The following is a 288,358-nucleotide window of genomic DNA, read 5'->3' on the forward strand; positions in this document are numbered from 1 at the left end:
AGTGCCCAGTATTATTAGTCAGGTTCCAGTCTAAGAAACAAAAACTAGTTATTTTAACAGGGAAAATTTAATATAAGGAATTCATTTAAAAGACATTGGAGGACTGAAAAGGAAAAGGAGGACACTGAAATAACACAGAAATGGCAGGAAGCAGCTACCACCCTAGGCTGGAGAAACAAAGGGAAGAGTTTGGGGTTATTTGAACACAGAAGCTTAGAAAGGGGTGCTGGGACCCAGTTTTCTGTAGAAAGAACACTAGGTGTCTCAGAGGAATGTGGAGGCAGCGGGGGAGTGGCAAGTGAAACCAACTGTCACTGCCAGAATGGGATTGTGGCTGTGACAAGACTGTAATGATGTTTTTCTTTTCACTTCTACTACTAGGAAGCTCAGAGTCCAATGGGTTGCCCACTTTTGGCAAATGAGTAGAACTTTGTGTCATTATGACTGCAATGATTTTTATTGTATTACTTTATTTATGATTATTTTATTTTAACATACTTTACATTATACTGTGTACTTCTTTGTGAATCTCCTCAAAATTTTGTGGAAACCCTTGGAATATTTCTTCCTCCATCTATATTGCCATCATCTATATTTGGATTTATACATTCATCTATAACTTTTAACCTCCATTTACACTTCATTTTACTGCCATGTATGCCTCATCAATACCTCTATCTATAATTTTATCCATCTATAACTATGAGGGAGGCAGAGACAGTCCAACTCTGTCTTTATAGTTTCAACTGTATCTTTTTGACCCAAATTTGAATATGAAAGCATAATTAGGAAGCTTTTTTCATAAAGACAGCTCACATCTTTTCTTCAGCCTCCACTGTGTTTCCATAAGAAAGCCTTGCATTGAAAGATATACTAGTGGGCCTGTGATATAGAATCACAAACTTAAAAAATTCTAACCATCAAGAAATCTCATTCATCATTTCATTTTTTTGGAAAGGATATATAAAAAATGAAATGTCAGGGCTATAATGTCAGGACTGTTTAAAATGTCAAGTGCTTGTTGTTGCATAGCCTGGCTGTCTGCTGTTCTGATCAAACCTCCAACTGGCATAATAATTACAGATGATGCATTGCATTTTCAGGCACAACTGGACCCAGAGTTATAACAAGCCAGACAGAAACATTCTCATTGCCCAGCCTGAAATTTTCTCCTTTTACTACAGAGCTTAAGACTTTTGCCTTTGCAACAGAACATTATTAGTGATTCAAGACAGCATTTGGAGTCAGGAGTGGGAAAGAAGAACAGAAAAAGAGTTTCTCAATAGACCAGAGCTCAGTCATTTATGATGTATGGATGCAACAAGAGCCAAGAGGCAGTAAACACATTTGCGGAATACATGGTTAGTCTAAGAAGTATGCTAACCTGTGGAGACACCGCCCAGATCATCTAGTTCTATTTCAAGACGAGATTAATTTGGGTGTGCGAGGAAGCATACAGGTGAGCTCTATTTTGAACTGACAGATATGGAGACAATTCTTCAGTTTAATCGTCGTATTCTGATCTGCTCAGAGAATACTAATGTGTAAACAGAAAAACAACAATGCTCTGTCTATGATTTTTATGGAAGGCTCTGTGGGACTTAAGATAAGTGATATGTTCATAAACTGACACCAATTATAATAAAAACCTGAAGTCAATAACATGTACCTGGGGGAAATTTCATTTCTTCTTAACTGAAATCTGGAAAAGCCCTTCTCAAAGCCACTTCAGTGTCATCTTCTGTAGACGAGCCTTGTCAGATGGTTTGAAGGAAGCTTCCTCCTGTGTCTGGCTGCTTCCCATTACAGATAACTTTCAGGACATTGGAAAAGTCGAAGCTCTTGGAAACAATCTCCAGAAGATCCTGATCTTTTTCTGTGCCATTGATAAATTCTTCTAAAGTCAATTCTCCTAGAAAATAAACAATTAACAAGAGGCTTTGTCCATACCACTCACTGCCATATACAATATATTCACTGGTAACATTATTGATATTTTTCTTTGATATGTTTTTACGTCAGCCAGACTCTAAATTCTTAGACTGCCCTTATATAGAAAAGCATTCAAGGGTAGGATCTCTAGTGAAAATAAAGATGATGAATACAATCTATTTTTATTTTTGGGCTGAGATGTGAGATAAAGCACCTGTGAGCTCATATACATTCACATCTTTACACAGTTTTGGTTACTTGACCTTTAATCTTGAAGATACACTGAGTCATAGAAGCATGAAGATTGAAGATTTCTAAGATCAGGAGGAAACAATTGTTTGTAAGGCTGTTTTCAATATTCCTCTCTTTCAGAAAAAATTCCAGATGCTCCAAAATTGTGAGACAGGTTAAACACTTATTCATTCCACATATTGGTCATTAGTTCTCCTCTTCTGTTCTGATTGTTGATTCCTAATGTTATTCCCTTGACTTAAGCTTTAGCCTATGCTGGCCAGTCCAGTGCTATAAAACAATGTACTCCTTTGTATACTGGCTGCCATATTTTCCCACTACTCTCATCCCACAAGACAACTTTTCAACATTTTTGGTGGGTATGTGGTGGAGTTCTCTGTTGACTTATTTGTATTATAATTATGAGTGTATTCAAGTAGATGGGTACAAATGCAATTTCTGATTTCAAAGAGATTGTATCTAGTAGAGTTTGTGTCTGGGTGGAAGACAGGCCAAAGACAAGTCAAGGACGTTCAGTAACTAGAGCATGTGCACTTGGTGCAGGAAGTCAGCAGAGATTGAGATCAGGTGTTGCACTGTGCCTGTACTTCCTAATGAATAAAGACAAATATCTAAGATACAACCACAGTGATTCAAATATAAATAAGCATGAATCATTACATTCTCATAACATACTTTCCTTTTGTTTTCAATGGTAAAATACTAAAATACATTTTGTAGAGAGAAATCTAATCTTTGCTCCTTATGTTTTCTTTATGCCAAAGAAGTCTGCGCAAAATCCCAACTAAAACCTCAGAGGGTAGGAATAGAATTCTCTGTCTCATAAGGAATGTACAATGTCCAAAATGAAGTAGATAAAATTGAAAATAAAAAGGAGTGGGAAGTGTGTGGGTGGGAGAGTCACATGGGTGCAGAGATGGTGGGGCAGGGGGCCATACATAACAAAAGAACAACTGTCAATTGCAAAGGAAAATCACAGCTGCCCATTCCCAACCTAAGAAATTTTTCAAATCTTGAGGGACTCAGTGTGACAAAAGAGCAATGGGAGTGGAGATAGGAGAGCTGAAGTAGATTTTGACCACTGTTTCGACACTTCTCTGTTATCACTGCTGCCATGAAAGAAGCTGTCTGCAGGCCTGGGGTATAGTCGCATGTTGACTAAAAGACAATGCAGGTTACAGATGTAAAAAAGAGTGAAAGAAATACTTTTTAAAAAAATATTTTTATTATGATATATATTTTTCCTTTTTAAATTATTTTTCAGTGACAGTTTACATTCAACATTATTCTGTATTAATTTCAGGTGTGCACCATAGTGGTTAGACAGCCATATGCTTTACCAAGTGTCCCCGCTCCCCTTCCCCAATATTTCCAGTGCCCACGTGGTACTGTACATAATTGTTACAATATTATTGACTCTATTCCCTGTGCTGTACTTTATATCACCAGAATTGTTTTGTAATGACCAATTTGTGCTTCTCAATCCCTACAGAGTTCATTACACCACTGGTCAGTGTTACTGGTGCTCCTGCATCACTCAGTACAAATTTCTGCATTTTCACTAGAGAGAGGACAGCTACCTATGACTTTATCTTTGGTCCTGTTTCTGCAGTCTGATTATATCTTCTTGATCCTCGTGGTTGATATATTTCATCCTATTAACACCTTACATATTTTTATAACAAATCAAAAAATTACTGCCCCCCCAAAAAAGCCAAATTTTATTGTGTGTGCCCATATTAGCATATTGCTCTAAAGAAGTCAGCTTGGTTTTAAAAGAAACCAACTTTTGTAAAAAAGTTTTATTTTACCAATTAGTACTAATTCTTATATTTTAGAACTTCAGGGGAAAAAATGATGCTGGGACTTGGAATTAGCAAAGATGGGAATGAGGAATCTTAGGAGATGAGAATGATCAGATATTCAAAGAAGGATGCTGAGGAAGATTTGTAACAAAACAAGTTATATATTCATTAGCAAGGCCGCATAGAGGCATTTAGCAATATTTTATAGCAGGGGTGTTTTATTTTATTTTATTTTATTTTTAAATTATAGTTTACTTTCAATATAATTTTGCATTAATGTCAGGTGTACAGCACAGTGGAAAGAAGGTGATTGTTGAGCAGTCATTTAGGGTAAAAGAAAACAGACAGAGCATAAAGGAAGACATTGAGTGGCTGGCCAAAAAGACATGTTTTAGAATGTGGAACATTCTGGAAAGCCACAAAAGTCACAGTGAAGCAAACTGAAAACTGGGAACTACCAAGAGATCACAAAATCATAGCAGAGTTTTAAGTGTTACAGAACAGACCCAGGGTGGGGGCAAACAGTATACTATTACCAAATGGACCCACCCTTGTGCTCCGGGGTCCCCCACCCCCTGCTAGTTTCACCTTGTCTGCCTCCAGGGAAAGACGTCTCTCAATGGCAGAGATTAGTGAAAAGGAAAGGGATTATTTATTTAAAGAGTTATACAAACTTAAGAATAATGACTTAATGTCTTCATTGAGATCCCAAAGTCCTGCACAAATGCACAGTTCCTCCTTCCCCCTCTTCCCAGTCTAGGGTACCGTATCTCAGAAAAAGAAATAGAAGTCCATGGTTCTTCTCTGCCCAAGACACGTGGTGCCAAAAAGACCCCGAATGGCTACCATGCCTGGGTTTAAATCCCAGGGCCAATCTTCCTCTGCACAACATTTCTGACTCCTCCCACAATTGGCCACAGCAGCCAGCATTTCTGTATTTTTCCAGCTTATTGAGCTAGCATAGTAACTCCAGGCAGGTGTGGCCCTGAGGTGTGGAGTCAGTCATCTCCAAGTTCTTACACAGGCACTGTAACAAGGAGGAGTTGCCTCCCAGTTACATCATGGATTGAAGTTACTCCCATCCTCCTGGCTCAAGCATGGCCACAGCTGTTTAACATATCTATGAAGCCAGTTAAAGGTTATAGATATGTTAAATGACCATTCTAGAGGTTATCTGCAAAACCATTGCTATTCAAAACAACTCTCAATGGCCCTGCTCCATGTGTCCCATCCCCCAGCTCAAACTTTTGGGGACAAGGACATCCCATATGTATATATATATTTTTCTAATATTTTCTGGACACCAAGTTCTAGACCCCATTTCAAATCCCTACTTGCCCCCTGCCGACTACACCCTGTTACATAAGTACAGTGGTTTCTTCTTTTATATGAGGAAACTCAGTGCCCTCTGATCTGTTCCCAGTTTGCTTCACTGTGACCTGTGTGACTTTCCAAAATGTTCCAGTCTAAAACACATCTTTTGAACATCAGGGAGTCTAACTGGCCAAGAAGAAGGTAGGTAGATACACTTTGCCTCCTCACACAATGAAAAGGACAACAACAAATTTAAAAACAAAAAATAACCAGAACTACCATAAAATCAAACTGTATGGAAGTTCAACAACCATGAGTTGAAGAAGAAACATTCATCCCGATTGGTAGGAGGGGTAGAGATGGGCAGCTGGGCTGAAGAGGACTCATGGCAAGGCAGCAGGTGGCAGACAAGGCAATCCCACATTTGCATGCAGATAACCAGGAAGAACAACTAGGGGGCAAGACAGACTGCACAACCCGGGGCTACAGTGTGGGGAAACAAAGTCTCAAAATCTCTGGCAATAAAAACCTGCAGGGGTTGTGGTGGTGGGAGAAACTCCCAGCCTCACAGGAGAGTTTGTTGGAGAGGACCACAGAGTCCTAGAATGTACACAAACCCACCCATATTGGAATCAGCCCAGAAGGGCCCAATTTGCTTGTGGATAGAGGGGAAGTGACTGAAAGTTGGCCAAAAGTAGATCAAGTGGTGTTGTTCCCTCTCAACTGCCCCCCCCTGCACTGCCACAAACAGTGCGGCATCACAGTGACATGGATTGCCCCACCCTGGCTAATACCTAAGGCTTCACCCCTCACTACATAACAGGCATATCGAGACAAAAAAAAATATGACTCAAATAAGAGAACAGATCAAAGCTCCAAAATTAGAACTAAGCAATGAAGAGATAGCCATCCTATCAGGTGCAGAGTTCAAAAAACTGGTAATCAAGATGCTCACAGAAATGGTTGAGTATGGTCACAAAATAGAGGAAAAAGTGAGGCTATGCAAAGTGAAATGGAGAGAATTGTACAGGTAACCAACAGTGAAATGAAGGAAACTAGGACTCAAACTAATGATTTGGATCAGAAGGAACAAATAAACATCTAAATGGAACAGAACAAAGAAACAAGAGTTCAAAAACATGAGGAGAGGCTGAGGAACCTCTGGGATAACTTTAAAAGTTCCAAAAGCCAAATCACAGTGGTGCCAAAGGAAAAGAGGAAGAGCAAGAAATTGAAAATTTATTTGAAAAAATAATGAAGGAGAACTTCCCTGATCTGGCAAAGGAAATAGACTTCTAGGAAGTCCAGGAAGCCCAGAGAGTCCCAAAGAAGTTGGACCCAATAAAGCACACAACAAGGCACATCATAATTACTTTATCCAAGATTAAAGATAAGCAGAGAATCTTAAAAGCAGCAAGGGGAAAGGAGGCTGTTATCTACAAAGGAGTTCCCATAAGTCTATCAGCTGATTTCTCAAAAGGAAACTTGCAGGCAAGAAGGGGCTGGAAAGAAGTATTTGAAGTCATGAAAGGCAAGGACCTACATCCAAGATGACTCTATCCAGCAAAGATTTCATTTACAATAGAAGGGCAAATAAAGTGCTTCCTAGATAAGGTCAAGTTAAAGGAGTTCATCATCACCAAGCCCTTATTATATAAAATGTTAAAGGGACTTATGTAAGCAAAAGAAGATCAAAACTATGAACAGTAAAATGACAACAAACTCACAACTACCAACAACTGACCACAAAAAAAAAAAACTAAGCAAACAACTAGAACAGGAATAGAATCCCAGAACTGGAGATCACATGGAGGGTAATCAGTGAGGAGGGGGTAGGGAAAGAATGCAGGGAAAGGTACAGGGAATAAGAAGCATAAATGGAGGGTACAAAATAGACAGGGGGAGGTTAAGAATAGTATAGGAAATGGAGAAGCTAAAGAACGTATATGTATGACCCGTGAACATGAATTAAGGGTAGGGAGGAATGAGAGTGGGAGGGGGTGCATGGTGGAGGGGAATAAATGGGGGAAAATGAGACAACTGTAATAGCATAATCAATAAAATATATTTAAAAAATAAATAAAACACATCTTTCTGGTCAGTCACTCAATGTCTTCCTTCACATTCTGTCCATTTTCTTTTACCCTAAACGTCCTCTCAATAATCACCCTCCTTTATTTCCCCTTTGGCTTCTTTCTGTCTCTTTTTACTGTCATTGTTTATTTTATAAGGCACTTAAGTCTTTTTTGTCCCTGTGCTATGTGGCACTTCATTAAACTTTTGGCTCTTAATGTTGTGAACAGCATCTATAAATCTTCCTAAATCAAGTCAGGAACAACTTCTCAGCAGCTCATGGTGCAATGCAGACTGCTCTTCTTCGAGGAGTAAAGGTTGTGGAATTTCACGCTCAGTCATTTATCCCAACTTGTCTCGCTGCACTCTCTCTTTCCAATCTTCAATAATATTGAATATTGAACTTCAGTTTTCTGTCTTTGTGATTCTCATCAAGCTCTCCTCCCTGGATGCTATTGTGCATAATATAAAAGTAAAAGTAGCTTGAATTATAACAATAATACTTTTTCATGGTAAAAATTGAAACACTGCTGGAAGGTGTAATGAAAAGAAAAAAATCTCTCCTTAACCTCTCTCTGGTACCCCAATTCTACTTTCCATTGGCAATTAACTCCTATTAATCAATCTGTGTTTATATTTTATCAAATTTTGCAATGCATATAATATGTTAATTTCCAAAATAGTCTCCTCAGGTCTTTCTTCCTAGAGATAGAAATACATATTATGCTTGTTTCTTTTTTATTTCTTCCTTTGCTTTTCATAGGACATTTTATCAGACACTCGTTCATTTGTCAACTATTTCTGGAGTACCTATGTGCCAAGAAGTAGGACAGCAGAGGAAATACAAGGCATATAAAATGGAAATAGTTTTGTTAGCTCATCTTTTTATTTTTAGCATTATTCCTATATTTCTTTTTAGATTAGTCTTCTAACTTTGCTAACTACCATCATGATTATGCATAGAATACTTCATAGTTGTTATGTATTTTTGTATGAACAGACCTCATATTGATCATTCTTTTGCAAACAATTTGCAGTCTAATTGGGGTTTTCATATATGTCCCTGAAGTTTTTCTTGTTGTATCTTGGTGTGTTTCACTATTCACTGGATCATCAGGTACTAATGATGTGCTTGCTTTTTTTTTAAAGATTTTATTTATTTATTTTTAGAGAGGGAAGGGAGGGAGAGAGAGAGAGAGAGAGAGAGAGAGAGAGAGAGAAACATCAATGTGCGGTTGCTGGGGGTCATGGCCTGCAACCCAGGCATGTGCCCTGACTGGGAATCGAACCTGTGACATTTTGGTTCTCAGCCTGCTCTCAATCCACTGAGCTATGCTAGCCAGGGGCTTTTTATTTTGGTATACTTAATTGAACATCTCTATTTCTACCAACACTGATTTTTTAAAAGATTTTATTTATTTATTTATTTATTTATTTATGGAGAGAAGGGAAGGGAAGGAGAAAGAGGCAGGGGCTGGGGGAGAGAGAGAAAGAGAGAAAGAATCATCAATGTGCAAGAGAAATATCAGCTGGCTGCCTCTCACACCCCCCAACTGGGGACCTGACCTACAACCCGGACATATGCCCTGTACGGGAATCTTTTGGTTTTCGAAACTATGGCCAACCCACTAAGCCATCCCAGTCAGGGCCCAACACTGATGCTTCCATAACAATGATAATAAAAATAAAAATCATATTTGACTAGGCTTATATAAATGTAGAGATAGTCTCCTCTGTGTTATTGATACAAACTTCCCCTTTATGTGTGAATGAAGCACTTCTTTCTCCTCTGTCAAATACTGGTAAATCCTTTTATACTTCCGTAAATATCAGCCTTCTGCGTCTTCATTACTTTCTCTTCCTTGTCCTCTGGTGCACTGAGCTGTCTTTGTCCAACAGTACAATTTTATCACCCTTCTTTTTTTATACACATGGAATGACCCAGCTGTTTCTTGATGAGATGATATAACAACTTCCAATAATCTCCACGTGAAAGTGAATTCTATCAGTTTAAGCTCTGCATATGCATTTGCCAAGAAATGGTGTTTTATTGTTCTTCCAAAGTGCAACTAGTTTGATATTTTCATTTCTTTTTATACAAGTTTTTATCAGAGGAAATGATTCATGTGATTAGTTCTATAAGCTATTCCAGAAACCATAATTCATTCTCCCTCTTTTGACATATTCTCCCAGGTAAAAGAGTTCAATTTTCTAACTGCAGGTACCTCAGTTAATGCCTGAGCATCATGCCTTTACTCCCCCAAACCATATCCTTTTTCAATCCAGATCTTTCTATTTCTAGGCCTCTTCCAACCCATAGTCCCCATTTTACTAGTTCTTTATACAGTGTTCTTGAGAAACCTGCTTCATTTTCTTGTTTTCTAGAACATATTGTCTATTCTTTCAAACAAATAGATCTGAGTGTCTTCTTAAAGATATTACAATCCTCATATTTCTCCGAGGAAGGTCACCTTTTTTCTATTCCCCTTCTCCCACCACTAGAAACAGCAGGTATAGGTATTTTCAAACCTTGTTGATCTGGCTTTTGAAATTCAATGTATACTAAGTCATAAACATTTATGATTCCCTATCTACTTCCAGAATATGATTTCAGCTCCCAGGAAGAAAGAGTTTAACCTCTCTACTTCAATCTCTGCCATCCTACAGGAACTCTACATATAACAATTAAAATAAAGTAGAACACAACCTACAGCATTTCCCCTATTTGGTGATCACTGGCTTTGGTTGCATACTCTAGATAATGTTTCATTGGCCTCATAAGACCTTCCACTCTCCACTTCTCTGGTCTCTTTCTAGCTTCACTTAACTTTCTCATCAACTCATGGAACCTGCATTTGTTTCTTACAAACTTTCACACCAAATAGCTTTGATCTTGGTAAACTAGTAAGTGAACATTCTGACTTGAGATTGAGGTGAGTCTGATCTAGAACTAAGTCCTTAAGAAAAGTACTGATGCTATTTATTATCCCCAAACTGTTCTTCTGAAAATTATACTCTTGTCCACTTGTTGGCTCATTCATAATGGCAATTTCATTTGAACTCCCTTTCAGCCTCCTCACCATCCCATCCTGGTTTTGCATGTTTGCACATTTGACCAGTGCAAACTGCCACACTCAACATGGGTCTCTACTGCCCTCTAATGTCCACTATAAGAAGAGACCCACCATGGGCCAGGTTGATTCTGTGGAAAAGTACTGGATTGATAACAATCATGGCTGGAGTCCCAATGCCTCATATCCATACTTGTAAACGAGTCTCTTATTAACATTATATTTTACACATTCCAAACTTTCTTTTTTTCATGGACCATTCCTAGATATGCTGCCTTAATCTCAAATGAATATGCTCACCTAGCCAATTACGTGAGCATTTTCTCTTCTCTTGGAATATTTGTGTCTCCCCTTTTCAGTCTGCCTCTGAAGAAGTGAACCTTCTTTTATCCAAAGAAGAATCCATATCTTAGGGTAGTAAGAGCAGATGAAAAAATGATCAGAAGGAGTAGAAATGTAGAAAAGGTAGAAAGAGCAGAAATGGGGGCAAGTATGGACAACTCTTCCCAGAAATGTGCAGCCAAAGGGAAGAAACAAAAATTGATAACAGAAGAAGATAGAATCATTGAAGGAAGGATTTGTTCAGTAAGGAAAACTAAATTTTATTTATAAGTTTATGAGGAACCTCCAGTAGAAAGTAAATGATGACTAGAACATGAACCAGAGCAAACAGCAGTGGGTTCTTCATCTCATAGTCTTCCATTTTTCTTTCCTTGTATCTTCCCTTTACTCTTCTTCATCCTAAAGTCTCAGGCACCATGCACTGAATATAAATGTGGTCAGAAATACTTGCTCAACTGAATTGTACCAATTGGAAAATACTGGACTCATCAAATTATGTAGCTCAAATGATATCACAATTAGGGTTCTCTTGAAAGGTTCATGCTTTTGTCTAAAAAGGTTCATGCTTTTTGTCTAAATGGCACACCCACCACTACCATCTCCTACTTTGTAAGAAAAGTGAGCCTGAGGAGAGCAGCTGCCTTACCATCGTGGTTTATATCAATCTTATAAAACACCAAGCTGGTGAATTCTTTGGGACTCAGAGTTTGCTGGCCATTGAGGGCTTGTATGGTCTGCAAAGAGAAATTAAATCAGGGAGGTTAACTCTGCTGGAAGTAAAAACATTTTATGGCATTTCTACCCCTATGTGACAGAATTTGGGGATGTATACATGTGGGTTTTATTATCTAACTTATTCTAGTCCTTAAAAATAAAAAAGATTTTATGTCAGTTCTGAGTATTGAGGCTTGGGAGTTAAATGATCTGAATACAGACCGAAGTTTGATTTTATATAGCACAGAGGCGCCCATTCAACTTATTAGGTCACAAAAGATGCCAAGAACCCACTGGAGAAAAAAATTGCAGTGGTCACTGTCATAACAATTGCAGACCCAGAGAACAGATGATATTTTCCATTTCAGACCTATCATCTTTGATCTCATGGATGAACATAAAAAGATGATCTGTGAATATCCAAGGCTTCCTTTCTGGCTTCTGACATTGGTACCTCTAATCCTTTCTGCCCTTTAATAGAATGTTTGAATGGAGAGACAGATATTTATGTCTTGGAAGGACATTGAATTTCTCTCCCACTCTGCCAGCACCTTTTCATCATAAAAACTGTCAGGAGACTTGAGAAAAATGACATTTCCAGCTTTTCTGTGGAAAGATTTAAATCCCCACCCCTCATCCATGTTCCAGGTAATTAAATTAAACAGCCCATAATTAACATAAAAATTCATAATAAGCTTAAAAAAAGACACACACACAGAATAAATTAGTCATCTGGAATTTGAACATAACTATCTTGATTGAACATCAGGGAATCTTTTTAGAAAAACTTGTGGCGACACATTTCAGTTAGAGGGCATGCTCTAAAACATGACTATATCTTTTGCTGTTTTTCTTGTTTTTTTTTCATAATATTCCTTCATTTTTAACACAATAATCATAAGTATTTCCATATATTTTATTTAGTTACAGTAAAAGTAGAGGAGAGCCAATTAAATAGAATGGGAAAGATGAAGGTCTCCTATTTTTGCTTTTGATATTGGTGCCCGGGCAAAGAATGATAGACACATAGCAAACTAGACAATATCATAGAATAAGGAAGCTTTTTTCAGCATTATTGCTGTAGTTCAAAACTTGCTGAGGAAGCTGTGCTTAGAAGTAAGACTGGACTTCCTAAATTTAAACAATAAAACTGAGGCTGCAGTGCCACTGTGATCAGATTGATCATATCCATGGGGATTTTATGCAACATGTATGTTTTTGCACCCTTGACAGCACAGCAGCAAGGATTCAAGTCTCCTGGCACTTTGGCGATACTTGCCACATAGGCTGCGGAAACAACACTTTGAATTTCAGGGGTGGTATATGTTTTCTATTAGCAATCTTAAATTTTGCTGTTTCTCAAGCATGACTAGTCCTGAAACCAGGATTAATCACAATAAACAGTTGCAAAGCACCACTCCTGGCCCTAGCAATTCAAGGTCTCACTGTTAAATATAGGGCAATATAGAGTAATTGTTACGGTTATGTAGCATCTTATTAAATGAAGTTTTTAGGTTTTGTAATGTCTTGGCAGAGACACCAGAGCCTAGAAGATATGGTTAGGCCTCCAGTATCCCCACACCCTGAAGTGACTTTAGTCCTCATAGAAAGAAGTCATAATAAAAGATTATAAAATGTCTAGGACTTGTCCATCACCAATCCCCTGGCAATGCAAGTGAGAGTGAAGGATTGATTGGAAGGTGACAATGCTCAAGGGGATATTTTTGGAGGGAACTGTCAAGCCCTGTGTCTTCCCTCTTTTTTATAAGAAGAGCATGGTGGGGAGATGAGGAGGGAGAATGGTTTGTTTTATTGTTTCCTTCCTTATTTAGTATATGCTCTTTCTCCCGCATTTTGCTAAGCTTTTCTCTGACTACTCCCTGAGTGGGAGCAGGAGGAGGTAGGAGAGAAAGGGAAGCAGGACTTAGTTCTGTTATGGTTATCTAGTTTCAGAGTTCTCTGGATGGCAGATGTCTAAAGTCCACTCTTTTTCTGAGCAGCCCCCTCACCTCCTTTTTGTTACTCTCTCCTGCAATCACCTAAACATAAAGCATGCACTTTAATTCCAGCTGACCCTCTGAGGCTCCTCTGTAGCTTCCACATCTGAGTTTCTCAACACCTACACAACTGCCAGGTTGGACTAGGTATTTCTTTCTTGTTCAGGATCATGCCCTGCATTGTTTAACAACATAATGTTTAACAACAGCCCTGGTCTCTGAACAATAAATGGTGGTAGCAGAACACCCTCCACAGCTCCCCAGTTGACAACCAAAACATCTCATCACATTGCCAAATGTCTCCAGGGGAGAAGGAGTGTAAAACTGCTCCTGGTTGAGAATCATTCTCTAAATCTATCTCCAGCTTTCTTCTTCTGAGGGTCCCTCCCTTCTCCAAGTGGCTCCGTTGGTCAAGATTCAAGACAACTATGTGACAGCTTCCCCTCCCAGTGGACCATATCTGATCCATGGTGCAACCCAGGCATCCTTCAATCAAACAAGTTCTAGAAATGCAGACATTTCCTAAACCTCATCCCTTTGACTCTGCTGCCATGTGCTCCTCTTCAGGCTTTTTGGGCACGGCACAGACACAGCAGCCTTGTGTTCCCAAACCATAGGGTCTATCCTCATCACAACGGCCTCCTTAATCTCTATGCTGCTGACTTGAGCACTATCACCCAAGAAATCCTTTCTTATAATCCTTTTAAAAACCCTTATTTCATAGCCTTGAAGTGAGGTTAAGCTGTAACTACTTCCTTTGTATATTCTGCCCATATTCTAGTACTTCCTTCAGGTCTTGAGATGACTGGGCTGAATTCCATTTTAACAACCTGTTGAGAGAACATATATTATACAGTATATATTATTCTTCACCCTGCTGGGTTTCTGCAGTAATATAGAATGTATGATTATAACACTTTTTTTCATAAGTGCATATTCCATTGTAGTAATTTATTTTATTTTATTTAAAATTATTTTGTTATTGTTATTCTATTACAGTTGTCCCAATATTTTCCCCTTTGTTCTCCTCTGCCTAGCCCATGCCCCACAGTCAGTCCTCACACCATTTTCCATGTACATGGGTCATTCATACATGTTCTTTGCCTAATCCCTTTCCCCTCTTTCCACCATTATCCCCCTCCTGCCTGCCAGCTGCTGTCAGTCTGTTCCATGTTTCCATGCTTCCGGTCCTATTTTAAAATTTTCCTCTTTTAGGTTGTTTTGTATTTTTACTCTCTTAAATGATTCTGTGATGTAAATTAGATACTTCTATCTTTATGAGATTAATAATTATTTTTTTCTGAACTAAAGTTAGAAATGTTGAATAAATTAAAAATGAATTAAAGACTTAAATGTTAGGCTTGAAACCATAAAAATCCTAGAACAAAACACAGGCAGTGAAATCTCAGACATTGCTTGTAGCAATATTTTGTTCTGATATATGTCCTCAGGCAAGGGAAACAGAAGAAAAATAAATTGGATCATATCAAACAAAAATTTTTGTACAGAAAGAAATATTGCACAGCAAATGAAAAAAAAAAGACAACCCACTGAATTGGAAAACATATTCTCCAATATATCTGATAAGAGATTAATATCCAAAATTTATAAAGAACTTACAAGTCTCAACACACACAAAAAAATCCAATTAAAAAATGGGCAAAAGATCTGAGTAGACACTTCTCCAAAGACATATGGCCAAAAGACATATGAAAAGATGCTTAACATCACTAATCATCAGAGAAATGCAAGTTAAAACCACAATGAGATATCACCTAATGCCTTTCAGCATGGCTATCATTAATAAATCTACATACAAGTGCTGGCAAGAATGCGGAGAAAGGGGAACCCTTTGGCACTGTTGGTGGGAATGTAGATCGTTGCAGCCACTGTAGAAAGTAGTATGGAGTTATCTCAAAAAATTAAAAATGGAACTTCTTCATGAGTCAGCAATTTCACTTCTGGGAATTAATCCAAAGAAGTGAACAAAACACTAATTTGGAATAATATAAGCACTCCTGTGTTCTTTGCCACATTATTTACAATTGCCAAGATTTGGTAGCAGCCTAAATGTCCATCAGTAAAAGAGTGGATAAAAAGGCTATGGTGCATTTATGCAATGGAATATTACTCTGCCACAAAAAAGAAAAATTTGTTCTTTGCAACAGTATGCATGGACCTGGAGAACATTGTGCTAAGTGAAATAAGCCAGCCAAAGAAAGGCAAATACCATATGATTTCACTTATATGTGAAGTCTAATGAAAAAACTGAGTTAACAAGCAAAACAGAGACAGACTCAGATAGAGAGCAGACTGGCAGCTCTGGGGGAAGCGTAGTTAGGGGCTGGATTGAGCTAAAAAGAAAAAGAACTCATGGATATGGACAACAGTGTGGTGACGTCAAGGGGTGGGGTGGGTGCAGGTGGAAAAGGGTATAAGGTGGGATAAATGGTAAGGGAAACATACAATAAACAATTGTTTTAAATAACAAAAAATAAACATTTATTTTAGTGACCTAAAAATTAAATTAAATTAAATTCAACTTAAATATAGCATCTTAATGCAGATAATCAGATTTCAAAGAATGTTACCCATTTATATACTCCACAGTGGGTAAGGATGCTCTTCTTATAGTGTCACTGCCAGAAATACATCTTATTGCCTTTAATCTTTATTAATTTAATTGAAGACTAATAGTATGCAATTATTAAATGTCTGCTCTGTGCTTTCATTATTTTAGTTTTCTTATTTTGATTCTGTTTTCTTTAGAAGTAAAACTGAATTAGCTACTCAATATTTCCCTTTCCTTGACTCACTAGGTTATACAATTTAATTAATGAAAATATATGTACATTTTTCCACAGGATTTAGACAAAATCACTTTTATCTTTTTGTTCTTCCTAATTCTTTTGAGACTCTGATGACCCCTTCCTCCCACCCCAAAGTGGATGACACACAGGCAACATTTTGCCCTGGATTTCAAAGGTCTCAAGGGCCCTTATGCACAGACCCCAGGGAAACAAACCCCGCTCTGAGAGCTGCCCCAGAGGCTTCTCTTATTTGCACGCTGTATTGGGGATTCGATGTTGCTAAAATACGTTTGAGTATATTTATTTAAAAAGAGAATTTCACATTTACATGGGGTTAGGCACTCTCTATGAAATATTTTAGATTCTGAATTCTGTGTTGCAACCTGCAGTATGTATGCAAAATTTCTAAATTTAATGCTTACAAAGTTTGATTACAAAGTGCTTTTTAGTACTTTTTTTTGTGGTGAATTGTCTATGAGAGATTAAAATGGAAGTAATATTCGTATTATCATGCTTTTGAATTCTTACCATATATTGATTAACTATACATTCCCTAAAAGTTTTAAATTTTAACAAGTTTGTCCATTTGTTGAGGTATTTAATTGAAATTGTAGTTCTGCCCATTTTTTGCACTTTTACTAATATTTCTACTATAAATTATGTGTGTAACTCAGCTCTTTCATCTATAATTGAAAGAATTTCAACCAGATTATTTTAAAGACATCTGATTATAACCCCAATTCTTTTATAAATTCAGTGTATTGAATCCAAAATGTTTATTTTACTTTATATCTTCAGTTAGGTAAAATCTCTCACTTAATGATCTTTTACTCTGAAAATCCATTTTATCTCCTCCAGTGATGATAACTATCCCCACTCCATTGGGGAAGGGGAATGAGATTTATAAAAGGACTTATTGAACTTTAGAAGTGGAAAGGACTGGGAATTATGGAGCCATTTATTAGAAATACTTCAGTCCAGCTCCCAGAAAATTTAGTCCGCAGACACCTTCATTCTTAGTCTACACCTCCATTATATAAGCCATCTTCCTTTACAGTTGCTCCCTGCAAGACTTTGTGCACTGAGGCAGAAGAAAAAAGATAAGTTGTTTTAAGTTGTGTTTATTTCATTTTTCATGTCAATGCTGTGCTAAATTTGTGAACTTCAGAGTAGACTACACTGAGAAGAAAATGTGATTCACAGTTTTACACTCAGTGACCAATAAGATAGTGACACTTAACGTTGTTTCATGAATGCCACGTGTGCATCCCAAAACAGCCAAGCACATGGAAAGCTGTCACTACTCCACACGGATGAAAATTGATAAAACATCCTGCGGAGGAAAATTTTACCACTTCACTCACCGTGAACATGTTCAGTAGTTCCTTTTTGTCAATAGAACCATTTCCGTCAGCATCATATAGCTTAAAATACCATTTTAATTTTTGCTCCATTTTTCCTCGTACAACTAGATTAACTGCAGCAATAAACTCTAAAAAGTCAATAAATCCATCCTATGGAAAGCAAGGGGGAAAGAGAAATATTTAAGAAGAGAAATAGTTTTTATTTGAGAAGTCATCATTTATGAGCAGTATCTTTAGTACAATTTAATACAACTCAAACGATTTTAGCATAAAAATTTTTCCTGGTGTTTAATTTGTGTGGTGTACACACACACACACACACACACACACACACACACACACACACCAATGAAACAGAATGGACAGCCCAGAAATAAACCCACACTTAATAGTCAATTATTATTTGACAAAGGAGGCCAGTGCATACAATGGAGTAAAGACAGTCTCTTCAATAAATGGTGTGGGGAAAATTGGACTGGTACATGAGAAAAGAATGAAATTAGACCACCAACTTACACCTTGCACTGGAATAAACTCAAAATAGATAAAAGACTTAAATGTTGGAATCAAAACCATAAAAATCCTACAAGGAAACATAGGCAGTGAAAGTCAGACATTTCTTTTTTTGTGTGTGAATATATATTTTCATTTTTAACCTTTTAAATTATTGTTCAAGTATAGTTTTCTGCCTTTTCCGCCACTTCTCCCCACCACCCCAGCCTTCCCCACCTCCCTTCCCTGTTTCTACCCCCCATCCCCCGTGTTATTGTCCATGTGTTCTTTATACCTGTTCCTGCAAATCCTTCCCCCTTTTCCCCTATAATCCTCTCCCCTCTCCCCTCTGGTCACTGTCAGCCTGTTCTCAATTTCAATGTCTTTGGTTATATTTTGTTTGTTTGTTTGTTTTGTTGAGTAGGTTCCTATTAAAGGTGAGATCATATGGTATTTTTCTTTCACTGCCTGGCTTATTTCACTTAGCATAATGCCCCAGTTCCATCCATGCTGTCACAAAGGGTAGGAGCTCCTTCTTTCTTTCTGCTGTGTAGTATTCCATTGTGTAAATGTACCACAGTTTTTTGATCCACTCATTTACTGATGGGCACTTAGGTTGCTTCCAGCACTTGGCTATTGTAAATTGTGCTACTATGAACATTGGGGTGCATAGGCTCTTTTGGATTAGTATTTCAGGGTTCTTAGGATATAATACTAGCAGTGGAATTGCTGGGTCAACAGGCAGTTCCATTTTTAGTTTTCTAAGGAAATTCTATACTATTTTCCACAGTGGTTGCACCAGTCTGCATTCCCACCAACAGTGCACTAGGGTTCCCTTTTCTCCACATGCTCTCCAACACTTGTTTGTTGGTTTGTTTATGATGGCCATTCTGACTGGTGTGAAGTGGTATCTCACTGTGGTTTTAATTTGCATCTCTCTGATAGCTAGCGATACTGGGCATCTTTTCATGTGTCTCTGGGCTCTCTATATGTTCTCCTTGGAGAAGTGTCTGTTCAAGTCCTTTGCCCATTTTTTAATTGGGTTGCTTGTCTTCCTGAACTGGAGTCATGTGAGTTCTTTATATACTTTGAAGATTAAACTCTTGTCTGAAGTATCATTGGCAAATATGTTTTTCCATATGGTTGGTTGTTTTCTATTTTAATACTCTTTTCTTTAGCTGTGCAGAAGCTTTTTATTTTGATGAGATCCTATTTGTTTATTCTTTCCTTTATGTCCCTTGCTCTAAGGGACATATCAGTGAAAATATTGCTGTGTGGAATATCTGAGATTTTCCTGCCTATGTTCTCCTCTAGGACTTTAACAGTGTCATGAAATATTTAAGTCTTTTATCCACCTTGAGTTTATTTTTGTGTATGGTGTAAGTTGGTGCTTGCGTTTCATTTTTTTTGCATGTTGCTGTCCAGTTCTCCCAACACCATTTGTTGAAGAGGCTATTTTCACTCCATTTTATGCTGCTGCCCCCTTTGTTATATATTAATTGACTGTAGAGACTTGGGTTTACTTCTGGGCTCTCTGTTCTGTTCCATTGTTCTATGTGTCTGTTCTTATGCCAGTACCAGGCTGTTTTGATTATGGTGGCCTTGTAATACAGTTTGATATCAGGTATTGTGATCCCTTCTACTTTGTTCTTCTTTTCTCAAAATTGCTGCAGCTATTCGGGGTTTTTTATTGTTCCATGTAAATTTTTGAAGTGTTTGCTCTATATCTGTGAAATATGCCATTGGTACTTTAATAGCTATTGCACTGAATCTATAAATTGCTTTGGGTAGTATGGACATTTTGATGATGTTAATTCTTTTGATCCATGAACACGATATATGTTTCCATTTGTTTGTGTCTTCCTTAATTTCTTTCTTCAGTGTTGTGTAGTTTTCTGAGTACAGGTCTTTTACCTCCTTGGTTAGGTTTATTCCTAGGTATTTTATATTTTGTGTTGCTATATTAAATGGGATTTTTTTCCCTGATTTCTATTTCTGATGTTTCATTTCTTAAGGCAATATTTTTCTGATATGTCTTCTCAGGCAAAGGAAACAAAAGAAATAAATAAATAGATCAGACTACACCAATCTAAAAAGTTTTTACACAGCAAAGGAAACCATCAACAAAATAAAAAAACAACCTGCTGACTGGAAGAACATATTCACGAATGCTACATTTTATAAGGGGTTAATATCCAAAATTTATAAAGAACATATAAAACTCAACACCAAGAAAAAACAAACAATCCTATTAAAATTGGGCAAAGGACTTGAATAGACACTTCTCCAGGTAGGACATACAGATGGCCAGTAGAAGATGCTCAAGGACACTAATCATCAGAGAAATGCAAATTAAAAACACAAAGAGGTATCACCCTGTACCTGTCAGAATGGCTAAAATCAATAAATCAATGAACAACAAGTGTTGGTGAGGATATAGAGAAAGGTGAACCCTTGTACACTGTTGATGAGAAGACAGATTGATGCAGCCACTGTGAAAAGCATTATGGAGTTACCTCCAAAAATTAAAAATGGAACTGCCTTATGACCCAGCAATATCACTTCTGGGGGTATATTTGAAGAAACCCAGAACACTAATTAGAATTTGTTTGAATTCAAAAGAATATATGTACACTTATGTCTGCAGCATTATTTACAGTCACCAAGATTTGGAAACTGCCTAAGTGCCCATCAGTAGATGAGTGGATAAAAAAGTCTGTGGTACATTTACACAATAGAATGCTACTCAGCCATAAAAAAGAAGGAAATTTTACCCTTTGTGACAGCATGGATGGACCTGGAAAGCACTGTGCAAAGTGAAATAAGCCAGTCAGAGAAAGAAAAGTACCATATGATTTTACTCATATGTGGAATTGAATGAACAAAATAAACAAAATAGAAACAGACTCATAGATAGAGAACAGACTGACAGCTGTCAGGGGAGAGGGGGTTGGGGGCTTTGTGAAAAAGGTGCTCTCTGTGAAGGGAAATAGACAGCAGTATGGTGATTTCCAGGTGAAAGTGGGGTGGGAGAAGGGGTAAAGGAGGAATAAATGGAGATGGAAAGAGATTTGGCTTGGTGAACACACAATACAATATACAGATTATGTATTTCAGAATTGTATACCTAAAGCCTATAATTTTATTAATCAAGGTCACCCCAATAATTTCAATAAAAGGTAAAAAATCTTAAAGTTTAAAATAATAATAATGTACAGGTAATGTGTATAGAAACAAGGAAAGTGCCCTGACCGGGAATCAAACCAGCAAACTTTCAGTTTGTAGGATGACGCCCAACCAACTGAGCCACACCAGTCATCCTCTGCATTCCTTTTTAGAGAAACTTGTTGATCTCTTTGGACTGCTAAATTTCAGGATTCCTTTTAAGAGCCTCATTTTTGGTATGAATCTAAATTCATACCAAACTTTTTTCCTGTAAAGATTTTGTCCTATTAGTCAATCTTAGAAAATACTGTTTAAGGGTTACAAATTTAGGTAGTTCTTCTCATCCAATTTAAACCGGTAAAACATTCTTAGTTGAAAAGATACAGTTGTGTCATTCTTAAGAACCATACACTTCAAAGTTTGCTCTGCCAAATACTCAACTATTTAAGAAAGGTGGCCAGCTCCAGCTGTGTGATTCACTATGCTATTTTTCCACGAGTTCAGATGCTGATGGTAGCATATCCAGACCAAGGCACGCTGTCAGTTGCATTCTCTTTGGAATATTTTCGATGTCAAGTCTTATTTACAAAACAGGATGTGACATAAAGTACCCCTTCCCCTTGGACATGAAGAGCTTAGACTTATTGGTCTATAAAGTGATATGTGTTTGCCTTGAGTCTCAATGTTTTGTGTCTAGTTCCACCAAGTCCATAAGAAAAGCAACTGAGATATCACTAGTAGTTTTGAAAGTGAAGCTGAGCCTATTTGGTTGGTTAATGGTTATTTTTAAAAGGCACCTACAGCATCTCTGATATTAGAAACCAGTGTGCTAATCATTATAGCATTATCTTCAAAATATATTACATTTTTACATTTTCTACACACCATGAATGTTTTACCCTTGTTGAAAATTATATGTAAAAAAGAAGACAAAGAAAATATTTAAAACCATCAGTTTCACCTCTGTGGTAAATGATGTATAAAAAATAAGATATAGAAAATACTTAAATATCATCTCATTATATCTGGGTATTAGAGTTTTACATTTTACAATTTAGGCAACTTTACCCCATCAATAACTTTAGTACTTCTTCTGAGATAAGACTTCTGCTACCAGGTGGAGTCTTGTTGAATGAGTCTCCTAAAGGAAGTTTGCTCAAGTGTACAAAATGTAAAATGATTTTACCTTTTCTCCATTTGCCTTTCCTATTGTTTGTTACCACCACCTTATTAATCCCTAGCAGAGCTATGGCTGAGATGAGGGAAATATGTTTTTACGGAGTTGAAATTTATTTGAGATGACATCAAGACATCGCATCTCCAGATTTGGCAGGACATGACCATTATTTTCGGAAATAAGACTGGCAGGTGCAGAGGATGTAACCCAGGTGGACAGTATCCAACCAGGGGCACATCTGCTCCCAGGTCTCTCTCCCTGTGTCTCTAGAGCTGACCAATCAATACAACTGTTTCCAGGGTAGTTACTGTGCTTGTTTACCAAAGGGTCACAGAAGCATCCTCCCTGCAGAGACTGAGCTGGCTTGTTTTAAAGTTCATCCTCCAAGGTTGCCATAAAAACCTGATATTTTTTAGGTTTTCATGATGGTTTGTTTCATTTTACAAGTTCTGCATCAGTGATCACAGTTTCAGTGTCACCTGCGTGATGAATGGCAACAGGCTAGACAGAGCACTGCTGCCTTTGGAACATTTGGATTTAGGACTAGGCACAGTGGGTGGGTGGCCCTCCCACCTTCCAATCCAGGCTCTGAAAGCTCTGGGCAAACCCTCCCAGCAGATGAGCATAAATGTTTGTATTTTGTGGTTTCAAAAAAGACAACCTGCTTAATCTACAGCCAAAGTTGATTATGGGTGAGGAAACCTCTCATTTAGAAAAGTGTAACCTCTTCAAAGCACCAGAAAGCAAACCATTTCCTGTTTTCATGTCAGCATTTTGTTATGTAGTCAAGCAAATTACTCATGTGATACACATCCAACTCTTCTTTCCAATAATCTTTCTGCTAAGATTTTGTACAAATTTCCGTTAGTGAGAGGACTCCAGTGAATATAATTTAATAGCTTTGTAGGTGTTGGAAAGGGGTTTAGGTAAATTCTTATCTTATAAATCAAAGGAAATTAATGATTGTCTTTATTTAATCTACAGATTTCAAGAGTGCGCGTGAGAGCTGAGTCACAGAGAAGGTGAAGTGTCTCAGCAAATGTGACTAGGAAGAATGCAATAGAGATTGCTCCCAAACTCGTCTTTGGGGCAGTCCAAAGGAACACTGGTATGTTTATAGTTCTGTAGTTCAGCTGCAGGAGCCCCAGGGCACACAAACTGTCTGGGGATATCAGGATGGGGCTCATAAACTCCCTGCATTAGAATCATGCGCCAACAATGAAATATGCAGATTCCTAGACCCCAACACCAAACAACAGCGTCAAAACTCCTTGGGATGGGGTCTAAGAGTCTGTAGTTTTCAATGCTCCTCAGGTGAGTCTTATGTATGCCAAGACTTGGAAACCATGGACCTCAGCTGTTTTTCTTATCCATGTCATTCTTTGTAGGCAAGGTAATCATCTGGCTTTCTCTCCATATGGCTGTCATAACTGTGACTTATTTTACATGAATTTATGTAACATTATAAGACTAATTAAAAAAATATGACCCACATGGTTCAGTCATAGCTTACTGACATAGTCATACAAATACAGTCCAGCAATCAAAAAATCAATTTCCAAATAACAGCAAGTTTTTACTGTCATTTCAGGAACAAATATGAGTTGCACAACATTTATGGATTTCTTCCCAACACCCCTGTCCTGCCCATCTTCTCTTTCACATACACCCTGCTCTTCAGTCTTCACTGATTGCCATTGCCCAGTTCCTTCATTGCCAGCCTAGATGAGAACATTTCACTCTCTCACTCCACCAATTTTTCTTAAAATTCTGCATCACAGAATCCTAAAATGTCAGTTTGGCAATGGCTGAACCCTCTTTAGAGGTTGAGGGAAGGTTGCCCATTGGGCCCACACAAAGCCGTTCTAGTGAGCCATAGGAAAGAAGAGTTTGGGAGAACGCACACAAAATAACTTTAATTCCAACATGTTTGTAGATTTATAAATTATGTTCTGAGGATGGAGTGGTTTATAAGAAAAGTTAAAATGAGGGTCAAAATATGGAATTATTATAGTTTCTTAGGCTCCTTAGGGAGTTTGGCTCCATTAATATGTTATAAGTCATTATATAGAAAGTGTTTAGAACAAGGAAAGAGAAAAAATACATCTGGAGACTTTAGATTTAAGCTTCTCATGGTGCTCTCTAAAACCTGTGAAAATGATAAGGCATGCTTTTTACATCTATAAAGAAAGTATAAAAATAAAAATATAAGCTTTTTGCTTTCCAGTATTAAGGAGATAAAACCATAGAAGTCTAATATAACAGAACTAAGGAAAATAGCATTCTGTAGTGCTTCCGTCCAGCAGAAAATCCATAGGTGACATTTGTGGCCTCTGGGCAATGTTCACCATCTGCCACAAATCAGGTATTTTCAGAACATTTTAAATGTGACATGCAGGTAGAAAGTTGAATTATAAAGCTTACATGCACATGAAAATAACTGTTTTATTATTTATTACTAAATGTGGAAGTTACTGTTTATATTTTTAAAAGGGAATAAAGCCCATGTTCTAGGCACCATGCTCATCACTTTTCACACATTATCTTCAATTCTAACAGCAATCTTACAGGTGGCCTTATTATTCTTATTTTATAGAAGAGAAAACTGACTGCCAGAGAAGTTAAATAAACTAGTTAAAGTAACCGAACTAGGATGTGGGACAATCCAGGATTTAAACCCAGTCAGCCTTATCCTAAGGCTTTTGTTCTTTGTACCACCCAATATTGTCCCCAATCTCATTACAATTGAATTGTCTTTCTGGAATAGGTGCCATTGACTTTAGCAGATGGAGCATGTTCAATGCAGCCTGTTGTTCTGGATTCCTATGTGTGAACCATTTGGTAACACAGCTGCATAAAGTAAAGTAACATTGAGGGTCTGAGTGCTGGAGCTTGTGCTGCCTCCAAAGCTGGTGGGGCCCAAGCAGAGCTGGCCTGTCCGCTCGAGGCTGCTTAGCCTGAGGGAGACTTGTGAACCCAAAGGGGTTTCGCTGCCAGGCCCTGCCTCACCCTGCTGCCAGAAGCACCTGGCTCAGCAGGACCCAAGTTGTTCACTCTCCCCTTGCCCTCTGCTGCTCCCTGGTGTCTCTGGTGAACATTTCCTCCGTCCATTTTGAAATCCTTAGCAACTCTCTCCCACCCGACAGAGAACAGTCTCTCCCTGCCTTTTCCCAGGGAGGGAAACAGTTTTCCCAGGAAATTTACCCACCTGACCATCTGGGATCTGAAGAATATACAATAGTCCTGCCTTTGCTGATCCTGTTTTCTGTCTTCACCCATGCTCTTGGCTAGGAATCTGCAGCCTTTCTTTTCTGTGCAGCTGGTTCTTGCTTCAGGTCAGCATTTTCCCATCTTCGGGGCCTCACGCCTACATCACAGCCCTGAGAAATCCCTCCCTTTTCCTGACCCTGTAAAATCCCTGGGTAAAATCTCACTACAGATATCATCCAATATATCCAGTATGCTCTGCCCTTACTCTCTCTGAGCTTGCCTGAGTAATCCCAAGAAACAGAGATCTGCTTTGGGGTTTTGTCCAATGATGGAACCATGAACTTATAAACAGGGTGATGTCATTAGGGTAACTTATGTTTACCCTACTTTCATTGATTCAAGTCATAGAATTAAAGGTCTAGAAACAGCATTTCATTTTGCAGATGAGAAATAGACTGGACTATTAATAGTAACAATTGTAATATTAATGGTGACAATGACAACGGTTGGTGTTAAGGTAATACTTGCTGTACGTATAGTGCCAGGCGCTGGGCTTCACACATGTGAGCTCATTTAGACCTAACAAGACCCTACGCAGTACTGACCAAGAACCATACCATCCAGGACCTAGTAACACCAAGACAGTGGAAATAGAGAGGACTGTTATAACAACTAGGGACAAAACCTGATTTGTTCTAGTGTGCCCTCTTATTCAGGAAACAAACAATTCAAATCTAATGAAAATTCACTTAACTATAGTTCCAATTAACACCATTTTCCCCATAGCATTAACTTTCTACTACTTTTCACAGAAACACCATCTGTGAAAAATTCGTGAGTTGTCCAGCACCTAACCTGAAGACATTTAGACATTTCATTTTTTTCACATGTAACACTTTTTGTTGACATTTTATCAGTTGTGGTAGGTTGGTAGCAACATAAGAAATGAAATGTCTGTTTGAAATGGTTACTCAGAAGGTCAGAAGGGAGGAAACCGGGAGGGCTGGCATAAGCACATTATAGGATTGATCAAAATTTGTCAGTGATATTTAATTTGCATTTCAGGAACTGCAATGAAAGTAGGTAATATAAGGGCCACCTTTAACATGCCAAACATGTGAATACTTTTTAAGTATTTTTGTAAAATTTAAAAAATCTGTAAGGGAAATGTTATGTTCAGCATATATGACCTAGCCCATTTTCATCTACAGGCCCTTATATCAGCAACAAACACAGACTCTGTCTCAGCAAAGGAATTGCTGGATCCTGAGGAGAGACCCCCCATCCCCTCTGTAAGATGAGAAATTTATGCTGGCTTGGTAAATTGGTTCTCTAATATGATCTTTATGCAGATCAGACACAGCTGTTCTTGACTTAACCATGACTGTAAAAAATCAAGGCTTCTGGGACATAAGGCTTCTCATAATATTTACCAAACAAGCCCTTGATTATTAATATGTTTCCTGTATATATCAGGAAGCCCTGACCATCTGCCCCCAGAATGTAGCCAGCTCAGCAGCTATCCAACCCACTGTGAATTAGAAGACAGTCTCATGTGCTTTTGCGGGAGCAAGACCTTGTCTGAGCTTGATCATTTCTGATTGGGCTAATAATGGAAGACCCACCCAGGACTATAACCATGACAGCCTTTTGCAAGGAACTTCCTCAGATAGGCAATGCACGTTTCCTCTTATAAATACCAGTCCCCCTAAAACGACATTGCAACAGATAAAATAAAATCTAGCCTCACCCTAATATAAGCAACCTATCTCCTAAGGGTGTTGCATTTTCCATGAAAGAGCCTGGGTCCTTGTTCTTTAATGAATAGTAGAGGTGAACAGAAGATATAGAAAATGGCAGAAGAGATAGTGAAATACATATATAAGTAATATACCATGTATTACTTGCTTCAAAGCCATGTTCCTTTACTATGACTATAAATAAAAAAACAGTCAGGGGAACTGCATCTGGATTTGTACAATTTTGGACCCAGAATCCCCTTTTTATATGTATCCATAGTACATAGCTCTTTGGTGGCAGAAATGGGCCTAGAACCCAGTTTTTAGCTCCCTTGACTATAGTCTTTCTCGTGTGGCAGTGGTGTCCATATCTGGCTGCACATTCCAACCACCTGGCAGCTTAAAACAAAAAAAACAAAACATTGCTTTGATTTAATTGGACTGAGGTGGAGATCCAGCCATTGGTATTTTTAATAATACCTCCAGGTGCTTCTAATACGTAGCCAGAATTGAGAAGCACAGTTCCAACAGATTTTGTTAAAATACATGAGTTACAACAACTAAAGTTTAAATGAATGTCAGCAAGCACAGCTGAAGTCTTAACAAGTAAAATTCAGTGAAAGACTCAGCCAGATGTTAATAATTGATGACATAATATGAAAATGTTTGGTAAATTATAAAATGCTAAACAAATATGAGATGTTTTATTATCTCCAAGAAATGCTTCCTGAGAGCGTCTATGCTGGCAGTTGTGAAGTTAGTAGCCTTGGTCTTTACCCTTAAGAGATTGCTGCCTAATGGTTTACAATCCAAGAGATGGTCATTTTTTTCCAGTAAGTGCGTCTGAAGAATAGCAGCAGTAATTGTGGTCACCGTGTAGGTCAGACACTCCAATACCACGTTACAGACTGCAAGGCAGCCAGGGACAACGGCCATTATGATGCAAGTTAAAAGCCAGGTTGCCTGCTCCAACTTTTTTTCCCAAGAAACTTCTTTTAATTAAATCTTAAGAAATATCAAAGGGTAAAAAACAATGTTACAGCTCTCCAAGGATGACAAGTTTGTTCTTTTTTAAAAAGATTTTATTTATTTATTTTTAGACAGAGGGTAAGGGAATGAGAAAGACAGAGAAAGAAACAACAATGTGTGGTTGCCTCTCGCACACCCCCTACTAGGGACCTGACCCACAACCACAGGCACATGCCCTGTCTGGGAATTGAACTGGTGACCCTTTGGTGGCATTCAGTCCACTGAGCCACACCAGCCAGGGCAAGTTTGTTCATCTTAAGGCAACAGAACTCAAAAAAGAAAACATATAAAATTCAAGCTCATCAACTCCTTTGTAATGGAAAAAACAAAATAAAAATGAACTGGAAAAGGTATTTGTGACATATACTGCAAGAGTCAATACATATATAACAAAAACTTCACATGAGTTAAGAAAAATTTACAATCTATTAACCAGTAAAAGGCAAACAGAAATGAGTTTCACTTCTAATCACATAAATCTGTGCCTGTTCCAATTTTTAAGGGTTCTCACACAAAGAGAGGCTAAAGAACCAGATAACCAAAGATCACTTGTGAATTTCAAGTACAGCTGGAGCTCCCATGCAGGTATGTTAGTTACATTGAGAAGACGGTCAAAACTCTAAAATGATTTCCCTTTAATTAATTTCATTCTGAGATGAGCAACCATTGCAAGGGACCAATATTGTCCCAAACAGCACAAATGAATGTCTAAGGCACGCAGATCAATTAAAGATGGTAAATGGCTTGAAGGCAACTCGTGCCCCTGTAGGCACTCTTTTTCATTTGGAAATATAATTTGAATTTGATAAAAAGTAGAGTTACTCTTCACTGTTTTGAAATTTGTGGGGGCTGAGGTCAGAGTTACCTGCATTTTACAGATAAACATATTGTCTCTTTGTTGGCTGTACTGAACATATTTTCAAAGTTTACTCCTCCATTATTTTGTTACATGAGCTCAATGAAATGTAGGCAGGCTAGGTTTTGCCTGGGTTCTAGAAGTGAAGACTTTAACATGAATGTGTTATGAGCCTTGTCCAAGATTATACACAGCAATAGGTCAGAGCTGAGATAGAAGCCTGGCCACCCTACTCTTCCTGAGATGCCACCTCCACCATAACCATGAGGATGAGAGATTCATCAAAGGGCCCATCTAAAAATAGCAAGGGCTTGTGATTCATTAAAGCTCAGATTTGATTCGTGAACATATTTATAGGTAAAGTATCACATATGCTAATCATGTGTGAAATCCCACAGTTTACCACTTATCTTCACTTTTCTTTTTGTATCAGTAATTCACTCACCATTCCCTCACTCTTGATCCCCAGGAGTTGTTTGAAGCTGCTAATTTAAATAATCTGGGAATTTGCTTTAGCTGTTTTGTTTCATCCTATTGTTTAGATGTATTGAGTTGGTAAAAAAAGTCTGTATTTTTTCTTCCATAAAATAAAAGACACATTTTCACTGACACCAACATTATTGATTTGGATATTTTGAGTATGTCGGCTACCCCCGAGTAGTAGAACATTGATTGTTCTCAATTAATGTCTTGATTTGATAGCTATCAACTTCAACTGGTCTACCTGACCATGGAGCATCATCCAGTAAGAAATCTCCAGCATGAAACTTCACAAGCCACTTTTGACATGTTGGATCATTCACAGCACCTTCTCCATACACTGAAAAAAATCTTTTTTTTTTGCATTTCAGTTGTATTTTTACCTTTCTTGAAACAATAAAGCATAATATGCTGAAAATGTTGCATATTTTCTTTCATTTTCAATATTAAAGTGGCTACACAAAAATTCACCAATTTTGATGTTTTAAAAAAAATTTCTAACTTTAGTTATTTCTTTCAGTTTATTTTTAGTGTATTTTCCCCATTACTACTTAGTTCCTTTATACTTTCATTCCCACTGCAATCACCACACTGTTGTCCATGCCCAGGAGTCCTTTGCCCTTTTTGCTCAACCCCCTACCTCCTAAATTCCCCTCCCCATAAGTGTTAGCCTGCTCTCTTCCTATGAGTCTCTCTCAATTTTGCTTGTTAGTTCAATTTTTTCTTTAGATTCCACATACAAGTGAAATCATATAGTATTTTTCTTTCTCTGACTGTCTTATTTCGCTTAACAAAATATTCTTCGGGTCCATTCATATTGTTGTAAAGGGCAAAAGTTTCTTCTTTTTTACAGCCGAATAGCATTCTATTGTATAAATGTCCCATCATTATTTTATCCACTTCTCTACTGATGAACAGTTCGCCTGCTTCCATATCTTGGTGATTGTAACACTACCATGAACATAGGGGTGCTGATTTTCTTTCAAATTAGTGTTTTGGGTTCCTTTGGATATATGGGATCTGTCAGGAAAAAGTACAGCCATTGTTAATATAACAACAACAGTCTGCATGACATCGATGTAACCTGGTAGCCAAGGAGAGTAGACTGGAATGCTCATGAATGAACAATGACAACTTCACTGTACTAGTCAGTGGGGACGGTAGATGCCATTGAGTGAGCATGTGTACTGTGTGGCCATCCATTCAAAATGACTGAGCAAGTAAAGCAATTAATCTGCAAAAAATTTTGTATTAAGCTTGAACATTCTTTCATGGAAACTATTCAGATGATTCAGAAGTCTGCAGCTATGGGCAACTGGTGATGGGCAGCTTCATCACAACAACACATCTGCTCATGCATCACATCTTGTGCAGAGTTTTTTGACAAAACATAAAATCACCCAGGTGACTCGGCTTCTTCACAGCCCAGATTTGGTGCTGTGTGGCTTCTGGCTGTTGCCAAAATTAAAATCACTTTTGAGAGAGAAGAGATTTCAGACCATCAATGAGATTCAGGAAAATACAGCAGAGCAGCTGATGGTAATTGAGAGAACTATGTGAGGTCCCAAGGGGCCTACTTTGAAGGGGACTAAAGCATCATTGTCCTATGTACAATGTTTTTTGTATCTTCTTTAATAAATGTCTCTATTTTACACATTGTATGGCTGGATGCTTTCTGGACACACATCATATTCCCAGAAGTGGGATCATTGGGTAAAAAGGCAGATCCATTTCTCACTTTTTTGAGGAATCTTCATACTGCTTTCCACAATGGCTGGATTAATCTACATTCCCATCAACAGTATAAAAGGGTTCCCCTTTCTCCATATCCTTGCCAGCACTAGTTGTTTGTCCATTTATTGATGATAGTCATTCTGAAGTAGATGACAAGTGATGCTGTCTCAACAAATTCAGTGTGGACAGATGCTCCTCTGATATCTATTAATACCTTGGCCTTATGACCCAGCAACTCCACTTCTGGGATTATATATGAAGAAACCCAAAACACTAATCCCAGTGAATTTATGCACCCCTATGTTCATGGCAGAGTTATTTACAATTGCCAAGATTTGAAAGCAGCCCATGTGCCCATCAGTAGATGAGTGGATAAAAAAGCTGTGGTACACTTACACAGCAGAATACTACTAGAAAATTAAAAAAGAGGGAAATCTTACCTTTTGTGACAGCTTGGATGGACCTAAAAAGTATTATACTAAATAAAAAAGCCAGTCATAGGAAAACAATACTATGTGATTTCACTTATATGAGGAATCTGATGAACAAAATTAACAAATAAGCAAAATAGAAAGAGGAATACACTCATAGATACAGAGAACAGACTTACAGCTGTCAGAGGAGCTCAGGGTTGGGAGACTGGATGAAAAAGTTTAAGGCATTAAGCTAAAAAAAAACCCTCATAGATACAGACAACCATATGGTGATGGCCAGAGGGAAAAGGGGGTAGAAACAGGCAGAAGAAGTAAAGGGAGGACACATGGTGATAGAAAAAGACTTGACTTTGAGTGGTGAACACACAATATAGTGCACAGATGATGTGTTACAGAATTGCACACTTGAAACCTACATAACTATTAACCAATGACACCCTAACAAATTCAATAACATTTTTTTAAATGATAAATAAATTTAAAAATCTCCCTTGAGATAATCACTCCAATAGGGCACTAGTAAGAATTTGAAAGACATAGTGGCCATCATTGCTATAAATATGAGACAAAAATGGAGGGAAAGAGAGAGGAATGGAAAGGAAAAAGTCTGTGTGTGAGTACATATATATATGAATACTATATATAAATCATATATATATAGGAATACTAAAATTGTCACTTCTCCTATTATTTTATTTAATTACTCAGTAAATATCTGTTCAACTCCTACTATATGCCACCATGCTAGGTGTCTGGTCTGGGGAAGTATGAGGGATTTGAAGGGCAATGATGAATTTTTAATTTTTTATTCTTCATTATTCCTTCACTGCTGTACCATGAGGATAAATTTAGGTACCACTTGCTGTTAAAAAAAAAGAAAGAACAGATGACAAAGAGCATAACTGAAGATGTGTGAAGAGAGCAGTGTGGCTGGAGTGCAAAGAGTACAGGATGAAGAGCCATGCTGGGTCCTGGACTTCAGCAGAGCAGAAGGAAGTTCAATTCCATGCACTCTGTATGTATAGAGCTCAGAGTGCAGGTTCATGTCTAGCACAGAAAGTAGTTTCCAAGGAACTGGGTATCTTGCATCAATCTCCAGGTGAAGTATGTGGATGCTTAGGTGAGAATAGTGCAGCACCTGTCCACTTTCACTATATTTTAGGAACCAATAACCAGAAATAACATGGAGATCAGCAAATGTTACATGAGCTTCCCTGCCAATCCCATAGACTTTGTTGTTAAAAACTTCCCAGCACACCACTGTTCTTCCTCTATACTCTCACAATTGTCAGTTAATTTAAAAGTCAAGAATTTCATTTTAAGGACTCTGGTAAATTTTGTTCTCTGCTTTGCACATTGGTATACCCAAATCATTGACTTCCTTATTTTACACGCCTTGTTGTGATCAGCTGACATCTTCTGAACATAATGGACAACCCATAAAAATGAGACAACCAATAATTATGTGCTTATGAAGCATTCTTGCCAAACAAATGAATTTGAATGTATTTATGCTTCTTTAGCTGAATACCAGTTTATGGGTAATATGAAGAATAGAAAGCCAATTAATGACACAACAATGCAGGATATTGTACAGAACCAATGACTCACTTTCCTTAGCAAATCAATGGCATAAATGGAGGTGGGGAGCTTAGGGATCTATTATACAGTAGGAGAAAACAGACTTAAGAGCCATAATCATTAATTTCCATGTATCAGGGATATGAACTTTGTTGGGATCCATATACAAACCAAAACAATGAAAAAGTATGCTTGAGACAATCAGAAAAAATTCTCCACAGACTTGAGTATTACATGACATTGGAAATTATTGTCACCTTCTGAGGGGGAATATAGTCAGTACTATTGTAATAAGTTTGCATGGTGACAGATAATTGCTAGAGTTAGTATGGCAATCACACTGTAAGCTATGTAAGTACCAAATCACTATACTGTACACCTGAAGCTAATATAATGTATACCAATTATACTTAAAAAATACATTTCTAAAATAGAAAAAAGGAATTACTGTCACCTTTGTTATATATCATGATGGCATAGTAGTTACGTTTTAAAAAGAGTCCTTATCATTATAGATGAATAATAAAGTACTTGCAGGTGAAATCACATTTGTGTGGTTTTTTCCTTATAAAAAATGTCAGAAAAAAATGTAAGAAGACAGAGGAGCAAAAGTGACAAAATTTGGATAATTTTTGAAGATGGATGATGAATTGATGGGAGTTATTCTAATTTTGTATATGTATAAAATTTTCATAATAAATTTTTTAAGTTGCTTTATTTAAATTTTAATAGTTTTTCTTGCATTTGGCCTTAATTTTTCTCAAGTGCATCAGTACAGTGGTTAATATCAATTAATAAATTAGTATTGTTTTGAAATCCTCAAACAGAATAGGTAATCCATCAATGTCATTTTTTCTGGTCTCCTTCTCTGAGTCCCCTTCCTTTTCTTCCATCTGGATCAGCAGCATGTTGGACTTTCTGCACAGTATTTGGCCTGGACTGTCCTTCTCTGTGATCCTGCACTGCCCATATCTATTTTCCTACATTGGATTCACTGTCTCCCTCTTTGTCAATAGATTCCCTCATTTTACTAGAGAACATGCTCTAGTAGCTTCCTAAGAAAATATAAGTGTGAAGTAAATTTTTCAGTCCTTCAATGTCTTCTTTCTCTCTCACATTGGATTTGGCTTGATACTTTTCCTCTCAGAATTTTGGGAGCATTTCTCCATTACCTGTACAGGCGTTAAGGAGTTCAAGGTTATCTCGATTTTCATTTTCTCCCTTTTTGAAAGATATTAGAATCTTCTCTTTATTCCTGTTGTTTAGAAAATGTCTCGGCAGATGCAATAAGGTTCATCCTTTTCTATTTATTGTGCTGGGCCCTTGTGTCTCACAGGTCTGGGAAATTTTTCTGGTTATAATCTGGTTATAAATTTTCTGGTTATAAATTTGTTATAATCTTACATTTTTCTGGGACCTTTTTCTGTGACTCTTATCCATAGGATATTAGGTTTATTAATCACAATTTAAGAAATTTATTTGGAGAAATTCTATGTGGAAGGAAACAGGAAGAAAATTGGGGAATGTTAGGGGAGATGTCAGACAAGAGTGCTACCCTGACCCCAGTGTAGAAGAGAGCGAGGAACAGTTGGGCAGAAGTGTCCTGGACTCTCCTTAAACCTACTGTTGTGGAGAAAGCCTGCAGGGAATCCTTGAGTCAAAGTCAGCTGACAAAGGAGTCCCCTGTCTTTTAGGAATGAATTGGCCTTATTATTTTTGTTGCACTCATTCATTGGTGGTAATCTAAACCCAGGCACGGATGTAACACAAGCACAGTGATGGATCTCAAAGTGATGCACCTGGGGCCATGGTCAATCAACGGCCTTCCCTGCTGGTCAGAGGGGCCAACATCATTGCCACTACTGTAATTACATTTTATAATCATGTGATGTTGAATGCACTTGCCTGTGTGCTGTGCCTGGGACAGTGTCATGGACATTATAAGCACTCCAAAATCATTAACTGTATTTACTGAGTGTCAAGAAGAAGCCTGCAAGGGTGGGAGGTTAGCCAGAGGAATTGTCATAAACTTTATACTCTAAACTTCAGAACCTATTTACTTTTACTTCATGCACTATCCAAATAATTTTGGTCAAATGAGTACAAGCCAAACCCAGGTTAGAAATGGCAGAGTAAAAAGAGGTTAGAAGCTTATTAGTACTGTGACCATCAGAAACTTGGGAAGTGTGCATCTGACAGCAGGAAAAAAAGAGAGAGAAACAATAAACATAAAACACAACAAAAGCATATACTTTTAGAATTTTTAACATTAGGAAACTTAGCCCCAGCAACTTCAGTAGGCGTGGGTGCTTCATGGTACCATAAATGTAACAGCCAATGTTCATAATAATAAGCGCCATCAAGAAAATATTTCACCACAACTTTGAGTAGGCAGGAAAGCATAAAATGCATTTTAGAATGATTTCTGTTAGAAAGAGTAAATCCTCTAGGATTCTGGACAGCTGACAGTTTTACCGATCTAATTAAGTATATGGCTTTTTTGTTTTCCTGTGCATAATTGCATATTATTTTAACAATCACTTGCTAGTGAGCAATCATTAGCCTTCTCATTTTATGACCTGATTTTTATGTTGCAATACCCATACCTTTCACGGCATTTGTTTGTCATCACTGCCTAGGTGCACTTGCTTCCTGAGCAAACAAACATCAAATCTCTCTGATAAATCATGAACACCAGCAGAGCTGCCAAGTCACTTAAGTTAAGCTCCTGAGAAGGGTTTGGCCACTGCATAACTGTCACTGAGAGGATTCTCACTCCAATGGCACATGCCCCATTGTTTGGACGTCACTTGGCCCTGCTTCCCAGACAGCCGGCTTCTTTTTGACAGCACTTCCTCGTGTTTTCCCCGCACTGCTTTCCATGTGTTCCCGCTTACACACAGGAACCACCGAGTTGTTGGTGCTTTCACAAATGTTGGGGTAACAACAAAATCGCTATTTTGGAATATGACATCGACTCCTTTGGAGATAATTCAAGAACTTGATGGCAGCTCATCTAACCTCTCAAGATACTGTCAGAGCCTGAGAAACTGTTGTCTAGGACAACAGTCTTCCACTGTGAAACTGGGCTACTTACAGCAGGCACAGTGGGGCAGCAGCAGCCACACAGAGTGAAACAGAGAATGACAGAGAGAGAGACAGTGAGAGAAAGAGAACGCCATGAGAGATACTCACATAAGTAAAGACAAGGAGAGCAACATACAACATGCACATACATATCTTGTCCTGGTCAGTTCTGGCTGCTGTAACAAAAATACTGTAGACTGGGTAGTTTAAACACTTGTTTATTAGGCTGAGAAGGCATAGGTAGATTCCCGTCTGGGGAGGGCCCACTGCTTGGTTCACAGATAACTGGCAATCCACTGTGTCTTCACATGGGGAAGGGGTCAAAAAATTCTCTGGGAGTTCTCCCTGTAAAAGCACTAATTCCATTCATGAGGGCTTTGCCTTCATGACCTAATCACCTCCTAAAGACCCCACCTCCAAATACAATCACATTGGGGTTTAGATTTGAATATTAGAATTCTGTGTGACACTTTTAGTCTGTAGCATGTCCAGAGATAATTCAGAATTAAGAACAGAAGCAGAATCTTTCTCATTTTCTCACTGATATCTAAGTTCCATAGGGCTTGGGCTCTGTTTGCTTGCAACTACACTAAGTAAAACTTATGACAAAAACACAGAAATGCTACACAGGCAGTGCTTAATTCATGTTTGATGACAAAGAACAAAAAACAATAATGTCCTGAAATTTGTTCCTCACGTTGCTACAAGGATTAAAATAGCCAGTAATTTTCCACAGGTTTAATTTTCCCCAGTTCTTAGCTATTAACTCCTTTTAAATCATCTGCTTTCTGGCTTTGGAAAAGAACTCAAAGGACTGTGCTATATTCTGTACATCCTAACGGACAACAGTTGTTTTAATTATATTAAATGCATTGTCCCTTCTTTCTCCTCTATTATCATGCATGGCTTTCTCATGTCATCTGTTTTTCTGTGAGTCCTATTCCCCCCTTCCCTTTTATCCTGGATGGCATCAGCACATTTTGAAATATACAGATCTACTGGTAAAATAACTGAAATGCACAAGGAAATGCAGGCTGGAAGAACTTTAGTCTGGAATTTCAGATTACTTTCTTTGTCTTATCTTTTCTGTTTCATATTTTCTTTTGTCATCTTCATATTTTTTCAAGACATAGAATTAAATGTTCTGCAACTCCTCAGGAATGAGTAAATTTAGGACAATAGTTCAATGACATTATTAGAAACTAAAATTTATCTGAATTTAAAATTATAGGTTTCGTTTTTCCCTCAAACTAAATTCATCAGATATGAAACAAGAAGTATTATGAAGCATTCCAACTTTTGATTTGAGCACAAACAACATGTTGGCTAACTTCTACTGATTTTATCTGCCAATCTAGGTGTAATCACACTTTAAAAAGCACATTTATGTAATTTGCTTTTCCATAAAATGTCACCATTGCATTAAATACTTTGAAAACAGTCTTTGTAAATCAATCTGCACTTACTAGATTTGTTTAAACGATAGCATTAGAATTCCATGCCGAGATTTGATTTGGTTTTAAAATAACTCCCTACATGCAGATCGTTTCCAAGGGTGGAAAGGCTGGTTCCCAATTATTTTCATGCCATCAGTGCTAAATGTGTTTAATAACTCACTTCCCTATAAGCTGGGGGTCCTCTGAAGACCTCGCCATTCAGTAGGATGCACATATTTTACCTCAGCCTATTTTACATTTTGAAAAAGGCAAACTGGAGAACCATATCCAAAAGAAAAGGAAAAGTTCTTACCTTATTCATGTCAAAGGTATTATAGACTTGATCAACATGTTGGTTGGCCTTTTGAGTTAGACCTTGCAGACCCAAGAGTGTCTTAAATTCATGCAGTGTTTGCAGACCGGATGGATATTCCATCATAAATTTTCTGTACCACACATAGATCTCTGTAGCTGGAATTGCTGCCAGGCCATTAGCTATAGATTTACTATTGCCCATTGGGACCCAGTCAACAGCTTTTCCTCAGGTTGTTTTCAGGTAGGGTCTAACTGTGTTTAGTCCCTCACTCTTCACTAAAACTTGAGGCTAACATATGCCCTTAGGAAGCTACTCTAAACCTCTTACAGCTAGAGACTAAATAAGAATAGAAAGCCAGTGAGATTAACTCATCTGTAGTTTTAAGACTAGGTCATTCACTGCTTCCTGATGGGATTGTGGTAACTGGCTATTTAGAGATGCAGTTTCTTGTGAAGGACAGAGGCAATAATTTAGAGTGTAATCCTTGCTGTACTGTTAGCCATAAATTCTGACCACACTACAGAGTGGCACAATGGAGTCCTATGGAAGAACTTGGAGTTGCAGTCAGGAAGCCTGGGTTCTAAGCTTCACCTGCCACTTATTAACTACACGGAAACATTACTTATGTTCTCCAGTCTGTTTCCCCATCCATAAAACAGTAGCAAGAGTATTTGCCTTTTCACACCTAAATACTGGGAAGATAAATTGAGATGTAAAACATTTTTTAAAACCATGGGGAAAATATATACCCTGAGTATTGTTAAATTAAAAGGAAGTCTATGTATACAAGAGGGCTGTGTAAAAGAGAGCTGTTATTATTTTCAGTAAAAAGAGATGTACACGTAGTAGGCAGGAAAGTGCAGTTCACAGATAAAAGAACATATTGGACTGTTTTCTCCAGCATTGTTCTTGTTTTTTTTTTTTTTTTCTAGCTGTTCTGTCTTTCCTGTCTCTCTGGTCTGCATCTACCCATGACTGCTAGTTCTACTCCACTCCAGTTCCCAAGCTTATCTAAGGCAATTACAATGGACTTGAGAACTAAGTGGAGGGACCTAAGAAGTGTATCTATGCCCCAGTAATAGAAACGAATTGCCCATGTGCTCCTCAAGCCATCTCATAACCAGCCATACTTAGGAGCAAGAAAATTGTATTATTTCCACTTAGAGTTGTTGGGTTCTAAGTATGCTTCTCCTCTCCTAACTTTACTCCATTTCCCCCACAATTCCCATACTGACTCAGTTCATAAGTCTGGTCTCTGTCTTCATCCCTCTTCCTTAGTACTGATTACCTGCTTAAAACCCCGATTCCTCAAGAACTAGAGCCTGTGGACCCTTAATGTAACTGTTGTGACAGAAAGTAGGGATGTTTAGGGTGAATACAATTAATTTTGTTTCAAACACACCACTGTAGACTTTCAATAAAATATTTTAATTTCACAATTAGCATTATATAACAAGTGCTCAGTAAGGTCATAGAAATTTGGAACTCACCCGTTTCGTAGCATTACTTACAATAGTGAGAGTAGATGAGATAATGAGGACTCAGCCTGGGGACTATTCAGTCAGGAAACATGAGGAATATCCTTTTAGAATCTTCAAAAGCCATTCTGAGAACTCCCTCTTCAGACTCTTTCTAAATGTCTGCCAGAAGGATGCTCTGAGGCACTGACTGCTTACCACCATTAGCAGATATTAATCACCAATTTTTAGATTAAAGGAAGAAGGATAGTGCTGATGGCAAAGAAAGGTAATGAAAGTTTTCAAGGGACCAAGAAAATCCCTTGTGAAAGAAAAACTTTGGGTAGGGCAAGGATAGAAGGGCGTGAAGTCCAGAAATTCCGCTTTTAAAACAGTCTGCACAATGATGACTTGTTGATACAGGAAAAACCTTTTACACTATTACAAATAGCATGAGAATTCTTATATTGGATACAATATTGATATCTAAAAGTCAGGAGTTTTTTTATATACAGAAGAACAAGTTATAAGACAATGAGAGAAAAAAGTGGGAAAAGACTTCATTTACAATAAATCTAAGATATAATCAGCCAATAAGTATAACTATAATGTGCAAGATGTATTTGAAGAAATATTTTAAATGCTAATACAGGGCACCAATGAAAACTTTTCTTTAAATTGTTTTTCAAATACAGTTGTCTCCATTTTCTCTCCTCCTCTTGCCCCCATCCTACACATCCTCACCTCCCACCCTGGATCCTACCCTCTTGTTTGTTTTGTTGACCAGGTTCTGCTTTTAGGTGAGATCACTTCATACACATCAGAGTAGCCATCAAAACAAATCAACAAGTGCTGGTGAGGATGTGGAGAAAAGGGAACCCTAGTGCACTGTTCATGGGAACACAGACTGGTTTAGCCACTGTGGAAAACACTACGGAACTTCCTCAGGAAACTAAAAATGGAACTGCCTTTTGACCCAGCAATTCCACTGCTGGTAGTATATCCTAAGAACCCTGAAACATCAATCCAAAAGAACCTATGCACCCCAATGTTCATAGCAGCACAATTTATAATAATCGATGAAAACTTGAACATATAGAAAGGCATATTTTGTTTGGTCGTGGGTAGGAAGAAATGACAGTAAAAGGCAATTCTCTTTATCTTAATCTTACATCACCACAAACCCAACAAAGCACAAATAAAAACTGAGAATGAGTGGTGACTAAAAAAGCTAACTCTTAAGTCTGAGTGAGAAGACACACTAAGCCCAGAAGCCATAAACATGCAAAGACACACAGGAAAATGCTGAAAAATAAAATTAGTGACTAGCCTTGACAAAACAATAGGGGCCTAACATAAGAAAAGAGGGAACAATCAATGAAAATGATGAAATACATTTTTTTAGAAGTTGATCCAAATATGAACAGGAATTTACAATGCAATAAAGATGGTTTGCAGGTCGATAGGGGGAAAGACTGATTATTTAATTAACAATTCTGAGACAATCTGGACTATCTGGAAACACACAGAAAGTTGGTTTTTTTTTAAAGATTTTATTTATTTATTTTTAGAGAGGGAAGAGAGGGAGAGAGAGAGAGAAAGAGAGAAACATCATTGTGTGGTTGCTGGGGGTTATGGCCTGCAACCCAGGCATGTACCCTGACTGGGAATCGAACCTGTGACACTTTGGTTCGCAGCCTGCGCTCAATCCACTGAGCTATGCCAGCCAGGGCTAAAAGTGGGTTTTTAATGTACTCTTTACACCAAAATAAATTCTAGATGACTCAGAGATTCAATAATATAATTATTATAAAAATCATTATAAGAAAATAAAGCAAAATTTCTTTATACCTTTTGCATTGTGAAGTCCTCTCTAAATATTACTACTAAGCCCAGAAGCCATAAACAAAAGAAAACTAAACTAAAATTTTTCAAACTCTTATATGGCTAAAACCACCATAAAATCTTTTAAATAAAATATGATAAAATATCTGTCATACACATAATATAAAAAAGATAATTTCCCTCATATGAAAAGAATTCCTATAATCCTAGAAAATAATTCTATTATGTGGTAAGAGAATACTACCCAATAGAAAATGAACAAAAGCTAAATTTAAAAATTCAAACTGATTTTAAACATTAAAGATTCTCAATCTTATTCATAGGAAATATACATTAAAGCTACAAGGTTATACACTTTTTATCTACTTCCTCAGCAAGATTAGGGAGATTGATAATTTACTGGGTAGGTAAAGGCCTGAGGAAACATTGATGTGGGAATGTATATTAGTAAAATTTTTATGGAGTGCTATTAGGAGATATCTATTAATAATAAAATGTACATACCTTTTGACCCAGTAATTTATCTTCTGAGATTTATTTAACAGATATAACTGCATCTATATGAAATTGACATATTTAAAGGAATATTCACTATTGTGTGCATGTAAATCCAAAAGAATGGGGAAAATGTAAATATCCATCAATAAGAGAATAGTTAAATAAATTCTGGTATGTCCATGGAATGGCATACAGATAATGAGAGACCTCTACCTGTATGGATCCTGATATGGAATGGTCTTGAAGATCTATTAAGTGGAAGAGCAACAGCATATTTTGGTTGTATTACATCCATATTTATATCTATGTAATGATTTATGTGGTTTTATGTGCAAGCAATTGGCAAAAGCATGCCATCTGAGAGGAGTCATTAAGTGGCTAAGCATGGGGTGCAGACTTTGCACCCTATTCCACTTCACAAGTTCTGAACTTTATACTATGTGCACGTGCATGAAATTAAAAATACACAATCCCACAAATACACATTAAATGTTTATTGTTTTCATCCAAAGTTAGACATTTCTAAACAAACACACAAAAGAACCAGTTATCCAAGAATACCTAAAAACACAATTCTTAACATATGTGTAATGTGTGTTCACATCTTACTTAGACTTGCTCTTTTACTACAACTGAGTAAGGAAATTATCACACATACTATAGTTCAAAGTTTTTTAAGGATTTGTTATTTTCTGCTTTATGAGTATTGGCTGCAGTGGAGAAAGGACAGAACTGTCTTTTTCAACACACGCTTCAGGAGCAGGTAACTCTGCAGTCCCATGTATACTGATTTTGAAAAGCACTGTTTTCCAGTCTTTTAAGTAAAACTAAAATTTAACACTAAATGGCATTTCCATCTTTCTTAGTTGCTCACATGGAAATTACAGAACAAGAAAAAGTTTCTGAAAGAACAGGAAGAGTTAAGGAATAGGACTGGGAAATACACAAATTGTAAATCACTCTGCATTCCCAAAGTGTACAATTTTCTTAGTATTAAACAGGATGAACTTCACAATAACAAGTACAAGGGGAGATATTTTGTAAAGAATCTTCCTTTTTCTTATTAGCATTTCAGAAAAGGGAATGTCTTTTCTGACTGCTAGTTATGAGAAGAACTTTCATTTCTTCTCTAAAGGGAGACTACGTTCTGTATGTGCAGTTCCTCTATTTGAAGTGTTCCCCAAAAGGAGATTATCTTCTTTCAGCAAAGCTTCTAAATAACGGTCAATCTGTTCCAGGTCTCCTCCTGGTCCTCCCTGCCAAAGCAAAGCAACAGTCACAGCAGAGGAAGAAGCTGCAGCATTTATTCCTGTGAGCTCGTGGGCCTCTGAACAGTCTTCTCTATGATTCATGTAACAACACAACCCACCTTGCATTTCAATAATGATTTTAACCTTTTAAAATGTTTTCACATTTAATCTCATTTTATGCTCGCAAGTGGTTAAAGAGTTGGATCATTTTTTCTTCTTCAGAGAAGGTTAATTTATCTTTTATTTTCCTTCTACCTGATTCTTTGTCATATTCCTAATGCCCCTACTCCAGCCTCATCTCATCTTTCTGTGATAAGTGCTCATCTCCTATTTTCAAGATTCATGAAATCTGTAGCTTTATAGGCTAAACAGGTGAGCAGAAAAATTCTGATTTCTCTGTTTCTCCTCTTCCCTCTGCAGCATTTTTCCCCACGATGCTTGGCTTGCTGCCTGCCTCTCTCCCTTATCTCTCTTTTCCCTCAGATCTCGAAGTTAATTTCATGCTCTCCTTCCCTGGGCTTCTTGTATCATAAACAGCTGGACAAACAGTCCTTCTTTACTGACCCAAATCTCACACCCTCAGGCCCAACCATGGCATCAACCCCTCCCCAAATGAGCTGACAGAAAAGAGAATTTTTAGGAAGGACCTTTTAGAAATAATTCCAATTTTATTATTGTTTCCTATAAATGTCTGGCACCATCATCCTAGTTTCTCCATCCCTTATCTGTTAAATAGGATTAAATTGAATATGCTTCCACTTTGTTCCCTATATCCTAGATTTCTTCAGTCCTCTATCGAGGCTGGATTATTTTACATCCCAGCTTTGTGACTAGGAAGGACCCTGTTCCTAAAGACAGATTTCCACAATACTGATCTTCACCTGCATTCCAAATATTCACCGACCCTTAGGAATATGCTGCCTGATCTTTCCTGACACTGACCGCTCTCAGCTGACTGGGTCTAGTCTGATCCTTTGGCCAATGCTCTCTACCTAGCAGACTAAACTCCCACCTAGAACTTCAGGTGGGTCTCTGGCCTCTTCATATGCCCACTGCATCTGTTGTTGGGTCTACCTCTTCTCAAGTTTCTGCTCTATTCCACTGTATTTGCTCTAGCAATCAGAGACAGTAAAAATGGAAATTTTAAGTGGGGGATGAGAGTACATATATTTGGGCAGGAACCCTTTGAGTACCTCTCTAATGATACTAGACAAAGCATTTCATACTCTGTGGGCTAAAGTCCTTCATTTCCTTACCAAACTTTGTGAATAAAACAAATTAAATTAGTATAATGACCCTGACTATTTTGGAGTAGAGGCAGGAGTTTGTCATAAAAAGGAGAACAAATTATTATGGTTTCCTTTTTTTCCTAGCAAAACATAAGTTTGTTATGCTGAGAACCAACACTTTTTATGAATTTTTCTCATAAAGAGTGACATTCAAGTTTTATGACATAGAATTTGATATGATGTAGGTCTCTCTAGTTTTTCTTGTTAGTGAAACAACTATTACCAGTGAATGTTAACCAAATGCCAGGCTTCACACTAGACCTTTTCCACATAAAAATATTTCCCACCCTTTACAGCCACAAGAACCAAAAGGAGCTCCACTCACATCCTACTTTTACAGCAATACATAAACTTGAATGATAGGCTTATATACTATTGTTGATAGAAGCACAAGTATAATTAGCACCATTGGAAAACAGCATTAATTGTCCTTTTATATTTTAATAATGAAACATTTTAACTGTTGCCTAGACCACCCAAGGAGAGGAAAGGTCATTTCTTTTGGCCATATATCTCAATTAAACAAAAATACTTTCTGCTTTTTATTTTGTAGTCAATATAAGAGAACTCCCAGAGAAACCAAAATATGTATTTCTTTGAAGGAGAAATAGACTATCAACTTGAATGCTCACAAGCCAGGGCTAAAACCAGGGCAGTATGGCTTCAAAGTCCGTATTTCTCCCCAAACCCCTTCATGGCCAGGACACGCCTCCAGCCCTCCAGTCAGGGCTCTCGGGTGGTCGGGGAGAGACTCAGCTCCTGGCCTCTCACCCTGCATGGCCCAGGGAGGCTCTGTCTTTGTCCCAGATTTACTCTGAGGAAAATGCTGTGTGCTTCCTAGGCTCACTGGTGATTTCTCAATTTATTTCTAGCATTTACAGAAAGATTTTTCAGTCTTAACTATATGTGTTTTAATTTTTTATGTATTTTACCTAACATTTCTATGTGCTATGGTAGATGAGCTTTTCCTCACTAGCTCAATCTGAGAGAAGCCGAATTCTTTATGCATTAAAATATACAAATAAGATGGACAATAATCCATATTTACTTGATATTCCCTGACCTATCCAATCTATCCTCTAAGATTAGAAGAGTCCATTTTTATTTATATATTAGGGTAAAAATAAATTAACATAGTTTGCGATCTGAAAAAACTGGAAACATACTACTGAGGAGACTTGAGAGTAATCACTATACCAACAGTATACAAGCAAAGATTCCGATTTTGTGAAGAATAATAGACCTTTAAAAAAGGTCCTAGCATATACTTTCCAAGTTCATTTATTTATAGTTTCAATACCCTCACAGGGAGAGTAAAGGCTAGGCTAATGACTTGTCCGAGGTCAGTAAACAGATGACGATGTTAGAAGCTGGCCGAGTGCTCTTCCCACAACGTATACCCCTACTGCTCAACTAAAACCTCATCACTCACCAGCTGGAATTTCTGCAGCACTGCTGCCAGTTTCACACGAAGCTTGTTCAGTTTATCTTCAGTAACTTTTCTTTTTTGCTCACATTGCACCAGAGTTACTTCATTAATCACTCCTCTCCTATTAGCATCATAGATAATAGACTGCATTTTTCTCTTCAGTTTCTCTTCATACTGGGCCATATAAACATTCTGGATCTGGAAATGTTTTTTAAAACAGTCTTAATATATTTTTGAGTTTTACTTTTCCCCCTAATACGAGAAAGCAATTTCATATTTCAATTATGCATATATATACCTAGTGTCAATTCCATATGTATATGTCATCACATGTTCCATAAATATTGTTTGTCCTTAAGAACATACACTCTAATAGGAGAGGAAAAGAAAGAAAGAACAATGTACAATAGTCCAGATTCTGTAATACAAGGATGAGAAAGGCACACCAATGTATTCCCTTGTTTTAGAATGAAGACGGAACCCATTAATGGTTGAATTTGTTCTCCCACCAGTGATATCAGATTGTTCAAGACACCAAGGGGGAGGACCCTGTAGCCCTCTCTCCACAGAACCAGAAACTCACACACAATGACAGAATGGCCAGCCACCGGGACTTTTATGGCAGATAATGTTGTGTTATTTATAACTCAAGTCTGTGGCATTTGGAAAGTACAGAAGCTACAGTAAGGGGGATTCCTGTTCTGTCACTCCCTTTGGGTTCCTTTTCCTGATGTAAAGACTACAGTTATATATGAGCACATCCAACCCTTGCTAATTCAAGGGATCTTGGTAGTTTTCCAAAAGCCCATGCTGTGTTTGAGGCACTCACAGAAGAAATAGATAATGGAGAGGCCAAATGTTTCAACTTCAAAATGACATTAATTTCTTGCATCAACATTTTGAGAGGGCCAAGGGATAGTCAGAGAAAAGAGATTCACGTCAAATCTTGCTTTGATAATCATTTAAATGGCTCTATAATGAGATTTCTGTGCTCTAACATGATTGGGTTGCCAGGAAAATTGTAAGGTAGCTTTGTTTGTCTTCTAGGACTGCTCTCCCTGCCTTGCCCCTCCTCTACCACACTCCCTAATACGTGCGGGCCCTTCCTAGACACTGTCCACATGGTCCCCTTTGTACTCACTGACCTCATTGTGAATTTGCCATCTTTCTATAAAATCTTTTAAACAAACAAAAATCCCTAAATACATTAACTTCTTTTTAATAGACATTCACTGTCTCCTAAATTCAAGAAATTGAATTTAACTATAGGTGATACAAAGATATGTAAGGTTCAGTCTTTACCCTGAAAAAATTTAAAGACTACAGTGAGAGATAATCAAGTAACAGATATTATATCTTATGTGAGAAAGTGCAATTGTACCCCCAGGTAAGACACACGTCTGAATTCTCCATTAAATTAAGAGAATTAAAATCTTTACTTAAAATAGTTACCTTAGATCTATGCCAGTAAGTTATCCCCAATTATTCTTTTGTTTTGTGAGCTATTAACTGAAAGTATTTGGGAGTAGGGATACAAATACCACTCCAGAGTGGCAAACTCTGGTCCTAAAGGCGTGCCCCCCCACACATGCACACATAACACACACACACAAAGTAGTCTGTTCAAGGTGAGATTTACTTGTGAGGTTTATAGATTGCCATATAAATACATTTTAGAGTGTTTAACTTCCTGGAAACTTGTGTGACGCATCAGGAATTAGACCTGAAAGCCTTGATCTAACACTACCTATTTTTACCTTATTTCCTGAGTTCCAGGCCTCATTTTTCCAGGAATACCAAGCTCATTCTTGCCTCTGGCCCTCTACACCTGCTATGTCTCTTTGTTTCTTAAGTTTGACCCCAGATTTAGAGAAGGCTGACTCTTTGCCTCAGGTCTGTATTGAAACATGCTCAAATATTCTGTGCTCACCTAGAATAGCCTCCCCTTCCCTAACACACACCATCACTCTCTATCCCCAGCCCTGCAGTTATTTTATGGCACACCACACTATATATTTATTTATTTCTGCATTTAGCATCTATCATTATGTGACACTGCATTATGTTTTATTTATGTTTTTATCTCTTTCTTTTTTACATTCCTTCAATGTAAAAAAAAAAAAGGTTTGGTTCATGTCTGTATTTCCAAAGCCTGCCACACAGTGAGTCCTGAGTAGTGGGGAGTTAGGAGGGCCAGTGTGTAGCATTCACAACACAGTAAGTGGATTTCAGACACAGGGGCTAATCCTGCCTTGAAATCCTCATTCTAAGATCGTGGAGGGGAATCTACTTTTGATCATCCTCAATTCAACCTACAAGAAGCTGATGATTTACAACTAAGGCAACAACCACCTCCTCCAGGAAGCTTCACAGATGCTTCCTATGGAGGCTTCAGTCCAATGCAGAGAGTGACATTTCCTTGGGTTGCAGGTGGAGGAAAGTAAATAATTCAATTCAGATGGAATAATGGCACAGTCAGATAGTTCAGATGTCACCCATTTACACTTCTTAGTTTTCAGAACTCTAGAATTTTACAACTTCTGCCATCCTGAACAATAGCCACAAAATCTTTTTTTATATAAGCAAAACAATAACACAAACCAAAAGAAATAAAATTTAAGAGAAATAAAATATTAAAACAACATTATTTAGAAAACAAAAGTAATGCTCATCAGCAACAAAAAGGAACACACTATTGACACACGAATGGCTCTAAAGGGCATTATGCTGAGAGAATAAAGCCAATCACAAAGTGACACATACTGTATGATTCTATTGCTGTAACATCTCTAAAATGACAAAATTATAGACATGGGGAACAGATAAATGGTTACCAAGAGTCTGTACATGGGAGGTAGGACTATAAAGGAAGATCTCTGTGGTAATTGGAGCTCTGGATCCTGATTTTAGTAGTGGTTACACAAATCTGTACCTATGATAAAATGAGACACATATTTTACCAATGTCCTGTTTTGATATTATATTGTAGTTATATAATGTAGGACATAAGCTTTGGGGGAAGGGTACTTGAGATTTCTAATATTTTGTAAATTTCTGTGTATCTATAATTACTTCAAAATAAAAAGTTCAAAAGACAACATTGATAATATGGTGTGACATTAAGAATGTTTACAAAGCCCTGGCTGGTGTAGCTCAGTGGACTGAGTGCAGACCTGCAGACCAAAGGGTTGTTGGTTCGATTCCCAGTAAGGGCACATTCCTGGGATGCAGGGCAGGTCCCCAGTAGGGGGCATGTGAGAAGCAACCACACATTGATGCTTCTTTCCCTCTTTTTTCTTCCCTTCCTCTCTCTCTAAAAATAAATAAATAAATAATCTAAAAAAAGTTTATATAGCACATTACATTAAACGTCATATTTAGTCTCTCAAAGTTCACTGTCTTGTAACCAGCAAACTTTATTTCCTTCAAATACCACCAGCCTGTTTCTGATTTATTCTTTTGCCTTTCTCAGGCTAACATCTCCAGGAGGTTTCCGTAAAATATAGCAATTTTCACAACCTTTAAAGCTCAATATAAAGGGACTTCTAGTTGTATTAACATTTTAATGAAGGTAAGTAGAGATTTATAACAAAATGAGAAGCTTAGTTCTGCTGGATAAACTTACCCTTGTAAAGGTATTTTAGGCAGATCAAAAGTCTAAAACTACAGTAATTCAGAACAGAATTAGAATTTGAAAGAAAGGATATTCAACTGAGATTTCAATTTTCTGCCTTGAATTTAAAAAGTCAGAGCTCTGGAGTTCCAAAACCCTAACAAATATGCATATGCATAAAGCAAGATTTTGTACCTTGCTTACAAGGATATGCATGTGAATGTTTATGTGGGCAGGCTCTAGAGAGGACACAATGAATTTTGATTCAACACACAAAGAATAAGATCCAGATGCATTCAAAGTTCTTGATCGAATGCCACCAAGATACAGAGTTTGGTGAGAGAGGAGTGTTAACTTCAAAGATTTTATAATCTTGTTAGGAAAAAAATAAAATATCAGAAACTACTACAACACAAAACAGAAAATCGAATGCTAAAATCAAGTTTTAAGGCTCCCCCAGAGTACAGAAAGTCAGGATTAATTTCCCTTGGAGAGACTGAGTAAGACCTGGGGAGAAGGCAGCACTGAGCAGGTTCTACACAGGGTGTGGAGGGGAAGGACTTCAAGAGGCCACCTGTAGACCAGGAGAGTAGATAAGAATATTCTGGGACAGCATCATGAAAGGCTCAGCGGCAAGCTAGTCTAGTACATTGGAGCAATTCCAATTTGGATGGACCAGGCAGCTTGTGAGATGGAAAAATAAAAGATGGTGGTTCAGCTGAGGCTGTGCAGGACCACCAGTGCTGTCATGACCCAATGACAGCTGTGGCAGTAGTTATGGAAACCACTGATGTGGTCAAGATGAGGTGACCGAACAAGTCTGTGAGTTATCCAGGGTCTTTCTGTGCTTGGATGTGGTTCTCTTCATTAAAAGTACTCACCTTCAAGCAAGTTACATAAATTTGTCTACATGGAATTGAAGAAAAGATCTGAATAGATTTTATAACTACCACCTAAAGCTAACAGGTATTAATAAAGTCTTTAAGACCAAACAGTTTCATGTGAGGGAAGTCATGATTCCAACTCTTCTGTGTTTTGCTTGCAACATCTCAGTTTCAAGAGGAACTCCTGGTCTCCTGACTATTTCTTTTACTTTGATTCTTTGAATCTCACTTGCCCTGAACATTAAAGGGGTTCTATTCATCATCTATGCTAATACATTTCACCTTGAAGAAACATTTTTCTTATTCAATCTGGTCTCCAAGACCCAACAAGTTGGCTCTTTTACTGATAGTGTAAACACTAAAAAATTATCACTTAGAAACAGACATTAAGGATATATATATAAAAGCTTGGGTAAAATGAAATGTACCACAGCCTAAATATTAGCACATATCTAACTTTTACAGTGTAGCTACTTAAATCAGAGTTCCCTAACCAGTAGATGAAGATCTGTGCAAAGATCCAGAAGCCTTACTGGTAATTCTACAAGCTGGCTGCCACAGACTTACAATTAGAATATTTCTTGATGGGACACTAAACAACCCACCTACCACATGCACACACACCTTTCCAAAATTTCACTGGCAGCATCTCCCCCATATACATCTCATTATGAAGTGTCAGGGTGTCTAGTGAATGAACAATAATTATCTTACACCAACAGGCTGTGAAGATGTAGTTTACCTATTGCAAGTAATACATGCAAACTCTATCACAAAGCTGGAATATTACCATCAAGATAAGAATAAAATGAAAGAAAGTGGTACAGTAAAAAAAGGTTTGAAGTGGGACAAATCTGGGTTCCAACACTAAATCTACTACTTGCATTGTGACATTGGAATATTATCTTTCTGACTCTCCATTTCCTCATTACAAACATGTAGATGGTGGCACCCACCCCTCAAAGTTGTAAGAGTTAAATGAGGTAACAGATATAAGATATAAGAGGCTGTTTACAAGGCCTAGCTCAGTGTCTGGCTCTAGTAGCTCTTGACCAATCAGTTTTACGATCACTGATGATAATACTATTAGTGCTAAAATAGGGTCAAAAATATATCGAAAGAAAACTTAGTTTTTTATTCTACTCTACTTTGGAAATGTTGACAAGTCTTCAAGCTGAAAATGTTCAATCACTGCTTTCAACAGAACATTATTTAGAAAATATGCTGCTTTTCAGCTGAATAACAATAAACTAAGACCTACAAGATGCCTTCATCTGCGCATATCCCAGTCCAGTAGGCACTCAACCAGAAACATCAGAGGCAAATGCATCAACTGGGGTATTCAATTTAGGAACACCCTAAAATTCAAAAACAGTCTTTCTAAGAAGAAATCTGGTTTAGGTTCTAATTTTCCTTTCAAGTTTGCCTAGCTACATGTCTTTGGGAACTTACTTCAGAATTCCATTTCCTTTATAAAACCAGATTATTCAATATACTCTATTTCTCACTACAGATATGAGGCAATGCTTTTGCTTATAGTTGTGCTTTGCACAACTCCTGGAGGTACCATTCACTTCTTAGTCTTCATAAATTTGCATGTTGCTATGATAGTTTTCCAGAAGATGGCTATACGCATTGTTTTTAAAAAAATTTTAACAGTAAAATTGAAGTCTAATTGACTTAATTAAGCAATTCATTAATTGAAAAGCATCCCATTTAGCAACAAGAAGGGTTTGCCAAGGGGCAGTACAAAATGGAAGGCTTTTATAGAAAGAAGGGTGGCACAAGGGAGCTGTTAACATAAGGAAGGATTATTTTCAGACCAGGACATCTTCTGTGGGGGGGCAAACAAGGGTTTTTAATTATTCAGATTGCCTCTTCTTTCTATGGAGGATGGGGAACACCCATATGACAGATTGCCTCAGTAGTGTTAACCCGAAAATTCTGGAATGGTTGATTAAAAATGTATTTCTAGGAAGAGGTTAAAAACAGTAATTAGGTCAGGTATTAAATTTAGGTTTGGCATCATGGGCTTTAACAGAAGTGATGCTATTTTAACCAACTATAGAAATGATCCCTGAAAGTATAGTCTTATGAGTGATGCTATGTGGAGCCTGTGGTTTTCTCTTTAACAGTATAAGCACATGGAAGAAGATGCTAGTATATGTGCTAAGGATGGAGCTGGTGTACCTCTTTGAGCAAACACAAGTGTCAGTGAAGAGCTAACATCTCAGTATTAATCTGGTATTAAGAAAAGTTCTAGACTGCTGTGGCCTCTATAATGAATATCTGTGAACCTCTGTCTGTCCTGGCTCCAACACTAATTCCCTATGTCAGCTTGGAGATTAGTGCTGGAGTTCACATCTTAGATTCTCAGTTCCCCTGAGTGTGATTTAGGGACTTGAAGACGTGATTTTTTCTGACATTTCTCTAGTAGAACTGAAAGACTCTATGGACTCTATTCCCTGCCCCCAGAAAATCTTTAGGAACTAGGTACACACTATTACTTAAGACTATAAAAATCATCATCCCTGGCTGGATAGCTCAGCTGGTTACAGCATCATCCCAATATGCCAAGGTTGTGGGCTTGATCCCCAGTCAAGGCACATACAAGAATCAACCAATGAATATGTAAATAAGTGGAACAACAAATTGATATTTCTCCCCCCTTGTCCCCCTTCCTCTCTCTCTGAAATCAATAAATTTAAAAGAAGAAAGGAAAATTTTTAAAAAATTAAAACATCTACTGAGAGAAAGAGAGAGAGGTTGTAATGAAATACACCAAAATAGTAATAGCAGTGATCTTAGAATGGTTTGGGACTATGGACAATTTTTTTCTTTAACTTTTCTGTTAGCATTAATTATTTTTATAACTACTTTTATAATGGGAAAATCTTAAACTTTAAAAACTGTTGATAGGACGCTAAACAAACAAACATACAATCAAACAAAAAGCCCTGGGAAATATGAACTTGTACAGAATACAACAAGTAGTTTCACTGTTTCATTGTAACATTGATAAGATGCCACAGGAACCTAACTCTTGTTCATATCAACAGCCTGTGATAAAACTGGTTTGTTATACAGGGTTTCACTTAAAGTCACAGAATCTTCTGATGATGTTAAGAGAGGACTTAACTGTAATCAAAATTTTAATCTACAAACAATTTCTGGTTTCGTCCAGTGTCTCAGTAATTCAGTGAATCTATTTCTTAAAGATTCAGAATGTCATGTTTCCACTACAAATAGTAGTCCTACTCCTAGTGTTTCATAAGCTTTATGCTGTGAGAACATTTACATTTTCAAAGTCAAAAGGATGTTTCTTTGTGACATCTGATATGTTACAATAATGTAAGTCTTGATAAGTGAATGCAAATTTGATTTCCTTCCAAACACAACATTTAGAAATGTGTAGTATTTCTCCTTTGGAATACAGGATCATTTAGAACATAAATTATTAGGTTGAAAGGAAGCTTACCTGTTTGAAACACATTTTCAGCTTTCTGTTTGTCTGCTCTGGGCATTGCTCCAGCTGTTTTCGTAAATTATAATAAAACAGGATATTAACTTTTAGAGGATCAGCTATCTACAAGACTTATAACATGCAATATCTAGTATAAAAGAAACATCAAAGCTTAGAACTGGCTTTGGTTAATATTGATACAGGGGGTCTTTTAAGCCTCGGTCTAATTAAGTTAATTCACTAGGGTATATCTCACCTAATTCCAAAAGATGATTAAAGCAGTTCACATAATTAACACAGCATGGTTAAAAAATTGCAAATAACAAAGCTAAAGTGAAGGAAAAGTAAATGATAAATAATAAATACTCAAAGTGATGTCAAGAAGGTAGGTGGGGTCTGGATTTCTTGGTCGGGATCTCCACAGAAATAGACTGACGAGGCACGGGCAGAGGAATGGGGTCTGAAGCCAGAGACTAGCTGAGGTCACCTGGAAACACCATTTAATAGACAGACGAAGGTGTTCCAGAAAATGAGTCCTCACGCATGTCCACATTTAGACACTAAACAGAGAAGGAGCTGCCCTCAAAGACAGGAGGGAAACAAGAAAATGAGAAGAGTGCTGTTGTGGAAGCTACACAAGAAAGTGCTAAAAAAAAGTAGCAAGTGGTCAACTGGGCTGAAGGCTTCTGAGAGGTCAGTTAAGGTCACTGACCACTGCATTTGTCAGCACAGTGGTCACCGGTGGCCTCACAAGACAATCGCATGAAGCAGTGGAGTCAGAAGCCTGACGGGGGATGGTGAGGCCAGAGTACAGGGTGGAGAAGCAGAAACAATGGCTGTAGGTTAGAAAACTAAGGACTTCACCCAGGATCATATTAAGGCATATGGCACTTTGGATCAATTAATAATTTGGTGCTCTTTGCACTGATAGTCTTTCCATGTGCATCCATCCTTTCCACAAGCAGCACTGATCACAGGGGTGAGAAGGAGCCCTTCCACCGGCCACACCGCACAGCTCTTCTCCACTCCCATGAGTGGCTCTGGTGGCCACAGGCCTGCACACCCCACTCAGCTTCACTGCAGCCTGAGACAACCTGGCAGCTTGGGGACATCAACTGTGGGAGGGTGTGAGGCTCACCCTGCACACCTCAGGTTGCTGATCAAAGTTTTCCTTCCCTTCATATATGGTACTGTCCCTGGAAATAGATTTGATAAATTCAATTGTCTTCATCTTTCCGTATGATGTCTTAGTGATTCTAATAAGACTAGTGCTCTGAGCACCTAATGTGGCTGACCCACCCCATCCTCTCCTCAGCTCTTCATAAAAGGCGGCAGAGGAAGTGTGTCTAAGAGATAGAAACTGCATTTTTGGTGCAAGGAAGGAAAGTCAGGAACTACGCCCCCTTCTTTTGATCTCTGCAACCAACAGTTCTCAGTCTGTAAGATCTTCCCGAAGCTTATTTAACCCTTGGCCACATTGGTTTTAATTATGAGTCGTCTATTAGGTGTAAGGATCCTTATCTTCATTCACTTAGTTCCTCTAACTGGTAACACTTGACATTTTTGTTCACCAAAGATTAAATTCAGGCGCTTGTGTCATTCCCTCTGAGTTCCACAAAAGCTAGCTTACCTCCAAACTTGCTACAAATTCCTCCACAGATGAGCAGCCAAATTCTGATGGTGGCTGATACTCTGGAAAGAAATACAGAATAATCTCCCTGGGAATAAAAGCACAGCAGACATGGGAATATATTATTTGTGTTAATATTTACAGTTTTAAGGAGATTCGATCTGAACAGTTAAAATCCTCAGCATTGCATGATATCAAATATAACACACATATGCACTCATGCATACACTGTGCAGAATATTTGCCTCGGTAGTGAGAAGATGAGTGGTTGGGGGCAGAGTGATAAAGGGCCTGTGGGAATCTGAGATGAGCAGCAGGCAGATGGCATAGAAAGAAAAGCTGCATCTGGATTCCCTGGGAGAGGGGACCTGTGGTCAGTCTTATGGCTGGTTTGGTGGGACAGAGGGGTGAGAGGTCTTTTACACAAACCACTCCTCTCTCCCACTAAATCCAGCCTCCCTTCCTCCAATACAGGGCTGAATCCTCTTCTGAGCATTGGTCCTTTTCATGGTACGTATAAATTCTTTTGGGTTTAGAGCTTCAGAGCGATGTTCTAAGGAAGTACTTCTAGAAAAACATGGTAATTGAGGATGAGAATGCGGCACCATAAGTACTGAGAGAGGGGATCCTAGCTCACATTTGGGGAGCCCCGAAGAAGAGGATCTAGCCAGCAGTGAGGAGCAGGGGGTGGAGGCATGTGCAGGATGTATTCTAGACCAACTGCACCACATGTTGGGGAACTGAGTGTTTTGCAAAGGTCCTGCACTCCTGGTCAGGTTCAACCACTTTTTATAACATGCTAAAAGTGTGCTAAGCATCGCTACCTGCTTCATACTTCATACATACAATTTCATGTAATTTTTATGGAAACTGACTGAGAAGTTAACCCTATCATGAATCTCTCTGGTTTCCCTGTAATTAAGGACACCATCCCCATCAGGCTCAGGCAGGTTGGCTGTGCTCTCCTTCCCAGTATTCAGCCTTTCCCTCCCTCCTCCACAGAGCTGCTGAGAAACGGCTTTTCCCTGGGGGATTCTGTCCCATAGGACTGACTAGAAAAGCAGACAGGTTATCCAGCTCCCAGGGCGTCCTGGCACAATCACACAGACCTTTTTCTTTCTCTGTTCCCAAAAAATGAGATCAGGAAAACTGTTACATGCTGTTAAAAAAAAACAAACTCTAAGATACCAAAAACCACAAGTGAAGAAGAAATCTCTTCTCTGGTGAAATGTGAGAAAACATACTGCTACTGCTTAAGGCAAAAGAGAAAACTGGTATATGAGGAACTCGTTTTGTTCCGGTTAAAGCTTTGTATTTTGTACAATTCCTTTTCCACTGAATATTCCAATAACACAATCAGCACAAAATTTCAAGCTGGCATAGAAAAGAGCTGATTATGAATATATTCAGCTTTCAGAGTGTTCGGTTGATAATAGTACAATGATTTCAGGCAGTAAAGATTCTGCATGTCCATTAGGGAGTGGCTTCAGGGAAATTTTCTATTGATGCCTAATTATAGAAGTGGATCCACTTTAAAGTTTTAGTACACTGAACCAGGTTACCTCCTTTCTGATCACATGTAACTCGTTATAAACTTAATAGTAATGATACACTTAGGTACAGAACAAAAATTAGCCAAGTGAAAAAAAAAGAAAATGATGATACATAGTGGCACACCCACACTCTGCTGTAACACAGACAGGTCTCTGCAGGCCTCATGGTGTGGACACCCACACACACTTTCATATGTATACATATGTGTATGCATTGTAAGTGTATGTGTGAGAGTGGGTATGTATATCTACATATGTGCATATATACACAATGGTTAAGAGCATGAGATTCCAAATCAGGGACCCAGAGGTTAAATAAACCCAGCCCTGTCCTTAGTGGCTGTATAATCTTCTTTGAGACTTTCAGTATATTACTGCTTCTCTAAGATTCTGTTTCCTTATCCATTAAAAAAATGTTAAAAATAATACCAGTCACAAGTCCTGGAAATAAAGAGGAAATACATACAAAGCATTTACATGAAAGTCTAAAATATAGCAATGGTTTGAAAGTTATAGCTCTTAATTACCAGGAAGGGTTGTCACAATCACTGCACATGTAATCATGTCCATACATTTTTAATAATATGCACACACTTATTCAGATATACATAGGCACATACATTTTATTGAATACTACAATGTCTCAGTGACCCACTGCCATGCCTGAATCTTAGAACTCATAACTAAAAAAACAGGATTCAAATTTACGGCTACCCAATTCAAAGGTGAGAAACTTACATATTACTTCTGATCAAATACTGACAGAAAGTAAGAAACTGGTTGGAGAATCCCATTCTTTAGGGTCTATACCACAGGCCAATGATTATCAACTGGTATGCCTCAAGAATATTCACAACATGTGCCCTGGCAGGTGCCCTGGCTCAGATGGTTGGAGCGTCAACCTGCTGGGAGGAGCCAGCCCAGCCCTGCTGTCTGACAGTCACAGAGGGAGCTGCGTGTCCACACAGCAGACACGGCGGGGGAAAGTACCTGGCACTCCTCTGCTTAATCATTGTATTACTACCTGTGCTTAGGGTCCATGTGATTTACCATGGGACCGGGACAGACGGAAATTCCACAGAAAAAGTACAGTTCTTCGGAAGTAAGCAAGAAAATGACAGCTCATTGGAAAGTGACTCCCCACCAGAGTGTCCTCCTAAGTGGGTTAGGAAGTTCCAAGAATGGGAATGGAAGAGACTCCTAGGATTACTCCCTACTAAAGCCCCTATACCCACCCTTATTACACAGTTTCTTAGAACCAGGGCTCCAGGAACAAGAAATAGATTCAAAAAACACATTTGGTCAGAATTATACCAGTATCCATGGTCTGTTTTCCCTCTAACTCCTAGGCCCACTGATCCCCTTTTACCCTATACCAGAATCTATCATAAAGGGACACAATGGGTAAACATAAATGGATATTGGAAAGATTATTATACACTCCCCTTCTATGAGGCATTTAAGTGATCAGGGTCCCCATGGTGTTCATTGCCAAAAAAAGTCAGACATCAAAGATGGAAACAAATAATAGAAATGTATCAACACCAAGGTAGATGGCAGGCAGCTGAATGGACTGAGCAACACAAAGATTATTACTTAAATAGAAAGACAGACAGGGCTCTGGCGCTGAAGTGAGAAGTGAGAGATAGGTACTAACCACATTGACCACAAAAGCCTTCCCCATGGCCTTTACCAATAAGCCAAAACAACCCTGTGCCCATCTACGTGCCCAGCTTGCGGCTTTAGAATATATAGATTAAGATTAAGTTAAGCTTTAAGAAATTAAGGTGATATAAGTGGTAAAATGTGTTACTGATTAATTGCAAAGATTAGGAGCTAAAAGCTTGCACAATAATATGCAGTTATAATGGACAGCTGTTTCTTATTATGTCTGTCATATTTTCTGTGGAACACTGACAAAACAGATATGCCCTGAGAACCTCATTTTGATTGCTTTTACATATGCCACATGTACACACACAACTGTATAAAAATAAAGAACTGAAGAGCCCAGCAGAGATGCCAGGCTGTTGAGCTTGAAACTGCACCTCTCGTGTCATTTCTGCGCCAACACCGTCCCTCCACTGGGAATCCCTGGACCTGCTGGAGCAGGACTCTGGCATCAACCAAAGGTTGCTAGCTCGATTCCCAGTCAGGGCACATACCTAGGTTGCAGGTTCCATTCCTGAAGTCCTCAGACAGGGTGCATGTGAGAGGCAACCAATCAATGTTCCTTTCTCTCCCTTCCTTTCTCTATAAAAGCAATGAAAAAAATGTCCTCTCATAAGGAATATACATCTATGTATATGTATATTTTTTCTGAAAAATCATGCAATACCTGACTAGTCTGGGGCATTGACCTTTTTTTCCTTAGATTGTCAGAAAACAAAATGACAATGGCCAACACAACAATACAGTTGTCCCTCGCTATGTTGCAGTTCACTGATTGCAGCTTCACTGTATTGCAGGTTTTAAAAAACTGGTGAGTATCCATATAGAATTTTATATGTTGTTAAAATTACGTAGGTTTCAGAGTATAGAAAGTGTTTAAGAGCACATGAGTGTTTGTAAGAGTGTGGAAAAAGTTAATAAGAGAGTGGGAAAGGTTTATAGGAGTGTGGGAAGGGTTTATAAAGCCTTAAAATATATATAAATAATAAAATAATTATAATACCGCTACTTCGTGGATTTTCACCTATTGCGGGAGTCTCTGGAACGTAACTCCCTCGATAGGTGAGGGATCACTGTAGCTGTCCAGTGTGAGTGAATCAAAGTTGTACCTAGTTTTTGTCAATGAGCAAAAAATATATTTTTTGGTGTGCTGCAGAATTTTAGTAATTAATTTACGTGTGCCATGAGATAAAAAGGTTGAAAATCGCTGCTATAGGCCACAGCAATATGAGACTGACATCCACCCAGATCACTGGAGAGGTGGTCTTCTTCAAGCTCATAACATCGTACAACACAGGTCTGGCCTGCTTCTGTGTCTTTCCCAGGCTGGTGTAAGCTTACTGACCCAGTAACTGTAGTAGATTTGGTGGTCAGAACTTAAGTGTTCAGAAATGTAGCACTCTAGTTTTGTTTCCTGGTTAATAACTTGTCTCTGGATTCCCTGGTATCATTAGTAAAATGTGTCCTGATGCAAAGTCCAAGGTAGATCCACCTACATGAAAGCAAGAGCACTTCCTCCTTTCTTCTGAAGCAGGACAGGTGTTGGGAGTGGGTTCCTAAACCACAGTAGCTGGGCCCTGCATGCCCTTACAAGCACAGCTCCACAGCCCTGGATGCTGCCACAGAAATTTCCATAAAGTCCAGGGCACCTGCAGAATTGAGTTCATGTCATATGTATACAGCCAATTTCTACCTTTCTTTTTCTTTCTACCTGCTTCTAAGTCTCTTCTCTAGGGACATTTTAACAGTCATTAATCAGAAAGTCAAAAGAATCATCCTAAGGAAACACACCTTCCAGCTATTGCGTGTTGCGAGGTCTCCTCGGCCAAAAGCCTCTTATCACACACAGGCTCCTCATAGTCTGTAAAGCCCAACCAAACCAACTAGCTGCCCTAATGTGGTGGTATTACTACCCCTGCCCCCTCACCCTCCCGAGTGACATCTACTATAGAGCCCTCCTCTGTATACTAACTTCTTTGGCCTGATTGTAAAACCCCCTCCTATCACTGGTCCCTATTTGGAAAAATCTCTGAATCCTGGATTTTACTCCCTCTGTGTCTACATCTTTTGAGAACGCAGATCCTCACTAACCAGGCCCACAAGTGTAACATTCTACACTGAGCCAAAAAGTAAAACTCAGTTTCCCCCAGAAAGTTTAGTATCTAAAGCTCCAAAAATACTTTTCAGAAGGCCATACAAAGTCATGAGAAATAATAACAGAGGAAGGAAGAAAGGAAGGAAGGGAGGGAAGAAGGGAGGAAGGAAGGGAGGAAGGAAGGAAGGAAGGAAGGAAGGAAGGAAGGAAGGAAGGAAGGAAGGAAGGAAGGAAGGAAGGAAGTTAATTCAGTAGGGTAAACCCAGTAAGAATTCCTTATAGCATTCAAGAGAGGACTAATATCCACCATATTGCCAGACCATGAAACAACAGGCAGTTAGTTAGCCACTGTAGTTCTATTTCAAGGGACAGTTAACCCATGGCATATCTAAATCTGTATAGTTAGGGGACAAGTCATAAAGTCATTCAATTGAATTTTCTCATTAACATTACCACTTAATAAGGAAAAAAGTCAAGAGTTATCACTGCTTAGAAAATTCAGTGAAGCATATGGAAATATGTTGGTAAATATCCTTACCATAAGTTAGATGTCAGTTTTCTTACTGTTTCCTTGACAGATGTGTTTTGATAAGATTTTGCCAGCAAAGAAGCATCTTCACAGCCACTTAGAGAAACTCTGGCTTTGCGTCCAGAACTTGGATTTAAATCTTCCAATGGTACACTTCATTTCAAAGTAAGGATCACATTAGATACTAATAAACTCAGAAATGTCAACATAGGCCAAATGAAATAATACACACCAAATGAAAGCAGGGACATAAGTGTTAAGCTGAAAATGGTCATTTATGTAGTTACATAAAATCAATTCTCAAGTAGAAAAAAATACTATTTTTTTCTGACAAATCTTGTTCCAAGGTTTTTGGGTGATCACAATTAAATGAAATCGGTGGCGATTTTATTCTTGACAACAGTAGTCATATATACCATTTGTCTCTTATTTGCTAAAAGAGGCTTTAAATAAAGTTCTATTTTAGCTGGGGTGGGGGAGAGGGTTCGTACAGAAATAAAACCAAAAAGGAACAAAGTCAATCAAAAGAAAAGTGTAGTCAAATCTGAAGGAAGAACAGAATTCTGGGTGAACTGGAATGTACAAAAATAAACTGATGAACAAAATAAAACCAAAGGCAATGGATACCTGGAACAGATGGACAGATCTTGGAGGGGAGAGGAATGGGGGCACTGGAAGAGTGTTGCCAAATAACATACAAGCATAGCCCGTTGTGGGCTGGGTGGATGGGAGCCGGGGGGATGGGGGCATCTGTAGTAGTGTCAACAACAAAAAATAAATAGATAACAATGAGATACTTTAAAATAATAATAAGTGACCTAAAAGAAGATGATATGATATGTGTGCCTTGTCAGAAGTAGTGGGTTATTTATTTTTTTAGCACAGTGGGTGGAAACTATTTAATGTAGATGCTAAGAAAATTATTATGCCTCATTAATAGGACCTTGGAGGTTCATAATTCAGATTTAATCTTTTTAAAACCTATTTTTATTGTATTTTTCCAATACCATTCATTTCTCTTATATGCTATACAACATTGACCAAGACCCCTCCTCCCCACTGCAATCACCACACTGTTGTCCATGTCCATGAGCTCTTTTTCTTTTTAGCGCAATCCAGCCCTACCCACCCTTCCTCCAGAGCAGCCAGTGTGCTCTCTGAGTCTCTGTATTTTGCTTGTTAACTCAATTTGTTCATTAGACTCCACATATCAGTGAAATCATATGGTATTTGCCTTTTGAAAGATTGCCTAATATCACTTAAAAAATGTTCTCCAGGTCCATCCATGCTGTTGCAATAGGTAAAAGTTTGCTTTTTTTGTGGCCCAGTATAATTCCATTGTGTAAAGGTACAATTATTGGTTTATCTACTCATCTACTGATGGACAATTGGGCTGATTCCAAATCTTGGTTATTGTAAACAAGGTGGCAATGAACACAGGGGTGCTTATATTCTTTTGAATTAGTGTTTTGGGTTCTTTTGGATATATTCCCAGAAGTGGGATTGCTGGGTCAAAAGGCAGATCCATTTTTCATTTTTTTAGGTATCTCCATACTGCTTTCCATAGTGGCTGCACCAATCTGCATTCCTACCAACAGTGCAAAAGGGTTCCCCTTTCTCCACATCCTCGCCAGCATTTGTTGTTTGTTGATCTATTGATGATTGCCATTCTGACCAGTGTGATGTGATGTCTCATTATGGTTTTAGTTTACCTTTTTCTGAAGATTAGTGATGTAGAGCATATTTTCATATGTCTACTGGGTTCTTTGCAGAAGAGTCTATTCAGGTCCTTTGCCCATTTTTTTAATAGGAATGTTTTGGTGTGTTCTTTTTGGTGCTGAGTTGTATAATAAGTTCTTTATAAATTTTGGTTATTAACCCTTTATCATGTGTATTGGTGAACATGTAATCCATTCAAAGGGTTGCTTTTTATCTTTGTTCATGGTTTTTGCTGTGCAAAAACTTTTTAGTTTGAGGTAGTCTCAATTATTTTTTCTTTTGTTTCCATTGCCTGAAGAGCTATATCAGAAAAATAGTGCTATGAGCATTGTCCAAGATTTTACCACCTAGGTTTTCTTCTAGGATTTTTATAGTTTCAGGTTTAACATTTAAGTCTTTAATCCATTTTGAATTTATTCTTATTTGTGGTGTAAGAATGTGGCCTAGTTTCATTTTTCTGCACATGTATAACCAATTTTCCCAACACCACTTATTGAATAAACTATTTTTAGCCTACTGTATGTGCTTGCTTCCTCTGTCAAGTATTAATTAACGATAAAGGTGTGGGTTTATTTCTGGGCTGGTCTTAGTGTTTTTATGGTACTACCGGGTGCTTTGATTACTATGGCCTTATAGTATAGTTTGATATTGGGTAATGTGATCCCTCCAACTTCATTCTTCTATCTTGGGATTACTGTTGCTATGCAGGGCCTTTTGTGGTTCCATATAAACTTCTGAAATATTTGTACTAGTACTGTGAAACACATCATTGGTTATCTTGATAGGAATTGTGTTGAATCTATAAATTGCTGTGCATAGTACAGACACTTTAATGATGTTAATTCTTCCTATCCATGAACATAGTATGTGCTTCAACTTATCTGTATCTTCTTTAATTTCTTTCTTCAGTGTTTATAATTTTCTGAGTACAGGTGTGGTTAGATTTATTCCTAGATATTTTAATTTTTTAAAGCAACTATGAATTGGATTTTTTTTTCATTTCCCTTCCTGGTAGTTCATTATTTGTATATAAAAATGCAACTGATTTCTGGATATTTACTTTGAATACTGCTACTTCACTGTTCTAGTAGTTTCTTATTGTATCTGTAGGGTTCTGTAAGTACAATATCATGTCATCTGCAAATAAACACAGTTTTACTTCTTCATTTCCAATTTGGATTCCTTTTATTTCTTCTTGTCTGATTGCTGTGGCTAGGACCTCCAGTATTATACTAAATAAGAGAGGTGAAAGTGGACATTCCTGTCTTGCTCCCAATCTTAAGGGAAATGCTTATTATTCTTGCCCATTGAGAATGATGCTGGCAGTTGGTTTGTCATATATAGCTTTTATTATGTTTAGGTATGGTCCCTCTATTCCCACTTTGCTGAGAGTTTTTATCATAAATAGGTGCTGAACTTTATCAAATGCTTTTTCTACATCTATTGATATGATTGTGTGGATTTGTCCTTCATTTTGTTTATGTGGTGAATCACATTTATTGATTTGCAAATGTTGTACCAACCTTGTGTCCCTGGAATAAATCCCATTTGATCACAGGGTTTGGTCTTTTTGATGCATTGTTGTTCAGTTTGCTAATATTTTGTTCAGGATTTTAGCATCTATGTTCATCAGACATTGGCCTATAGTTTTCTTTCTTTATAGTGTCTTTATCTGATTTTAGAATTAGGATAATGTTGGCCTTGGTAAATGAGCTTGGGCATCTTCTACCCTCTTGAATTTTCTGCAATAGTTTGAGAAGGAGAGGTGTTAGTTCTTCTTAAATATTTGCAAAATTCACTCGTGAGTCACCCAGTCCAGGGCTTTTGTTTGTTGGGAGTTTTTTTACTGCATTGTCACTAAGTGTAATCTGTCTGCTCAGATTCTCTGATTTTTTCTGATTTAGTTTTGCAAGATTTTGTGTTTCTAGAAATTTATCCATTTCTTCCTGGTAGTCTAATTTGTTGGAATTAAGTTAGTTATAATATTTTTTAATAATCATTTGTATTTCTTTGGTGCCTGCTGTTATTTCACTTCTTTCATTTCTGATTTTAATTAGCAGGGTCTTCTATTTATCTTGTTCAGTTTGGTTAAAGGTTTGTCAATCTTATTTACATTTTCAAAGAACTAGCTCTTGGATTCACTTATCTTTTGTAACATTTTTAGACTCTATTTCTTTTTTTCTGGTCTTATCTTTATTATTTTTTCCTTCTACTCACATTTGGCTTTGTTGTTCTTTTTCAAGTTCCTTTAAGTGTAAAATTAGATTGTGCTTTTTTGTTTCTTGATATAGTCCCGTAAAACTATCAATTTCCCTCTTTGGATTGCATACTCAGTGTTCCACAAATTGGATTCTTATGTCTTCATTTGTTTTGAGGTACCTTTTGATTTCTTCCTTGATCTCTCATTGCTAACCCATTTATTGTTTAATAACATGTTACTTACCTTCCATATCTTTATTTTCCAGTGTTCTTCTTGTGATAGACTTCTAGTTAATAGTGTTGCAGTCAGAGAAGATGCTTCATATGATTTCAATCTTCTTAAATGTACTGAGACTTGTTTTGTGTCCTCACATGAGGTCTATCCTAGAAAATGTTCCATATACACTAGAAAAGAATGTATATTCTGCTGCTTTGGGGTAAAATGCTCTAAATACAATTAAATCCATTTGATCTGGTGTATCATTTAAAGCTGCTGTCTGCTTCATGATTTTCTGGCAGGAAGATCTATCCATTGAAGTCAATGGGGTGTTAAAATCCTCAACTAGGACTGCATTTCTGTCGATCTCTCCCTTTATGTCCATCAAGATTTGCTTAACATGTTTAGGTGCTTCTACGTTAGGTGCCTTTTGTATACATGTTTACAAGGGTTATATCCTCTTGTTGAATTGTTACATTTATCATTATGTAGTGTCCTTCTTTCTCTCTTATGATAGCCTTGGTTTTAAAGTCTATTTTGTGGGACACAATTGCTGCTACCCCAGCTTTTTTTCCTTTCTCAGTCTTTTGATCTGAGATGGGTTTCTTGGAGGTAGCTTATATATGCATCTTGTATTATTATCCATTCAGGTACCCTACATCTTTTGGTCAGAGCATTTAAGCCATTTATATTTAAGGTGATTATTGATAAGATATGTATGTAATGGGATTCTATTGTCAGACCATTTTCCTATTTTCTTCTTTCTGTTTTTCTTCTTAAAACAAGCCCTTTAACATTTGTTGCAGTACTGATTTGGTGGTAACAGAATTGTTTAGCTTTGTCTTGTCTGGAAATCTCCTTATTTCTCCTTCAATTTTAAATGATAGCCTTGCTTGGTAAAGCAGCCTTGGTTGTAGGTTATTGCTTTTTGTCACCTTGAATATTTCATGCCACCCCATTCTGGCCTAAAACATTTCTGTTGAACAATGAAATGCCAGTCTAATTGGTGTTCCCTTATAGGTAACTACCTGCTTTTCTCTTGCAGCTTTTAGGATTCTGTCCTTGCCATTTTAATTATGAGGTGTCTCAGTGTAGGTTTCTTTGGGTTGAACTTATTTAGGACTCTCTGAGCTTCCTGGAGTTGTGTGATTTTTTTTTCCTTCACCAGATCAGGGAAGTTTTTGGTCAATATTTCTTTAAAGTGGTTCTCAATCTCTTGCTTGCTCTCTTCTCCTTCTGGTATTCTCATGACAGAGATTGTTACACTTAATGTTATCCAGATATTTCTTAAACCCTCCTCATTTTGAAAAAATTCTTCTTTCCGTTTTTTGCTCTGCCTAGGTGTTTTCTCCTACCTTGTCTTCCAAAACACTGATTCAATCCTCTGTTTTATCTAACCTACAGTTTATTCCTTCTGGTGCATTTTTTATTTCAGATATAGTATTCTTTATTTCTGACTCATCCTTTTTTATGGTTTCCATGTCTTTTTCATGCTGTTGAGTATCCTTATAATCATTACTCTAAACTCTCTGATAAGTTGCTTGCCTCTATTTCATCTAAATGCTTTTTCTGGAGAATTCTCTTGTTTTTTCATTTGGGGGTCTGTTTTTTGTCTTTCCATTTTGGTGGCTTCTTTGTATTTTCCCACTGAGTTGTTACACTAATCAGCCATCAAACTGATCAGCTGTTAATATAATTAAGTTGTAATCAACAGCCAGGCTTAAGCACCTTGGGGTGGGGCAGAGTAATTCTTGAGGGTTGAGTTATTGTTTCCTCTAACGCTGAGACCATTTAGAGAGGGCTCTGCTTGAGAGATGGCTCCTGCAGTATGAGGGTTGACTCAGCAGAGGGATCATGGTGACTGTTCCTTCAGTTCTTTCCCCAGAGTCACAACCCCAACTCTCCTCCAGCATCTCTAGTTTCTGCCTTCCCTCTGTTGGAGCCCAGGGTAAGTCACTGCAAATGAAATTTTGTGTGTTGGCCCTTTAAGAGGCTCTCTGCATTTCCATCCATTTCTCCCTGGCAGACAGAAACCGCTACTTTCCACAGCTGGATGTTATCTGGTTTTCTTTCTGGCTCTGGTGCTATAGGCTGGGGAGCCTAGGTTGGGGTTTTGATCCCACACTTTTCAGGGGGAACCACCCAGTTCCTGATTTCCACCCTTTGGCTGCTGCCTGTGGGAGCCCAGCCTGCTCTCTCATGCCTCCTCTGTATTCCCTACCAGTCATATTGTGGTGAAGTGGTTTCTTCTGTCTGTCTCTGGTTTTAAGGCTTCTATCCATCTAGTATTCAGTTGCTTATTCTGGATAATTTCTCTACAATTTAGCTGTAAATCCAGATTGGTCCTGGGAGGAGGTTAGTATAGCTTCCACTTACTCCTCCACCATCTTGGATCTCAAGGCTGTCATTTCTTCAAATAGGTTCTCATTCCCTTGCTCACTCTCTTCTTCTGGTGTAGATGATGTTATGCTTTATGTTTTCCAAAGGTTTCTTAAACCCTCCTTATTTTTTAATTCATTTTAAAAATATTTTTTATTGATGTTCAAGTAGTTTTCTGCCTTTTCCCTCCACCTCTCCTCACCCCAGCCCTCCCCACCTCCTTCTTCAGTTTCTACCTCCCCTTGTGATTGTCCATGTGTCCTTTATAATTGTTCCTGTAAACCCTTCACCCTTTTCTCCCATTATCCCCTCCCCTCTCTCCTCTCATCACTGTCAACCTGTTCCCATTTCAATGTCTTTGGTTATATTTTGCTTGCTTGTTCGTTTTGTTGATTAGATTCCAGTTAAAGGTGAGATCATATGGTATTTGTCTTTCACTGCCTGGCTTTTTTCTTTTTGCTGCTCTGCATTGGTGTTTTTTTCTACTTTGTCTTCCAAATCAATGATTCATTCCTCTGCTTCATCTTATCTGATGTTTATTCCTTCCAGTGCACTGTTTATTTCAGATATTTCATTCTTTAATTCTGACTGGATTCTTCAATCCTTTTTAATGCTTTCTTTTCTCATATGGTTGAGTACCCTTATAATCATTACTTTAAACTCCATATCTGATCTATTTGCTTCCATTTCATTTAGTTGTTCTTCTGGAGAATTTTGTTGTGCTTTCATGTGGGGTCTGCCTCTCTTCTTCCCATTATGGCTGCTCTTTGTGTTTATTTGTATGTATTAGGTAGATGTGCAAAGACTCTGGGGCAAACCTTTGTCGGATACTGCTGCGACTGGCCCTGGGCAACCTGTTTGGAGCTGTCAGCAAACCACAGCTGTGGCTCCTCTGCTGAGCCTGTTTATGTACAGAAAGAACCAAGCTGGACACTAAGGCCAGCTTTTACCAGCAATGGGTCTGGTGGAAGGTCAGCTAAAGTCTCAAAGGTCTCAGAGATCTGCCTTTGTAGACTCTGTTAGGCTTAATCACTGCAAGCGCCTTCACCTGTACTCTTCAGCATCTTGGCTTAAGCTCCACAGGGTGGGCAAGATGGATACCTGTGGGTGGGGCTATTACTTCCTCTCAGGTTGATGCCACTTGGAGAGGAGTGCTCTGCTTTAGAAATATGGATTCTGTAGTATGGGAAGTGACTCAGCACAGTGATCCTGGCAGCCAATCCCCCAGCTCTCTCCCCAGAACCACCAACCCCAGACTCTCCTCATGTGGCTCTGGTCTTCTCTGCCCTCCCTCTGCCAGAGCCCAGGGAGGTAAGTGGAAGCATATGAAATTTTGTGCATTGGCCCTTTAAGGGACTCTCTGTGTCTCTAGCTGTCTCTCTCTGGTGGTCAGAAACTCCACTGCTTTTCACAGCCAGATGATATTTGGGTTCCACTCCTGGTTCTGGTGCTCTAGGTGGGGAGTCTTGCTTGAGAATTAATCCCCACACTTCTCAGGTGGAACCCCTCTGCCACTGAAATATCCCTCTGGAACTTCAGACACTGCCTGTGTGAGCCCAGCCAGCACTTTCACTCCTCCTCACTTCCTACCAGTCTCAATGTGGTGAAGTGGTTTCTTCTGTAAGTCCTTGGTTTAAGGCCTCTCTCCAACTAGTGTTCAGTTGGTCATTCAAGATGATTTTTTTATAATTTAGTTGTAAATCCAGTTTGGTCCTTGGAGAAGATGAGTGTTTCTTTCACCTCCTCCACCAACATCTTGGATCCCCCCAGAGTTGGCAGGATAAAATTCTCAGAGGCTTGGACTTATGAAGAAAGTATGTGGCCTCTTTCCTTAATAAAGGTTATATGCAATGAAAGACATGTTCAGACTGACAATTCCCCTTGACTGTGAAGCATTGACCACCACTGTATCAGACCATAACAAATAACTGTTGAACTTCAATAATGTAATATAATCATTGTGACAGAAGCTCTGTGAATAAGTCAATTACCGGGGAGAGTCAGGGACCCCAAAAGAGAGAACACTCAAACTGACAGTTCAACGAAAGTTTACAAACTGGTCTACAAGTTTCAGAGGGTGTTCAAATAAAGGAAGTAGTGTGGAATGAAAACAGAGGTGTTCAGAAACTCTGAGAAATAAACTTGGCACCAGAGAGAATGAGCCAGGAGTGAAGGGGACTTGTGCAATGCTAAGGAGTTTACAACTCATCTTAACAATAACGGGGCTATAGGCTTTTTTGGTTTTGTTTTGCCTCTGGCTTTTTTTCATTCAGAAATTACCTTGGGATTTATTACTGTTGTTGTGTATAACAATACATTCATTTCTTTTTTAAAAAACCTTGATTGAGATATTATTTACATGACATAAAATTCACCTGACTTAAGCGTACAATTCAATGGTTTATTTTTTAAATAATCTTTGTTGTATTTTTTCCATTACCATTTAGTTCCCTTTTACTCCTTCCCACAGAAATCTCTACACTGTTGTTCATGTCCATGAGTCCTTTTTCCGTTTGCTCAATCCCTCCATCCCTTAATCTCCCCCTGCACCCCTAGCTATCATCCTGCTTCCCATTCATGAGTCTGTCTCCATTTCCCTTGTTCGTTTTGTCCATTAGATTCCACATATGATTGAAATCATATGGTATTTGTCTTTCTCTGACTGGCTTATTGCACTTAGCATAATGTTCTCCAGGTCCATCCATGCTGCAGCAAAGGGTAAAATTTTCTATTCTATTACACGGCAGAGTAGAATTCCATTGTGCAAATGTCCCATAGTTGTTTTATCCACCCATCTACTGATGGACACTTGAAGATGATAAATAATGCTGCAATGAACCTAGGGGTGCTTAACTTCTTTCAAATTAATGTTTTGAGTTCCTTCGGATACATTCGCAGAAGTAGGATAACTAGGTTGAAAGGTAGATCCATTTTTTTTAAGTATCTCCGTACTGCTTTCCACAGTGGTTGCACCAGTCTGCATTCCCACCAACAATGTAAAAGGGTCTCCTTTCTCCACATCCTCATCAGTGCTTGTTGTTTGTTGATTTATTGGTGATAGTCATTCTGACAAGCATGAGAAAATACCTTATTGTGGTATTAATTTGTGTTTCTGTGATGATTAATGATGTTGAGTATCTTTTCATATGTCTTTTGGCCATCTGTATGTCCTCTTTGGAGAAGTGTCTATTCAGGTCCTTTGTCCATTTTTTAATTGGGTTTATTTTTTTGATGTTGAGTTTTGTAAATACTTTAAAAATTTTGGATATTAACCCCTTAGCAGATGTATTGGTGAATATGGTCTCCCATTCTGGGTTGTCTTTTTATTTTGTTGATGATATCCTTTACTGTGCAAAATCTTTTTAGTTTGATGTAGTCCCATTTGTTTATTTTTCCTTTTGTTTCCCTTGCCTGAGGAGATATATTAGAAAAAAAAAAGTGCTATGAGCAATGTCTGAGATTTAACTGCCTATGTTTTCTCTAGGATTTTTATGGTCTCCAGTCCAATATTTAAAGTCTTTAATCCATTTTGAATTTATTCTTGTGTGTGGTTTAAGGTGGTCTAGTTTCATTTTTCTGCATGTATATGTCCAATTTTCCCAACACCATTTATTTAATAAACTATTTTTAGTCCATTGTATATGCTTGCTTCCTCTGTCAAATGTTAATTGACTCTGAAGATATGAGTTTATTTCTAGGTTCTCTATTCTGTTCCACTGATCTATGTGTCTGTTTTTATGCCAGTACCATGCTGTTTTGATTACCATGGACTTATAGTATAGTTTGATATTACGTAGTGTGATCCCTCCAACTTTGTTCTTCTTTCTCAGGATCTCTATTGCTATACAGGATCTTTTGTGGCTCCATATAAACTTTTGAAATATTTGTTCTAGTTCTGTGAAATGCATCATTAGTATCTTGATAGGAATTGTGTTGAATCTATAGATTGCTTTGTGTAATATGACACTTTAATGATGTTAATTCTTCCTTTCCATGAAGGGGACTTGTGCCATGCTAAAAAGTTTATAATTTATCTTGACAGTGACAGGGCTGTGAAAGGTTTTCGAACAGAAGAGTGAAGTGATGGAATGTGAGTGTTAGAGTGATTACTCTGTCAGCATGTTCAGAAACATAAATGCTCCTGTTGGGAGCATTTATTGCACTTACTTCAATTACTCCTGTGCAACAACGAGCCGGGAATGTGGATTCACCGACACTGGGTCTGATTGTCTGAAAAGCATCTTAGATAGGTTTGTAGTAGAGCAAGGGTTAAGAGTTTGCTTCCTTGAAAAAATTCTTTTCATTCCATCAGGCAATGAAAATATTCAGCTGATTTTACTTGAAAGTCATAAAAGTCTCATGTCAAGAAAATTCTAGCATGCAACTATTATTATAATTGCATACATGTGTGACAATTAGATAATGAAGGACACAAAAAAATCAGTTCATGATTTCATAGTCATACCTTATGTATGTGACATTTTCCATTCTTGGACTACATTACAGCAATGTGAATTAGTTGCTTGCTGTGAGTAGGAAGTGAAGCCTGTTCTATTTTATTATTCCCAAATCCTCACAAAAGAAAATGAAAAGGTTTGGCAGAAAAGCAAAAAAATTAGTGTGTTCTATTCTTTCTTGTCTCCTTTGTAAAATTTGGTTCTATTCTTAATTGCCTTTGCTTGTTGCTATTATTTTCTTTCTTCTTGTATTTAAACACTGATAATTACTTTCCAACACTATAATTTCACCCACTTGGATTTTGTATAATTGCAGTACACTTACCTTTTCCAGTTAGGTAATGAAGAATTTTTCTTTATTTCTGTAGTATCGCTGCACAGCTCCTGTTTTTCTTCAAAAGACCGTACACAAAATGAAGACAGTCACTTTTGATGATCACATAATAAACTGAAAGAAGTGTTACTGGTTCATTAACTAGTTACACAATTTGGCTTTGTATTCAAACATCCTTTTGTGAAACTGCATCAATACACTCTCAAGGCAATTTATAATAACATTTTATCATCTTTTTAAGGATGCTTATTTTCTGCTATTGTTGTACATGGGGTTACTTGATTGGGACTGTTCAGATTCCCTTCTCTCACCAGCCTTTCTCCCTATAGTATGCTTATTTATTCCATTCTGAATTCAGGTTCAAAAACATCTTAATAGATCTCAATCTAAAATCTGTTTTCAGTAGAGAGTCTAACCTTAAGACAGGAAGAGACCTAGAGTCATCTAGTCAGTCATGTCACTCAGAGAATTTCACAATTGTAGGTTCAGAGAGTGCCATTATAATTTGCAAATGGATTCTACAACTATAGACCTGATATGAATCCTCAGCACATTATGAAGTAAAATTCAATGTAAAGGGTAATATATGTCTACTATTGGGTCTTTCAGTCATGGTGGCAGTATTGGGGGCACTGTTCTCAGGCAGGAGGTATCTCTCTGTCCCTTCAAAACATGCAGTTGGTAGATCTCTACTCACCCCTCCTCCCACTGCCATAATGACAAATTTAATATTTTAAAATCCAAACTGGTGCTGCCGAACTTCTGATCTATGTTCCACGTAAGATATGTCACATAGTCATATTGAGAACAACTCAAACATAGCTAATATATATAAACTGAACTTTTTTTACCTTTTTTCATAAGAGAATCTTCTTTTTTTTCTTGTTTCAATAAAACATTCTTGTCACCCTGATCTAAAATCTGAAAAAACAAAGCACTTTATTTAGAGCTGTACAAAAACATTGAACATATTATAGGTTGCGAAAATGACCCTGAACATCAATGCCTACATCAGAGGATGGACCACAGCATTGCCAGGACTACAGTGTTACATGCATGCTATGAAGGGAGGCAGTCAAACATAGTGTAGAAAATTATACTGGTGGGCATCACAGGGATGATTGCATTACAACTGTCATATTTACCTTTATCACTTCTTTAAAGGGATGTTCACATTCTACCAATATTTGTACATATATTTTCAAAAATGCATATCTCACATAGGTGTAACCATGACTGTAACAAATGAGCCAACTATCTGATTCACCAGGACCAACAAAGGAGTCTCTGCTGTTTTGAAGAGACGTATCACACCTCTGAATGCTACAGAGCAGACACAGGGTATGAACTCAACAGCAGTACAATGAAAACATTAAGGAGGTTGGAGCCTAGGGTGTGAGGCCCCAAAGCATAGTGGGGAAAAATGTGGGGTTGGGGACAGGAAGCATTCCTGGAATGTTGAGGGGAGGGACACCTGTCTTTTGACAGAATCACAGTAAATCTGTCTAAAAGGAGTTACTGAGCCTTAATGTGTTGAGTCCAGCAGCCAGAAGTGTTTGTTGGTGGCACTTGAGAGTGAGAGGGGTGTGTGTGTGTGTGTGTGTGTGTGTGTGTGATATTGGAAGTGGGAGGGCACAAGGGGTTGGGAGAGTTGGGGGTTGCCATTTGGCAGCCAGGTCATCACTTTGGGAATCCTGTAAGATCCATTCCATAAGGCTCATACAAAACCAACTTACATGTTGGGAATGTATTTCTTTAGGTGAGAGTGTTATGTTAGTTTTATGTCCTTCAGGAAAACAGACCCAAAAAGCTCCCCATATTACGTATTTTGTAAATCTGTGAGAAGGTTGGGGAACGGGCTATAGAAAAGGAAAGTGGCAATGGTAGAGGTAAGGCAAAAGCTCCTGTTTGCTCCTTGATCTGAAGACCTGTGAACACACACCATGACAGCCATGTTCCCCATTCCCGTTACCTAGGGGAAGGTGTGGAGCTGTCAGTTTCTGGAGCTTGCCCACTGTGCATATATTTACCTTTCACTCCTTCCCCACCATGCTAAACAAAATGTGGGGGAGAGAGGCTACCAAGCTTCCTCTTCTCCTCTCTTGGGAAACACAGCCATATATCTTACATGGCATTCTGGAAACTGTGCTCTGTGAGAGAGCAAGTGAAGTGGGCACACTTGTGGCTTAACAACAAAAGAACCACAAAGCTGGCTGACAGCACCATTTTCTATTTTATCCAAATCAAGGGAAAGAAAAGCCTTATGGGCTAAGGCAAATGAATAAAACTGTTTCTAAGCTACTTTTGTCTATAACAAAATATTTTTGTACTTATACTGTAAATGAATTCATGCTCTAGAAAGAAAAAGTGCACATATTTTTAAAAGTTTATTTTGCAAAATGATGTTAAAATATTATGTCTTATTTATTTCTGGTATATCATGAAATTTAGTTCTCTTATGATGTGTTAATATATAAGAGAAATCTGCATACTTTGTTAGGAGTTTCGAGCTTTGAAATAAATATTTTTTTGACCAGTTTATAAGCAGCATGGGCTATTTCCCACAACAGTTGGCAGCAAACACAAGATAAGCTTACAAGAGGAACTATATAAATGCCTTAAGTTAAAACCACTTTGTTATCATCCATGATGATCCTGCTCAGGACGTTCATTTCCTTTGGTGAAATCTTTCTTATGATGAAAAACAGACAAGATGCAAGTAGCCAAGATCAATAAAAATGACAGTACTCCCAGCAGGGAACTTCTCTTGGTGGTGCTATTAACACAGTCTCATAAAATTACTTTTGCATTTTATTGTTTAGTTCTCTGATCTGAGCTCTGCCTCTTGAAGGCTGTTTTTATGAGGATCAGATATATCCCTTCACCCCCAAAATGTTGCTTATACAAAGCTTTACCATCTCTATTGCAAGAGCAATTTCCTTCTTTTCTTTTCCTTTTCAGTATTTTCTTTATTCTTTGGCATAGAAATGTTTATAGACTTTCAATAAATAATTCACAGCCTACAGTTTTCCTTTTAAATAACACCATGTAAATATCAGTTCCTAGGATGCTCCCTTCTATTACAATGTACTTGTAGCTTTGAAGGTCTGAATTTTTCATGCTGAGACAAGAATATAAGCAGTTAGTTATCTTTTCAATGACACTGTGTATATTGCTACTATTACAAAGCTCTTTCACATTACTCCATTTCATTACAAAAATGCTCTCCAGTCACCTAGGCTTAACTCCATTTCATACTCTGCAGTTTAGGGATATGCTTTTTCTAAGATTTTTACCTCCCACACTGTAAATGAGGTTATAGTTAAGTCTTAACATGGGGTTTTCAATACCTTAATTAAAAGTGTGTTAATAAGGAGCAGAGAGGGATTTGTCAGTTCCCCAAGGGACGCAATGGATCGGCATTATACCACAAACTCGATTTTGTGAAGTATCTACTTAAGAGGGTAAATACATCGTAAATAAGTTAAAGGAAAAAGAACATACACAGTCAGCTTAATAACCCTTAGTTGATTCAACTGTTGTTAAGAAAACTTAAAAAACTGATTGATATCATTTCATCTGGTTTCTTTTCTTTGATTTCTTTGTCCCTCAACTTCTACCCCAAGCATATATTACCATCGAAGACCCATAGAATCTACCAGACAAGTAAATGCCTTCCTGGCGATCTCTACGGCCCTTTCTGTTTTCACTCTTCCACAGTTAACATTACGTTCTAGGCTCCTCCCTTTCATTCATTAATTTATTCAATAAAATTGATTGCCAGTATAGGTCAGACACTATTACAGTGAAGAGACAAAGTCCTGCCTTTTTGGAGCTTATTTTCAATCAAAGGGAAAATAAAAGATATGAAATCAATAAAAAAAGATAGTTATGTAATATAATATCAACTAATGTAAATTCTGTGAAAATATAACACAGGTAAAAGAAAGCTACACCATTACTGAGCCCAGTTGCCTCTCCAGCCTTCATTGTTCTCATTCCACGCCCTCCATTTCTTTTCTCCACCCACTCTTCCACAAGCATCCAGGGACCCCTGGATTATTATTTTATAATAATTTTAATCTTTCAGTTACTAGACCCCACCACCAAGGTCTTTGAGATATTTGCTGTTGATTTGTTTGTACCCTATTTTTTTCCTAGTCTTTCCTCAAACATCCCATCAGGCCTTTCTTGCCCTCTCTACACAAAATTGAATCTCACCCTCACCACACCCAATACTGGCACTTCCTATCTACTTCCTCTGTTTTATTTTGCTCCTTGGTACTTACCATTACCTACCATGCAACATATTTTATTTATTTGTCTTGTCTATTGTCTCATTTTTCCCACTACAATAGAAGCATTATGAGGAAGGGAGTATTGTCTATTTTTTCATGCCACATCCCTACTGTCTAGGATGGTAACTGACACTTAATATGCTCATAAAATAATAATAATAGTTTCTACTCTTTACAGTACTGCTCAATTATCACTTTTCATAACACAAAGAATCAATTCTTTAAACAAAATGTCCATGATTAAATATTCTTTGTCAAAATCTTCCTAAAGCTTCTGACTGCTTACTACCTCAAATACAAACTCTTTGTTTGGCTTTCATCTGGCTTTCAAAGTTCTTCTCAACATGATTCTAAGTTGTCTAGACATAACCCCCCACCTCCTACTCCCCAACACACAGGGACACTCTCTAGTTCTCCCTTTTCTTCCATAAGCAATTTCACTCTCTCAGTTTTCATTCTTTACTCCCATCTACTGGCCCACCCAGTAGAGGCTAAATTTGCTCTTAGAATTATAGAAGGGGTTTTACAAATATTTCTCATAACACAAAAATAATTATTTCTATCCTGCCACCAATCCTCCCACTCATTCTTGTAACAACCTTAAGAGTAGGTAATATTCTCATTTTATAGATAAGAAAATGGAAGATTGTACAGCATAGAGAATATAGTTAATAATACTATAATAACTATGTATGGTGCCAGGTGGGCACTAGACATATCAGGGGGACCACTTTGTAAAGTATATGATTGACAACCCCTATGCTGTACACTTGAAACTAATACAAAATACTATTGAATGTAAACTGTAATTAGAGAATAAAATTTTTTTAACTCAACCTCACTAAAGACTTACATATAAAAGGCAAAATGATAAAACCAAATATAAAGAAAGAAAACAGAAGATCAAAAGTTGGTACCACTGACAAGTGGCACGCAGACCTGAATTTGAACCTAGACCGGTCTATCAGGGTGTGGAACTTGTCTGCTTTCCATAACATAACATACTGCTATCTTGTGTTTTTGTAAATTTGTCTTCCAATTTGCCTATTCTTTAAAGGAGAAGGTCTTATATTTTATTTTTTTGGTGTCCCTTAAAATCTCTAACATAGTATTGTTGAATAAATTTGTCTTAATTGGTGCATGATTGCTGGTAGTTCACACACTGGCACTTGAATATTTAAATTCATTACAAGTCCCCACGAGATTTTCCTTTAGGTCAGGGATTGTATTACATATGGCTTTTGTCTATGTGTGAGTCTGTTGGCAAGTTAATGACTGATGCTATGGAGTGTGAGGACAAACCACTTTTCCTCCAGAGTTCCTTGGGCAACTTGGTTTGTACCTTGTAAAGAGGCTGGCTCTCCTCATGAAATTTCTGATACTGTGATCAACAACCACAGCACCATACAGGTTCACATGGAGAAAATGGTAACATCACCAACCAAGAAAACTGCCTGAGAATTGGCCTATTTTGAAATTAAGACAACTTCAACCATCTGAAATCATGTTATTGCAATGCCAATGCAGTTTCCCACTAAAAATCTGTTAGAGGAATCAGAAGAATTGTGTTTATTTAGGGTGAATATAGCTGGCCTAGGCATTAGGTAGACAGGTTATTTGCTTTTCTTCTTTTTTACCTTCTTTTAGGTTACTGAGCCATTTTGTCACTTTCATGGTCATATAGTATTGATGCCGAAACAGAATTACTTGGAATTATTGTTTTTGGTTTTTGTTGTGGTTGTTATGTTTGTTTGGCCACCACGGAGCATACACCTAGATGCTGAAAACTCATCATCTCTTCCATACGTTCTTCAGCTTTTATCAAATACTGTGGAGGCCCTATCAGTGGACCCAAGGGTTTGAAGTGGGTTGATGCTTTTCTTGAGCCAGAATCAGCCCCTTTTGAAAGATGCCCAAAGGGCTAACCAGGTGTAGTTGGTAAAGGACTTGCCTCAGTTCTGTGACAGGGAGATGGCTCCATCCACTCATTCTTTTATTCATGTATCTTTCTTGAACCCCAGAGAGTGCCCACTTTGAATTAGACACTAGAGGTTACATCTTTCATAGGAAATAGTAGAGATCCATCACCAAACTCTCAAATACATCTGTCAATTGTAATCTGGCTGTGAAGTTGTTAAAAATGTCTTCAGATTGAGAAAATAAAATAAATACATCTGCCAGTCTGTTCTCAAGGACAAGTGCAAGCCAAAAAAAGACCTGAATGACCACAAATGGCATAAGGTCTACAGTAAGTCTGACCAAAAGTTCACTGTGCTTCTGATTAGTAAACAGGCAAGTCTAACCTCACCTTAAAGAATGACACCATAGGTATCTTTCACTGTCTCGGCAATCTTAGTGTGTCACTGACATTCAGAGCAGTAACTGAAAGATTAAAATTATTATAAAATGTGAAAAAACAACTAATACCATCATTTAGCAAAAAAAGTAAATGTTGCTTCACAGTAGAGTTAGGTGATTGGAATAAATTTAATTTGGTGTATGTGGTCCACCAAGATGAATAAAAGCATACACATGTATACCAACCAGTGATACTTTTACCACTCTAATTTGAGTCTCAGGGAATTATTCCTGCCCAACTTCTCTAACTTACCATTGGCACTGTTAATTTTCCTGCTGTTCCTGAATTTTCAGGCTTCCTTCAAATTAATCATTTGCTTTCTTGACCATCTGTTGGGGTCTGGCAACCTAATTTTGCCAGTCACCTCTCAGAGCACACCACCTACAATGTCTTGTCTGTAGAGTCGGTTCTCACATCTTATCTGTATACCTTCCTTAAGACTGCTTGCCTTTTGTTAGGATGCTTAGTGGTCTAGTCTCATCACTTCATTTTTATTTTTCCTGCTTCTGTTAAGCATGGTACAGTGACAGCTGATCAGAATGCATCACCTTGAGGGGCACTGGGGTGACATGGACTTCATGTGCCAAAGTTTGCCCGGAGTAAAGCTGAGCTGCCAATTTATCACATGGCAGTGTGCCAGCGTTTTTCATTGAACTCAGACAAATCCTTAATTACAACAGTACCACAGGGCACTGCTCCAGTAAAACAGAACTGTAGCGACCTCTCCTCAGAGACTAATTCCCCTGATGAAGGCTGGTGAATCTGTAAGAGGTGCTAGAAGGAAATTCTATTTCCTTCCCATCGGGGGCTAACTGAGACAAGTTTGAACTTTACATGTGGGTTTAGCAATGCTTGAGACAGAAATAGTTCAGACTATGCAGCATTTGTTAAAAGAGAGAGCAGGATGTGTGTTTTGAGTGCGGAAAAGAAATAATAGGATTTTCTGGAGACCAGAGGGGTGTATGGTAAGGTTATACCACAAAGATATTACTAGAATGATTACCCTGGGCAAGGAGAAGACTCTCCTTGTCGGGAATCATCCCAAGGTGATGGTCTTAATGACCATTCTGTGATCTAGGTTAACTGGAAAGAGAAAAGAAGCCAGGTCCTGAGCAGAAAAGAACTTCACTGTATAGGTCATATTTAGGTAAGTGGAGAAATGGGCTAAAAGGAAGTTAACTTAATCTGAGCAAGAAGTGCAATGGATTGATTTTCTTAAATTCAAGAATCTTGGCTGGAGAATGCTCAGATAAGGCTTTGAAAAACTGTCTAAGTCAAAATGTCGAATGTTAATCAATGCAGTTTATGGCTGTACCTTAAAATCCTTACACCTGGGTAAAGTGTATTCCAACCTACATGTGTGGAATGGGCTGGCTGAATTGATGGAGGAGACGGGATATGGAAATGGACAATAAAGAGAAAAGTCATGACAAAAAGTGACTAAGAAAGTGGGAACAGCTGAGGTTCAAGGTGACCACTGCTGGCAGGGTGACCCTTTTCCTCATCTGTAAACTAAAATGAAAAGAGAACTTACTCTTAAGATTATTAAAAATATTAGATGAGATAATGCATGTGAAATACAGTACCTGAGTTTCATCATGGCTGCATAAAAAAGGAAAGGCTAACTCCACTAAAACTCCTGTGCATGTGCACACATGGCAGAATTTCAGAAAATGCAGTTTTACGGGGTCAGAGGTAATAAATCCAGATCGGTCTAGTTACCCTGCAATGGTGGAGGGACTGCAGCTGTGCTAACAAGGTTGTGAAAAGTAACAAAAGACGTTTTCTGCCATGCAGATTGATAGCCCCACATACATCATCTCAAAGGTTGACTGGGAGACTGTCTAGGGCATTTTGATGAGGATTAAGATGCCCTTTAAAATCCTCATTATTTTCATGACAGATTTTAAAAATTTTTATTGAATTCACTGATGTGACATTGGTTAATAAAAGTGTATAGGTTTCAGGGGTACAATTCTATAATACATCCTCAGTGTATTATATTGTGTGTTCGCCACTCCATGCCAAGTCTCCTTCTGTCACCATTTATCCTATTTACCCTCCTCAACCTCCTCCCAACTCCTTTTCCCTCTGGTAAACACCGTGCTATTGCCTATATGTATGAGGTTTTTTTTCTTTGCTTAATCCTTTCACCTTTTTCTCCCAGCTCCCCAACCCTCTTCTACTCTGACAGCTGTCAATTTGTTCTCTGTATCTATGAGTCTGTTTCTATTTTGTCTGTTTGTTTATGTTGTTCATTAGATTCCACATGTAAGTGAAATCATTTGGTATTTGTTTTTCTCTGACTGGTTCATTTCACTTAGCATAATATACTCCAGGTCCATCCATGCTGTTGCAAAAGGTAAGATTTCCTTTTTTTACGGTTGAGTATTACTCCACTGTGTAAATGTACCACAGCTTTTTTATTCACTCATCTACTGATGGACACTTGGGTTGCTTCCAAATCTTGGCAATTGTAAATAATGCTGCAATGATCACTGGGATGCATATATTATTTCAAATTAGTGTTTTGGGTTTCTTTGGATAAATTCCAAGAAGTGAAATTGTTGAGTCATAAGCAGTTCCATTTTTAGTTTTTTGAGCAAAGTCCATACTGTTTTCCACAGTGGCTGCACCAGTCTGCAATCCTACCAACAATACACAGGGTTCCCCTTTCTCCACATCCTCACCAACACTTGTTTGTTGATTCATTGATGATAGCCATTCTGACAGGTATGAGATGATATCTCATCGTGGTTTTAATTTACATCAGGGGTGTCAAACTCATTTTTACCAGGGGCCACATCAGCCTAAAGGTTGCCTTAAAAGGGCCAAAATAATTTTAGGACTGTGTAAGTATAACTACTCCTTAACTGTTAAGGAGTTGAAATTACATTCAGTCCTTGAAGGGCAACCAGTGATGGCCCCTGGTGAAATGAGTTTGACACCTCTGATTTACATATCTCTGATGATTACTGACGTTGAGCACCTTTTCATGTATCTCTTTTCTGTCTGTATGTCCTCTTTAAGTATCTATTTAGGTCCTCTGCCCATTTTTTTAATTGGATTGTTGGGATTTTTGGTGTTGAGTTTCATTAAGTTCTTTATAAATTTTGGATATTAACCCCTTATCAGATGTATAATTGGCGAATATGTTCTCCCTTTCAGTGGTTGTCATGACAGTATTTTTAACCTCAGGAAAATGGCTGGAGTTTTAATTGCACCCCACTAGAGGCTTCCAAAGCTCCAAATCACATGCAAGGTCTGGGCAAGAACATGCAGTAGATGGACATTGAAAATGAATGGCCTGTGCTGGCTAAGCAGGCAAGCATAAAGTAGTATCAAAAAGGAAAAAATGCCACGGAAGTGACACCAACAAAGTATGCTTAAGCAGAAGCAACTGGAGGTAAGGAAAGTGAAGCCCAACACCACATGAATGATTTGGAACATGCTGAATGTGATACAAGGTGTAGAGCAAAGAGACAAACATTAAAAATGACTAGAAAGTTAGGGTTATCCTACTGGGAAAAGAAAAACAAAAATAAGTATTTTTTTTTTTACAAATAGCTTCAATAGGCTATAGGCCTTGGAGAAAAGGAACATGAAGAGCATTCAATCAAGGATTGGGGGAGTGGGAGGAGGAAGATGTTATGAAAACAGATGAAACTGTTATAACCCTGAGTCACAGCAGAAGAGGTAATTTTGGAGAATGAATGACAACATGGCTGAAATAATCAGCAATGGTCAGATTCAACATAAATCTGAAACGTAATGAACATTCTCATCATCTCACTTGAAATTGCACAACTGTCAGTCAGAGAGCCAGAGCAGAGTATGTCCGAATCTTGGAAGAAAGGGATATAACATTCCCTAATATGGAAAAAATCCTTTTAAAAGGCAGACTGACAAACATCACTAACACAGCAAAAAAGAACTTAGTGATCAGAATGGAGTTGCTCTCCGTACAAGGTGAAAAAATACACTCAGAAGAGCACAGGTCAGCACAGCGTGGGGGAGCTGGGCCCTCTCAGTGTCATGGTTGCACTGGTAACACCACCCCATCATCTCTTTGGAGGAGACGGATGCAGCAGGCTGTTTTGCTGGAAGCCTGTTGACTATTCAGGCATCTACCTCACCAGCAACTGTCAGATTGCAACTGGCTAGCCCATGTAGGTTGGCATAAAGGGAAAGAATGCTCACGGCTTCCCACTGGACTGAAGCTATATTCATCTTTAAACAACTAAACTGCCGTTACAATCTCTTAAAACAGTCTCATGAGTTTGGATAATGGGTAATAATCATCCCTGTGAGTTGGACTTTCTTTGGTGTGCTGAACACGTATTTCTGAGCCTATTACACCTGAGAGTCAGACTCTGGGTCTGAGAAAATTCACCAAGACAATAAAAACCACCTGTTTGGGGGGGGCAGGAAGTATCCTATGTGGTAGCTGATGGTTCTTCCTTAAGTGACAGCCTCTTGTAGCACTGTTAGCCCTGCGTGCCTTCCTTGTTTAAACGTGACACTTCCAGGGTCAGAATGAAAGTAGATGCCCCCCCCCCACCACACACACACACTCACTGGCACTGCAGTTAGAGAAGGTAACTGGGAAGGAGCCCAGGGGTGAAGAAGAATCATTTTTAATTTCTGAGTTTAAGAAAACACAGATAAATACTCAGAATTATTTCCTACTGGAAATTACTGCAACTATAGACAAAGAAGTTAATATGAAACTCTAGATAATCCCTTTTTATCCAAATTAATTACACACCATGAGTTTCAAAACAGAGTTCCTGCTAGAATCACAGGGACACAAATAAATAATACCATACGTACACACAAGTAACTTATGAACCTCAGAAATGTTACATAAAAAGACAATTTTAATGTCAATGTCATACCTAATTTATGAAAAGCACTAGCTAAAAGCTGGATGCACACCCTGGAAAGGTGACAGCACAATGGCTACATAAAACATACTATGACTCTGAAGGCTCTGAACACAGGCGGTGACTGGTGCTATTCACAGGTACAGACAGAACACATTTTGCTTCAAATAGGTAAATAAAGGTGGTACTATTTACAATAGAGGTTGCAGTTTTCTCTTTCTTTTTGGCCTCTGATTAAATTTTTATCCTCTTCCTTTTGAAAATACTTTGGTGTTCCTTTTTTCACGTCCTGGATTTAGTTGTCCCTTATTGTCAGTAAGGAGGTACTCTCCAGTTCCCTTTCACAAATCACTCCTAGTTCTTTTCACTGTCCTTCAGATGGCTTTGTAAGACAATTATAACTTATGGATGAAGTGATATGAATGAAGCCTGGGAGTAATGGGGGCAGGGAGGATGCAAATGAAACAAGACTGGCCATGAGTTGATCATTGCTAGAGATAAAAAACAGGCACATAGGAGTTGATTGTACTATGTTTGAAATTTCCCATAATAAGATACTTTTTAAATAAAAACAACTATTCTTATACCATTTACTTTATGACAATGATTTTCTGCTGAAGGGCATAGAAATTGGGCTAAAGGTAGGCTTCATTGGCTCATTTGCAATTGAAATCTAATCTACAATTCCAAATAGCTTTCTGAAGTACCTCACCCAAACACATGTACTATAAGCCAGACCCTTTTCTAAATACTCTCATTACATTACCATGTCAAATGCAGCAACCATCTAGGTGACTATAGTTACTCTTATTTAAAGTTTAGCTGTAAGCTTCTTGGAAATAAAGGTAAATAGTGAACTAATAGTGAGTAATAAATTTCATGTTCTGATAAAAACATACCAAATAGAGTTTTCCTGATACTAAATTCTACTGTCTCAATGAACCTCTATTATAATACAAAGGACATGATATAACATAATGAACAGTGTCTTTAACATAACTTCACAGGTGAAGTGTTTCTCATGTGGTCAGCCCTTGAGTCAATGCTTCCTGAACACCAAAGGCTTTCACACTTAGCTCAGTGAGGCAAAGCAACTCTTTCGGGGTCGACGGTAGAACAGTCCAGATAAGTAGCTTTTTGATATCAACCATCAAGTAAGAGTCAGGGATACTAAATCAAGGGAAACAAATGGAAAGGATGTCCATATTTTCAAAATAGACTCTCTTTGCAGGGCTTTTTGATGGTGGCCTAATTTATGGCAATTTTGAATTTCACTTTCTGGTGAGAATTCATATTACAAATTACAGAAAGGTTCATATGATTTGGATTTGAGCATTCAGGTTTTGGGATGACCTTATAGTTTTTATATATATATATAATTTATATGTGTTTACATAATGTTAAAACTTTCACACCCTGATTACTATAATGAAAAGCATCATGAGCTAGCAGTCAGGAGGTACAAGCTACAGTTTTAGTTTTACTAGTTTGTGTGGCCTTGGGCAAGTAACTAATTTTCCGAGTCTTCTTTCTTCAACTAAAAACTAGATCGTTCCATTAAATGTTTCACTTATTTTGAGATAGTAATGTAAAATGCTTCTCAGATTCCTCTAATCTTTATGAATATGAATAAATCTCAAGGTGTCATTTAGTCAGTAAAATTTATCTCACCAGGATTATATCTGGATCACTGTTGCTGGTTTTGGCTTCAATCAAAGCCTTACATTCCTGCACCAGATTCTGATTCTGCTTCCATTTCATTTCCCAAGAAGAGGCCTATAGCAAGGTATTAGCAAAAATATACAAGGATCAGTAGCAATCAATGGTATACATTAAACTATCTTCATTCACCCCCTATTAATTTCTGTACAGAAGCAGAATTCTGTCAGATAAACAGAAGAAATTCAATTTCTGATCTTTGTGCTCAAGAAGTATGACTTATAGATAAGCATATGTAAAGGTTGAATAATAACAGACAATTAAAAAAAGAGTATCATAAGACAAATTAAGTATTCAATGAATGGTGTAGACTATGGTGCTCAAATGTGAACCAAAGGGCTTATATTATTTTACAAAGGATCTGCAGGAATTATTGCCCATATCCGGAATAGACAATGTCTCATATGGATGTACACTTGTTCTTAATATTTATGTAGGTGTTGCTGGGGGGAATAAGAAGTGCATTGATTTCAAAATTTTTATGATGGCTTTCTCTTACTATGTAGTTCTTAACCAATGGATACTAGACATGCCTAGTAGTATGTGAGATATCTACAGCCATTCTTCTGATAATTGAAAGGATGTCCTCATACTTGAATGGTGAGAAACTGTTAGAATGGGAAATTTATGATTCAAGGAAAGGTCTCTCTTTTTTAAAAAATTTTACTTATTTATTTTTAGACAGAGAGGGAGAAAGGAAGAAAGTGGGAAACATTAATGTGTGGTTGCCTCTCATGTACCCCCTACTGGGGACCTGGCCCACAACCCAGGCATGTGCCCTCACTGGGAATCGAACTTGTGACCCTTTGGTTCTCAGGCTAGCACTCAACCCACTGGGCCACACCAGCCAGGGCAAGGAACGTCTCTTTTGATTAGGATGACTTGAGGCAGACTCTTAGCTTCTTGAGGGCAAGAATTTTGTCAATCTATGAGTCTTCAGTACCTGGCCCAAAGTAAATGCTTAACTATTTTGTTTGTTTAGTAGAATGAATTAACCAAGAACACTGGTGGAAAATTAAAAAGAATAAAAAGTTGAAGATGTAGAAAATAATAAGTATTATTTTTAGTGGGAGCCCTGTTTTCAGGAAATGGAAGGAAAGTTGTTTGGGGGAAAAAAGTGGAATCTTCTGAGAAACACAGGATGTGATAAAAACAATTCTCTAGGAAGAATGGGTAATTCATTAATTACCTGTATTAACAAAGCTGAACTGTGGTGCAAATGAGCTAAATCATTTACTAATTCCAGAGCCATTTTTATCAAGCTTTTGGAACACACGATAAAATTTACTCCAAGCACATCTGCCTTCCTAATTCCATCTACTTAGGCTAATATTAAAATTAATTACACTTCCTGCACCTCCTCTGATAGTGGTAATGTGTAGTGTTGTGTTTGCTAGACAGAATATTAAGAGTTTACTGCAAATAACCCTCAAGTAATTGGAAGTTGCTTCAATTGCAGTTTAAAACCTGATTAAATTCATTTTTCAACAGCTTATAAAAAATTACACAGTCTCCAGATCTATCCGCCTCACTTTTTAGCTTTTTTAAAGTACAGAATATCTTCTGAAGTGAAATTATTTACCTTCCCAAGCTATAGCCAGTCTCCCTTTCTTCACCCTCCACTTGCTAATTATTCCATTCTAATCTTCTACCCTCTTCTCTCCAACAAAAACAATGAAATCCTTCTTGAGATCATCCCTATTACCTCTAAGTCATTAAGTCAATGGATGGTTTTCAGAGACTTTTAGCATCTCAGTAGAATTCAACCTCTCTGACCATCTCACCTTAGACTGCATTTTATGTCCCCCCCCCCCCCCCCCCCCAACCCTTGGCTTTAATAATATAACAGATTCCTGATTTCCTCTCTGACCATTCTGGCAGTTCTTTCACTATCCCCTGTGCACACATCTTTGGACTGTAGCCATAAGATGCTAATATCCCTCAAGTTTCTATCTCCTTGTTCTTCACCTCTTACCCTTACTTCCCCCGTGGCATGTCCCCTTGGGAGTCTTGAACTGTGTAAGCTGAACTGGTGCTTCTCCTCAGAAGCCCAGCCACCTGGGATTCCCTGTTTCAATTAATGGAATCACCATCCAACCAGGTGCAAGAGCCATAGATTCTGTATTCATTCTTAACATTTCTCTCTGCTTCACCTTCCATAGCCAATATATCACGAAGGTGGGTCAGTGTTCCCTCCTCAAAACAATGCAGAAGGAACAAAAGTATGTATTTTGCCATGTATAATGCATACATTTTTGCCCACATTTTTGAGGGAAAAATAAGGATGTGTATTTTACATGGGTAGTACCTGAAATATCTTTTATCTGTTCTTGTGTTTTGTAATTATTAGCTACATAAAATTTCTTGTACCCTATGTTCAAAAATAAATGCTAAAATTACTTTATAATACAAAAAAACAAGTATCTAAATATAAATAAATAAGTAATTTAATTTAAAATTAAAACAATTTTTTTCCTGAAAGTCTGGACCAAAAACATGGATGTGCATTATACACAGCAAAATATGGTATTCACTTCTCTCCACTCCTTCACTGTCACCCTAGCCCCCACTAGGCTGTTATTTCTCCATGTGACCACTATAATAATGGTAACCACTCCTCCTGCATTCGCTCCCATCTTGGCTAACCCTTCTTCTATACCCAGCCAAAGCAATTTTTCTAAAGGAAAATCTAATCATGCCACTTCTCTACTTGAAACTCTCCAATGGTTTCCCATTGCTTTGAGAATAAATGCAAAACCTCTTATCAAAGGCTATACATAAGGTCTGCAAGGTCTGGTCACTCCGTACTCGTCTTACACCATCCCTTTCCCATCTCTCTGCCCATTATATAGCTCAGTTGTCTTCCTCGGGTACTCTGTATTAACTATGTTTCCTCTTTAGCAAATGCTGTTGGCATTGTTTGGAAATGCTTTTTCTCTCTTTGTATCAGCTTAATTGGAATTCAGTCACAATAGTTCAGCCATCACTTTTTCAAGGAAGATTTCCCTGTCCTCTCAGATAAAAGTCAAATTCTCTGTTATAAGTACTCATGCTACTAAGTCATAAAAACTATCACAATTGCAGTTTACATTTATCTGTAATTGCTGAACTGTCTGTCTCTATGTAAATTCAATGGGGCAGGGATTGGTTATATAAACACTAAGTGAATATTCAAATATCTTCTGATATTTAAATATCTTGTGAATATTCAAATATCTTGTGATAAATATCTTGTGATATATATCTTGTATGTGTATATATATTACACCAAGTATATATACATATACATCTATACATACAGATACATCTAAACATATACATCTATATATACATATACACATATATCTATACACACACACATTACACCAAGTATATCTATATATACATATACACATATATTTATACATACACACATACATACATATATACATATATGTGTGCCTATACACATATATATGTGTGTATGTATACATATATACATATACACATGCACACTAAGTAAATCATGTCATATTCCAATACCTGGGCACACTTCAATCTCTTAAATCATTTGTGTGTTTTTGCAGCATGTGATCTACCCATAAAATATGCCAATAAATTGCAAATCTTTTTTTTAAGGTTTTATTTATTTATTTTTAGAGAGGGAAGGGAGGGAGAAAGAGAGAGAGAGAGAAAGAAACATCAATGTGCAGTTGCTGGGGCCGTGGCCTGCAACTCAGGTATGTGCCCTGACTAGGAATCGAACCTGCGACACTTTGGTTCGCAGCCCGAGCTCAATCCACTGAGCTATGCCAGCCAGGGCAAATCGCAAATCTTGAAATCACACAATTAGTACAAGTCACAGTTAAAGGATAAAACTAATTTTTATACAGGGTATTACTAATGTACAGTATTTTGGACATTGCAACAATTGAATAAATATATGCTGAGTATATGAATTCATATGTATATGATATATAATCCAAAGTAAATTCTGATGACTATAGACAGATTCAGCTTGGCTTCTATGGTCTTAAAAAAAGATTTAGGTCCAAAACTTCAGAGGTACAGGGAACTGGACTTTAAATATTTTAAGAGAATGAGTTAATCCAAAACAGAATGAGAAAAGGCTGCTTTAGGAGGTAATGAGTCTCCATCACTGAAGATTTTCAAGAAAAGTCTACACACCATTTGCCAACAACATTACATAAGAATGTGAGATATTTCTTTAATAAATTCTTCAGAACAATGCCTAACCTACCTTGTCTCCCACAATGCATAACATTGTTTCTTACACAGTGCAGTTCAGTAGATATTTGCTGACTGAATCAGTTTATTGCTTTCAGAACCAATGGCAATTAGTTTTAATATTTCTTATGGTGGCCCATATCTACCCTTGAAGGGTAAATTTAATTTTGGAAACAGGAATAAAGCATTAGAAGTCAAGTTTGATGAACAAGGCAGATAAATTAGGGAATAAATTTTGGCTTATACAAGATTTAAAGTGGTAGTGAGCTAATAATGTCTGATCATTTAGCACTGAATCTGGCACGGAGTAAATAGTCAGTTATATTATATTATATTATTATACAATACTATCACATTATAACTGAATCAGAGGGTTCATTTTCAAAAATGGTTTAAACAAAGGTAACATTTTAAGAGTGAAAGTACAGTGACTCAAGAGAAGCAAACTCATCTGGATATGTGGACAGTCTCAGATGGTACATTTGTTGATATCAGTCTCAACACTGAGTTGTATTAATGAAATTATATTTCATTTTTTCCAGAACCCTGACTACAAGGGGTAAATACCTATTATACAATTTGGCTAAGCATTTTTGCTATAAAGCATGTGAAAGCAAAATCCTCAAGTTTACAGGTTTATCCTATATGAATATGTCTCTCTTAAATACAATTGGTTGAGCTCTCCATACATTACCCTGATGTGTTAATATTAACAATCTAACTTTTCCTCCAAAAGAGAGAACTCAGAAGAAAAAAATAAGAAATTGGGACCTTGTCCAGGAAACTCAGATTACAATGTGTGCTTTAGTTAGAATGCTTTAAAAATATGAAAATGAAGCAAAACCCTTACCAAATGCTATTTGCAGAATAGATCAATTACTACACATTTGGTGAATAAGAAAAGAAAAGAAAAAACACCTGGGATCTCTCAGACAGTCTGACGTTTTCTGGCAGGGCTGCTGAATGTCTCTGCCGTGGCTTCACTTTCTTCCGTGTACACTTCACCATTTTCGTCTCTGATACGTACTCCACATCCGAGTCTGCCCCTTCAGTGTTTCTTTTCCAGCCTCTGTGGCTCACAGAAAGCTCCAAGGATGCAAAAGACTCATACTTCAAGTCGTTACCTGAAGGCCTGATTTTCTGAGTTTTTGTGTTTTCCTTAAACAACAAAGGACATGTTTGTATTTTTTGTTAGTCAACTTTTTAAAATTAATCACAATTCCCCTTAAAACCTCATAACATTAGGCAATATTTATTACTAAAAAAATCCTTGAAAGCAGAAGCTTAGAAACAGACTTCAGCAAATGTGTACCACTGTGATGGCTCATTCAGAATCTGACTCAGCAAATCGAATTTTGAGGATGCAGAAGGCCCCAAAATGAGAACAGTGTGCTTCCTGATTTCTTCCCAACAGGGACTTACTTGCCTTTGGCTCCCTGGTGCATGTTACAATAATTACACATTCTCCATTTTCTAAAGAAAGTTTCAAGATTGCACATCCTCGCCAATAATTATTGAAGGGGTCCCTTTTAGTTTAGATGTTCTACATAGTGGAGGCTGGATAGTACAAGAGCACCTGACGGTTTGTTGAAGCAAGATAGATCAGACGCCTTGGGACCAAGTTCAGGGTGCACTTATCTAAATGTTAGCTGGGGCCTATCAATCCCATCATCTGCCTGTTAAAAATGTGAATAACTGAAATCATAATAGAGTTTTCTAAACTTTTGTGTGTTTGATATAACTGGAAGCTTTATCTAAATATTTAAAAATATTCCCTCTACTCTTTGAATTTTATATAGTAACAGACATTTAAGGAATATAATGTAACACAACCTTTAGCAAACATAACAATGTAGGAATTACACATACAACATATGTTGAGGTAAACATATATCCACAGACAGAATCAATCAATCTCTCCATATCCCTCACAGAGATCTCTCTCTATATGATTAAATATATAACTATATATCTTCTATATTCATAGAAAATATTGGAAAAATATGTTAAAATATTTTAAATGATCATAGCTCCAGGAAGTAAGACAATAGGTGATTTACATTTTCTTATTTATATTTTATTTCCTGAGATTTCACTAATAAACATGCATCACTCTAATAAGAGAAAAACTATGACAGTTTAAAAAATTCCTTAGTGCTTCACTTTCTGAACCTCATATACTGTGACAACATTTGGCCCTTGATAAGTCTTATCCTTCATATGAGAAACAGCACACCAATGGCTCATTCTACATTAATTACTCACCTTTGATGCTGAAGTTTGGCAGATGGGAGTGAACTCAGCGATCCTGCTTGTTGGTATAAACTGAGGCTATGGGAAATGTCATTAGACAAATGTGAGTAAAATAACTTTCAATTGGCATATTACAATAATTCAACATTCTTCATTTTTAAAAAAGTTTCAAGATCGCATATTCTCACTAATAATTATTTAAGGGGTCCCTTTCAGTTTAGAGGTTCTGATTAGTGGACTACAAGTGGTCTTGATGGTTTGTTGAAGCACGATAAATCAGATGTCTTAGGAGTAAGTACAGGAGCCATTTATCTAACATCATCTCCACAGGCCTCAACTCCCCTTCCTGGAGACCCATTTGTTCCCTACTTTCAGGTCCCAGAATCTGAAATGAACTCTGATCTCCAGCAGTAGCTATTTACTTCCAAGCAATAGGCCTGAGCTTTACTTTTGATGGTCGGGTGGCCTTCATTGAGTCCCTACTCACTGGATGCTGCCTTATCCCCATCATTCAGCAGCTGCCTTGTACTCAGAGACACAGCCAGAGAGAGAGGAAACATTTGCTCTCCCTGAAAAAGAAGAACCTTTTAAGTCAAATCTGATGTGATCATTGTTACCCTAAAATGATAAGACGTTAATGAAATACAGAGAGAAGATAAGGAACAATGCAGGCTCTGCACCCCAGGTCCAGGTTCACTCCCCATGGGTTGAAACCCTGGTTAGGGGTCCACTTGCACCTGCTTTTCAGTGTACCCATTACCTTTCCCTGTACCACTGTGGTACCCAGCTCAGTCCAGATTCTCTAGGACACAACGTTTACCTTGCTCTTGTTAAGTACCCTATCCCCCAAACTGGAGTCCTGACTCCGATTAAGGGTTTGATGGATCTGTTCTCTTGCTGAAAATTTTTCAGATGTGTATGGCCTGCATAGATTTTGAAATAGTGCTGTTTGCTCTATGCTCAGATCCAAATGCCCCTCTGTGCAACTTATAAACTGCAGGTTCCTTCAAGACAACCCTTCCAAAACTGAATTCATTATTTTCCTCTGTACCTGCCCTCACCCCCAACCAGTACTTCCTAGTGCATTCCCTCTTTCAACTAATGGCATCACCAATTTGCAGCCATCCAAGCTAGATTACTGGCTCATCATCACTACCAATCCTTTCCACCTAATTAGCACTCAAGCCTTGTGAATTTCTCCACTTAAATATCTTTTTAATTCAAATCTTTGTACTACACTCAAATAACCACATTTTTATAGGCTTTTATCATCTCTTGATTGAACTATTTTCTATAATTTCATTTTTTTTTGCTTCTAGTTCAGAGATTTCTCTAGACCTGTCACAACCACTTTCTACACAATACTATTCCCTTCATTAAAACAAGGAGGAGGAGGAAGGGTAGGGACAGTTGGCATTTTCAAAATTAAATGCATCTGGTTAGAATCACCTGGTAAGTCTTTTTGAAAAGCTACTAATGCCAAGTCCTTACACCCTAGAATTCTAGTTTAATTGTGTGAAGAGGGAGTCTGGCATTGGTATTTTTTAGAGCTCTCCAAGTGATTCTAAAATGTAGTCAGGATGAAGAACCACCAGCCTACAAGACAGTGCCTCATTTCTGCAGCACCTAGCACATGGAATGGCTCATACAGACATTCAAGTTTGTTAAATAGAACCAAACAGCACCTAGCATAACATACAAGCAGCTTTCAAATGGTTGCAGCTAACCTTTCTAAATTCCTCTTCTGAGCCATTTCCAGTGCCTGTGAGGCCCCCGGTTGCCCTCACAGACTCAATGCCCAATCCCTGTTTTCCAGGTTCACTTTTCATGTTCTTAGGCCTTTGTACAATCCACTTCCTCTGACTGTAATAACTTTCCAATCTTCTCCATTTGTTCAATTTCACTCATCCTTCAAAGTCTAGTTCAAATCTTACACATTCTGAATACATCCCCCAATCTCCCAAAGGAGAATTAATTGCTTTATCTTCTATGCCCCTACATTATAATTTCTTTTTAGATGTTAATATAGATAATACAGGGTCCAGCACAAATAATGACCCCTTTCTTATTATAAAATATTTTATTAGAAAATCATAAGCGTGTAACTCTATAACATAACAATATCACACTCAAGCACACCATATGACCTTCTAGGTGAAATGTTCAAATTAAAACTATAAATTATTACACCTATATTATTTCCCTAATGACCACACTCAAGCAGGTGTTACTTCTGCTGGACCCTGGATATTCACATAGAACAACATATATTTTTAAAAGTCTATACTTTAAGTCTCCTTACTATTCCATTCTCCATCTATCCAGCTCATATTCTCCAAGTAACAAGTAGCCACTGTTTCTACTTTTCTGCTTATCTTTCCAGAGATTTGTTTGTATATTGTATACAAGCATATGTAAATAAATTTTCCCCACTTTTTTGAGATAGGGAAAATGGCAGTATATTATACACATAGTCTACATCTTGTTTTTTCACTTAAAGATATATTCTAGAGATATTTCTCCATTAGAACTGAAAAAGCTTCTTCATCCCCTTTTTCAGCTGCATTGTATTCTAAGGTATTGTTGTTTAAACAGACCTGTTGATAAACATTTAGATTTTCTCAATATTTTACTATGCAAAATATACTGTAATGATTTGTAAAACAAGTAATTTTATAAATAAGTAATTTCATATTTGTGTGAGTACATTGGTATACACAACTAATATCTAAAAGTGAAATTTCTGGGTCAAAAGGTATATGCATTTGTGGTTCTGATAGACACTGCTCAATTGTCTCCACCAGGTTTTTGGTGGCCTAACACAGAGTCCTTCTTGTGAATATTTCAAGAGCACCTAATAAAAATTTCTTTCTCTATTTTGAGAGTACAGTGTTTTGTATCTATAAATTACATATACATTAGTATTAATTGATAGATATTCCTAAACTGAGAGCAAATTAAAGTATCTCATTACTAGTATGATTGTCTCTTTTCCCATGTATCCTTTGTACGTTTTTCTTCATGGAACTCAACACTACATTAGCTAATATGAGAGACTGCTAACTGATACATCTTCATTGTGAACTAATGACTTCAGCCTAATTCAATGCCCCTCCCTGCACTAATAGTTTCCCCTTGAATTTCAACTTGTCTGATTGTAGGATGGACCTCTATTTTATTTTTGTATACCTATCTGAATTCAACCCTTCTGAATAACTGTTTTAGATGTGTGCCTTGTATATAGTGCAGGCATGATCTTTGCTATGTGATACAACCTAAAATCTTTCATCCTTTTCTAAGGTAAGCTTAGGCCATTTGTATTTATTGATACTATATCTGCGTTTGGCACTAGTTGTCATATGGTTTAATTTTCTTTTTATAATTTATTTCAGGTTTTTAATGATGCAGCCCATTTATTTTTATTTTGTGTAGGCACTTCTGATATTATGTAGGTTTTTTCCTATTGATTAACGTCATAATGATAACTTTATATAATACTTTTATTCTTAGTTCTTTCCATTTTAGATAGTATCTATAAGTTCACTACTCTAATAGTGACAAAATTTATTTTCTCTTCTTTTGTTCTACTCTCTAATATTTTTCATAATATTATGTTTGTATTTATATTAGTACCAAAAAGTATGCTTAAATTGCTTAAATGATATATCTTCATCTTCTAGCACAGATGAGGCAAACAACTTACCTTTCACCTTGTGTTCTTGACTTCCTGCTTTTGTTAACTGAATCATTACTATATTTCTAGGACATTTACATTCAGTTTGGTACCTAATGTCACATGTTTTAGTCTTATTTCTATAGTTAAATACAGTCAATGCTTATTTCCAAATCTTTGTTGCAGAATTTTCAGGTATTTCTTGGCTGGCTCAAGTTTGACTCCTAGGTTTTTCCTCAAAAGGAGTCATGAGAACAATATTTTTGAGGATTTTTTCCCCTATTTTCAAAACTATTTATTTGTAGATTTTTAATTTTACAATGGTATGGTGAACATAAAATTATTGATTTATACTCCTTTCCTTAAGGATCTTACAGTTTACTTCACTGCCACCTGGAGCTGCCATTTTTATAGAGAATTTGAAGCCAATCTAAATTTTGTTCTCCCCTATGAGTGATTTGATCTTTATGCCTATTCACAAAGGATTCTATCTTTTTCTTTACAGTTGAGTAACTTTACTAGAATATGCCTTATTGTTGACTATTATGGACAGTTTTCCCTACCATGTAGTGTGTACTGTTGCAAATATGTAGTTTCAGGGTTTTTTTCTTGAAAACTTGAACATTTTTCCTTATTTCTAGCTTTAAAAATGTGTTTTTCCCTTACTTTTTCTTTGGGTATTCCAATTCTGAACACATTGAATCTCCTTTCATTAGGTGTGTGTGGACAACTTTAACTTCTCTCCAACAATCTGAGGGAAAAAATGTCCATCTTCTTATCCTAACTTAAACTCTCTACCTGAGTCCTGGTAATCCTTTATTCCTGTCTTTGCCGAAATTTTTCTGTGCCAATTAGTCCTCATCTCTGCTGTGAACTTTCTCCCACTTCACTGGCTCCTTTCTCTTGGTCCAGAAACACTGTCAAAGCTCTCCCAACCATAGCTTTACCTCAACCTCACGACCTTCCTACTTTCAACCCTATCTTCTCTGACCCTTCAGTAAAAATTTACTAAAGTAGTTTATTAATCATGGTTCCCATACCTTTACTATTCATTAAATCCTCACCCCACCTGGCTTACTCTATGAAACTTATCTTGCTTATGTGAGAAATGGCCTTTAAGTTATAAAAAACAATGGATCAAGATAATGAGAACACAAGCAACAGACTGGGAGAAAATGTTTGCAAAAGAAGCATCTGATAAAAGACCAAAATGTTATACAAACTGTACAAAGAACTCTTAAAACTCAACAATAGAAAAATAAACAATTGATTAAAAATGGGCCAAAATATATATGTACCCCTATGTTCACTGCAGCATTATTTACAATAGCCAAGATATAGAAACAACACAACTGTCCTTCAATGAATGATGAGATAAAGAAGAGGCACAAATATACCATGGAATACTACTTAGTCATCAGAGATGAAATATTGCCATTTGCAACAACACAGATGATCTTGAGAATATTATGCTAAATGAAATAAATCAGACAGAAAAGGACAAGAACTGCATGATTTCATTTATATGTGGCATATAAAACAAAAAGCACCAAAGAGCCAAACTTATACAGATAAAGGAATGGTGGTGACCAGAAGGGAAGGGGGTAGACAAAGGCTAAAAGGAGTCAAATACTGAGTGACAGAAAGAAACTAGACTTCAGAGGGTGAACACAACTGAGGAGTCTCTGAAAAGAGGAAGGATGACCCCAGGCCATTGTGAGGCCAAGGTCATAGACAAATACCAGTTGGTTCTCTAGGACTGGATTGGAACCCTGGTGTGCTAAGAGACAACCCCACCTTTGGAATTAAGAATCAGAACAAGTCAGGTCCTAAGCAACAGAGGACATTATGTCTAACAAGATAACAAGATAAGAAGAAGGGTTCAAGCTCAGAGGGGAAGGCTCTGTAGTGCTGGCATTCAGAAATGCAGGCTCAGAGGCACAGGGTTTCCTGAGGAGGGACCAGTGAGCAGCCTGGTTTGGAAGGAAGTCAAACACCTGTACCACAGCCTGAGCAGACTCAGGAAACAGGTCTTTAGATATAGCCATGATACTTGGCAGGCCCTGACTGTCCCCGATTAGCATGCATGTTAATTGAGAACTGGTTCAGGTGCTTAAGGAATTTTTGTAGGGCAGAGATCAAATAAGCATATTTGCATTGAAACCCAAATTAGTATTCCCTCCATCAAACATCATGTCAGGCAATTCACCTGAACCTCTACTTTTTCTCCATCTCTGTGGATAGAATAGAAATGTCTGGTTAACATGTGCCAAGACTACCTGCCAGTGTCAGAGCTACTTCTGCCCCTCTTGGAGTAAGAATGAGCTCCCTCTGGGCTCACATGAACCCTCAGTGGCAGCATTTGGTCACTTCTGTGAAACCCAGGAGCGAACAACAATGGATAGAATTGTTTGGTCCCAATCTCCAGGGCAGAATAGGCTGACTGATGAAGCCAGGAGCAAGGACTACCCTGGTCTCACCACAGCACACTGCCCCATACCAGACTGTTTGATGTCCAACTGCTGGTACTGCCCATTTGTTTAGTCAACTAAGGATGCTGTTCTGCCAGGTAATGTGACACCAGTTCCTCAACAAAGAGTAAGAAAATAATCGGGAAGTTTAATAGCTTTTGTTAAACACCTCCTGTGCCCAACTGTGAGCCAGGAGTGGAGGTGAGAGGTACATGAAGAAAAGCACACGAGGCTCACCTTTAAGAAACTCCTATACTACTCTGTTACAAGCAATTCATTTAATGTCTCATTTGCTATTCTGTGAACACAGGGCCTACAAGTGTGAATATATTAGGCATTATCCCTTTTGGAAAAGCAATGCATCACCATAGAGAAATGAGATCTTTGTAGCAAGAGTAATAAACTAAAATATTTCAACTGCAGTGAGTATAATAGCCTCTTGTTAGACAAAGGTCTTTAGGTGCCATAAATTTTAGATTATGGAGTTTATGTAAGGACGCTGGAAAGTACTCTTGATGAATAAATATATTTTCTAAGACATCTGTCTGTGTGGTTATACAGATTTGAAATCTCAGCATCCCACACAAAAATGACACATTAAAAAGATTAAACTGTAAATGGGAAAATGTGTTCACATTCTTCATTACGAAGCTGTACTCAGACATGCCGTTTCAATTGGAAAACACAGCTAAATGTGCAGAATGTCTTCTCTGCTCCACATTTGCTGCCACAACAACCAATGTGGGACTTATCACATTAAATATTTCAATTTTTGTGTCCACGCAAGCACTACAAAAGAATAGAATGCTATTGCTGGAGCTCTTTTTCAACAGGTGTGGAATTTTACACAGGCTATTTATTTGATGTAAAGACTATGAATGCGACAAATAAAATCCAAATACAGTCTCTGTACTCCCATCCAAATGCAACACTCTATTTTGACCAAGTTAAGGACATTTTGGTTTCCAATAACATATGCAAAAGGTTTTAAGCATAACCTATGTAGAGCCAACCAATTCAATTAACTGAAAAATATTTATTTTTGTACCTACTTGTAAAGAAGTATGCATAAATCAAATGCCTTTGAGCCTTCACTCTTTTTTGGTAAACACACATTACATAAAAGATCCAGGCCTAAGTGTTGTTGGGAATCCAAAGATAAATAAAAATGGTCCCTTCTTTCAAAAAACGTGCAGTCTAATATAGGAGACATTAGTATGAGAGTAACTATAGTACCAGGGAGAAAGTAAAACATGCTTGAAGAGAGACATGCATCAAGGACAAAGGAAAATGAGAAAAGACTTCATAGGGGAATTGCATTTGTTTCCGACCTGGAAGGATGAGAGGAGAGGAGATACCACTTCAGACAAGAAGCAGGAAGGCAGGGCCCCAGAGGCAGAGCACACACCTGACAAACAGCAGCAGCACCAGGGAGAGCCCTACAGGAGAGAAGACGCTAATGCCAGAAAAGTAACCAGTGTCAGGGAAGAGAGAGCCTGGATTTACTGTAGGAAATGAAGTTAATTGATCAGAAAAGATTAACCCAGAAAGATCTAGAGAGTATATAAGCAATACAGTCCATCTGCACAAGCATTGATTATAGAAACATACTACCCATTAATAATACGTAAGTACAAATGGGTAAGCGTAGAATGGGCTTCATTCAGAGAATGAAGTTATTGTCTGTCTTACAGAAAATGAGAGCATCATGTGGATTTAAAGTGATACAAAAAACCCTGAATGAAATGTATTCTAAACTATATTTCTTGTGTATAATCATAACACATTCGTCCTTGTCACACAATGGAAGGTAGAAAAGAATCTAAATTGTGAGTTAAAACTAAGAAAGGGAGGATGTTGAGGACTGGAGAGTCCTCAACATCAGAGAAATTGATTTTATAACTCTACTTTATGGTTTTAAATTGTTGTCTGGGTTTACTGAAAAACAATAACAATTATCCACATGATATGCTAATTAGTAGCTGAGCAATTCAAGAGACACAGTGAAAATGGAAATGCTTTATTGTTTGACCAGCAGGTGGCACTTGTCACTCGTATAGAAAACGGCAGGTATTAAGGAAGGATCTGAACCTCGCAGTTCGGAAACAGCAGTTCAGAAACAGATTACTCATTCATTTACTCAAAAAGGAGAGAGTGCAACAGACTGTTTCAGAAGCACAGGTTATAAAGAGGGTCTTGGCTTGCTGACACAGCTTATCAATTGTAGAATTTGAACTCTCCTATTAGGTTAATTAGGGAAAACTTTTAACAAATATGATTTGCAATATACCAGTTTGTTGCCTGTCATTGCTCTCAGGTCCTTTGTGTCTGTAGTTATCCTGTGACATTATGAGCAGTGTTAGAATGAGGCAAAAATGAAACAAATTCCAACTTCCCCATTTAAAGATGTGTGACCTGATTCAAGTGATTGAACTTCTTTGAACTTCCCTTCCCTCTGTTGTTATAATTGTTGTTAACTAGCTGAAATGTGGTGCGAATTATGTAAGATACCATCTGTTGAAATGACAGCTTTGGACTCAGCTACTTGATTTTCTCCTAGAAGAACAGATCCAGTCATGGGAATAGCTCTTTTATCAAAATACTTTCTAACTCATTTGAGTGTTCTGTAACTAGGGTAGCCTGTGGGTGTTGCTCCTAGAAGTTAGACTTAATCACTCTACACCCCATTGGGGTGGATCAGGGGTGGAAAAGAGGCTGTAGTTGCTGATTTCTGGTACTAATACCATAATATTACCTTGCTAGTATTATATTCCTCCCACACATTAGTGACAAAAACCACAGAACCACAAAACCACAGATTTTAAGTTCCAGAAGGTCTTTGATTTACTTAGCTCTCATTTTTTAGATCTGGACAAGGCAGTAGGAAATGAGGTTGCACATTTAGGTCATTTTTATACTAGCTCCACAGGTCTGGTCAATGCAGTGGGTGAGTGGGCACTGGTAGCGGGAAGCAGGGAGAGACAGCAGGAGGTGGGCAAACCATCATTACATGGCACATGTCTAATAATTCCTGATAATGAGATGCTAGGCTTATTTTCACAATAGGGGCAGGGTGTGGCATCTGTGTTCTTTGAACTGGTGGAAGTAGGTTTCTGTTTGAGTACTGCTAAACTTTTTGTTTATATTTGAAACAGACTGAATCTATAAACCTGGCTCAACTTTTTATGAAAAAATCAGCTACCAAAAAAAAAAAAAAGAGTAAGCAGAATAGATGGCCCAAATCTATTATTCCATCAGCTACCATCAAAATCTCTACCTCACTAATGAATAAAACATCCAATCTTAAACAAACAGAAAGGTAGTTAAAACTTTATGATTGGCACTATTACTTCCAAGGGTCAGCTCTGGTCTTTATAGGGAAAAATAACCCAACCAAGAAAAAAGCAATTCAGGGTGTGCTGAATGCCTTCACCGAGCTGCAAAGAGCGGTAATCAAAATAAGGAACAGAACAGATTAAGACATTCCACAATGGAATACCTACTTGTTTATAAAAATAACCGCAGGCTGTGATACCTTTATTTCTGACCTGTTATCAAACCCATGGCTACAGGCTCTAAAATTAGAGAAAGTTGAGCCACTTTTAGGGGCGCGGAGGATGCCCTGGAGAATGTATTTCCGGAATGACTCTCAGTATTTTCCCTAAAAAACCCTGAGACTCCAGGCTAAAAGGGGAGGGTCAGCTTCCCTTTGGCTGTGAATCCAGGTGGTAGCTGATTTGCAGGCAGATTTCTAGCAAGGTGGGAGAGGAAAGAAAGGGAACCAGGGTAGAAAAAGGAAGATCACCTTGTAAAAGCCCATGAAGACACATTATAATACCTTAAGTCTAGGGGATCTTAACTCCCTCTCCGGAAAAGAGTTTTCTATTTGAATGAGCATTTTATGTCCTGACATCTAGGAAGGGGTCAGACATGTGGACATAGGCTGCTGACCTTCTCAAGTTCCACTTGAGGAAGGTGACATGCTATAAATTAGAAAATGTTAAATACGGGTACCGAATCCTTAAAGTAAACAGAAATCTAATGACTTTATTAGGTCAGAGATTAAAACCATATTTCTGCATGACACCTTTTCCTTCACTTGAAATTGTCATGGTTACCTACATTTACTGAGAGTAATGTTTTTATTTATTGCATTTTCTTAACTAAATATGATTATGAGTTTCTGTATTAATAGGCTAATATTTTTTTAAAAGAACAACTCTTTACCTTACAAATCCACCTTTAAGGAAAAAATAAAATGAGTCTATCCTTTGGAGTAGGACAGATCGGTGTCACAGTGACCTTGACCACTTGACCTTTAACATGCGAGCTGACCTCTTTGAGGTTCTATGTGCATTTGCAGAATGGAAATAAACTCCCCCATTCCTCACATGCTCTGCTGTGAGCTGGACTTAGGTATCACATGTATGGCAGTTTTTAAGAACTCTCCTCCCTGTTTGGACCCTTGGGGCACTTACACTCACCTCTAGAATAGTCCTTAGATCCAAAATTAAAAGAAGGAGGCAAAGGAGGCTGAACATTTCACCTGGGTACACCCCATCAGCCGTTTTGCACACTGAAATCAACAGCTCACGCATCAGCATAGACTTTGGAAAGAATTAATAACTGCTTACTTGCGGCTGCTGTTCTGCCAGGCGATTCTGATACCTTTGGACTGACTCTTGAAGTCGCTTGTCTTTCTCGTTTTTTGATGGCGATGCCGTGCTCATGGTGCCCAGGGGAATGGGAGGCAGGCATTCTTTCTGATGGCAACTTTGCAGTCAGCAAATACAAGAGGTAACAACATCAGGAGGAAATATAAAACTACTCATTGTCTGTAAAAGGTTATCCACTTCTACAAGGACTTTCTCATTGTGTCCTATATCCAAAATTTGAATATGAAGGAAGAGCACTGTATTGACCACTTTAGGTAATACTCGATCTTAAACCTCCAATTTGCATGAAAAAATAGCTTAATGAAAAAAAGAGCTTAATTCAAAATGTGAAAGGTAGTATGTATTTACCAGAATGAGAGACTCTTCATTATTTACTAATGCTTCATTTATCTTGCATTATCATGAATGAGTCCTTTTGCACAAATGTTTTTACATAATTAAAGCATATCTTATTCCTGCTAAACATTTTTCCCCAAAACATTAGAGACAGAGCAACATATGTCTGTCCACAATACACCAAATAATTTGGCTTCTGGAACTCACAGATCCTTTTTGCACAGTGATTTGGGATCACTGCAAAGACCAGTCAGTGACTGCTATGATATAATGTACTCACTGACAGCCTTGGGGGCAGGGTGGAGTTTTTGCTAAATAGCCCCCAGTGACACGCCCCCTGCTTCAACAGACTTCTCTCCCTGCTGCTGTCAGTGTGTCTGCTGCTGGTGATCACTCTGCTTCCCAGCCTTACTGATGGGTTGTTTCTAATCACTGGTGGGTTAGCACATGTATTATATCATCAAGTAGAATTGTGTGTAAATGACAATAACAGGCTGTGAAAGAGGGCAACCCTTGTTATGGCTACAAAAAGCAATAATGACTTTTGAGACATATGATTCGGAAGGTTTGAGGCTTCCCTCCCCCACCTACCTTTGGTTTTGTGGCTATGTTCTGGGAGCTGAGTTAGCCAGGCTTTTGAAAAATTGAGAGATTATATTGTTCACCTCAGTATCAAGGTTTGGCAGGGATAAGAGGTTCAACTCCCACTGGGCATGGCTTTGATTCATGCCTGAGTATGTGTTGTTAAGGTCAAAATGTTAAGGTCAATTCCTAGAGCCTGTGTTAAACATGGGTTTTTCTATTACGTACGTACCAAAAGGAGAGGGACAGGGCAAAACAAATGTATGTTAGGCGAGGAGAGGAAAGAGGAGGTTGAGAATAGAGAGAGAGCCTTCTCCCATCTGAAATAGTGCAAGAAACGTGAAGCAGATCAAGCCCACGATTTCTCTGTGTTGAGGGAGCTGCAGCTTACATATTTCCTGCCTCCACTAACAGAGAAGAACTATCATACAATCAAATTGAAGTACTATGGTGAAAAAAAAAATCAATTCCACCTACATATGGTATTTGTGGCTTTTCAAAGAAAGGTGGTAGAAAAGCACATCAGCGGACACCTACTGTGCATGCAGCACCCACAGAGCTGAGATGAAGACATCTGCGGGGCAGCACTTACAAGGTTTCCATGCATGGGAGAGAAGAACCTTGTGGCAGCATTAACATTTTATTCAGAAAAGAGAAATCACAAGTATTTTTATTAAAGTGAGATTCATTCACTTGTATCCAAAAATTTTTTGGAAATTAAATTTTAATATACAATTCAAGACATAGATATTTTTTAATATCCTTTTCAAAACTCAGATGTTTTTTGGCTCAAATGATAGTAATTTTTACTCTGCTGGTGATCCCCACTTTCAATGCAGATGAATACAGAGCTTGAATGTAATGAAAGCACACTGACAGCCCTTTCTTGGGTACTGTGACAAAAACATCTAACCTCCCTCCATGCTTAAAATGGAAAACAAAAAGAGGCTTTGGTGGTCTGGAAAAAAAGGGCTCCACTTTGCCCAGCCTGAGCCACCAACTCTGAGACCACCATTTGTAAAATGGGGTGTGGTGCCATCATAAAGGAATAGGCTGGAATGAGGCTTTCTCAAACGTCAAGGATGTCTTCAGAGAGTGGGTGTGGTTAGGCATGTTTTGCCTCAAAATCGTGACTTTAAGTTTCTGTTCTAGGGAGGCACCCTGGATGAGACATGGGACTTCTCTTAGCCTGACTGTTTTCTCTCATGAGAAGCAGAGAAAGTCATGGGGTCATTGTAAAGATGAAATGAGATAACATATGTAATTGCTGTGTAAAAGAGAGCTGTTATTATGTTTGCTACCCACGTTCTGGTTACACACATTGTTTATTCAAATTCTGTTCACTGGCATTAACCCTGCTGACAACTGGCAATTAACTACTGACAATAAACTATGTTTTCTGTAAATACAGATAATGCCACTTTTCACCCCATTACTCTGTCCTTCCATTCATCAAATATTGCCTAATAAATAACGATGCTCCACTTCTCATCACTTCACCACACCAACTTCATGTGACTCTACCCCGATCCAATGGCACATATTCCCCAGGGCTTTTTCTAGTAATAATCTATTTCGTAGTATATTCTCAAAGTGTGCATGGCCCACCCAGCCTACCATACTGAATCAGAGGACTGAGTGAGGTCATCAGATCAGTTTCTCTTCCCCCAAAAATCACCATATCTACTTGCTGTCAATGATCTCCCATAAAGGAGTGTCAGCTCTTATGTAAGTGCCTTTATAATCAGGAATTTTTTCTTTACATCTTTCCTAAAACTCTTGCTGTCTCTTTAAGCGTATTTTTGTCATAATCTTCTCAGTGCATATAAAATGCAGATGGTCAAAATTATGTCCATATATTTAAAGAATCAAGGACTTAAATTATAAACATAAAAAGACTTTCTGCATTTTAGACTTTTAAGGTCCATCAGTTTTCTGTCAACATGGCTAAATTTATCTTGGCTGTCATCGCAAGTGGCACTGTTTTGATGTGTAAAAGAGACAGAATTAATGCAACTTTGAAGCAGCGCTCTTTGGAGGCATCACCACTATTCAAGGAGAAGAGGGTAAGAGTGTAAGTAATAATAATTTAGAGTTAAGGAAAACTGTAGAGGGCAGATTCCCAGTTCTATGATTAGATCTGTGGAGAGGGGCCAAAATTCTCACGGCCTGTTTTCAAGGGGCCCCCAGTGACCAGGGACATAGCACACTGACCTTACAAGGTGTTCGGCTAGACCCAGAAAAGATGCAAAAGATACTCTTATGACATCTCGCTCTAGGTGACAGAAAGCTGAGTTAAAAAGAAACTGCACACTTGTTCAAGGTTTCCCAGCTGATGGAGCTACAAGTCCAAGCCCGCAGCCTGTCTCCAGGGGCTGACCTCTAAAACACTCTCCTGCACCGTAGGAAAAGGTCTTCGCTCACAGTAAGTGATTGACATGATTCACTATTTTTTGAGGGCTGGGGCTTACATCAATTTTATTTATATTTTCAAGCATGGCTTTTTCCACACATAAATTGAAAAACCAACAAAAACAAAAACCTTCTATTAAACAATGCTTCATTAAAAATAGTTATACTGACAATGAAAACACTATATATCAGACTATTAATATTGAAACTAGGCCAACACTTTATTCCTATTTAAATTTAAGTTCCAAGTTAGGGCTGAAATAAGGGTAGGAGTCGGAAGACCTTGGCTAGTGGCTTTACGAACAGGTTTCTTAGCCACCGTCTGGGCTTCGTTTTCACTTCTCTAAAAAGAAGAAGTGAGACTAGATCAGTGTTTTATAAGCTCCCTGAATCTCGAGGCCTTTTGCAGGGAGTAGAGAACAGAAATGTAAAGTGGATGGAGCCTTTGGCCCCCAGATTCCCAACCTTCAGTTCAAAGCAGGACAGTTCTGCTCTTATCTGTTTCATATATTTTGTGTCTGAAGCAAATTTTATTTGGAGGGGGATGTAAGGTTCTGCTGCAAACCAAGAAAGGGAAACTGAAAACCCCTGGATAAAGTGAAATCTAAGACCCCTGTCATCTGACGTTTTTTCTTGGATTCTAAATGTGATTAATCTGGATATTGCAGGTAGCTGGGGCTTTAGTAGCAGTTTCTGAATGTTTGCTTTTTAAATTTTTGTACTTGCTCTTTTTTTCAAAGCTGGATAAAAATAATCCAACAAGAGCTATTACCCTAATGTCTGTATTAGCAATATTGATTGATTTACTGAGGCCAAAGGACTAAGGGCAAACTCCACAGAGAAGCAATGCTTGACTTAGGAGTACTTTTACTGAAGGGGTATACTAACTCTTCTCCCTCCCCTAAACAAAAGAATGAGTCTAAAAGGGCTTATAATAACACATTCATCAATATTTAATCGGTCTTTTCCTGTTTTAGTCTGAACTTCTTCCTCCAAGAGCACAAAGCAATGAAATCAATATATGACTTAAACAGAAAAAGCACGTGGTCTAACAGCTCAGGCCCCCTGGAGACACCCTCCAGATAAAACTGCTGTGTGATAAGGCACTATGCTGTGTGAGAACGAACTGAAGGGCAGAACTCTTAAACTCCAGTCACAGTCTCCCGCCCATGAACGCACAGAGCTGTACACCCCAGCTTTTGCAAATCATTACATGCAGGTCTCTTTTATCTTGATGGAAAAGCACACGGATGAAATCTCTTTCCACAGGGGCAGGGGGCTAAAAGGAATTCTGGAGGACGACAGACACTAAGCTAAAATGTATCTGCAGCGGACTTTTTCCAGTTCCATACACATGTATTTTAGGAATTAGAAACAGATAAAGAATTTTAGAAAACTATCAAAGTTACCTGTTTTCCAAGCGGTTAGGATTATAAGCACAAATCCAGATGTCAACAAATTCTTTTTCCTGATAATTAGTAGAGAGTGGCAAGACTCTCCATTTCAGGCAAAGATCTGATAATCACGACAAAATCACACACAAGAAACACCACAGTCAGAAGTGAGTCCATCATAGTAAGATGTCGTCAGGTTGCATATACCAAAAGCATGAGGTACCTTTTGAGCCAAAGACAAGTGACTCCTTGATCATATTCCATTGTACTTTGAAAACTAAGCTAGGATTCTGTGAACTAACCTAGGACATACCAACCAATTATTATTACTGTTGTTGTTATTGTTGTTGTTATTGCTTAACTTCTTTTCAATTGGTTTCTGCTACTTTCAGTCAGAACAATTTTAATAGATCCCTCTCCACCTCTTCATAAACCACATGAAGACTGCCAATGACTTGACTTTCCCCTTTTCTTTGACTTCTTTGTCCATTTCTGTCTTTCAGTCCCTCCTTGCTTTTAGGACCAAGGCTCCACTCTCTCCAAGCTATTCTTTAATTTTTTTTTTACATTTTTTTCTATTGTTGTTCAAATACCATTGTCTCCATTTCCCCCAACCCCACCTCCCACCCCTGATCCCACCCCCCTTGGTTTTGTCCATGTGTCCTTTATAGATGTTACTGAAAACCCTTCCCTCTTTCCCCCCATTATCCCCTCCCACCTCCCCTCTGGTTACTGTCAGTTTGTTCTGAATTTCAATGTCTCTGGTTGTATTTTGCTTGCTTGTTTGTTTTGGTGATTAGGTCCCATCAATAAATGAATGGATCAAAAAACTGGTACATTTACATGATGGAATACTATGCAGCAGAAAAAACGAAGGAGCTCCTACCCTTTGCAACAGCACGGATGGAACTAGAGAGCATTATGCTAAGTGAAATAAGCCAGGCGGTACAAAAACCATCCATGACCTCATCTCCAAGCTATTCTTAATGTTAATCCTGAATTCCTTCCAGACACATAATTAATAGCTCTTAAGTAAACTCTACTCTCTGTTCATCTAAAATAGAGGCAGTATGCACTGTGGTGAAGAACCTGGATAGTTCCACCACTTAGTACATCTATAATCGTGGATAAATTATGTCTCTATTTTTCAGAATCATCATCTGTAAGAAGAGATTAATATTTCTCCTTATCTAAAAAGGTCACTGAGCATTTAAATACATAATAATGATAAAAGCCAACAATGCTTCACATTATCTGTGAAGGCTAATTTTATGTCAATTTAACTGGGCATGGGATACCTAGATAGTTAGCCAGGTGTTATTTTGAGTGTGTCTGTGAGGGTGTTCTGAATGAAATTAACATTTGAATTGGTAGGCTAAGTAAAGCAGATTGTCCTCCTAATGTGGGTGGGCCTCATCCAATCAGCTGAAGGCCTAAATAGAACAAAGAAAGGATGACCCTCTTGAGAGTAAAAAGGAACTTCCCCTTCCTGACTCTCTTCAGCTGGGACATTAGTTTTTCTCTGTCTTCTGATTCAAATTTAAAAAATCAGTTCTTCTGGGTATTATTGAGCCTGTCAAACATTCAGGCTGGAACTACATTATTCGGTCTCTTGGTTCTCAGGCCTTCAGACTCTAACCAGAATTAAACCAATGTCCCTCCTGGGTTCCCACCTCACTGACTGAAGATCTTAGAACTTGTTAGCCTTCATAATCATGTAAGCCAATTCGCTATAATTAATATCTATCTACTACATATAGTAGATATTGTATGTATATTATCTATATATAATATAGAACATAGTGTGTGCCCATCCACCCACCCATTCTATTAATTCTGTTTCTCTAGAGAACCTTAATATACTATCCTAAACACTTAGTAAACTTTACATGTGTTAATACATTTTATTTGCACAAAACTGTGTGATGTAGCTATAAATACTAACCTCACGTTATAAATAAGGAAACTGAGGCTTAGAGAAATTAAGGAATTTTCCCAGTTTCATGTAGTTCCGTAATACTGGAAACTGGATTCTGCTCCTACCTTACACACATCAGACCCATCAGGTCCTCTTTGGACCACTGATGCAAATCCTGGCCTGCAGGACCCATGTATGTTGTGGTTGCTCGTGAACACATGGACAACAGAAGTACTGTGGAGAAAAAGGGACAACATGGCCACTCTCTGAGAGAGAGCAGGTGAGACGGCCAGAGAGAGCCAGTCTCTGCCTGGACAGGCTTTTACTGCTTTTCTGGGTACATTACATGGCTACCTCTGTCATGAAGCCTTGCCTCAAGTTCTTCTTCTTCCCCATTTAACCCTCAAAAAATTTGTTCCTCTTTTATATCATTTATCTTAATTTCATCTCTATCATAATTATTTTCATGGTTATTTTAACCTCGTTCCCAGACCCTAACCTCATTGAAAGTAAAAATCAGGTCTCACCCACCACCACCTTTGTCTCCCTCACAGCCCCTTTATGAATGCAATGACTTGTGTATTTAGAAACTCACTAAGAGATTGCTAATTAGAATGAAATTCAACACTCACCACACTGCATCATGAATGGGATGGCCATGACTTGTCTTCTTTGATACTGAATAGAATCTAAAGACCTCTCTGTGTCCTTGTTATTCTGGTATCCAAATTCATTCCAAAACAATGTTAGATTTCTATTACCTAAAAAGCAAATCAGGCAAAGAGTAATAAAAGAAAATCAACAAGATTAAGATGATAAGCCAAGGAAAGTATAGACATAAATACATGTATTTACAGTATGGTCTCAGCTATGTAAAAACTAATACACAGAAATAAGAGATTAAAGTCTTAATGTTGGTTTTCTCTGAGTATGGGTGAAACTAGTTTTCTGCTTGTATTTTCTTACATTTTCCAACCTGTATATAGTAAATATGCAATATCTTTATAATAAAACTAAACACAATAGTAGTCACATATATATATTTGCAATAAAATACACTGATCTTTAAAACTTTTTTCTTAAGTACTTCCAGGAGGGATGGTACTGAATAAACTTAAAGGCTACCCTTAACCCTATTGATACAAATATTTAAGATGTTCTCTCACAGCTAGAGCTTCTTTACCTTTACTTTGTCTCTGGTTCCCTTTTCCACCAGTCTTTACTGTTTGTGCCCTACCCTCACACCAGATTCTCTACTCCCTCTTTGCTTAGAAACAGCACTTACCATGAAGGACCACTCAGCAATTTACCTCTAAGAGTCTTCCCTACAAACATACTCAACTATGGCCATATATATTACAGCAATATTTGAATAGCAAAAATAAAAAAGGGAAACAACACAAAAGCCTAGAATATGTAATGAATAAATTTCATTTCCAAACAATGAAACCTTTAAAACAGAGAATTAGAGCTAAACATATTGCTGTATTAAGATATCAAAGACAGTGTTTTAATTTTTTAAAAAGATGCCAAACAGCACACCTAATATAATCGATTTTGTGATTTATAAAAAGCATATACATATAAAATTTTGCTGAATACACTTTTTTTCCCTGAAAGGATAGAAGATTTTTAGTAGTAGATACCACTGGAGAAACAGAGGCTGAAAGATGGACAGGGGGAGATACTTCTGTTTTTATTTTTTACTTTCTGAACACTTTGAATATCATTATATGTGCATGCATTACTTTGCAACACATTTTAAAAAAGAATTTGTTTATCATTCTGTCCAATATGGTAACCACTAGCCACATGTGGCTACTGGGCACTTGAAATATTGCAGATCTAGAACATTTCATCAAAGAAATTCAAAAAGTGAAGTTCTAAATTATAAATCTTGGAAATAAAATACATGCAATAGGATCAGCAACACATCAACCTTACCATATGACTGCGTAATTCAAGCAAAATAAAAATAAACATCCCTACACCTTACTAATTGCATTAAAATTTAAATTCAGAATGCTCTCTGCCTGGAAGACCAGAAGGGAAGGGATTCAGCCTTTGAAAGAGAGTTTACAAGTGAGCTGGGCTAAAATCTGCCCTTGCACATTCCCAGATTTCCCACTGTCTCTTCTCAAAATCCCCAACAGTTCTCGCCTTAAATTCCCATTTGGATTCTGCTTCTTGGGTTTTTTGCAATTCAGACTTTCCTATTTTTGTTCTTTGCTCAGCATTTGGTCTAGACCCAGGCCAGACTCCATGTCTCTGCTGAACACCAAGTCCTGATACTTCAGTGTCTGGACAGGGCTTATGGAGACATCTTTGATTTCCAAATGAACTATTCAGTTCTTACTAAGTCAAGTTACAAAGTGTCATCAAGTTATAGTGCTTTTAAAAGTTAAAAGTGATATCTTCAAGTGCTATCTCTGGCACACGTTAGTTGTGTAATTGTGGAAATGAATAAATTTTCTTGTTTATAAAATGAGTGCTTCCAACAACGTGCCCACCAGGTTTACCATAAAGAGTAAATGTAATGGTACAGTAAAAACTATAGACTCTTGCAAAAATTTAAGTTGCTTCTGCATCGTACATGTCCTTTCTCTAACTGTTACTTCTCCCAGAAGACTGTGCCTTTCAAAGGAGATCTGTGCTTTGTAACTTTGAGTGCCCTCACACTCAGCACACACTCAGCAGCCTGCAACCAAGAAGCCCCCTGAAACTACTGTTGCTATTCTTGACAAAATACCTCACTAATGGATACTTCAGGATAACGTGAAGGTGAAATAATGTGTCTCCCTGAAAACATTAACTAAGCATGTTAACACAGCACACCTAACTTCTAAAACGAATGTCAACCGTGAACCCGGACAAAAACATTTTAAGAGTGGGAACTACTAGGATGTTAGAAACGTAAACACACACTCCTCAAGGGTGGAGTGATACATGCTCTGTGATCACACCACCGCTACAGCACTTACACATTGCATTTAGTTTACTTTGTGCCTATTTCCCCCTCTGGATAGTGAAATCCTTGAAGACAGTGGTAACGTTTAGGATCTTGTTTTCAGAAGCTGACAGAATGTAATGTTTACTTACAGGACTAAATGTCACTAAAGGATTACTGGCTATCAAAGACAGATACTAAAACATTCACTACCCCAAACACCTGCTGACCAGGCCAGACAGATGATTATACTACTTGAGGCAAGTATCAGGGCAAAGAAATAAAGTTTTATACTCGAGATCAAGAATGGGCTTTCCTAACTGCCAATGAAACCTTGACTTTTTCTCTTCAGATAAAAGCTAGTCCAACATGCACAATTTGTAATTGTGTTTAGGGTGTTACTGATGTTACTGAAACAAATTTCCACAGAATAGACCCTGAAGACTAGGTAGATGATTTAGCAAGCAGACAAGCAAGTTGGCCAGAGGGAAGGCAGTAGGAGAAAACGTATCACGCCAGTTTCTACTTTCTTTTATGTGTTACTCAGTCTGTAGAAAAGAAGTCCTCATTAAGAAAAAAAGAATTTCTCCCATGCAAGGGAATTCCCTGCCCATCAGTCTCTCAGCAGATTTTTGCAGCAGAAACTTGCAAATTAGGAGAGAGTGGGATGATATAATCAAACGGATGAAGGACTAAAAAAAAAGAAAACAATTCCAACCAAACATACTTAATCTGTCAAAGATGTTCTTCAGAAATAAAGCAGTAAAGAATTTTCCAAACAAACAAAAGCTCAGGTAGTTCACTACCACTATATCTGCCTTACAGAAATGCTAAAGTGAGTTCTCTAAACTGAAATGAAAGGACAATAATCAGTAACCTGAAAACTTAAAAACATAAAACTCACTGGTAAAGGTAAGTATATAGTCAAGTTTAGAATACTTTAATACTATAAAGGTATATAAACTGTTTAACTCTACAAGACAAAAGTATTACAATAAGTATTGCTACAATAATTTCTTAAAGGATATATGTAAAGTATGAAAACATGTAAACTGTGATATAAAAAGCATAAAATGTGGGGGAAGTAGGGCAAAAAAGGTAGTTTTTATAAGTAAAGTTAAGTTGTTATAAGTTTAAAATAGACTATTATAACTACAAGATGTTTTATGTAAACCTCAAGGTAAACACAAAGCAAACTTATCATAGATACACAAAAGAGAAAGATTAACATTCTGTCGTGTGAAAGCATAACACTACAGAAAATTATTGTAATGCAAAGGAAGACAGCAAAAGAGAAAGAAAAGAAAGAAAAAGAAAGAAAGAAAGAAAAAGAAAGAGAAAGAAAGAAAGAAAGAAAGAAAGAAAGAAAGAAAGAAAGAAAGAAAGAAAGAAAGGAGAGAAACTACAAAACAGCTAGAAAACAGTAAGATGGCAATAGTAAGTCCTTATCTACCAAAATTACTTTAATGTAAATGAATTAAATTCTCCAATAAAAAGACATAAAGTGGCTGATGGATAAAAACAAGACCCAATTATATGCTGTCTACAAGAGATTTACTTCAGTTTTAAGTACAAGCATAAGCTCAAAACAAAGGGACAGGAAAAGATATTCCAGGTGAATGGAAACCAAGAACTATACTTACAACAGACAAAATATACTTTAAGTCAAAAACTGTAACAGGAAACAAAGATTATTATATAATGAAAAACATATCAATTCACTGAAAGGATATAATTGTAAATATATATGCATCCAATATCATAGCATCTAAAAATATTAAGCAAATATTAACAGATCTAAAAGTAAAAATGAATAGCAATGTAATAATAGTAGGGGACTTCATTGTCTCACTTTCAAAGTGGATACATCATAAAGCAAGAAAATCAAAAGAACACTATAGACTTGAACCATCTTTAGGTCAAATGAACCTACCATACACACACACACACACACACACACACACACAATATTTCATCCAATAGTAGCAGAGTACACATTCTCCTCAAATGTACATGGAATATTTCCTAGGATGTACCATAGGACTGGTCACAAAACAAGTCTTAACAACTATACAAAGACTGAAATCATGTCAAGCACATTTTCTGAAAATATGGTATATGGTATAGTTACTTATAACTATAAATCACAGGAGAAAAGCTGGAAAATTCACAAATATGTAGAAATTAAACAACATACTCTTGAATAACCAATGGATCAAAGAAGAAATCAAAAGAGATGTTTTAAAATATACTGAGATAAATGAAAATGGAAAAAGCATACCAAAATTTATCAGATGCAAGAAAAACAGTTCTAAGAGGGAAGTTCATAGTGATAAACAACTACATTAAAAATAAAAAGATCCCAAATAAGCAACCTAACTTTACACTGCAAGGAACCAAAATAAGAACACAGTCAGTCCAAAGTTAGCAGAAGGAAGAGATCAACAGAAATAAAGCAGAAATAAATAAAACAGAGACTAGAAAAAAAAACAACAGAAAACAACAATGAAACTAAAAGCTGCTTTGTGAAAAGATAAAATTGACAAGCCCTTAACGATATTAAATAGATAAAAGATTGAAAACTAAATAAAGAAAATTGTAAAAGTGGTGAAAGTGGACAACCTTGTCTTGTTCCTGATCTTAGTGGAAAAGATTTTAGTTTTTGCCCATTGAGTATGATGTTGGCGGTACGTTTCTCATATATGGCCTTTTTTATGTTGAGGAATGCTCCCTCTAGTCCCACTTTGCTGAGTGTTTTTATCATTAATGGGTGCTGTACCTTATCAAATGCTTTTTCTGCATCTATTGATACGATCATGTGATTTTTGTCTTTGCTTTTGTTTATGTGATGTATTACATTTACTGATTTGCAAATATTGTACCATCCTTGCATTCCTGGGATGAATCCCACTTGGTCACGGTGTATGATCTTTTTAATGTATTGTTGGATGCAGTTTGCCAATATTTTGTTGAGGATTTTAGTGCCTATGTTCATCAGTGATATTGGCCTGAAGTTTTCTTTCTTTGTTGTGTCTTTATCTGGTTTTGGGATTAGGGTGATGCTGGCTTCATAAAAAGAATTTGGGAGTCTTCCATCATTTTGGATTTTTTGGAATAGTCTGTGAAGGATAGGTGTTAGCTCTTCCTTAAATGCTTTGTAGAATTCTCCTGTGAAACCATCTGGACCCGAACTTTTGTGTGTTGGGAATTTTTTGATTACTGCTTCAATTATTTTTGCTGTTATTGGTCTGTTCAGGTTTTCTGCTTTTTTATTGAGTTTTGTAAGATTATATTTTTCTAGAAATTTGTCCATATCACCTAGGTTTTCAAATTTCTTGGCAAAAGGGGGACCCTAGTGCACTGTTGGTGGGATTGCAGACTGGTACAACCACTATGGAAAACAGTATGGAATTTTCTCAAAAAAATAAAAATGGATCTGCCTTCTGACCCAGCAATTCCACTGCTAGGATTATATGCTAAGAACCCTGAAACACCAATCCAAAAGAACCTATGCACCCCAATGTTCATAGCAGCACAATTTACAATAGCCAAGTGTTGGAAACAACCTAGATGCCCATCGGTAAATGAATGGATTGAAAAACTGTGGTACATTTACACAATGGAATTCTATGCAGCAGAAAGAAAGAAGGAGTTCCTATCCTTTGCAACAGCATGGATGCAACTGGAAAGCATTATGCTAAGTGAAATAAGCCAGGCGGTGAAAGACAAATACCATATGATCTCACCTTTAACAGGAATCTAAAGAACAAAACAAAGAAACAAGCCAAATAAAACCAAAGACACTGAAATAGAGAACAGTCTGACGGTGTTCAGAGGGGAGAGGAGAGGGAATTTAAGGGGAATTCCAGGGGAATTTCAGGGGAAAGGGGGAGGGGTTTAGAGGAAGAAGTATAAAGGACACATGGATAATAACTAGGGGTGGGTGGAAATGGGAAGGAGGAGAGGAGCACTGGGGGCGGGGGCTGGGTTGGGAGTAAAAGACAGAAAACTGTACTTGAACAACAATTTAAATAAAATTTAAAAAAAGAAAATCGGAAATGAAAGAGGAAATGTTAAAACTGATACCACAGAAGTATGAAGAATCACAAGTGACTATGAACAATTAAATATCCCCAAATTGTATAACCTCCAAAAAATGGGTAAATTTATAGAAACATACAAACTTCCAAAACTGAATTATGAAGAAACAGAAAATCTGAAAAACTATAACTAGTAAGAAGACTGAGTAATTTAAAATCTTCAGATAAGAAAAGCTGAAGACCAGATGGTGCCACTGGTAAATTCTATCAACCATTTAAAGAATAATTAATGACATCCTACTCAGCCTCTTAGAAAAAAATTGAAGAGGAGGGCACACTTCTAAATTCATTTTATAAGGCCAGCATTACTCTAATACCAATACCAGATAAGGGTAATATGTAAAAAGAAAATACAGGACAATATCACTGATGAATGCAGATGTAAAAATCCTAAAAGAAATACAAGCAAATCAAATTCAACAGCATAATTAAAGGATCATACCCCATGATCAAGTGGGATTTATCCCTGGATGCAAGGATGGTTCAACATACACAAATAAATGTGATATACCATATTAATGGAGTGAGGGATAAAAATCATATTGTCATCTCAACAAGTGCAAGAAGAATATTTGACAAAACTGAACATCCTTTAATGACAAAAACTAAAAAATTATATATATTAGAAGAAATATACCTCAAACATAATAAAGGTCATACATAACAAGCCCACAGCTAACATCATATTCAATGGTGAAAAGCTTTTCTTCAAGATTAGGAACAGAGAAAGGGGTCCATTCTTGACACTTCTAATTAACATAGTACTGAAAGGCCTAGTATGGGCAATTAGATATGAAAAAGAAATAAAGAGCTTCAGGAGAAAAAAGTAAAATTTTCTGTTTGCAAATATATTATACAGGGAAAATCTAAAGATTCCACCAAAAAACTGTTAGAATTAATCAGTGCATTCAGTAAAGTTGCAGGATACACAGTCAACATTAAAAACATCACCTACAATTTTATACAGTAACAACAGTCTGACAGAGAAATGAAGAAAGCAATCTCATGAGATAGAACAAAATATAAAGTATTAAATTTATCCAAGTAGGTGAAAGACCGCTACACTGAAAACTAGGACACCAATGAAAGAAACTGAAGACACAAATAAATGGAAAGCTATCCTGTGTTATTGGACTGAAGGAATTAATATTTTTTAAATGTCCATGCTACTTAAAGTAATCTACAGATTCAATGTATACCTGTGAAAATTCATATGGATTTTTCCATATAAGAAGTACCAAAGAACAATCCTAAAATTCGTATGTACCCACAAATGACCTTGAATAGCCAAAGCTATCTTGAAGAACTGTAAAGAGCTGGATGCATCATACTCCCTGATTTCAAACTATATTATAAAACTATAGTAATCAAAACAGTATGAGATTTAAAAAAAAAATAAAAGATACCTAGATCAGTGGAACACAATAAAAAGCCTAGAAATAAACCAACACATAAAAAACAAAAAAACAGAATTATCTTCTGGAGGGCAAACCCCTTGTAATACAGGCTTCCCCCACTAAGAAAGTGTTCTAAGAACACATCTGTATCAGTGTACCAGTTGGTGTTGTTGTGAGAGGCTGAATTCAGATTTAGTGAATGTTTTTTACGATTCTTTCAATGCATTTGTCCATTTCATGATGGATGATTTACACAAGTGCACCTGCCCACACTGCACTGAGTGTTCAGCGGTTTTTGACCACAAGTGACATAACCCCCATGCCCCATCCTCACTATTTACCTGATCTTGCCCCAAGTGACATTTTTTGTAGCTCTGGCTGAATAAAAGGGCTCAGAGAGAAACATTTTGCCAATGTGGAAGAGGTGAAGCAAAAAATGGCAGAAGCACTAAAAGGCATCAAAATCGACAAGTTCAAAAACTGTTTTGAGCAGTGGAAAAAATGTCTTGATAGGTATATTGCATCAGATGGAGAGTACTTTGAAGGTGACTTAAGTTTAAACATGTAAGAATAAATACACCATTTTTATAAGTAAATTCTGGGAGTATTTGGGTCCCCTCTCATATGGTCAACTAATCTTTGACAAGGATGCCAAGAACACACAATGGGAAAAGATAGTCTCTTCAATAAATGGTGTTGGGAGAACTGGATAGTCACATGCAAAAGAATGAAACTGGACACCCGGATGAAATTAAATACCACATCTTATACCACTTATAAAAATTAATCTGAAGTAGGTAAATGACATTAGCATAAAACCTGACACAATAAAACTCCTAGAGGAAAGCTTAGGAAAAACACTCCTTGACATTAGCCTGGAGATGATTTTTGGGAATCATGCCAAAACACACAATTAACAAAAAGAAAAACAAAACAAAAAGTGGGCCTGTATCAAATTAAATATTTCTCCAGAGCAAAAGAAACAACAAAATTAAAGGATGACATACAGAAAAGGAAAAAATATTGGAAAACCAAATATTTGATAAGGGTTAATAACTAAAATATACAAAGAATTTACACAACTCTAGCAAAAAGAATACTCTAATTAATAAACAGGCAAAGAACCTGAATAAACAGTTTTCCAAAAACACATACAAATGCCCATCAGGTACATGAAAGGGTGTTAAACATCATTAATCAACTGAGAAATGCAAATCAAAACCACAATGAGATTTCACCTCATTATCAAAAAGAGGAAAGATAAGTATTGGCATGGATGAAGAGTAAAGAGAAACCCTGCACACTGCTGGTGGGAAAGTAAGTTGGTACAACCATTATAAAACACAGTATAAAGGTCGCTCAAAAAATTAAAAATAGAACAACTGTATGCTCCAGAGAAAGACAGTAGAATGGTGGTTGTCAACAGCTGTGGGGAAGTGAAAATGGGGAGGTGTTGATCAGAGGACACAAACTTTCCATTATAAGATGAATTAGTTCTGGGGATCTAATGTACCGGACGATGACTAGTTAATAAAACTGTATTGTATACTTGACATTTGCTAATAGAGTAGATCTTAAGCATTCTCACTCCCACACACAAAAAGGTGAATACATTGATTAACTTGATTGCAGTAGACATTTCACAGTGTATATCAAATCATCACATTGAACATTATCAGTATATACCATTATTTTTTGTCAATTATATTCCAATACAGCCAGAAAAAAATTCTTGCCTATTCTAGTCTGGCAAGAAACAGTAAAGTAATAATAATTTATCATATCAGGTTGGTCTTGACTACTAGAATCCATTATATACCTATAATTACGGATGTTTTAAATACATGGTTTTAATAACTTATGTTTCTGTTAATGTGTTTTAATGAAGGTTTTAAAATTGCCCTTTCATCCAGAAGTCAATTAAAAGCAAAAAGTAAAATTTTAAAACCTGGAAAAGTACCTGGTTTTTAAAAATATATCTTAAATATTTACACCAACTATGAAGAGAACTATTAAATAACCCAAATGTCTATAATTCCAAAATTATATTATTTCAATATCCTCAAGGTATTCTGATTTTAAAATTCTGACTTAAAAATTCATAAACAGTTAAAGCTGTAATCACACAGAAACATTTAAAATTATTAAAGAATAGCCCTGGCTAGTGTGGCTCTGTGGATTGAATGCCAGCCAGCAAACCAAAGGGTCACTGGTTTGATTCCCAGGGCACATGCCTGGGTTACAGGTCATGTCTCCAGTAGGGGGCATGCGAGAGGCAACCCCACATTGATGTTTCTCTCCCTCTCTTTCTCCTTCCCTTCCCCTCTCTCTAAAAATAAATAAATAAAATCTTTTAAAAGAATAAAATACATCTAAATTTTTTTAAAAATAAAATTATTAAAGGTAAGAGGCAATAATGGGGGGGAGAGGGAAGGGTTTTCAGGAGCATGTACTGTACAAAGGACATGGACAAAACCAAAGGGGGGTAGGAAGTCAGGATGGCTGGTAGGGCAAGGAGTGGTGGGGACAAATGGAGACAACTGTACTTGAACAATAATAAAAAATGTGAAAAAAATTTTTAAAGAATATGTATCTTGAGACTTTCATTTGAATAAGCAACAAGCTTGTTAAATTAATAGAAAAATCAGGAATTAACACACATAGAATTAAAGTCCTAATTTCTAGAAGAAGCATCTGAAAAAAATTGTGACTATTTAATTTACTCCTAGATATGTACGGAGTATTTAATTCAGAAGATTTCTAATGTTTAAATTTATCTGATTCATTTTTGGAGCCTCTTAAAACCAGGCAAAAATCATGTAAAATACTCCAATAACTTACTAGAAACTTGTCAAAACCAGTAACTAAAAAAGCAGTTGACACAGATTTTGCCTCTGAAAAATAGGAGAAATGTAACACCATCCTAGATGTCAGCTTCATATCTGTTTGTGGAATGTATAACGACATCCAGGAAGTCAATTACCCAAAGGGAAAAGTAATAAAATTTGGTAATAAACTACTAAAGCAAAGCTCTGATAGTTTCAATCAAAATTAGGAAGCCCAAAAGTTTATGAAATCACTGCACTAGGAAAATAACAAGCTAAAAAAGGTATTTAAATCAGGTTCTTGCCTTCAGGTAGTTCTGCATTTAAATAAATGATTATATTCTATTTTTAAAAATCTTCTGAGCTGGAAATTGCATGTCCATTCTCAGGGGACTGAAAATCATGCCTCCTTCTCTGTTGAATATTGCCCTGTTTGTCATTAGCCTCTTATTTTTAGGTAAGCCAGATATTCGACCCTCCCTAAGCTGGTCCATGGTGTGATCGTTCACCATCTATATTCTCGACAGAGCTTCTGTGTTAGGAATGGCAAACTGGCCCCAAGTGATGTGCCAATTCCAATCAGTTGGTGGTGAGGCCTGTGCAGTCTTGAGAAGGCTCCGGAGGCCAATCACTGCTTATCGCTTATCAGGGAGAGCTGCATGATGACTTAAGAGGCTGTGGTGCACACAAGATGAGAGAGACCCAAAGCACTCTACTTCAATTCAAGGAAAGCAAGGCAAGATGTCTTCAGTGGTGGGGGAGCTGCTTCCAGCCCCATGCCATTTCTTGGCCCTAGATGTGACAGAGTAGGGTTTGGCCAGTCTCACTTTCTGGAGAGAGTCAATGGCAGAAGTAGGTGGCAACTGCGGTCGGAATGTCTTCACTTCTCCACTCTACCATGAGCACCGTAAGCTCCCTGGCAAAACTCCAGGAATACGCTGAGTTGCTCCAACTTGGTCTAGGCATCAACTTCACTGCTTCATCTAGCAATGTAGCATCATTTTTTCCTGTTCCATATCGGAGGTTTCCCATGAGGATCTCCTTACTGCAAAATAATTTCAAAACCACCAACTCCTTGACCTGAGAAAATGCATGATGACAAAAAAAACCCCTATAAATTTAGTAACACTTTTATATGACTTTAAATGTTAGTGCCCACAACTACATCAATACATGTTTGAAAAATGGTAGTGTATATATGTGTGAGACATAAAATTTTAGATAATAATTGGTAGACAGGATCAAGGACTTGTAGCCATACTCTGAGGTCCCCTAGGGCTTCCGGACTCCCAGTTCAAACCACATCCTTCTGTGCAGTGGAGACCAGCAGAGAGAGGGTTAGAGGGCTCATGATGAGAAACATTCAAACACAAAACCGAGGAGTGAGGTTTCTTCTGAATCTTCCCTCAGGAAGAAATAACTTTCAGTTTCTCTTTTTAGGTTATATTTTTAGTCAGCCATTGTCATTGTTTTACTTTGGACACACTCCAGTTTTTCTAATTCTCTCTACAATGTGGAAATCAAAATATAACATGATAATCTAATCTGAAGCGCATTCATAAAAAGTTCTGTGTTATCATGGGCAATAGCCTCCTCAACTACCTACGTCTCCCCAGTTCTTGGGTTGGCAGAGTTTATCTTTCTATCAGGACTCACTCTCCTTACTTTACCCAGATGTACACAAAGTCTGCCAACTGACTTTATGTTCTTAAGAGTCAAAAGATTTTTTTGTTGTTGTTAACTCAGTTTATATTTAATCTTAGTTGCGTTGTTTTAAATTCAGAGCCATTAAATGTAACTTACCTTCTTTACCAAAGTAGACATAAGAAGACTAATAAGGAGAGTTTTGAGCTCTTGCTTCTGGTATGGCAGGGAAAAATCAAACTAAGAATCAAAGTGTATTTAATTCCAGACAAAAGAAGGGAACTACGCTTTTTAGCACTTTCTTTGCAATATAGGTAAGATCCTCTGAGGTATTTTAGCAAGAAACTCCATTGTAGACATAAAAAAGTCATTATCATGATAATAATATAAGTGCAATCAGAAAGAAAAGGAAGCATAAGTGCTGTCAATGGTGATAATTTCAATTACCAGGTGAAAGCAGTGTAAATGGATAAAAAAATCTAAGAACATGATTTCTTTAAACAGAAGTCAATCCAACCAATGAACTCTTGAACCACCCCGCTGTTTGCAGGAAGCTGGTTCAAGTAACAGTTTTAAACAGAGTATATATTTATGCCATATAAATCAGGCAAAATGTCTGTATCACTTTTAAATTTTTATTTCTAATTCTTCTTACATCAAGCTTTTATCCAATGCAATTTGTTTAACAGTATATAGAGGTCTGCTGTTACATCTGTGAAATAGTAAAATTACCAATGGTTTGGGCAACCAAATGGTAGACGAAAGGAAGTTTTTCTTTACAAAACTATTCGAGTTAGTAAATGATGAAATATGGTAGAAACAGAACAGGTTTTGGAACTCCCTGGGGATCTGAGCATTCATCATTAACTGTCAGTATAATTAAAAGTGAGACAATAGAACAATGTATGCCTCCCCATGGAAGAACATGCTACTACCTATGAAGCACCATGCCAAAAAAACCCTGACAATGGTCAAACTGCTGGATTCTACCATTTACAGAAAAATAAATAGAATGGAAGAATCTGTAAAACTACACCCCATAGTGCAGTGAGCAAAATTTAAACTATAAAAACTACAGGACAACCAACCTAGTTTTTTCTATAAATAAATAGCAACAAAAATGAGAGAGAAAAGGAAATGGACATGGGTGAGAAAAGATATAAATTATAACAGGATATAATTAGAAATGTAAACAATAAACTAGATATTTAATGATGTTAAGAAAGTATTAATAATTTTAGGTGTAATATTTATACCACAGTTATGTTTTTAAACAGTATTTTTCTTTTATAAATATATGCTAAAATACATATAATTATATAGTTTCTGGAATTTCCTTAATGATTAAGTTGTGGAGGAACAGATGAAAATATGGACAAAACCAAGTGCTCAGGAGGTAGTCACTATTGAGGTTGGATGATGGGTTCCTGAGTTTCATTATGATGTTCTTTGCAATTCTTCCTAATTTTGTAATTTCCCACATATATTAGTTTTCTAGGACTTCATAACAAAAGACCACAGACTGGGTGACGTAAACAACAGAAATTAATTTTTTTGCAGTTTGGAAGGCTAGAAATCCAAGATCAACGTATCCACATGTTTGGTTTTTTGAGAGGCCTCTTTCCTTGGCTCCCAGATGGCCATGTTTTCCTCACATGGTCTCTTCTCTGTGCACACCCATTGCTGGTGTATTTTTTTTGCATACAAATTCCTTCTTCTTATATGAACACCAGTCCAATTGCATTGGGCCTGCTCTAATAGTCTCATGTAAAATTAATCACCTCCTTAAAGGTCCTATCTCCAAAAAGAATCACATTCTGAGGTACTGGGCATTAGGACTAAAACATATAAATTCGGGGAAGACACAATGCAGCCCATAACACCATAAAAACACTTAAAAATAAAACAAAATAGTCCTGGTCGAGTGGCTCAAGTTGGTTGGAGCACTGTCCAATACACCAAAAGGCTATGGGTTCAATTCTGGTCAGGGAACATACCTAGTTGCAGGTTCAATCCCTGGTCAGGGCCCACGTGGGAGACAACCAATCAATGTTTCTCTCTCACATTGATGTTTCTCTCTCCCTTCCTCTCTCTTTAGCATTTAGCATATCTTCAGGTGAGGAAATAAATGAATAAACAAATAAACAAACCAAACAAATATAATATTAAAAATAATATTAAATAAATAAAGTAGCATACATAAAACTCGTAACTAATAAAAAAGAAATATTAACTGTTTTTGGCCTATATCTTCATATAAACTTGTCTCATAGTCTCACCTTTTAATATTTTACATAGGCCTTCTCACATAATGTATATCCCTAGGAGAAATGTATTTCATTTTTTTTGTAGTAGCTTTCTAAGATCTTAGACACTAAAGTGGATCACAAGGTAAACAGTTTTGTTGTGAGTAGTTAGCTACATCGAACTACTAGAGTGTTATGAACTGAATGTTCTCCCTGCAAATTCCTGTGTTGAAACTTACCAATTCTTATTGTGATGGTATTTGGAGGTGGGGCATTTGAGATGTAATTAGGCCAAGAGAGTGGAGCTCTTGAATGGATTAGTGCCTTATAAGAAGAGGCCAGAGAGCCAGCTCACTCTCTTTCCACAACAGGAGGATACATACAACAAGATATCAACCGTCTGTGAACCAAAAGAGAGCTCACACCAGGACACAACTGTGCTGCCACCCTGTTCTTGGACTTACAGCCTCCAGAACTGTGAGAAGTAAACTCATGTTGTTCAAAAACCACCGGTTTATGGTCTTTTGTTATTGCAGCCCAAACTGAGCCATAAAGCATTATCTACTTTTTAGATAATCTGGACAATATTATCCTTCACTTTAAAAATTATACAAAAACTGAGAAGTTGATATGGGTTAAGTGATAGCATAAGTAGGAAAATTTATAACTGGTTAATTGTCCTCACCAGTGTCCCATTTCTACCTCACTGGAGCTCACCAGTGGAGGGCTAGGGGCTTGATTCCCTGATCCTGTGAAACAGGATTTAAATGAAATCATACAGAAAATAGTGGCCAAACTTAACATCTCTGGTAAGCTAGCACCTTAGTTAGAAATCAACATTAAATCCCCCAAAAGATCTTGACAAACTGAAAGTATGGGCCCGATAAGGTGATAAAATTTAATAGACTAAATGTATGATTCTAATTGAGGGTCCAAAAACACCAGAAAAATACAAGAAAATTATGGCTTAACAATAACACACATTAAAAATTTTATTAAGAATTTTAATTAGTAATAAAGACACTGAGGGTTAATAATGTGCTTATTGAGAGTTACTCTATTAGGCAGTATCAATAGAATTATAACTTCTTAAGAGAAAGAGATGATCATCCTATTTTATTCTATTTTTTTCAGGTTTCATCTGGAATTTTTGTTTCTAGGTAATATACTTTATAAAGTATAATGTTAAGTTGGTGAATATATTTAATGCCATGTTAAATGAAAAACAGCAATGCAACTGGAAATGTTAGAATAAAACAAGACTGGAGAGAGACAGAACACTTGTCTTCAAATATTTGGAGGGTAATCATTTGTGGTCCCTGGGAGGAAGAATTAAATTGGGCTGGCTAACTCCTCCTCATCCTTTAGGGAATATTGCTTCTTTGGGGAGGCCCACTCTGGCCTCCAGCCTGTGAGCTTCCAATCACCAGCTTCCTCAGCACTCCTTCTCCATGGGACACCATCCTACTTCTAATTGCCAAGTCTTAGCTCTGCTGGATTGTTAATTCCCAGATAGGGTGGACCGTGTCTGATTCGGTAGTCCTGTTACACTTCGTGCAGAGCACAGGTTCATGAACGAAAGAATACATGAGAAACAGATTTGACTGTAATATGACAATGTAGTTTTTAATTCACAGGCTGTCTGAAGAAGCAGCAACTTTTCTTTCACAGGAGGCCCTCACTTAGCCATTTCAAATGGCAGTCCATTCAACTGGGGCAAAGGCGGGTAAGATAGAGGGGACAAAGCATGGGGGGGGTGACTGGATTAAATTATTTTTAGCCTCCTTGCCAACCTGAGTGATTTGAGTTCCCTGTAATTTGAGTTCTGCTCTGAAAGGTTATGCTTATTATATCATATATTCATTTTAGTACATCAGCCATATTCTGATCCATCTTGGAAAAGTTTAGTAATAAATTTCTACATAATTGCTTCTGTTCAATCTCAAATCTCATTTGATGTTTCTCTCTCTTTCCCTTCTCCTTCTCTCCATACTCCAAAAAGTGATGGTTAATATTACTATTTTATTGTAAGGATGCAAAAAACTTCAGAAAACACAGAAGCAGACAATGAGGTGAGGTCAGACTCAGAGACAAGGAGAGTATTTGAGATTCTTAGCATGAGCTGTGCCAAAAGGAAATGCAGATTTGATAAATGACACAAAGTTATTACCTCTCCATTTCCCTTTCTGCCAATTCAATTTTTTTACAAGGGCCCAATTTTCCATAGAAACAGATCAGATTTACAGCAAATACAAAGATTGCATCTTTTATTTATAAGGCAAAAAACCTACCCAACCTACTTTTCATTAAAATTGTGTGTCCTGTAATACTGGCTTTCTGAGTATTAGGCAAACATTTCCTGACACTTTGGTTGTTCCTGTGGGAACTAACAAGCAAAGACCTTGAAGGTCAATCTCCTCAGCAGAGTTCCGGAGACTACCAATTCTGACCTTGGTTACTAGGTTCACTCTGATAATGAAGTTTCGGGATGAAGTTGTGAGAGGTGTGAACAAACACATGCTCAATATCTTTTCTCCACTCTGCCTTCCTTCTAGAGCAACATCTTTTGTGAGAGTACCCTCTAGCCCGAAATCAATTCATAGGTAAATAGGGAATTAGGAAAAGAATATGTCATTAACAGGTAATAATTAAAATACAAATGTAACATTTATTTTGAATTTTATTACATCCACTGAAAAGGGTTTGAAAAAATACTAGGTAGATAAAATAGGGACAGGGAGTTACATAGGGCGTAGGTAAGACTGGCAAGTGATACCCTTCAGTAGAGAGTGTGACTGTGTAGGGGGCTGGCACAGGAGCTTCAAGAAAGCTCCCCCCACACAGGACTGAGGATGGCTATCCTGAGTTTAGGTGTGACCTGGACAGAGATAATTCCTGTCTCCTTTAAATTTAACGTCTAACTCTTTCCGAAGATTTAATTCCTTATTCTAAGGATGAAGAAAACAAGACAGAGGTTACAGAGAAAATATCAGAAGTTACACGATTTTCAAATGCTTAACATTTTCTTTCTGTACCACATTATGCTGGCATTATTTAAAGACCAGAAAGTAAGTGCTTGATTTTTACCTCACTCTGCATATACTTATGCTTTCTACAGCTTTCAACAAACCAGTCAAATGTGGTCATTCCTACATTTAATATAATAACTTCACATATGTCTGAGAAAAAACTACATGTGAAAAGAATATGCCTATGCTAAGCAAAAACTAAATGGTTGTACTCTTCAGACCAGTACTTCTCAAACTTGGATGAGCACTCAGATCAGCTGGAGATCTTGCTAACATGCAGATTTTAGTCCAGGAGGTCTGGGGTGCAGCCTATCATTCTGAATTTCTAACAAGTTCTCAGCTAGGGATGCTGGTCCACAGACCACACTCTAAGCAGGTGTTAGATGAAGACATGAAGACCCAGCTTTGGCAGGAAATCTGTGCCCTCAACTTCATTCTCACTTTAATTTGTTTTCCCCTGAGTTCTTGCACTATTTCCTGTTTCACTGGTATTAGAAAATTTTAGGACCATGCAGAGTGTGTATAAAAGAAAAGCAAATATTCTAACATTCCAACCTCAAGAGGAAGAATAATAAGATTTTAAGTTGTCTCAAGGGTAGAGACATTATATTTTGATATGCATGAATTATACATACATCATGCAAATCATTGAACAAACATACAGTAGCCTGTTTCTTTCCATAAATGAAGCCGTGTTTGCAGAGGGGTTACAGGAAGTTGATTTAATTAATGCACAGCACACCACCTCATTGTTCAGGTATCTCTGGAGAGTGAAGTGATCTGAATAATTCAAATTTTCCATATAACTGAAGTTTATCTTTTTAACTTTCCAAATATATTTATTTTAGTGATTTTTTAATCAAAGTCTTCCTGGAATTAACATATTCAAAACATAGTTTAAAATATCTACAATTATCCAGGGACTACAATGATTATTCTATGGCATCATATAATAATGCTGTAGGAACTACACAGGTCTAAATGGGCTGTGCACTCTTAAAAACGTAGAGCCTTAGATGCCCTCTCGGGGTTTCTCAGCCTATCTGGAGCAAACTTTCTCCATGATCAGCTGCCACTTCATGCTACTCTCTGAGTACCCTCCAAGTACAATTTTAATCTACTGCTTTATTTTTTGCATAATATTCTGGGACTATTCTGAGACTGGCTCTTTTATTGCTTCTAGAGAGAGGGAAAAGGAGGGAGAAAGAGAGGGAGAGAAACATGGATTGATTGTCTCCTGCACGTGCCCCAATCGGGGACTGAACCCACAACCCACGCATGTGCCCTGACCCGCAATCGAACCAACAATCTTTCAGTTTGCTGGACAATGCCCAACCAACTGAGCCACACAGGCCAGGGCCCCTTCATGTTTTTAATGCAGGAACTCTCTTCCAGGGCTTTGGGTGAGTGGTAACCTGAATCAAGGAAATCATTTTGGCTTAAAGAAATCATGCAAATTGATCCCCTTTAAGCACCTCTTACTGTGACTATTGAATACTCACTGATCCCAGTGTCCTTACAGTACTGGACCAAGAACTGTCCCATGACTTTTAGAAGATGATTATATTCTTGGACATTAAGAAATTCCTGCTTATTGTGTGATGGTTCCATGATCTCCAAGGGTACGTTAACAATTCCAACCACACCTGCACCAAGTCTGGAGGAATAAACACACATAAATTTAGTGAAAGTTAACTAAAGAGAAAAAGCAGAAGCAAATATACCCAGTATTTTGAAGTCAATTTTTTCAAAAATAAATGTGTTCACTTGGTCTGAACCATGTCAAAGGTTAACAGTTATTTTACAACAGTATCTTGTTACATAAATCTATGATGATCCCAGGTATGTTTAGGCTTTAGTACATCATCTCTGAATTAATATGCCTCCTTCCCCAAACCTATCACCTTACATGGGGAATCAGATGGTGATAAGTGAGATGAAGAAAATAAATCGGAAGCTGTAATATGCAAAAAAAAATGACAGATTTTGAGGGTGGGGTCATGGCAGGGGCTGATTTTATTTAGACAGTCCAGGAAGACCTTCCTGGGAGGGGACTTTAGAGCTAGTGCCTCAATGACATACTAGGACCAGCAGTATGAGCTAAAGACAGAAGGTTCTAGGCAGAGGAAATAGCAAGCGTCAAACCCATAAGGCAGGAACAATTTTAGGGTGTCTGAGGAACAGGAAGCCTGCTGGTGTGAGGGAAATGCAGAGAGAGGGTGGGTATGGGTGGGGTGGGGGGTGTCAAAGAGCCAGGTAAAGACCAGGTCCCTGGAAGACCATGGTAAGTAGTTCTATTCTACATGCACTGGGGTTTGAAGCAAGGCATGCATTGGGGTCTGACACTAATTTATGTTTTCAAAGATCATTCTTGCTGTATCCATGCAATAAAAAAGTATATATTTATATACTCATCCTTTTCACTGGACTATAAGTTCCTTAGCAAATAGCAATAGGTCTTCACCATCTTCTGCAGAGTTTAGTGCAATGCTTGGCACACATGATATTCCAATACAAGTGCTTGTTAAGTGAACATATGAATGAATTGCTAATTCCTTAAGAGTGAGAAAGCAAGATGAAAAAGTTCCCCTAAGCCATTCCACTGGTCACAGTTGTCTTGTCCAACTCTATGCTTTCTATAATCTCCTTTCAGGACACTACATAATTCATGAAAGCAGCTGGTGGAGTTTCAGACCATTGGGAAAGCACCACAAAGTCTTGCTCTGGAATTCAAATAGGCTTTAGTGTTAAAAATATACGCTCATGCAGTTAACTGGCAAGAACTCATACATGAAGGGGCTACACAAAATGTTAACAGGGTTGTTTATATGACTATGGATTTTTCTTTTCTAAAACTCCTTTCATATGCTTGCATTATTTTTAAATTGGTAGAATCCTGAAAACTTAACTCAAATAAATGGTGCAAACAATGTTAAAACATCAAGTTGCTAAGAAAATGCATTGAAAAATTTTCCAAAAGTGAGCTTCTTCCTTAGAGCAGGCATACAGCTCTACTGGTATTATAAATTAGGCAGATTAATGCCTGCGCATTGATGGGAAGGGTGAACAGAGGATGTGACACCTGCTCCTGTTATGATTAATCACTCATCTAACTTCAGAAACAGCATCTTACAGCAACCTCCCTCCTCCTGCCTGTGCCTCTGAAAACAAAAACATACTTACAAGGATTTCATTTTCAACTGCGGACCCACTTTCTCATGCATCTTGATCAGGCGGTTATTACTGTAAATGAACATCCCAGCTTGGTTTCGGTTTTCTATGTTCACTCCAAAGAACAGGGAAAGTGTCCTTGCTTTCTTTAATTCTCTAGCATTATATTTAGAAAAGTTTTAAAAAGGTTTTATTAAATAAAAATATACAGCTTACGAAAAATGTGAATAATTAAACTCAGAAGGCAAGTATGGAGGAATTGTATATAAGGTACCTGGTATTTTGCAAAATCTACTCAGTATACACAGTATCCCTGCCTAGTCAAGTGTTTTGCATAAACATATGGCCAATAACTGTACCAATCAAACACAAACATTCCTGGATTCAAAAACAAGTTTACCAATTTAAATGTACAAGAACTAGAAAATGCCAAAATAGTCGTAAATGTTAACTGGTATAATATGTACATTGCACCACTTTTGAAAAATGATGACTTGACTATTTTAAAATTCAGGTATTTCTAACACTGGATGGGATTTCTAAATTCCAGCATGTTCTCAAGCCTCCAAATGTCCTATGTCAGTCGGAATGTGCCAGAAGATATTCCTTAGCTTTTGTTCTTTTTCCAAAGTCAAAGTTAACAAAGTTTACAAGGACAACAGAAGCTCCTGTTTCTCTAACTCTGTCCTACTACACTATGTATTATGTGACTTTTCTATTAAAAGTGTAAAATGGAATATGATAGAAACCACCATAGTAACAGGAGGCTATTTGGAGCTATTGAGAAGTGCCAGGACATAAAATCAGAAAGATGGACCTGGCTTCAAATACAAGTTTATCTTTGTAGTAACCATGTGACTATGGATGAGTCACTTCGACTTGCTGTCTCATCAAAAAAATGGAAATACACCTATCTGGTCACATGGGATACCATGAAGACTAAAAGAGATAATGGTAATATATACCTGGAACAGATTAGGTGCTTAGCAACTGTTATTTTCTTTTCCTAAGAATGGTAGCAAATATAATTCCTCCCCTCCACCCACCCTATAGCTCTTTTCATTCCACAAAAAATGGCCTTTTCTTTTCCAATTTGTGACCATACGCTATTACAACTGGCATAAGATACTTACTGGACTGATTAAGTGTATCATTAAAGGACAATGATAAAGTTCTATCAGCCCTGACTGGTGTGGCTCTGTGGATTGAGTGCCAGACAGTGAACCAAAGGGTCACCAGTTCGATTCCCAGTCAGGGCACATGCCTGGATTGTGGGCCAGGTCCCTAGTATGGGGCACGCAAGAAGCAACCACACATTCACATTTCTCACCCTCTCTTTCTCCCTCCCTTCCCCCTCTCTAAAAATAAATTAACAAATCTTTTTAAAAAAACCTTCTATCAGCCCTTTTCTGTGGATATGATATAGAGTACATAGACTTTCTGAGAAAGTTATTAACATGGGTTCATATTTATAAATTTTTAACATGTAGGATTAAATATATGTGAATTGAGCTTTTTCTCAAAAATGTTTATTCAAAATAAATCTACTCAATAATAGGTTCCCACTCTTTAACAAAAGAATACTATGTAAGGAATCCCCAAACAGAGTGTTACAGGATATGACATAATCACTCTGTGATCTTAAGTGGCATACCGCTTGTCTTCAATTTTTTTTAAAAAGCCTTTTGCTATAAAAATTTCACACCAACTGGCATTATTATTAATAAAATATAGGCTGGTTACATTTCATGCATATCAGTGTGACTTCAAACAAGTCATCAACCAGCTTTTTCTTTCTGAAGACTCTAAAGGGGCCTTTGCTTTTCAATGAAGATTTCTATGTCATTTATTTAACAATAATTTGGATAGATGCATAACTAACATTTCAAATTTAAGGTTTTGAGAAAGTGATGATTGGTTACATAACACTTTATGAGTCATGAAATAAAATGCTGAAAACTAGTAATTCTTCCCTAAAAATTCATTTCTCAAAGCTAATGCAGTTTTTGAAGTCTGACCTTACTTAAACAGCAGCAAATATTTTCAGTTTAACTTGTTAAACACTTGAGCTGGAGAGCAAGTCAACCTTACAAACATAAATAATGGTGCTGTAACACAGGCTTACTATTTTTATCTAAACCATATATACATGATAAACTTACTTGGAATATTTTCTACCTTAAATTTTAGTAAGTACTAGAAGAGGGAAGAAACCAGGACCAACTTTCCAAAGTTTAATTGGCAAAGGACACAGGGAAAGTAAAGTTGTCAGCAGATCCCCTGGGAAAGTCACTTCTTCATCTAATCAGATACTGAACTAATTTTTTACTCTGTATTCAGAAGTTTGAACATTATATGTAAACATATGTGTACCTGCAAATATATCTTTATAAATACTTTATATTGATTATGTTGGTTACAAGATTTTGATCATATGATGCTTAATGTATAAGTTGTCATAGGCTGAGAGAGAGAATTTTTTGCAAAACCACCAAATCTGCCTATCTACTCAGATATCAAAACTTGTTTTAGTATAGCACATAGGATTCTGGTAAACAGAAAATCTTATGCCTTACCTCCGTTTCTCTTGAAGAATCTTATGCTTTGCTTCCACATCTTCCAAAGCTTTCTGTATTACATCCTGGAGAAGAGCACTTGGTTAGAAGAGAACATTATGCCATTAAATTAACGAGGGCTGAGTTCATATTTATTATCCTATTATATGAATGTTTCACAAGGGTAGCAGTGATAGGTCACATTGCCTAATGCAATTTTACCACAGTAGAAAATAAATACTTGATAACTGACTACTTCCAATAGCTAAGAAGACAAACTAAATTCTAGCCCACAGTTCTCTTCTTGCACAAATTCTGATGCCCTCTCTGCCTTGTAGAGAAAGAACCACTGATCCCTGTAACCACAAAGGTTTTCACACTAACTTCCTGAAAGCTTGGGAAAGTCACTCAATGTACCTACACTCTGGCTTCCATCTGTGAGAACAGAAAATGCTGAATCATATAAGGCTTCTGTCAGGAAAAAAATATACATATAAAATTTAAAAATTTGGTCAGGAGCCAAACGAATTGCTTCCTTTACATAAAGTTTCTGATATGCCCTAAAATTTTCTTTCTCAAGAGTGCCTCAATACCAGTGCCCTCTTTCTTCTCTTTTAATTTGATATATTTGGTTCATGCACTATCCTCTCTCTAATACACTCCCTCTAACCAGACAGGAAAAAATGTATCATTATTTCACAAATAAGACTATACTTTTAGAGGACTTCCAGTCAAGACAGAGACATAGGTAAACCTGGCTTGCCTCCTCACACAACCACAGCAAAAATTACAACTAAACTATAAAACAACTATCACCAAAAAAACCATCAGAAAGTCAAGCTGTACGAAAGTTCAACAACCAAGGAATTAAATCACATTCATCCAGACAGGGAGAAGGTGTGGAGATGCTGAGACGTGGAGACACAGAATGGGCAGTCCCACACCCGTGTGTGGTGGACAAAAATTGGGAGGGATACCTTGGGAGTGAAGGATCTCAGCCCCACACCAGACCACACAGCCCAGAGTTCCAGTGCCGGGAAGGTAAGTCCCCATAACTTCTGGCTGTAAAAACCAGGGGGCGTTGGGGCAGTGGAAGAAACTGCAGGATTCTTAGGTGTCTTCTCTTAAATGGCCCATAACAAACTTAGGACTTACACAGATTCACACCCTCTGGGCTCCAGCACTGGGGCCCCAGCTGGAAGGGCACCAGTGGTATATAGGGAGAAACTGAAGTTTCTAGCAACAGGGCAAGCACCAGGGAACAGCTTCCTCCCAAACAAAACTCCAGAGGCCAGGCAGAGGCATTGTCACCTTTCTGAGCCCTCCCACACACCAAGTCACAGAGTGGCAACACCATAGCTGAGACTCCATGAACCTGGTTTACACAAGTTGCCCCACCCAGATTATTACCGAAGGCTCTGCCTCATCCTACTTATTCATGCAATTTTCTACAATAGGCCACACTGCTAAGATAGGGAATCAAAGCAGCTCTACCTAATACATAGAAACAAACACAGGGAGGCTGCCAAAATGAGGAGACAAAGAAACATGGCTCAAATGAAAGAGCAGAAGAGAATTCCAGAAAAAGAACTAAACAAAATGGAGATAAACAACCTATCTGATGAAAAGTTCGAAACACTGGTTACCAGGATGCTCAAAGGACTCATTGGGTACTTCAACAGCATAAGAAAGACCCAGGCAAATATGAAGGTTACACTAAGTGAAATAAACAAAAACTTGCAGGCAACCAACAGTGTAGTGGATGAACTCAAGACTCAAATCAATGATTTGGAAAATAAGGAATAAAAAGATTTACTCAAAACAGCAAGAAAAAAAATTATCCAAAAAACAAGGATAGGTTAAGGAGCCAATGGGACAGCTTCAAATGTACCAACCTTTGAATCAACAGGGTATCAGAAGGAGAAGAGAAAGAGCAAGAAATTGAAAATGTATTTGAAAAAATAGTGAAAGAATACTTCCCTAATATATTGAAGGAAATAGGCATACAAGTCCAGGAAGCACAGAGTCCCAAACAAGATGGACCCAAAGAGGACCACACCAAAACACATCCTAGTTAAAATGGCAAGGGTTAAAAATAAACAGACAATTTTAAAAGCACAAAGAGAAAAGAAGTAAGTTGCCTACAGGGGGATTCCCATGATACTGTCAGCTGATTTCTCAAAAGAAACTTTGCAGGCTAGAAGAGATTGACAAAACATATTCAAAGTCATGAAAAGCAAACACCTACAGCCAAGAGTGTTCTACCCAGCAAAGCTATCATTTAGAATTGAGGGCAGATAAAGTGCTTCCCAGACAAGGTAAAGCTAAAGGAGTTCATCATCACCAAGCCATTATTATATGAAATGTTAAAGGTACTTATTTAAGAAAAAGAAGATCTAAACTATGAACATTAAAATGGCAAAAAATTTACAACTTTCAAAAATTAAATCTAAAAAACAAACTAAGCAAACAAGCAGAACAGAAACAGAATCATAGATGTGGAGATCATTTGGAGGGTTTTACGTCAGGAAGGAGGACAGAATGGGGGAAAAGGTGCAGGGATTAAGAAGTACCAATTGATAGGTACAGAATAGACAGGGGGGTGTTAAGAACAGTATAGGAAATGGAGTATCCAAAGAATTATATACATGACCCATGGACATGAACTGCAGGGGGTGATTGCTGGAAGCAATGGGGAATACCAGGTAGAGGGGAACAAAGGGGATAAAATTTTGGACAACTGTAATAGCATAATTAGTAAAATATCTTTCTTAAAAATGCACTTTTAATATTCTCCATCCACTGGATGTAAAAAATGGGCATCCCATTTGATGGGCATAGCACTGACTGAACATTATTTGCACTAACTTAGAAGTAAAAAAAAAATGGTAAGTGGTTGGTAAGGATTTCACTTCACTTCAAATTCAACCACTCAACTGATGAGAGGAATTTAAGAGGTCAAATGCCAAGGTCATTCTACTTTCCTCTCTTCTCTGTGTTAAAAAAACCCCCCAGTGTACAACAGAGCAGCAAAGCAAGCTGGTCAAAGACATCCCTGCCCTTCCTGTCAGTACACTTAGAGTGCAGAGCAAAGAGTGAGAGCTCAGGGTTAAGGCCACAGGAAAGCAAGGTCCTGACCCATTAGAGAGAGTCTGTTTCTCTTGTCTCTCAAATACATAAAGCCAAGGAAATTGATTTCTTAGAGATAAAATACCAAAGGCTTAAACTTTAAATCAATAGCAAGATGGGATTTGCTTTAACTTAAAAAATATATATATATATATATATATATGTATATATATATATATATATATATATGGAAAAATAGTAGGAGAATTTGGGGAAAGGCATACATAGCTGGGGGCATTACAATGTGCTACTCTGATTTCATCCACAATCATGACCATTAGACATAAGAGCCCTTCTTCAGGCACAGCCCTGGTCTTTGAAAGTTTCAGGGCAAATCATGAAAAGAATTGATAAATTGAATCCATAGAAAAGAATAAAGTGAAGTAAGGCCTTTTCTTCTCCAAATACATACTTATCCCTCTGTATGTATGCAAGTGTGTTGTATAATAATTCACCATGTAGAAATCTTTGTTCCATATTTTTGGTAAAAGTTAGCAAACTTACAATGCATGTTCTACAGTAATCAATATCTTTTTCTCTTAGTTGCCATGCATTATAATTAATAATAATAGTTCTTTGTAATCTATCTTACTTGTGGGTATATTGCAAGAACTACAGAGAATGTTTATGACTGCGTGGAGTACCTCATATGAAAAGATCTTTGTAAGCTGGAAGTATTGTTATTAATATTCATCATTATAGCACGTAATTCCCAACACTGGAAAGAAAAATTGCTTATTAGTCTCTCCGCTCTGCCCATTTATTTATGTCCATAAGGAGCTATAATTTGAAAAGATATTTTCAAGGAGACTTGATAGGCTAGTTTTTTTTATCTGATAGCTTGTCATTCTTATCTCCTTTTCTCGTATTCCTTTTCTTTTAATTTTAAAGAAATAAGTTGTGATTCTCTTCCCATTGTTCCAAATTCAACCTATGTTTCATTCATCTTTGCTCTATCTCAGCCTTCCCCCACTTGCTGAGTTTTGTTTCCTTTCTCTGCATTCATCTATTCTGTTACCTGTGTGAAAATCAACTTAACCATCTGAGCTTGTCTTTCCTTAAAAGTTTAGGGAGTAAAAGATAAAAGACAACAGTGTTAAGGATAAGAAAAGGACACTGCCATTTAAGAAGACTATTCTCTATGTCATACCTGGGTAGAAAAAGACAAGGAAGTTCTGTCAGGCTGGTTTACCTTGATTTGTGCATCTTTCAAGGTGAGTTCAGCTAGAAGCAGAAGTAAGGTAACTATGATATTATGAATCTTTTAAGCAATTTTAAGAGATCATTCTAAACATACATAGCCATGACCAGGGAGACTTATGAATAATCATCTCAGAAAATCCCATATTCTATCCACAGATCTTAAACATTCTAAGTGTAGGTAGCCATACTGTACTTCCTCTTAGACATGGCAACTTAAAGGGAATAAATATATAAATACAAATTAAAAAGTCATTACTGAATGTTTGGCTAACTGAAAACTATCTAAATTCATAAACTTTTGATATAGAAATGCTCGTTGCTCCTAGATCACTGGGAAAGTATGGCTCTGTCCTTACTGTGAGAGAAGAGAATGTGTAGAATATTCCTTCTCAAAGTGGATGCGACACTAGTCTCCAAAATTATCTAACTCAGCATCAGTGACAAGGGTTTCTAAAATATACCAATCCAGTTCTAAGTGCACACTTGAAATTTGTATCATACTTATAATAATAAATAACATAATAACTAAATAAAACCAGAGATGGGAAAATGTTTTATAAGATTCCTTAGAGGTAGAAACTACACTTGATTCATTTGGTCACTGCTGCAATGCTACTGCTGTATGTTTCCTAGAACATGTACACAATTCATGTTTGTAGAATGAATGAACAATAATGACACAGGCCACAGGTAACTACATACCAATCTTTACTGCTTCTTCTGCCTTTTTAACTTCATTTTTAAATGCTCCTTTAAAAGAAGTTGTGACATACAGATACTTTCTGAAAAAAAAAAAACAATCAAGTCACACTACCATTTTAAAGTATAATAAAAATACTCTTTAAGAAGATTACATACTCCTGATTTACATAATTAATGAAAAAGATATATACAGTAAGTTGCATCTAGCTGATAAATCAGAGAACTTTATTCCTCAGAAGAAATTCCTTACCTTTCAATACTTGGAATTTTTTTCTTTCCTATTGAATTTATGGGAGTGACATTAGTTAATACATTATATAGGTTTCAGGTGTACAATTCTGTAATACATCATCTGTATGTCGTGTTGTGTGTTCACCCCAAGTAATCTCCTTCCATCACCATGTATCCCCCTTTTACCCTTTTCAACCTTCCCCAACCCTCTTCCCTTCTGACATCTGTCAGTCTGTTCTCTATTTATGAGTCTGCTTCTACTTTATTAGTTTATTTTGTACATTAGAGTTCACATACGAGTGACATCATATGCTACTTGTCTTTCTTTGACTGGCTTATGTCACTTAACATAATGTTTTCTAGGTCCATTCATGCTGTCACAAAGGTTAAAGATTTCCTTCTTTTTTTACAACCAAGTAGTATTCTACCGTGTAAATGTTCCACAACTTTTTTCTACATATACTGTCATGTCATCTGCAAACAGTGACAGCTTTAGTTCTTCCTTTCCAATGTGGATGCATTTTATTTCTTTTCTTCTCTGATCACTGTGGCTAGAACTTCCAATACAATGTTGAATAGAAGTGGTGAAAGTAGACACCCTGATCTTAGGGGGAAAGCTTTTAGTTTTTGCCCATTGAGTGTAATGTTGGCTGTAGGTTTCTCACATACAGCCTTTATTATGTTGAGGGATACTCCTTCTATTCCCACTTTTCTGAGTGTTTTTTATCATAAATATGTACTGTACTTTATCACGTGCTTTTTCAGCACCCATTAATATGATCATGTGGTTTTTATCTTTTGTATTGATTATGTGCTGTATTACATTTACTGATTTGTGTATATTGTACCATCCTTGTATTCCTGGGATGAATCCCACTTGATCATGGTTATGATCTTTTTAATGTCTTGCTGGATGTGGTTTGTCAATATTTTGTTGAGGATTTCAGCATCTATGTTTATCAGTGATGTTAGCCTGTAGTTTTCTTTCTTTGTTGTGTCTTTATCTGGTTTGGGAATTAGGATAATACTGGCCTCATAAGAAGAGTTTGGGGGTCTTCCCTCTTCTTGGATTTTTGGAATAGTTTGAAGAATTTGGAATAGCTCTTCTTTAAACATTTGGTAAAATTCTGTGAATCTATCTAGCCCAGAGACAAACTCTGGGCGAGGAGTTTTTTGATTACTGCTTCAATTTCATAAGCAGATTATTGGTCTATTCTGGCTTTTTGCTTCTTCTTGACTCAGTTTTGTAGGATTATATGTTTCTGAAATTTGTCCATTTCACCCACATTTTCAAATTTCTTGGCATGTTTTTGTTCACAGTAATTTCTTACAATCCTTTGTATTTCCATGGTATCAGATGTAATTTTGCCTCTTTTGTTTCTAATTTTATTTATTTGGGTCATCTCTTTTTTTCTTGATGAATATGGTTAAAGGCTTGTTGATTCTGTTTATCTTTTCAAAGAACCAGCTCCTGGATTTATTGATCCGTTGGATTGTTCTTTTAGTCTCTACATCACTAAATTCTGCCTTGATCTTGATTATTTCCATCCTCTACTTGCTCTGGGCTTTGTTTGTTGTTGTTCCTCCAGTTCTTGTAGATGTAGGGTTAGGTTGGCTATTTGAAATATATTTCTTTTTTAGGTATTCATGAATTGCTATGAACTTCCCTCTCAGGACTACCTTCTCTGTGTCCCACAGGTTTTGTGTTGTTGTGTTTTCATTTCTTTCCAGAAACATTTTGATTTCTTTCTTGATCTCATTGTGTACCCATTCATTGTTTAAAGACATGTTATTCAGTCTCAATGTATTTGAATGTTTTTAAGTTTTTTCCTTGATATTGGCTGCTAGTTTCAGGTCCTTGTGGTCCAAGAAAATGCTTGATATGATTTCAATTTTCTTGAATTTGTTGAGGCTTGTTTTGTTTTCTTTTTAAAGTGTTTTTTATTGATTATGTTATTACAGTTTTCTCAATTTTCCTCCTTTGTGCTCCCTCCACCCTGTCCCCCCAACTCTCCAGCATTTCTCTCCCCCTTAGTTCAAGTCCATGGGTTGTACGTGTTAGTTCTTTAAGTCCTCTGTTTTCTATATCATTTTTATCTCTCCCTGTCTACTTTATGCCTACTAAATATGCTTCTTCTTCCCTGTACATCCCCCCGCCATTTCTCCCTTCCCCCTCTCCACTGAAATTCCTCCATGTGATGTCCATTTCTCTGATTCTGTTCCTGTTCTGGTTGTTGATTAGTTTTTGTTTTCATTGTTTTTCTTTTCTTTTAGGTTCATTTGTTGATAGTTGTGAGTTTGTTGTCATTTTATTGTTCATATTTTTTATCTTCTTTTTCTTACATAAGTCACTTTAACATTTCATATAATAAGGATTTGGTGATGATAAACTCCTTTAACTTGACCTTATTGAGGAAGCACTTCCATTCTGCCCTTTATCTGCCCTTCCATTCTAAATGATAGCTTTGCTGGATAGAGCAATCTTGGATGTAAGACCTTGCCTTTCATGACTTCAAATACCTCCTTCCAGCCCCTTCTTGCCTACAGGGTTGCTTTTCAGAAATCAGCTGATAGCCTTATGGGAACTCCTTTGTAGGTAACTGTCTCCTTTTCTCTTGCTGCTTTTAAGATTCTCTCCTTATCTTTAATCTTGGATAGCTTAATAATTATGTGCCTTGGTGTGTTCCTCTTTGGGCCCAACTTCTTTGGGACTCTCTGGGCTTCCTGGACTTCCTGGAAGTCTATTTCCTTTACCAGATTGAGGAACTTTTCCTTTATTATTTGTTCAAATAAGTTTTCCATTTCTTGCTGTTGTTGTTCTCCTTCTGGCACCCTTATAATTCAGATATTGGAACATTTCAGGTTGTCCCAAAGGTTTGTAAGACTCTCTTCACTTTTTTGAACTCTTATCTGTTCATTCTGTTCCAGTTGAATGTTTATTTTTTCCTTTTGTTCCAAATTGTTGCTTTGAGTCCTGTTTTCCTTCCTATCACTGTTGGTTCCCTGAATATTTTGCTTTATTTCATTTTGGGTATCTTTCATTTGTTTTTTCATTTTTTGACCAAGCTCAATCAGACCTGTGAGCATTTTGATTACCAGGGCTCTAAATTCTTCATCAGATAGGTTGGCTATCTCCTCATTGTTTATTTCTTCTTCTGCAGTTTTGCTCTGTTCTTTCATTTGGGCCATATTTCTTTGTCTTGGTGCACCTGATAAGTTGTAAGGGGGTGAGGCCTTATGTATTCACCAGGGCAGGACAACCCTCTTTGCTACACTGCGGTGCTGCCTGTGGGGGAGGGGCCAGAGAGGGAACAATGCAGCTCGCCTGCTCATCTCTAGCCCACTTTCCAACAAACTCTCCTGTGGGACTGGTAGTTTCTCCGGCCGCAGCAACCGCAGCAGTCCTCAGTCAACTCTGAGTTTCAGTTTCGCCTTCAGCTAGCCCTGCCCACACAGCCCACCTCCTTGCCACAGCCAGTCCCACCTGTGCAGTCCACCAGTTGAGGCTTGTTTTGTCTCCTGTCATGTGCTCTATCTTTGAAAATATCCCATGTTCATCTTGAAAGAGTGTGTATTTTGCTTTTTTTGGGTGAATGGTCCTGTATATATCAATTAAGTTCGTTTGATTTAGCATGTCATTCAGTGCCACAATATCTCTGTTGATTCTTTGTTTGGAAGAGCTGTCTGTTGGTGACAGCAGGGTGTTAAAATACCCTACAATAAGTGTGTTGCTGTCTATATTTTTCTTGAAGTCCTCCAAGATTTTCTTGATGTATTTTGGTGCTCCTATGTTGGGTGCACCTATGTTTAAAATGTTTATAGCTTCCTGATGGATTCTTCCCTTTAAAATTCTGAAATAACTTTCTTTGTCTCTTTTTATGGCCTCTGCTTTGAAATCTATTTTGTCTGATATAAGTATTGCTACCCTGGCTTTTTTTTTTTCCCCTCTCCATTTGCTTGGAATATTTTTTTCCAACCCTTCACCTTCAGTCTGTGTGGCTCTTTTGTTCTGAGGTGCGTCTCTTGTGGGCAGCATATGTGCTGGTCATGTTTTCTTATTCACTTAGCTACTCTATGTCTTTTGATTGGAGCATATAAACTATTTATATTTAAGATTACTATTGATAGATACTTATTCATTGCCATTTTTTCCTTTTGTACTTTGTTCCTCTCTTTATATATATACCTTCATCTTCTTAAAGCATTCCCTTTAGCATTTCTTGCCATGCTAGTTTGGTGGAGTGTATTCTTTTAATCTTCTTTTGTCTGGGAAACTCCTTATTTTGACTTCCATTTTAATTAAGAGCATTTCTGGGTAGAGTAGTCTTGGTTGCAGGCCTGTGCTTTTCATTATGGAATATTTCTCATTCTCTTCTGGCTTGTAGTGTTTCTGTTGAGAAATCAGCTGCTAACCTTATCAGAGTTCCCTTGTATGTTACTATCTGTTTCTCCCTAAATGCTTTCCAGATTCTCTCTTTGTCTTAAAATCTGGCATTTTAATTAGGATGTGTCTTAGAGTGGGCCTTTTGGGGTTCATCTTGATTGTGACCCTCTATGCTTCCTGATCTTGCATGGCTTTTCCCCTCTTCAAGTGCGGAAGTTTTCTGTCATTTTTTCAAAGAGGTTTTCTATCCCTTGCTCCTCTTCTTCTCCTTTTGGTATTCCTATGATTCAAATGTTTTTATGTTTCATGTTGTCCTGAAGTTCCCGTAAGCTATCCTCATACTTTTGAGTCTTTTTTTCATTTTGTTGCTCTACCTGGGTACTTCCTTCTACCCTGTCTTCCAGCTCACTGATTCATCCAGCCTGTTTGTAATTCCTTCTAGTATATTTTTTTATTTCAGATATTGTTCTTCATTTCTTCTTGATCCCTGCTTGCAGTTTCTATGTCCTTTTTATGTTATTGAAGTTTATAGTTGTCACTGAGTTCCCTGAGTACCCTTAAACCATTTTTTAAAATTCTATGTCTGATAGATTGCTTGACTCAATTTCATTTAGCTCTTTTACTGGAGATTCTCCCATTCCTTTTGATTTGGAGTTCTTTCTTTGTCTCCCCATTTTGGTGACTCTTTTTGTTTGTTTATGCATTTCAGGGTGCTCTGCTTTGCCTGCCTATCTTCATGGGGTGGATTTCTGAATATACCACAGCTTTTTTATCCACTCAGCTACTGATGGGAATTTAGGGTGTTCACAAATTGTGGCTATTATAAGTAATGATGCAGTGAACATACAGTGAATATATTCTTTTGAATGAGAGTTTCATGTTCACTTGGATATATTCCCAGAAGTGGAATCGCTGGATCATAAGGGAGATCCATTTTTAATTTTTTTACCTAATATGCTAATATTCTCATGCATATATGGCTGGACAATATGTGTTACAGGATAAACTGATAATAAATATGATGTGATCACATACATCAGTAGTACTGAAATGTCTAACTGTAAGTTCATAATGTATGTCTGTAACTGCTAAAACCTGGGAAATTATTTTGCTGAGAAGACTTTTGAAATAAGAAAGATTTGACAACATCTAATGCAAAAGAAAAGTATTTTTTACAACTAAAACATATGAGGTCTGTCCACAAAAAGTGCAGGCATTGTTAATACTTTTATTTAATCTTTATTGTATTTTTTGCCATTACTATTTAGTCCCCTTATACCTCTCCCTGCTAGCAACAACACACTATTGTCCATGAGTCCTTTTCCTTTTAACTCCATCCCTCTACCCTCTCACTTCCCCCACCACTAACTATCTTCTGTTCTCCACCTATGAGTTTGTATCTGTTTTGCTTTTTATTTCAGCTTGTTCATTAAACTTCCCACATGAATAAAATCATATGGTATTTGTCTTTCTCTGTCTAATATCATTTAGAAAAATGTTCTCCAGGTCTATCCATACTGTCCCAAAGGATAAAATTTCCTTCTTTTTTACAGCCAAGTACCATTTCATTGTGTGAATGTCTCATAGTTGTTTTATTCACTCGTTTACTGATGGACACTTGGGCTGTTTCCATATCTTGGTGATTGTAAATAATGCTGCAATGAACATGGATGTGCTTATGTTCTTTCAAATTAGTGTTTTGGGTTCCTTCAGATATATTCCCAGAAGTCGATTAGCTGGGTTATAAGGCAGATTCATTTTTAATTATTTGAGGTATCTCCACACTGTTTTCCACAGTGGCTGCACCAATCTGCATTCCTACCAACAGTGCAAAAGAGTTCCCCTTTCTCCACATCCTCACCAGCACTTGTTTGTTGATTTACTGATGGTAGCCATTCTGAGAGGTATGAGTAGATATCTCATTGTGGTTTTATTTTGCCTTTCTCTGATGCTTAGTGATGTTGAGCATCTTTTTCATGTCTATTGGCCATCTGTATGGTAGAACATATTCTCTGATCATATCTCTACTAACAGGTCCATTTCCAAAATTTATGAAGAATTTATAAAACTCAACACCAAAAACACCAAAAAATCCATGGAAAGACTAAGCAAATTATTTGCATAAATACTTCTCCAAAGAGGACATAGAAATGGTCAACAGACACGTGAAAAGATGCTCTGTACACTTCATTTAACTTTTGTCTCATACCTACAGTAGCTCACCATTCTCTGATACCTTTATATTTAGAAAGGCATCACATTTTCAGCAAGAGGTAGGTGGATACCTAGAGGTCATTCCTGGAAAGCAAAATGTTTTAAGACATATAAAAAAAGCTATTCCCTCATGCAGACAGAAGAGTGTAAATCTATATGCTCCAAAGAGTCTTGCCAGGTACAGGTAATATACAGTCCATATGCCAAATTTGGCCAGCAGGTTGGTTTTTGTACAGCCTAAGACCAAAGAATGTTTCTTCCATTTTAATGGATTGTAAATATATATATATTTAGATATATATGAAGGAAAATAAGATTATGCAAATGAGATTGACTGTAACTAGATATTTACTATCAGGCCCTTCACAGAAAAGTTTTGCCAACACCAGAATCTATTTTTTGGTGTACTGCAGAATTTTAGTAGCTTACATATGTGTGCCATGAGATGAAAAAGGTTGAAATTCAATGGATTAAGTACTTAATGTGTTATTATTACCTAGTAAAAACACACATTAAGTACATGTATTTACATGAAAAATGCTTTGGGAATGAGGAAATGAAATGAATAGCTGGATAAATTCCTTTTCTTTTAAGAATCTGAAGTATTTATAGAATTCTACCCAGTTACCTGCATGAAAATGCATAATGTTAAATAACTAAATGTCATCCTATAGTCATTTATACACTTCAATGGTTTGTTTATTTATTTTACTTCACTAGTTTAAAGAATAATGCAAGTGATGGAGTTGGGAGCATCACTAAGAAATGCAAAGACTGCCTCAGAAGAATAGTGCTGCAAAGTATCCAACAGCAGGACATAAAGTTGGTGTCCCTGAGTAACTCTAAAAGAACCAGGCTGCTCCAAAGAAAGCAGGGTGACCCCAATTCCATGTCTTTGGGTTCCTTTCGGTATTATCAGTCTATGGCAAAGCAGTGTTCATGAAGAATGAAGATCTTGAAACAGACGCTTTAGTTCTATCTCCCTTAACGGACTTTATTGACCATTTTACGTCCATCTTTAGTCCTCAGGTGCAGAGATTTTGTGTGTATATAAATCTGACAGTTATGTCTCTACTAAAGTTAAAGAATTCAAAGCCAACGAAAATAAGTAATGTCTGTTGCCTAAGATCAAGTAATAGGGCCATATATTAACTTGTCTGTATTATACAGATAAATGATATTTAAGACTCCAGGAATCACAAACTTACAAAATCTTTAAGTTGAAAAGACCTTAGAAATCCCTGGCTGAAATTCTTCCAAAAGTAATAATGCCTGCAACAATCTAGACTTTTCCAGGGGCAAACGTGTCCTCATCTTGGCAGGGAGGGCCTTCCACGGTGGAAGAGTGCAAACTTCATTAATCTCACGCCACACTGCAGCACTCTCTGAGTTGCTGTACCTCAGGCCAAATGTGTCTGGAGAAACTAACTGTGCCATCTTGGACACACTGGATCTCATATTCCTCACATTACATCTGGAAACTGGACCAGAAACAGACTGGTGTGCAACAAAGGAAGATATGTAAGCAATCAAACCCCTGAGACTGCAAAGCCCAGGGCAGCATCTACTTTTTCATGAAAATAAGACAACATAATAAATGTAGGTCTATAATAAAGAGTTAGTAAGGTATGGGGGAGGAGCATGGAATTTGAATTGGTAAAGAACTTGAAGCCAGAATATTTGATCCCTTGTCCAGTTGTGACATTTTCTTAGCTCTAAAATAGTGATGATAAAACATAACCCACGGGGTCACTGAAAAAATCAGACAAAATAATGCATGCAAAAATAATGCATTTATACACACACACACACACACAGTGTATAAGCATCAAATGTTTCTCCCTGTAGATATTATGTTCCTCAAAACTAGAACTAATCTTGTTTTTTCTATGCTTTGTACCCAGCACAACCTCAAGCTCACAAAAGACTTTAATAATGTTTGGTGAATAAATGAATGACCATCCAAAAACCCCATACACAAAGAACACTGCTCTGATTGCATGTGTAGTTGGTCAAGATTAGTCTTAAAATATGTAAATGTCAGTTTTAAAAAAGTTTATGTTCTTACAAACTTCCTGTTACAAAATAAGTCATGGGGATGTAATGCACAGCCTGGTAACTGTAATTAAATTGCATATTTGAAAGTTGCTAAAATAGATCTTAAAAATTCTCCTCACATACACACAAAAAATTTGTAACTATGTATGGCAATAAGATTTATTATGGTAATAAAACAAGTTTATGCTAAAATATAAAAGATAAATAAAATGTAAGTGAACCAAATGTGTTATAAATATGTTCATTCTATACTTATATATACACACACGAAGAAGTACATAATTCAATAGTTCAAATATATGAGTAAACAAAAATTATAAATGAACTGTGATTTTTAAATAGAAACTATCACAGCAAAGCACCTAAAATTCAATAAAGTACAAAAATTCTTACTTAAGGTGATTATCTGACTGACAGTTCACTTCAGTGTTTTGCTATTATGGACAAAATTTGTTACACATAATTGATTACTCTTTAGCAAACCTTCCAGAATGCAATGTAAATTTTATTTACGATAGCCCTGGCTGGTGTGGCTCAGTGGATTGAGAGCTGGCCTGCAAACCAAAGGGTGGCCAGTTCCATTCCCAGTCAGGGCACATGCCTGGGTTGCAGGCCAGGTCTCCAGTAAGGGGGCATTGTGAGAGGCCACCACACGTTGATATTTCTCTCCCTCTCATCCTCCCTTCCCCTCTCTCTAAAAATAAATGAAGTCTTTAAAAATTTTATTTATAATAGCAAAAATTGTACTATCAAATTGTAAAATCTAGCTATCAAATTGTAAAAAATCTTACTAACAAATCACTTTGACAAATCTGGGGAGAAGGCATATTGATTTTATAAATAAAAACTGTATGAGGATAATCAAAGAAAGTTGAGTTACCTGGGTCTGTAGAGGGAATGACATAGGTGTTTTGTTTTAACTCTTCTGGCCTGAATAAATATTCTCATCCAAGGGTCAAAATATAGGACAGAAGTGTAGGCTCTGAATGACCATCTCTCTGGGAAACTAGAATGGAAAATAGCAAAGGTCACACTATAGAGGATGCAATAACAACACATCATTCAGAAGAAAATAATCAGGCTACTAGGTTATGATGGTTACTACTAGCAGCCTAGGGAACTTTTCTTTGAAACCTAACAATGACACAGCAAACACCAGCAAATCTTGCAACACTCAAATCATTAAGCAGGCCACTTTACAGATAAGTAGTTAATATGAATACTAGGTTTTATTATTTTTTTCCTACATGTAATTAAAAAGCCAACTGACTGATTAAAGTATAAGTAACATCAGCAAAAAAAAAAAAAAAATTAGGCCTCTAAGTACAAAGGCCTACATGGATAATCGGCACTTTGATTAGAACTGAACTTTTGTTAGCAATAACTGATTCCAAGTAGATTTACATCAGCTACAGAAAGTATTAAAGTTATTGGCCCAGGAGGACAAAACCAAGACAAATAAAACAATTCCCCTGCTTGAACATTTTTTTAAAAAAAGAATTTAGGCCTGCATAAATAAAAATATTTTCCTGAGCCCTGGCCAGTGTGGCTCAGTCAGTTTGGTTTATGTTGTCCCATAAACCAAAAGGTTGAGGGTTTGAGGATACATGCCTAAGTTGTGGGTTCGGCCCCAGTCGGGGCATTTACGGGAGACAACTGATGGGTGTTTCTCTCACATCAATGTCTGTCTGTCTGTCTGCCTTTCTCTTTCGCTCTCTCTCTCTCTCTCTCTCTCTCTCTCTCTCTCTCTCTCTCTCTCTCTCATATCAATGGATATATCCTTGCATGAGGATTAAATATGTATTTTCCCATTAAATTATTGCAGAGAAATACAATAAAAACGTTTCATTTGCTTTGAAAATTATAACCTAGAGACACAAAACTCCATTCTGTAAGTGCAATAAGTATTAAAATAACTGTTTTTGTCAAACTGAGGGGAGGAGTTTGATGATGTGTTAAGTAAAAAAGAGGAAAATAAAGGATGGGAAGGCATAAAAATGGGAGCAGAAACAATATAAAATAGCCTACATTGAAAAATCACTGTGTTGCTGCATGCTAACAACTCCAGGGAGCTTCTATTTTAAAGTCCACTTATGAACTGTAAACCTCCTCCAATTAGACAAGAAATAAAGATCAGAAACAAGCCAAGTCATGCTTCAGAAGTAGTGCTATCTACTAGGTCCCAGAAAAGGCTACAATGAGGGGTTTACAAGGCCAAATATAAATCAGAGAGAAGTACACCCATCATTTTTACAATCCTATCTCAGTCCAATGGAAGACAAAAAAGATGGAAAAGAAACATAAAAGCTGTCCTGGGGGACTGCTCAACAGGGTCACACCACTGCCAGTCACTCCATAAGAAGGAACAGAGCTCCAAAGAATTTACAAAAATGAAGATGAAGCTTGTAAGGAATCCAAGGATTCCCTGGTTGGTTTTAATTTCCTTCAGGCAGAATCTGAAGTTCATTAAAAAGCCTGAAATTTCTTTGAATTGTTTAAAAAGAAATTATTTGAAAGGTCTGTATTTTGCCATGTATAATGTGTACTTTTTCACCCAAACTATTGAGGGGAAAATGAGGATGCACATGGGTATAATGATTACATACCATGGGCATAATAATAGGTATAATAATCCCATGTATAATGTGCACAAAACATGGATGCACATTATACATGGGAGCACATTATACACAGCAAAGTACAGTTCCCAATATAAATTATAAGGAAGTGTCTATTCCATGGTTATTATTCTGTAAATACTAATGCATTTCAATGTGACATTTGGGTGTAGCACTACAATCATGTTGTTTTTAGTATGCCAGGAGCTGTACAATCAACTAAGTCTTCACCTGTTAAAAGAAAAAAGAAGTCATCTTGGGACACTTATAAACATTTCATGGACTTTTGTCATTATTCAAATGCCTTCTGGATCTCCTGATTTGAAATTGTCCTTAGAGACAGTATAGCTCTTTCTTTGGACTGTCCTTAAAGCAAACACATCTCTGTCATTTAAAGGTAACAGTGATTCAGAGCCAAGTTTAAGAAATATAGAAATATAGTGGGAGATCAAATTGGGTTAGACAAATTTGGGTTAAAAATTATTATACAAATCAAAACAAGGACACTACTACTTCTATCTCTTGATGGGTCAACTTTTACTCAATAAATATCTATAGGTAAGTATTTATGTGTGTTGGGGATCCTCAAGACCTCCTCTATGTTAAGAGATTTGCTAGAAGAACTCACAGGACTTATCACATAATTGTACTCATGACTAAGACTTGTCACAGTGATGTAGAAAACATATACAGTGGATCATAAAGGGAAAAGATAGGTGGCGTCCAGAGGAACCCATATGCAGCTTTCTTACAGTTTCTCCCTCTCATGACAGGTCACACAGAACATACCATACCCCCAGGTATGAAAGTCAGGAACATGTATGTGATGTTTCTGCCCAACCAACCCCATTAGAGACTCAGCACAAAACATTTTCAATGGGGGCTGGGTCACATAGGCACCCTCTGCTGAGCACATATCAAAATTCCAGAGTCCCAGAAAGGAAGTTGGTTTTTAGTATCATCCATATTGTTTGCATAGTCTAGACATATTGTACCACCTTCTCTGTTAGGGAAAGGTTTATAACAGTGTAGGGAACTGCTTATCAGCTAAGTTCCCAGACACTAGCCAAAGACCAACCCTGCAAACAAGGCTTACAAGGAATAAAAACCTTATATTAACCCTTTTCTACATATACGCCTACTTTTGAAAGTTCCCATTTATCTGTGACAAACAGAATGGCCATACCTCTTATGCTATTGTGATATCTCCACGATTTTTAAAAAATGTACACTTCCATTCAAGATGACAGCATAGGCAGACATGGCTCCCCTCTTTGTACAACCACATCAAAATCACAGCTAAGATACAGAACAACCATTACTCGGAACTGACAGAAATCAAGTTGAAGGGAAGTCTGACAACTATGGGATTAAAGAAACCACATTCGTCCAGACTGGTAGGAGGGGAAAAGATGCAAAATACGCTGGTCCCCCATCCATGTGTGGTGTATACAAATTCGGGAGGGATATTTTGGGAGCAAGGAGTCCCACACTCACACCAGGCCCCCAGCCCAGGGTTCCAGTACCAGGAAGATAAGTCCCCAAAACTTTTGTCTGAAAAACCCAGTGGGGGTTGAGTCGGGGGAAGAAACTTCTGGAACTCCAAGTAGTTCCTCTTAAAGAACCCACATATGGACTCACCTACTCACTCACTTCCTCTGGGCTCTGGTGCTGGGATGGTGGCTTGAAGGGCACCAGTGGCATGCAGGGCGAGGCTGAGGTGTCTGACATCAAGGCAAGCAGAGGCCACTGTCCCTTTTCTGGGCCCTCCCCCCACAGAACCAGTAAGCTGGTACCATATCAGAGACTCCATCATCCTGGCCAGCACTGTTTGATCCACCTTGGAGATTCCCAGAGACTTGGCCCCACCCAATTCACATAGGCCCTCCCAAGCTGTATTTCCATATGAATGTCTTATCTTGGCTCATACTTCACAACTTCCTAAATCCTCTCAAAGAAACAGCAGCTGGCCTCAGTGAGCCAGTGAGCCCCAGGCCCAAAACTAGTAGCCTAGATTCATAGCTTGGCTTCACCTAGAAACAAGCCCAGAACAAGTAGCAGCCAACTGAGATTGCGTTATAGTTCAGGCAGAGTGGCCCCAGGAAAAACACAGCTGGGGGCTGATCTTGGCATGCACCACCTGGGAAACCCCAGGGCCAGCGCACCCAGTGGACAGCTACAGACCTCAGTGGACCACCACCACCCTGCCCCTGCACAGCTCATCCTCCATAGATGGTGGAGGTTGGTGGTCAGTGGTCACAGCATATCCTTGCAGATGACTGGCCTGGGTAAATCCCTCCCATTGATGTGCCAATAGCAATCAAGGCTCAACTACAAAGGGAGGGTGTACTCAGCCCACAAGAAAGCCCACACACCTTGAGTACCCAGCTTAGGTGATAGGGGAGGCTGTGCCACTAGACTCTACAGGACACCTACTACATTACACCACATGAACAAGACACAGAGGCAAAGCAGCTCTACCTAATACATAGAAACAAACACAGAATAGCTCCCAAAATGAGGAGACAAAGAAACATGGCCCAAATGAAAGAACAGATCAAAACTCCAGAAAAAGAACTAAATGAAATGGAGATAAGCAATCTATTAGATGCAGAGCTCAAAACACTGGTTATAAGGATGCTCAAGGAACTTAGTGAGGACCTCAGCAACATAAAAAAGATCCAGTCAGAAATAAAGAACACACTAATTGAAATAAAGAATAATTTACAGGTTAACAACAGGAGAGTGGATAAAGCTGAGAATCAAATCAATGATTTGGAACATAAGGAGGCAAAAAACCAATCAGAACAAGAAGAAAAAAGAATTTAAAAAATGAGGATAGTGTAAACAGACTGTGAGACAACTTTAAGCAATCCAATATTTGCTTCATAGTGGTGCCAGAAGAAGAGGAAGAAGGAATTTGAAATCTTTTGAAAATAATGAAAGAAAACTTCCCTAATTTGGTGAAGGAATTAGACATGCCAAAGCTAAAAAGCACAGAGAGTCCCAAACAAGATGGGCACAGAGAGGCAACTAGAAGACACATCATAATTAAAATGTCAAAGGTTAAAGATAAAGAGGTGGGAGGGGGAAGGGAGAGAATGGGTGAGAGGTGAGGGAATTAAGTACAAATAGGTAGTTACAGAAGAGCCATGGGGATATAAAAGTACAGTATAGGAAAGTGAGTAGCCAAAGAACCTACACATGACAGTTGGACATGAATAAGAGTGAGGGCATTGCCTGAAGGAGTAGAGGGTACTGAGTAGAAGGGGGCAAAGGGGAAAAAGTCAGGACAACTGTAATAACATAATCAATAAAATATAATTAAAAATTAAAAAATTTAAATGCATAGGAAAAATATAAAATCTGAATAAGAAATTAGCCACCCAATGTAACTTTCAAACTCCTTTATATGATATGAAAGATCCTTCATGACCTGGCCCCCACTTAGTTCTGCAGCATCCTCTCTCACCAGCTTCCATCCAGCCTTTTAGGAACACTCTCAGTTCTTCAGATATGGGGTCAGGCTTTCTTATCCCCCAGCCTAGGCACATTCAGTCTTTTGGCCATTTTCATTTGGTTTCTTTCCACCTGTAAGAATGCAACTTAAATCTCACTTCCTCTCAAAGCCTTCCCTCACTCCCCAAGATTGGGTAAATCACCCTCCTCTGGTGCTCCCCTTCTTCTCTATCTCCCCAATACAGCACTTGCACTTAGTGATGTCATTGTCTATCAATCTGTATCCCCATCAGCCTATAAATCCCATGAGGCTAGCATCCTTATCAATATTTGTTGAGTAAGTGGTAATTATTCAGCACTCCCTTGGCTTAATGTAAAGTGAACAGCATGGGGTTCCCTATGTAAGGAAGACTTAATGACTGATCATCTCCAATGATAATGCTATCAGTCTTTGTAAATAAAGCCATTCACTTGAGAAACTGGGATACAAATGTATTAAAGTAATCAGGATACCTTCAGAAGATCTGGGAAAAAAATACTCTTACTACTTTACATCATTTTCAAAATGTGTTCTCTTGTTTCCTCTTAAATGGCTCTTTTTTGTCTTAAATTTTGCCAGCATCCATATCTTTATCTTCATCTGTACCTCTCCTTCTCTCTCACTTTCTATTTAACTGACAATAAACTGAAGAATGAAAGAGAGAGAGCCAACCTCCTACCGCACACACACAAACACCAGATGCACACAGTCACATGACAGATGTGGGGAAAGAGGAGCATATTTTAAGGCAGAAACTGCCTTGGCAGTCTGTGTTATATAACAGGAGGAGATGGAGATGCTTTCTGTCACCTCCTCAGCAATGGGTGTTCTTAAAAAGTCTCTCCTTCACCTCCAGCTGTGGCTGTGTCTGTGGCATCTCCGTGGCCTCCTTCTCCCAATCTATCCATGTAGTTCTGCTACTGTGTTAAGTGTTGCTCTGTAAGTGGCTATCAGGGATGGATGGATGTGCTGTGGTCAGCAAACTGTGTTAAGGACAGAAGAGCCAGGAAGTGGGGTCCTGTGCCAAGGTCATTATTTCCTTTTTCTACCCACTCAGATTCTTTGTGACTAGAGTCACAAAGAAAGTGAATTTTTTAAAGCTACGCAGGTGATTCCTTTAACTCTGCCAGTTTTGAGAACCACCACCTATAGACCTAACGGACAGGGTGGTATGTAAGACAGGTTGCCTGAAAGAGGGGAACAGAATAGTCTCTCTCAGGTATTTAGACCTATGAGACTTTCTATATTTATCCACACTGGGTACACAGACATCAGACTCCCATTCAGCCCAAGTATTGAGGCCCATGGTTGAAAAAAGGACTCTAAACTCCAGGCACTAGACTAAATTAGATCCTTTTTGGAATATCTCTGAAGTGCCACATATTTATTCATGAAAAACCTGTGTATTATTACAAAGAAATTTTTCTAAATTTATTGCTAAAGTCCTTACAAAAGTTGAATATTTCCTGAAGTTGAAATAACAAGTCCTGTATGATCTTGAATATAAAGAAATACAGAAAAAAAATTAACTAGTTTAAATTCTGAACTGTGAAAGGGGCTAACCAAATTTAATCTTAGATTATATCTATAAGAAATGTCAACTTGAAGAAGTATTTTAAAAGAAACGTTCTAAGTTGTACAAGTAATGAAAGTACTTCTATCATCCCCACAGCGTAACAAGCTGTACATTATAACAATTTGAAGCTGTAACTCTTGATGTGTTCCCAACTGACTCAGTTAGGACATAAACTAGAGATATTATGGAATGCTGCCCAATGACTGTCAATTTAGAAACACACTGCCAACGTGGTACCTAATTTCAAACATTACTTAGCACAAAATTTAAATTCCATTGCTCTGTGTTACATCATCACTCTCAGTGCTGCTTTTTAGGATGGATTTCTTCAGCCACCTGAGATCCTGGACCACAGCTAAGTCCAGGAGCACTGGCAGGCCTGTGGCAGCCAATTCCACAACATGGCTTTTTTTTAAAAACCAGAATCTCTGCTTTCTTCCATTTTCTCATAAAGTTGCACATATATACTATTCAAAATGTTATTAAGAAAATAATAAGGCACTGAAAGCAGCATGGGCACAAGGAAATCACATGTGCCACAAACCTGGTGAAATAGTCACAGGATCTTGACCCCCTCAAAGGGAATCAGGAAAAATGTTATAGGATGATCAAGCCTTCGTAGTTTAGAACTCAGAAGACGTTTTAAAGATAAGTGAAGCACTTAACAAAATTTCTGAAAACTCTCTCTCTCACCCTGATAAATATCTTCAATGATCTTCACAGTGGAGGACAGTGGAATCCACTACTGAGGGTGCGAACACCCTCCAATGAAAGTATTTGCAATTTTCTTAGAAAATTACCTAGATATTGGCACTCAATTTGGTTTACCTGAGTGCATTTGTTGTTCACTGTATAGCAGACATTGAGTTAGTTTCCAGAGCATTATGTAAGTGTCAAAAGGAAGTGCAGAGAAAAGTAGAATAAAGGGAAATAAAATACAGAGAATTTCTATGTGTCAGGTATTGTGACTACTCTATTACTATAGCATTTGTATTAAGGTGATTTTATAGCCTCATTTTGTAGATGAAAACACTGAAGTTCAGAAACAACAGACAATTTATCAGTAGAATGAAAGCTCTTCCAATGGAATCCAGGCCACTTGAGAACAGAGATATCCGTCTGTTTTGTTCCCTGAATACATCTCCAGCCTCTAATACAGGGCCTGACACTCAATAAATACCCATTCAATGGGTGAATGTCAAATGAACAGTCAGACAGCTACTATTCACAGTCCAACAGCTAGTAAGTGAAAGAACCAAGATTTGAGATGAGTTTTAAGCACCTGCAAAGTCCATTCTTTTCATAATGTATCTCCCTGCCTACCTCCAAGGCTGACTGGTTTGAAGTACACTTGCTTCTGTGTAATACAAGGGATCAAAGTTGTAAGATGGCCTCAGGCAGCTGCACCCTACACAGACCCTACCTGTGTATGAGCCTGAGGTTCTGGTCCCTTCAACTTACTCCACAGAACCCGATTCAAGGGTCTGGAATCCATGTGTCTTACAATACATAGAATAAATAATACGGCATTACATTGCCAATATTCCCAGCTATTCAATTAACCCTAATGTCTCTGCTAACAGACAAATGCCATTATGTAAAGGAATATTGTTTAAAAAATCAAAGACATAGATAGAACCAAGTTGACAGGCTAAGAATACATATTAGTCTTTTGCTGAAATTCAAGGAAGAATTGTAAGGAGGCCTGTGTGCCTAGTGAAAGGGGGAAGAAATAATTAGGAGACTCATGCAGGATTCTACAGAACAGTGTAAAGCCTTTTGGCTTTTTCTGAGTGAAATGTGAAGTCATTAGAGAATTTTGTACAGAGCTTTAAAAGATTACTCTGGCTGCTACTAAGGGGCATGGGTGGAACAGTTTTCAGAGGCCAAGGGTGGGAGCAAGGAGAACAGTGGATCAGCAGAAGGAAGGCTGCTACAGTAATCCAGGTGTGGCATGATGGTGGCATGGATCAGGGCTGCAGCGGTAGAGCAGATGACAAGTGGTTGAATCTGGATCTATCCGAAGGTAGAGCCAACATTAAATAAGCAAGTTAGCAGAACCCTGCAACTGTTCAGTATAAAGAATTAGAAAAAGATAAGACTCCCAGATAGACACACTGTGGGAGTCCTGAAAGGTTAAGAGAAAATCCTAAAAGCTATCTGAGGGTATAAATGAGAAATTTACTAAAGTTCAGTCATTACATCTGCATCAGACTTCTCATCAACAACATGGATTCAAGAAGTTAAATGAGCAATAAGTTCTGAGGAAAAGTATTTTTTGAGCCAATATTTGTTTATCCATTTATATAGATACTGAGGTAGAAGTGAAAAATAAGGCAAATTTAAGGATACAAAGATTTCAACAGTTTGCCTGAAACAGACTCTGAAATACTTATTTGAGAATATAATCCAGCAAATGAATAAATAAATGAAGATTGAGTGGTAAGCAAAGAAAATATTAAGGTTTATAATTGTCTAAATAATTATTTACGCAGGGAATGATAAAATGTTGTAAAAAATTGTAAATAAAATAATCAAAAGTTGGAACTGGTAAGAAAAAAAGTAAAAGCATACTAAGGCCTTGAGATGATATAGATACTGATTAACTCTACACTTCAATAAGAAAATTAAAAGTTTAGATATATTCATTAAAAATGTAAAAGGACAGCTGTGGCTGGTGTGGCTCAGTGGACTGAGTGCCAGCCTGCAAATCAAAAGGTCACAAGTTTGATTACCAGTCAGGGCACAGGCCAGGTTGCAGACCAGGTCCCCAGTTGGGGACGTACAAGAGGCAACTGATTGATGTATCTCACACATTGATGTTTATCTCCCTCTCTTTCCCTCTCTCCTTTTCCCTCTCTAAAAATAAATAAATAAAATCTTTTTAAAAAATAAATAAAAATGTCAAGGTATTCCAATCAAAGTATGTTTGGAACAAATAATTTTCCAACATTGAAATTTTTAAGCTTACTTTTTTTATTGTTTTTCTATTACAGTTGTCCTAATTTTCCCCTAGTGCTCTCCCCTGCCCCTCCCACCCCCTCCTCCCACAGTTAATCCCTACCCTGTTGTCCATGTTCATGGATCATTTATGAAATTTTTTTTAATGAAAATTTCTTCTCTGAAAAAAAAATCACAACTCAACCAACATCACAAAGGGCCTCCACATCACAAAGGGCCTCCACATCACAAAGGGCCTCCCCTTTTCAAAAGGAAAATTGAAGCAGAGCAAAATAAACAAAAACCAAGTAAGCACAAACAAAAAGCAAATTTCAAAATAAATTTCAAATTTCATTTTAAATTTCAAAAATAAAAAGGCAGAGTCTAACCATAGCAGATGTCACAATAAATGTGAACTAGGCAAATTTCCTGTTAAAACATAGAAGCCACATGGACAATGTGGCCAATTTGGTTATTGTCCAATAACCAAAAGGTTGTGGGTTCGATTCCCAGTCAGGGCACATCTGGGTTCAATGGGTTCATCTGAGCTCGAGCCTATACAATCCTCGGTTCAGGTGTGTATGGGAGGCAACAAATCAATGTTTCGCTCTCACATTGATGTTCCTCTCTCTCCCTTCCTCTCTCTCTAAAATCAATGAAAAAATGTCCTCAGGTTAGGATTTTTTTTAAAAAAAATTTAAAGATAGAAGCACTTAGACTGAGTCAAAAATCTAGCTATATGCCATTTATAAGAGGCAACCCAAAAGAAAACAGCACTGCTGAAAATAAAACAATGTCAAAATATAGAAAGAGAAAGTTAACCAAGAGAAAGCAAACATAGGTTAACATTAGATAAAAATAGACACAACATTATTGGAAGCATTTACTGGAATACAGAAGGATACTTTATTTTAACAAAAGGTTCACTTAAACAAAATGATATATGTGTCCCAAATCTAACAACTCAGAATCATACACAGCAAGAACTAGTACACTACAAGGAATGTGGACATATCCATAGATACTTTAAACTGGTCTAACACACTTCTCTCAGAAACCAAAAGAGCAAGAAGAAAAAAGATATGGATGATCTGAGGAACTTAATTAAACCTTGATGTAACAGAATCTGTCCTCACCACCTGGTTTATTTCACTTAGCAGACAACTGTACTTGAATAACAATAATATTTTAAAAAGAAAAAGAAAAAAAGGAATCTGTCCATATCAGAATTATTTTTTCCAATGTTTAAAACACTAAGCCACAAGAAAATGTCAACAGATTGCCAAGAGCAGATATAACACAGATTACATTCTCTGATTATCTTCCCAGAAATATAATAAAAGATACAGAATAATAAAAAATATTTGAAAAGTCCCCCAAAAAACCTATGTACTTGTAGATTTTCAAAATACCTCTTGAGCTAAAGAGAAAATCAAAATGGAATTTATAAACTATTCAAAAATAAGGAACAATGATATTTCTAAATTTTGTAACCCATGCAATATAGCTAGGCACAATGCAGGGAACATGGAAGAGACTTAATTGTTTAGATCAGAAAATGATTTTGAAAGTAAACAAATAAAATAGGCAACTCAAAGAAGGAGAAAAAGTAATACAAAGCAAATCCAAAGCACGTAGAAGAAAATTTAAAAATACATAAAATTAATTGTCAACCAACTAGACAAAGAAAATACAAATTGTTTTATTTTTAAAGACAGCTAAAAGAGATGACATAAATACATGATTAAGAAAATAAAAGTGAACACAACTATTGGACTGAAGCAAAACAGAAATTTTGTAAGAATATTTTATGTAAAACTCAGTATCAATTAATCTGAAAATCTAAATAAAATACTATATTTTGCCATATATAATGCACACTTTTTTGCAAAAGTTTTGAGGGAAAAATAAGGATGCACATTATACATGGGTAGGACTAATTTCATATCTACACAAATGTTTTTAATTCTTTTATTTATGCTTATGTGTTAAAAATCTAACTCTAGAAAGCAATAATGCTATCCATATGCAAAATAATATCCTGGAATATGATCGGTTGTGTCTCTAATTATAAATAAATGAAAAATTGAATTAAAAATTAAGACAAAAAAGTTTTTTACTGCAAGTTTGGGCCAAATACATGGGTATAAATTATACAAGGCAAAGCATGGTAAATATTTTTGTAAGAATTATAAGTAAAAAATTTTGTGCAAGGATTTTAAATCTCAATAGATTAACAATTCTAACACAGTTTGAAAATCAATGAAAGCAAACAGGAAGTAATAAGATCACCAATTTTTCAGAGATGTTCTACTAAACCTACAGGCAAACAAAAAACTGAAAATCAACCAAAGATGTGAAAAACTTCTCAACTCATTCTACCATAATCTATATACCAACACTAAAAAAGGCAAAGATAATAAAAACATAATTATAGCCATTCTTGTGTGTAAACATAAAGGCACAAAAAATAATAAATAAAATACTGGAAAATTAACACAGTGGATGATACATCATAAACTAATTGAGTTTATATCAGGAATGCAAGGATAGCTCAACACCATAAAGTCTTGTAACAAATACTACTTTAACAGATTAAAGGAGAAAAACAAAACTAAATTACCTCAACAGATGTGAAAAAGCATTGACTAAAATTTAATGTCCATTTTCTCATGGAAAATGTAAACAAAGACACAAAACTAGATATAAAGTGACTCCTTCAGTTTGACAAAGGCATTGATTAAAAGGAATAATAACTAGAACAAATTTCACATGTACAGTCAAACATAAAAGAATTCCACTAAGACAAAAGCATGACAAAAAAAGCATGTCTGTATAACTAGCTGATTAGTTAAAACAAAAAAAGCAAGTATGAATAATAAAGATGAAGACACAAAACCATTCACTATTTACAAATTAAAACCATAGAAAATCTAATTGAAAACTATCACAATGAAAGAATTCAGTAAGTGATGAGATATAAAATCAACAGACAAAAGTCAATGGTTTCCTATCAGTACACTAACAAATAATTAGAATAATCAATGGGAAAAAATCTTATTTGATGCCAAGAAGAGTCATAAAATAGCTTTGAGTAAACCAAACAAGAAGTGTACAAGACCTATATGAAGAAATAATAATAGCTAACGAGTATGGAGTACAAACTGTGTCCCATGTAGTATTCTAAGCATTTTTCACATTGTATATCACTTCATCTTCACAACAACCCTGTGATATAATACTATTACTATTATTACCATTTTCAGATGAGGAAATTGAGACCCTGTGAAGTTAACTACATTCTCCATAATAATATGGCTTATAAAACTATAAATTAAAGTCAGACAGTTTAACCACCAAAGCTTTGTTTTAGTTACTATGATACACTATGACGCTGTAAAACTATTATTCAAGGAGACTGGAATAAGAATCAAAACATAAATGTGTCATTTATCCCCCAATTAATCTATAAATTCAATGAACTACCAATCAAAATCCCAAGAGCATTTTTATAATGAAACTTGAAAAGCTTATTTAAAAATTCATGTAGAAAACACCATCTGCAGGAATAACCAGTAACATTTTTGAAATCACAGTGAAGGAGTACTTATCCAACCAAATATCATACCACATTATAAAGACTACAGCAATTAACACATCCTAATGGGGCAAGAATAGAAAAAAATATATAAAAAGGAATGCCTCATGTAGAAACAGATCCATGTATAACAGAATTTACTTTATATTAACAACACATCTCATATAAGTAGGAAAGGCCCAACTATTTTTGAAAAGCTGTATCCATTAAGAAAATAGTTAATCTGTTCTTCACCATGTACACAGACTTCACACCACGTTCAAAGACAGAGGCCAGACAGATTAAAAGACTCTACAGAAATAAACTACAAATACTTTAAAAAGTTCTAAGAAAATATATTTGGTTAAGAAAGGCCTATTGAAGTTTCAAAATGCAAAAGTAGGAAGCAATAAAGGAAAATATTGACAGGTTTCTGTAAGGCCAAGGAAAATATTAACGTTAAAAGTCAAGCAGGCCTGGCTGGCATAGCTCAGTGGATTGAGCACGGGCTGCGAACCAAAGTGTCGCAGGTTCGATTCCCAGCCTGGGCACATGCCTGGGTCGTAGGCCGTGACCCCCAGTAACCGCACACTGATGTTTCTCTCTCTCTCTCTCTGTCTCCTTCCCTTCCCTCTCTAAAAATAAATAAATAAAATCTTTTAAAAAAAATTTTTTGAAAGTCAAGTGGGGAGAGAGAAATGGAGGTGTGTGGTTACAACAGGCAACAGAAGGGATCCTTATGCCAATGAATTGGTGGATTTGCATCAAACTTAGTGGACTGTATCAATGCCAGTATCCCAGTTGTTCCATTGCACATCTATTTTACAAAAGGCACCAATGGGGAAGCTTGGGTAGAGTGTACATAGGCGCTTTCTGCATTACTTCTTATAACTGCATGCGAGTCTACAATTATCTCAATAAAATTTTCAATTAAACAAAGTTCAACTAGAACTTTGTTCCAGTTGAGATTACCCTTATAGAACTTACATTCCAGGGGAAAGGACAAATAAAAACCAGACATGCACATAACTAAATACTACTAATCAGATTTTTTAAAGCTCAACTCTCAGATTAGAGAAAATATTTCCCTCATGTTTAACACCCAAAGTAATAAGAAATAGATAAATAAAGAGTTCCTAAAAATCAACAGTACAATACAAGTTACATGGGAATATAAAAATACAGTCATGCACTACTTAACAACAGGAATACATTCTGAGAAATGCGCCATTAGACAATTTCATCATGTGAACATCATAGAGTGTACTCGCACAAACCTAGATGGTATGGCCTACTACTTTCTTAGACCATGCAGTGCACTACTGCCATTTATGTGATTCATTGTTGACTGAAACGTGGTCAAGCAGTGCATGACTGTGTAAGTTAAAGATACAAGCAAATTATGGAAACAAAGTGTCCCCAAAACATGAATATATACTCAATATTGTCAATAATCAATAGAAAACCAATTAAAGTACAAGAGAAATATTTAATCTACCTTGCAAAATAATTTAAAATAGATTATATCAATCCCTGGTGAGAATAGGGGCATTGAGAAAATACAGATGATTTGTTGAGTGCATAAACAGTTTAAGCATTTTGCTCAGTAATTTAGCACTATTTACATTTAAAATTATGACTGCTCAATCTAGCATTATTATTTCTGAGAATCAACAGTAAAGAAATACTTGTGGGGATGGGTTGAAGATGGTGCCTGAGTATGTGGAAGCTGAGTCTATTTGTTCTTGGCCTCAACCCAGGTTTTGGTTGATCTTATGACAATTAACCTTAATAATCAATGGAATCTTGGTCAATAGGAAGCTTTGAAGCCAAGGAGTACAGAAGATGCTTCTCACCATCTGGTAAGGAGATTTTATAAGCTGAAGGGCAAAAACTCTGTGTGGTACCTACAGCAGCAGAGGGACCAGACAGAAATCGCAGCTTTGGAGCTCCCTCCCACTCTAGAAGCAGAGGGCCCTTTCCTGCACAGGGATCTCCAACCCTAATCGGGAGTGACCTGGGAGAATATATGGAGTCTGGCAGTCTCAGGCTACACACACACAGGGGGCAGCACATTCATAGCTGTAGCACCAACCTGAAGAGTTCCAGATAGGGACTCAGTCTTCTAAAATGAGCAGATTGCCACAGCTGGGACGCTCAGAGACACTTGTAGGCTGTAGAGAGCTGTGACCTTGAGAGACATTTTGCTTTTGAGAGAGGTGGTATGCATGAAGGTCCAAAAAGAGACTCAGTGCTGCAGGGCGGGTACCACATGGAGACTTTTTAAAGAGGAGCTGAAGCATGGTGGGACAAGGACCCTGCATGCAGCAGCTCTGTCAGCAAAGAGACCAGGGTGAAAGCAGAATGGGAAAAGTGCTTCTCTTGGACCTGTTCTGAACCTCTTTCAGCTGCACCAAGACACACTGGAGCTACGAGTTATTTCCCACTGAGACCAGCTGAGCAGAGACCTGAGAGGCTGGAGCAACATGGGGAGAGGCCATAACAGAGATCTTGTTGGGCAGGTGGGGAAAAAACAGATATCCCCAGTCTCAAATCTATGAGAGATGCCCTGCCCCTACCTCACCAGTGTGAGCTGATCAGCAGCTGTGGAGAGAAATCTTACAGAATGGGAAAATTGCCTTTTAACCCATTCTGAACCTTTCTCAGCCTCACCAAGCCACACTAGATCTCTGTGTCCCTTCCCACTGGGTCCAACTGGGCAGGGAGATTGGAAACTTGAGCAGTGAAGGGTTTTCTGGGCCCCACCCACCTTGGTTGGCAAGCAAGGCATGGGCTGGGCAGAGCAGAGAGGTCTGGACTGTGTCTCATGTGAAGGCAGAGGGCTGGGAGTTAGGAAAGAGTTGATAGCCTGGAATTCTTTCCAGCAAGGCACTCAACTCCTCCAACCCCATTGAGTACAAACCTCTCCAAAGGGAAAGGTGTGCCCATGCTGCTCCTGCAGAATGTGCAGACACCACATCCAACAGGGAAACTCGGCAGAACAGCCCTGCCAGGCTCAAGATGCCCCTGCTAGGTGTATTTCCTCAGGGGAAAGTAAGAGAAACTCCAGATGGGGCCTCTCTGAACTTTTCTCAGCCTGACAAGCCACACTGGTTCCCCTGGTCCTATTCCACTGAAACCAGCTGATGGAGAGAATAGAAATCAGCATGACAAGGTATATTCAGGGCCCCAAACAGCCTCAGCTCTTATACAGAGCTGTCATTGGCACTAACCAGAAAAGAGCTGACCCTTTTACACAGATTGGCCCCCCACATGAAATAGAGAGCTAACTCATCAGATCCTATACATTATTGGAAATAATTTAAGACAGACCAAGACATGTGGCACAAGGTGAAGGAACACACCCAACATCTTTCCAGAAGTCTGAACAGCACCTCCAGTGGAGGTCCAGGGGTCCTATCCTCCTGACTGCACCAGAAAACTTCTCAGAAACAGATGGGTCAGTGGCAAAGCTAGGACAAATGGCAGAATTGCAGATGGAGGTGGTACCCATGGTGCTTTCATTAGACATTAAATGACCCACCCTGGGGCTTTGTGCTGATACAAAGCCAACAACGCAGAGAAGCAAGGTCCATCCCAGACACAGCCAAGACTGTAGGAGACAGACAGACTGTGGATCACTTGTCACCTCAAATAGACTGCCCAGAGCTAAACAGGGACAGCATCCAGAAGGAAAAGCTAGCAGGCAACCACTAAACTCTACTGAGATGAATTCCACCTCATTCTTTTTATTATTTGTTTTATCTATTGCATAGCTTTTAACATTTTTCCTTTCTCTTCAATTGTGTTCCTATTTTTCACTACTTTTCTTCATTTCAAACCTCATATTTTACTCTTTTCTTACTCAATTTTGCCTTCTTCCTTCCCTTAATTTTTAAATTTCATTCTTTCCCTTTCTTTGCCTTGTTTCTGTTCCTTACTCTTATTCTCTCCTCCCATTATACTCTCAAAATCATTTCTCTTCACTTTAGTCATCTCATATTCTTTTCTTTCTTATGTTCTTATTCTCTTTCCACCTTTATTAATCTTTGCTTATTTGTCATTATTATTGTTGATTTTCTTCGATTTTATTCCTATTTTTCACTATTTTTTTACTTTTTATTTTTTAAAGTATATCTTATTGACTATGCCATTAGAGTTGTTCCCATGTTCCCCCCTCAACCCTCTCCACCTGGTCCCACCCTTCCCTCCAGTGATTCCCCCCTTAATTCATGTCCATGTGTTGCACATGTAAGTTCTTTGGCTTCTTCATTGCCTGTACTATTCTTAACTTCCCCCTGTCTATCTTGTAACTACCCAGTTATGCTTTTAAACCCTATACTTCCCCCCCATTCTACCTCTTCCCCTCCTAGCTGATAACCCTCCAAATGATCTTCATATCTATGATTCTGTTCCTGTTCAGGTTGTTTGCTTAGTTTTTTTTTTGTTTTTTATTCAGTTGTTGATAGTTGTGAGTTTGTTGTCATTTTAATGTTCATAGTTTTTATCTTCTTTTTTATAAATAAACCCCTTGAACATTTCATATAATAGTGACTTGGTGATGATGAAGTCCTTTACCTTTACCTTATCTGGGAAGCACTTTATCGGTCCTTCAATTCTAAATGATAGCTTTGTTGGATAGAGTAATCTTGGTTTATTGCCAAGGTAAAGTCCTTGTCTTTTATAATTTTGTACAGTTTTTGCCAGTCCCTTCCCACCTGCAAGTTTCTCTTGAGAAAACAGTTGATAATCTTATGGGAACTCCTTTATAGTCAATTACAAAGCAGATCAATCTAATTTGTAGAACAAACAAAGAGAGTCGATTAAAATGGGGAGACAAAGCAACAATTAAAAGGAAAAAAAATCCTAAGAAGAAGACCTGAATGAAATTCAGGCAAGCATTTATCATAGAACTCAAAGTAATGGTTATAAGAAAGCTCAAGAAACATAGGAAGAACTACAAAGAACTTTATGGGAGCTACAAGGAACTTAGTGGGAACTACAGTAACATGAAAAGGGACATAGAAACTATGAATAAGAACCAGGAGGAAATGGAGAATGCAATATCTGAAATGAAGCATACAGTCATTCCTTGCTATATCGCAGTTCACTTATTGTAGCTTCACTGTATCTTGGGTTTTTAAAAATATATATATCTAATTCTATATCACAGAGTTTTTGCTATATCACAGGATTTTACAGTATACTGTACCCATATAAAATTTTATATGTAGTTAAAATTGTGTAGGTTAAGAGTGTAGAGAGAGTTTAAGAGCATATGAAGTGTTTATAAGAGTGTGAGAATGGTTAGTGAGAGAGTGGGAAAGGCTTATAGGAATGTGGGAAGGGTTTATAAAGCCTTAAAATATATATAAATAATAAAATAAATATAACACTGCTACTTCATGGATTTTCATCTATTGTAGGGGTCTCTGGAATGTAACTCCCACAATAGGTGAGGGATGTACGCTAGAAGGAATCAAAAGCAGGATAGCTAAAGCAGAGGATCAAATCATCAAGTTGGAAGACAAAGTAGAATAAAATACCAAGTCAGAGCAAGAAAATAAAAAAAGACTCAGAAAGAACAAGGATAGTTTAAGGTAACTTTGAGAAAACGTGAAAAGTAACAATATTTGCATCATAGGGATACCCAAAGGAGAAGAAAAGGAGCAAGGGAAAGAAAACCTGACTGAAAAAAATAATGACAGAAAACTTCCCTAACTTGGTAAGGGAAAAAGTCATGCAAATCCAGGGAGCACAGAGAGTCCCAATCAAGATGAGCTTATTAGAGTGCCACCCCAAGGCACATCATATTCAAAATGGCAAAATTTAGACAAAGAAAGTATCTTCAAGGCAGCAAGGGAGACACAGCTAGTATGATACAAAGGAGCTCTGATAAGCCCATTAGCTGATTTCTCAACAGAAATGCTACAAGCCAGAAGAGACTGGCACAAAATATTCCAAGTAATAAAAAATAAGGACCTGGAACAAAGACTACTCTATCCAGCAAGGCTATCATTGAAAATGGAAAGTGATATAAAGAGCTCTTCAGACACAAAAATAAAAGACTAAAAGAGGACGTCTCCACCAAGACAGCATTGCAAGAGATGTTAAAGAGACTGCTTTAAGAAGAAGAAATGGGGGGGGGGCAGGAAGGGGAACACAGGTACAGAAGGAAAAATGGCAATGAATAAGTACCTGTCAGTAACAATCTTAAATGTAATTGAGTTAAATGCTACAATCAAAAGACATAGGCTAGCTGAATAGATAGAGAACACAACCTGCATATATTCTCTCTACAAGAGATCCACCTCAGAACAAAAGATTCACACAGGCTGAAAATGAAGGGATGGAAAAAGATATTCCATGCAAATGCACATGGAAAAGTAGCTGGGGTACCAATTTTTATATCAAACAAAATAGACTTCGAAACATAGGTCATCACAAAACACAAAGAAGATCACTACATAATATTTATTTTAGACAGAGAGGAAGGGGAAGAAAAAGAGAGGGAGAGAAACATCAATGTGTGGTTGCCTCTCACGCACCCCATACTGGGGACCTGGCCCACAACACAGGCATGTGTCCTGACTGGAAACTCAACTGGCGACCCTTTGGTTTTCAGGCCCATGCTCAATCCACTGAGCCACATCACCCAAGGATGAAGATCACTACCTAATACTTAAGGGAGTGGTTCAACAAAGGAATTAACTCTTGTAAACATATAAGCACCCAATACAGAAGCACCTAAAGAAAATTCTGGAGGAATTTAAGAAAGAGACTGACAGCAATGTAATCATGGTAGGGGATTTTAACACCTCACTGTCAACAATGGATAGATGTTCCAAAGAAAAAAATCAACAAGGATATTGTGGCACTGAACTACACTCTAGATCAAATGAACTTACTGATATTTAAAGAATATTTCACCTGAAAGAAGCAAAATATACATTCTTCACAAATGCACACAGATCATTTTGAAAGATAGGCCACATAGTAGGGCACAGAACAAGCCTTAATAAATTCAGGAAAACTGAAATCACATCAAGTATCTTCTCAGATCACAATGGCTTAAAACTAGAAACCAACCTCAAAGAAACCCCTCAAAAATATTCAGATACATGAAGGCTAAATAACATGTTATTAAATAATGAATGGGTTAACAATGAGATCAAGGAAGAAATCAAAAAGTGTCTGGAAATAAATGAAAATGAACACACAACAACCCAAAACTTATGGGACACAATGAAGGTAGTCCTGGGGGTGGGGGGATGGAATTTCATAGCAATACAGGCCTAACTAAGAAGATACAAAAATCTCAAATAAACAACCTAACCCTATGTCTACAAGAATTAGAGAAACAAGAACAAACAAAGCTCAGAGCAAGTAGAAGGAAGGAAATAATCAAGATCAAAGCAGAATTAAATGACATAAAGACTAAAAAAAAAAAATCAAAGGATCAATGAATCTAGGAGCTGATTCTTTGAAAAGAGAAATGAAATTGATAAACCATTAACCAAACTCATCAAGAAAAAAAGAGAAAAGACCCAAATAAAATCAGAAATTAAAGAGGAGAAATTACAACTGATACCACAGAAATACAAAAGATTGTAAGAAATTACCATAAAAAATTATATGCCTAGAAATTTGAAAATCTGGGTGAAATGGAAAAATTTCTAGAAAAATAAAACCTTCCAAAACTGAATGAAGAAGAAGCAGAAAGCCTGAAGAGACCAATAATAGCTAGTGAAATTGAAGCAGTAATCAAAAAACTCCTGGCATACAAAGCCCTACACTGGATGGTTTCACATGAGAATTTTAGAAAACATTTAAGGAAGAGTTAACCCCTATCCTTCTGAGACTACCCTAAAAACTCCAAGAAGAGGGAAGACTGCTACATTCTTTTTATGAGGCCAGCATCATCCTAGTCCCAAAACCAGATTAAGAAACAACAAAGAAAGAAAACTTCAGCCCATTATTGCTGATGAACATAGACACTAAAATACTCAAAAAAATATTGGCAAACCACATCCAGCAATACATGAAAAAGATCATACACCATAGTCAAGTAAGATTCATCCCAGGGATGCAAGGATGGTTCCATATTTGCAAGTCAATAAATGTAATACATCACATAAATAAAAACAAAAAAATCACATGATCATATCAGTGGATGCAGAAAAAGCATTTGATAAGGAATAGCACCCATTTATGATGAAAACACTCAGCAAAGTGGGAGTAGAGAGAGCATACCTCAACAAAATAAGCCAACATCATATTCAACAGACAAAAACTAAAAGCTTTCCCACTAAGATCAGGAACAAGACAAGGATGTCCACTTTCACCACTTCTATTCAACATAGTATTGGAAGTCCTAGCCATATCAATCAAACAAGAAAAATAAATAAAAAGCATACAAATTGGAAAGAAGAAACTAAAATTGTCATTGTTTGAAGATGACATGATAGTGTACATAGAAAATCCGATAGATTCCACAAAAAAACTACTCAACCAAATAAGTATATTTCACAAAACAGAGTAATACAAAGTCATTTTTCAGAAATTGAAGACATTTTTGTACACCAACAATGAAATATCAGAAACAGAAATCAGTGGAAAAATCCTATTTGATACAGCAAGAAAAATAAAGTACCTAGGAATAAACCTAACCAAGAAGGTAAAACCTGTACTCAGAAAACTACACAAAACTGAAGAAAGAAATTAAGGAAAACACAAATCAATGGAAGCCAATATTGTGCTCATGGATTGGAAGAATTAACATCAGCAACATATCCATACTACCCAAAGCAATTTATATATTCAACACAATCCCTATTAAAATGCCAGTGACATATTTCATAGATATAGAACAAATATTTCAAATATTTATACGGAAAAATATGTGACCTTGAATAGCCTCAGCAATTTTGAGATAGAACAATAAAGTAGAAGGAATACAATACCTGACATCAAGGGTTCAAGGATATATTACGAGGATTACAAGTCATCAAAAGAGTATGGTACTGGCATAAGAACACACACATCGACCAATGGGACAGAATAGAGAGCCCAGAAATAAACCCATGTTTCTATGGTCAATTAATATTCAACAAAGGGGGCAGAAGTATAAAATGGAGTAAAAATAGCCTCTTCAACAAATGGTGTTGGGAGATCTGGACAGCTACATGCAAAAAAATGAAACTTGAGCACCAACTTACACCATACACAAAAATAAATTCAAGCTGGATAAAAGACTTAAATATAAGTCACAATACCATAAAAGTCCTGGAGGAAAACATAAGCAGGAAAATCTCAGATATTTCATGCAGCAATATTTTCACCAATATGTCCCCTAGAGCAATGGATATAAAGAATAAACAAATGGGACTTCATCAAAATAAAAAGCTTTTCTACATGGCTAATGAAAATAGCATTAAAATGAAGAGAACCAACTGTATGGGAAAATATATTTGCTAATGATACCTCAGACAAGGGTTTGATCTCTGAAATATATAAAGAACTCACATGACTCCACTCCAGGAAGACAAACAACCCAATTAAAGAATGGGCAAAGGATCTGAACACTCACTTCTCCAAGGAGGATATATAGAGAGCCCAGAGACATATGAAAGGATGCTCAGCATCACTAGCCATGAGAAAGATGCAAATTAAAATCACAATGAGATACCACTTCACCCCAGTCAGAATGGCCATCATAAACAAATCAACAAACAAGTGCTGGTGAGGCTGTGAAGAAATGGGAACCCTAGGGCACTGTTGGTGGGAATGTAGACTGGTGCAGCCACTGTGGAAAACAGTATGGAATTTCCTCAAAAATCTGAAAATGGAACTGCCTTTTGACCTGGCAATTCCACTGCTGGCATTATACCCTAAGAACCCTGAAACACTAATCCAAAGGAACCTATGCACCTCAATGTTCATAGCAGCACAATTTACAATAGTCAAGTATTGAAAGCAACCCAAGCACCCATTAGTAAATGAGTGAATCAAAAAACAATGTTACATTTACACAATGAAATACTATGCAATAGAAAGAAAGAAGGAGCTCCTACCATTTGTGACACCATGGATGGAACCGGAGAGCATTATTCTAAGTGAAATAAGTTAGTCAGTGAAAGACAAATACCATATGATCTCACCCATAAATGGAACCTAATCAACAAAACAAACAAGCAAGCAAAATATAACCAGAGACATTGAAACAAGAACTGACTTTAAACAGAGGGGACAGAGGAGAGGAATAAGGAGGGAAAATAGGGGAAGTGTCGTCAATGAACATTTATAAAGGACCCATGGACAAAGCCAAAAGGTGTAGGTTCAACGGTGGGAGGCCAGGGTGGTTGGGGTGGGGGGCGTGGTGTTGGGAAAACAAAGACTACTGTACCTGAACAACAATAAAAAAATCTCCTTTAGCATTTCTTGTCTGGAAAGTTCCTTTTTCTCCTTTAGTTTTAAGTGATAGCCTTGCCAAGTAAATTTGCCTTGGTTATAGGTCCTTGCTTTTCATCACCTTAAATATTTCATGTGACTCCCTTCTGGCCTGAAATGTTTCTGTTGAGAAATCAGATGGCAGTCTAATTGGTGCTCCCTTGTATGTAACTACTTGCTTTTCTCTGCATCTTTTGAGTATTCTCTCCTTATCTTTAAGCCTTATCATTTTAATTATGATGTGCCTCTCTGGGTCCAACTTGTCTGGGACTGTCTGAGCTTCCTGGACTTGTGTGTCTTTTTCCCTCACCAGATTATGAAAGTTTTTGGTCATTATATCTTCAAATAGTTTCTTGATTCCTTGCATGTTCTCTTCTCCTGGTATTCCCATGATGTGGATGTTTTTATGTTTCATGTTGTCTAAAATATCTCTTAAGCCTCCTCATTTTTTAAAATTCTTTTTTTTTTGCTGCTTTACCTGGGTGTTATTTTCTACTTTGTGTTCCAGAACACTGATTCAACCCTCTGCTTCATCTAACCTACAGTTTATTACTTCCAGTGTATTATTTATTTCAGATAATGCATTCTTTATTTTTGACCCATTTTTTTTATGGTTACTATGTCTTTTTTCATGCGGTTGAGCATACTTATAATCATTACTCTAAACTCTCTTTATGATAAATTGCTTGCCTCCATTTCATCTAGATCTTCTTCTGGAGAGTTGTCTTACTATTTTATTTGGGGTCTGTTTCCTTGTCTTCCTATTTTGGCTCCTTCTTTGTATATTCCACCTTAGTTGTTAAACCAATTAGCAATGTAGCCTTAAGCCCTGATCCGCAACCCAGCTTAGGCACCACAGGGTCGGGCAGAGTAATTCCTGTGGGTGGAGCTACTGCTTCTCCTCAGGCTGATGCCACTTGGAGAGGAGAGCTCTGCCTGAAAAAGATGGTTTCTGCATTATGGGGCATGACTCAGCACAGGGATCCTGACAGCTGTTCCTTCACTTCTCTCCCCAGAGCTACCAGCCCCAAACTCTCCTCAAGCATCATTAGTCCACTCTGCCCTCCCTTTGCCAAAGCCCAGGGTAAGTGGTTGCAAATGAAAATTTGTGCTTTGGCCCTTTAAGAGGCTCTCTGAATCTCCAGCTGTCTCTCCTGGGCAGACAGAAATCCTGCTGCTTTTCATAGCTGCATGTTATCTGGGTTCCTTTCCAGATCTGGTGGTATAGGCTGGGGGGCCCAGTTTGGAGTTTAGACCCCACACTTCTCAGGGGGAAACCCCAGCAGCTGAAATATCCATCTGGAACTTCAGCTGCCACCCATGGGAGCCCAGCCAGCCCTCTTGCACCTCATTCACACTCCCTACCAGTCTTGTTGTAGAGAAGTGTTTTCTTCTGTCTGTCCTTGGTTATAAGGCTTCTCTCCAGCTAGTGTTCAGTTGGTTATTCAAGATAATATCTCTCCAATTTATTTGTAATTTAGGATTGGGCCTGGGAGGAGTTAGTGTAGCTTCCACTTACTCCTTTGCCATCTTGGACCTCAAATGTATGACAACTTTAGCCACATAATTAATATTAATAGTGATGCATTATAACTGTTAGAATAAAAAAAAATCCATTGGTCTAAAGACAGAAGAGGGACAGGATGAATGATAATGCAGCTGTGGTAAAATATCAACATTTGGGAAACCTAAAAGGTATACTGAAATTCTTTGTATTACCTTTAAACTCCTTTGCAGAATATAAATTATTTTAAAAGAAAAAGTTAAGAAAAATATGTTAAATCTAATATAAACTGACCAACAATGTAAAATCTACTTGATATATTAAAAAACTCAAGTTGCAGAATGATTTCTATGATAAGGAAAGAGACTGAGGAAACTCAAGTGAAGAATGAGAAAGCACTATTTTTGTATTTATGCAGATTTGAGTAGTTTTCAATAAATTAACATTTGTACACTACTTAGCCCCACCCTTCATACTCACTCTACCCTCCACCCAAAGATTAATGCCCTTGAACACCTGCTGGAACAACAAGGAGGAGTGAGATGCAGGGAAGAGTAAAGAAAGTTCACATATGGATCCAGGATTCAGTGGCAAATCCTTGCATGAAATTTCAAAATCTAAATTACAAGTCCATACTGGTGTGCACATAAAGAATTCTGTATCGTATGAATTTAATTAAAAACATCTAAATTATAAAAATTGTAATTCCATACCTGGTATGTACATAAACTCTCTGGGTAAAGAATGTTGAAACCTTACACCTTGTAGATTTTCCAGATGCCAATTTATGTTAAGCACATATGAGGTAATGATGAGCACTGACTCATTTAAAAACCCTTCACCAACTTATGTCCCATTTGCTCAGTCCTACTGCACTCCGTCAATGTAAGACCTTTGAAAATGACTCTAAATTTAAATAATTAGTGTGATTGCAATTGAAGGTTACTAACAACTGCTAGTAAGAGAATGAATTAACTTGATTTTCTTTTACGCACATGCATGGACTACTTCCAAAGGCAGAATAATACAACTTCGTGAAGAAAATAACTTACACATGATTAAGATGTGGGACTTGGTCCGTAGTTCCAAAAATTACTGCAACATTCATTAACAAACAAACATTATCTAAGTCCACCACTAAAGAAAACATCTTGTTTTCTATTATGAGTTCAACTTTCATTTTTGTTAACATTCAGTATTCTCAGCCTTTTCTCCCACCTCTTCAATGCAAACTCTTGATTTTCTTTTGATTTCTTACAAAGTTATTTTCATGCCAACTTCTTCCCTTCCAGGGAACTTTGCCTTAGTTTCAGATGACATAAAATTTGACATGATTCTTTCCCTACATATGCAACCCAGTTTCTGCCTATTACCCTGGAACCTATGTATGATTCCCTGGCACCTGTCACATACCACATTCATAGATTCAAATTCTGATTTAAATATCACACTAAATGCAAACTTCTGCCTCATCTTCATCCTGAAATTCTGAGGTGTCTGTTACCTATTTACACGTTTTATTAAATTTAAATGAAAACAGGTTGTCTTTGGACTGATACCGCAAAAGCCCATGCTACCACTGCCTGTGTGCTTGAACACCACTCCTGATGAAATTTTCATGAGGTTTTGTCATTTTGAAACAAGGCTCTGCCAATGGTCTGATTACTATGTTTGGAGCCTCAGTTCAAAGCAGAATGAAAAGGGTTTTTGATTACTAATGAAAAGGGTTTTTGAAACTGATGCCAAATATTCACAAGAACTATTGAAGAGTTCAAACTTTGACTCACTAGTTCCCATCCTGGGAATCTGTCTCAAAAAAAAGTAATTCAAAAGAATAAAAAAGTCCACCCACATGAATATGTTTATTACATTGTCCTAAATAATGTTAAACATTAGGACAAATGCTGGCATCCAGAAATACAGGAACAGTTACATAAATTATCATGAATCAATTCAATGGACTATTAAAAAGCCACTTATCAAGAAATCATTATGAAATCAGGCTTACTGAGACTATACAGCAGATGAAAATATACTGTGTACAGAACCCCAAAGTTTCTACCCAAAACTACTAAAACAGATTTAAAAGTTCATTAAAGTAACAGGATACAGAATAAATATCCAGAAATTAGCAGCATTTTTATACATTAATAATGAACTATCAGAAAGAAAACTAAGAAAATAATTCCATTTACAACTGCACCAAAAAAATAAGATTCCGAAGAATAAATTTAACCAAAATGGTAAAAGACCTGTATTCAAAAAATTAAAAGATACTAAAGAAAGAAATGGAAGAAAATACAAATAAATGATGTATATACAGTGTTCATGAATAGGAAAAATCAGCATTGTTAAAATGTCCATACTACCCAAAGCAATCTACAGATTCAGCACAAATCCTATCAGAATACCAACGGTGTATTTCACAGAACTAGAATGAATAATCCAAAAATGTATATGGAACCACAGAAGTCCTTGGGTAGACACAGCAAATTTGATAAAAAAGACTAAGTTGGAAGAATCACACTACCTGATATCAAATTATACTACAAGGCCATTGTAATCCAAACAGCATGGTATTGGCATAAAAACAGACAAATACATCAATGGAATCAAATAGAGAGCCCAGAAATAAACCCATGCCTTTATGATCAATTAATACTCAACAAAGGGGGCAAGGATATAACAAGAGTTAAAGAAAGTGTATTCAATAAATTGTGTTGGAAAATTTGGGCAGATATATGCAAAAAAATGAAACTAGACCACCATCTTACAGAACTCATGAAAATAAACTAAAAATTGATCAAAGATTTCAATGTAAGTCTTGATACCATAAAAGTCCTAGAAGAAAACATAGGCAGTAATATATCAGACATCTCTCTTAGAGAGATGTTATGTTACATCATAACATTTTTATGTTATATCTCATGAGGCAAGAGAAATTAAAGAAAAAATTACAAGTCGGATTACATCAAACTAAAACGCTTTTTGCACAGCAGAGAAAAACATCAACAAAGTGAAAAGGCAAACCACTGAATGGGAGAACATACTTGCCAATGCTACATCTGATAAAAGGTTAATACACAAAATTTTTAAAGAACTCATACAACTCAATACAAAAAAAAAAAAAGACCAACAAACAATCCAAGGGAAAAAATGGGCAAAGGACTTAAATATACCTCTCCAAAGAGGACATGCAGTGGCCAATAGACAGATGAAAAGATGCTCAATGTCACTAATCATCAGAGAAATGCAAATTAAAACCACAACAAGATACCTATCACATCACACCTGTCAGAATGGTTTTCATCAACAATTCAAGAAACAACAAGTGTTGGTGAGGATATGGAGAAAAGGGAACCCTCGTGCCCTGTTGGTGGGAATGCAGACTGGTGCAGCCATCGTGGAAAATAGTGTAAAAGGTTCCTCGAAAAATTAAAAATGGAGTTGCCTTATGAGCCAGCTTATAATTCCACTTCTGTATTATATCCTAAGAAACTCGAGCCCTGACTGGCATGGCTCAGTGGACTGGTCATCGTCCCTGGAAGGGAATGGCTCTGGTTAGATTCCCAGTCAGGGCACATGTCTGGGTTTTGGGCCGGGTCTTTGGTTGGGGGCATGCAGGAGGCAGCCGACTGATGTTTCTCTCACACATCAATGTTTCTCTCCCTCTCGTTCTCCTTCCCTTCTCCTCTCCCTAAAAATAAATATATTTTAAAAATCAAAAAAAAAGAAAATCAAAACACTAATTTGAAAGAATATGGGCATCCCTATGTTCACTGCAGTGTTATTTATGGCTAAGCTATGGAAGCAACCCAAGTTCCCATCAACAGCTGAGTGGATAATGCTCAGTATTACTAGCCTCAGAGAGATACAAATTAAAACCACAGTGAGACACCACTTCACACTGGTCAGAATGGCCATCATTAACAAATTAACAAACAAGTACTGGTGAGGCTGTGAAGAAAAAGGACGCTAGTACTCTGTTGGTGGCAATGCAGACTGGTGCAGCCACTGTGGAAAACAGTATTGAAATTCCTCAAAAAACTAAAAATTGCATGCTTTTTGATACAGTAATTCCAGTGCTGAAATTATACCCTAAGAATACTGAAACACCAATTCAAAAGAACCTATGCACCCCAATGTTCATAGCAGCACAATTTATAATAGCCAAGTGCTAGAAGCAACCTAAATGCCCATCAGTAAATGAGTGGATCGAAAACTGTGGTACATTTACACAATGGAATACTATGCAACAGAAAGAGAGAAGGAACTCCTTTCCTTTATGACAGTATGGATGGATCTGGAGAGCATTATGCTAAGTGAAATAAGCCAGGCAGTGAAAGACAAATACTGTATGATCTCACCTGTAAGTGGAACTTAATCATCAAAACAAATGAGCAAAATATAACCAGAGACATGGAAATAAAGAATAAACTGACAACAACCAGAGGGGAGGGAGAAGGGGGATAATGTGGGAAAGTAAGGGAAGCGGCAAGTCAAGGAACACATTAGAAGATCCACGGGCAGGATGATGGTGTGAGAATTGAATGTGGCAGCAGGGAGTGGGGTGGGCAGGGCAGGGAACAGCAATGGGGAAAAATGTGTGACAACTGTAACTGAACAATAAAAAAATTGCTTAAATAGTGGAATATATGCAATGAAATACTCATTACTCAACCATAAAAATGAATGAAATTTTACCATTTTGGACAGCATGGATGGATCTAGAGGGTATTAAACTAAGTGAAATAAGTCTGTCAGAAAAAGATAAATACCATATGATTTCACTTATATGTTCACTCTAGAGAACAATATAAATGAACAAACAAAACAGAAACAGACTCATAGATACATAGAACAGACTGATGGTTGTCAGAGGGAAGGGGATTTGGTAGACTGAGTGAAAAAGGTGAAGGGACTGAGAAGTACAGACTGGTAGTTGTAAATTAGTCATGGGGATGTAAAGTACAGCAAGGGAAATACAGTCAATAATACAGTAATAACTTGTGTATGTACCAGTTGGATATTGGAAATATCAGGGGGATGCTTTATAAAGTAATGACTGTCTAACCACTATGCTGTTTACCTGAAACTAATACAAAATAACATTGAATGTAAACTGTAACTGAAAAAAATGTTAATTTAAAAATAAATGAAAATAAAATTAAAAATGGGAAAGATTACATAATAATTGAAAATAAAGTTTAAAAGCAAATCATAAATGAAAACAGAAAAATGAATATTTATACTTAAACACTAGAATGGAATAATACAAATTAATAATAACATGTAAATTATTTCCTAAAAAATTTTAAAGTATTATTTCATTTTGGATTTTACAATATAAAAAATTGGAAGAAAATAAATAATACCAGAAAACCTCTTCTCTGAGACCAAATAAAAGCCTGAAAGCCTGTAATTTTCTATTCCTATGTAGAAAATTGAATTATTTTCAGAACCAGCAGGACTACACTAAGACCAAAGGTGAAAATAACACAGTTCCCATGTTTGAAACTTGTTTTGGACAGATGTAGAAGCATTCCCAGTGGGTTGAAGGGGACACAATGACTACAAGAAAAAAGAAACAGTAAAGGAGTTATTATTACATTATAAACCTCTTGTTCTAGAAACCAAGATAATGTAAACTGCACTTGATTGGTGTTGGGGTCTGCCCTGCCTGGTCTCAGGAAGCTGTAACCCCCCACGACTTAGGCTGAGTGAGAGACCTCTGAACCAGGAGGCACTAAGGAGACAAAACTTATTTCCCTGGCATGAACACTGCCTGTTATGTGCCTGGCCTATGCTTGATCAGTTAGCCAATGACAGGTAAGATTTCCCATGGGGGGAATTGCCTAAGAGAGGCATGATCACGTGGAGGCCTCAGGGAAGAGACTCAGGGCTGTGGAAATGAAGGGGTGATTGACATCGACCCCTGCACCCTCCGCTTTGTCAAAGCCTGAGTTCTTGTTCTTAGTTGTGAGAAATCCAAGTCTCCTGGCTTCCTTTGTCTCCTCTGCCTGACTCAGGCCTGTGGAAATAATAGGGGCGGTGTAGTCCAGACCAGAGTTGGCAGACCCCCGGGGTAATCAGGCCTGGGACATAGAATATGCAAGATCCTGTGAGATCTGCTTGCTGGAGGATGCTATGGAATTAGAATATGAAGGCACAGACAGGAAATGAAACTAGCCTTTTAGGTCTTGTAGTCTTATTAAGTGATTAAAACCCTAAACTCTGCCCAGAATCCAAGCAGGAGTTCTGTCGGTCCCTCTGAAAACTACCTATTCCTTTTGATCTTCCCTGCCAGACTGTATCCACAAACTGTGTCTGTATTCTTAATAAAAGCCTACTCAGGCGGGGACTCGGGGTGCTCTCCACCAGCAAGAGTGGCCGTTTCCTCCGTATTTCCCCACAAGACTCGGTTGTCCCTGTGTATGTTTTTCTCATGTTTCGACGAGCAACTGCAGCAGGGATGGATACTGCTGGCCAGTATCCTCCACATGGAAGTTCAAATATCAAAAGTCTTAAATGCAAGAAGTGTCATAAAGATCCATCTTGGTCCAGAAGTATTATTTTAGCCCCAAGAATTCATTTTTTCCTGGTTAGTGGAGGAATGAGGTGTTAACATCAGAACCCACTGGCTTTTCAGAGGAGAAAATGCAGGGGGCATTGCTACCCTCTCCCTGAGGTGAAAGTGCTACCCGTTCTTGGCACCACCGCGTACTCCTATGAGAAGCCATGAAATATATTATCTTTAGTACAGAAATTGTGGCCTCTTCATACTAATCCTTGTCATAAGACCTCATCCTCGTATTTAAAAGACTTTGTGGTTAAACTATGAAAAATTTTGTTGAAAAATCAAACAAAAGAAATCCAATGTAGTCATATGTACACTTCTTAGGTCCTATCCATTTTCTTTATTTTATAATTAACTGCCTAAATGGCTTAGAAAGCTTCTGGCTTCGTTAAACAATCTGGAAACACTAAGAACTTTTTCCCAAAGAATAAGCTTTCAAATTAATCCTCTAATATTGTATTGTTTCCTGATGGTAGTGTTGAAAGGCCAAGGCACTCTGAGAGATAACCATTTGAAAATTTATGCTCAAGGCTTTTAAACAGCATGAGGTACTGGTTTTAGAACCAGCTCTTAAGGAGAAGGACAGGGCCAGCAGGAAAGGGGGAGACAGTAATGGATGTGCTAGTAACAACTCTGGGCCTCCTTTCTGATACCGGCTTGTCAGTGCTGGCAGAGGGTTTCCCAGCATTTGTCCGACAGTAATTAGGCTGGATATTTATTCCAAAAGAAAACAACCTCCATTTCTTTGTAAATTAAGAATTCCACATGTTGGAATAAAATAAGTAAAAATATAAATCAGAAAAAAGTAGAAAAGATCATCTAAAAAGGTGATACCAAACATTAAATTTTCTAACAGTGGAAAAGACTTTATAAATTTTACCTCAACAGCAAAAAAAAAAAAAATTCTTTACTAATGTGTTTACATGGGTGTGAATGTCTTTGTCTAAACCTGCACTCTCCAATACAACAGCACTGGACACCTGTGGTTATCAGGTGTCCAGGCTCTGTTTTAAATTTCTATGTGCTGTGTGTATAGTACACTCTGAGTTTCAAAGACAGTGTTAACAAGAATGTAAAATATTTCTTCATATTTTTATATCCAAATTGAAATTATAACATTTCATATATGCCAGATTAAATTAAAACATTGTTAAATTCATTTCACCTCTTTCTTTGTATGTTTACTAGTGTGGCTACTAGAAAGGTTAAGAGTACATATGTGGCTCATGTCTGTGGCTCTCATTATGTTTCTGTTGGACAATACTGGTATGTGAAATGTCTCAGATTGGATAAAATTCCTTTCAATTCCCTCTAGCTCTAAAATTCTAACACTAGGAAATTGTATGCTCAAGCTAATAAGTTTTAAACACAAAGTTATTTTAGAGAAGCCTAGGTGTAGTCCCTAGTTCATTGCTTCTCCACACTTTCTCACCCACACGGCCCCCCAGTAACTTCTCATTCCGTTTTTATGGATTGCTAATAGCCAAGAAAAATGAATGTCAATTTATTTATATATAAGCTGTAAGTATACAGTTCATAGGGGTATTGTGAATTGCCATTTGGTAGTATTCCTTTTTGCTTCACTCCATACTGATGCATTTTTAATGCTCTGTATGAATTATACTCTTCAGGGTGTTTTTTTTTAGTTTTAATATTCATAAAACAGGAGGCTTGGAATTAGAGATTATTATTAGGGATCTTATATTCCAGGGGTTCGCAAACATGCTGGCCCCTCTGAATCACCTGGGGAACACACAGAAAATATTCATTTCTAGGCTTGATATCTAGAGAATTTGATTCAGTAGGCCTGGGATGAAATAAGATCCTATACTTCTTAAGAAGCTGCCCAGGTCACCCAGAATCTTAGTCATACTTCTTAATAAGCTGCCCAGGTCACTCAGAATCTTAGTCAGGTTTCAGAACCAGTGCTATAGCCTAACTTACTTCATCTGTAACTAGTGTGAATTGAATTGTGCTCATACAGTACTGAGGTTCAGTAGCCTCAGACTGGGAACCAGGACGCAGGGCTGCTGATGACAGTTCAGTGCCATTCTGAGAGACATTTTGTCACACACACATTACTTACCCCTCAAGAGCTCCAGCAATCAGTATATCTTCGTTGTCAGTTTTAATATCCAACTCTGGCTCTCCATTAAGCAAAAGCTTCAGGTTATAAATAACCAGGAAAGTACCTAGTGTAAAATAGATGTTTGACTTGTCAATATTTTAACTATACTAAATATCAGTCATGGTGATATTATCTCATCTATTGATTTAAGCTTGCTCTAGGCCAAATCTCCCTTTGTACTTCAGTAAATATGTTTGGATAACTTCCAAGATATATGACTTATAGTAAATTCCGCTCTCTGCTGAAGAGTGTTGCGATTCTACCATATAGTACTTCTTTTCACTACTCATTTTATTATGTCCTTCAATGAGGATTCTTAAGCTTGGGCACTTTTCATAATTTGCATTATAAAAATTGTTAGGAGACTTATCCAAATTTGTATTACAGGTAAAGCTCTCATTGGTAGAACTACAATCAATGAACATGAAAACAAATATGAGTTTTAAAAATTTGTACAAATATGAGGTGTTGTTTTAGACCCTATAACAGGTGTGGCAAATTTTTTCAGTAAAGGGCCACAAAATAGATACTCCACATTCTACAGGCCATATGGTCTCTGTCACAACTACTCACAACTCTACCACTGTAGCAGGAAAGCTTCCACTGACAATACATATATGTATGAGTTGGCCATATTCCAATAAAGCTGTATTTACAAGAACAGGTATGAAGCCAGATTAGACCTGTGGGCCACAGTGTGCTGACCTTGCCTTGATGGACAGTTAACAAAAAAGTCCAAATTCTTTAGAGTTGCTTATAATAGGAAGACAAACAGGACTGCCAGAGAAATTAAAAGAACAACCAATTACCCTTGTTTGGTAGTGCTTAAATAAATACCAGGAAGAACTGCACAGGGCTAAGAACTGGACTTGGGAGCCCAAAGGCCTGTGTCTAAATCCTGGGTCAAACATTTACCAGTGCAATGACCTCAGATAAGCTTCCTAACCTTGCTGAACCCAACTCTTCTAACCTATACAGTAGAGTTTACAAAGTATCTAAAATGTACAGTTGTTTTGAGGATTAAATGAGTTAATTTTTATAAACCCTTTAGAAAAGTATTCAGGAAATAGTATGCTCTCCATCAGCATTTGAAAGAGTATTTCATAATTAGAAGTCAACTAAGAGATTACATTAATGGTCCTCAAAGTATAGCATGTACATGCTAATGAAAGGACAGTTTAACTGCCAATATTTTCCTTTATAAGAAGGAGGAAAGGATGACACAAAACATCACTATTGGAGGTTAGAGAAGAAACTTCAAAAGTAACATAGGCTAATCAGAAACAAATCTCTCAGAGTTTCTCTAATAAACATTACATAAATCAAGGACTTGAAAAAGCAGAATGCACATAGTTTTCTCTAAGGTAGGATCCTTTTGGCTTCTAGATATAGAAAGTGTTGGAAGTCTAGGCAAATACTGGCACTGGAAAATGTTACTAGACATAGCACATTCTTCATGTTGAGTAGAAAGTTGGTGGAGGTTGAAAGAATGCAAAAAAGATCTATTAGTTTGTAAAGGAGTATTTACAAGGTTTTTGAGAACTGCCACAGAAACTTGGATTCATTACTTTATAAGTTGCCAACTCTTCCAAACCTGGAATCATGTAATCTTAGATGCTGCAATAAGCACCTCCCCACTTTGGTACCTGGTGTGGGGCTGTGGAGCCCCTATGGTCACAGCTTGTATCATCCTCTTCTCATCCATTCTCACCAAGTTCATGCAAGTACAAACATTTCTCCCATTGTCAGGGACTTGGAGTTATATATGTTTGAATTCTCTTAATACAAAACTTATATGGATAAAATAAATGCCTGCCCCATGGTGAAACTCCACATGATATTATAAAGAGAAAAAAACATCAACACATACGTACAGCACCTTTCATAAGACACTGAAAATACTTCCAACAAAATTTCAGTTTTGATGATCTTACCACATTTGCCATAGATGACATCAAATTGCCGCATTAATTCAACTTCAGTTTTAAATGGAGAGTACTTATAAATTATAAACAATTCTGTTGAGAATTTCTGAGGATCATCTGTGACAGGTTTTCTGGTTCTTGTTAACCATGAGGGCATTGGAACCACAACCTATTTTAAAAATAAATATTAATTTATTGTAAAATGCACAATAAAAAACATCATCCTTTTGTCTGATGAAAATTCAGTCCACTCTTTGGCCAAATTATGAAACCAAACACAAAATTAGAAGTTTACTTTCCTCCTGTATCCTGGTTTTATAAAGAAGAGACACATAACAAATGTGTATATGAATTAACTCTGGAGGCAGGCAAAGGGGAAAGACAGAAGAGCATCCATACCCCCATCTGGCAAGAGCTCCCCCACCTCCACAGGGACCGGATGTTCATTCTCTGGAAAGACTAAAACAAAGCATTTCTAAATTAGATGGCATGCCAAGTATAGTTGTCAGGGGACGTTACTGAGATGGGAAGGATTAATTGAGAGCATACACATTAGATACTGGGAATCCCAGATCTCTTTTCCCCTTTGACTCTGAGAAAGCTGTCACATAAGACTTCAGGCAGAAGGCTGCAGGTGTCTTCTCTGAGAAACCTGACCAGTCTGGGAGGAAAGACATAAAAAAAAATATTACATTGAGAGTTTCCCAATATAACAACCCAGCTAGATCTCATTATGGTGCCACTTATAGCTGCCAAGCCCCACCCACACTGCAGAGCTCCCAATAGGCATTTTATTGGACTAATCTTCAGAGTACAGCAGATTCTCAAATGTCATTCCATTCAACATTGTTTCATTACAATGCTGATGAGAAAAAAATTCTCTGCCTGGGCCACAGCCTGTGTGGAGTTTTTCCATTCTCCCCATGTCCATGTGGGTTTTCTCCAGATAGTCTGGTTTTCTCCCACATCCCAAAAATGTGCATATGAGGTGGACTGGTGTGTCTGAACTGCCCCAGTCTGAGTGAGCGTGGGTGTCTGTGAGTGGCTCTGCAATGGAAGGGCACTCTGCCCAGGGTGGGGTCCCACTGAGTGCCCTGAGCTACTGAGAGAGGCCACCCATGCCCATGACCCTGTACTGGAATAAATGGGTTGGAAAATAATTATCTTGTTCTATTAATCTTTCTTAAATGTATTAGTGTAGCTTGCACTTATTTCAATGTTTAATACTGGAAGTGTTTCAGATTTTTGTAAGTTTGGTTAATGTTTTGTAACCAGAAATATGCCAAGAAACTTAACTGTTATTTACATCAATTAGCCTATGGGAAAATTGGTTTCATTATATACACTATTTCCTTAAAGTCACAGTTTCCAAGAACCTATTCAGGAAGTTCAGTGAGGATACACTGTATTCAGGATGAATAGCCGCCTAAGAAAAGCCTATAGTATGATAAGTAGAGACCAAATAAACAAGCATCAACAAAGCAACTCAGTGGAAAGAGAAGCCATAGGAAAAACATGAAATTGTCAGAAGAAAAATAATCGATCATTGTTAATAGCTTCAGAGCTCTAAGAGGGAGAACTATATCCATGAAAAAAGAACTAGGTATCTTTTAAAAGGAAACATTGAGAGAAAGATTTCTTGGAAATTAAGAATATGACTATAGGAAATTTTTTTCTAGGAAGGGGTTAAAATAGAAATGTTAAAAAATCTCCCAGAAAATGAAACAAAAATGCAATGGAAAAATATAGGAGAGGAAAAATAAGAAAATTAAAGAACTGGTCTTAGACATCCAAGAGCTAAGAAAGAGTAGTTATAAAAAGTTATAGATGAAAGAAAATCTTCCAACGTTATAGAAAATTACCCCAGAATTGAAGGACACGAGTTTCCATTTCGCAAATGTCTAACAAGTGCCCACACAATGGATCCAAATAGATCCATCCAAAAGCAAAACACTGAAATCAGAATACTGGAGACAAGCAGGACAAAGAAGATAAAGCTGACCTTCAAAAAGCTGTGTATGTGGGTGGGGGAGGGTGCTGGGCCACATACAAGACTCAGGAATTAAAATGGCCTCAGACCCCCTAACAATAACTCTAGAACTTAGAAAATAATGGAGCGATACCTTCGAAGTTCCAAAGGAAAATTTATTCCAACCTAGCAATAACACCAAACCAAATTATCACTACATTTTCAGTCAAGATAACATTTTTATGCTTTTCTGATCTCAAAATAATTTTACCTTTCATGCACCTTTGCTAAAATGCTACTGGAGGATATGTTACACCAAAAAGAGGGAACAAGCTATGAAAGAAGACATGAGATTCAGGATCTGAGATTGAACACAGAGGAGAGATGAGGAGACTTGCCTGGACGATGGCATGGGCAGATCCCAGGATGGCAGCTCAGCACCACCCATGAGAAGTGGGAGTTGCAGCACCCATGAGAAGCGATAAAGGCATAGAAAACCAAGCATGTACTCAGTGGTAGTGATAAGTATATAGAACACTGAACAGACAACTATTAATTCCAGGGAAAGTAAAAAGTCATGCAAGAATGGGAAAAATAATAGTTTATAACATGATATGATTAAGAATGGTGTTTACATAGTCTCATAATGTATACTGAATATTGCCATAATCATAATTACAATTAAGCGATGAAATTGGAAGGGTATGTGTATGGAAGGAGTAGAGGAAAAAATAAACCCTCCTCTTTTACAATGGGAGATTAATTGATAATGACTAAACCAAATCAAAAGTAGCAATACAATTGCACAAAGGCCTAGTATTTCTTGTAATTTCTTGTAATTCCAATTGCTTGCTGGGAACACTCATAAAAGTTTTTAAATTTAGCCAAATATTTGTACAGTTTTATTGCAATGTTGATTTTTGTGAATTTATTAATTATCTTCCCTGCTGCAAAAAAAGAAGAAACAACATTGTAAACCTGTTACATAGAGATATCCAGAAAAAATATCAAAAGTATTAAGTAATATTACTAAAAGAGACTGCTTCTGTGGAAATGAAAAGAGGTGGTTGGTTTTATTGAAAAAATAAAATGGTGATGTGGGGGGAATGGTCCATTTTAGAAAAGCTATAACCCCAAAGCTTCGGCCCAGTTTCACATGCCCTTTACATACATAAAGTACAACATAAATGCTTAACACATCTCTTTGCCTCATGTCAGCATCCCACTCAGCTACTCTCCATTGCCGACTGTTCCTATTACCCAGCCCCAGTCCACTGCAGCCAGTGAGCACACTCAGCTCCTGCTGGGCAATCTCCCATTTTCACACTGTCCCTCCAAACCCCATGCTGTCTCCGGGTCTGAGACTGGCTGTATGCCACTGCTCTCCAGGAACCAGCCTTCACTCACTCCATAAAACCCTCATGGACCACTCAAGGTTCTCTAATGTCTCCATCCATATGATTGCTTTTAGCAATTTGTAACAGCAGAAACACATCCTCACTGACACCTCCATTTTGGTTTTGGGTTTTTTTTATTTTTGGGGGGTGATGTTCATTAATAAAATTATATAGGTTTCAGATACACAATTCTATAACACATCACCTGTATACTGTATTGTGTGTTTGCCAACCCAAGTCAAGTCTAAACACCTCCATTTTGTTATTTATACAATTCATATGCATCTGCCTTATTTTGTGACAGTGATGGAAACACTTTTACGGTCAGATGGTCTTCTGCTTGTTTTCTAACTTCCCCAGAGTCTACCCAGTGCTGGGTAGACAGCAGTTCCTCAATATGTATTTGATGTACTGAATCATAACCAATGTTCTTAATAGTAAATCATAACTGATGTTCTTAATAGTAAAACTCGGACACTGAATATTAAAATCTCTGGGTCATCAAATGGAGTTGAAATTATGGTCACCCAAGTTACAGTTTCAAATTCAATTTTTTTTAGATTTTATATTCTAAGACTTTGAACCCAATATTCTATGTATTTTAAGACTGATAATCCATTTATGGCACAAGTGGTAGAAATGTGTTGCAGACTTCTTCCAAAATAGCTCATTGTGCCAAAAGGAGCCTCTTGTTTTGGGAGGTTTGGGAATGCAGATCATGTAAATAAAGTTATGAAAACTTCCTAGAAGTTAAAAACCTAAGAAAGGGTCAACAGGAGAGGCCTCCAATGACCCCAGCCACCTTTTCTGATTTCCCAAACGTACTCCTAACCTTCTAAACCACAATCAGAAAGAACTCATTATAGAGAACAATACCAACACCATTGGAATGAAAGAAAAAATCTCAACTCTTACCTCACTCAGACCTTCTCCTTCACAGAATGTCTGAGAAAAAAAAACACAGGTCATTGTTTCTTCCTTCTTTGTAAAGAGAATAAAGTCTTTTCCAATCCGCATGGATCCACTATAAAAAAATTCAAGAACATAACAGTTTACATCTCAAACAATAAAAAGAAGGGTTTTCTCTTCATAGAAATAACTCCACTGTTTTGCTGACCCATCACCAACAGAGTACAATATGATTTTTTTTTCTGAGTAGAGCAGATGCATTTGAACTAATCCAGCCCCACACTGCTGCTTGAGACACGACTTCTAGGGAGAAGGTGCTGTCTGGGGCTGAAGAAAACAATCATCTGTCCCTGGCAGGAGCCACACTGATGATAGTGGCCTGCGTCCTTGCCTTTCATTGAGACAGTCTACTGAAATAAGCCATGGACACTATGCTAAACTATGCTTTGAGAAACAATAAACCACAGACATGCAATTAAGCTCTAGAGTACAGCTATTCCTGAAAGAAGATTCACCATCTGTTTGAAAAATAAATTTTAGAATGTTGTATAGATCTAAGTCAGTTATAGAAATGGAGATTCCAAAGCAAGGTAGCACTCCCAAGTTTATATTCTTTTTAAAGTTTTATGAACTTGGACCATGCTGTATAAGATTACCTGTAACTAAATATTATTCCAATATCAATAATACGTGCCTTAAAGAAAAAAATTCCCACCTTTTAAGACCATTGCCATATTGTCCAATAAACTTCAAGGGCGACAACCGTTTCTTGGATGTTCCAAAGTAAATGATATCTGAAGCTTCCTCTGTAATACACAACAATGTTGAGGGTGGTTAAGAATTATGAGTAGTTTATAGGGGCATGTCTCAGGGTGTTAGGACAAACCCACACCTCTTGGGTCAGCCCAGAAACAAAGCTTCTTGTCAGGCTCCATAGTCTCTGACCAGGATCTTAATACTATTATATTAAAGGAGGTCTGACAGACTTAGCCACGTGAATTTGGGCAAATAAGAGTTTAAAACTCTGAGGCTTAATTTCCTCATCTCTCTTAAAAGGGAAATACTAGCACATATAACACAGTTGTTGATCAAGATAAATGAATTAAATAAGATCTAGTCTTCAAGCCCTGGACATAACACACAGCACTTGATAAATGCTAATAAATTTTTAGCATTATGATTATTTGTACCACTAGTAATTTTCTGTAAATTTGGCCTCTATTCAGCCCCCTGTGGGGCTGAGAAGAAAGAATGGCTCTGATCTGATACCACCTGGGAAGCAAGGGCTACTTGTTCCAAACTTTTAGAGTTAGTTCCCTGTTTTCTTCAGGGCATTCTGGAATTCTAGACAAGTCTTCTGGATTTCAGAAAATACTAATACATACCTCCAGAAAGCTGCCAGGTAAATCAAAAAAGACAGAAATGGGCCTTCCATTTGGCCTATTTGAACTTATGCTCCCAAACTGTGCTGGGACCGTGTGTCAGTCTGGGGGTACACATGCTGTAGCTCGGCAGCACCTGGTATGGGATGTGTAGAAGCTGCCAGACACTCTGCTTGTCAGAAGCTAACCTGACATTCAATCACATGTTCTTATACAGGAATGGAGATTAGGTAACATGTATCCAAAAGGACAGTATTAGTTACAATTCACTGATAGTTTAGTATATTCTAGGTGCTATGTTCTATACATTACATGCACTATTTAATATTTACAACAAACCAGCAAGGAACACAGTATTATTATTATTATTTGCATGTTACAGATGAGGATATTGAAGTTTAAGGAGTTTATGTAGCCTTCCCAAGGTCACACAGCGGATATATTCTACCACCAGGATTACAACCCAGATTTGTCAAAGACCATATTGCACGGTTTGCATTACACACCACATAGACTCCTATGTGTGGTGGCTAGAGTTCTGAGCAGAGGGTCAGAACACTGAATCCAACTCACATGACCCTTGCTCTCAAGAACCATATGCCATGGTAAGAGAAACAGATTGAAAAAAGTAGGCAAATAAACAAGAACTGTTCTGCAAGTGTTAAGTGAAGGTAACAAAACCAGGTCAATGTGATTGAAAATTAACAGGAGCATGTCCTACAGACAGAATGATCAGGGAAAGCCCCTTTTATAAGGTGAAAATTTAGATGAGATTCAAATGATGATGTGGCTAGAATGCTATAAGCAAGGTAAATGATAGGAGAAAAGGTCAGAGGGCAAATCACACAAATTGAAAGTGCTACTGGGGAGCATAAATTTTACTCTGAAGGAATGAAAAAGCACTAAAAGTTTTAATCAGGAGAATAATGATATCATTGATATTAAAAGAAAAAGCCCTCTCAGGGTATGTGTAGGGGGAAAGGACTGTCATGAGACAAGATGGGAGGTGAGAGTTTGGAAATTTCTGCAGTCACCTTTTTAGGGTCAAGACTGATCTGGCTCAGTTTGGACAACAGATAGACTCTTCCTTCTAACTTATTACTTAATTTCTAATCAGTGTTAATAAAGAATTGCTCTCTTGACACTAATGGGCTTTTCTTAATACTACTCTATATGTCAACTGAAGCATATTCCTTCAGAAGAACTGAGTATCTGTCGCATTCCTGTGCTTTGACCATTTTGTTCATGGAGATACACAAAATGAATTGCCTCTTTTTTTTAAAGAATTGCCTTAGAATATATCACATATTCTTTTATTTTAAGAATTCATCCACTCATTTACTGGTGGGCATTTAGTTTGCTTCCAGCACTTGGCTATTGTAAATTGTGCTGCTATGAACACTAGGTTGCATAGACTCTTTTGAATTGGTGTTTCAGGGTTCTTAGGGTATAATCCCAGCAGTGGTATTCATTTACACAATGGAATACTACACAGAAGAAAGAAAGAAGTAGCTCCTGCCCTTCATAACAGCATGGATGGAACTGGAGAACATTATGCTAAGTGAAATAAGCCAGGTAGTGAAAGACAAATACCATATGATCTCACCTATAAGTGGAACCTAATCAACAAAATAAACAAGCAGGCAAAATATAACCAGAAACATTGAATTAAAGAACAAACTGACACTAACCAGAGGGGAGGGTGGAGAGGAATATTGGGGGAAAATAAGGGAAGGGCCATCAAGGAACATGGATAATGGACACATGGACAAAGCCAAAGGGTGTAGTTTCGAGGGTAGGAGGCAGGGATGGGTAGGGCTGGGAGCCGAAGTGGTTACTGTCTGGTTTGTTCTTTATTTCAATGTTTCTGTTTATATTTTGTAAAAATATAATTTTTAAAACAGCAGTACAGTGAATGAAACCAAGAATCAAATTGATTTGGAACATAAGGAAGCAAAAACCCACCACAGAGAATAACAAAAAAAAAAGAATCCAAAAAAATGAAGATAGTAAAAGCAGCCTCTGGGACAACTTCAAGAGCTCCAACATTTGTTCCATAGGGGTACCAGAAGGAGAAAAGAAAAAGCATGAAATTGGAGATCTATCAGAAAATTTAGTGAAAGAAAACTTCCTTAATTTGGTGAAGGAAATAGTCATGCAAGTCCAAGAAGCACAGAGAGACCCAATTACAATGGATGCAAAGAGGCGCACTCCAAGGCACATCATAATTTAAAAACCAAAGGTTTAAGATAAAAAGAGACTCTTAAAAGCAGCAAGAGAAAAGAAGTTAGTTACCAGAGGGTTGCCAAATGAAAGACGGAGGAGGAGAATGGGTGAAGAGGTGAGGGAATGAAGAAGTATAAATAGGTAGCTGCAGAACAGCCACAGGAATGTAAAGCACAGTGTAGGAAATGGAGCAGAGCTTTCAAACCCACAGCCAATGGGCCACATACAGCCCAGTATAGATACAAATGGGGCCCAACAAAAACTTGTAAATTTACTTAAAACATTACAAGATTTTTTGTAGTTACATGTTGTAGAATATTTAATATGTAACCCAAAACAACTCTTCTTCCAGTGTGGCCCAGAATTGCCAAGTTTGGACACCCCTGGAGTAGTCAAATAATTTATATGCATGACCCATGGACATGAACAATGGTGGGGGGATTGCCTGAGGGAGTGGGGGGTGCTGGGTGGAGGGGGACAAGGGGGAAAAATCAGGACAACTGTAATAGCATAATCAATAAAATACAATTTTTAAAAAAGAACTCAAGGTTAAGCTAGCCCAAATAACTCAAAGCCCTCATCAGAGCAAATAAATAACATTTCAACTCCACAGCAAATAGGCATTATGCACCTACTTTGTGCTGGCTTTTGCTAGCCTTGAAGATACAAAGATAATTCATGAAATGTATTGTAGAGGTATTCATTATGATGGGTACATTCAATTGAATCAACTAACCCTTTGAACCTGCAAAGAAAAATCACAAACTGCTAAAAACAAGGAGGGGTGACCTCCGCCTCAAGGTTAAGCACAAAACTTTAAATTGCCTAAAGGCACTGGAAACTGCCTCAGGGTTCTTACAAGCAATACCAGGAGGATGGTCTAAAAAAATGATTTCAGAATCCAACCAGTAACTATTTGTATTCCATTTATTCCCAGATGTTTTTTGTACAAGTAATCAGGTAACTTCTGCCTTTCATTTTTCTAGCAATATTTATTTACATTCACTTTTTGTCCTGGTTTAGATGGTTGCAATGAATTTACTCTGTCAGCTGAAATATGTAAACTAAAAAGTTCAATATGTTAACACTGGGGTTTATTTTCCCTAATAGCTCCATACCTGTTTTTGCACAGCTAGCTCAATTTACTTTTATTTATTTTATGGGTTTTCAGACTGTTTCCTCTAACAGCCAGTTAGGTATCAAGATAATTAACTTACCAGGGCTCATCCCACATCCATCATCCAGGAAGCACAACATGAATCCACCCTGCAGTTTTTCATCATCCACTGTAAGAGAAGGCAGTTATTACTAATAAATATTGGGCTTAATTTGTTCATCAGAAAATCATGCTGCTCACATAATTATTTGTCCTCCTCAAATGCAGCCACTGAGTGACAGAGTTGTGGCACAATGATAGAGCTCAGAAAACCATTTTGACTACAATTTCACAAGAAATTGCCAGGAGAAAATAATCAAGACAAAAAAGGCTCTGAATTAATGTAAACCACCTATACATTAATAAATAATGTATATAGTATGACATGCCCAGCTCTAGAATTTGACCGATCCTTTAGATTCCATATATTTCCTTCCTGTGGGAGGGAAGAAAGGTAGATGGTGATGTGATGCCAGGATCCCTCTATCCAAATTTATCAACCTTTATTTTATTCCCTTCCACCAAAGCTCTAATTCTAAAGTCAATCCGGGCCATTCTTATTAAATTCATCAAGCTCTCTTCCAAGTAGTTAATTCCTATAACAGCCATTTGAGCATGCTTCTTTTGTTGTTGCTGCTGTGGATGTTTTGAGTTTATAGATTTTTACTTATTTCAATACCACGGTGGTCATGGGACCATGATTACAAAGAAATAACCAGCCTTTGAAACTCTCAGACCTCTGGCTATTAGTAAAATCAACCTTTTTGGTAGTGTCTTTAATTTCAGATTTATCCAGTTTGCATTGTTTACATATTTAAACCAAACACTAGAAATGTCTACCAATTCTAAATAACAACTTTCTCCTTTCCTTGTCAAGATGGTAAAAGCAAAGAAAGACACTCAAGAGCAAGTACTAAATGACAGTAGAGCCAAGAAATGACTTAGACAACCGTTGTTGTACGTCTATTTTTATAGTAAAACTGAAAATACTTTACAAATTTTCATTCTTAAAATAAAGAACTGACATTAACCAGAGGGGAGGGGGAGGGGATAGTGGAGGGTAAAGGGGGAAGGGTTTTCAGGAGTATGTATAAAGGACACATGGACAAAGCCAAAGGGGGATAGGATTGAGGGTGGGAGGTGGGTATGTGATGGGTGGGGGGAGGGGGGAAATGGAGACAACTGTACTTGAACAATAAAAAAAATTATGGTGATGATTTGAAATTATGCAGTTCCAGCATAATTTCTCAGAGATCTACCATTCACTGTGGTAGTCTTATCCTTTGAAGGTTTGACACAGTATTTCATTCAAATTTCCAAGTATGTATATTCATTTTAATTTTTTTCTCTAGAGATTAACAGCTTAAAACTTGCCAACCCCTGTTAGCTTTATAAATACATATGTTCAAAATATTTTGATTAGGAGAATTTTAATCATGAAGACAGCACATATTTCTGTGAATCAAGTTAAAATCTGAAAGTTGTTCAGTGGGACCACCAGCAGCAATAGCTGGACTCTTATCATAAATATATTTGGTATACACTTCTCAGATTTTCTCATTCACAGCATTAATTCTTGCTTCAAGCACAGCAATGGGATTTCTTCTACCACAGTATAACCCTTGCTTACCAGTATCTTCACAAATTGGAGTGGAACATTCAGTTGCAACAATATGTTTTCAGGTTTTTGGCTCATGCAACTTCACTTTCAGTGACAATGGTACAGAGTCACACCCATTCTTTTTGAACGGCATGTAGCATGTCTGCAATGGTGGCTGGTTTACAAACCATATACATTCCCCATAATCCTGCAGCTGTGTAAGAAGTGTTGAAAAACTGGAAGCTATGGAAGAGGTTGCCATGACAGGTAAGCTGGGCCTGATTGCTAGATAAATTCATTCTTCCTTCTAAAGAGTGATTACAGCTGCCAATCAGTGTATTTGCAAACATGGGACATATTGTATCTGTATGTGCCCAACCAACAGCTATTGCAAAGTGTGCCAAAGGAATCTTGTCACCTCCCACTCGAATCTCACTTCCTGGCAATTTGCAGTGAGCCAGAGCTGGTACTTCTGCTTTGTATGTGAACCAACAGTCTCCAAAATGAAACGTTGATAACTTGAGCAGTTCATCATAGGAAATTCCTACAGCAGCAGCAAGTACTATCTTTGGCCCCTTATAATATGTGGTTATATAATCCACTAAGGCCTTACAACTTACAAATTTTATATTTTAAGATGATCCAAAAATTGTCCATTTAAGTATAGTATTTTGATAAGCTGTGGCATGAAGATACTAAAAAACAACTTCTGGCAAATTGGTTTCAACTTCCTACATTCAAGTTGGATTAGTCCACATTCAAGTTCAATTTCTTGAGCTTCTTAGTGGCAGCAAATATTTGCCTCCTGAAGATTCAGGTGATTTTTGAAAACAGCTAAGTCATTGGGAATCAATTTTGATGATTAAGAAATAGCACTGAGTTACATATTACTTGCTTCTTTACACAAATTTAAAGGAGAACAAAATGGAAGCAGGGTATATGGAAGCTACACTAACCTTCTCCCAGGACCAAACTGGAATTACAACTAAATTAAAGAAAAATCATCCTGAATTACAAACTGAACACACTAGCTGAGAAAAGCCTTATAACCAAGGACAGACAGAGGAAACCACCTCACTACAACAAGACTGGTAGAAAGTGTGGAGGTGGGAGAAGGCTGGCTGGGCTCCCACAGGCAGCAGCTGAAGGTCCAGAGTGATATTTCACCTGCTGTGGGGTTCCCCCTGAGAAGTGTGGAGTCTAAACCCCAAGTTGGGCACCCTAGCCTAGAGCACCAGAACTAAGAAAGGAACCCAAATAACAACCAGCTATGAAAAGCCATAGGGTTTCTGTCTGTCAGGGAGTACTGGCTAAAGGTGAAGAGAGACTCTTAAGAGGGCCAATGCACAAAATTTCATTTGCATACACTTGCATGGACTCCAGGAGAGAGAGAGCAGAGTGGACTAGAGATTCATGAGGAGAGTCTGAGGTTGGCTCTGGAGAGAGAACTGACAGATCAGCCACTGGGATCCCTAGTGCTAAGTCGTTCTCCATAGTGCAGAAACCATCTCTCTCAGGAACAGTACTGCCTTCTATGCGCCATCAGCCTGAGGGGAAGCATAGCCCCACTCACAGGAATCCCTCTTTCCCCACCCTATGGAGCTTAAGCCAGGATGCTGAGGGCAGCTGGAGGCAATCACAGTGATTAAGTATAATAGCAAAGGTGAATCTCTAGGAGCTCTGAGACATTAGCTGGTGCTGGTAAAAGCAGGCCCATTGTGCACAGTTTGGTTCTTTGTGCACACACCCAGACCCAGCAGTAGAAGCTACAAGCTGTGGACTGCTGATAGCTCCAACAAGTTGCCCAGGGTAAGTCACAGGCAGCATCTGACACACACTACCCCAGAGTCTGGGCAGATCTACCAGATACATAGACACAAATATAAAGAAGCAGCCAAAATGTGAATACAAAGAAACAGGCCCCAAGTGAAAGAACAAGAGAATTCTCATTTAGTTTAGAAAAACTAAATGAAATACATACAATCAATTTATCAGATAAAGAGTTTAGAGTAATGATTATAAGGATGCTCAACAGCATTTTAAAAGGCATACAAACCATAAAAAAGGACAAATCAGATAAAAAATAATGCAATATAAGAAATAAAAAATACACAAGAAGGAATAACCTGTAGGTTAGATGAAGCAGAGGTTCAAATGAGGAAATTGAAAGACAAGGTAAAAAAAGATACACAAGCAGAGCAGCAAAATAAAGAAAAAACACTAAAAAAATGAGAACATGAAGCATAACAACATCCACATCATGGGAATACCAGAAGTAAAAGAGAGCAAGCAAGGGATCAAGAACCTATTTGAAGAAATAATGACTGAAAACTTCCCTAATGTGGTGAATGAAAAAAAAAAAACAACACATGTCCAGGAAACACAGAGTTCCCAAAATTGACCCAAAGGGGGCTACACACAGACACATCATAATTAAAATGGCAAAGGTAAGAGACAAGAAGAGGATCTTAAAAACTGCAAGAGGACAGCAGATAGTTACCTACAAGGGAGCACCAATTAAACTGGCATCTGATTACTCAGCAGAAACATTTCACAGTGGCTGCACCAGTCTGCATTCCCACCAACAGAGCACTAGGGTTCCCTTTTCTCCACATCCTCCCCAACACTTATTTGTTGATTGTTTATGATGGTCATTCTCACTAGTGTGAAGTAGTATATCATTGTGGCTTTAAGTTGCATCACTCTAATGGCTAGTGATGCTGAGCATCTTTTCATAATAATGCCAAGAACCCTAAAACACCAATCCAAAAAAACCTATGCACTTCAATGTTCACAGCAGCACAATATACAACAGGCAAGTGCTGGAAGCAACCTAAGTGCCCATCAGCAAATGAATGGATCAAAAAAGAATGGTACAGTTACACAATGGAATATTATGCAGCAGAAAGAAAGAAGGAGCTCCTACCCTTCATAATAGCATGTATGGAACTGGAGAGCATTATCCTAAGTGAAATAAGCCAAGCAGTGAAAGACAAATACCATATGACCTCACCTTTAAGTAGAACCTAATCAACAAAACAAAAAAGCAAGCAAAATATAACCAGAGACATTGAAATTAAAAACAGTTTGGTAGTAACCAGAGGGGAGGTGGGAGAGGATAACGGGGGAAAAGGAGGAAGCATTTTCAGGAACAACTATAAAGGACACATGGACAAAACCAAGGGTGGATGGAATCAGGAAAGGGAGGTGGGGACGGCTGGGATGGGGGCAAGTAGTGAGGGGTAAATACAGACAACTATACTTGAACAACAATAAAATAATTAAAAATAAAAATAAAGAAACATCTCAGGCCAGAAAGGAGTGGTGTAAAATATTCAAGGTGATGAAAAGCAAGGATCAACAACCAAGGTTACTTTACCCAGCAAGGATATCATTTAAAATTGAAGAAGAAATAAGGAGCTTTTTAGACAAGAAAAAGCTAAAGAAATTTTTTAACACCAAACCAGTACTGCAACACATGTCAAAGGGCTTGCTTTAAGAAAAAGAGAAAGAAAAAAACACAAGTAAAATAGTCTAATAATAAAATGGCACTACACATGTTCTATCAATAATCACCTTAAATGTAAGTGGCTTAAATGCTCTAATCAAAAAACAGAGGGTAGCTCAATGGATAAGAAAATAAGACCCATAAATATGCTGCCTCCAAGAAACCCACCTCAGATCAAAAGATACACACAGACTAAAAGTAAAGGGTTGGGGAAAGATAGTTTATGCAATTGGAAAGAAAAAGAGTTGGTGTAGCAACATTTATTTCCAACAAAATAGACTTTTAAAACCAACACAAAGACAAAGAAGTAGACTACATAATGATAACAGGAGCAATCCAACAAGAGGATATAACCCTAGTAAACATCTAGGAGCACCTAAATATGTGAAGCATATCTTGATGGATATAAGGGAGACATCAACAGAAATACAGTTATCGTCAGAGATTTTCACACCCCACTGAAAATCAACAAGGAGACAGCAGCCATAAACTGCATACTAGATCAAATGGATTTAATTGTTGTCTTCAGAGCATTTCACCCCAAGGCAACAGAATATACATACTTCTCAGGTGCACATGGAACATATTCTAGTATAGATCACACGTTAAGAAAAAAAACAAGTCTCAGTGAATTTAAGAAGACTGAGATAATATTCAAGCATCTTCTCTTACCACAATGCTATGAAACTAGAAATCAATCACAAGGACACTGAAAAACATGCAAAGACATGAAAGCTAAGTAACATATTATTAAATTATGAATGGGTCCAACAATGACATCAAGGAAGAAATCAAAAGATACCTTGAAACAAATGAAAATGAGGACAAAGCAATCCAAAATGTGTGGGAAATTGGAAAGGAATCCTAAGAGGGAAATTAATAGCATTACAGGCCTATCTCAAAAAAACAACAACAAACAAACAAATAAGAAAAAGCTCAAATAAACAATCTAACATTACACTTAAAGAAACTTGGAAAAAAACAACAAGCAAAGCCCTAAGTACGTAAAAAAAGAGGAAATAATAAAGATCAGAGCAGAAATAAATGAAATAGTCTAAAAAATGATACAAAAGATCAATGAATCCAAAATTTGCTTCTTTGAAAAGATAAATAAGACTGCCAAACCTTTAACCAGACTCATCCAGAAAAAAAGACCCAAATATATAAAAATCAGAAATGAAAGAGAAGAAATAACAACTGACACCAAAAAGATACAAAGGACTGTAAAAATATTATAAACAACTATATGCCAACTAACTGGACAACCAGGATGAAATGGATAAATTCCTAGAAACACACAATCTTCCAAAACCAAATCAGGAAAAATCAGAGAGTCTGTATAGACAGATTACACCTAGTGAGATTAAAGCAATAATCAAAAAACTGCCAACAAACAAACACCCTCCACCAGATGGCTTCACATGTGAATTTTACCAAACATTCTGAGAACTAACACCTCACCTTTTCAAATTACTTCAAAAAATTCACGAGAAGGGAAGGCTCCCAAGCTCATGCTCTGAGGCCAGCATTATCCTAATTCAAAACAGTAATGACACTACAAAAAAAGAAAATTATAGGCCAATATCTCTGATGAACATAGATGCTAAATTCCTCAACAAAATATTAGCAAACTGAATCCAGCAATGTATCAAAAAGATCATATACCATATGTGTAAATAAGTGGTATTTATTCTGGGAATATAGGGTTGGTACAACATTTGCAAATCAAAAATGTGATTCACCACATAAACAAAATGAAGGAAAAAACCACATGATCATATCAATAGATGTAGAAGGAGCATTTGATAAAATCCAGCACCCATTTATGATGAACACTCTCAGCAATGTAGGAATAGAGGGAACACACCTAAACATAATAAAAGCCATATATGACAAACCCACTGCCAACATTATACTGAACAGGCAAAAACTAAAAGTGTGCCCCTTAACATTGGGACAAGATAGAGGATGTCTGCTTTCACCTCTTTTATTCCACATAGTAGTGGAAGTCCTAGCCATAGCAATCAGACAAAAAGAAGAAATAAAAGGCATCCAAACTGGAAAGGAAAAAGTAAAACTGTGATTATTACAGACAACACGATACTGTATATGTAGAACCCTAAAGATTCCACCAAGAAACTACTAGGAGTGATAAATGAATTCAGTAAAATAACAGGATACTAAATTAATATCCAGAAATCAGTTGAATTTATATGTCCCAATAATGAACTACCAGATAGGAACACTAAGAAAACAATCTCATTCACAATTGCTTCAAAAAGAATAAAATACCTAGGAATAAATCTAACCGAGGAAGTAAAGGACCTGTCCTTGGAAAATTATAAGACATTGAAGATACAAATAAGTGGAAATAATATCATGTTCATGAATAGGAAGAATGAACATCATTAAGTTGTCCATGCTACCCAAAGCAATCTATAAATTCAATGCAATTATTATCAAGATTTCAATGATGTATTTTATAGAACTAAAACAAATATTTCAAAAATTTATATGGAACCACAAAAGACCCCAAATAGCAACAGTGATCTTGAGAGAGAAGAACAAAGTTGGAGGAATCACACTACCTAATACCAAACTATACTATAAGGCCATAGTAATCAAAAGATCTTGGTACAGGTATAAAAACATATAGCTCAATGGAACAGAGAGCCCAGAAATAAACCCATTTCTTTATATCCATTAATTTTTGACAGAGGAAGCAAACACATTCAATGGGCTAAAGATAGTTTATTCAATAAATGGCACTGAGAAAATTGGACAGATACATGTAGAAAAATGAAACTAGACCAACTTTTTATGCTACAAACAAGAATAAATTCAAAATGGATTAAAGACAAATATTAGACCCCAAGCCATAAAAATCCTAGAAGAAAAAAACAAATATATCTTCTCAGGCAAGGGAATGTAAAAATAAAGAAATGTGAGTACATCAAACTAAAAAGGTTTTGCACAGCAAAGGAAAAAAATATTGCACAGCAAATGAAAAAAATGAAAGACAACCCACTGAATTGGAAAACATATTCTCTGATACATCTGATAAGTAGTTAATATCCAAAATTTATAAAGAATTTACAAAATTCAACACCAAAAAAAAAACAACCCAATTAAAAAATGGGCAAAGGACCTGAACAGATGCTTCTCCAAAAAAGACATACAGTTGGCCAATACACATATGAAAAGATGCTCAACATCATTAATCATCAGAGAAAAGCAAGTTAAAACCACAATGAGATATCACCTCACACAGGTGAGAGTGGCTATCATCAATTAAGCTACAAACAACAAGCGCTGGCAAGGATGTGGAGTAAGAGGAATCCTTTTGTGCTGTTGGTGGGAATGCAGATTGGTGCAGCCACTGTGGAAAGCAGTACGGAGTTAACTCAAAAAAATATAAATGTATCGTTTGACCCAGCAATCCCAATTGTGAGAATATATCCAAAGCAACCCAAAACATGAATTTGAAAGAATGTAAGCACCCCTATGTACAATTGCCAAGATATTAAAGCAGCCCAAGTGTCCATCAGCAGGCTGAGCGGATAGAATAACTATGGGATATTTACACAATGGGATACTACTCAGTCATAAAAAGGAAGGAAATTTTACCCTTTGTGACAGCATAAATGGTCCTGGAGAGTATTATGCTAAGTGAAATAAGCCAGTCAGAGAAAGACAAATACCATATGATTTCACTCATATATGGAAACTAATGAACAATATAAACCAGCAAGCAAAATAGAGACAGACTCATAGAGAGCAGGCTGACAGCTATGGAGTGGGGAAGAGAAGGTTTGGGGTGGAGGGATGGAGCAAAATGGAAAAAAGAATTCATGGAGATGACAATAATGTGCTGATTGTGAGGATAACAGGAATAAATGGTGATGGGCAAATGAAATTTAAAAAATTTAAAGATGTAACTAACAGCAATAAGACTAATTTTAATGCAGTGTGTAATCTGTTCCTGAGAGTGATTTCAACATCTGGGTATGAGTTCTAGCACATCTTTTTTTTTTTTTTGTAACAGCTTTATTGAGAAATAGCTTACACATAAAATACCCGTTAAAGTATCACCACAATCAAAGTAATGAACACACACACCCCCCCAGATATTTCCTCGTATCCCTTTTAATATCCCCCGTCTGCCCCTCTGTGTCCCATCACTCTCACTCACCCCCAGGCAGCCACTGATTTGCTCATTTGGTTTCTGTACAATTCATTTCTAGCACGTTTGTTAAGTCATCTGTGTGTGCAATGGTTCCCACTTTGTGACATGTTAAAAATTCAATAATATTCCAGATAATCCACGAGTAAATATATAATAAACATACCTAAGATTTCTGGCTTCATAATTTTGTGGTCAAATGCCCATTTATACCCCCTACATTCTCTAACTCACTTCCTGTCTTCAAACCCTTTGGGTCTTCCCTACCATCTCAGTTTCCCAGGTTTTTCTCTCTGCGTGGTCCTCTGGTTGGCTTACCTCAACTTCTATGTCAGAATCTTTCTCCCCTCCAATGCCCTTTAAACATTTGCTCTGTTCAGCACTCCCTCTTACTAACACTGGCATTTCTCTGCCATTCAACTAGGGGAGTTCAACTCTTGTTGAGTTCTTTGCAAAATGCAGTAATTCTTGATCTTGACTGCACATTGGAATCATCTGGAAATATTCTCAATGAATTGATCTTGGATAGAGTTCAAGAATAAAAGCCCCATTTCCAATTATCCTAATGTTTATAAGAACTGGCAGCCACCTGATTCGAGCATCAGGCAGCTCTGTACAGTTGTAAGAATTGATTTTGCAGCTCTTGATAAACAGTTCTCATGAAAGAAGGCTGCACAAAGGGCATTTTTTCAGCATATAAGTGGTAAAGACCCAGAATTCCCAAGATGCACATACAGTACTTACTTTTTCTATAAATCCCAATGAGGTATTCAGATGACCACAGTCTTAAGTTTTAATATTACCCTATTGTCCACCCTAAGGCTTGGCCTTATTTCAATTGTCCTTATAACTATGTATTTCAGATAGATTTTCATTACCTCTTAATATGCATGTCCAAAACAAACCACACCATGTCATCTGATTTACTCCTCCTCCTAGTGCTTTGAGTTCCATGTATGGCACCACCCTGACATTACGCTTCAGCTGCCGGAGTCAAAACCTCTGGATGAGCAAGTTCACCATCTCCTCACCCCATTTACAGACAAGTTCTCTCAATGCCACCTCCCTAATGTCTCTCAGATTTGACCACTTTCTCCATCCCCACTACATTGTTTTAGTTCAAGAAACCATCATCTCCTCTCTGGATTACAGCAACATCTCCCTAACTCTTAGCTCCCCATAAAATCAGAGCATGCACACAGCCCACAGCCAGCTGTGTATTGCACTACTGTCCTGCTCCCCACTGCCCATAGTATAAAATCCAAACCGGTTAACAAATCTCACTTACTTTTTACGACCTGGCCTACCTCTCTAGGATGGTTAATTTTATGAGTCAACCTGGCTAAGCTTGGTGCCCAGTTATTTGGTCAAACACTAGACTAGATGTTGCTATGCAAGTATTTGTGGATATAATTAACATTTACCATCAGTTTACTATAACTAAAGCAGATTGCGCTTGACAATGTGGGTGGGCATCATCCAATCAACTGAAGGTCTTAAAAGCAAAGACTAAGATTTTGCAAAGGACAGCAATTTTATGTCTCAAAAATCTGACACAGAAACTCTACGTGAGTTTCAGGTTGCTAGTCTTCCCTGAAGATTCAGAACCCCAGACAGCAATATCTGCATATCCAGCCTGCCAACTGCCCTACAGATTTCAGACTTGCTGGCCCCACAATTATCTAAGCCAAATATATATATATATATATATATATATATATATATATATATATATATATATGATATATATCCTATATACATGTATATATAATATATGTATATGTATATATAATACATATATGTATATATAATAATTCTATAAATATATGATGTAAACTATATCATCTATAATACATATGTATATATAATATACATATATATACAAGTGTATTATATATACATATTATATTTAGAGAGGAAGGAGTTTCTATCTCCTACTAGCTCTGTTTCTCTGAAGATCTCTGGCTAATATACTCTCCAAGCTCATCTCTAGTCATCCCCTCCCCATCCATACTGCAATCTTCTACTTCCACACAAATAATACCCTTAAACTAAATCTTGAACATCTCAAACATTTTACAAGTATGTCAGTGTTCTAGAGTCTCTCCAGATTGAAGCCTCTGCCCTTCCCATCCTTGACTCACCAGTCCAAGGCCTATTTAGGTCTTTAGTTCATTTAAGATTTCTTCTAGGGAGCTTTCCTAATCCTTCCACGTCACCAGGTGCCTATAATGAGTGTTTTCTTTATAATTTGTCTTCCTTATCTTTCACAGTATATTTAAATACCTATTCACATATCTATTTCTCTTTTAGACTAGTAGTTCTTACACTCTCTATAATAAAGCTGTCTCAGAGATATGATAAAAGCTATGGATCCTGTACTCATAAAAATGTAGATACATACCATATTTTCCATGCACCCCTATGCTAGGATGCCAATTCCTTAAAAGTAAGCACAATGAGTACTCAGCACTCAGCCGGCCACTTGATAAGCACTAAAAAAATGTACCGAATGCATAACCATGTTTACTAGAACTAATACACACACAAAGATAAAACACCCATGGCTAAATGTATACTAAGTTTGAATTGTATAGCCCTGAAGTTACTTGAATAAAATCTTAGACTGGAGAGTAAATCAGAGGACTCAGTAAATAATTTGAAAATTAGCCTAATACCTAGATTAATTATGCAACTCCACACCAATTCTATCCATTGGTGCATAACCGTTAGCTCTGGTTTGTTTGTTTGTTTGTTTGTTTGTCTGGAAAAATTAATTTGCTAGGTTTATGGCCATGTTATGGTTTGCTTCAATTAAAAAAAACTTTATAATATAAATACAAAGTTTAAAACTAAAAACCACAAGTTCAGTTTCTCACAAAACGCATGTAACCTATAGAAAAAAGTGCCACTCTGAATGCAAATTGCAAAGATTCTTTTTCATCTGTTATGACCATAACAAGTGCTAGAGAAAGTGAGATAAATACTGTCATGCCCTTCTTGGTGTCCTGTCACAAACACACAAAAAAGATAATGTGTGAATTCTGATTACATTTGTTGTACTTTGTGATTCCAGATAATTCCTCAGTAACGTGCTCTGAAGGAAGCACAGTTTAATTCTCATTTCCTTCTCCACTGTTATAGGACCACTGCCCTAGTTCAAATCCTCCTGAAACCTTACTTAGGTCATTTCCATGGCCCCACCTCCCAGCTATCTATTCTTTCACACCTCTACAGGCTGTCCTATAAGCTGTTGCTGGAGTATCTTTAAGAAAGGACAAAAGAACATTTCTAATTTGTCAAATGACATTGCTCAAAGTTATTCAGTGGTCCACTGTTTGCTGAAAGAAAAAAATAAACCCTTAGTGTGGTATTCAAAGTGCTCATCCATCTGGAGCTAACACTTACCTCTAGTCAACCTACCTAGTTATTGTTCCCTGAATGCTTTATCCCAAAGTGTCTACATGACTCGATCTTTCACATCATTCAGGGTTTTGCTGGTAAGTCATCTATTGAGCTGATTTCCCTTATCACCCCATGAAAACAGTACATCTTGGCCATCATTCTCTGTTCTTTCATCCCGCTTTGTATTTTTTTTTCCTTTCAGCACTTACCACTGTCTGGTGCTTTATGTATTTGTTCATTTCTTCACTGTCTCTCTCCCTTAGAACGCATGCTCCATGAGGACACTGGCTTAATCAAACATCTGGCTCAACACTCTATCCCTAACACCTAGAATAATTACTTGGCTCATTCATGATAGGCCCTTAATAACTGTTACTGAATAAATGAATGAACCTCTCGACTAGTCTAACTCTATTCTTCTCACAGTAATGCCTCAGATAGAAATATTCTTTTCTCCCTATACTACTTGACACAAATCACATCCATATTTCCAGTCCTGGCTCTTTAACATGAGGCATTCTTTCTCTTTGTTCCCACCGTACTCCAAGTCCTGCCTGGGCAAGAACCACTTATTCTGTTTTACTCTATGCAACTGGATAGATAAGGGAAGATGATTTCTCCACTACTGCTGTTTCCTTCTGTGTGGAGTGGAGTTCAATGAGTATTACTAAAGAGGTCCTTTTCAGCCCCTTGATTCACTTTTCCCCTGCAGTAGTGAGCTCCTCATTTGACTGGTAATTTGGGGAGGCTCCGTTCAGATGTCTCATGTTCCTTCTCAGGAGTGAGCTGCCCATAGAGTGCATGAGGTCTTCTCCCTCTCCTCCTGGCACACCAGCTCTGAGGGGAAGCCTGACTCCACTGGTGGGGTTCAATCAAGTCTGCTAGCTCTCTCACACTAAACTCCATACTCCAACCTGGCACTTATCAGTAATAAAGAAATTCTCTTGCATTTCTCCCTTTTCAGAACTTGGAGAGTAGAAAGGAAAGAATACTGTCACTTATAATGTTTCATCAGACCTCTCTCCCTTATGAACCCAAAGCACCCAAATGCATAGGATCTCAAATACTTAGAAAATTGAATTGAACTGAGTTGCTTTTTAGATAGAGGTATGGATTTACATCACAGACCGTATTCTCTTGCTTGTGACCAATAGCCAATATTTTCAGGCGATCTGACAGAATTGGGGATGAGGATCAGTTTTAACAACAAGTGTGTTTCCCTAGGTAATGCTAACTATAGGACTGGGTGGCCTACTCTAACTTCATTTGCATCATATTGTAATGGCATGAACTAATAAGTGCAATAAATACTTGGTGGCTAAAAATGAAGTCAGTGAAGAAAACATTTTTGGTGTGAATTTTACAACACTCAAACATTCACACTGTACATTCATTTGTGCATTTTAAAACTGTGACAAGCTGAGAATGACGTCTATTTGATTACAAATACTTGTTAGGTTAACATGCTTTTTAAAATAAAACTGTTTTCTCATAGCAGACAGACTGTTTCAAATCACCAATGCTTTCACAAAACCCTGAAAGAGCTAATTTTGTAAATGGGCCCTCTAACAGGTGAACAATGTCACTCTGGCAGTGTATTTTTCTCAACCTGGCAACCCACAGGGTCACTGTGGTCACCAAGCACTTAGACTACATTAAAGATGGATTTCACGAAATAAAATAAAAGCAAAATAAGTTCAGGCTTTCCCATGAGAAGAAAGAAAGATGAAAAAGAAAGCAAATTTGCTCACCTGAAAACACATCAAGTCTTGCAGCCCCTGCATCTCTGGAAACAATATAAAAATATCATTGTTTCAATGTGAAACTGCTTTTCAAAATTACATTAATTTGAATTGTTTATGTGAAGTATAACCTATTATCATGCGACAAACAATAAAGAAATCCACTTAAATTGCTTTGGGAACAATCTAATTACTAAAAAGTTTCACTCTGCATTTATATATTAAGAGCTATGATCATTCATAATTTGAGAATGTTACAAAGCCTGAAACTCAGAAGGTTAAAAAATAGATGGGATTAATGGTAGTTTCATGAAAAGCTTAACAAAATAGATAAGAAATTTTAAAAAACTGATCAGAGAAAAATCAAGAACTCAGAGAACAATTTTCATATTTTAACTTTTAAAAAATTAAAAAGAAAAAGCAAATTACTAAGCAATAATGTACTGTATAAACACATGTTTAAAAACATATATAGTATACATGTGCATATCTGTAATGAAAGAAATGAAAATGTTAACAGTGGCTTTCTGTAAATCAGAGATTAGGAAAACTATACAGCCAATGGGCCAAATGTGGCCCACCAACTGTTTTTGTATGTAACTGGAACACAGTCACTCCCTTTATTGACATATTGTCTGTGGCTGCCTTCACACGACAATGGCAGAGTTAAGTAGTTTCAGCAGAGAACACATGGCCCACAAAGGTGAAAATACTTCCTATCTGGCCTGCTACAAGGAAGGAGGCTGAACCCCAAGATTACTGGGTGAGTTTCTCTTTTCTTTTGTTCTTACTTTTCTATAATTCACAGATATTATTTGTGCATTTTTAAAGTAAAAATTTACAAAGGAAAGGAGAAAGAGCCAAAAGATCCTGCCTTCCATATCAAAGGTATGAGAAAAAAGAGAAAAACAATGAACAATAATGTCTTAGATGTGGAAGAGGACATAAAAGGATGCTCAGAATAATAGAAAACAACCAGTCAGTCTTATGAGAAAATCCAAGTTTCTCCCCAAATTTCTAACAATTCCAACCCCAAACTACCCCATATAAAACTGAGTATGTGCACTGTACTTGTTATACATGCCCAGTTTCAAATTTAGCTAGCCCCTTAGCTCCTTTCTCTAACCAATTGCTTCTTCTAAGCTCCTCCTACATAGAAATTCTGATGTTGGCACTACCATTTCTTGAGCAATTTCTGTGTGTCAGGCAAGCAGTGAATGAAATGTTTTTGAACTATTTTTATTTTGAATGTTAGAAGGATTCTCTTCTAATCCTTACCACAATCTCATGAAACTTAGGTATCGTTATTTCCATTATATAATTATACATTTTACAAAGTACCATGTACACAAGAGGTGCTTGATAAATGCCACTGTACTGAAAGTTCTCAGAGAAACAGTTTCCTCACACAGAAATTCCATGGGTATAAGGCACAGAACAGTAATTCACCTTTACATCATAGTAAGACCTTGTATCATAGATTTTGTCATTTGGCCCAGGTAAATTTCTCTCTGAACTGCTGCTGGATTTGGCAGAGGCTCCTCACTACACCTTCCTGTACTGCCGCTTATTTTTCTTTTCTTTTTACAGCATTCCTTTAATATCTTCCAGTTCTAATTTTGACAACTACAGGAAAGCATCAAAACCTTGAATAAAATGATATAAAATAATTTTTAATAACACAGGGACTATATAAAGGCCTTCCTCATAAGACCTATCAAGCATCTTGAACAAATCTATAAAACAGCTCCATTTCATGTCAAATACTAGCATCTAAGCAGTGGTGGCAGTGTCAAGTGTCCACTGAAGACAGAGGAGCTGAGGAGTTCAGGCTGGCTGTAGGGCCATTGGGAATGGCAAAGCTGAAGGCACAGGCTGGTCCCAAGAGAGCACCTGCTACCCCCTTGATCCTGTTGAGGAATGTGGCCTCAAGGTTGCTACCTATAAACAGATATGGGGTACCCAGATTTTTTATATGGCACCTCCTATTTCTTAAACTTCGCAAACCATCCTTCTTTTCTTCCTTTTCTTTATAAACACTGTGTGAACTTTCATTACGAATCAAACAAATGTGAGATAGGCCAGACCTGGTCAAGGTCTGCATATGTATTTAATGATTTGAGAGAGAGAGAGAGAGAGAGAGAGAAACATAGATGTGAGAGAGAAATATCTGTCAGTTGCCTCCCATACATGCCCCAACTGGGGATCAAGCCCGCAACCTTTTGATGTCTGGGTGACACTGCAACCAACTGAGCCACTCCACCAGGACAAGCATTGCTTTATTGATCACATTTCTCTTACTCCGTGAGTCTGAAGTCAATCTTTCTTTGCCAACCACTCAATCACCCTCTGCTATGTAAACCATTCCCATTGTTCTGTTCTACATTCTGATTTTACCTGCTCTCCATTGTTGAATGAGTGAGACAATTTCAGAGGAGAAGCCAGTTGGCAAAATAGACAAATGTTTTCTTTCAAAGTAACAAATGTCGAAGTTTAGATTTGTTCTTTCAGAGCTACAGATATCAAGTTGCTGCAAATGCACATTCAGTAGGACAAAGGACTAATGGATACAAAAGGGGCCTCACTTCAGAGCTGTGAGCCAGAGGAAATAGCTGCAGCCCTTAACTCCTGTAGAGTAAGACTAACTGAGTGTTCATGAGTCTTGGCCCCATCCCTGTTTGCTCCCTGTAAGTTGAATTCAGGACTCCACTAACCAATCAACTTTATTCTTTTTCTCCTCTCCCCTCCCTTTCTGATAACTATAATTCCACTAGTTCTATGGAGAATTTCATATAAGGATGAGCTAGTAACCTTTTACTTAGGACAGGGCACTGCTGTGCAGAAAGCTCTGGATGGCTGGTTACCTGAACACAACAGGCCTTTACACTCAGTCATCCCCCTTCCTAGGCCAAAAATGGGGGACGAATGCAAACAGCTGAAATCCATTTATCAAGCTGTGGCAGGGGATTTAGGTCTCTGTACTGAGATCCCTAATCTAACAACCCCCTACCACTTCCTGGGTAGATTGCTTTCTGCAGAAGAGGTAAGTAAAATCTACTGTTATAGGAAAATACAAATATAAAAAAATCAAGTGCCATATTCAGTTAGCTGAAAAACTGACTCACAAGCCCCCACAGATACACTTAAGTGGGACTTGAATTATTAAAGGGATTTCTTTAAACATTAGTGCCTTTGTCAGAAACAGGAAATGGGGTAGAGAAGTTCTGCAGTGAGGCAGCCTAAATTTGAACGCTAGCTCTGCCAAATAGCAATTGCATGGCCCTGATCAAGTCATCTCACTTCTGTGCATCAACTTCCACATCTGTAGAGCCGGGGTAATTACCACCACCTCAAAGTGTTGTTGTAAGGACGAAGGTGCTAACACCCATTCACAGGGTGCTGTAAACAGGGTCTGATACACAGTGGGAGAGCAATATCAGTTAGCTATTTTCCCTTTCACTGTGAAATTTGCTTTCACGCACACTTTAATAAATGCCCAAATGCAAATATAAATTCTTGGGACACAGCATATGCGGACACATAACTGAAAAACATCAGATGACTATCTGCCATTACATCATTACTAACACAGAAAGAGACATCCAATTTACCTGAATTTCAAGTTTGATCATAAATACAAACTGGATAAATATGAATAACTCCTCCTTTTACAGGTTCCTTTTCCTATAAAAATATTATTTTTATAGGAAATCAATTCACAAAATATTGCAGGTGGAAAAAGATGACATTATCTTTTCATCTTTAAATATAACAAACTTTTATTTACGTTATGAGGTTCCCACAATCACCTTTGTTCATGGACAAGCCTTACCTTGCATTGTCCAGCAACTCTGCCAGTGCTCCGAAAAGGAAACTGTGAGTGGTGCTGATGAAAAAAAATAGAGGGAAAGCCAAAGTTAAACTAACTCTAGAATCAGTGTAAGTTTCAAGAAAGTTGCAGACAAATGTTCTCCAGGTCCAGACAGATAATCAATTCGGGAGTTATTCCACAAACATCTTTCTCAGCACCCTCAGGATTCTGAAGTAAATGCATTTCATTACAAAGCCAGGGCTGGGAACATAGTTGCCAAAACAGCTTTTCTACGCCTGATGAAATGAAGACTTCACGGGCTTCACTGCACTTACAGCAAATGCTGACATTTGAAACTGCTTTGTAAATACCTGCTCAAGTTTTTTTCAAATATTTTTTTCATTAAAAATACATGTGTAATTTTAAGGCCAAATTATTTCTGAAAAATCATGATCAAAAAACCCTGGCCCACAAAAAGGCCCTCAGACTCCCAACTGCAGGTACTGGCAGGACACCCTGTGTGCCTTCATAATCTATATGGTTCTGTAGAATCTTTTCACCTCTGAAAAGCCTGCTCCTTAAACAGCCTCACAAATTACTGCAGTCGTTCTGATCCCACCCCCTCACGCCAGGTCCTGGATAACAGAATGTACTACATAGCCATCACCATTCGCACTTTGAAGGCTGAATAGTCGTCTGTGGGTGAAAGCAGGCTGTCTTCAGGGTCCCACACTTGCTTTTCATTTCCTAATGTGGATATTTCAATCAGCAACTTTATCGCAGCATTAAGGGGATATTCAGCATGCAATTTTCTTTTTATATTTAGTAAAGACGGAGCAAAACAATAGACACCCTTTATCAAAAAAAATGTCTGCTCGTGGGTACAAACGGAAGGATGATCTGCAATGTCTCAGAGATTTTAATACCTTAGGCCACAGGACAACAGGTTGGCTGAAACTTATTTTTTTAATATATACAATCATTTTTATGGAATTCTAAACTTTAAACATGTGCCAATGAGGGCTTTCTTGACAAGTCTGCCTTCAAGTTTGTAATTTAAAAAATCTACTGAATACCATTGTTGCAAAAAGGTGTTCTTCACTCAAAAGAAAGCTCATATGTAAAAATCTCGAATAAAGCAAAAGAGAAGTGTAGGTAATACACGTTACAAAAGCAGCTTTTAAACCACAAACGTTTCTAATAAATTTAAAACACATGATTGGATAGACAAAAATTCAAACAATCCTTCAGGAAAGTCACTGCAATCGCTCTGACAAAAATAAATGCTATACAAGTTTGTACCATTTCACTCAAGAGATTTTACTGTCTGCCTATCATGTGCCAGTGTGGGGGAACATGGTTTTTCCCCTTTGGGAGCTCAAGCTAGTGGGGGATATGGAAAACACACAAGTCAGCAAACTCGTTAAGATGATGATGATGATGTGATTAGGTGCTATGAAGGAAGGCAGATGGGGAAAAGATGCTGGTACGGAGAAGGCATGAGTCAGCAAGAGACCCCCTTGGTAGAAAGCATTAAACAGAGTCCTGAAGGATGAGAACAACTCAGTCCCTTGCAGAGCCAGAGTGGAAACTCTCGAGCAGGAGGTGCAAAGACCTTGGAGCAGAAAAGAGCCAAGGAGGCCAATCTGCCATGGCTATGGTGAAATGGGAGATCACGTTGAGATGCAGGATGGCTGGGTACAGTTAAGGGCTGCACTCGGTTTCCACGCTCCTGGAAGCCACTGTCATGTTTTAAGAATAGAGACATATCTGGTTTACTTTTGTTAAAAGCTTCCACTGACAGCTTCAGCTATGGTCTTGCAAACCATATGGGAGCAAGAACAGGAAGCACAGAATCCAGTTTAGAGGCTATAGGGAGGAGCCCAGGTGAGAGATGGCAATGGTCTGGACCAGTTGGTGGTAGTGGAGATGAAGCAGAACAGATGAATTTGAGAACTAGTTAGAGCATGAGGAGGACTTGATGATGATGGATTGGTTCGTGAGGGGATGGGTGGGGGGTGAAGCAAGGGAAAAATAAAAAGCACTTCTGTTTTTACTAGCTAGGGAAGGTGAAAAGATGCCAATTCCTATCCGATTTTGTTCTAGCCCCATTTCAGTTCTCAGTCGCTCAGTTCTCAGTTCTCATGTTGCTGTTGCTTTCCTTATTTAGTTATCAAACCAACTGACAATGGAGAGGTTTGGGGGAGGAGGAGGCTGCAAGGCAGTAAGGCTTGCAGAAACTCAACGAAACTGAGGCTGTGCAACCTTCCTTCCCAAGATAAAGTTCACAGTCCTTCCAGCACTCAGCTTAAAATGTTTCTAAAACTGAACTCAAAATTGCTATTTCTTCACTGGTCTTTCACCTCTGTTAACTCTTACTTATCTGTCCCATTCCTTCGAGCTTGAATTATTCTCCACAACAGAGAAATAAAAATTAAATCTGCTGAATATTGCCTATTTTACTCTATTTTCTGTAAAAATTGCACTGTCCCACACAGCAAGGCCAGCTTTCCTGGTTTTCTCTACACTTTTCTATAGTTTCCAATCTTTTGCATCCCTTATATGAGCAATTTTCAACCAGTGTTCCACAACACCTTTTAAAATATACACTACCTGACTATTTAGTCAGGGACACTGACCTCTTTTCCCTCAGACTGTCAAATTAAAAAATGATAATGGCCCACACAACAATAGCCATCCACCATGAATGAATTAAAATTATACTGATGTTTTGTCAGATTGGCAACAAATATGCATTTTTTGGTGTACTGCAGAATTTTAATAACCAGGTTAGGTGTGCCATGAGATGAGAAAGGTTAAAAATCGCTGGCTTGTATCAGTACTTTTAGTAAATCCAAATTACTAAAAGATACCCCCCCCTCCAAAAAAAAAACATACCACTGCGAATTACCCAGCACTAGCTTCTATGTGCTGCTGTGTTGGAAACTACAGATGGATGAGAAAACTTCTGTCATCTTCCTCAGCGATCTGAGTATCTGAAATAACTCCTCATCAGCAGCCAAAAGGTAACCAGACCTGACACAGAAGTGAGAGTGCCTCTGTAATAACTAAAATGTGAGAATTCTATCCTCAGGAAGGTTACATTTTTGGAAGGCCTCTGAAGGCCACAGAGGCTGGAATCAATAACTACAAATTGTCCTCTAGAAGCAACTCTCATCTCTAAAATGTCAGTACATTGGGCAGGGAAATCACTAGAGACAGGCAACTTGGGTGGAATGAGGGTTCTGCTGGCCTACAAGACATAGTTTTGTTCAATATTAGATATCCCTACCACTTAGTGTTAATGGGGGGAAAGGGGGAGGTTAGTCTAGCCCTGAATACGTTTCTTTATCACTTTTATCATTTTCTAAAACATAAACAATTTTAAATAAATACATAATTTCCGTAAGTCAATGATACCAAGTTCGCTTTTTTTTTTTTTTTTCAAATCAGCTCTCTCTCTAGATACACCGAACTTTTCACAGTGAGACCCTCCCCTGTTCAGCCTCTCCCAAGTCACTCACGAGTTGGCATGGATGAAATCCAGATGCAGCTCGGCCCGCCGCAGACTAGCATACTTGTCACCCATGTCCTCCAACGCCACCAGCACAGCCCAAAAAGATAGGAACGTCTAGCCCTGTAGCTGTTCGCCCACGCCCACGCCCACGCCCACGCCCACGCCCTCTTCCGGAAACTTGCTGGGCAAGCTCATGCTACCCCTGGCGGCCAGAGTAGAAGCTCACTGTGTGCTGTAGGCTGATGTCTGGCAAGGTCCAAGTTGTTGCTGGTCTTGGATCCACCTTTTGGGCAAATGAGACATCTGAGCCAAGCTCCTCTTTCAGAATTGAGATTTGTGTTGTTACCCTCTCATTCCCCAACAGGGAAATGGAGCTCAAGGTTGAGATTAGAATTTGATCAGAAATGATTACACACACACACACACACACAGAATGTGACAAATCAGGGTTGGGGAGCAGGAATAAACTCATAGATTCAAAGAACAAACTAATGGTTTCCAGATGGCAAAGGAGGTGGGGAGGGGTGAAAGGGGAAGGGATTAAGAAATACAAATTAGCAGTTACAAAACTAGTCACAGGGATGTAAAATACAGCATAGACAATATAGTCAATAATATTATAATACCTACTTATGGGGTCACATAGCTAGTAGACTTTATGGGGTGATCACTTTGTAAATTATACAAATGTTGAATCACTATGTTATACACCTGAAACTAATGTAATATTGTATGTCAACTGTAATTGTTAAATTTTTAAAAAATTAAAAAGAATCTGTATGGCAAGGTCGGGAAGCATAAGGAAGGAAAATGGGTAGTTCCATTTTACTTGGGCAGTTTGTTACACAGCACCAGAGATGGAGGAGTTTTGTGTTCCTGTGCCTCTTGATTTCATCATGTTTTCTCCAACTGAAGGAAAGAAGGAAGGAAAGAGATAAGCTGGAGAGAGAAAAGAAGGAAGGAATAAAAGCAGTCAGGACAAAATTTTTACTTTGCAGTAATGTGGAGACTTGGGTTCAGTGTGAACTTCCTTCACCCATCATCTGACATTCAACTATTTGATGTGCAGGCCAAGCTCATGTAATAAACATTTTGTATATTCTAAAAAATGGAACTAGGTGAGTGGAAGGTTGGGTGATGTTCAAATGGTGTTACTCACAAAACTGAGTACCAAGTCACCAATACCCGAGCTGAAAGGAAAGATTTGTCAAAGATGCTGTATGGAAAAGTTCTGGTCAAAATGAGAAATTAGTTGGCCTGGTTGATCTCTAAGAAGTGTTCACACTCATTTAATGTAGGGTTAAATGACTTATAAACTAAGGTAGTTCAATGGTACTCAACAGACATTTTACATGATAGTTCTAAAATCAGATATGAGTGTCTATGGAATAAAGAACTTGAACTAGATGTGCTTGTGATTTCTAGGAATTATACAAGCAATGAAGCTCTGAGAAAATAAAAATGTTATTTTTGGCATAGTCATTCTACTTCTAAAGAAAAGAGTTTATCAGCTACTGCGTTTATAAGAATGAGGGGAGAAAGAGAGATTTTGACAGCCCAAAAGAACATGATACTCTAATTTGAAAACTTGAAGTAAACATAAACATTTCAAGTTATTTTCCTCATTGCATTTTTGTTTTAACTGTGGCTGATGTGGTGGTGTTTTGATAGCAAAATTCTCTTTACTAAGCAACTTGAGCTATCCTTTCAATTTTTTCCTTCCATAGAACTTCACAAATATGATATTTTATTTTCACTTAATGGGCAAGAACAGCCTGATGAGCCTCTTCTGAATTTACTTTACTACCCTAATTTCCAGCTGCTGTCTCAAAGCAGTTTACTGTTGGGAGGGCACCAGCACCACTAGCCTGTAATTAGTAAAGGCTGTAATATCCACTTTCTACCAGAAGGCAGGGTGTGATTAACGCAGAAGCACTGCTTCTGATAATCTGCACAGAGCCCTTCTACAGTCAGTGGCCAGCCCCAAAGCCCTAGGCAGCACAGGTTGACCTGGACAACCCGCACAAGTGGGCATCTGTCAGATGGTACTTAAAAAGAAGCCTGGGAGTCAATGTGCACAGTTCATCAAAGCTTTTTCTCCTTCCCCATTTCAACTCTGCTTAGCCACCCTCCAGCCATAAAGAGAAATCTGGTTCCTCTTCAGAGTTTGTTTTGGATTCCTTGTCTTAGCCACCTCCATCAATCCTGCTTTAAGATTCATTTTAACATGATTTCGTGATAAAAATACTAGAGGAACAGTAGAGAGGAGAAATTTAAAATGAGAACCTCATCTGCTCATCTTAAGGCTAATCCTGGTCTTTAAGGGTAGTGTATTTGGGGTAAGAGACAGAACTCTCTCTGACTAAACATTTCAGCTTTGTGACACTCATGTACTTATCACAAAGGATGGCTCAAATCTTTCAAACTACATGTTCCCCATTTTATTTCATCAGTGTTGTATGAACCAACATTTTATTCCTCTTCACAAACGTATTTAAGCTCAAGACAAAGGTTATACATGTAAAAACATATGCTTGTACTGACTAACCATGCAAATGGTATGCTGTTTCCTAAAAAGCTATAATTAAGAATTGACCCTGGGAATATCATAATAACTATGTATGGTGCCAAGTGGGTACTGAAAATATCAGGGGGAGCACTTTGTGAAGTGTATCATTGTCTCACCATTGTGATGTACCTCTGAAATTAATACAAAATAATATCAAGTGAAGAATGTAATTTAAAAATAAAAATATATTTTTTAAAGAATTGGCATGGGCATATTATAATAAACAGAAAGCAAATGTTATTAAGGTGATGATGTTGAAAGAGGACAGTGACCCTCACCTGATAATAGTGAAATGCTTGTCAAAGAAACTCATGCCTTTTTTGTTCATTTTGTTGCTTTTGTGCAAGACTGAACTTGGATAGTGTGTTTTCATCTCTTCCTATCTACTCCGCTTTAGACAATGGTGGAGATTTCATTACATTGATTCTCGATTGTCCATATAACTGGTAACCTTTATACACCAGTACACAGCATGGTGGTAGCACCTCCAGGAACCATGGAATATATGAGGCCTAGAACTTGTACAAGGAATAATGATGGGTTAAATGAGTTAGATAATACAATAGTCACTTTAGTTTAACTAACCCACTCGCCATTTTCCCAACTTCCTTCTTTCTACTTTCAACATCTAGGAAAACTTGCTTTTCTGGAATCTGCTGTAGCAAGGTGTGGCCACCTGGCTCATCCTCATAAATACGATAGAAGCAGATGTGTGCTGAGTAGTTTCTAGGAAGGTTTTTGCTCTCCTGATAAAAGACACAGGCATGGCTAGCCCTATCTCTCTTCTTTCTTATCTCTGTCTTGAATGCAGGTATAATACCTGGATTCAGGGTTGTCATTTGCATCCAGGAGGGAAAAATCAAGAGAATCACATGAAGCTGTCCCAAGCATTCTTCAAGTACTAAACCAAAGCCAGCAGTCACTCACCTCCACATTTTTAGTTGTAAAACAAAAATTAAAATGAACCCTATAATTAGGGTTTCTTTTATGGGTAGTCAAAACTATTCCTAACCAATAGAAAGAGACAAACCATAATGCCAGAAAGTAGCTGAAACATACTTTCTTTCCATCATTGAACATCAGCAGATTATTTATTTTGAACTATGATTAATAAGTCTTTTGTTGCCAGAGATAGTAAATGTAAGTTAGGAGGAAGGAGACAGTGCAGACTGGAGCAGCCAATGGAAGAAAGAGAGAGGGGAAGGAGCAAGATATATATGTGTACAGAATATTTGGCTAGAGTCATTAGACTGAAGCACAGGAAGAGACAAGGTTGGCCAGACAAGGAAGGAGAGCATTAAAGAGGAGCTAGAGTGTCAAGAGGAAGTTTGCGTTTAGTGTGATATATAATTTGGAGCCATTATTGGCTCATCCAGTGAAGCAGTCATTTATTTTGTGAAAGCCAGCTCTATGATAAGTTCCAAAAATAAAACATCTTATTTCTGCCTCCAAGACATTACAGTTTATAGAGACAAACTGTATGAGGTTTCAACATAAGAAATAGAAGTCATTCCAGGTACACCAGACACAAAGGAAAGTAATACAGGGAAATAGATATTTCCCAACCCCCTGGAAAATATAGAGGGCTGAAATCAGGAGTCCACCACTGAACAATTGAATTCAGCCTCACACCATGAAGTTGCAGAACAGAGGGCAGTAATCTGCTGATGCATCCATTTACCCACAAGAAGGACTCCTGTATATAGGAATACTGAGGTACCCATTGCCTCTACACACTCACATCTCATGTCCTGGTGGTAACAGCAAAATAAAAGTAAATAAATAAATAAACAATCTTTTTCACATCCACAGTTTTGGATGCTAAGGTGTCTAAGTATAGTTTCGTTTTCCAATTTCTCTAAAGAGATTGAAGAGAAGATTTATAGAGACAAAGAGAGACAACATACAATTTCTACCAGGTTGATATACTTTTAAGGCATCAATCAGAGCAGTAAGGTGTTACCCCTCCTCAGAAAGACATCCAGACTCCAAGGAGGGACTTGGGTTAAAAAAGATTTCAAAGAAGTAATGGCACCTGAACAGTGCTTTGAAACATGGGCTAAGTAAACAGTCAGGATTGTCATTCTAGGTAGAGTGCTTGGTTGAAAAAGGAAAAAGTGTGAATGCATGGACATCAAGTAACTCATCACATCTGTAAAGTATTGGGTACAAAGTGAGGCAGAAAGGGAGGAAGTACAAGTTTAGAGAGGACTGGAAAGGAAGTGTGCATCAGATCACAGTGGACCCTGAGCCATGCTGACGAATTTGAAATGTATCCTGCAGGGAGTGGGAAATTAGAGTCAACCCTTAAGCTGCAGAGTGACCTCAATGAATGTATGCTTGCTTCATAAGGATGACTCTGGATACATTTGAACACTGGACTGAAGGAGTTCAAGCCTAGAAGAAGAAAGGCCAGTTAGAAGAGTAGTGCAATAGAAAGGGAAGAATAGACTCTTCAGCTGGGGAGAATCTTCATAATAAAGGGAAAAAAGATAAACTAGATGACCTGATAGCTTCTTTAGCTGCAAAGGTCATATCTAGAAGACTTACAATAAAGTGGACAGCAGACAATGGAGATGAGCGCTAGAGTGGTGCCTGTGGAGAAAAAGAGGTGAATATGATAGGTCTTGATTAGGAAAACTTGGAAACAGTCATTTCTAAATGGGATCAACAGATCATAGTAAATGTAGTGGTGAAATATGCAAGTTGAATGGCTTAATTTAAATCTTCTGGAGTCTGAGGGAAGCAGAAAAGATAGGCAAAAGTCACTCCATTTTTCAGCCTGAAGTCATGTGGAGATTGTCTTCCCATTAACAGTATTGGGCAAGTCACACAAAAAATTACCAGTTTGAAAGATGTAAGACAATGAGTTCATTGTTGTCGTGCTAAGGTTTAGCATTAAACAGCACATGCAAGTAGAGAATTGTCAAAGCTCTTCATGTAAATATATGGTCATGGACACGGACAACAGTGTGGTGATTGCTGAGGGGAAGTGAGGGGAGGTGGAGGACAGTATAGCGGGGATGAGTTGTGGTAGAAGGAGACTTGACTTAGGGTGGTGAACACATGTTACAGTGCATAGATGATGTGTCGTGGAATTGTGTACCTGAAACCTGTGTAATTTTGTTAACCAGTGTCACCCCAATAAAGTCAAATGAATACATACATACATACATACATACATACAAGTTTTGGAGAGCCTTCAATGGAGTTAGCTAACAACAGGTTGTCATTTTTCAATAAAATATAATTTTGTATAGTGGAATATATTGGTGAAGTTGTCACCAGATGATGTACTAGAGCTGGGGACAGTGAAACAAAGGAAGGAGATGGGATAGAAGAAGCAACAGGAGAAAGATTATGTTCTGTTCTGCTTTGGCTCCCTAGAAACATTATAGGAAAGGAGTGAGCCAGGGGAAAGCTGCTGTTAGCTCACTGGGAAATCAAAGAAAATGAGTTCTTGAGGACAGGATTGGGGGTAAGCCCATGATAAGCTGTCGCTTCCCACTGCTTCCCTGGTTGCAAGTCTCGCGGGGGTGTTTAGAGTTTAGGAGAAAAAGGTAAAGATGCATACCTGAGAGGGAAGAAAGGCATGGGTGGGCTCCAGGGAGAAAGGCCATGCTTTCCTCCTTTGTCTTGAGGTTTTTCTCTTTCTTCTATGAGTGGGAGTCCTAGGGGAGGTCTCAGGAGACGGTCTTAACAAAATATTTATTAGTTTTCCAGGTGTGTCCTTCAATATGATGATTCAGCAAAATGAGCCTATGAGGGGAGTTTGGGATCATTCTTTGGTCAGCTTTAATGTTTTATTTTTATCTTGAGTGAGTCTGGCTCTAATCAATTATTTTGTTATTTGTTCCCCAGACTTTATCCATCTTTGGGTTTATCTGGCATGAATGGCATTGATTGGGTCTCTGTTACCTACCTCCCCAACTAGGGTGATTTAAGCTATGTATTCTCTAGTTAAGGAGGAGAGGTATAAACCATTTGCTCTCAGGTGTCCTTGGTTAGGTAATAAATATAATGTCTCACTAGATGGCTTTAGATTGGTCAAATTATTTGGCCTGGTTTAATTATTTTGTCTCAGTTTCGCCATTCCATTTGCTAAAGAGTTCTCCTAGATTCTTACTATCCTGCCTCAAAGTTATTGAGCCTTGTATGCCTCTGAAATCAAAGACCAAGAGGATCATGGGAATGGGAAAAGTTAAAGATACCAGAAAGGAAAGAGACATTCATAGGTAAATAAATGGGGAAATGCAAAATTTTTGGATATAAGTTAGTATAAGTTAGTATTTATCAAGACTGACTAAAAAAGAGTCTGTAAAGAAAGTTTTATATACAGAACACTCATTTACATACTAAAGTTTAATTCCTGAATTGAGATGGTAATCAACTCAACAGACTGCTAAGTGTCAACACTAGCCTCAACTTGAAAAGACAAGATAGCATTTTCTATAATTGTATTTCCTGAGATTTATTCATAGAAAATGAAGAGAAAACGATGCATCCAGTTCCCTCTCAAACTTGTTGCATTGTCTTTCAACAAAACCTGTTTAAAAACCATTGCTAATAGACTTCTGGCCAAGATGGAGGCATAGGTGCCTACACTTTGCCTCCTTGCACAACCAAAGGAAGGACAAAAATAAATTTTAAAACAAAAAATACCTGGTTGGTGTAGTTCTGTGGATTGAGTGCAGGCTGCGAACCAAAGGGTCACTGGTTCAATTCCCAGTCAGGGCACATGCCTGGGTTGCAGGCCAGGTCCCCAGTAGGTGGTGCACAACAGGCAACCACACACTGGTGTTTCTCTCCCCCTCTTTCTCCCTCCCCTCTCTAAAAATCAATAAATAAAATCATTTTAAAAATAACCAGAACTGCCAGAAAATTGAACTGTATAGAAATCTGACAACCAAGAAGTTAAAGAATAAACATTAATCCAGACTGGTAAGAAGAGCAGAGATGGGCAGGTAGGGTGGAGAGGACTCACAGCAAGGCAGTGGCTGGAAGACTGGGGTGATCAAGATGGCAGCTGTCAGACCAGGCAGTCTCACATTTGCATGAGTATAAACCAGGTGGAACAACTGGGGAGTGAGACAGATGCACAACCCACAGTTCCAGGGCAGGGAAACAAAGCCTCAAAACCTTTGACTATAAAAACTTGTGGGGGTTGCAGTGGCAGGAGAAGAGTTTGTTGGAGAGGACCCACAGGGCTCTAGAATGTACACCAAAATCACCCACCCAGAAATCAGCACAAGAGGAGCCCAATTTTCTTGTGGATAGTGGGGGAAGTAACTGAAAGCCAAACAAAAGCCAAGCTAGTGACATTGTTCCCTCTCAGACCCCTCCCCCACATACAGCACCACAATGCAGTGATGTGTTTGCCCCACCCTGGAAAATGCCTAAAGATTTGCTGCTTACTACATATCAGGTGGGCCAAGACAAAAAATACGGCCTAAATGAAAGAACAGATCAAAACTCCAAAAACAGAACTGAGCAATGAAGAGACAGTCAAACTATCAGTGTTCAAAACACTGTTAATCAGGATGCTCACAGAAATGATTGAGTATAGTCACAAAATAGAGGAAGAAGTAAAGCCTATCCAAAGTGAAATAAAGGAAAATGTACAGGGAACAAAAAGTGATGGGAACACAAGCAGGACTCAAATCAACAATTTGGAGAAGGAAGAAATAAACATTCAACAAGAACAGAATGAAGAAACAAGAATTCAAAAAAAGGAGGAGAGATTTAGGAATCTCTGGGACAACTTTAAACGTTTCAACATCCAAATTATAGGGGTTCCAGAAGAGGAAGAGCAAGGAATGGAAAACATAATGAAGGAGAACCTCCCCAGTCTAGCAAAGGAGGTAGCCTTCCAGGAAGACCAGGAAGCTCAGAGAGTTCCAAAGAAGTTGGACCCAAGAAGGAACACACCAAAGCACATCATAATTACATTAGCCAAGATTAAAGATAGGGAGAGAATCTTAAAAGCAGCAAGAGAAAAGGAGAAGGTTACTACAAAGGAGTTTCCATAAGACTGTCAGCTGATTTCTCAAAAGAGACCTTATAGGCAGGAAGTGGCTGGAAAGAAGTATTCCAAGTCATGAAAGGCAAGGACCTACATCCAAGATTAATCTCTCCAGCAAAGCTATCATTTAGAATGGAAATACAGTTCTTCCCAGATGAGGTCAAGTTAAAGATTTTCATCATCACCAAGCTCTTATTATATGAAATGTTAAAGGGACTTATCTAAGAAAAAGAAGATGATGAAAAATATAAACAGTAAAATGACAACAAACTCATAACTATCAACAACTGAACCTAAAAAAAAAAAAACAAAAAAAACAAAAACAAACTAAGCAGACAACTAAAACAGGAACAGATTCACAGAAATGGAGATCACATGGAGGGTTATCAGCAGGGAGGGGCAGTGGGATAATGAGGGAAAAGGTACAGGGAATAGGAAGCATAAATAATAGGTACAAAATAGACAGGGGGAGGTTGAGAAGAGTATTGGAAATGCAGAAGCCAAAGAATTTATATATACAACCCATGGACATGAACTAAGGCGGGGGAATGCTGATGGGAAGAGGGAGCATGCAGGGCAGAAAGGAATTAAAGGGGAGGGAGAAAATGGGAGAACTGTAATAGCATAATCAATAAAATATATTTAAAAAGTAAAAAATAAAAATGGTGCCCTGTATACACCCATCCAAGGCATATACAAAGAACAAAATAAAATAAAAACCATTGTAAATAGCCATATTTAGTACATTACTAAAATGCAAATTGATGAAACAAGACACATTGATTTTTGGGCACTCTGTAATAAAAGTCTTTTTAAAAGTTCAAAGGTGGAAAAAACCTCACACATGTAAGGAAGACTTGTACCCTGACCTTTGCACACAGCACTTACAGACATGCAATGAATCACTGGTAATTCAAAGGAAAAGGTAAACACATTTTTTCCTGCTGTGGCAAAAAGAATACCTCTTAAAAGTTATTATCTAACTCAAATTGCAGGTCTTAAAAAATGAAATAAATTGTCCTGTATGTTCCCAACAAACAATTTTCAGTCTGTGGATCTTTCTTACCCATAATTGTATTATCTTCCCCTTATATTATACCACAGCAACATCTAGAAAATGCCTGGTATATTTTAGACACTCTAATGTTTGTTTCTACTGTAAAATTTGCTATCTGATACATTTTTTCTGCTATCATATTTCTTCATATAAAATTGCCAGACTTCTGTTATCTGAGTTAAGGGCAAAGAATGTTATAATTGTTTTTTTTTAAGTTAGTTAAATCACAGTTTTTTGTCTATAACCAAAGCTGCACAATGTTTTTGAATAGGTTTGCTTTTATTTATTTTGTTAAATTTAAGTTATTTTTATTTCACCATAAATATAATAGTAAAGAATGTAAAACTGCAACATGTAGCAGGAATGAGCCTGTGATGTGAAGTCAGGGATCTTTCACTTCAGCACAACACTCTACCATCTTTTTATTTGCAGCCTGAAATTTCTTCAACAAGACATAAAGCCTTTCATTTCACACATACTGCTGGGAGAAATAATAGGGTGTGGCAGAGGAGAGTTACTGAATGTGGGCTGAAAGTAGAAGTAGCTAGTTTCAAGTTGAAACACTGATGTTTTTCTGCTCTTTGGCTCACGTTTGCTGAATATCCCTACCTTGAATGGGGAATGGAGTAGTATCCAGAAGCAGGGTCTTCCTTAGACCTTTTTCTGGTGGTGTGGTTAATGATGGAGCTCTATCATTATCTTCCTAGGTCTGGTGACTGATAGCATAGGAAGCTGTTGGAAAACATCTAATCAACAAAAAATGCCAACAAGCTTTCCTATGAAGTATGCATATGGGAACAGAGTCCACATCTCTCTGGTTTCCAAATTCTACAACTTCCCACCCCAAATCATTTAGTTTTGGTGTGGCACAAGGAGGTTGAAGGTGTTATTGAAACATTTGTTTAGAGCCTGAATCCTTTCCACAGTAGCTTCCTGACTTATCATCATCAGCCTCTCTAAATGCTTCTCTAAGTCTCAGTTTCTTTTGAGAGGCTATCTCTTTTGGTTTAATTCTTCCTCTTATCCCTCCTGATTGCTAGAAAAAGAACTCTACCCTCTGCTTACCAACCATCAAATTAGTAAATGGGATTGTTGTCTCTATTCAGATCATCACTTCCTGATAAAGCTAATCACTCTTCATTTAAGGGATCCCTCCCAACGCTAGGTAGTCTCACCAATTAAGAGAAATATTAGGATTATATCACCACCAAATGTGGTATTGCCTAGCTTCTTGTATCTAAATCTTACAGATTAAAAAAAAATCCCTACACTGTTTACTTGTGACCTTGCAAAAGGCATTTAACCTCTATTTTATCACCGCTGAAGTGAGGTAACCTTAAGATTTATACTTAACAGACTTAACATAGAAAAAAAAGGAACAAAAAATTTTCTATAAATACCAGAGGTAATATCTAGTTATCATTATCACCTGCCCACTGGCAGGATTTTCCCACAGAAAGAGGCATGCCATCATATGTCAGAGTTCAAGAGTCTGGGCTCATTAGACTTGCTGGATTTATGAAATTTGGGCCTGCATTATTTTATCAACTTAGGCTTTAAAACATTTTTCAAAACTAGTAGGTGCATGATAGAATGGTTTATAGTTGGTCACATACTTATCCCTTCTTCTTTCATCTTCTCCTCATGCACAAACAGATCCCCAGTTTCTGTCACAGTCTTGTCTTTACACCTGTATTTTAATCAGACCATGAAGTTCTTTGTTTATCTTAGATTGACTCCTAATGTTGCTTAATTCTTCCTGTGTTTTTAGACTCTTTTCCTTGTTCATCCTCCTTTTCAGGACTACCCCTCTATTCTTGTCTCCATCTAAAGTTACCTCCATTAAGCATCATATCCTCATCTACGGTAACCAAAGGGTTGTTATTAATCCTGAGCAAAAAAACCTAGGATAGATATTTTTTTTGGATTAGTAAGGATCCCCTGGGACAACTTCAAACATTCCAACATTCACATCATAGTGGTGCCAGAAGGAGAAGAGAAACAAAAAGAAATTGGAAACCTACTTGAAAAAATAATAAAAGAAAACTTCCCTTATTTGGTGAAGGAAATAGACATATAAGTCCAGGAAGCACGGAGAGTCCCAAACAAGATGGATATAAAGAGGACCACACCAAGACACATCATAATTAAAATGCCAAAGGTAAAAGATAAAGAGAGAATCTTAAAAGGAGCAAGAAAAAGGCAGATAATTACCTACAAAGGAGTTTCCATAAGACTGTTGGCTGATGTCTCAAAAGAAAATTTTTAGGCTAGAAGGGACTGGAAAGAAGTACTCAAAGTGATGAAAAGCAGAGACCTACAGCCAAGATTACTCTCTCCAGCAAAGCTATTACTTAGAATGGACGGGCAGATAAAGTGCTTCCCAGACAAGGTAAAGCTAAAGGAGTTCATCATCACCAAACCATTATTATATAAAATGTTAAAGGGACTTATTTAAGAAAAAGATCAAAACTATGAACAATAAAATGGCAATAAATACATAGCTATCAACAATTGAATCTAAAAAAACAAACTAAACAAACAAGCAGAAGGGAAACAGAATCATAAATATGGAGAACATTGGGATGGTGGTCAGTTGGGTGGGGCCTCTGGGGGAATGGGGGAAAAGGTGAAGGAATTAAGAAATACAAATTGTTAGTTACAGAACAGGCGAGGGGATGTTGAAAGCAAGTATAGGAAATGGAGAAGCCAAAGAACCTATAAGCATGGTCTATGGACATGAACAAAGGGGAGGGGATAGCCAGAGGGAGTGGGGGGTTCTGGGTGGAGGGGGGCAAAGGGAGGTAAGGGAGGTGGGACAACTATAATAGTATAATCAATAAAAAAGTAAAAAATAAAATAAAATTTTGTGATATAATTTTGCAACATAAAAAATAGAAATAATATCATGCAATCTTCCTTCTTTATCTCCCCTGATTCAATTTCTATCCAAGAAATTCAAAGATTATTAAATGATTTGTGTCTTTGGGTCAATGTATTGAGGCCAATGTAAAATTTTAGTCCCCATTCACACTGACGTTACCTAACAGGTTGCTGGAGTCATTTATTTTTCACAGAGGGAAGATGTATTAGGGTAGGTAAAAAAGGCCAAGAGTGAACTAGGGAGTTTGGCAAGAGTCCATCTATGGCATGGCAGTGGTGATTTTATTTTTAGGATGTTATTCAGATAAAATTCACAAATTTCACATGATCCTTAAAACCATATTATTTTCTCATCATAAATAGGCATTAAATGCACTATTATGGTTCTTTTTCTCTATTATCCATTGCAATATATCATAGATTTTTTTAGATTCTTCTTTCTTCCTGCTGTGCTGATTAGATGTCTTTTTCTTCCTTATGTTTTAAATCATTGATTTGATTTTCGGGTTCATCCATTCCACTGTTGATTCCCTCTAAATTATTCTTTAATTTAGTTTATCCTTCATTTCTGCCTGGGTCTTTTTTCTGGTGTTGAAGTACCCATTGAGTTCCTTGAGCATCACTATAACAAGTGTTTTGAGCTCTGCATCTGATAGGTTGCTTATCTCCATTTCATTTGGTTCTTTTCTGGAATTTTATTCTGCTCTTTCATTTGGACCATATTTCTTTGTCTCCTCATTTTGGCAGCCTCCCTATGTTTCTACATATTAGGTAGAGCTGCTTTGACTCTGTGTCTTGGTAGCATAGCCTAATGTAGTAGGTGTCCTATAGGGTCCAGTGGCACAGCTTTCCCTAACTCCCAACCTAGGTACTCAAGGTGCTCCCTCTGTGTTTACTGAGTACTTCCTCCTCTTGTAGATAGATGTGTCTTTGTTGCTGTTGGCAGGTCAATGGGAGGGATTTACCCAGTCCAGACAGCTGGTAGGACTGGCAGTGACCCCTGGCCAGCAACCACAAGGAAGAAGCTTGTGAGGGTGGTTGGGTGATGCAGACACTGGCCCGCAGTGTCCATGTCATTATGAATGAAATGAGACATTCACATAAACTACTGAGTCCGGTGGAGGAAAAGGGACAGCATGCCTTTTCTCTCAAGGAGAGCAAAAGCCTTGGCCCTTGCTGTAACTGGCCTTTATTGGGTTTCTCAGCATGTTACATGATGGTCTTCATTTACTATGCACAGGCTCACCTTAGGTGGTTACCTTTTATAGAAAACAAAGGAGCCAATGCCACTAATCACATCACAGAAAAGGGATATTTGCAAATGAAAAGGGAAAGTGGTGGAACCGGTTACACCCATCCTTGGAAAGTTTAGCATGGATTTTAGGAAGTTACTTTGCAATAAATGTTTGCTAAAAATCAGGGTGAGGGAGTTTTGGACAAAAAGCAAGATTCAAAGCAGCCTAGGCACAGGCCTGATTCCCCACAGAAGAACCTATCCGTGGGCGTGGGTCCTATGCATCTCCGAGAAGGAGCTGGGCCCATACCACGCAGAACGGTCTCCTACAGTTGGGCGGTGCTCTGATATGGTCTGTAACTGTCTGCTGGATGTGCAGGCTCTGGGATGTCCTGGATGGTACAGGTCAAAGTCAGCCTTCTATTTTCTGTCGGGGGTTCCTTGGTGTAAGCTATAAAGTGATATCTACAGATAGCTGCTGCTAGTGCTGGGCCTGGGGCCACCCAGCAAAAGGTATGGGGACTCAGCTATTGCTTGTTTGAGGGGATTTAAGAAGGTCTGAAGCCTGTGCTTAGCCCAGCTCTTCATATGAAAAGGCCTCTGTTACCAACTTAGGTGGGCCATAAGTTGGATGGGGAAGACCCTTAGGTAATTATCAGGGTGGGGTTTACCATGTGAGCCATGTTGATGGAGATTTAGATATGGTACCACCACACTGTGGCTCTGTGTGAGTGAGGGCTCAGAAGAGGTACAAATGCCACTGTCTGCAGTTCTGTCTGGGAGGAAGCTATCCTCCAGCTCTCACCTTGATGCCAGACACCTCAGTTCCTCCCTGTATGTCACTGGTACCCTTCAAACTGCTGCCCTGGTGCTGGAGCCCAGAGGGAGTGAGTCTGAGTAAATCTGTGTGCAAGCCCTTTAAGAGGAGAGGCTTGAGAATCCATCCTGCAGTTTCTTCTGACCCAACTCCCACTGGTTTTTACAGCCAGAAGTTATGGGGACTTTTATTCCTGGCACTGGAACCCTGGGCAGGGTGGTCTGGTGTGGGGCTGAGATCCCTTGCTCCTAAGATATCCCTCCATTTTTTTTATCTACTACCTATGGATTGGGGACCACCTGGTTCAGTGTCTGTGCAACTCTACCCCTCCATCCCTCCTACTCATATGGATTAATGTGGTTTCTTTAATTCCTTAGTGATCACAGTTTCATACAGCTCAATTTTCTGATGGTTCTGAGTGATGGTTGTTCTATATTTTAGTTGTAATTTTGCTGTGGTTGTATAAATAGGTGAGCCACATTTACCTACACCTCCATGTTGACTGGACATTGCATGAAAGCTTTTTTTGTCTCTTTCAAACCTTTCTTCTATCTAAGAGAGTGTCAATCTCACCAAGGAAAAATATCCTTAGCTGAAGGGTCCTCACAGGGGCTCTTCCTACCCTCTGATAATCTTTATTAACTTTCTAAATACTCCTATGACTTATACAGAAAAAAAGAGTTGAGAAAAGCAAACTACCCACATTTGAAGAGTTTTCTCTTTGCTATTGTTATGGACTAAGTAATGTCCTCTGAAATTTTATAGATTGAATCCTTAACTTCCAATACCTTAGAATGTGTCTGTATCTGGAGATAAGGCCTTCAAATAGTAATTAAGTTAAAATGAAGTTGCTGGGGTATGCTCTAATCCAGTCTGACTGGTGTATTTATAAGAAGAGATTAGGATGTACAGAGACACCAGAGATGTGTGTGTGTGCATACACAGAGGGACATCCATGTGAAGAAGCAGCAGAAGGGCAGCCAAGAAGAGCTAAAAAAGAGAAACCCCAAGAAACTAAACGTGTGGACACCTTGATTTTGGACTTGTAGCCCCCAACTGTGAGAAATTTCTATTGTTTAAGCTACCTAGTCTGTGACATTTATTATGGCTGCTCTAGCAAATATAGCCACCTGACAATATTTAATGGGAGGAAATTTCTGTCATTTTTATCCACTCCTGTACCATCCCTGTGCTCTTCTTTTAACCTCTTGCTCCTTCCAATCCAAAACTCAAAATTCTCTGTTTATTTTCCCCAGCTCTACCCACCCATGACATTTCATTTCATTTGCTCTCCCCTGCCAGATATTTTGTCTCCCATCTTTTTTTCAGGGAACCAGAAATTTCAAGCAAAACTTTAAATATTTTAAAGCTAAGCCTTCCCCAGGGAGAATCCAGCTGTTGTTTTTATATGCACTAGACTGAAACACATGTACTTACATCTTGCTCCTGAGAAAGTCACACTGGTGAAGGCTCAATTACAGGTTGCCGCAGAAAAAAAGGCATCATAAAATGATAGACTAGCCTCTACTTCAAATCTATACTAGATCATCAAGTTTATCTTCTGAGATTACCAGAATCATGGGAAGAAATTGCTCCCCCACGGAACTAATACTAATGCCCACCGAGCTACCTGCAGAGAAAATCTGGCTCCATTCACTTCTGCAGTGAATTTCCAGAAATGCTTCCTTTGGTTTTAGTTTTGTGAAGCATGAAAGACTTAGCAGATGATAGGCTGCATTTTGATAAGAAGCCAATAGGTCAGGGTCCTTTGATAGTTCTGTGCTGTGTAAAACCTAACACATTGCTGATATATTGTCAACTCTCAATTACTGAGTGTATAATGAGGTAAATGCCTTGGCATATCTCAAAGCTTAATCAAGAAGTTTGTGATTCTGACAACTGTTATATAATAGACATTTTTTAACTTAAACTGCTAGACTGTATACATTTGTATTAATGATACATCTTTAAATGACTCCAATTTGTTTATAGTGACAAGGATAGAAATCACTGCAATTACTGAATATCAGTAACATGAAGAATGTTTTAGTACAGTGGTCCTCAAATAATGGCTGACTAATGTACCCTGTCCATTTAAGCCCCTCGATCTTTACACATGATGTTTCCTTCCCTGGAATTTTCTCCTTCCTGTACTGGATCTTTCTTCTTGGGAAACTCCAACTCAGCTCACTGGGATACTTTTCCTAAAAGTATCTTCTCCCACACAAGAAACAATGTCTGATATATTTTTGCACTTCTAGTGTTTGGAATAGTGTATATTGAATGTGTTCAAAATAGACAGATTCTGAAAGTGCCCAGAACATAGGAAATGCCCAGTAAATAGTTGTTGAGTGAATAAGTAATACCTGATAGTCTGTAAATTCCTCATTGTCTTTCTTTCTACACTATTCTGTGGTGGGTATACAAATTAGCAAATCAATGGGAAGGAGTGGGGAGAAGGAAACCCTGGACCATATGTGTAACCTAGATCTCAAGATGACAACGAGCCCCCACTAAATGGGGAACCCCCTTCTTCCCAAACCAGGTAGGATCAATTCAAAGCTGTTGAACTACCTGCATCTGGTAAAAGAGAAGTCTATTCTGCATATGTTAAATCACATTTCCAAAAGAGATTAAAGCTAAGACATCTCAAGCTATTGCAAGTTTTTAAATCTGTAGCTGTCAAACTACAAATTAACACAAAAGCAGAATAAATTTAAGATTTTAGCTAATTTCCCCCTCGTGAATCCAGCTCCTATTTAGTATATGGTGGGTGTATGCCCCTACGTCCTGATTGAGAGTAACATTCAAGTGTTGATGGTAAGAAGGAGTATAATGTACTCAAGAAGAGGAGAAAGGTTAGAGACTATACCTCCTGTTTGCACTCAGCAAGGCTCTGTTCCATTCAGAGATTGAGAAAAAATTTAACTCTCCAGCTTCCAAAGAAAAACAAAATTCATACACATAAAAATTCAAAAGTAGTTTCTGCACTGTACCAACTGGGTCTGAATCTGACATCTTGCAACTCACTGAAGAGCCACTTTCTGCATGTAGCACAAGGCTCTACAGAAACCCTTACTCATTCTTGGGCTGTAGTTGCCATGTCATTCTCCGCCTACAGGTAAGCCAACAACCAGGGCATATTGGATATATTCTAGGACAGAAGCGGCACACCTAGGAGATTTGACATGATAGTGATGGCACATTATATTCTGGCTTACAAATTATAACTATCTGCAGTAAAATCAGTGTAAAATTGAATCCTTTGCCACATACTATAGTAAAAAACAAATTTTTTTCATGTAGCAATTCTTCAAGAATCTTAAATAACTCCATAAAAATTAGGGGTTATCCCCAGCTTGTTTTCAATGGGTTGAATGCAGTTGAAAGCTCAGTACAATGTTTACAAGAGTTATTGTCCTGTCCTCAACACGTTGGCTGCCCCTTCACCTTTTGCTGATGTTGATGATATCACTGAATCATGCCAGGTTGCACCATACCCTCTGCCACTTCTTATCAGAATTTTATAAATGAGTCCTTTCATTCTTTACAGCTTTGTAGTTTATTGGGCCCGATTACGTTGGTGGCATGAGTCAGAGAAGAAACGAAGTTCAGCCTGCTTCTTTGTAGAAAGTATTTTTTCTTCTTACATTTTTTTAATATTTGATCTGATATATATATTTTCCTCCTTCTAGCATTTATACTTCATTGATATGGAAGAGACAATGGGAGTTTACCAAGTTCTACATATCATATTAAAGTTATAATTTCTCAATATAAAGCATCAACATTGTAGAGAGTCCACTGATGAGCTTCATTAATTCATGCCACTTGATCCTTCTATATTTCAAAGATAGATATTCCAATTTTATTCCAAAGAGCACCTCTCTGTCTTTATAATTAAGATTGCCAATTTTTATAGATCCCATTTTCTTTTCTTTTACAGATCGTAAGAAGAGACAAGTTTTGGGGGACACTAAAACCCAAACTTCAGCATGAAAACAGAACTGTTACATTATACTTGCTTTTTTTAGCCAGTAGAAATGAGACTACTCATAATGAACAGGGCAAGGAAATACTGACTCAGTTTAATGCAGTACAGTTTCATGTGAATCAATTGGTTTAGTTAAGTTCGATCATGTTTATTGAGGTCTATTCTATGACAGACACAGTGTTAGGCATTGAGGGCATACAAATAGCGGGAAGATGCAGGGTCAGCCTTCAGGATCATGTGATCTGCTGGAAACACTGCAATGCACACGCACCGCCATTACACTGGGAGACAGGATATGAGCACTAACAATGCGCAGACGGAAGAAACAGCAGGCATGTCTGACTCGGGGGATCGGAGAAGGTCTCATTCACCAAGAAAGACAACACATTCTAGCCCATGAAGTATCTTGTATTAAATTTGCAGCTCTCCTGTGAAACTGAGTTGCCCAGGCCACATTCACCTGTGGGCCAAACTGGGTCACATTCACTTGATTTGTTTCCTTTCACTGGTTTTTGCCTATGAGCACAAGCAGCCCACTCCACGTCTGCTGTAGAGTTTCACCCTGTAATTTCTGAATGCTCCTGGGACAAGTTGTAAAACCTCTCTGAGCCAAGGTTTATTCATCTGTAAAATGATAAAATATCTTCACCATTGAATCACATGAGGATTAAATGAGACTATATATATACACATATATAATTTCAGAATATATATATTTTATATATGAATTATATATATACACACACATCATAGACGAACTATTACGATTTTATACTTGCATTGTAAATTCCATCCAAAATATCTGACTAATGACTCATTTTGTGAGAGAAGTAGAAGAGAGAAGATGCAAACTTTCTCCCATCCCTCCTCCAGACAAGCCCCACTTTAGGTCCATAAGTTGAAGAATGATGGAATAAAGAGAAGAGAGGAAAATGAATTTCTCCTTGGCTCTGTGCTTTTCAAGTGACAAAATATTTTGTATTTGATTTTCTTGAGATTTCTCTAGTCAATTACACAACTGCATATTTACACCTCTCCACTGAATAAACACAAGGGCAATGGCTATTGCCCCAACAAAATCCCTAATAGATGGACATACGGGTGGGATAAGCTGTCACAATTTTGCTGTGCTTATTTCCAGATATCTGTCTTCCCAAATAATCCATCAGTAGTTGGAAGCATAACTCCTAGCTAAGTAGATCCAGGTTTCTAAACACTCTCTACGATTCCATAATAGACAACAAGAAAGTTGTCTTCTATTACTTGTACATTTCTATACATACCTGTTTGCATAATTGCATAATTTTGCATAATTTTGATGAGACTGGCTGACATAACCAATACATAGTTTGCTGTTAGACATAAACTATATGAAGATGAATTCATTCAGTTAACTGTTCATTATACAATTGAAAAGAGCAATTGTTTGAAAAATCAAAATAAGTTCTGGGTTTATTCTTTATGTTCTCTTATTGGAAATAAACAAATTTTATCATGCAGTTAAACATTTTTTTGTTTTTAATTAAACTTTTTATTTTCACATATCTAAAAACACACACTTGTAAGAAATAATACAGAGACATCCTGTGTGCTCTCACCTAGTTCTCCCACGTTTAACATTCTGCATAATCATAGTGCAGTGTGACAGCCCAGCCAGGATACTGATATTGTATAATCTTGAGATAACCTACTAATCCTATTCGGACTTCCCCAGTCTTATATGTACTCATTTGTGTGTGTGCACCTGTGTGTGTGTGAGAGAGAGAGAGAGATGTGTATTTATTTTCTATGTGATTTTACCATGTTTATGTTCACATATCCACACATGATCAAGATACAGAACAGCTCCACCACTCCAAGAGTCCCTTGTATTGCTGTTTTACAACCACACTCACCTCCCCACCTCTGTCCTTAATCCTTAACAACTACCAAAATGTCCTTTATTTCTGTAATTTTGTCATATCAGGAAGATTATATTCAAGCAAGTAACCATTTGAGATTGGCTTTTGTCACTCACCATAATTCCCTTGAGACTCATCCAAGTTGTTATGTCTATGGATAATTTTATTACACAATTAATGCTGAGTAGTAATCCATTGTATGGATGTACCTCAATCAGTTTACCATTCAGCTGTTGAAAGACATCTGCGTTGTTTCCAGTTTTTTTGTGTATTACTAATACAGCTGCTATGAACATGCTTATACAGGCTGTTATGCAAACGTGAGTTTTCATTACCCTGAGATGGATGCCCAATAGTGCAGTTTCTGGGTTGTACAGTAAGTGCATGCTCAGATTTCCAAGAAACTGCCAAACTGTTTTCCAAAGTGACTGTATTGTTTTATATCCTCACCAGCAATGTATCAGCAATCCAGTCTTCTACCTTTTTTACATCACATTTGTCAGTGTTAATGACAGAATTAGTAAATAAATAAATGACCCATATAAAAAGAGCTTGTACAATGTCAATCTAGAAAGTCCAAAGGGTAAAAAGGCAGGAGTTATATTTTAAAAAACCTGCCTCCAGCAACGGCCTCTCTCTGACGTGCCTCAGCGCCCAGCGTGTGCAGGTGTGCTTCATACTCCTGGAGAGTCCCCGTGTGCCCTGATGCTTTGCTTGGTGTGAATTATAATAAGTACATCTCTTTTTTAAAATAAAAAAACTGGATCATGACCTATAAAATGATTCAAGTGGCCCTGTGTTCAACATTGCTTATAGGTAAGAACCTATTTTTTTTAATTTATCATATCTTTTACAACTACTAGGTTGATAGGTAACCCCTTTCGATTTTTTAAAAACATAAATAAACAGGCTTTATCTATAGATGAATTCTAAAGCATCAAGGAAACTAAACTATGTGTCATGCTGTTTTGAACATGTTAGTGTTAATTGCATGTTTGTGATAATTTTATTCGTAATTATGTGTTAACATATCAGCATGTTACTTTGCTAAGAAGACTACTCCAGCCAAAGAAGTGTTCTGGTGTCCTTGGGCAAAGAAATTTATATGCCTTTCAGAAACTGTAATACTTACAAAGTACTGTTAGTGAAGACCTCAAGGTACTTTGTGAGTGTGAATTCATTAACCTTTAGGGCAAGCAGTAGATCAGACAAGTGGTGTTTTAAAGACAGATTAAGGAAGGCACTGGAGGCCAGATAATCTGCTGCCAAATTCCCCAGTAACTCAGTGGTTTATATCTAAATTGAAGTGTGACATCATTTGTTTTTCTTGTAACTAAAACTGAAGATACTCACAAAAGTATAAATTATTCTCACAGCTAAATCTCTATTCTTTATAATTTTGATGAAGATGCTTAAATCACAATAAATTTCTACTGTTATGATAAGCTTGAGACCTGTGCAAAAAAATTATGTACTTTGCTTGAAGTATACATACACACAAACAAATAAATAAACACATAGCTATATCTAGATTCTTTTTATAGTTCATTTCTTTTTGCATTATTTATTTTTTAATTTTATTTTTTAATTACAGTTTACTTTCACTATTACTTCGTTTCAGTTCCAGGTATACAGCATAATGGTTAGATAGTCATATACTATACAAAGTGTTCCCCCTGATATTTCAAGTGCCCACCTGGCACCATATGTAGTTATTACAATATTATCAATTACACTCACTATGCTTACAGCTCCATGACTGTTTTGTGACTACCAATTTTTACTTCTCAATCCCTTCACCTTTTCACCCATCCCCCAACCTCCTCCACTGTGACAACCGTCAGTCTCTTCTCTGTGTCTGTGAGCCTGTTTTGTTTGTTTGTCTATATCACAGGTGACAAACACAAGGCCCGCGGGCCGAATCCAACTTTCCACTTTGTTTTATCCACCTGGCACCTTGTTTCTACCCAGTGGCAGAGCCAAGCTCTCCTTAACTGTTAAGGAGTACTTACATTTATACAGTGCCAAAATTACATTTGGCCCTTTGAAGGCAACTGCGAGGCTGATGTGGCCCCCAGTTAAAATGAGTTTGATACCCCTGGTCTATATTGTTCTTTTGATTTCACATATAAGTGAAATCATATGGTAATTGTCTTTCTCTGTCTGGCTTATTTCACTTGACTTAATACTTTCTAGGTCCATCCATGCTGTCACAAATGGAAAGAGCTTATTATTTTTTATGGCTGAGTAATATTCTGTTGTATATAGGTACCACCACTTTTTTATCCACTTGTCTGTCTACTATTGGGAACTTGGGCTGCTTCCTTATCTTTGCTGTTGTAAATAACACTGCAAGGAATGTAAGAGTACACATATTCTTTTGAATTAATGTTTTGGATTTCTTTAGGTATATACCCAAAAGCGGAATTGCTGGGTCATCAGACAATTTCATTTTTTATTTTTTTGAGGAAACTTTACTCTGTTTTCCATAGTGGCTGCACCAATAGGCATTCCCACCAACAGTGCACTATACCTAGACTACTAATCTAGGTATATTCACACAAACATATGTATATGTTTGTATATATATAAAGGCTAATTGTATACACACAGCCTTTTATTCCTAAGTTTGTCAATAATTTTAATAAAAAGTTTTAATTATTAATATTGTATTTTTATTTGGGACATGTTTAAATAAATTATTTAGAAATTTTTAGCCAAGTTATTGTAAATCAATTATCATCACACCAAGTTACAGCCCATATCTTCAGATGAAAAAAGTGAGGCTGGCTCAGTTTAAGTGAGTGTCTGAGGGGTACACTGCAAATTGAAATCATGGGCCAGGCATAATTCATCAGTATAAAGCTTTGCCTTGACTGCTGATCCATGCAGGTGACTTTAGAGTGAGTGACTGTGTATGGCCACAAGGCTAAAAGCACCACATCTGGTCACACCTATGAACACTGCAAGGTCAAAAATACCGAGCAAAAGGAAAATGGTTCTGCAAAAATGACTTCTGTGGATTCTCTTAATAATTTGGAATTAACTTTAACTCCAGGTGAGGTACAAATATGTCTACCTATGAAAACAACTTCTTTGACTGACTTCACTTAATAGGTGAATGAATGAATTTATGAAATTGAAGTTCATGAAGTTACAATTTGAGGTCAGAAACTGAGGACAGAGGACTAGTGACACTGCTGGGTTAGCCTTCAGACCTCAGGAAAGAAGACTATGACTTGTGGTCTGAAGAAACTGGTCTTGAGAACCAAATTCATTCATTACACCAATAGCTAGTTTATCAGACATTTTCTAATTCATATAGCTCTAAATTAGGAATTAATAGCTTGAATCAACATTGTTTACTTCTCCTTTCCCCTTTTTCATATAAGAATGTCACCTATTCATCTACTCATCCTTAGAGCCCTTCTGTTTATCATTCCAAAATTTTGTGTGTCTCTATTATTTAAAAAAACTTTTCCATTAGATTAGTTGTCTAACAAATTACTTTCGTCTAGAACTTAATTTGAAATAAATAGAGAAGAGATCTAATTACCCATTTATCTGATTGGAATGCTGACACCAAAAATGATAAAGAGCCTTACTCAAGTAATTAAATTTATCAGCAGAGTGCCCAAATTATTTTATTGATATTCTTAAAATGGTAACTTCTACACCTTGGAAATGATTCCCTGGTCAGGGAATTAGAAGTCTGAGTGTCATGATTTGATTACAAAATAAAACAAAGCAGCTCCCTCTTTAACATTTAAGTCAAGAATTGCTTTCTCCTATAATAAAACAACAAATATTACTATCACTATTTTAAATCTTTATTATGAGTTAGGAGATGTCCATACATTACTTTAGTTCAACTCTCAGGATCACTCTGCAAAGAGATGTTATGATTCTCATTGTACAAAAAGGAAACAGGTCTAGACACGATACATGCCCAAACTGCACAGTTAATCAGTTGTGGATGGATGCTGATTCACATCCAAATCGTACATCTTGGTCTTCTGAGAACAAAACTCTTTTTTCTACAAACTGCCCCCTCTGGCACTACAATGCTAGATATGGGATATGCAAAAATGGGAGAGGCACCAGAAAGGGTAATTGAGCCAATGTTGTAGCCATTGGTTCCAAAAGGAAAGGTCAGGGTTAGGAAATTAGATGACTTATGTGAGGAAATAGAGCCAAACCAGGATGTAATCAAAGACTATGAAAGTTTCTAATTGAACTGAGGATAAAAGACAAGTCCTAAACTCAGTATGTTTCACCTTGATGTGGCACTTATTAAAATCAAACAGCCTCATAACACATAAAAAGGAAATAAGGAAAATACACAAATATAGAGAGTGTTTCACTGTGTAAGTAAACTAATTCTTGCGGTTGACTAATGTATGAAACAATTTAGGGAAGGAAGGTCATGACCTTACTGTTGGCCAATGATCAGAACTACCTTATAGAGGACAAGTATGTTTTCTGTTTTATACAGAGGAAAGATCAAATGGTTTCTCAAGCATAGTTTCAGCTCTTGTTTTTCAGTGCATGGTTAGTAACCAAGGCCAATTTGTCTTAAAGTTTGTTTGTTTGTGTGTTTGTTTGTTTGTTTTAGTTTGTTTTCTTTTGACAGAGCTATTAAGCTTACATTTTATTCCCCAGGACCCCTCTTTTGTCATCTCTTCCATAGAAGAAATAGCCCTATTTTGTGAGGCCTGCAGTCCTCCAATTACTTGGAGGGTTTGTATTCACTGATCTGTTTTCAGTTCCTGTTTATAAGATTTTGTTCTTAATTTTACCTACTCACTTTGGCTTAAGGTTGACTGATGCTCTGAAGAAAGTGGGTAGTAAGAATAAACTGGGAAATAATTTGGTTGGACAAAAAATGTCATTGCCGATTACTGGATGCATTGAGCATGCTGAGTGTTGTGGAAAAACTGTTCTCCTACCCCTTTACCTACCCACGTGGAATCGTTTGTCATGGTATTAGAATTGGGAATCCCATCAATGCACATAGGCAGTGACCCAGAAGGGGTCACTATTGAATCGTGTAAGATGCTGCCTTTCATGAGTTACAAATTTCTCTGTCTACAAGATCAAAAACCAATAAAATATATGCTGGCTCCTGAATATATGCCGGGGAATTGCATGGCCCCAAGAGTGAGTGTGAATGTAGCTGTGTTTGTGAGTGAGAGCAGATTAAAACAGACTGAAGTTTCTGTTTACATTTCAAAGTACTCAACACATCAGCAGTTGCAACGTCAATAAAGTTGAAGTTCCTAAGTTAAAAGTTCAGTTACAAAGCATTTTATTAACAGACAGTTTACTATGATGCTGAGGGTTTGAGAGCTAGTCCAACCCCCGGTTCAGTGTCTCTTTCTTTTTCCAGTTCATGTCCATTAAACCTCTGCTTTCTCTCTTTTTACTCCCACTTTTTGTTGGGTTCCATCTTCCCATGACTTCCTACATTTCGCAACCCACCTGTTTTTTCCCTTTTTCCTTTGATATTCTTCTCGATTTCTCTCTTCTCCTTTCTTCTTTTTCTTTTTCACACTTTTTTTCTCTCACAACCCAAATTTCTTATTTCTCATTCTCTCACTAATTTTTACCTGAATTATAGCAAAGTGAGAGAAACCATTTTATTAAATACTACTCTTTTATCTTCCACCATGAATTTTTGGTCAATAACTAAAATGAAAAGTGAAATGGAAAAAATATTTAACTATTTTATTATTTATGGAGAAAATTATTTACTTAACACAAAGAATAAAATATTCAAGCCTAAAAAATATGAACCTAAACATGAGTATTTTAATCTTTCACAAAATTATAAAATTTTTCCCTCATTTTTAGAGATCTTTGAAAATGTTACTATATTGCCAGGATGTCTATATATCCTTTTCTCTTGATTCTCTTTTGTACCTGGTTCGATTCCTAGTGACCATTTATACTTTTAGTACTTAATTTGTGTGCATGCATAATTGCCTGGGTACTTATTTTATTTTCTAAGACATAAATAATTTAAGGGCAGGGACTGAGACTCAGTCCAATAAAAATAGTAAATAATAAAGGTTATTCTCTCATTGCTTAGACTGAGTGCTAAGTGCTTTATTTTCAGCATCACAATACTAAGTGTTTTGAACTTGTGACAGGACCATAATGCTTATTCTTTGTCTGCAGTACCAAGTATCAGGTAACACTTCAAATATCAGTATCACCTGGCCCCCGAGGGAAAGTGCTGCTGCAAGTCTGTCCTGTGAACCAGGCAGACATTTTGTGTCTTCTGTGCCTGCTGAATCCCAACACATTTGCTTCATGGACATTGAAGTTCATGTGACGAAAGATGTCTGTGCTCTGTCTTATTTTTCCTGCTTCTTAGTGAGGCTCTGACACAACAGACCTGTTATGGTCTCTCCAACACATAGCACTTTCTTTGTCCTGATTTTTATCAGTGTGAGAAATAAATCATAGATGATTATGGAAGGCAATCCATTTTCTTTGTTACTGAGAAAAGCAAATAGGAAGTTATAGCCTACTATATACACTACAAGTCCATAAAGAGCCTGATGATTGGACCCACAATTTGGCAAATTTCATATCCAATTACAGGTTGCAGAACCAGAACAGAAAGCATGCCCTGTGAGGGCAGCTCAGTTTGCAGAGGAAGAAGGAAGAGGAGATAGACAGGCTAAGTTATGCCTCCTGGACTCACCAAATTAAATGAGGCACTTACCGTTCCAAGAGACAGAGTACACAGAAGAGAGAAAGGAGGCCTGAGATTACTCCAGATGAATCCCCTCTACGTGGAAGAAAACAGGAATCTGCCATCAAGCTCTTCCCTCTCATTGTGTATCTTAAGTTTCACATTAGTTCACACTGATCTTTTTAGTGTACAGGTTCCTATCACAAGTATCATTTTCATGGTCATGTGCCTTAATTATGGTTTGTTTTGCCTTAATCATTGGATAGGTTTAGTTTGATTTCTCTTTCACTTATTTTTGTCTGTTCCAGTGCTGAACTTCTCAGCATGTAAACTCCTTGATGGTAGTAGGAGCTGTGCCCACTTAGCATATCCTATGTGCTTCCAATGACATAATACCATGTAGAGAAGGAGAGTTTCAGTTTATGACCTATTTGTTATCAATACGTTCCAGTTAAAAATATTAGAGCTAGCCCTGGCTGGTGAGGCTCAGAGAATTGAGCATCAGCCTGTGAAACTAAGGGTCACTGGTTCGATTCCTGGTCAGGGCATATGTCTGGGTTCCCAGGTGAGGGCATGTTAGAGGCAACCAATTAATGTTTCTCTTTCACATCAATGTTTCTGCTCCCCCCCTCATCTTTTTCCCTCCATTTCCCTCTCTCTAAAAATAAATAAAATCTTTAAATTATATATTTCATCTGGAAGAGACCTTAAAGATGATATGATCAGCTTCATCTTACAGAATGGAAAATGGAAGTGCCAGAATACAAAGTGGCTTGGCGATGACCTAGTCAATGACAGGACCAGGATAAGACTTAAAATCTCTGGTCTTTCTTGGTTTGTGTGAAGACATCTGTGATCTTGAATATCTCCATACTCTAAAGTATCTGCCTTATTGCTACTATACAAAATTCTCTGCAGAGGATATTCTAGAATGGTTTCTATAGTAGAGCTAAGCTTGACAGGTTTTATTAAAATGGACTATGATGCAGAATGAGAGTGTATACAAAGTTAGAAAGAAAGAAAAATGTATTTTCATAGATTATGATTATAAAGTTTAATAAAGGTATTAACCTGATTCATATTGCCTACATTTTAAAAACCCACCCATTTAATAGCCAAAAATGTAATTAAACTTAGGGTTTGGTTTCCAGACCCCAGCAGTATTATATAGGTTTGCAAACACAAAACTCTGATCTTGCTCTCACTAACTTTCAAGGGTGATCAGGCAGAATAAAAAAGGGAGGAGAAATTTCTCAAGCAGAGAGGATAATAGCATGTCCTTCTAAATTACTTACATTTTATTTCCAGTCCTGCCATTGACTTACTATGTGACCTTGAGTGAGTCATTTCATCTCCATGTGTCAATTTTCTCATTTGTAAAATAGAACAATAAATACTACTTTCCTTCTCTCTCCTGGGTGATGTTATTATCACCATCAATTAATATTTATTGGATGCCTGTTTGTCACATAATACTGAGGTAAGAGCTTTGTTCTGGGCATGGAGTGGGAGTCCAGAGGAGGTTATAGGAGTGAAACATTTTCCATGAGCAAAAATAGTACAAGATTTACAAAAGACAGCATTGTCAGAGCTTAAAATATTTTGGGCTGATATTTTAGAGTGTGCTTCTTGGCCAAGACTCATGTAGTTGCAATGTTTTTCTTAGTGATTGTACAATGCACCAGGATAGTGATGGTGCAGAATACTGATTTTGCTTTTTGAGGATTCTAAATAACACTGTCTTAAGAATTACTGTGTTTTCTTTTTTTTAGCCATAAATTATATCCTAAACAAAATTTACTTAGAAATACTTATTAGATATTGAAGGTATCAGGTTTGCTTTACCAAGCCATTAACTTAGTTTTAAAAAACAACTTTTAGTCCTGGCTGGTGTGGCTCAGTGGACTGAGCACCACCCTGCGAACCAAAGGGTCACTGGTTCAATCCCCAGTTAGGGCACATGCCTGGGTTGTAGGCCATGTTTCCATTGGGGGTGCATGAGAGGCAACCATACATTGATGTTTCTGTCCCTCTCTTTCTCCCTCCCTTCTCCTGTCTAACAATAAATAAATAAAATCCTTAAAAAAAAACTTTTAAGAAACAGAATAAGTACACATCAAACATGCAACATTGTAAAATACTTTTTTTTCAAAGGGAATGAAGAGAAATCTGAAAAGTCACCTACTAACACATTTGAGCTAAAACCAAAACTTCAATGCTGGCCAGTCTACACTAGGCAGTCCAAATGGATGAGAGTTTCCTATTCCCTCCAAACCCATTCTGTCTTCCCATCCCTCTATCACTTACCTGATTCAGACTCTTACTTCCTCTCATCTGGACTATTCACGGAGCCTCTGACCTTGTTTCACTCACTCTGCTCTCTTCCTTTTACCATGTGCCCTCCATACCACTGACAAAGCAGTTTTCATAAGTAAATTTATGAATGGTTAAACAAAACATTGGCATATAAAACCAAAATATTATTTATTCATAAAAGGAATGAAATGCTGACATATGCTACAACATGGATAAACCTTGAAGATACTATACCAACTGAAATAAGCTGGACACTCAAGGACAAATATTACATAATTCCCCTTATATAAGGTACCTAGAAAAGGCAAATTCATGGAGACAGAAAGAAGGTGCTTACCAGGGGCTGGGGAGAGGATGATGGGAGTTACTGTTTAAAGAATACAGAGTTTATATTTGAGGTAATAAAAAAGTTCTGGAGACATGATGATGGTTGCAAAACACTGTGAATGTACTTGATATTACTGAATCATATACTTAAAATGGTTAAAATTGCATGTTTTATGTTATGCATATTTTAACACAATAAAACAAAAATTTTAAAAGTAAAATGGGTCCTATAATTTTCTGGTACAGAAATGATTACTATTTACAGAATAAAGTCCAAACTCCTTGGTATGACAGTAATAATCCTTCAGAATCAAGCTCCAGATTATCTTTCCAAGATTATCTTTGGCACAGCTACTCTATAGAGATATCTTTCAATCATATTGGCAAAGTAAGGGTCCTTGAACCTGAACCTTACCTTGTTCCTCTGTTCTTGGGCCTTTTCATCCAGTGTTTTGCACCCAGAGGCAGCCTGACTGATGCATGATACCCATAGAGGATATTATTTTCAATAGTCACTAATTTGGAACTAAAGGTTACTGGATTGACAAATTAAACTATAAATAATAGAGCTAATAACTAGAACCCTGCTTAGAGCTCAAGGCCAAGCTTGGAAAAACATGCAATCAGAGATTCTGTAAGTAATGGTTTCTTTTTTTTCTATAAATGCACAAGACTTTTATTAGGATTATTTATTATTATTATTATTTTTATTATTATTATCATTATTATTATTATCATTATTATCTGGATCCAAGCATTCCTGTCTCAGTCATAATATAATGCTATAATGCAGTGGTCTGAAGAGAGAATTTCATCTCCACCTTCTACTGTCTGTGTGGTCTTGAGCATATTTTTGAACTGTTCTGTGACTTTGTTTCCATGTCTACAAAGTGAAATGACTGACAGTACAACTACTTGGGTTTGTTGTAAATGTTAAATAAAGTAATTCAGGTAATGTATTTAGCACCACATTCAATAAATGTTAGCTAACATTATTAATGTTTGTGTATATATTTGTTTTCAGGAATTGGTCTTTTAGATTACCAACGACTTTTACTCTCATCATTCCAATAGCTTAATATTTAAATGCTTGCCCTTTCTCCCTCATCATGCTAATTAACCTTTTCTTTAAGGAACAGGTTAAGCAATTTCCTGACCATGAAAATGTCTGCATGTGTCCCAGTGCCCCAATGCTCAATAATATAACCTTCTCTAAAATTCCTTAGCACAGTTGAATTTTCTGTTGCCTTGTTTTGTTTGGTATCTTAGACCTTTTCTTTCCCTCGCCTACAGAGAAGTTTCATATGCCATAGCTCACTGTACCCCAATCCATAGAATATTGGTTTATAGAGGTCTGTTGATGATGAAGCTGTGAAGTGCCTAACATAGCATTGCTTACAACTAGATTTGTAATAAATGCTTCTTTACCACAAGCAATAAACAGATTTACTGTTACATATAGGTCAAGAGTGTGTTTTCCTTTATATTGATTGAAGTTACAACTCTGGACAAGATTGTGTTTTATTTAGAAATAAAAACACAGTATAACCTGTTAAAATTTTAAGATCCTGAAGAATTCATGATTTTAAAAATTATATTTTTTCTTAATCCTGAGGTGGGAAAGAGATAGAATATACACACCTGTTTGATTTAATGATCAGTTAACTAACAATTTGACAATTTTACTAACAGTCAATACTAACAATTTAACTGCAGTGCCAGATTTGGAAGCAGTCTACTTTAAACTGAAATATAGGTGTTATTTCAGAAGGCTAAGAAAGCAAGAATAAGATTACTGACTTCCAGGTTTGAGTCAGGTGGTTTACATCCATTAATTTATCCAATCCTTCCAGTAATCCAATGTTATTTTGTTACTGTATTGTTGTTATTATTATTATTATTATTATTCCTCTTTACATACAAGAAAACCAGAGTTCAGAGAATTTAAATGACTTACCTAAAAAAGTGATAGAGCTAGGATTTGATTCCAGGTTTGTGGCTCATTCATGTACAGAGAGAAGCTCTGAAAACATTCTTGGTCCACCACACAGCACTAGCTTTCATGCTGTGCTATGTATAGATCACGTAGGCTGGTGACAGCACAATGGTGGCAAAGCACTTTTCCAGGGCTTCCTTCTCAGGCACCCATTCTCCCAAAGACCACAGCTGTGTCTCTTTAAAAGGAAACATTGAGATGTAAACTATTGCCCTAAAATATGCTGTGCTCTTGAACTCTGAATTATAGGAGCATTGGGAGCACCATTTTTGTTGGAAGACCCAGCAAACCAGTTCCTACATTTCAAAAGACACATATATTTGCAGGATTACTGGAACCCAGATCACAGCCCGAAAACGTGGGAAAACACACTGGCTGATCAGGTATTTGCCTTAGAAACAAATGGCCCTTTAGCAACTACCTTTTCATTAGTTTTTTGTTTTTGTAATTAAGCATGATTTTTTTTGTGACATTCCATGTAGGAATAGTTCTTACATAGATTTATTTTTATTATTTATTTATTTTATTTATTATTGTTCAGTTACAGTTGTCTCACCTCTTTCCCCATTTCTCTCCCCTGTTCAGTCCTCCTGCCCCGCTGCCACTCCCACCACAACCATCTTTTTCAATAGGCATCACATCAGCTAGCCTAGCCCTGACATTTCCTCTCCTTCTGCCATGAGCTATACCTGCCCTTTCTTCTCAACAAAATGCCTTTTGCAAACGTCCCCTCTTTCTGAAGCCTTTCCCAGCTTTCTAGGGAGGCATTTGTCCTTCCTTCTTCTTTCCTTTCGTATGCTGTTTGCATGTGCATAGCTCATGAGCCGTTCACACTGGAATTATTTTTGTGCACCCGACCTCCCTACCTAGGCTACAAAGGTAAAGTGTATGTCTTATACATCAAAATCATCATTCTCAGGAACTACCCAAATGACTGTTATGCAGTCAAGTCTCAGTAAATGATTCTATGTTTGGGTGGGTGAGTGGATGGATTACAGTCACATTTCAGTTCCCACTCACCTGTTCAGCAGCTACTTTCCTTCTGTGACAATTATCCAGTCTTTAATGTCATTTCATTTCCTCTCCTTTTGTATATTTTCCTATTCATTTGTATTCTCACTCCAAGAGAAATAAAGAAGAAACTTTAATTCACCAGTTTTATTTCATCTTTTTGATTGAAAAACTCTTTGAAACTCCAGGCCAAATAAAATTGCTAAATTATCTAAGGATTTCAGTCAGTCATGATTTCCCTCTTAAAATGGCAATTTAGAAAACAAAGGTGTTTAACAATTAATTAATTCCTACACTGATTTGTTCTTTCTTTCCACATGTATTTGGCTCTCAGCACCACAAAATATAAGGGTTAAATAAAATTACTTTAAAAATTGAATTTCCTTGTTTTCCTGGAGCCTGGGGCCTTATTCTGCATAGCTGGCTTTTAACTGGTCTAGCAGGGTTGGCTTGGTTCAGCTTAGCACTTGCTGATGGCAACCACCAGCTTGAATAATGCATCTAACTCTTAGCCTAATTTTCTCCGACAGGCATAATTTAGAGGTATTAAAACAAGACTTTGTTTATTTGGCAAATAAAACTATTACATAGACTGGAAGACTGTGTCTTCTTTATGGAATATTCAAATTTCCAAGTACACTCCTTTCTGTAATTGTGGACCAGGGTTGCAGTCTACTGACAGATGCTATGGTGTCACAAGATGCTACAACCTTGATTCATATCCTGGCCCCACAGATGCTGCAAAATTTCCCAGTAGTGAAATAAACAGATTATTAAACATGTTGAAAACCAAATCTTAATCAGAATTATTCTTCCATTGAATTTCTCTCAATCTTTTAGCCAAATTTTTGTATGATAATCAGGATAATTGATACAGAGGGTGTTCTACACACTCAGAGATCATGACTTGATTTTCCTTTCATTGCAGGTTTATGAAACATGGACTGCTTTGAGAACAACAGCACAGTATTATCTGAATGGGGATACCTTCACCTCTGACATGTCTACTGCCCAGTAAATGTGCTTTGCTGGTTAAGCCAGGACTGCAAAAATGGTGGGAATCAGCACGGCAATGCACCAAAACCAAGGACTTCAGCGAGGTCCTTGGCAAATGCTTGTCCTTTACTAGATTATTTATTACACCTGTCTCATAGAGATGTTGAACAAAAGTAAATATAAAAATTTATCCGCTACCTAGAATTTGAAGTTTTCCATAAGTGGTAGATAACATGAGAACTAAAATAAAAAAGACTGTAGTACACGAAAGTAGTAACATTTACCAAAAAGGGCTTTTATGAAAAAAATAACCTTTTTTAAAAGCACTGTCATTAAAACTCTCTGTTCATAGCCATTGCTTTCTATTGCCTCTTCTTTGTTAGTTTACTTTTTAATTCAAAAAAGAGGGATTTCTCAAATGGAGCTGGCCCTCTTCTCTTTAATATTTGTCACAGACTAAAGTCAGTCTATTTTAAGACCCCACTTCTGAAAAATTTTTCATCAAAAGTGTATTGCTGGGGGCAGTAGAGAGTAAAATCTTAACAATATTGGGTAGTGGTTGATGACTAGGAAACCACTGAAAGCCACTCATCTGTAAGTGTAAACTTCCTCAGAAGTTTTTTTAAATCATTGCCTGAGAATACGTTTATTGATTTTAGAGAGAGAAGGGGGGGGAGAGAGAGAAGGAAACATTGAGGTGAGAGAGAAACATTGTTTGGTTGCCTCCTGTATGCACCCTGACCAGGGACTGAACCCACAACCCAGCTGTGTGCTCTGACCCAGAATCTAACTCACAACTGTTTGGTGCACGGAATGACACTCCAACCAACTGAGCCACCTGGCTTAGTTTTCCTCAGAAGTATTATAAAATGTGTGCAAGTTTGTTTCCTAGTTCATAATATATTATTGATGTTTATTTTAATATGAAACAACAAATTTAACTTACTGGGCAGGGATATTTATTAATCTTTTGTAAAACTGAAAAATTGACTCTATAAAGAAATGTGTACTACACTTATCCTATAGTTTTCCATATACCCATGGAATACCACCTCAGTACTATAGTTTGAAAAATACTGAAGAGATGATACAACCAAATCACTAAGACTGCCCCACCCCAAATCACAGATAAGTGAAATTTTTTGTCTTCAAAAGTATATCTTTCTTTACAGACCTAGGTCCATTGTCCTCTGAGTGGGGAGGGGATTTATTTGGTAAATGGAAGCATTCCCCATAAGACCACAATTGACCTTATGTGTTCTTACAACAGTCTTAAGCACTTTTTCAGTAGTGGGTGTATCAGTAACATAAGATGTCAAGAAGATGCTCTTCTCCAAGAGGACACTGGCAGCTATTAAGTATTCCATTTCTTATTCCATCCCCTAGAAATGTTTTCAGTGAGAAATTAAAAGCTACTGCATGATTTATTATGTTAACTGTTATCTACTTTCAATACAAATAAACAAATTTTTTATTAATAGTTTATTGTATTTCTTCCATTACCATTTATCCCTTTTATACCCTCTTCCACCTCCACTCACCCCCTCCCCCCAACAATCACCACACTGTTGTCTGCCCATGAGTCCTTTTTCCTTTTTTGCTATCTCCTTTCACCCCTAACCCCCCGCCCCTGCTGGCCAGAGCTGTCAGCAAGCTCTCTATGAGTCTGCCTATATTTTGCTTGTTAATACAGTTTGTTCATTAGATCCCACATATGAGTGAAATCATATGGTATTTGTCTTTCTCTGACTGGCTTATTTCACTTAGCATAATGTTCTCCATGTCTATCCATGCTATTGCAACAGAGATTTCAAACACAACTAAATGGACAAAACAAAGATGCATCATTTGGTTTTGCATTAAGAAAAGTTTGAGATTATACATAAACACATCATTAGTGTTTCAACAATAATATACATTTTGCTACCACAATGTTCTACTCTTTGATTATTTAATGCAAAATTAGAGAATGCCTGTGTATTGGTCAGGGTCCTCCAGATAATCAGAATCAATAAGATGTATGTGTGTGTATGCACATATAAAGAGATTTATTTTAAGGAATTGGCTCATGCAGTTAAGAAGGCTGTCAAAGTCCAACAACTACAGGGTATGTTGGCAGGCTGAAGACAAGAGAAGAACTGGGTTGCAGTTTAAGTCCAAAGGCCAGCAGGCTAAAGATTTAGAAAAGAGCCAATGTAGCAGTTCAATTTCTAAGATCATCTGCTGACAGAATCTTCTCTTGCTCAGGAATTCAGTCCATTTGTTTTATTCAGGCCTTCTGCTGATTGGATGAGGCCCACTCACATCATAGAGGGCAATTTGCTTTACTCAAAGTCCACCAATTTAAATGTGATTTTTGTCCAAAAACATCTGTACAGAAACATCCAAAACAATGTTTGACCACATATCTGGGCACAGGAGTCCAGCCAAGTTGACACACAAAATTAACTATTACAACCTACGTGAAATTATTCAGATTGTTTATTCATACACATATACATACAATATGCACAAACTCACACAGCTGTGGTTGGAACAATGCAAAGTGGGAAAAAAAGAAAGACTTTAATTCACTTGTTCAGTATAGTACAAGAAAGTTTAGTGGAGTATGGGCCCTTAATAATGTAAAATTGTAAGTGAGCTGCCAGGTTGATTTTGATTTAAGTAACATGGAAAAGCAACTCTGCTATTAGGTGGTTATGTGATCAAACAAGCATGGAAAGGAGGTTTCTTGTTCAAACGTAAGTCCATGAGAAATTTCTGGAAATTTATATCAGAAAACAAATGAACAGTATGGGACTGGTTGAAAGAAGGTGAAGGGATTATGAACAATGGTGTGTGGGTTGACTGGGAAAGGGGGAGGAGTGGGTAGAGGGGGCCAAAGGGGAAGTAACTGGAACAATGGTAATAGCACGAACAATAAAAATAGCAAAAAATAAAAAGAAAGCAAACAAAACAAAGCAACAAACAAAACAGCTCATTTCTACATAAAATAATTTATCTGGACATTCAGTTAACTTCCACACAGCTGAGCAAAAAGTGGTGACTATTCAGTACTTTAGATAGAATTTATAAAGCCCAGGTATCACATATTTATTACTTATATGCAAAATCAGTGTGGACCAGAATAACTCTGAATTTAGTCTTTGAAGAAATTGATTGTATTGAGGTACCAATTATCTAGATGGTCACCTCTACTTAAATGATTGTTTTCAAAATGGTATGTAAGGTGACATAATTGATCTTTTCTGGAGGGGAGTTCCAATTTGGTTTAAGTCCGTACCTAGTGTATAAACCCTATGTAAGAGTCTTGCTATCTGAAGACTAAAGACTTCTCAACATGTTTAAGAGTCCTGAACAAACTTCAACAATCTGGACCATCTTAGGAGACAGAGAGAGGATCAGAGACTGTCCCTCTCCTTCACTTACTTCTGGAGACTCTAACAACCTCTGCAGCTGGGATGTCCACATGTTCTACTGCAGCATGAAGAACATAAATACTGTGGTGACTCTGAATTCTTCTGAAGTAGGTTTCTGTTCTAAAATCTAAAGAAAACCACTTTGATTAGCCTTCTCTGTGTGACTGATTAAATAGTCCCACTATTTAAGTAGAATTGACTGGTAATGGTATTCCCACTAAATTCAGATTTCCCTGAGACTTTGCTGCAAATTTAAGGCTCACTAGCATCACTCTTCTTATTATATAAACATCATTCTGCTAAGTTTTCTGCATTTTTTGGAAGCATTCAACAAATATACCAAATATCAAGCTGACCTTTTAGTATAGTCTCTTGGACGCTCTATCCTCTAGAATTGTTGTAAAGGCTATTCATACAGTTTCTTTGCTAAATAAGTCTAAAGAAACAATTTTATGTCTTCCTTCAATGAGATTCATGAGAAGCACAGTTGTAATCTTGTTATACAAGGTCTGTCCAGGAAAAGTACAGCCATTGTTAATATAATGAGAATGGTTTGCACATCAGTGTAACGTGGTAGCCAAGGAGAGTGAACTGGAATGAGTACATGTGAGCAGTGATGACTTCACTGTACTAGTCACTGGGGGCAATAGATGCTGTTGAATGAGTGTGTGTACTGTGTGGTTTTCACATTCAAAATGACTGAGTGAATAGAGCGATAAATATAAATCAAATTTCACATTAAGCTAGAATATTCCTCCACAGAAACTATTCAGATGATTCAGAAGGCCACAGCTGTGAGCAACTGGTGACTAGCAGCTTCATCCCAGTGTACCCACTCATGCATCACATCTTGTGCAGTTTTTTTGGCAAAACATAAAATCACCCAGGTATTCAGCCCCCCTAGAGTCCAGAGTTCATGCCCTATGACCTCTTGTTTTTCCCAAAAGTAAAATCATCTTTAAAAGGGAAGAGATTTCAGAGACTGTTGATGAGATTCAGGAAAATACGATCAGGCAGCTGATGGCAATAGGGAGAACTGTGTGAAGTCCCAAGGTGCCTATTTTGAAGGGGACTGAGGTGTCACTGTCCTGTGTATAATGTTTCTTGTATCTTCTACAACAAATGTCTATTTTTCATAGTATGTGGCTTGATACTTTCTGGACAGACCTTGTATATCTTGCTCAAAAACCTAATTTTTTTAAAAAAATTGACTGATGAAGAGAGGAGAAAATAACATTTATTAGGTATAGACTTTTCTGTGCACTATACTAGTTACTTTATATACTTTACCTTATTGAATATCATAATATTCTAATAAGGAAGGTCTTATAAGACCCATTGTACAGATAAATACTAAGGCTTAGGTAGATTACATTAATACAGCTAACTGAAGTTTGGTCTAAAACAGCAATTAGAATATCTAAACCTAAATCCTGGCTTCACCGATGCTAGCTGTGCAGTCTTGTGCATGTCACTTACCGCTCTGTGTCTGTTTCCTCTCCTGGATTATGAGAATGATTGGACCTACTTAATGAGAAAAATTCATAAGATAATACACATAAAGCACTTAGAACAGTGCCAGATATGTAAGTAAACAATCAATAAAAGTTAGCTATCATTATTAGCTTGCCTAAGTTTATATGAAAATCCATGCTCTTTTCTCAGCATCACAGTTGGCTCCAGAACTCAAAGCTCCTCATGATCTGGTCCCTTTACTATTAGTTCATCTACTCTTCTCAAATATTCTTGATACCTTACATTATTTATTGACTCGTTTATCCTCTTATTTAACAAACACTGTTGCCAGCTTTCTTTGACCTTGTCAAGGTGGAGATACAAAAACCATTGAGACACACAGTACCTTCTCCATAGACTTTTCAATTCAGTAAGAAAGGTAAATATCCACTGTATTATCTAGAGAATTACAGAGATTTAAATTGCAAATTGTGTGTGCACAGCGGCTAGACACCTTACTCAGTCTGGGGGAGTCAGGAGTGTCAGGTACATCTCCCCTGAGGCAGCGTTAGGTTTCAAAGGCTGCATAAGAGTAATATATGCAATCACTATAATTATAGCCTATTATAGTATATTTTATGCTAACAGCATATTTTATACTATTATTACAGTATATATTTTATTATTATAGTAAAAACATTTTAAGGGCAGGATTTACACGAGATTTATATTTGCAGCTACAACAATATCAAGGACAATGCTTGATATGCAGCAAGAATTTGTTGAATAAATGGACGCTGTTGAGAAGAGTGCCTGTCAGGGAGGTAGGTGGTATTCCTAAAATTTCCCTCCTATCCTTTCCTATAGATAGAATGTTTGTATGCCCCCCAAAATTCATACATTGTAATCAAATCTCCAATATAATAGTATTTGAAGGTGGGACTTTGGGAAGGTGATTAGGTCATGAGAGTGGAGGCCTCCTGAATGAGATTAGTGCTCTTAGAAGAGAGACGCCCCCCACCCCCATGCTGAGCTCTATAGCCCCTCCTGCTATGTGAGGACAAGGCAAGGAGGGAGCTGTCTATGAATAAGAAGTACCTCTCACCCTACACCAAATCTACCCACACCTTGATCTTAGACTTCCAGCACCCAGGACTGTGAGAGATAAAATTCTGTTGTTTCTAAACTATCCAGCTGATGGTGTTCTGTTACAGCAGCCTGAAAAGACTAAGGCACCTTCTTACATCAGTGACAGCCCAAACAAGTAAGATGCAACATAATTTATCCACATGTTGTCCAGTGAATCAATAACATAATTGAATAAGAACTCATTTTTTTTTCACTTCTGGTCTTTAGTTTCATCCACACAGCAGACCCAGTCTCAAAAGACATCTATCCTCCTGTGTCAATTCATTACAATTTAAATAGAAAAACTAGTGGCTGGGAATACTGTATATATAGAACAAATTAAAACTAAAGGTATTTATTTTCATGGGCTAATTATACTTATTCCACTCAGTTTCCTCAGATTGATCTAAAACTTCTCACGCAACTGAACCAGACAGAGAATATATATATCTCACACAGTTATCTCCAATGATAGTGGCAGCCTGAATAAATTTTATTGAAAGTAATATAGCATTGACTGGTTAAATATACAAATTACTCATCTGAAGCAGAGACATTGCCAGACTCCTTCAAATTAGAGACAAAAAAAATAAATGTTTGGAGATTATATCACAAATTAAAACTGTCTTGGAAGGTGGTTTGAATATAAAAATTAAATAATTATTTAAATTCAAAATATCTTATTTCACTCATCACGGTGACAAAGGCAGCTGCACTTTCACCTTCTAATCATAATTTTAGAAAAGAAGCTAATTATTTTTTAGCAGACAATTTCAGGAAAGGTATGCCTTCTTAGCCCTACCCTTTTGATTCCATCAAAAGTAAATTTAAAAAGGTTCTTTGATTGTCTTTAAACCAGGTAGTAACTATACAGAGAGGAAAAAATTAACTTGTAGTATAGTTGAAGTTGTTAATAGCTTTAAATACAATATTCCCCAACATCTTTTCCCAAGATGCTTAATGTTTAACTCCTCATTCTGCCACTTCTTAGAAGGAAGAAAGAAAGGTAGTCTGGTACTTAAGAATGTATCCTCAGTTAGCTGGCTAGCTTGTCTGCCTGGGCATGTCACTGAACACTGCTATGGCTGAGATCTTACCTGTGAACTGAAGGTGGCAAAAGCACTGACCTTGACCTTAGAGGGTAGAAGGAAGCTTGTGTGAGATGAGCTTCTGGCACATAATAGGTCCTCCACAAACACTTCCTTTGTAGTAATGGGATGCACAAATTTCCACTTCGGTTTCAAAAATAGATTTAACTGTCAGGAGAATTCTTAACTTTATAAACACAGAAGAGCTACTTGTTTTTGTTTTGTTTTGTTTTAAAGCTAGAAATATACCTGATTATGATATGTAATGTTGCAAAAATTCCCACCAGAAAACCCAGTCAACAATTTTATTTTATCACCTGGATTGCTCTTTTTGATTCACATGCCACTGCAGATCATTTTTCCTTAATGCAGCTCTTGGAGGAGTGACCAAGAATGAGAGGCTGAAAAAATGAATCAGAGGCAAATTACCAAAAACTGTTTAGACTTCATTTTGCATGTAATGAGGGCCATTGAAGGATTTGCTCTGGAGAAGTAATTTGATTAGCTGTGTATTAAAACGACACTAAGCCACTGGTGTCATTGTCAGAGAGTATTTGGAGAAAGGCCAAATGAGAGGCTGAGAAGTGAGTTTTCTCCTGTCTTCCAAGGTTTTCGCTGATTGATCTGACAAAAGAATGAATGCAGCAGTGTCAATAGAAAATTGTTCATAGAAAATCCATTTCTTCCGCTAGGTAATGTGTATTATAATGGTTGATCATTGGAGATAATTTTCTTCTTTCCCTTAGCAAGTAGAGTAGATATTTGGAAGCACATTGGGATGCCTTCTAAAGATTTTCTTGAAATCTTAAAGAGAACAGGTTATAAAAGAGCCCATTGCCATAATTAAAAAAAAAAACAAAACAAAAAACAGAAAGATTCAGTTTTATATGTACCAGTCTAGCAGTACAGTGCAAAGCTACATTTGGCAAAATATTCCAAGTGTCTTTTTCTCATTTGCTCCAACTGAACAATGGTATAAACAAAACAATATGCAGCAAGATGGAGGAATATGTGGATGCACCGTACCTCCACGCACAACCAAGATTAGAAAAACAACAATTTAGAGGCAGAATAACATCCAGAACTGACAGAGGATTTGTCTGAATGGAAGTCGAACAGCCAAGAAGTTGAAGTAGACCCATAAATCCAGACTGGTAGGAGGAGCCCAGGGGAGGGCACGGGTCAGGAGCACGGAGGTCGGGGAAAGCTTGGCGCGAACTCGGCGCATAAGCCATCCGGGGTGCACAGGAACGCAGCGGTGGACCCTGAGTGCTCAGGCTGTGGCTGGCAGACCCAGTGAGGCAGCAATTGTGGACCAGGGCAGAGCTCGGAGCCCAGGATCCCAGAGAAGGGACTGAGATCCTAGGAGAATGGAACTACCGCCATTGTTCCCTCCCGTCCCCGCTCCCTCCCCCGCTCCCCACATATAATGTCACAATCTAGCAACTGGGGTGCCCAGCCCCGGTGCACACCTAAAGCTCCAACCCCCACCATAACAAGAGCAACCAGAGTGGAAAAAAAAGAAAAAAAAAAGGAGAGACAGGGAGAGACATGTTTCCAACAGAAGAACAGATCAGTCCCCCAGGACTCAACCTTTTGAACGACCAAGAAATAGCCAATCTATCAAATGCACATTCAAAACACTGTTGATCAGAAATCTAACAGAAATGGTTCATTCTGGGCGCAAATTAGATGAAAAGATGCAGGTTACCATAAAAGAGATGAAGGAAGATACGCGGAGGAGAGCCAATAGTGAAGGGAAGGAAACTGGGTCTCAAAACAATAGAGTGGACCAGAAGGAAGATAGAATCAACCAAGCAGGAAAGCATGAGGAAATAAGAATTCAAAAAAATGAGGAGAAGCTTAAGAGCATCCAGGACACCTTTAAATATTCCAACATCCGAATTATAGGGGTACCAGAAGGAGAATAGGAAAAGCAACAGATTGAGCATGTATTTGAACAAATAATAAAGGAGAACTTCCCCAATCTGGCAAAGGAAATAGTCTTCCAAGAAATCCAGGAAGCTCAGAGAGCCCCAGAGAAGTTGGACCCAAGAAGAAACACACCAAGGCACATCATAATTACATTAGCCAAGGTAAAAACGAAGGAGAGAATCCTAGAAGCAGCAAGAGATAAGGGGACAGTGACCTACAAAGGAGTTCCCATCAGACAGTCAGCTGATTTCTCAAAAGAGACTTTACAGGCAAGAAGGGGCTGGAAAGAAATATTCCAAGTTATGAAAGACAAGGACCTACATCCCAGATTGCTCTATCCAGCAAAGCTCTCATTTAGAATGGAAGGGCAGATAAAGTGCTTCTCAGATAAGGTCAAGTTAAAGGAGTTCATCATCACCAAGCCCTTATTTTATGAAATGCTAAAGGGACTTATCTAAGAAAAGAAGATAAAGAAAAACATGTATAGTAAAAGGGCAGCAAACTATTAACAACCACACCTAAAGCAAAACCAAAAGAAACTAAGCAAACGACTAGAACAGGAACAGAACCACAGAAATGGAGGTCACATGGAGGGTTAGCCACAGGGGAGTGGGAGGAGGAAAGAGGAAGAAAAGGCACAGAGAATAAGTAGCATAGAATGTAGGGTGAAAATAGATAGAGGGAGGGCAAGAATAGTACGGGAAATGTAGAAGCTAAAGAACTCATAAGTATGACACATGGACATGAACTAAAGGGGAGGAATGTGGGTGGGAGAGGGTGTACAGGGCAGAAGGGAGTGAAGGGGGAAATGGGACAGCTGTAATAGCATAATCAATAAAATATATTTAAAAAAAAACCAAAAAAAACACAACAACACCAAAATAATGCTATTTGAAAAGGCTTATAACTGTCCTGGCTAGTGTGTCTCTGTGGTTTGAGCACCAAACTGTGAAGCAAAGGGTAACTGGTTCAATTCTCAATCACGGCACATGCCTAAGTTGCAGGCCAGGTTCCCAGAAGGGGGTGCATGAGAGGAAACCACACATTGATGTTTCTCTCCTTTCTTTCTCCCTTCCTTCTCCTCTCTCTAAAAATAAATAAAACATTAAAACAATAAAATAAAAATAAAAGGCTTATAACTGATAAGGGAGAGAACAGAGTCAAAGATGACATCGAAATTTCAGGTGTGGGTACCAGGGTAATGAGGCCTTCAAAATCAGAAAGACAGATGAGCAGGAAAATATGATAGGTTCATGATGTCAGAAGATGACATGTTTGGTTTCAAACATTTAATTTCATGCTCCATATTCATTTCATTCTACTATCCATGAAGGTCATATTATTCATAAACACAGGTGTTAGTTGTGGGAAGTTATGAAGTTACTTTCCAATTGAAGATTTTTATGGTGAGGACTTCCTGCCAAGATGGAGGCATAGGTAGACACACTGTGCCTCTTCACACAACCAAAAGAAGGACAACAACCATTTAAAACTAAAAAACAACCAGAACTGATAGAAAATCGAACTATAAAGAAGTCATATAACCAAGGATTAAAGAAGACACACTCATCCAAACCCATAGGAGTGGTGGAGATGGGCAGCCAGGCAGAGAGGACTCGAGGTGGCGGAGGATGAGGGCAGGCAAGATAGTGACTGGTGGACCCAGCGAGGCAGTGGATTGTGGAGTGGGGTGCAGAAATCTGCAGCTGGCTGGCAAGGCAGCAGGGGGTTGACCCTCGAGGTGGTAGATTGTGGACTGGGTGGTCCCACATTCCTGTGCAGATACATTGGAAGAAACAACTGGGGAGAAAGATAGACTGTGCAACCCAGGGCCCCAGTGCGGGGAAATAAAACCTCAAACCACTGATTGAAAACACCTGTGGGGGTTGAGGCAGCGGGAGAAACTCCCAGCCTCCCAGGAGAGTTCACTGGGGAGACCCACAGGGTCCTAGAACATATGCAAGCCCACCCACCCTGAATCAGCACCAGAAGGGCCCAATTTGCTTGTGGGAAGCGGGGTAAGTGACTGAACTCCAGCAGAGAGCAGAGGAAGCACCATTGTTCCCTCTAGAATCCCTCCCACACTTATAGCGTCACAACACAAGGAGGTGGGTTACCCTGCCCAGTGAACACCTAAGGCTCCGCCCCTCACTACGTAACAGGCACACCAAGACAAAAGAAGAGACCCAAAGAAAAGATCAAAGCTCCAGAAAAAATACAACTAGGCATTGAAGAGATAGCTACCCTACCAGATGCACAGTTCAAACCACTGGTGATCAAGATGCTCACAGAATTGGTTGAATTTGGTCAGAAATTAGATGAAAAAATGAAGGCTGTGCTAAGGAAAATAAAGGAAAATGTATAGGGAACCAATAGTAATGGGAAGGAAATTGCAATTCAAATCAACAGTGTGGACCAGAAGGAAGAAAGAAACAACCAAACAGAAAAGAATGAAGAAACAAGAATTTTTAAAAAATGAGGAGAGGCTTAGGAACCTCCAGGACACCTTTAAGCATTCCAACATCCGAATTATAGGGCTACCAGAAGGAGAAGAGGAAAAGCAACAAGTGGAAAAGTTATTTGAACAAATAATAAAGGAGAACTTCCCCAACCTGCAAAGGAAATAGACTTCCAGGAAGTCCAGGAAGCTCAGAGAATCCTAAAGAAGTTGGACCCAAGAAGAAACACACCAAAGCACGTCATAATTACATTAGCCAAGATTAAAATGAAGGACAGAATCCTAGAAGCAGCAAGGGATAAGGAGACAGTAACCTACAAAAAAGTTCCCATCAGACTGTCAGCTGATTTCTCAAAAGAGACCTTGCAGGCAAGAAGGGGCTGGAAAGAAGTATTCCAAGTCATGAAAGGCAAGGACCTGCATCCAAGATTGTTCTATCCAGCAAAGCTTTCATTTAGAATGGAAGGGCAGATAAAGTGCTTCTCAGATAAGGTCAAGTTAAAGGAGTTCATCATCACCAAGCCCTTATTATATGAAGTGTTAAAGGGATTTATCTAAGAAAAAGAAGATAAAAAAATATGAACAGTAAAATGACAGCCAAGTCACAATTATTAACAACCACACCTAAAACAAAAGCAAACTAAGCACACAACTAGAACTGGAACAGAACCACAGAAATGGAGATCACATGAAGGGTTATCAACAGGGGAGTGAGGGGGAGGGAAAGGTACAGAGAATAAGTACCATAAATACTAGGTAGAAAATACATAGGGGGAGGGCAAGAATAGTATGGGAAATGTAGAAGTCAAAGAACTTATATGTACGACACATGGACATGAACTAAAGGGGGGAATGTGGGTGGGAGGGTGTGTGCAGGGTGGAGAACAGTAAGGGGTGAAAATGGGACAACTATAATAACATAATCAAAAAATATATTTTAAAAAATAAAAATATTTTTAAAAAGCAGCTAAATTTAACTACTAAAAAAATCAAATAAACACGGACTTCCGGCAAGATGGAGGAATAGGTGGATGCACCGTGCCTCCTCGCACAACCAAGATTAGAACAACAATAATTTACAGACAGAATATCACTCAGAACTGACAGGATTTATCTGAATGGAAGTCGGGCAGCCAAGAAGTTGAAATAAACCCGTACATCCAGACTGGTAGGAGACGACGAGCCGGGCGGGCGCGGGGCTGGCGCGGGTCGGTGGTGCGCGGAGGTTGGGGAATATTTGGCGCGAAATCGGCGCTACAGCCATCTGGGGCGCAAGAATGCAGCGGTGGTCCCTGAGTACACAAGCTGCGGCTAGTGGACCCTGTGGGGCAGCTATTGTGGACCAGGGCAGAGCTCACAGCCCAGGATCCCAAGGAAGGGCTGAGCCTGGGAGAAAGAAACTATCACCATTGTCCTCTTCCGCTCCTGCCCCCGCCCCCGCCCACACATATAACGTCACAATCTAGTGACCAGGGTGCCCAGCCCTGGTGAACACCTAAGGCTCCGCCCCCCACCGTAACAAGAGCGACCAGAGACAGGGAAAGACATAAGACATGTATCCAACAGAACAGATCAGTCCCCCAGGACTCATCCTTTTGAGCGACTAAGAAATAGCCAATCTATCAGATGCGCAGTTCAAAACACTGGTGATCAGAAAGCTCACGGAATTGGTTGATTTTGGGCACAATTTAGATGAGAGGATGCAGGTTACCATAAAAGAGATGCAGGAAGATACGCGGAGGAGAGCCAATAGTGAAAGGAAGGAATCTGAGTCTCAAAACAATACAGTGGACCAGAAGGAAGATAGAATTAACCAAGAAGGAAAGCATGATGAAATAAGAATTCAAAAAATTGAGGAGAAGCTTAAGAGCATCCAGGACACCTTTAAACGTTCCAACATCCGAATTATAGGGGTACCAGAACAGGAAGGAGAAAAGCAACAGATGGAGCACGTATAGGAACAAATAATAAAGGAGAACTTCCCCAATCTGGCAAAGGAAATAGACTTCCAAGAAATCCAGGAAGCTCAGAGAGCCCCAGAGAAGTTGGACCCAAGAAGAAACACACCAAGGCACATCATAATTACATTAGCCAAGGTAAAAACGAAGGAGAGAATCCTAGAAGCAGCAAGAGATAAGGGGACAGTGACCTACAAAGGAGTTCCCATCAGACAGTCAGCTGATTTCTCAAAAGAGACTTTACAGGCAAGAAGGGGCTGGAAAGAAATATTCCAAGTTATGAAAGACAAGGACCTACATCCCAGATTGCTCTATCCAGCAAAGCTCTCATTTAGAATGGAAGGGCAGATAAAGTGCTTCTCAGATAAGGTCAAGTTAAAGGAGTTCATCATCACCAAGCCCTTATTTTATGAAATGCTAAAGGGACTTATCTAAGAAAAGAAGATAAAGAAAAACATGTATAGTAAAAGGGCAGCAAACTATTAACAACCACACCTAAAGCAAAACCAAAAGAAACTAAGCAAACGACTAGAACAGGAACAGAACCACAGAAATGGAGATCACATGGAGGGCTAGCATCAGGGGGGTGGGAGGAGGAGAGAGGGGGAAAAGGTATGGAGAATAAGTAGCATAGAATGTAGGGTGAAAATAGATAGAGGGAGGGCAAGAATAGTACGGGAAATGTAGAAGCTAAAGAACTCATAAGTATGACACATGGACATGAACTAAAGGGGGGGAATGTGGGTGGGAGAGGGGGTACAGGGTGGAGGGGAGAGAAGGGGGAAAATGGGACAACTGTAATAGCATAATCAATAAAAGACATTAAAAAAAGAAGGGTAAAAATGCAATTGAAATGCAATAAAAGTTTTGTGCAGTGAAAGAAAAAAAAATCAAACAAACAAAAGAAAAGATTGAAAAATAAAATCAGCTAGTGCTCCTCTAGATGACAAAAGCAAAACAGGTAAAATATAAAACAAGTAAAAAACAAAAACAAAAATCCCATGAAATTTTATGGATTTTATTTTTTATGGTGTTCAGACTTTTTATTGAAGGATTTTTAAAATATATTTTATTGATTATGCTATTACAGTTGTCCCATTTCCCTACTTCACTCCCCTCCATCTTGTACACCCTCTCCCACCCACTCCCCCCACCACTTTAGTTCATGTCTATGTGCCATGCTTATAAATTCTTCAGCTTCTACATTTCTCATACTATTCTTACCCTCCCCCTGTCTATTTCCTACCTACAATCTATGCTACTTATTCTCTGTACCTTTTCCCCCCTCTCTCCCCCTCCCACTCCCCTGTTGCTAACCCTCCATGTGATCTCCATTTCTGTGGTTCTGTTCCTGTTCTAGTTGTTTGCTTAGTTTCTTTGGGTTTTGCTTTAGATGTGGTTGTTAATAATTGTGAGTTTGCTGTCCTTTTACTATACATGGTTTTTTTTAATCTTCTTTTCTTAGATAAGTCCCTTTAACATTGCATAAAATAATGGCTTGGTGATGATGAACTCCTTTAATTTGACCTTATCTGAGAAGCACTTTATCTGCCCTTCCATTCTAAATAAAAACTTTTCTGGATAGAGTAATCTGGGATATAGGTCCTTGTCTTTCATGACTTGGAATACTTCTTTCCAGCCCCTCCTTGCCAATAAGGTCTTTTTTGAGAAATCAGCTGACAGTCTGATGGGGACTCCTTTGTAGGTTACTGTCCTCTTATCTCTTGCTGCTTCTAGGATTCTTCCCTTCATTTTAATCTTGGCTAATGTAATTATGATGTGCCTTGGTGTGTTTCTTCTTGGGTCCAACTTCTTTGGGACTCTCTGAGCTTCCTGGATTTCCTGGAAGTCTATTTCCTTTGCCAGATTGGGGAAGGTCTCCTTTATTATTTGTTCAGATACATTTTCAATCTGTTGCTCTACCTCTTCCCCTTCTGGTACCCCTATAATTCAGATGTTGGAACGTTTAAAGATGTCCTGGAGGTTCCTGAGCGTCTCCTCATTTTTTTGAATTCTTATTTCTCCATTCTTTCCGGTTTGGTTGTTTCTTTCTGCCTTTTGGTCCACTCTATTGTTTTGAGTCCCGTTTTCCTTCCCACCACTATTGGTTCTCTATGCATTTTCCTTCATGTCTTTTATGGTAACCCGCATTATTTCATCTAATATGTGACCAAAATCAACCAATTCTGTGAGCTTCCTGATTACCAGTGTTTTAAACTGTGCATCTGATAGGTTAGCTATCTCTTAGTCACTCAAAAAGATGAGTTCTGGGGCACTGATTTGTTCTTCTGTTTGAGCCATCTCTCTCTCTCTTTTTTTTTTTTGGCGGGGGTCGGGGGGTCTGGTTGCTCCTGTTACAGTGAGGAGCGGAGCCTTAGGTGTTCACCAGGGCTGGGCACCCCAGTCGCTAGATTGTGACGTTGTATGTGGGGGTGGGAGGGAACAATGACGGTAGCTCTGTTCTCCTGGGACCTCAGTCCCTTCCCTGGGATCCTTGGTTGCGCGCTCTGCCCTGCTCCACAATCGCCACCTCACTGGGTCTGCCAGCTGCCGCTTAGGTACTCAGGGTCCACCTGCTGTGATCTTGCACGCCCCAGATGCCTTGCGTGCTCCTGGTTGCCTTATGTGCCCAATTCTCCCTGTTCTCTGAGTCTCAACCCGCACCCCGCTGCTTGTCTCCGCCCCTCCTATTGATCTGGATGAACTGGTCTATTTCAACTTCTTGGCTGTCCAACTTCCATTCAGATAAATTTTCTATCAGTTCTGGGTGTTATTCTGCCTCTAAATTGTTGTTGTTCCAATCTTGGTTGTGCATGGAGGTACGGTGCATCCACCTATGCCTCCATCTTGTCGGAAGTCCCCAAATTTGATGGATTTTAAAATGCTTTCCCCACCTTTCCCCTTTGTCTCTCATTTCACCAGTAATTAATTTTGGAAAACCTAATAAAATACAAGACAATTAATAGTTAGAGATTTTATTATTTTCCTGTTTAAAAGAAAAATTCATTTCAAAATAATAGTTTTCCATAAAACAATAAAATTTTATGTAATTCTATATCTGACCAATAATAATTGGCATTCTTTCATGCAGTTCTTTTTTAAACCTTAAATGCATACTATTAAGTTAAAGAAGTGAGTCTTAATAGAATACATATTGTATAATTACAGCTTTATGACATTCTGGAAAAAGCAAAACTATAGAAAGAACAAACATATCCATGGTTGCTAGGGGTTTGGGAGCAGGAAAAGATAAAGAGAAGATGCACAGGGAATTCTTAGAGGGTGAAACTATTCTGTATAATATTGTAATGGTGAATACATAGCATTGTGCATTTGTCAAAGCACATGGAACTATACAACACAGAGTGAACCTTAGTGTAAACTATGGACTTTGGTTAATAATAATGTATTAATATTGGTTCATTACTTGTAACAAATATACCACATTAATGCAAAATGTTAATAGGGGAAATTGTGTATATACAAGTGGTGGTATATGGAAACCCTATGTACTGTCTCCACAATTATATGTAAATCTAAAACTGTTCTAACAAATAAAGTCTATTATTTTGTAATGAAAGAAAACACATACTACTCTGACATCACAAAACTATATCAGTGCTAGCACCCACCTGAGATCCAGAATATTTTACTTGGAGAAAGGGTGATCATGCACCTGGTTTCCCCTGCCTATGCTGGTTGCTCAGGAATAATTATTAATTGAGTCTGTCTTTGTTCTCAAAATGTGTTCCATTTGGGATGGTAAGTTACATTGTCACTGCAGTTAGAAGAAAAAAAAGAAGTAACATCCTTTTAACATCTGTCTTTGAATGCAAGAAACTGGACTGTGCCCTTTCCTTCATGTCTCATTTAAACCTCACAATGTTCCCATGAGAACAATTTATATTTTCCAATTTACAGATAGAAAAACTGAAGCTCATAAGCTCATTTATTCAAGACCATACAGTTAGTCACTGGCAGATCCTGCAGTTAAACCTTCATCTCTGTGACCCAAAAGCTCATTCTCTTTCTACTGAAGTATTTGAATGCTGTAGAAAAGCCAGGTGATTTTTGGACATTTTTTCCAGACAATGTAATTCTTTAAAAAATTCTATGGCAGCTATACCTAAGAAGCTCATATGACTGGTACTGATATATAGAAAGCAGAGATTATATGTAAAGGAGGTTTTCGTTGTAAAACTCTTGCAAGCATTTTTAAATAAATTATGATGATGTCTCAGGTACTGCCTGTCCCACACCTGGATCATCAGGCTACAATGACAATGTAATCCATCATCTCCGGTAAGTACAGTGATAGGTAGCACCCAGGTCCATTGTCTGATTTCAGCAGGGAAAAGCTACTTGTTTATCTGTGCAGCCACAAAGAAATCTTTGTGGAAATTGAGTCCTGTGGGCCATGGGAACTGACTATTCTGCCCACTGGAAACACCAGACCAACATTTTCCTTTCTTTGCTCTCAGGGCAGTTCAGCTATTTTCAAAGACTGCAGTTTCCTGGCCAGGATTCCCATGCACATTCTTTGCCTTCACTTCCAAATTCTCAGAACATCAGTAAACCTGGCCACTTGCCATCATCTCAAAAAAAAAAAAGGCCTCCCTTGATATTATAGTTTTATTTGTGACAGAATCAATAGTAGCAGCTACTAGAGTAGAAGTTACTTTGTAAACCAGAAAAAGACTCTTAAATGAAAGAAAATTATAGGTCAATATCCATGATAAACATAAATGCCAAAATCCTCAACAAAATATTAACAAATTGGATTCAGCAATACATTAAAAAGATCGAACATCATGATCCAGTGAGATTTATTCTGGAGATGCAAGGTTCCCACAATATCCATTAATCAATTAACATGATACACCACATAAACAAAATGAAGGATAAAAATCATATGGTCATATTAATAGACACAGAAAAAGCTTTCAACAAAATCCAACTCCAATTTATGATAAAAACTCTCAGCAAAGTGGGAATAGTGGGAACATACCTCAGTGTAATAAAGGCCATATATGATAAACCCACAGTCAACATCATGCTCAACAGGGAAAAGCTAAAAGCATTTTCATTAATCTCAGGAATAAGATATCAATGTCTGCTTTCACCACTCATATTTAACATATTACTGGAAGTCCTAGCTGCAGCAATCAGATAAGAAGAACACATAAAAGGCATCCAAACTGGCAAGGAAAAAGTAAAACTCATTATTTGCAAATGACATGATACTGTATATAAAGAAGCCTAAAGATTCCATCAAAAAACTTATGAAACTGATTTTAAAAATTCAATCAAGTACCAGGATTCAAAATAAATATCCAAAGTCAGTTGCATTTTTAAATGCCAATAATGAGCTATCAGAAAGGGAAACTAAGAAAGCAATCCCATTCATAACTGCATCAAAAAGAATAAAATACCTAGGAATAAATTTCACCAAGTATGTAAAAACCTGTACTCAAACAATTATAAGACATGGAAGAAATAAGTTCAAGAAGATACAAATGAAAGCATATATTGTGGTCATGAATAGGAAATACTAACATTGTTAAAATGACCATGCTATTGAAAACAATCTATAGATTCAATGAAATTCCTATGAAAATACCAATGGTGTATTTCACAGAACTAGAACAAATAATCCAAAAATTTATATAGAACCAAAAAAAGATCTTGACTAGATACAACAATGTTGAGAAAAAGAACGGAGTTGGAGGGATCTCACACTACCTAATGTAAAATGATACCACAAGGCCATAGTAATCAAAACAGCATGGTACTGGCAGAAAACAGTCATATAGTTCAACGGAACAGAATACAGAGCCCAGAATTACATTCAGGCCTTCATGATCAACTAATGTCTGACAAAGGAGGCAAGAACATACAATGAGGTAGAGACAGTCTATTTAATAAATGATGTTGGGATAACTGGGCAAATTCATGTAAATAAAAAAAGAAACTAGACCACTTTATACCATACACTAGAATAAACTCAAAATGGATTAAACAATTAAATGTTAGACTCAAAACCATAAAAATCCTAGAAGAACATATAGGCAATAAAACCTTAGACATCTCTCTTAGCAATATTTTTTTCTGTATCTCCTCAGGAGGCAAGGGAAACAAAATAAAAAATAAATAAATGGGACTACATCAAACTAACAAGGTTTTGCACAGCAAAAGAAACCATCAGCAAGATGAAAAGATGACGCACTGAAGGTGAGAACATGTTCACCAGTGAAACATCTGATGAGGGATTAATTAATATCCAAAATTTATGAAGAACTCATACAACTCAGCACCAAAAAAATCCAATTTAAAAATGGACAAAGATCACCCCAATAAACTCAATTTGAAAAATGGGCAAAGAACCTGAATAGGCTCTGCTCCAAAGAGGACATAAAGATGGATAATAGACATATAAAAAGACTCTCAATGTCACTAATCATCAGAGAAATGCAAATTAAAATCATGAGATATCACCTCATGCCTGTCATAATGGCTATGATGAATAAATCAACAAACAATAAATGTTGGTGAAGATGTGGAGAAGAGGGAACTTTCATGCACTGCTGGTGGGAAAGCAGACTGGTGCAGTCACTTTGAAAAACAGTATGGATACTCCTCAAAAAATTGAAAACAAAACTGCCTTATGACCCAGTGATCCTACTCCTGGCAATATATCCGAAGAAACCTAAAACACTAACCTGAAAGAACATAAGCACTCCTATATTCATTGCAGCATTATTTACAGTCGCCAAGATATGAAAGCAGCCCACGGGTCCATCAATAGATAAGTGGCTAAAACAACTATGGGACATTTATGCAATGGAACACTATTCAGCCATAAAAAAGAAAATTTTACCTTTTGCAACAGTATGGATGGACCTGGAGAACATCATGATAAGTGAAATAAGCCAGTCAGAGAAAGACAAATACCATATGATCTCACTCCTATGTGGAATCTAATGAAAATTTGCTTGTTACTAGTCACTAACAAGTAAAATGGAAACAGACCCATAGCTGGAGAGCAGAATGATAGCTAGTGGGGGAGGGTGGTTAGGGATCCAGGAATTGAGCAAAAAGGAAAAAGGACTCATGGACATGGACAACAGTGTGGTGATTGCTGGGGGAGGAGGTATAGGGGACTAAAAGGTAATGTAAAAAAGTACAATAGAGATTAAATTTAAAAAATTAAGTATATGAATGTCAAATCCTGTACTGTACACCTGAAACTAATACAAAATAATATTGAATGTAAAGTGTAACTGAAAAAAAATTAAAAATTAAAAACAAAACAAAACAAAAATTAAAAATTAAAAACAAAACAAAGAAGTTGTTTTGTAAAGAATCTCTTTCAAAGATTAAGCTTCCCTATCCAGGTGGAATTTTTAGAAGAATGTTGCTTTGTGTGGTGCTGCATAGGAGATACAAATATCACCTCTAGATTCAGGCACACCTAGTTTCACCTCTGCCACTTTGAGTTTTGCCAGCAATAGCTCATCCATATATATTTCTCTGTGGGTCTCTGTTCTCCAGTTTTCTCATGTGAAAATGGAGGGAACACGAGGAGCTATCTCAGAGTTGCTGTGGGTTTAAATAAGGCATGTAAGAGACTTGCCCATACAGTGTAAGCTCCATGAGGGCCAGAGAGGTTTGACTTCCAGTATTAAGTATCCAAGGTAGTCTCACAGTCTTTAAAGTGTATTCTGCGGACTCCTACGGATCTCGAAGACTCTGGCTGGGGCCCATGAAGTCGAAACTATTCTAATAAGAATACTAGGCTATCATTTGCCTTTTCACATGAATGTAATGGAGTTTTCCAAAAACTGCATAAAAGAATTTGCAACACATAGAATGTAGAAGCAGATAAAACAAAATGCAACTTCCTTCTATTAAGTCAGACATTAAAGAGATTTGTATAATTTTAAAACAATGTCATTCTTCTCACTAATTTTCTTTTGGGCAAGTATTTTTTAACATAAAAATATGTTACTTATACTAACACATATTGGCTTAAATTATTATGTTTAAGTGAACTGATGAATACATATTTTTAAATATCCAAGTTTTAATTTCTAATACAATGAATATCCATGACTAAAATTCATATAATCAAGGCTCTCTGAGGGCTTAAACAATTTCTAAGTGTGTGAAGGGGTTCTGAAACCAAGAAAACTGAAAACCAGTAATTTAGCACAAATCTGGGACATAGTAATCATTTATAAAGTCATTTGTTGAATGACTAGTATATAACATGGCTTAGGATAATTGCTCAATAAATGACAGTGCTACTGCTGTTGGTGGTGGTGATGCATTGGTGGTGGTGATGCATTGGTGGTGGTGATGTGTTGGTGGTAGTGACATAGTGGTGGTAGTGATATGCTGGTGGTGGTGATGTGCTGCTAGTGATGTGTTGGTGGTGGTGATGTGTTGTTGTTGGTGATATGTTGGTGGTGGCGATGTGCTGGTGGTGGTGATGTGCTGGTGGTGGTGATGTGCTGGTGGTAGTAATGTGTTGTTGGTGGTGATGTGCTGGTGGTGGTGATGTGTTGTTGGTGGTGATGTGCTGGTGGTGGTGATGTGATGGTAGTAATGTGTTATTCGTGGTATGCTGGTGGTGGTCATGTGTTGTTGTTGGTGACGTGCTGGTGTTGGTAATGTGTTAGTGGTAGTGATGTGCTGGTGGTGGTGATGTGCTGGTGGTGGTCATGTGTTGTTGTTGGTGACATGCTGGTGTTGGTAATGTGTTAGTGGTAGTGATGTGCTGGTGGTGGTGATGTGCTGGTGGTGGTGATGTGTTGGTGGTGGTGATGGAAATCATCATGAGAAGTATACTGGGAGCCTTCTATAAGATGGAGTCAGTATAGCAGTAATATTTATGACAATCTTACCTTGCCTTAGGTATGGAAAATGTGAGTTAGGGTTTAATGCAATACAGAAATATTTTCACTGTTCAGACTTCATTTTTTTAAGTATATTTTTTCCTAATAAGTATACTCACTTTCTTCCTGCTTACAGCACTTTGGAATTGAACCATGGTCTAAAAAAATACAAAATGTTATGTATGACACCAGATTGAATGAGTTGAAAGTCAAGATCTCTAGGTTCTACAAATTAAAGAGCCTTGGACACAATATTTACTGTGAAAATTGGATGGGAGAACATGCCTCAGAAACTTCTCAATAGAATGGAGAATGAGGGTTCCCATCTCTGCAACCCTCCTGTCATCTTCTTCCTGCTGCATGTTCTGATGCAACCACTGGAATATTGATCTTCATTTTTTCTAGATATTCTGTAACACTAACACTCCAGGAAGAAAAAAAATTCTGGTTAGTAATGTGTGTGGATTTCCATGGTGTAAATACTCCCACCATGGCCAGTTTAAAACTGCTGATATGATGTTACTCCAAATTGGAATGAGAAGCATGAAATTGGCTCTTACAGCTGGTTTGAACAGGTTTCTGGCGTATCACTTGTTCTGGTCCTGCACTATGACATTAAGTTCAACCTAAGTTCTGGCATTAAGTTCAAGTACTTAGCTAGTTTTCCTAGATCTTTGATTGCTGGCCCCACCCTCTCACCCTATTTTTCTACCCAATACTTTAATTAGTTACTATCCTCAGGTCCCAGGATTGACTCCTGCTGCTTCTGCCTCGATGCTTTAGCTAACATTGCTGTCTCTGGGCCCTCAATCCCTACTTCATCCTTCTGCATATTTATTTGTTCAACAATTTTTTTTTGTGGACAAACTAAAGACGTTCCTCTATGAAATCTTCTCCAAACACACAAAGCTATCATTCATGTCTGTCCTCTAAAATGGTAGGGCATGCGGAGGGATAATATTTAACCTCAGTAATGGTGATATCACTTGTTATCCCAATATATCAATATGTTGTGGAAATAGCTCAGGGCTGCATGAAGATAACTGCATTCCTAACTCTACAGTATATTGAGTGGTAACAGGCAATTCACTTCGGTGCTCTGAGCTTTGGTTTTCTTATTTGTAAAATGAAGGAAAAAGAATACAGCATTTCAAAGAACACTTTCCATATCTTAAATTTCAGCATTCTATAGTCAAGGTACTTTATATAAACAAAAATTACCTGACCTACTCTCACTAAAATTCGATGTCTTTTGATTCTGAATCAAGTCAACTTTTCTGTGTTTTATTTTTTAATTACCCTTTCTTAATATTTCAAATTAAGGGTATTCTCTTTTCAGTTCCATCTCAGTTCTGTAAGATCAACTTCACACACACTTTTCTAAGAGATAAAACAATGTATAAGTGCTTTTGATGAATGTTTAAAGTAAATATCATAGTAAAAAGTTTTAACTAACTTTACAAAACTGATCATGTCAAAGGATTAAAAGTAAAAAGGTACCCAGGCAGAAACTCTTTAAAATAAAAGTTTGTGATTCTTAAATACTTTTAACATACTGCTAATGAAGTATTTTCTGTATGACCATATCTTCAAGGTCTAAATGGAGCAATTAGGAAAAAATAATTTGAGAAAATATTTTGTTCATATGTAGCTTGATGGAGATTATGATATGGTGATATTAATGATATGGTGATATTAAGTTTTATATTCAGTGAGCAAACCAAACTATATTCTTTAATTTTGGCTTTACTGAGGTATTGTTATCATGTAAAACTGTAAAAAAATTTGAAGTGTACACTGTGGTGGCTTCCTACAAGTACACACTGTAAAAAGACTTCTCCCTAAAAAGGAACACACCTGTCACCTCACACTATCTTTCTTTTGATGTGAGAGCATTTGAGTTCTACTCTCAACAGACACCAGTGTTGTCAACTATAGTCACCATGCTATACATCAGATCCTCGGAATTTACTCATCTTGTAGATGTAAGTTTGTACTCACTCACAAATCTCTCCCTGTTTCCCGCCCACTGCCCCATCCCTGGCAACCACTCTTCTGCTGTTTCTGTGAGCTTGACCTTTTTCCGTTATTTAGAGTCTGTATAGCCAAACTATATTCTTGAACAAAACAAACTAACCCATGATTAAGTTCCACAATTCTTCCCTTTATATCTTTCTTTCTGGAGACAGCAAAGTTTTTTTCTTTTTTTAAATCACTAAACTCAAGTCCAGTTCCAACCTTTTCAGAATCTTGTGCTTATTTTCTTCTCACTCACAGTGTGTGGTGAGGTAATTGCAAGGCAAGGAGCTGTGTTTAATCCTTTTTTGCATGGTTTGGCAAGGCATTCTGGAATGCGCAATTTCACCAATAGTGATAAGCAGAATGATTCAAGCTGATATTGAATGCAAATTTCAGCCTATTTTCTCAGCATGATAGGTAGTAAAATCAAGGAACTACAGGTTGTAAGTGAATTTAGAGGTCATCTATTTCTTTGCAATTTACAGCATGGTTAGAGACCAGCAGTGTCAGCATCACCAGTTTGTTGAAAATGCAGAACCTCAAGCCTCGTCACAGACCTGTTGAATCAGGCCCTACATATTTTTTAAATCTTTATTAAAGTATAGTTGGCATATAACATTATATTAGTTTCAGGTGTACAACATTGTGAATTGACATTTATATATCTTAGAAATTTAGGACCAAGATAAGTCTAGTAGCCATCTGTAACTGCCCAAGTTTATTACCATATTATTGACTGTATTCCCTATGCTGTATACATTACATCCCCACAACTTATTTATTTTATGACTGGAAGTTTATACCTCTCATTCTCCTTCATCTTTTTCGCCCATTTTCCTACTTCTCTCTCCTTTGGCAACTATCAGTTTGTTCTCTGTATCTATGAATCTGTTTTTGTTGTTTGTCTTTTTTAGATTCCATATATAAATGAAATCATATGGTATTTGTCTTTGTCTGACTTATTTAATTCATCATGATACCCTCTAGTTTCATCCATGTTGTTGCAAATGGGAAATTTTCATTCTTTTTATTGCTGAGTAATAGTCCATTGAATATATGTGCCACACACTCTTTATCCATTCCTTTATCAACAGACCCTTGGGTTGCTTCCGTATCTTAGCTACTGTAAATAATGCTGCTGTGAACATAGGCTGCATATATATTTTTGATTTAGTGTTTCATTTTCTTTAGATAAACACCCTAAATTGGAACTGTTAGATCCTGTGGTAGTTGTATTTTTTGTTTTTTGAGGATCCTCCATACCATTTTCCATAGTGCCTGCACCAATTTATAATTCCACCAACAATGTATGGGGATTCCTTCTCTCCTCACCAATACTTGTTACTTGCTAACTTTTGGATAATATCCATTCTGACAGGTGTGAAGTGATACCTCATTGTGTTTTCTATATTTTAACAAGGTCCCCAGGTTATTTGCTTACCTGCAATATACCATCTAAGATAAGGTAGCAAAACAGGCTATACTCCAATGTGTGTGTCACAGGAACTTATTACAATTCTTTATCCCTCCAAAATACCCTAACCAGTACTTATGATTCATCTGGAAAAATTGTTTTGTTTTAATTTTTTTCTTTTTTAAAAATTTTAAAAGGAGAAAACTGTATTTGAACAATGATTAAAATAAAAAAAAATTTATTGTTGTTCAAGTACAGTTGTCTGCTGGTACAGCCACTATGGAAAACAGCTGGAATTTCTTCAGAAAACTAAAAATAGAACTGCCTTTTGACCTGGCAATTCCACTGCTAGGATTATATCCTAAAAACCCTAAAACACCAACCCATAGAACCTATGCACCTCAATGTTCATAGCAGCACATTGTTTTGCTTTAATGATAACTTCCTCTTGCTGCAATGAATCACTTGATATCTAAATTTATTAGTGCAGAGTTTGTCACCAAACTCAATCTGAATTTTTCTGTCCTCCTTTTCTACTCTTTTTATATGGCACTCCTACTCCAACAAAATTGGTCTGCCTTAAAAGGAAACTTAAAAAAAATTAATCTGCTCTGGCTGTTCTGCCCCAGTGGATTCAGTGCTGGTCTGAGAATCAAAGGGTCACCGGTTCGATTCCCAGTCAGGGAACATGCCTGGGTTGTGGGCTAGGTCCCCTGTGGGGGCCATGTGAGAGGCAACCACACACTGATGTTTCTCTCCCTCTCTTTCTCCTTCCCTTTACCCTATGTCTAAAAATAAATAAATAAAATATTTTAAAAATTAATCCACCTGTGTCACATAACAGCACTAGCAGTCAGTTCTGTCTATAGTCTGAGCTGTATCATTCTTCCTCTCTGAAACTTCTTGCCTTATCTCTCTGCTTGTGTAGATCCTGTTCACCTAGGAACTCCACCCAAGTGCTCTCCAGGGGACAATCTGACTCACCTATACTTCCACGGACATTCTCTGGAGTCACCAGGGCCTTACTGATGTGTTTTGTTTAGCCAGTATGGTGGCTTTAGAAACTTAGAATTTCAATGCCTTTGACAGGACATGCACTGTCTGGTTTGACCACAGTCCTCACTATTCCCTTTCATATCCTCCTTGAGCAGGTTAATGTATTTACAATGACGACTTTTCATTTAGCATCCCTTGACCAACTAATTCTTCCCTAAGTTGATGGCTTCTCCATTGCTCTTAGTCCAATTCCCAAACTACACACAGATATTTTTCCACACGTAATCTTTTGACCACAATTTTTAATTATCTGTATTAATCCTCTTGGCCTGAAATAACAAAATACCACAGACTGGGTGGCTTAAACAACAGAAACTTAGTTATTTTTTCATAGTTGTGGAGGCTAGAACTCCAGTGTGGAGGTGCTGTCAGGGTTGGCCTCTGGTGATGCGTCTTTTTCTGGCTTGCAGACTGCCTCCTTCTTGCTTTGTCCTCACATGGTCTCTTCTCTATGAGTACATAGAGAAAGAGATTTCTGGTGTCTCTTCTTCTTCTAAGGACACCAGTTCTATTGGATTAGACTCCCATGTTTACCTTAGCTCCCTCCTTACTGACCCTATCTCGTACTATAGTCCTAGCAGGACTTTAACATATCAATTTGGGAGGAATACCATTCAGTCTGTAACATTATCAAAACACATTTGTATCCTGAAGAATCACACAGGATAGTGTACAAAATTCCTCCAGGATTTCATTATTGAAGATATTCCTGCAGACTTAAGAGCTGAACCAAAGACAGTGTTAGGGTTGTTTTCTACATGAGGGGCAACACATGGCAAATATAATCAAGCTGGTTTCAGCTGTGGTGCCACTGGCAACAACAGCACCTGCTCTCCATCACAGAGGGTTGAGATTTGGGGCTCATCACGGCCATGCAACTGATCTGCAGACAGAAAGTTCAAACAGAAAGGAGAAACAAAGTAGATTTTTGTGAATTTTGGGTCAAATTAGTAACTTATATCTGTTCATTTGTTTATTAATTCATTAGTTCTTGTGGGAAGATACTGAAAATTATATATCTGAGAAATTATACCATAAGGAAATTATGTTTCATTTGGAAGAATAAGATCACACACAAGAAATTTAAACAACAGATGTTATTGTACAGTTATTTAGACCTATTGAACTACCATAGGTCTAAATGTCAAATGGAGACATAGGCAATAATGCTGGATGTTTATAAAGAGATAAGTTAATTGTAAGCTGATGAGGTCAGGTCAGGGAAAGTCTCATGAAAGAGGTAAATAATAATGGAAAAAATAAAATAAAATAAAAATAATATGCATATAAAATGTAATGAGAGTGATGAACTTGTTTGGTAATCCTTGTTTAAAAATAAATGGGTATTTTAAATGATAAAAGAGAATCATGACTCAAAAGATCTTTTGTAATTTGCTACTCAGTATAGTATGCATTCCATGTTTTAACTTAATTGGTTTTATTATGTACAGCAAGGGAAATAGATCAGGAGACAAGTGCCCAAGTGCTATTGAAACAATACATTGTTACTCCTAGTTCCTAAGAGGAAGGGTTAGGCCACATCATGCCAGACCATGTGAAGAAGCACCAGAGGTGGGGGGCAGGGTGGAACCTGGGCAAAGGCCTTTACCTGGTTTTTGTGTGAAGGAATGAGAGAGGCAGAGTAAGCAAATTTAAGATTGACTTGGTTGAATAATTTCAGTGCTATCTAGGGCAAATTGGCTGTCCCTACTTGTCTTGTGCCCAGACCTGAGGTAAGTAGAGCTGCTGGATGGTAGGCCAGAGTATGAGAACCTCATAAAGGAGGTGAATGGGGGTATGAGCTCTGGATTGGTTTGTTTATGTTTAAAAGGCATGCTCATGGGTGAGTTGTTGACTGTGTCTAGGAATTGGCTAGCCCTAGAAAGCCCAAATGTCAAAATACCAGAATACAGAAGAAAAGACATGGTTAACATATGTCCTAAAAAACTCTGAATTTTGCCTTGGCTGGTGTGGCTCAGTGGATTGAGTGCCAGCCTGCGAACCAAAGAGTTGCTGGTTTCATTCTCAATCAGGACACATGCCTGGGTTGCAGGCCAGGTCCCCAGTAGGGGGAGGATAAGAGGCAACTGCACACTGATGTTTTTCTCCTCTTTCTCCCTCCATTTTCCTCTCCTTAAAAATAAATAAATATTTTTGAAGCATTTGTTCTATATCTGTGAAATTTGCCATTGGTACTTTAATAGGTATTGCATTGAATCTATAAATTGTTTTGGGTAGTATGGACATTTTGATGATGTTAATTTTTCCAATCTATGAACACGGTATATTTTTCTATGTGTTTGTGTCTTTCTTAATTTCTTTCTTCAGTGTTGTGTAGTTTTCAGAGTACAGATCTTTTACCTTCTTGGTTAGGTTTATTCCTAGGTATTTTATTTTTCTTGTTGCTATATCAAATGGGATTGTCTTCCAGATTTCTGCATCTGATGTTTCATTGTTGGTATACAAAAATGCCTTTGATTTCTGAATATTGACTTTGTATCCCACTGTTTTGCCAAATTCATTTATTAGGTCAAGCAGCTTTTTGGTGGAGTTTATAGGATTTTCTGAGAAACCTAAGTGTCCATCAGTAAATGAATGGATCAAAAGACTATGGTACATTTACACAATGGAATACTACACAGCAGAAAGAAAGAAGGGGCTCCTACCCTTTGCAACAGCATGGATAGAAATGGAGAGCATTATGCTAAGTGAAATAAGCCAGGCAGTAAAATACAAATGCCAAATGATCTCACCTTTAACAGGAACCTAATCAACAAAACAAACAAGCAAGCAAAATATAACCAAAGACACTGAAATTGAGAACAGGCTATCATTGACCAGAGGGGAGAGGGGAGGGGATTACAGGAGAAAAGGGTGAAGGGTTTGCAGGAACAATTATAAAAGACACGTGGACAAAAACAAGAGGGGTGGAAACGGGAGGGAGGTGGGGAGAACTGGGGTGGTGGGAAAGGGTGGTGGGAAAAGGCAGAAAACTGCACTAGAACAACAATAAAAAAATAAAAATCTAAAATAAATAAATAAATAAAATCTTATTTAAAAAGTTTTTTAAAAACTTATAATACTTTGTCTTACTCTGCAGCAGGTACATTTCTCTTTGTATTTTTTTTTGCCCATAATCAAAACTATATTGCAAAACTGACACCAAAATAGGATATCACTGTTGTATACTTACAAAATTAAATTTGTAGGTTTTATCTTGGTAGATTAATTAGAATTACTGAACTTATAAGGCTTTCTATGATATAATACAAATTCAGAAAGTTGTGTGGATAGTTAGTGTTTCTTTCTTCTAAATAGACACCCCACTGTGAGTCTAGCCTTTTCTCCTGGCACAACTCTGTTGAATGACCTGTGAAGAAAAACCACTGTCTGAGCATAGCTGAAATCGTGGTGATCTTGCAGCAACCTGAACATTTTACATCTATAAAATAAGAATTTGGACTTTGGACAACTTGCTCCATTTTATGTTTTTTCTTTTCCTCTTCCAAGGACGGATGTAGTAAATCTCTAGCCAAAGGCACATTGATCGTTTTACAAGCTCAGCCCCTCAAGGTCTTAGAGGCAGCACCCCTAGTGAGCAGCATACAACTGTCTTTGTACTTTCCATAAGAGGCTAAGACAGGGGAATTTGAATAATTTGAGCATCCTGCAGGAGTACCTCCAGCTTACACTCTTAAAGATAACAGTGCACAAGGGCATCGTGAGTACAAAGGAAGATTAATGGGAAAGTCAAAGCTATAAGTTCTTCTGCAAACATTTCTCTCTCTCTCTTTCCTGAAGTAAATCTAGAGATGCCCTCTGAAGATTGTTTCCAGGCTTTAATTCATCAACCACCATGTTCACTGATGACAAAACTGGTAGGCTTCTGCTGGAAGATTACATGGATGGCTCTGAATTCAGCAGACAGGGCATCTCCTCTGCGGTTCTGACTGTTTTTCCAAATTCCTAATTTCACAGAGAGAAAAGCCACGGTGTACCAGCAACCTGGTGCATTTCTTTCAAAAGCTTGGCAAGCACTCACAGGTTTGCAGTGGATCATGCAGTATGTGTGCATACCTATAGGTACATAGATATACATGTACATACATGTACAATGTGCACACACACATGCACACTCAGAATGGCAGAGGATGGAATACTCTGACCTATCACCAGTCAGGATATGTCTGAACCATACATATTCGTCCCCTGTTTAGTTCTACTGGAAGCCTCGAATTGTTTTAGGAGGTCCCCAGTTGATGGCAATATGATGAGGGCAGGCCATTTACTACAGAACTAAAGTCAACAGAATCCACTTTCTATATTTCAGTTCCAGTAGCTCTCCTGGAGCTAACACTTGTGAGATCTTTTTAGCTAACTAAATGTAGTATACTTTATTTAATATTAGGGAAGGGCATGCATAGTTACATAGGTCCTTGTTCATCTAAAGATCATAGGCAAAATCTTAGACAAGGGAAAAAGGACAAAGGTACAGATAACTCAAAATAACAAATAATCCAGAATTTATTTTAATAATGCAAAATTACTATGTAAAGCTGATTTCTGGTTTCTGGTGAAATAGATTGATGATCCTCAATTGCCCATGGACAGGTAAGAGTGAGTTACAAGAAACGGACTAAAAGCTCTGTGTTTTGGAACAAGCTGGCTTGCTCACTGTTGGTGTTAGGGCAGGACTGTGGCCATTTCAGTGAGAGATCCCCCATTGTCAATACCCAAAAGTCTTTTCTCTTGGTACATCAGTTTCTCCAGTGTCCTAACTGGGGAGGTAGGTATAGGTATGAACCTGATTCATAGGGTTCGGGGGTGCAAGAGGCAAAGAGGAGCTGAAGAGATGCACTATTCAATATACTCATAGACTAGTTTTCTCTATTTAGTTTCCAGATGGCCTTCCTCCCACTCCTACAAGCTGTGATCTGGTCCTCCACTTGAGAAAATAAACTTCTCAACTCTTCTGATAGTGACGGAGGGGGAGCTGCCTGACTACATAATTTGGAGGGAAGGACCCAAAGTTCTACTATTCCTTGAGTAGAATTGCAATCAATCCCATTTCCAACTATACCTGTATCCTGCCTCCAGACATAGCCGGTGTCCCCTATTGCTGAGTCTGTTGAGCTTCTATAGCAAGAATCAGCTTGCTTCTTGTTAGTTTTCCCCAGTTTGGGCACTGATGTTTCAAATTTTCCTGGTCTGTTAAATAATTACCACCTGATCCATCTGCTTTCCAAGTTGTAAAATTCTATTGTCCTCCCTTGAAAGCTGTCATTGCCTCTCCTATTTTCTTGGTTCTCATGATTTTGGGGAAAAGAACATCTATCTGTTAAAGAGGGATGAATTATTCATACTCCTCATTTCATGTAAATCAACATTATTTTCCAATACAAGGATTCTCCATTGTTTACTTTACTTTATTGTTTTTAAATCTTCACTGGAGGAGGTGTTTATTGATTTTAGAGAGACAGGAAGGGAGGGAGAAAGAGAGAAACATTGATGTGAGAGAGTAACATCCATTGTTTGCCTCCCTACATGCCCAGACCGGGGATCAAAACTGCAACATAGGTATGTGTCCTGACCAGGAATCAAACCTTCAAAATTTTGGTGTAAAGATGATGCTCCACCCAAATGAGCCACCCGGAAAGGACTGCTAATTTTTTATATGTATATTCATCTGTTCATTCCTTTGCCCATTCTTAAGTCTTTCCTTCTCCACAGGCATTGATACCTTGTATGTTTAGTGCATATTTTTTGAGCAGTATTTTTGAGCTCTTATAAATGTGTATTATTGTTTTATGTATATGAATTATATATATATGAATATTATGTTATAATTCTTATTTAATTTCATTTTTCATTTATCATATTTTTAAGATCCAACCACATTACTGTGTCTATATCTAGTGATTTATATTTTTTCTTATTTCCTTACTGGTGTTTCCTTTATTATAGTTCTTTTGAGTGGAGTTCCATATTATTTTTCTTTCTTTTATCATACCTATACTTCACTCTACAATTTTCAGTTTTATGTACTTTTTGGCACAAATAATGCCCCTTTTATTACAAAATTTTTTATACAAAATATAAGCATGTATTTCTATAACAATATCACACTCAAGCACACCATATGACATTTTAGGTGAAATGTTCAAATTGCTGTCCATTTTGTGTGAGATATTTTTTAAATATATTTTATTGGTTATGCTATTACAGTTGTCACATTTCCCCCCCTTTATTCCCCTCCTCCCTGCACACCACCTCCCACCCACATTCCCCTCCTTTAGTTCATGTGCATGGATCATACATGTAAGTTCTTTGGCTTCTACATTTCCTATACTATTCTTAACTTCCCCCTGTCTATTTTCTACCTGCCATTTATGCTACTTATTCTCTGGACCTTTTCCCCCTCTCACCCCCTCCCACTCCCCTGCTGATAAGCCTCCATGTGATCTCCATTTCTGTGGGTCTGTTCCTGTTCTAGTTGTTTGCTTAGTTTGTTTTTGTTTTTGTTTTAGGTTCAGGTGTTGATAGTTGTGTGTTTGTTGTTGTTTTACTGTTCATAGTTTTGACCTTCATTTTCTCAGGTAAATCCCTTTAACTTTTTATATAATAAAGGCTGGGTGACAATGAACTCCTTTAACTTGACCTTATCTGGGAAGCACTTTATCTGCCTTTGTATTATAAATGAAAGCTTTCCTGGGTAGAGAAATCTTGAATGTAGGTCCTTGTCTTTCATCACTTCAAATACCTCTTTCCAGACCCTTTTTACCTGTAAGGGTTTTGTGTTTTTTTTTGAGGAATCAGATGACAGTCTAATGGACACTCCTTTGTAGGTTACTGTCTCCTTTTCTCTTACTTTTAAGATTCTCTCCTTGTCTTTAATCTTGGCTAGAGTAATTATGATGTGCCTTGGTGTATTCCTCCTTGGGTCCAACTTCTTTGGGACCCTCTGAGCTTCCTGGACTTCCTGGAAGTCAATTTCCTTGGCCAGATTGGGGAAGTTCTCCTTCACTATTTGTTCAAATAAGTTTTCCACTTGTTGCTCTTCCTCTTCCCCTTCTGGTACCCCTATAATTCGGATGCTGGAATATTTAAAGATGTACTGGAGGTTCCTAAGACTCTCCTCATTTTTTTGAATTCTTGTTTCTTCATTCTTTTCTGGTTGGATGTTTATTTCTTCCTTCTGGTCCTAAGCATTGATTTGAGTTCTGGTTTCCTTCCTGTCACTGTTGGTTCCCTGTAGATTTTTCTTTATTTTACATAATGCAACCTTCATTGCTGCCTGGGTCTTTTTACGTTGCTGATATACACAGTGAGTTCCTGGAGCATCCTGGTAACCAGTGTATTGAACTGTGCATCTGATAGGTTGGCTATCTCTTTGTCACTTAGTTGTATTTTTTTCTGGAGCTTTGAACTGTTCTTCCATTTGGACCATTTTTTTATTGACTCGGTGTGCCTGTTACATAGTAAGGGGCAAAGACTTAGGTGTTCACCAGGGTGGGGCAACCCGCACAGCTGCATTGTGATGTTGTATGTAGGGGAGGGGTCTGAGAGGGAACAGTGCCTATTGTTCCTCTCTGCCAGTTTTCAGTCACTTCCTTACCTACCCACAATCAAATTGATCCTTTCTGGTGTTGATTCCTGGGTGGGTGGGTTTGTGTAAATTCTAGGACCCTGTGGGTCTCTCCAACAAACTCTCCTGTGAGGCTGGGAGTTTTTCCCACTGCTGCCTCAACCCCCACAGGTGTTTTCAGTAAGAGACTTTGAGGCTTTATTTCCCTGCACTGGAACCTGGGGTTGTGTGGTCTGTCTCACTCCCCAGTTGTTCCTCTGGGTTTATTTGCATGAGAATGTGGGACCGCACAGTCCGCAAGCCAACACCTCATCCAGTCCTCCAGCTGCCGCTGTGCCACGAGTCCTCTCCACTGAGCTGCCCATTTCTGCCCCTCCTACCAGTCTGAATGAATATTTCTTCTTTAACTCCTTGGTTGTTGGATTTCCACACAGTTCAATTTTCTGTCAGTTTTGTTGTTTTTTGTCTTTAAACTTACTGTTGTCCTTCTTTTGGTTATGTGAGGAAGCACAGTGTGTCTACCTATGCCTCCATCTTTACCTGAAGTCTTTCAGTTTTATGTATTTTTTAATGATGTAAGAACTTAAGGATGTTTTTCAGACAATTTGAGTGCAAAATTATCCCAAAATTTTGTTACTTTACCCCAATCTTTTATAGCTACTTTCCCACATCTAATCCAAGAATAATTATTGTTGAGATTTACTTTTATGTTCCTTTTCTGAGTATTCATAGATATTGGGAAAAATACTTTTCTCTCAAACTCACACTTTAATAAGTTTTGACAAAATTTGATTAAATTTGATCATTACAATAACAAATATAACTAGCTTAATCCAGTTTGAGGGAAGAAGCATAACAGAATATTTGTAAACATAAAATTCAACTGGAGGGAGAAGTGTAGCAGCATAGTACAGAACAGTGATCATTCTACAGGGGATGAGCATTAAGTGGGATATTTTGCACAATAAACATAAACATTGTTAATCTAAAAGAACTTCTACTATGTTTTTTGTTTGCTTATTTTTGAAGACATTCTATCAATTTCATTCTTTTCTGTTTCATTTATTTAGGTGCTATTGTATTTAAATAAGAATAGCTCCACAGCAGGACAGGATGGAGAACAGTTAAAAGTAGGTCTCCAGAAAGTTGAAAGAAAGATACCAGTACTCTTGTGAGAATATTTATTCCAAACATGTATCAATGTTCTATCAAATCCAATCTCCTCTTTCACTTAGGATTTAAGATGGGATCATGGCTGAAGAACAACTAAAGGGATGTTTGAGCCAAGGAGCAAATTGCCCAAGGCTTTGGGTGGTGTATAATCATCAGCCAATCACCCAGACAGGTTCATTTCCCAGTCTGCATCCTCAGTGGCAGCTCTAGTAACAGCTCTGGTTCTTCCCACTAGTTCTTCCAAAAAAATTGCACTTAATGTACTACAAGGAACCTCTCTTCCAAAAAACACAAAACACTGCATATATACAATCTCATTTGCTACTCAAATGTCTTCCAAAAGGGAAAGATAAATCACAAATTGATGTTGTGTTTTGCAAGGAAAGAAACTGAGGCTTAGAGAGGAAATTCACTAATTAGAGACCATACCACAGAGGTGACAGGAGTTGATTGGCAACAGTCTGGTGCTACTTTTTATGGAAACTTCTCTTTTCTCTCCACTTATAAAAAGCAAAAGGAAGTAAACACATGCATAAAGTTAAACACATTTGTGATATTGGTATCAGAATCCTTACTGTGTTTTTTTTGTAAATTTTCTTTTTTCTTTTTTAAAAATACATTTAGTGACTTTAGAAAGAGAGAACATCATCAATGTGAGAGAGAAACATCAAATGGTTTCTCCTCATACGAGCCTTGACCATGCATGGAACCCAAACCTAGGTGTGTAACCTGAACTACGAGTCAAACCTCTAACTTTTTAGGGTATGGGACAATGCTCCAACCAACTGAGCCACATTGGCCAGGGCTTTCTACTGTTTTAATCTAATATCAACAAGCTAAAAGGAGTTCATTGTATTAGTGTTAAGCCTTTTTTTCCTAAGCCAAAATAATACATTATTTTGTTGCTGTTTTTAAGTGACACTTGGAAAGCAAAAATAGAGTGGTAAGCTCAAATGAACAAATAAACCAGTAACACATGACAAGGTTTTTCTTTTTCTTGTGTTTCTGGCACCAGAGAATATTTCTTGTTGGATGTCCAGTCAAGACGGCAGTGTAGGCAGACATGGCTTGCCTCTTTGCATAATCAAATCAAAATTACAACTAAAACATGAAACAACCACCACTCAGAACCATCAGAAATTAAGTTGAGTGGATGTCTTGACAACTGTGGAATTAAAGAAACCACATCCATCAAGAGAGGTAGGAGGGGCACAGACTCAGAAGGGGCTGGTGCCATACCCATGAGTAGTGGATAAAAATGTGGGAGGGATATCTAAGGAGCAATAGTCCCAGACCTACAACAGCACCCCCAGCCCAGAGTTACAGTGCCAGGAAGATAAGTCCCCACAATGTCTGGCTGAAAATGTCAATGGGGATTGAGTCAGTAGAAGAAATTGCTGGAACCCCAAGCAGTTCCTCTTAAAGAATCCACACATTAATTCACCAACTAAGACTCACTCCTTCTGAGCTCCAACATTAGGTTAGCAGCTTAAAACACACCAGTGGCATACTAGGAAACACTGAAGTATCTGGCATCAAGGCAAGCAGAGGCCATCATCCCTTTTCTAAACTGTCCCCCCACAGAGCCAGCAAGTTAGTACCATATCTGAGACTCCAGCAATCTGGCTAACACTCTTTGACCTGCCTTGGAGATCCCCAGATATTCTGCCCCATGCAACTTATGGGCCTATCCAAGCTGCTTTTCCATATGAATGTCTGGTCTTGGCTCATGCTTTACATCTTCCTAAATTCCCTCTAAAAAGCAATAGTCAGCCTCAGTGAGCCCCAGGCCCGGAACTAGCAAGAGCCAGCCTTGGTTCACAGCTTGGCTTCCTCTTGGAATTTCCAAGTCCAGCAAAAGTAGCAATTATCTCAGATTGGCCCCAGCAGGGTGGCCCCAGGAAAAACACAGGTGGAGGCTGACCTTGGCCTGCCCCATCTGGGAAACCCCAGGGCTAGCCCACTCAGTGGGCAACTACAGAGCACTTCAGAGCACTGCCACCCTGCACCTGCACAGCTGATCCTGCATGGAGGGTGGAGATTGGTGGTCAGTGGTCACAGCCAATCCTTACAGTAGACTAGCCTTGGTAAATCCCTCCCATTGATCTGTCAAGAGCAATCAAAACTCAACTACAAAAGGAGGGTGTACTCAGCCCAAACAAATAGCTCAACTTGAGCACCTAGCTTGGGTGATAGGGGAGGTTGTGCCACTGGACACTACAGGACACCTACTACATTAGGCCATGCTACCAAGACAGGGATTTAAAGCAGCTCTACCTAATACATAGAAACAAACACAGGAAAGCTGGCTAAAGGAGGAGACAAAGAAACATGGTGCAAATGAAACAACAGATCAAAACTCCAAAAAAGAGCTAAACAAAATAGAGGTAAGCAATCTCTCAGATGCAGAGTTCAAAACACTAGTTATAAGGATGCTCAAGGAACTTAGTGAGAACCTCAACAGCATAAAAAATAGCCAGTAATAAATAAAAGATATACTAATTGAATTAAAGAACAATTTATAGGGAAACAACAGTAGAATGGATGAAGCCAAGAATCAAATCAGTGATTTGGAACATACGGAAGAAAAAACAATCAATCAGAACAACAAGAAGAAAAAAGAATCCAAAAAAAATGAGGGTAGTTTAAGCAGACTCTGAGACAACTTTAAGAAGTCCAATATTCACATCATAGGGCTGCTAAAAGAAGAAAAGAAAGAGCAAGAAATTGGAAATCTATCAGAAAAAATAATGAAAGAAAACTTCCCTAATTTGGTGAAGGAAATTGATGTGCAAGTCTGTGAAACACAGAGAGTCCCAAACAAGATCAATATAAATAGGCCCACTCCAAGATGCATCATAATTAAAATGCCAGAGGTTAAAGATAAAGAGACAATCTCAAAAATAGCAAGAGAAAAGAAGTTACTTACCTACAGGGGAGTTCCCATAAGGCTATCAGATGATTTCTCAAAAGAAACTGCAGCCTTCAAGGGATTGGCAAGACATATTCAAAGTCATGAAAAGCAGAGACCTATAGCCGAGATTGGTCTATCCAGCAAAGCTCTCATTTAGAATCAAAGGGCAGATAAAGAGCTTCTCAGACAAGAAAAAACTAAAGGAATTCATCATTACCAAACCATTATTATATGAAATGTTAAGGGGATTTATTTAATAAGAACAAGAAGATCAAATCTATGAACAAAAAAATGGCAAAAAATACATATCTATCAACAATTGAATCTAAATAACAAACTAAGCAAACAAGAACAGACAGAATCATGGATAAGGAGACCATTTCGATGGTTGCCAGATGTGAGGAGTATGGGCAGGGATGGGCAAAGAGGTGATGAGGTTAAGAAATACAAATAGGTAGTTACAGAATAGCCATGG

General features: G+C 37.6%; 3 protein-coding genes and 1 pseudogene across 3 annotated transcripts; 1 reads left to right on the forward strand and 3 right to left on the reverse strand.

Annotated features, from left to right (window-relative positions):
• Positions 1-1,803: 1,803 nt before the first annotated feature.
• On the reverse strand, positions 1,804-38,611 carry GUCA1C (guanylate cyclase activator 1C). The gene is made up of 4 exons (XM_045850771.1): positions 38,408-38,611; positions 17,675-17,824; positions 11,396-11,523; positions 1,804-1,912 (listed from the first exon to the last, which is right to left on the reverse strand). The coding sequence occupies exons 1-4, from the start codon at positions 38,609-38,611 to the stop codon at positions 1,804-1,806; spliced, it is 591 nt and encodes a 196-aa protein (XP_045706727.1).
• Positions 38,612-43,328: 4,717 nt separating this feature from the next.
• MORC1 (MORC family CW-type zinc finger 1) lies at positions 43,329-215,630 on the reverse strand. The gene is made up of 27 exons (XM_045851829.1): positions 215,566-215,630; positions 212,063-212,116; positions 208,240-208,274; positions 193,854-193,922; positions 189,744-189,834; positions 189,035-189,143; positions 184,763-184,922; positions 182,787-182,892; positions 148,841-148,966; positions 139,074-139,153; positions 138,319-138,392; positions 134,061-134,125; positions 131,497-131,640; positions 129,816-129,970; positions 110,758-110,886; positions 108,223-108,328; positions 103,442-103,580; positions 92,676-92,741; positions 91,329-91,568; positions 86,136-86,240; positions 73,773-73,842; positions 72,913-72,979; positions 61,626-61,769; positions 55,769-55,856; positions 54,154-54,207; positions 46,182-46,376; positions 43,329-43,466 (listed from the first exon to the last, which is right to left on the reverse strand). Exons 1-27 carry the CDS (start codon positions 215,628-215,630, stop codon positions 43,329-43,331), a joined length of 2,874 nt encoding a protein of 957 aa, XP_045707785.1.
• LOC123826908 lies at positions 195,223-205,070 on the reverse strand (annotated as a pseudogene).
• Positions 215,631-236,683: 21,053 nt separating the features above from the next.
• On the forward strand, positions 236,684-249,735 carry CUNH3orf85 (chromosome unknown C3orf85 homolog). The gene is made up of 3 exons (XM_045851660.1): positions 236,684-236,851; positions 247,627-247,760; positions 249,317-249,735. The coding sequence occupies exons 1-3, from the start codon at positions 236,803-236,805 to the stop codon at positions 249,404-249,406; spliced, it is 273 nt and encodes a 90-aa protein (XP_045707616.1). The 5' UTR covers positions 236,684-236,802; the 3' UTR covers positions 249,407-249,735.
• Positions 249,736-288,358: the final 38,623 nt, after the last annotated feature.

This window comes from Phyllostomus hastatus, unplaced genomic scaffold, assembly GCF_019186645.2.
Source record: "Phyllostomus hastatus isolate PE091 unplaced genomic scaffold, TTU_PhHast_1.1 phas_contig_86, whole genome shotgun sequence".
Lineage (NCBI taxonomy): Eukaryota > Metazoa > Chordata > Mammalia > Chiroptera > Phyllostomidae > Phyllostomus > Phyllostomus hastatus.

What these genes read in the sequence shown, in the direction of transcription:
- CUNH3orf85 (XM_045851660.1), top strand. Translation starts at nt 236,803, where the DNA reads ATGACCTATAAAATGATTCAAGTGGCCCTGTGTTCAACATTGCTTATA. An exon ending in GTGTTCAACATTGCTTATAG is followed by an intron (nt 236,852 to 247,626) that starts GTAAGAACCTAT and finishes TCTGAATTATAG; the next exon opens with GAGCATTGGGAGCACCATTT. An exon ending in AAAACACACTGGCTGATCAG is followed by an intron (nt 247,761 to 249,316) that starts GTATTTGCCTTA and finishes CTTTCATTGCAG; the next exon opens with GTTTATGAAACATGGACTGC.
- MORC1 (XM_045851829.1), bottom strand. Translation starts at nt 215,630, where the DNA reads ATGGGTGACAAGTATGCTAGTCTGCGGCGGGCCGAGCTGCATCTGGAT. An exon ending in CCCATTCATGATGCAGTGTG is followed by an intron (nt 108,329 to 110,757) that starts GTGAGTGTTGAA and finishes CGTGATTATCAG; the next exon opens with ATCTTTGCCTGAAATGGAGA. An exon ending in AATTTGTAGCAAGTTTGGAG is followed by an intron (nt 54,208 to 55,768) that starts GTAAGCTAGCTT and finishes TTACGAAAACAG; the next exon opens with CTGGAGCAATGCCCAGAGCA.
- GUCA1C (XM_045850771.1), bottom strand. Translation starts at nt 38,611, where the DNA reads ATGGGCAATAGTAAATCTATAGCTAATGGCCTGGCAGCAATTCCAGCT. An exon ending in ATACCTTTGACATGAATAAG is followed by an intron (nt 17,825 to 38,407) that starts GTAAGAACTTTT and finishes TGCTTTCCATAG; the next exon opens with GATGGATTTATTGACTTTTT. An exon ending in AGGCTCACTTTTCTTACAAA is followed by an intron (nt 1,913 to 11,395) that starts GTAGGAGATGGT and finishes TTTATTTTCTAG; the next exon opens with GAGAATTGACTTTAGAAGAA.